This window comes from Vipera ursinii (genome assembly GCF_947247035.1).
Source record: "Vipera ursinii genome assembly, chromosome: 2".
Classification (NCBI taxonomy): domain Eukaryota; kingdom Metazoa; phylum Chordata; class Lepidosauria; order Squamata; family Viperidae; genus Vipera; species Vipera ursinii.
In genome coordinates, this window is record NC_139513.1 from 170,135,297 (window position 1) to 170,379,089 (window position 243,793).

At 42.5% G+C, this 243,793-nt stretch overlaps 9 protein-coding genes across 16 annotated transcripts; 4 read left to right on the plus strand and 5 right to left on the minus strand.

Moving 5' to 3' along the window:
• Window positions 1-3,009: 3,009 nt before the first annotated feature.
• Window positions 3,010-23,689, plus strand: PLP2 (proteolipid protein 2). Its single transcript, XM_083356776.1, has 5 exons — window positions 3,010-3,242; window positions 17,043-17,198; window positions 18,354-18,449; window positions 19,712-19,802; window positions 23,329-23,689. Exons 1-5 carry the CDS (start codon window positions 3,153-3,155, stop codon window positions 23,346-23,348), a joined length of 453 nt encoding a protein of 150 aa, XP_083212902.1. The 5' UTR covers window positions 3,010-3,152; the 3' UTR covers window positions 23,349-23,689.
• A 3,121-nt stretch (window positions 23,690-26,810) lies between these two features.
• Window positions 26,811-55,305, minus strand: PRICKLE3 (prickle planar cell polarity protein 3). 3 transcript variants are annotated; one of them, XM_083356729.1, is made up of 9 exons: window positions 55,148-55,305; window positions 49,031-49,116; window positions 47,102-47,285; window positions 43,873-43,986; window positions 37,858-37,995; window positions 32,212-32,415; window positions 30,623-30,809; window positions 28,531-29,046; window positions 26,811-28,413 (listed from the first exon to the last, which is right to left on the minus strand). In XM_083356729.1, exons 1-9 carry the CDS (start codon window positions 55,187-55,189, stop codon window positions 27,770-27,772), a joined length of 2,115 nt encoding a protein of 704 aa, XP_083212855.1. In that variant the 5' UTR covers window positions 55,190-55,305; the 3' UTR covers window positions 26,811-27,769. The 3 variants fall into 3 exon arrangements, with proteins under 3 accessions (XP_083212855.1, XP_083212856.1, XP_083212854.1); XM_083356730.1 differs by lacking the exon at window positions 49,031-49,116 and having other exon boundaries at window positions 55,148-55,284; XM_083356728.1 differs by lacking the exon at window positions 55,148-55,305 and having other exon boundaries at window positions 49,031-49,515.
• Window positions 55,306-60,621: 5,316 nt separating this feature from the next.
• ALAS2 (5'-aminolevulinate synthase 2) lies at window positions 60,622-81,685 on the plus strand. 4 transcript variants are annotated; one of them, XM_083356738.1, is made up of 11 exons: window positions 60,622-60,684; window positions 67,783-67,976; window positions 71,096-71,236; window positions 71,331-71,429; window positions 74,077-74,299; window positions 76,905-77,089; window positions 77,210-77,389; window positions 77,954-78,118; window positions 78,966-79,234; window positions 80,040-80,202; window positions 81,403-81,685. In XM_083356738.1, exons 2-11 carry the CDS (start codon window positions 67,802-67,804, stop codon window positions 81,564-81,566), a joined length of 1,764 nt encoding a protein of 587 aa, XP_083212864.1. In that variant the 5' UTR covers window positions 60,622-60,684; window positions 67,783-67,801; the 3' UTR covers window positions 81,567-81,685. The 4 variants fall into 4 exon arrangements, with proteins under 4 accessions (XP_083212864.1, XP_083212867.1, XP_083212866.1 ...); XM_083356741.1 differs by having other exon boundaries at window positions 71,114-71,236; XM_083356740.1 differs by having other exon boundaries at window positions 60,675-60,696.
• A 199-nt stretch (window positions 81,686-81,884) lies between these two features.
• Window positions 81,885-91,606, minus strand: APEX2 (apurinic/apyrimidinic endodeoxyribonuclease 2). Its single transcript, XM_083356756.1, has 6 exons — window positions 91,407-91,606; window positions 89,252-89,335; window positions 87,990-88,170; window positions 85,638-85,784; window positions 84,064-84,133; window positions 81,885-83,524 (listed from the first exon to the last, which is right to left on the minus strand). Exons 1-6 carry the CDS (start codon window positions 91,525-91,527, stop codon window positions 82,544-82,546), a joined length of 1,584 nt encoding a protein of 527 aa, XP_083212882.1. The 5' UTR covers window positions 91,528-91,606; the 3' UTR covers window positions 81,885-82,543.
• Window positions 91,607-93,573: 1,967 nt separating this feature from the next.
• Window positions 93,574-116,621, plus strand: PFKFB1 (6-phosphofructo-2-kinase/fructose-2,6-biphosphatase 1; the record flags this gene model as incomplete). Of its 3 annotated transcripts, XM_083356757.1 has the most annotated exons (15): window positions 93,574-93,614; window positions 99,629-99,754; window positions 99,880-99,976; window positions 101,140-101,206; window positions 101,300-101,374; window positions 104,667-104,723; window positions 106,215-106,336; window positions 111,754-111,961; window positions 113,274-113,420; window positions 113,684-113,788; window positions 114,030-114,159; window positions 114,472-114,534; window positions 115,681-115,745; window positions 115,981-116,118; window positions 116,525-116,621. In XM_083356757.1, exons 1-15 carry the CDS (start codon window positions 93,587-93,589, stop codon window positions 116,582-116,584), a joined length of 1,488 nt encoding a protein of 495 aa, XP_083212883.1. In that variant the 5' UTR covers window positions 93,574-93,586. The 3 variants fall into 3 exon arrangements, with proteins under 3 accessions (XP_083212883.1, XP_083212884.1, XP_083212885.1); XM_083356758.1 differs by lacking the exon at window positions 115,981-116,118 and having other exon boundaries at window positions 116,525-116,584; XM_083356759.1 differs by lacking the exons at window positions 93,574-93,614; window positions 99,629-99,754 and having other exon boundaries at window positions 99,931-99,976; window positions 101,144-101,206.
• A 1,000-nt stretch (window positions 116,622-117,621) lies between these two features.
• On the minus strand, window positions 117,622-128,313 carry LOC310636705 (non-structural maintenance of chromosomes element 3 homolog). Its single transcript, XM_083356766.1, has 11 exons — window positions 128,226-128,313; window positions 127,749-127,824; window positions 126,920-127,027; window positions 123,821-123,884; window positions 122,686-122,765; window positions 121,921-122,015; window positions 119,565-119,644; window positions 119,434-119,479; window positions 119,267-119,329; window positions 118,841-118,955; window positions 117,622-117,989 (listed from the first exon to the last, which is right to left on the minus strand). The coding sequence occupies exons 2-11, from the start codon at window positions 127,806-127,808 to the stop codon at window positions 117,912-117,914; spliced, it is 789 nt and encodes a 262-aa protein (XP_083212892.1). The 5' UTR covers window positions 127,809-127,824; window positions 128,226-128,313; the 3' UTR covers window positions 117,622-117,911.
• A 6,053-nt stretch (window positions 128,314-134,366) lies between these two features.
• On the plus strand, window positions 134,367-157,063 carry ITIH6 (inter-alpha-trypsin inhibitor heavy chain family member 6; the record flags this gene model as incomplete). The annotated part of the gene is made up of 15 exons (XM_083351584.1): window positions 134,367-134,546; window positions 140,123-140,158; window positions 142,913-143,067; window positions 146,226-146,336; window positions 146,543-146,790; window positions 147,627-147,796; window positions 148,239-148,355; window positions 149,018-149,189; window positions 149,635-151,407; window positions 151,864-151,890; window positions 153,781-153,810; window positions 154,888-154,938; window positions 155,038-155,151; window positions 156,030-156,410; window positions 156,828-157,063. The coding sequence occupies exons 1-15, from the start codon at window positions 134,382-134,384 to the stop codon at window positions 157,061-157,063; spliced, it is 3,786 nt and encodes a 1,261-aa protein (XP_083207710.1). The 5' UTR covers window positions 134,367-134,381.
• A 3,307-nt stretch (window positions 157,064-160,370) lies between these two features.
• On the minus strand, window positions 160,371-194,243 carry PHF8 (PHD finger protein 8). The gene is made up of 21 exons (XM_083353058.1): window positions 193,754-194,243; window positions 192,363-192,448; window positions 191,324-191,444; window positions 189,801-189,961; window positions 185,938-186,079; window positions 184,877-185,063; window positions 183,102-183,264; window positions 181,311-181,398; window positions 179,903-180,009; window positions 179,662-179,753; window positions 178,941-179,030; window positions 173,722-173,949; window positions 173,429-173,526; window positions 171,870-172,039; window positions 169,555-169,640; window positions 168,498-168,625; window positions 166,675-166,943; window positions 165,865-165,960; window positions 164,665-164,774; window positions 163,430-163,808; window positions 160,371-161,858 (listed from the first exon to the last, which is right to left on the minus strand). The coding sequence occupies exons 1-21, from the start codon at window positions 193,849-193,851 to the stop codon at window positions 161,770-161,772; spliced, it is 2,988 nt and encodes a 995-aa protein (XP_083209184.1). The 5' UTR covers window positions 193,852-194,243; the 3' UTR covers window positions 160,371-161,769.
• Window positions 194,244-201,195: 6,952 nt separating this feature from the next.
• On the minus strand, window positions 201,196-243,534 carry FAM120C (family with sequence similarity 120 member C). The gene is made up of 16 exons (XM_083356720.1): window positions 242,218-243,534; window positions 237,911-238,157; window positions 236,582-236,664; window positions 233,910-234,038; window positions 233,470-233,572; window positions 232,190-232,275; window positions 228,887-229,203; window positions 225,119-225,404; window positions 224,826-224,997; window positions 221,274-221,523; window positions 218,625-218,739; window positions 216,867-217,076; window positions 212,490-212,691; window positions 211,954-212,092; window positions 210,835-210,892; window positions 201,196-210,355 (listed from the first exon to the last, which is right to left on the minus strand). Exons 1-16 carry the CDS (start codon window positions 242,818-242,820, stop codon window positions 210,074-210,076), a joined length of 3,282 nt encoding a protein of 1,093 aa, XP_083212846.1. The 5' UTR covers window positions 242,821-243,534; the 3' UTR covers window positions 201,196-210,073.
• Between the last annotated feature and the right edge of the window lie 259 nt (window positions 243,535-243,793).

A 243,793-nucleotide genomic window follows, 5' to 3' on the forward strand; every position in this document is an offset into this window, starting at 1 on the left:
TCAAAAGCTTTCAGCCAAGCGTAGTATAGTGAGGTTTCTAGGAAGGAGAATATAGAATTGACAGCCAGGCTCAAAGAAGTTCAACTTTTGTGGAGATGCTTTAAATGAGGGATGTCCAACCTTGGCAACTCGTAAGATTTGTGGACTTCAACTCCCAGAATTCCCCCAACAGCATGGCTGATTGGGGAATTCTATGAGTTGAAGTCCACAAATCTTACGAGTTGCCAAGGTTGGACACCCCAGCTTTTAATAGAGTTCTCCCTCTTCCCAGTCAGTCAAACAGAGGGGAAATCTTCCAAGAAACCAAATTCCCATACCTCAGTCCCAAACGTGACTTTCTTTTTCTTGGTCTACTTGCACTGAATCAATTTTCCTTCTTCTTACATTTTACGACTCATGGACTTCAACTCCCAGAATTCCTGAGCCTGTACTGTATTGGGATGCAGGAAAACTTTCACAAATGCAGACTGACATTTTGTGGCAACAGATTAACTTTGTTACTATCTGCCAACTAGGCTGAGTAGTAACAATTAGTCCAATATCGTTCAGGAAATATCAAGAAAACAGGATTTCTGACCAAGATTTTCCTTCTCTGACCATATCACTCTGAAGTGATAGTTGCTTTCTTATTTTCCCCCAAATTTGCCCTCATCTTTTGAGTGCAGGTAGCCACATCTAGATGATCTTGACAGATCTCAGAAAGTAAAACAAAGCTAGATGTGAATATTATTGGGCATATTGTGGATATTATTGGGGTGGGACGCTACCAAGAAGTTCCAGGTCTAGGATAGCTTAGGGTAGGCTGCAAAGTAGGGGGGGAAATCATACAAAGGCAAGGGTAAATCATTTCAATTTTGCTGATAGTAAAATGAAGTTATCAAAGAACCTTTTATCTTGTTATCCTGTATTGGCCATTGTTTGAAACAGGAATAAACATGAAATTAATTAGATAAGCAGAGGAAACTGCCAGGACAGAAGGATCAGATAACGCAATGAGACTTTAAGCCATGAGAGGGCTTTGCAGAAGCAAGAGCTAATAGAGAATTCTCTTGGTTGAGCTTGGCAAGAAGGCCATCAAAATGTATTACAAACCCATGATAGGATGGAGAAGGGCTCACTCTGAACAGAAGGTGTGAATGTGCACAGAAACAAAGCTTATCTTAATTCACGAGAGCTGTATGAGGCGCACAGAAAGGCTTCATTTAGGGAGACTTTTGTGGATAAAATCATAGCAGATGAGAAAGAAAAATCAGAAATGCTAAAGACTCTTTCCGTCTGAGTCCTTAAGCTGTAGCTTGTTTAGTTAATGACTAAATCCAACTTTGTCAATAGCTAAGGTTAAAAAAAAAGCTATTTTTCTCTCTGGGATTCCTCTCCCACACCACAGCAGTGATCATAGGAAGATTCAGAAGTGTCTTACAAGGTCTGTTTTCCCAACATAATGACTCATGAGTTGCTGCATATTTGACTTATTTGACTAAGCCACTGTATGACACAGGTCCAAGACATGATTCAAACAGCATCCCAAGCCACAAACAAGCCATACTGTGCAAATATCAAGTCAGGCCAATTTCACCACTAGTAATCAACAGCAACTTCCAGGGATTAACACTGAAAACACAGGCAGTGCCACCAATCACAGCCCCTCAATTATCTTTCATATGGAGGAGGATCTTCAAGTTAACGACTTTTGGTCAGTGGTATGGTTCAGTTTGAATATGCATGCATGCACTTTGCAAAAGGCTTCCACATACCAGCAAAATTTTATGTTAGCAGAATTTTTATCTCACTGTCTTCCCCAAACTTGGTAGAAATCAAAATGCTTGACAGGACTGCTGTAAAGATTTTATTCACAGAATTTACAGAAAGCAAAAGAAAAGATGCTGGAATGAAAGAGAAGAGGAAGTCTCATGTATGGCATCATGGTCATAAGGATGACAAGTAAAGAGTTAGCTGGTATGGGGAAGGCTGGCGATATCTTGGCCAATGCGCATCCCTTGAACTGGGGCAGAATCTGTGGAATTTCAGCTTACCACTTGGTTAAATGCATAGATGTCCTGCCTGCAGAAAAAAGTTAGCAACATACGGTAAATTGCACATGGTTAGACACTCTTTTTTGTCAGATTAAAAGCAGGTGCTGAGTAATACACAGTATTCCACCTGTTAGACCAGACATGTCAAACTTGTGACGTCACGTGATGTTGCGCAACGTACTAGGACTGTTTTGCCATTGCTGGCAATGGGGTGGCCGGGGCTTCCGTGTGATGCAACTGGCCCAAGGGCTGGCAGTTTGACACCCCTGTGTTAGACCTTCCATCTGCATGTGCAGTTAACCTGTGCCTGTGGTGGGAAGCAGATCGGAGGTGTGGAGTGGTCTCTTAAGGGAAGTAAACACACCTACAAAATTTGGGACTTCGCAGCTAGAAGCTCTCCACAACTGTACAGGTAGTCCTCGACTTACAACAGTTCATTTAATGACTGTTCAAAGTTATGACACTAAAAAGTGACTTATGACTTTCACGCAATGGGCACGCGATCAAAATTCAGACGCTCGGCAACTGGCTCAGATTTATGACATTTGCTGGGTGTGTGTGTGTGTGTGTCACGTGATCAGCTTCTGCAAAGTTCTGACAAGCAAAGTCAACGGAGAAACCAGATTCACCCTGTTCCCAACTTTAAGTTACTGCAGCGACTCACCTAACAACAAGAAAGGCCCGTAAAAATGGGGCAAAATTCACTTAACAAACGTTTCACTTAAGCCACAGAAATTTTTTTCCCGGGGTCGTAAGTCAAGGACCACCTGTACTCCGAAAGGGAACGGCGATCCTTCCGGCAAACTCCGTGCCCACCTCCTCCTTCCTGCCTCGGTTGCTTTTCCCCACACACTCACAAACACACACCGAGTGCCAGCCCGCCTTCCCGTCTCCGGCTGCCCTTAAAGGAACAGCGGCTGTTCAAAAGCGCCCGAGCCGTGCCCAGCTCGGCAGCCACACCTCGCCCACAAGGCTTCCCCGCCCTCGCCCAGCCCCGCGAACCCGCGCCTGACGGGAGGCTGCTTTCCAGAGCAAGTCGGGCGGTAAAGAAGAGAGCAAGTCCGACGTGTTTTTTTTTTCTTCCCCCCCTCTTGGAAAGAGGGGCATCCCGCCGTTGCCATGGAGCCGTCCAATTCCTCCAAGGGGTGCATGGAACAGTTTTCCGGCTTCGTCCGCTCCCGAAGGGGAATGCTATTCCTCATAGAAATAGTAAGAGGGAAACGGAGAGGGGAGGGGAGGGGGAAGCGAGACGCGAGAGGAGGGGAGGGGGGGGACTAAGAAGGACCGCGGTGAGCGAGCGAGCGGGAAAAGGCGACGGCCGGGCGCTCCGGACTTGGGGAGGACCGAGTGGGGGTTTTCGCTCCCCCTCGGGGAAGAGGGCGCGCTGGCGCTTCTTTTCCTCTCAGCGCATGGAAATAACCGCAATGGCACCGAAGTCTTTACACACCGCTCCGTAGGGCTCCTTTGCAGCCTTCTCTGAGACGCTTTACGCTTTCCAGAGTCGGCACGCTGCTACCCTCCACCCTGCCCCACCCCAAATCTGGGTCCTAAAAAAATCATTCTTATTTATGTATGTGTGTGTGTGTGTGTGTGTGTGTGTGTGTATGTATGTATGTATGTATGTATTCCCCCCCCTTTCCCCACCCCCACCCCCAATTTACCTGAGAAGCTGCAGGGCTTCTTAGGTAAATAACCCGGGAGGAAGTTAAAAGCAAAGCGACGCCAACCCCTCGCGTTGAGAGAGGAAGGAAATCTGCCATTTGCCGTCCCACACAGACGCCCTTTCTCTCTCCCCCCCCCCCCCCCTCGCTATCGATGACCGCGAGGCCCAAACTCGCAGCTCGGGAGGGGCTTTTTAGCCGCGCGGCTCCCTTTCCGCTTCGTCGGCGGGAAAGGCGAGGCGGGAAAAGTTTCTTCCAGGCGTCCCGAGGGAAGAATCTTCATTTAGGACGCCCTCAGCAGAGCGTTTGACGTGTTTTTTTTTTTTTTGCTTCCTTCTCCGAAAACTAAAGAATAAAAAGATTTTCCCTTAAGGTGGTGGTGGTGAGGGGGGAAAAACCCCACGAAGCTTAGAAGCAGCTGCGCCCGGCGTGTGCCTTTTGGTCAGGAGCCGCTCCCGAGGAAGCTTCCCGCCGCGTGGAGCAAGGGAACCGAGGGGGGGGGGCGGTTTGCTTTGCTTCCCACCCGGAACTTCCAAACTCTCGTCAACTTTTGTTTACCGCCAGGGCCGCGGGGCTTAGTTTGGGCCTTTGCAAACTCCGGAGCCGAGCGGGAAACGCCCTAGCTAGTAGCGCAAGCGAAGGGAGACGTTTACCGAGGGAAGGAATTAAAGAAGGCGGGGCTGGAAGCGGCGGAGGAGATCGAGGATATGTTAAACCAGAGGGGTGGGGAAGCGCAACGGCCCGGAGCGGAGCAAAAAATAAAAATAAAAGCCGGGAATGGGCTTGGAGAGCGATTCCTCCCACAGCCTCCCCCTTCCCCTCCCCCCGCGCGCCTGGAGACTTTCCCCGTATTTCGGGTTCTCCCTTCCCTCCTCCCTCCCCCCCTCCCCGCTCGCTGTCGGTCGATCAGGTCCGTCCCCTCCCTCCCTCCCGCCCTCCCCCTTCTCGACCGGTTTCAAATGGAGCACAGGCGTCTCCGGGGATTGCTTTCCACGGGATTTACCAGCAAACCGACGGGGCCGGCCCGGTTCCCTTTCGAGCTGGATTACGTAGGTTTCCCAACTACGCTTGGCAGTTGCAATCCAGCTCATCTCGAAAAGGGTGCGATCGGCGAAAGGAGGGGTGGCGGCGGTGGTGGGCGGGCTTGTGTTGCGCGGCAGGCGTTCGCGCCGCCGCCCTTCCCAGAGTCCTGTGGAGTCTTCGGAACGGGCCATTGCAGGGCTCCCGGTGAGGCGGGAGAGAAGTCTGCGCAGCGGGCAAATATAATAATAATAATAATAATAATAATAATAATAATAATAATAATAATAATAATAATAATAATAATAATAATAATAATAATAATATTGGAAGGGACCTTGGAGGTCATCTAGTCCAACCCCCTGATAAGGCAGGAAACCCTATACCAGGGGTCGGCAACCTCGGCTCTTTTATGACTCGTGGACTTCAACTCCCAGAATTCCTGAGCCAGCATAGCTGGCTCAGGAATTCTGGGAGTTGAAGTCCACGAGTCATAAAAGAGCCGAGGTTGCCGACCCCTGCCCTATACTATCTCAGGCAAATGGCTGTCCAGTCTCTTTTTAAAAACTTCCAGTGTTGGAGCATTCACCGTTTCTGGAGGCAGGTTGTTCCACTGGTTAATTGTTCTAACTGTCAGGAAGTTTCTCCTTCCTTAGTCCTAGGTTGCTTCTCTCCTTGATTAGTTTCCATCCGTTGCTTCTTGTCCTGCCTTCGGGCGCTTTGGAGAATAGTTTAGTTTGAGGACAACGTTGAAGCGACCCTTCGAAGCTCTTGAAAAACTTCGGCCGCCCGATTTTTTTTTTTTTTTCCTGTCGGGTTCTGCTCAGGGCCTTGGGGCGAGGCCGAGGGCGTCCCTGGCCCCTTGCCTAATATTTTGCGCCCTGCGCGCGCCCGGCTGAACGAGCGCGACGTGAGTCACACTCTGTGTTGCCCTGCCTGAACACAGACAGGCGGTGCCCTGTTAAGCTGTATTGGGCGGGAGAGGCAGCCGCTCGTTGGTTTGGCTCTGCTGCCCTGCCGGCCTGCCTGCCTGCCTGCCTCCCAGCCCTTGAAGGAGAAACTAAATTCCTGACTGAAGGCTTCATAGATGGCAACCCGCGATATCTGCCTGTGGTTGTGGGCCGCTCTCCGGAGTTGTTGCCCTGCCACTTGACACGCTGGCGGAGTGGCGCGTGCGTTTTTCCATAAGCCCCAGAACCCAAGACACCTACCCAAAATTTGCCTCCTTCGAAGGGGTCCCCTGTTGAATTTCTGCTTTTTATACAAGTCTTAAAAGGCACTTAACTGGAAGAAGCAAAGTAACTGGAGCTACCGCTGAAATTATTGTGAAGTCTTTCCTTCCAGTCATCTGCTTACCTTTTTGTTACCTGGTTTGGGTTCCAGATGGACTTTGTGTCTGCTCTGAATCTGTTTTGATGGGAATTGATGGTGTTTATTTCTCATTTACCTAAAGCCATTGCATCTGGGTGACACTGAAGTAACCAATTACGTATTGCCTTTGATCCATTGCCTGGTGAATTGCAGCTAAGAATTCCCAAGGGTCTCCTGTTACCATCTGCTGAGGTGGACTCATCTGGAATAATCTGTTTTTCAAAATTCATAATGCAATCATTGTGAACGTCGATGCCTTGTTTATGTATGAGGTACTTGCGTGTATAAGCTCATGAAAACTCCAGCATTTTCCAAATACTGTACAGAGATAAAAATTTAAGACTTATCTGCTTGGTTCACCCAAACCACTGACTCAGTTATATGGTTCGTTCGATATTTGGCACAAATCATGTACATATAGCCATTGTGGTTTGCAGGGGCTAAATGTGTACAACATTACTCTGAGCTGTTGTGGTACATGGCTTAAAATAGTTTGTGAACCTATTTAGGGTGGTGTGAATACCCATCCATTTTTTGCTTGCAGCTACAGGAATGTAGGGTATCAAATTGTGGGTCTACATAATAATAATAATAATAATAATAATAATAATAATAATAATAATAATAATAATAATAATAATAATAAAGTTGGAAGGGACCTTGGAGGTCATCTAGTCCAACCCCCTGATAAGGCAGGAAACCTGGCTGTCCAGTCTCTTCTTAAAAACCTCCAGTGTTGGAGCATTCACCACATCTGGAGGCAGGCTGTTCCACTGATTAATTGTTCTAACTGTCAGGAAGTTTCTCCTTAGTTCTAGGTTGCTTCTCTCCTTGATTAGTTTCCATCCGTTGCTTCTTGTCCTGCCTTCAGGCGCTTTGGAGAATAGCTTGCCTCCCTCTTCTTTGTGGCAGCCCCTGAGATATTGGAACACTGCTATCATGTCACCCCTCACCCTCATTATTATTACTACAATATATGTAGCCATCCACCTATCCCAAGAACTCTGCACAACAAACAAAAGCAGAGAATTACATAAAAAGCAGAGACCATCTGAAATTGAATCAAGGGTTCAATAGAACCAGAAACCACTAAACGCACACACCCATGCTAGAGCCCCCAAACTAACATCCCTCCACCATTGCCTGGGGAAATTTAGGTAATTGTACGAGATGTCATCCTGTATCTTTGGTAGATGATGTGATTTGAAAAGAATGAGAAGGAATGTGGAAAACAAGCAGGTTTTCCTCCAGGGAATGTTAAATTAGTTATTCTTTACCCAAAGGAGGAGGTGGAGGAAAATAGTATTTCATCTCAGCTGACTCAGTGAAAAGAGGGCATTTGCTGTTTGTTTCTTTTACTATACAGAATGAAAGAAAAAAGCGCTAATTTTGCTCTTATTTGGCAAGGGGGGCCAACTTGTAGTTCATAACGTATTATAAATGACATCTGGAACTTCAGTTGTTTTTGTAAAAAAAATGGTGATATGAATGTATGAAATTGTGCAGGTGTTAACATTCATTTGTTTGTCTGCAATCTCTTGAATATTTTTGTATATGGTCTCTTATAGGCCTGGTTCATGTATTGACTATGGTTTGTTGAATAAACCATCGCTTGGTTTACTTAACATGCTAAATCATAACTGCAGTTAACAAATTTCATTGTGTTCATATAGCATACTGTACTAAGTCAAACTCCAGCCACCAAATAATGGCAGTGTCATATGTGAACCAAGTCATATTTTCTTAAGTGATGTTTGACCATAATTGGAAAATTGTATGTACAATTGTTGTACTTGCAATATCTTGCAATCTCAACGCTTACTGAGAGGTGAGGTATAAACTAAGACCAGACTGAAATTTTGAGGGTAACAAAATGTGATTCTGCATGTTTATTAATAAACAACTGACCACCCCCGATCTGCGTTCATTTCGCCGGGACCTGAAAACCTGGCTTTTCGATTTATCAGGCCTGGACTGAAGGGGTTTTAGCTTTTTAAATATTGTTTTAATTGTTGGGCTTAATTAATTTAATTTATTTTAATTTTATATTATCTTTTATGTTGTATTTTATGCTGCCCTGTAAACCGCCCTGAGTCCTTCGGGAATAGGGCGGTGTAGAAATCTAATTAATTAAATAAATAAATAAATAAAATTTCAATATCTAAATATTATTTGCATCCATGTTCAGAGTATGAATCATGCAATAAAAAAAAGAACCAACAACTGAATTGACAGGTTGGGGTGGAGACAAAATTGTGCACTCGGGGAGACAAAATTGTGCAGAAAAAAAAAGATGGCAAATCAAAAAAAGGGTTGGTTGGAGCATTCCAAACTGTAACATTTTATTGCCAATCCTACTTGGTAAATTATCTGAAACATTATATAGATGAGAGAGGATTCTAAAGCCTTCAGGATGTTGCTGAATTCTAATTTCCAGTTGTTTCAATAGCAGGATCAATGGTGTGATGTGCTGAGAATTGGTTCCTCAACATTTGGTGGACTGGTGTTTCTCTAACCCACCACCACCACCACCAGATATTCCATGGGCAAGGGTGATTATGTATTCATACTTGTGTGCTCCATCCCCGTCCTTGCCTAAAAAGCATTTCTGGATGGGAGGAATCCTTCCTTTGCCTCTCATGTCAGAGGAACAGACAAGTTGCCTCTTTCCATGATGGACTTGGCATTTGCTCTGCCACACTGACTGGCTGTCAGTCTCACAACCTTCATTACATTCATTAATAATTAGCTGAAGGAATGATTTCTAGATGAGAGCAAAAAGTATCAAGCAGGAATCTGGGTCTTAATCCAATTAATTTTATTTTGACCAAAACCATCAATTTTTCACTGTTGAGAAATTGAGCTTCCTGAGAACTACTGAAAAGTGTGCATTTCTCTTTATTCTAAGGATTCCGAGCACCTACTATGTATATACTTCCGCTTTCCTCCATTGCTTAAGGCAGAATCTACTGGCTGGGTTCCTAGTTTATGCCTTTGTTTACTTTTAGTTTAGCTTAATGTAGCAGACCAGGCACTCTGGTTTATAAACTAGAGGCTTTATGGCTTAAAAGGTAATGTTTCTTTTCAGTCAGATTTGGCTCTTGGCGACACAATTGACACATTTATGCAGTTTTCTTGGCAACATTATGTATAAATCAACCATTGCTAAAGCAAACTAAGGCCTAGCATGATGATTTATGAATGAAGTTGTAGCTAGAGTGCTTGTCTTATCCTTAACAACAAGTTTATGAAGTGGGTTAGGCTGAGAGATCCAGATTACTAAACTTTTTAGCTTGATGCAGATATAAACCTGTTTTCTGCAACTCTGCCCAGTTTATAGTAGTTCTCTGTTTGAGAGTTAATGATGAAATGCACACATGTCACTAGACCAATAAACTGAATTTTATTCTTAAAAAATTGGGTGTTTCTATAAGCCTGCAGGGCTGGGTGTTTTTGTGGTTTGGGAATGACAGATGTTCTCTTCTGGAGCTGGGAATAGCAAGTTTTGACAAGACCTAGAAATGAAAAAGAGGAACGTTTTTCCCCCCCTTACATGTACCACACCCTATCATTCCATGAGCTCTTGTACTGCGCAGTTCAAGGTGTACAAATCAAGATAATCAAGTTTTTAAAGTCATTTTCTTCATGCTGGATGAGCATAGCAGCAGCTTGCAGTTCTTAAATGATTCTGTAAGATAGTTCTTATTCCCAAATACACAAATTCATATGCAAATGCATTTAATTGCAATTCAAATCTGAAATAAAAATAGTTTTCTAAATCATACACACACACACACACACACACACTGTATGTTAAATGTTTGTTAAGTATTTAGATTACCTTGCTAGGCCCCAAACATGGGACAAATCTTATTTCCTGTTTCAGCCTAACCGAAGGCCATCAACAGGCAGTAGTCACAGCAGTGACAGCTCATATATATATATATGTTTTCTGAGGTTTTCACGGGTGTTTGTATGTGGATCTTTGGTTATTCGGGTTTTTTCCCGCGTAGAAAAAACCTACGCGGGAAAAACCCGAATCTATCTATCTATCTATCTATCTATCTATCTATCTATCTATCTATCTATCTATCTATCTATCTATCTATCTATCTATATTGAAATAAGAGAAGGTTAGAAAAACTCCAAACAAGACCACTTTGATAAAGAGGCTAGAATGATGAAGCAAGGTCCTACTGTCTTTAGCAATGCTGTATATAAACCACAGAAATTCATTTAAGTTTGGGAGAGAGGTTTGCAAAGAGCGGAAAAAAATAAAATCAAAATTTCCCAAATCTGTCACCTATCAAACTTACTTTTTACCCATTTTCTAAAGTAGGATAAAATATACATTCTAATAATAGCAATAGCCTTGGAGGGGGGGTTAAAATTCAAATGCCAACAATGCTCAATTTTTAGTCAGAAGTTGCATTTTCACATATATTTTTGCTCAGGTTTTTTTGGAGGGGTGGTATGTGTGTTGAGTGAACCCAATTATGTTTTTTTTTCTGAAAAATGCTTAGTAAAATGTGATAGGAACAGAAGAAGCTTCTAGTTTGCCAAACCAGTTAGCGCTATATATTTAAAAATCCAGACAGATTTTAAATTTCTATGGCTAAACCTTTTAAATACTTTTCTTTTAAAGCCTCCAATTTGCTGGCTGTAAATTCTTTATAGTTTATACAGATTTAAAGATCTTTTTTCTAGCAATTAGTGAATGTTCCTAGTCACGTAGAGATTCATATTTTGCATCAGTTTGCAAAACATGTAACTATGTTACCTACAGCTGTTTCTTCTGCTCATTTGCTCAGTTTTCAGGGCTCTGGGCTGCTGATTAGGTGGGCAGCTATAATGGATGGAAGTACACAAAATGATGGTGCATATGATACTATCTTTTCCCAGTGAGATATTTGTGTCTTTGAATGATTCATTCATTCATTCATAAAATTTATTGGCCACCGATCTTACCATAGAGTAACTCTTGGTGTTCGCTGTCATAAAAATCTATATACATTAAAATATAAATACGTTAAAACCAACCATTATAATCTCTTTCCATTAAAATCTTAAAACGAGGTGGTACCGTAAATCATTGCAGTTGCACAGGAAGAGAGGAAATGACTCTTGTCGTCATTTTCTGATTTCTCTTTGCCTTTTTGGAATCCAGAAATGAATCACTGGCTGCCTCCCTCTTACCACACCTTGCAGCATTCAGTTGACTGGAAATAACTGGGAAACACCAGTCTCCTGATTCCAGAGAAAGCAGGGGTGCGTCTTGATTGCATTCCTGTAGATCAAAGGGGGGAAGAGTTTTAAAAAAATTGATAGCAGGCAACGAAGCAACTCTGTCAGGAAATTAACCCAAAATAGATGTTCAGTTTGTTAGCCTTTCAATCATAGTTCTTCAAATATGCCTTTTTATTTATAGTGTGCATCTGAATATTGGTTTAGGTTTGGCAGTGGGTAAAGTAATGTGTCTTGCTTTTTGCTTTCCTTGAGGTAGCCTGGATTCTTGTTTTTTAAAAAAACCAATTTGACTTCAAATTTTAACAGTGAGAGACAGAATAACAACCAAAAAAATCCAGAAAACACATTTCAAAAAAGTTACAAATTGATTTGCATTTTAATGAGTGAAATACGTATTTGATCCCCTATCAATCAGCAAGATTTATAGCTCCCAGGTATTTTTCCCCCACTGTAATTGCATTGGGTGGCTTATTTGTCTTTATAAGATATAGAATAGAGATATCAATCTAACAGCTAATATTTTTAGCAATTATGCTACCCCAAGCTGTCTACTGCATCTCATCTGATTCTGCCATTTTCTTCATTTTGTAGGCTTTTGAGTTACTTTTGCAAACTGTATCCCTCCCCTTTCATACCTACTTCCACAAGTTGTCTGAAATGAGTTCCTGTTCCTTTAAAATTTTACTCTTGCCCTGGCATACTTGACAGCACATTCCTGGTTTGTTTAGCAGTTTCCCCAGTGATGGCAGGACCCCCACATGCTTCTGCCTAGTCTTTGGCCAGCATGCTGGGAAACGGATTGAGCTTTTGTCTTTAAGGCTCCCACTTGGCAGATTTAGCCACCAAGCATAATTCTTGATTGCTGCAGCTGGTACAGCCCTGTAGTTAATTCCTGATTTGCTTTGGAGCATTTTGGGAAGAATCGTGTAGTACATACACAGACGGAAACATGATTTAATTCAGTCTAAGGCATGTTCGTGTTTCTGCCTGATAACTAGGTACCAATAAAACTAAAGAGGACTGACAATTTGCTTTTCTAAAAAAATTAAATGCAGATTCATATCAAATGGTAGTAAGACTTAATAGTATCTCTCTGGGACTCTGTGTGTGTGTGTGTGCAGGTACGTGTTTGCACATGCGGCCTTGAGTCTTGGTTCCTGGTGACTACCTGGACAAGTCCCTGCAGTCTTCTTGGCAAGATTTTAGGAGTGCTCTGCCCTTGCCAGGGCTGAGAGAAAGGGACTGACCCAAGGTCACCCAGTTGGCTTCATGCTTAAGGTGGAACACACAGTCTCCTAGTTTTTAGCTAGTTGCTTTAACCACTATGCAAAATTGCCCAACCCTGGAAACTCTAGGCATCCCTGAAAGTAGGAATAGGTAACTTTAGCCCACCAGATATCATTTAACTTCCAACTCTGAGCCATGGAACTGCTGGGAATTGATCAGGCAGTATCAGGTGGATCAATGCTAGCCATTTTTGCATAACTCATTATATTAATGAATGCAAAAATTATTTCTCCAGAGGTGTAACCTGGCTTTGAGGATCCTCCCAAATGTTGCTGCTAAATTCGGTACTACCCACCCTGCAGTTTGTCTAGAGAGGGCCAATGGCTTTTTTTGTCACAGAATGCCCAGAATGGAGTTCCAGCACCTTTTTTGGATGGAACCTGTAGGGTAGGCAAGCTGTATGACATGTGAGAGTTTCAGCACCTTTTTCTTTTACAAAAAATCTCTCTCTCTCTCTCTCTCTCTCTCTCTCTCTCTCTCTCTCTCTCTCTCTCTCTCTCTCTCTGTGTGTGTGTGTGTGTGTGTGTGTAAATCTTTTAGAATTACAATCTTTAGCACTTAGTAAACAACATGTTGCCTGGGTTCACATATTTGACATTGCCTTCTTCAATATAAATCTATTCATTACTGCACAATCCAGTATTTTTCCCCTGATCCTTCTTTCTTCCCCATATTTTTTCCATTTTCCCCTCATTACACAATTACAATTCTTAATATTATTTATGTATACAAAGTTAGATATAAACATCTTCATCATATTTTACTAATATTATACAAATAATATCAGCTCATAAATCACTGTCCTGTTTTCCCCCCCTGTTTTTGTAAAAGCTTGGCATGAGGAAGACAGTTTAGGTAGGGTGTTTTTGGGAGGGAGTTGCGCCGATTTATGTTCCGTAAGCAACTCCCACCTTCCTTCTTCCTCAATTTCTCCCCTCCTCTTTTGCCTCCCAAACTGTAACCGTTCCCCTGACAGTTCTATATTCCATTCCCCAAAATCTTCTTTCTTGTCAGCAGGTGCCTCTTGCAAACCTAAGGGATAAAGGGTCTTTTGCATTTCCATTCCATCTCTTCCATCTCTAAGTCCAATTCCTCTGCTTCATCTTCCAATCTCTGGTTTATTTGTTCATACTTTGTAGTCGTTGTCTGGGAACTTTCTAGTTGTATTAATTTGGAGATTTTCTCATTTATGTTATCTAAATTATTTTTAGTCTCATTGTTATTTCTTTTTATGTCCTCTTTGCATGCAAGAATTGATTGGTGAATTAGTTGTAGTGTAGAGTATATTTCCTTCTGAATGGTGTTTGTTTATTCTTGAGGCATTATTCCTGGAGATCCTCTAATATCACCAGTCTCAATAAGAGTAAAACAAAGTTTCCTCTAGCTTAAACAACTCAAAAGTCTCTCCCAGCCAGGCATAGTCCAAAGTCAGATTTTCCTTCTCTCCCATTAGTTCTTGAGATTAAAAGTCCAAGCTCCATAAGTGTTTATAGTCCAAGCAGGTCAAGGTGATAAGTATGCCAAAATATTTTCCTTTATTGCCAGCTGTTCTCCCAAGCTAGGAATCACCAAGCAGCCCGAAAGCAAGTTATAGTGCTGTACACAAATCCACCAGTAGATGTCCTTCAAAGTTCATTTTCCACTCTTAAGACAAAGGATTGATTTTTTGTATTTCACCTCAATGTTTTTCCCCAAAGAAAAAAATCTTAAGAATTATCTCAGTTCTCAAATTTATCAGAACTGTAACTTTATATTACTTCTACTTCAATATTGTATATTTGTGTCCCCCATAAAATTAAAGCACCACTTCCGTTTACCTTCAGAGGTTTTTAGCTTCTTGGGAGCCTTTCCCAGGAAATTCAGTTATAAAATAGTAAAGAAGAGATCAATATTCTCACCCAGTTCCAAACATGCAGTTTACGATGTGCTAATTGGTGCTTTTGTTCTTCAGTTGTCAGCAGCTAATGGCTGACCACAGAAATGTAGCCGGTCTTTCCACTGCCAGTTTGGAAGGCTTTCCTTGGATTAAACTGGAGAGACCTCCACCTCTCCATGATCAACAAAGCATCCCTCCTTGTCATCGCCTCTTCGGGGTGACTTTAGGTCCTTTTCAGGGGCCCCAGCAGGGCAAAATTAGGCACAGAAGAGAGAGCCCTACCTTCCTGCGTCTGTTCTGCTGCGACACAAAACTGGAGGTCCAATTAACAAGCCTTCTTAGTGTTATGATATAAATCACCACATTCATTCCTAGCCTTTGGAAAGGCACCCAAAATCTTTTTCAGTGGGCATTCAGTTGCTAATTCAGTAATGACCTGGTGGCTTCTTAATATTTTGTTTTGAAATTTTAACTAAAGGTTGAAGCTATGGTTTGGGGCAGGGGTAGGCAACCTCGGCTCTTTTATAACTCATGGACTGACTCAGGAATTCTGGGAGTTGAAGTCCACGAGTCATAAAAGAGCCGAGGTTGCCTACCCCTGGTTTGGGGAATATTAACATCTGGTTTTCAGCTATGTAAGTATGTAGTACAATAGTTTGTATGCATCTATTCATCAAACTTTAGGCAAGTTACAATATTATGAGCATTACAACGCTATTATATCGTAAAGCCATACTAAGTTATCATTATTTATTTATTTATCAAATTTCTTTATCACCCAACCCACTATGTATCATTTGCTGTCCTTTATTATATATCTTCCTTTTCAAAAGTTCTTTTAAAAATGACTCTGTTTTCACTATTATTCTAAAAAATAAGAGGGCAAGAATTAATCCAGCCTCAGAGTATAAACTATTCTATAGTGTAGGGGATGCCACTGAAAAGTACATCCTCTGGGCAATTGTAAGCCGCCCTGAGTCTTCGGAGAAGGGCGGGATATAAATGGGATTTAAAAAAAATAGATAAAATCATAGTTCTGTGTAACCAAAGAACTAAGTTACTGTGTGTGGGGGAAGTAACCATATTACTTATTAACCATATTACATATTAACAGTGTAATTTGAGTCAAACCAAATAGACAAATTCCTTGCTCACCTCTCTATCCTAACTTCATTTATTTCTTGGAGAGCAGCCTCTTGCCATAATACTCCAAGGCCAATTTGATCTTTGCACACTTCCTTCTGTATTTGCATGGGCAAAGAAGTGCATTAAGTTGCAGTACTTTACTAGGTGTATCAAAAATGAAGGTATGCATTAGCTATAAGAGGGAAAAACAGTCTATATCGACTGTATTTTACTGAGGTAGTAAACTTTATTTTATACTACACAATACAGTTAGTTTAATTTTGGGAAATGTTTTTGGTCACTCTTCCCCTACCCAAATATATAAATTGTGTATGCATGTATATGTACACATACACACCCACACACATACACAGACAGAGTACTGTGCAAAAAAAATTCCTAGGCGACCATTAGATTTGTTATTTTGGCAAAGCTTTAAGGGCCACCTGTAATTATTTTCTAGTACTGAATACCACATCTTGAATATCTAGTTTCCTTGTTGAGTTCTCTTAGAGAGTGGCCTTCCCAATGCAAAAGTATGATTTTATGTTTGTCAGAATGCCAGTGATTTTTGGCATTTGGACTGGAATGATATGATTGAAAGTTAGTCTTATTAGTAAGCTTCCAATGAATTACACTCATACAACATGTATAATGGTCAAGCATGTCTTACACAAACCTGGTATAATAGACCTTTTTGCACCCCAGTCATTTTGGCATGAACTAGTAGGATATATACAGGTCTTGGCAAGGACAGTTCTTAGGGTTCCATTTAGGTTACGGGAGCCAGGTGTGTCTCCTGTTGTTCAAGTGTAGGGGGAGATCACACTAAATACTTGCCACTTTAGCCTATGGAAGCTGTTTTTTCTACTTTTTCCATTTTTGAATACTACACACAAATTTCCTGTATTTTCTGGTTGTATTCTAATAAGGAGACAGACATAATTATATATGGTCATTATACCATTGCTGCAAGAAAACTAATGGTGGCCTAAGACTTTTGCACAACAACTCTCTCTGTATGTATGTATGTAGGGCTCTCTCTCTCTCTCTGTGTATTATCTTGAGGCTAAGCTTCATTGAAGTTAATTTCTTTTCCTAACATTTCCCTGTTAAAGGTGGAGATTTTTGTGTGTGTCTGATTGTAGCTAAGTAAAATGTTCAAATCAAGTTCAATTCATCAGAGCATTTTTTCATTTATACATGTAGTTATTTTGCCAACAATATCTAAATTGTTGGTCATTGCAACCTTCTAGGGTGTTTTTCAACATTCTAGCCCTGAAATCTTCTGGTGGTCTCCCATCCATGGTCAGCCCCCGCTTAGCTTTTTAAAGATCAGCCAGGTTTTGTTTGCCGCACTATTTTCTTTCGATGTCTCTCCTCCCCCATTCTGCTCTTTGATAAGTATTTCTACTCTCCTAGATTGCCTGTATCATCATCATTATCTGCTATGGGGCATCCAGGTCATATGGCTACACAGGTGTGGCAGTCTTCATCTTGATTTACTGCATCGTCCTGTTTATTATCTTCATGTTAGGATTACACCTCCAATTGACTTTCATCCACTGGGGATGGACGGTAGGTGTTGGTAGTGTGGTAAGCCCTGTGGTGGGGTAAGAGATTCATATGTCTCTCTCAGTATTAATTAACAATAAGTCTAGCATCCATCCCTTGATCCATACAGGCTCTGTGCAACATTATTAAAATAATAACACTCAACTATGATGGTCCCCCAAACAAAACTATGGATCAATCTCTTTAAAAAGCAAGGAAGAATGGTGCCATCTGTCCTCCCTAGAACAAGGTGATCCATAACATAGGTCTACCATGTATAAGGTCCATATCCCATGAACCATGAGGGTAAGGGACTGTCTATAGGTCCTCTCTGGATATCTCAACTGCATGGGCAGATTACATTTTGCAAGGCATTATATGACATAACTGACTGCTGAGAATGTGAATTCCAGTAAGAATTTCCACCTGCGAAGTATGTCACATCCTGGCATTTGTGTAAAGTGATCATAGGGAAGCATTTTGCATCAATTTGCTTGCTATTGTCTTCTTTTTGCATAATAATTCTGTCTATAGCAGAGGTGTCCAATCTTGGCAGCTTTACAACCTGTGGACTTCAACTCCCAGAATTCCCCAGCCAGGCATGTTGCTGGGGGATTCTGAGAGTTGAAGTTCACAAGTTTTAAAGTTGCCAAATGTGGACACTCCTGGTGTACATGAAGATGAAAATCTCAAGGCAGTTATATTGAAGCTTTTTAGTACAGCATTGTACAGACAATTTATTATATAAGATTACAATCTTAACATTCACCTCTCTGAACAAAGGAGGTTTAAAAAGGCATCACCCTAAAAACCTTTTAAGTAGCTGAATATATTATATATATAATATAATATAATATATATACATTTTATAAGCTGCCAACCACTATTAATGTCCAAATAATATTTGGATATCAATAGCAATCATCAGTCCAATATAAATCTCAAAAATAAGAAGTGCATTAATTTTTATCTGAGTAAAGAAAGATCTTATGTTAAGAGGAATCCATGTTTCAGATGTGGTGTAAGTCTATATATAGAATTATCATCCAAACATGGTTTCCAAGGGGGATTTAATTCTGAGTAGCATATATAGTGGTTGGTTTTGTGTTCTAACTAGATCTGTTTATAAAGCCTAACTCAGACTCCACCAAGATTATTCTTTTTCTTGCTTCTCCAAAGACTTTCATCCGTGCTCTTATTGGAGCAGTGGCCTTTATCATCACCGCCATCATTGTCTTGGTTAGAGGGCCAGATGGAGCAGCCGTGGCTGGTGCGGTAAGTATTATATCTGCTGGTGGGGCAAATTTTGGAGGGATTGGAGAAGGGAAGCTGGAATGGTGACTTGACAGGAATTTTTAAAATTCAATAACATGCATCAAACAAGGCGAGCCTTGCTTATTCAGGGATCGCATTAGCTAGAGAATGCTATATATAGTAAGGCTGGGAAAACTGTACTTGTCACAAAACTACATTTCCCAGAGTCAACTGATATTGCCCATACTGGCTGTGACTGCTGGGAATTGCAGTTCAACATTTTATGGGGCTCACAGCTTTTTCACTGCTTCTTTCAAAAAAAAATAGGGCAATTAAAAAAGAACAGAATTTGGCAAGACACAGGAATGGGTTCCCTTCTTGCATTAAGACCAAACAATGAACACAATTTTTTATACCAGTGTTACCGGTGAAACAGGCTATTAAAGCTTCTTTTTTATTATATTTTTATTATTATATCATATCACGATACAGTACATTGTTCAAATCCTATCGTGGTATAAAGGCCGTCGTTTGGCAAAATTCAAAGAGCAGTTATTTTAAGGTGAAGAAAAAAAGACATTGAAATAAAACCAGATTACAAATAGTCCACAACTTACAACCACAAGCAAGCTCAAAATTTCCATTGCTAAGTAAGTCAATGGTTAAGTGAGTTGTGCCCCATTTTATGACCTTTTGCCACAGCTGTTAAGCAAATCACTGCAGTTGTTTAGTGAATTGTGCAGTTGTTAAGTCCATCTGGCTTTCCCCATTGACTTTGCTTGTCGGAAGTCAGCTGGGAAGGTTGCAAGTGGTGATCACATGACCTCTCATATGCAGCTGTCATAAATGCACGCTAGTTGGCAAGTGCCCAAATTTTGAACATGTGACCATGGAAATGTGGCAATGGTCTCAAGGGTAAAAAATGGTCAGAAATTATTTAAGTGCCACTGTAACTTTTAACTGTCACTTAACAAGTGGTTGTAGGTTGAGAATTACCTGTACATTACAAAATGCAGCTGCTACAACAATACCTTCTATCTGGCAGGTTGTTTCTGGCTCAAGATTTCGTCATGCATTGCCCGCTTGCCAATTTTATAGGTCTAAATAACTTCCATTTGTTACATAAAATTCTCAAATGTTTTCTCATTGTTATAATTAACTCCTAATATATTTAATCGGTAACACTAGGAGTTGTGCATCTAGAAAAACTTTCAGCCTATTATTGGGGTGGGGTGGGGGGAAGTCCTGAGTCTCCAAATTAAAATTTCATTGCTTTTCAATAGGTGGTTTCAATTCTGACTGGAATCCTCTTTGGCTACGATGCATACACCATCTTGCCTTCTATCAAGAAAACTCATACGGCAGCTCCCTCCGGTAGGTCTTCTGGGGTTGAAGGCACTTGGGAAGGTGGTGAACATTTCTAGGTGGCTTCAAGAAGTCTTTTTTTTTCCTTGCATGAATCAGATCCTCAAAACCTTGCTTTTGGAAACGGCATTGGTCTTTTGATTTCCACTATAGATTTCTGTATCCAGAACTAGGCATACCACTTGTTAAACCCAGCAAGGAAAATGGGACACACACACACACCCCCACACACACAAGAATTCTTTTCTCTGGAATTGCCGTCCTTTCCTTAAACTTGGCTGCAGAATGTCTGTATGATTTATGACGACTCCGTTGCATTCCAGTGCCCTTTGGGTAATGGGCTGTGTGGGTGAAGGGGGTGTTCTACTTGAAGCCCAGTGGCTTTAAGAATATAAAATGATAGTGTCCAGGTAGTCCTTCACTTACATTCATTTAATGATCGCCCAAGCTTACAGCAGCACTAAAAAAAAAGTGACTTATGACTGTTCCTTGCATTTTCGACTGTGGCAGCATCCCCATGATCACTTGATCAAAACTTGGGTGCTTGGCAGTAGGCTTGTAATTGTGATGGTTGCAGCATCCTGGGCTCACATGACTGACATTCGCAACCTTCCCAACAAACAGTCAATGGGGAAAGTTGGATTCACTTAATGACCACATCATTTACTTAACAAGAGTTTCACTTAACAACCATGGCAAAAAAAGGTCACAAAATCAGACACAACTCACTTAACAACTGCCTTGCTTAGCAACGGAAATTCTCATCCGAGTTGAGGTTACAAATAATCTCCACAGATGCAGACATCCAGTTATTCTTCTGCTAAAGAATTATACAACGGGAGCAATGGAATTCAGCATGCACTCAGTATATAACCTTGGGATGGCTATCATGTCTATTTGATCATTATTTATGCCACTCCTCTCACTTCCAATGTTAAATCCCTTTAATAATAACTTCATTATTACAGTTAAAAACAGATAATGTAATGAAGAAAAAGTAGATCAAACAATAAATCATAACCAAATAACTATTGATGTTCATCCTCACTCCAACAGGTAGTGCCACCTCCTTAGAAGCCAACATCTCATATAATCCCTATTGGCTCTCTGAAAGAGCCAACTCTTCACTGCCAGGACACTAATAGGGATGGGGCAGTCCTTTTTTCTGGAAGTAGGCTCTTCCTAGATGGATGGAGCTACCACCTAGGCTCCACCCTTGGGATCCCAGATCATAACACTTCCTCAGATCGGGATCCATTCAAGCCCTGCCTCCTGGACCTTACTCTACACTCCATGCAATTGGTGGTCTTGAACATAGGTTGAATATAAGAATAAGTCCTAAGTTGTGAACGTAAATAATCAGCATCTTGAATTATACTTGGAATCCGACTGGTATGTTCCCATAGAAGTAGCAGCGGGACCCGAATGAACAATGTAGTGTCTTTAATTCCCAGGCTGCTGCATACTGGACCAATTGCAGTTCCAAATGGTCTTCAAAAGCAGCTTTGTGTAGAGCAAACAGTAATAATCCAAGTGGGAATTAATGGGTTTGACTGTCAGCAAAATGCCTGCTCCCCAAAAAGCCTGCAGTTGATATGCAAAATGTACAAAGGCTCTCCAAGACATGACTTCCATCCACTCTTTGATCAGGAACCAGGAGTCCAAGGGGACACACAGGCTGCAAACTGGTTCTGCATGAGGCAGCACAGCCTTATTCAGAGCTACAAACGTACTGCTGCTGAAATCTCCCTGCTTATGAATCAACAGCCATTCTATTTTGTTAGGGTTAAGTCTAAGTCTGTTTCTCCCCTCGTGGAAGCAGAAGAGAACCCCAAATATATCTCCTGTTTAGGATGTACACATGTGGCTATCCTTAACATATCAGCGATGGTTCCACTCATGAAGTGGGTGGTCTCCACCAGCAACTTCATATAGTAGTTAAATACTAGGGGAGAGAGGATTAAGCACTGCAGCACACTACAAAACAAAGCCCACAAGTTCTACCTCTCCCTCTTTACCACCAAATGCAGTCACTCATTCAGGAAGAAAGAAAACTGGATGTGGGCAATCCAGAAAGATATCAGAAGTGAGGGTATTAAAGGCAGCTGAGAGATCCAGCAGGGCCAAGGAAGTTACTTTCCCACTATGCCAGTCCTGCCACAGATCACGAACCTATGCGAATGACGGTGTTCTCCGGCCAAAAGCCCAACTGAGAAGAATCCAGAGAATCCCATTTCATTTTAAATGACCAGCATTATATTTTTATTTTTAATAGCTATTCTAATGCTAGTGCACTTTTAATGCAAGGTATTGTTAATATATATTCATTAAAATAACTATTCCCTGACAGTCAAATGCAATTCCATTTATAGCTGAACAGCAGATGAACGTTAATGGTGTAATCATTTTTTTTTAAAAAAAATATTTATAATCCTTGATTTTGTGTGTGTGTGTATTTTTATGTTTTATTTTCTGTATTTTAAGTCACCTAGACCAGGGGTATCAAACTGCCGGCCCACGGGCTGGACACATCATGCGGAAGCCGCGCCCACCCCATTGCCAGCTATGGCAAAACAGTCCCGATATGTTGCGCGACATCACGTGATGTCGCGAGTTTGACATGTCTGACCTAGACTCTAGGACTAAGCTTATAAATGTAGGAAAGAAATATAGTATGCATACATAATGTGATTTTTAGTGTCAGCCTGCCTGACCGCATTTCTATTTTTGTCTCCCTTGATTTTTTTAATGAGGTGATATAATTGTATTGCCATTTTCTTTTTAATTTGTAGAACTACAAAACGAAAGCAAAACATGCGGATACAAATAAAACAGAACATTTAAAAACTCAGACAAAACAAACCAGCAGCAATGAAGACCAAAACCTAACTCAAAATGAAATCAAATAATCGGGTAGAATACTAAGTACATCAATGGAAAAATTACTACTGCTTAGTTTTTAAATAACAAACAGAGCCCAAACTGTGTAGAATGCCATTGTCCAGTCTTCCATTCAAAGAGAGAGCCCACAAGCCAGCCTTTGGAATCTTATGTTCGTGTGTCTTTCCAGGAACATAAAATAATCTTCATGGCCCCATATCTGGACCTTACACTGGCACATATTATTTATATTGATATGATCCGTTCAGTCGTGTCCAACTGTTGGCGATTCTGAGGGCTAGGTCTCCCCACCTCTTCCGATCTTGCACTATTTCTGAGTTTTTTTTCTATGTTCTGGCTGGTGTGAACTTCGATGGCATCCAGCCATCTTTGGCGGTCTGGTTATTTATATTGTATTTATTTGTAAAAATGTATATCCAGTACTTTCACTGTTTTCCTGACAATTGCAAAGCAGGGAGCAATGTTACAGCTTCTTACTTATTCATAGGGCTCGGATGGTGACGAATAGCAATCAATAGCTTCTAGCTAGAATTAGGATTGTTGGGCAGCAGTTCTCATCTTTCCAAGCAAGAACAAGCAAGTTACAATAATAACTTTGCTTCATATCGGTCTGTCCTTTTTCTGCTTCTTACAGAGCCTACAGAAGGGATTTGAAGACACCATCCCTCTTGCACCTCAAGACAAAACGCCACCCTGGACCCATCTCCTATTGCCTTCTATGGGATCTGTCCCCAAGAGACCACCTCCCTGTATCAATTTGGCAACACCACAGCCTGTTTTCCATGAGTGCCCAGTAGGACTGATTGTCGTCTGACTTGGCAGCTCCTTTCATTTTTGTCTCCACTTTATGAAACTGTTTCAGCAATGGAAAAGAAGGGCAATTCTGGAATCCTTCAGGGAAATTGCAAGAGCCCAATAAAGATGGATTTCATAGGTTTGTGACTATGGGATTGCATCAGATTGGGAGTAATTCCATTTACTCTCTGGTTGAGATTTTTTTAAAAAAAATAAGCCTTTATATTTTTAGTCCTATTAGTAGAAAATGACAGCAAAGGGACCCCACTGGACCGTCTCATTGGGGCGTCTGTTTGCCCTGCAGACTCCAGGTGCTTGCATCCAGATTTTCTAGATAAGAAGCCACTATGAAAAGACGTTTGAAATTTCACTAAGCCATCTTAAAATACCCATTTATGATAAATTATTTTTTTAAAAAAATAAAGAAAGCACTTAAAAGGCATCCTACATTGGTAACTTTTTCTACACCATTTATTTCCTCCCCTAATCTTACCTCTCTCAGGGTAACCTCAGTCTTTAAGACAAGTACTAGGTTACACAGTAGGGTTGTGTGTGTTCAGTCGTTGCGAGCAAATATAAATGGTGAGTTTGGGTGGTCATCGGATATGGAAACCTTCCAGATTAAGGGAAACTTTTCTGAATTAGATTTCCAGGGCTTTAGTGCAGGGATGTCAAACACGCCACGTCACATGACGTGGTGCGACATATTGTGACGTTTTTGCCTTGCTGGAGCTGGGGTGGGTGCGGTTTCCGCGTGACACATCCGGCCCGTGGGCCAGCATTTTGACACCCCTGCTCTAGTGCCATGCAGAGTTCATTACCCTGCCCTATTTTGTAGATTTTTTTTTAATAAAAATAGTTAACATATCAAACTTTTATATAAAATATGCAAATTCATACACTTTATATTGATATTATCCGTTTGGTCGTGTCCAACTCTTGGCGATTTTGAGGGCCAGGTCTCCCCACCTCTTCCGATCTTGCACTATTTCTGAGTTTTATTCTATGTTCTGGCTGGTGTGAACTTCGATGGCATCCAGCCATCTTTGGCGGTCTGGTTTCCTTTTACCGCTAACTCTTCCAGGCATAATTGCATGATATGGCCAAAATAAGTGAGACGCAGTTTTGTGATTTTTGCCTTCCAGTGACTTATCTGGGTTATGCATTCATAAACTTGTTAAGTCATTTTTTTTTCCCAAAGAAGAGAACTTGGCTTATCTTGGTGCTGATTTCTGGGTATTTTTTAATAATTATTTTGGTGTAGTGCAGAATACACACAACCTTGGCTAAGACCTCAGTGATCTATCAGGAGACACATAAGCGGCCTGATTTTCTTCTGGGGAAATTTATATCATTGCCTTAAGCTTAGAACACTTTCCTGTCTGCGTTGTGGGAACGATAGAAGAGAATGACTACTGCCATCTCACCCAGTTCTCTCCTGTTTGACTTTGGGCAGCTTGGCTTTATTTTGTGCTTGCTGGAGAAATAAAATAGTTTAAAGTGCGAATAAACTGGTATGAAGTCTGATTACTTGATGTCCATTACCATATTTCATGCAATCTTGGCTGTAGAGAATTGCTAGTATAATTAAAGGGATCTGTGAAACTTCTCCATCTTGGAAAAGGAGTCTGGCATTATTATTATTATTATTTTATTATTATTATTATTATTATTATTATTATTATTATTATTATTATTACTATTACTATTACTATTATTACTATTATTACTATTATTACTATTATTACTATTATTATTATCTACTACTACTACTACTACACTGTGTTTCTCTGACTCTCCTTACATTTAAATAGAAGCGTTTAAGCTGTCAGTGTGCACAAATTAAGTGCTGTGTCCACAAAATCCTTGGAGCAGTGGAGCAGTGGGCTAATGCCTCCCTAAGTAACACCAGCTGCCTGCAATTATTGCAGGTTCGAGTCCCACCAGGCTCAAGGTTGACTCAGCCTTCCATCCTTCCGAGGTAGGTAAAATGAGGGCCCAGATTGTTGGGGGCAATTAAGCTGACTTTGTAATAATGCCGCTTGGGGTGTGTGTGAAAGCCCTAATAAGCAGGCATATACATAGAATGAAGGCTACTGCTAAGCTTGTAAGCCGCCCTGAGTCTTCGGAGAAGGGCGGGATATAAATGGAATTAAAATAAAATAAATAAATAAATAAATTAAGTGCTGCTTCCACAAAATCACCAAGAATTTGATCAGCTACCTGCAGTCAGCAACGAATAGTAGTAACAGATATACCATCAGAAAGAAGCTTCTCTGCATCTTTAGTGCTGTAGTCACTTTGTTTCCATGTTTTTGGAGTTCTACCAAATAAGTAGCATCTCAGAAATCACGGCTTTCACTTATTTAAAAAGAAAGTTTCTACTTGTTACATCTACCCTGATTAATTCAACTCTGCGCAGATTGTTACAGAGTCTTCCCAAAACCAGATGCTGTTTTTCACCAAGGGTGGATTTGGCAGACTTGGTAGAAGAGTCAAATCCAAAATGTTTACTTCTAAGTAGCAAACTAGTTTTTTTTAGGGAGAGGATAAGTCATAACATATATTTCTTTCTGCTCTATTTCAGTAATGGATTAGATCTTGGGAAGCAAAGTTGGGGGTTTTTTGCCTAAGTTTCAATGAAATAATATATCCTGCTCCCAATTTGCCTAAGTTGGGACATGAAGATCAACATAATACTATTATACTTTTTCGGTGTGTACAATCTTTGGTCCCCAAATTTCCTTTTTTGCAGACCTCCCCAAGCCCAATCTGATCATGACAGCTGAAAACGGGTTTATTTTTCTGCTGTGTTGACACCTGAAAGAAATGAAACCTAATGTGTAAGCCCAAAATTAGGTGTACCAAGTAAAAAAAAAAGATTCTATTTTGTTAAAAAGTATTTCAAATGCAGTCTTGGTTGCCAAAATGTTGCCAGTCTCTACCATGTAAGCCAAGGAGAATCAACCAGGTATCCTACTGATTTCCAGATGACAGGTTCCATAATCCTGATTCACTTGCAGAAGCTGATTCATCTATCTATACAGACAAAAAAAATTGGGAGGGCGCCCTCTTGTTCATTTAGACGCAGGGGTAGGCAACCTCGGCTCTCTTATGACTCATGGACTTCAACTCCCAGAATTCCTGACTATGCCGAGGTTGCCTACCCCTGCATGACTAGAGGCTGCTGTAATGAGGAAATCGCTCCCCTTTACCCACTGCACCGTAACACCCATTTCCGTTTGTTCCTTATGTTATCTTTTCCTTTTTTCTCATTAATATCCCAACATGCTCTAATGATCCACTGCAATACAAAAGAAGTGGGGGTTTTTTCCGTGAAGTTTATTTCAATTTCATTTAAATTAAAACTCTTAATTACAAAAAAAATCATTTTTTAAAAAACTGGAAACTTTAGAAATGCACACAGTGCAGAGAGACTAGACTGGGGGGGGGGGGGGGGAAAATCACAGGTCCAGTATGATTAGGAAGATATATTGAGGGGTTTACCCCCTAGAAGACATCTCCTGCCCATGTTCCACTTCTAGCGTGGAGAGCAAGGGAACAGTTCAGCCTCAGTGTACACACACAACCACACGCTTATCACCACCAAACACCTTGCTACCAAAGGAAGGAAATCCCAAAGTTTGAAACTGCTATCTTGCTAGAGACGTATATTAGTAAATAGCAACCTGGATCAAGGGCCAAAAGGATCACCCAGGAATGGTGCAAATATTCAAAGGTCACAGTAAAAAGGTCAAAATAGAAGTGCAAGGGTTCCCAGGTAAATTGCTGCTGCTGCTGGAAGCTCACTCGTTCACGGGGTACAGTGCAGAGGTTTACAGGACTTGAACTTTCAAGAGGACAAAGTTAAAGCTACAGTTCAGGAGGTCACAGTTGAGAGGTCAAAAGGCCACCACGGAAAATAAACTACCACAGTTCAAAGAACACCACAGAGACACTTCCAGATTTCTTCACACGAGGGGGGGGGTCACGTCTAGAGATCAGAGGTCAGCGTGAGGGAGAAAAAAAAAAAAACAACCGCTCAAATCTCCCTGAGGAAAGGTTTCAACGGAAACAGCGGTCACGATGAAGAGGTCACTTTCTGAGGAGAACGATGAAGAGGTCACTTTCTGAGGAGAATCCCTGGCAAAAGAGGCACGGGCCAAGGAGGAAGAAACAATGGCCAGTGGCTGCACAGGCCCTCAGAGAGAACGATCAACATTTCGCCATCCAGTCAAGCCCGATTACAGCTGGACTGCAATAGCCAAAGCCAGGACCGCTCAAGCCACCACACAGTTCTTGTCCCGGACCACACGCAGTCTTCGGCGCTGCCTTTTGCGAGCTGATTCACTGGGTGGCGTGACCTCTGGGGAACTGACTCCACCACGCAAATGGGGTGGCAGGGGTATGGGCTCCCCTAGAAAGTAGCCTTCTTCCTCCGAGGATGAATCGGAGGACTCAGAGGAGCTGAAGTCCCATCCCCTGGGAGGGTAGCGCCGGTGCCAGGCAGGAAAAGCACTCTCTGAAGCTGAATAGGACAGGTTGGCTCCCTTCCTTTCCCCCCTCCCCTTCCTTGGCCTCCAGTCCTGGCTCCCCAGGTTGAGGGAGTTATCTGAAGTGGAGCGAGGGTGTCCCCGGGTGGCCCCCCGCTTCTGCAGCACAGAGGTCTCCAAGGAGGCTTGCTCAGGGGAAGGGGTACTGGGTTCTCCCGAGATTAAGGGTTCCCGGAAGCTAACCCGGGGTACTCCTCCCCGGGCAAAAGTCCCGGGCTCTCTGCCCTCGCTGAGCCGTGGCCGGGCAGAGGCTTGAATTTTGGAAGTGGAACTGCTGCTCCAGTCAGAAGTTTTGGAAGAGGACATCCCCAGCTCCGGCATAGAGTGACGCAAGGGGGAGGTGCGCTGGAAACGCGGCTGGAGCTCGGTCCCTGAGGAGAAACCAGATGGTTAGTGGCGGGGATGGGGCTAAGTCTCAAAGCTAGAAGCCTTCCCCAAACTAGCCCTGCACCTCCGCAGCATTCTTGTTCCACTTAGCTCTGCCTCACCTGTTCCTGGCTCCTGGTCAGTGGCCGGGGGCAGGCAAGTCGACGTTCCCCGGGAAGCCCGTTCCACTGGCTCCTCACAACTCTGGCCATAGCCGGAACCATTGCTGTCTGGATCAGAGAGCTCTTCCATTTCCGTGGGCAGCTCCTCTTCCTCATCCCCAGGCGCCCCACTCCAGCTCCTTCGGGCCCTTGGGGTAGAGTCCGACGGTACCGTCTTCCCCGCAAAGGAAACGGAGCGGGTGATGGAGGAGGGTGACATGCCCTGAGACTGAACTCGGCGTTGCTGCCAGCTAGTCCTCCGAGCATCCTGAGGACGGGTGCTTTGCAAGGCAGAGTCACAGGAATCCGAGCCGTTGGGGTCTTCACCGAGGCTGCAGGCCCGGGAACAGAAGATCTGGCCCTGCTTGGGCAGGAAAGGCTTCCCCAGGAGGGGTTGCTGGCAACGGGAGCAGCTGAAACAGGCATCGGTGGCGTGCCAGTGCTGGCCCTCGTAGGTCATCTGACCCTGGTCAATACCTGCAAGGAAGAAACAAGGCCAAACCATTGGATGGGTTTACGCGCTTTGTTTCGAAACCCACAAAAGCTGGACGGTCTTGCCAACGAAGGCGATCCATCCCATCTACAAAAAACGCATCCTCCTATTTCTAGATTTTGCAAAGAGGATGAAGCAGCTGCTTTTTTTAAAAAAATGATAAAAAGCATTCTCTAGTCCAAAGGTTGGAGACCTGGCACTGAAGCCTTGTTCTGGAAAAAGCTTTATCTTGCCTCATTTAAAGCCCTGCCAAAGCCAACACTGAGCACTCAGATTCACTTAGGAAGCAGCAAGCAGATATCTTTGCAACCTTGTTAGAAAACCAACGATGGAAGAATAGCTCCGCTCCATGTCCTGCTACTTGGATCCAGTCCTGTCTATTATTCTTGCAAACAAAAATGAAATAAATCCCAAATCATTTGTCGGAAAAATGAATAACTAATGCCCAAATAAAATTCCTTTACATGAGTTCATTCATATTACACCACATCCCTGATTGTATTTTTGGATGCCACTAAGCAGGACTTGCAGGAAAGCCTCCACACTCTGGAATCTCCAGTTGCTATAAACAAGCAATAAACGTTTAGGCTTTACACAACATGTTACAATGTGTTTTGTTAAAGAAGTATTTTCCTGGTTTCTCATACAGCGCTGAACCATGACGCATGGCATATAAACCAGAATGATTCACACAACATATTATATTGGTGGGATATGGGATTCTGGAGGCAACCAATGGTTTCACTTTTGGTAATGTATCTTCATAACTTCATCACTGCTTCAGGGCTGGGAATTCAAACAAATCTTCAAGAAGAAAATGTGGGCTTTCAGAAGATTGCAGGAGCCTTACCTTGCCTAATAACCCAACGTTTATGAAACTTTTTTCTTCCGGACCCCTTACTACTTTTAAAAATTATGGAGGACCCCAAAAGAGCTTTTGCTTATATGATTACTCACCAATGGATAACTCACCATATGATAACCTTATCAATATTTATCGTATGAAAAATTAAAATGGATGCATTCACTGCCACTACTGCTTCTCATAGTTGTTTGATGGGATTTCAATACTACAGATGGTCCTCGACTTACAACCACAATTGAGCCCAAATTTCTTTTGCTAAGTAAAACAGTTATTAAGTAAATTTTGTCCCATTTTAAAACCTTTCAGTGAATCTGGCTTCCCCACTGACTTTGCTTGTTAGAAGGTCGCAAAAGGGGATCGTGGGATCCCGGGATACTGCAACCATCATAAATATGTGTCAGTTGCCAAACGTCTGAATTTTGTTCATGTGACCGTGGGGATGCTGCAATGGTCTTGTGAAAAATGATCATAAGGAACTTTTTTTCAGTGCTCTTATAACTTTAAACGGTTACTAAATGAACTGTTGTAAGTCGAGAACTACTTGAATATTATTTTTCAACATAGGCTGGCAAATAAAGTTGACTTTGCCAATCCCTGAGAGCATCCTAGGGGACCCCCAGGGGTCCTAGGACCACACATTAAGAAATGCTGGTAGAACCCATCCCTCCCATTCTCCAGGCACCAGGCTGTCTTACCAATGTGCTCCCCGCATGCATCGCAGTATTCTGCATAGAGGCTCTCATAACAATGGCAGCAATAGGGGCGACGTTGGCGCATGATGTATCGTTGGCCACCCAGGGCTTCCTCGCACTCAAAGCAGCAGAAATGGCGCATGTGCCAGTGACGGCCTTCGGCTTCTGTGCACTCATCTGCAAAGATGATCTGTTCCGGGGAAAGCAGGGAGATGAGTCCAAGGAGACCATTGGGGTGGGGGTGGGGGAGAATAAAGATTAGGAGTACTAACATTTGTTCCCATCTTCATCACACACCAAATGTTACAACCTTTCACAAGTACCCTTGGAACTTTATGAGCATAATTTATTGTTTTTATTGTAAGCTGCCTAAGTCACGTTATTGTGAGATGGATGGCCATGTAAATGCATTAGATAGATAGATAGATAGATAGATAGATAGATAGATAGATAGATAGATAGGTAGGTAGATAGGTAGATAGATGATAGATAGATAGATAGATAGATAGATAGATAGATAGATAGATAGATAGATTAGATGATAGATAGATAGATAGATAGATAGATGATAGATTGATAGATGATAGATAGATAGATAGATAGATAGATAGATAGATAGATAGATAGATAGATTGATAGATTGATAGATAGACAGACAGACAGACAGACGGGAGGGAGGGAGGGAGGGAGGGAGGGAGGGAGGGATGAGGATAGCTATGCACTTTTATGCTGGGAGTGTGCTTTGACTTTGTGAGGTGGGTAATTTGCTACACTCCGATAGGACAAATATATGGTTTGCCATATGAAAGACAGATCTTCACATTTACCAGTTGCTCCAGAAGAAAGGGGCACTAAAAGAAGAACTATTGCCAGAAAAATTGTAGTGCTTTGGGGATGAGGAAGGCTAGATTATCCAGAGGAGTGGTGTTCTTTTTAGTCTTTAAGAGAAAGTTCTCAATTTCTTTTGCACGATACTGCTATCGACTGGCATGAAATTTGGGTAGAGGATAAAAATAAAGAAAGCAGGACAAGTTCCAACACAAAGAACAATCGTGGTTAAAACAGGTGAAGAACCAACCTCAAGTCATGGTTTTAAATTATGGCTAATTGTAAAATACCTATCATTATATATTACCTGAGGTGAGTTTGCACCTTTAAACAAACCACAGATAAACTAAAAAAAAAACAACAGTAACATTTGGACAGTTCACTGTAAAGAAGTGTTTTCAATCTCAGCAACTTTAAGACATGTGGAAAGTTTCCGAGAGTTTTAAGTCCACAGATCTGAAAGTCGCTGTGATTGAAAAAAAAACACAGCTTTAAAGCATGCATGTATATCAGGAGTCTTCAAACCAGGCCCTTTTATGACTTGTGTACTTCAAGTCCCAGAATTCCTCAGCCAGGCACGTTGGCTGAGGAATTCTGGGAGTTGAAGTCCACAAGTCATAAAAGGGCCTGGTTTGAAGACCCCTGGTGTATATTCTCAACTAACACAAATGATCCCAACTGCTCAACTTCCCCATTTCCCATTCTGGAAAGGCTTCCATAGGCTCCCGGCTGTTCTACTTAAGACTCTGGCTGGACCTTCTCACCTCATCACAAGCTTCGCAGCGCGGCTTGAGGCGCTCGGCATGGTGGCGCCCACAGTAGATTTTGCCCTCCTGGTAGAAGTAGATCAGGTCAACGAGGAGCTCCCGACACGTGGTACAAACAAAGCACTGAGGGTGCCAGCAGGCACCATGCCCAGCTCGACTGGCAAAAACAGCAATGTCCCCTCCACAAATCTGTTTTCCACACTGCCAAGAAAAGAAGTACAAGTCAAAATCTTTGAAAAGCAAACACAAAATGGATTCAGGGCTGTTGTTTTGAGCTTCAAGCTTGGCAATTTGGTTGCAAACATTTCATCACCATTCAATGGATTCAGCTTCCAGAACTCCTTTAGGTGAGGAATGTTTCCAGTTTATAAATGTTAGGGGCAAAGAGTCTCCCGTGTTTTTTTTTTCTTTTCCCCACAGCGAGACCATATTTCTGGCACACGTATTTGCTTCAGGCATCCAGGCTTCCTGCCCTTAAGTTAGCCGTTCTCTGCGGGTGACGTATTTTCCAAGCACTCTAACCACATTAGTATACTAAGAAAAAAAAATAATCTGGTTGAAGGGAATTCCAAAGATGCTGGTGATCTCTGACATTTCATTCTACTTGAAAACATTTTATCACAGGAGCTCTTCTTAACTCACTGAAAGCTTTTGAGATCTTATAAGCAACTGAATAAAGAATACAACTGAGAATTGTCATTTTCCAAATTTCACAGTTGTAATTTAACAAGGCAAATAAGCATATTCTGAACATTTGCTGTGGCTGCTCCTATGTTTAATTTGTCCAGAAATATATGTATATTTGGTGGAGCAGTTGGCTAATGCCTCCTTAAGTAACACCAGCTGCCTGCAATTAGTGCAGGTTCGCATCCCACCAGGCTCAAGGTTGACTCAGCCTTCCATCCTTCCGAGGTAGGTAAAATGAGGACCCAGATTTTTGGGGGCAATTAAGCTGACTTTGTAATAATGCCGCTTGGGGTGTGTGTGAAAGCCCTAATAAGCAGGCATCTACATAGAATGAAGGCTACTGCTAAGCTTGTAAGCCGCCCTGAGTCTTCGGAGAAGGGCGGGATATAAATGGAATTAAAATAAAAAAATAAAAAAATAAAAAATATTTTAAATTGAATACAAATTTAAAATGTAGGTGAATTTAAGGCAAGGTAAATGGAATCATTTAGAAACAATAGATGGGCAGGTTCTTTCTTTTAACTGTCTTAAGAGCTATACCCTAATGCAGGGGTGTCAAACTCAAGTTCATGGAGGGCCGCATCAGCATTGCGGTTGCCCTCAGGGGGCCGGGTGGGTATGGCCTGGGTGGGCATGGCCTACTGGGTGGGCGTGGCTAGAGTGCATATGGCCTACTGGGTGGGCGTGGTCAACTCTACATCGTTCACATCAAGGGTGCCTATGGGGGCCTGGGCAGGAGTGGGACAGATCTGAGGGTCTCTGGCAGAAGGAGGGTCTCTGGGCCAGGGCCACGGCAGTGGGGGCCGTTCCCTCACTGTTTCCAGGATGGCTTCGCGGGCCACATGAAACCACTTTGCGGGCCGCATCCGGCCCCCGGGCCTTGTGTTTGACATGTCTGCCCTAATGGAAGCCAATGAACCACTAGAGGGCAGACTTGATCCACCAGTGTATTTCTTTTTCTGGCTACCACCAGTGTTTCTCTCAATCTTAGCAACTTTAAGATGTGTGCCCTTCAAGAATTCTCCAGCTGGCTACACCCTGCCTTGGCAGTCCATGTTCTCTCAAAATCAGATCCTGACCTGATACGTGAAATAACCCTTTGGCCTTCTGCTTGAGCAGAAGGGTTGGACTAGAAGACCTCCCATATCCCCTCCAGCTCTATTCTGATTGATTGAATCTAGAGTAGTCAACAGATTGAAGCCTTCACACTTTTAAACTTATCCAAACACTGCTTTCAGTCTGAAATCAGGTCCTGGAATTTAATTCAGAGTGCTGCTCTTTACTCTCATGTTTATTTTTTGCAGGTTTTTATTTTTCTAAAATCATTCACTCAGTAAAAACTGACAGCTTAGAACAGAGCAAGTTGTAGAGTTTTCTTTAGATTTTTGTCAACCTATAGTGTTCTATGCTTAACCTGTGAATATGCTAAATCTTAATACTTGGGTAAACAAACTAACTACACAAATTAACCTTGTTTATGGCTCAGCATTGATAGCAATGGTGCTCATTTATTACAGTAAAGCAATGGCTGGATTTCTACACCCACTGAACCAAAACTATCCACCCATTTTAGTGTAGTCCAAGGAGTCATGGAAACCTTGCCACTGTCTACCATTTGCATGCTTATAATACAGGTATAACTCAATGTTTGCCTGCATCGACTACCACATTGAGAAGTATTCTGTTCACAAGACCAAACAGATTACATTATATATTGTATTGTAAGGTAAAGGTAAAGGTTCCCCCGCACATGCGTGCTAGTCGTTTCCGACTCTAGGGGCCGGTGCTCATCTCCGTTTCAAAGCCGAAGAGCCAGCGCTTGTCCGAAGACGTCTCCGTGGTCATGTGGACGGCATGACTAGACACCAAAGGTGCACGTAGTGGTCCCTATTTTTCTACTTGGATTTTTACGTGCTTTCGAACTGCTAGGTTGGCAGAAGCTGGGACGAGTAACAGGCGCTCACTCTGTTACGTGGCACTCGGGATTCGACCCGCCAAACTGCCGACCTTCTGATCGACAAGCTCAGCGTCCTAACACACTGAGCCACCGCGTCCCTTTAATATTGTATTGTATTGTATTGTATTTGTATTGTATTGTATTGTAATTACATTGCACTGTATTATACTATGTACACTACACTACACTACACTCCCTTTTCCAAATATGTTTTAAAGTGACCCATGGCTGTAAATTGATTTGCTATTGAAAATCACCCCCTGGCAGCTGCCATTTGCAGTCAGAAGTGCTGCCTACTGAAAAGAGTCAGGAAGAAGAGTGGTCTTTCAGCAGAGCAGAATTCAACACAGAATTTGTTCCAGGTTAATGTCCTGTGGCTGCCTTTTTCTTCAAAATAAAAGTGAGGTCTTGTTCCCTTTTTGCCCACCACGAATGATAAAATCTCATGTCCAAATAATTTTTGCCCAGCAGCAGATACATTTGCACAGGCAGATTTCTGAACTTTTCTTAATCATTAATTCACTTTCATAAATATTAACTCAGTTATGTGAATATTGCAAAGGTATAGCATGTAGAGAGACATTTTGGTGTAACGATTGAGGCATTGAGTTAGAAACCGGGAAATTATAAGTTCCAATCCTGCCTTAGGCACAAAGCCACGTGGATGACCTTGGACTCTCTCAGGGCCAGGAAGCAGACAAGGGCAAACCATTTATTATTTTTATTTTTATAATTTCTTAAATTTATATGCTGCTCATCTCGTGGTCAGAGGGGACACTTCCAGTTTTCTTGCCAAGAAAACCGCAGGGATTTGTCTAGCAGTCACCAGAAGTCAACACTGACTCAAAGGCACACACACAAAAAAAAGCATGGAGAATGGACATTCAAAGATGTCCTTGTTGTGATTACAGAATTCACAGCAGACAAAAACTTTTTGGTAAGCAAAAAAGAAACAAGAACAAAAGTGTCCACTTTATGCATATTGGGTTTGTATGTCACACTAAGCCAAAATCAGACCACCCTGTAGCTCGGTGCAATGTGCAAAATTCAAAAGAGCAGAAACTGTTGTTCGTCCAAGGAAGCATCTGACCTTAGCCAGTGGCTTCTCCCAGCCCCGCTCTCCCTATTCTCTTTCCACTTGGATTTACAAAATGAGCCTTGGGATCTTTTATACATAAATCATGTTTTAAAATATCCCAAACCACCCTCTGCCTGAAGACGAAAGTCCAGGAAAATCCTTACCACTTGATTCTATCAAAGGCAGACGCTACGCCTAATAGCTCATCTTACACTTGTGGCAAGATGGGCGGCCAATAAATTTTTATAAATAAATACGAACGCTAGATAAGATACTTCTGAAATAAAGGAACAGGCCTGCAGGGTTCAAAGACTGTAATTTACAGGGAAGGGTTGCATTGTACATCTTTCCCTTTAATAAGCACGCAATTCTTTTTCATGCGACTTAAGAGCTGATAATAAAAGAGGGTGGTTTACACTTTATTAGTTTACAATATTCAGGAGTCTCTAAGTGAAACTCTGTGAAGCACCTGAGCCTTCTAGGAAAATGAAGCGGCTAGTGGTGCTTTCATGTAGAGACTCCTGTGTATCTTGGGGCCAGTATCACTAATCCCCAAATACAAGTAGCGAGTCAAGGAAGCTGCTTCAGCCTCTTTTATTTTATTATCAGCTCTTAAGTGGCATCATAAAGAATAGTGCTTATTAAAGGGAAAGATGTACAATGCAATCCTTCCCTGTAAATTACAGTCTTTGAAACCTGGAAGCCTGTTCTACAGACACCTGCAGAGAGTCAGTCCTCTTTCCTCTAGTCACCCTTCCTACAGCAATAGGCGGTTTCTTTGAGGAACCAAACAGAAAAGAGCCTTGGTGGCGCAGTGGGCTAATGCCTCCTTAAGTAACACCAGCTGCCTGCAATTAGTGCAGGTTCGAGTCCCACCAGGCTCAGGGTTGACTCAGCCTCCCATCCTTCCGAGGTAGGTAAAATGAGGACCCAGATTGTTGGGGGCAATTAAGCTGACTTTGTAAAAATGCCACTTGGAGCCCCCCGAAAGATAAGCAGGTATATACATAGAATGAAGGCTACTGCTAAGCACATTGATTTGTGCTTTAAATTGTAAGCCGCCCTGAGTCTTCGGAGAAGGGCGGGATATAAATGGGATTAAAAAAAATGGTTCCACTCTCTTTCCCCCCGACCCCCTCAAATGGAAGAAAAAGGAGCAAACCGGCAAACGGCAACACTACAGAGAGAACTAGGATGCTTTTCAGGCGTGCTTTTAGCCGCTGCCCTCAATGCCAACTCCTGCAGTCATCGTAAGTCCATTAGCACGACATGACAAGTTTGTTCCCCAAATCCTGCATGGATGAAACCCACAAGAACAGCAAAAGTGGACGGTGAACAGAAGGCCTTCCGACGCACGGTGCTCTGAGAACCACCAGGAACGGGAAGGACAGAAGTATTCTGGAATCATTCCAGAAAGTTCTGTTTCTGATTTAATCAGTTAACGCTACTTGCAGCATAAAAGACTGAAGAAGCTGTGTTCAGTCAACAATGTTTTTTTTTTTACTATGGTTTTAATCTGAACTTTATCACGTTAGATATTTGGAGGAAAGTCTGTTTTGAGAATATGCCTCTGAACACATCTAAATACCTGAAAGTGAGGAGGAAGGAGGCTAAAATTTGGAAGGGGAAGTGACGTCTTTTCCTCTGAGGCTTAGCATATTGGGAAATATGGTGGAAGAGACGAGATGTGGGAGAGAAACGGTAGGCTCTTGTTTTTCATTTCTTTTTTTCTCTCCTCCCTCAACCCCCAATCGCTTGCTATTTTTTTTTAGGTGCTGGGCCTAAAACAGAATTTCAAAACCCTGCTGCCAAAAGTCTAGCTTGAGTCAAATTATTTCTCTCAAGAACTTTTTTTTTTTAAAAAAAATCATTCTTCTCAAACAGTTTTACATCGATAAGGATACAAAACGAGGCCCCACACCTGTTCACAGATGGCTCCGGTAATGGTGACAGGAAAGAGTCGGACCGTTCCTCGGCCAAGGTTCTCTCGCTTGCGCTGCTGTGAGAATAATTTCAACTCTTTTGCCTCCTCCTCCTCCAGGGAGCTGCAGTACTGAGCCTGGATCAAGATTTGAAAAGGAAGGCAAGATGGTCAAGAAAGGTCAAGATTTTTTTTTTGTGTGTGCTGATAACTCTGGGGCAGGCTTTCCATTCCAGGAACACTCAGTAGGCCCTGCTCTCAAAACGAAAAAAAAAAACTGGAATAAAATTACAAAGTGAGGTAGCTGGCCGATGAATACTTATTGGGATCCCAGCATTCCCCTTACTGGTGAACTCCCATTCTTCTTATGTCCAGCCAACAGTCAGTTCTGAAGCATGATGGTAACTGCAGTCCATCCACATCTGGATGGCTAACTAGGCCCCAGTTGAAATGGAGAACCATCCATTTAATAGGCCAAGTTCGACAACACCAGTCTTCAGATCAGGGCAAGAAAGGCAACAGGTTTAGCATAATGTCATACAGATCTTTGGTTAAAGACATCTGTAGCAAAGAAAAGAGAAAACAGAGAGATGAGAGAAAGATATAAAGGGGATGCCCAAGAAACAGGAAAAAAAAATAGGTAACCCCTTCAACTCATTGCGAGCATTCAGCCCCGAAGATACTCCTTCTGAGAGAATGAAGACCTCAGCAGAAAAAAAAAGATTTTACAGCCGTTGATCTGTACAATGCAGACACCAAAGGAACAGATTCACTGCTGGCAAATGACCAGTTCCAGCAAGTGAAAGCAGCTCAGGTCAGGGTAGCAACTGAACAGCCACAAATCACGGGATCAGGCAGCACCAGGCTGCCCTTTCAGGCCCCAGGGATCTGGTAGGCCAGAAGACAAAAAGAGATCAATTAAACCTTGCCCAGGAAAAACTTTATATTTTTACATCGGGTCTATAACTGAGAATAGAGGCTGCCCGCAAATATGGGAAAACCATTAGCTTGCTGACCTTGTGTAAACAAATCAATTCCTACTCCCCAGGAGGTAAGGAATTTCCAGGGAGAGCTCATACAGTCCTGGGACTCTGGAGGTTGATCAGAAAACGACATCAAAGAGGGCCCCTTCTCAAGGAAGCGCTGAGCCTAATGATTAATTTAGCTCCCTGAAAGCTAGAGAGGGTGGAGAAAAGAGATTTAGCACAGAAATCCTTCATCTGTTTACGGTTTGAAACTGGCAACCTCTCTCTACCAGGTGGTTTTTTCCCCCAAAATTCTGAGATGCCTGAGGACAGAAGTTTATTTGAATAATCAGTACTCCCACACCCTTTCTTCACTGCATTCTATGTGAACATACTTTTCTTCACTGCCTTTTGTCCATTTGTCAACAGTCCGATAACTGGAAGGAAAGCTGAAATAGATCTTGGGATTATATTTTAACTAATTAGTTTTGCTACCTCTGGTAAAAAAAAAAGGTGATCCACCTAAGTACAGGAGATACTTCAAGCCTCCTCCCGTGTAAAGGGCCCCAGACAATTAATCACCTAATGTCTTCTTTTAAAGGGTGCAGACTTTCTCTATTTCATTTCTCCCAGTTATGGTTATTATTGGGAACGATGTTTGGACCTTTCAATCGGCAACCCCTTCGAAGTGCAGAAAACTTAGAATAAAGTGCAGCATTCTAATGCTTCTAATTTTAAAAAAAACATCAGGTTTCTTATTCTTATTGAAATCATTGATCAAAACATAATGGAAACTCCAGAGATTTGTTGGGGGAGGTGCTTCAGTGGAACTTCCCCATTCCTTTACATACACCAAAAGCAGAATAGCCATGATAAATAACAATACCAACCTCATTCAAGTAATCATAATCATGGCATCAGTATAGTACCTCCTGCTGAGATATTTTGAAAATACATATATAGAATAATGTTTTGCACTGCTAGCCTAATGAGCATCACAAATTTCAAGAATAATTATGAATGCCTTTTTTTGGTGATCGTTGGTCCTGCCACCTGTGGTAGATTAAGCCCAATTATTTAGACTGCAAACAGAGAACAGGATTGTGTAAATGGCCTTCAGAACTGATAACTGCCGGTGACTTGACAACCCAGCAGGTGAAAAGGCAAAGAAACTAATCTAGCAAAATACACAAGATTGATCTTGAGGAAATTCCTTTCTGATTCAGAGGGGGCAATCTTTATAACCCTTTAAACTTACCACTGTGTGCACGCACCAAGAACGACCAGGACTCTGCAAGCACATTCCTTTTCTCAACTGATGATTGGTAGAAGCTTGTGGAAGGTGGATTGGGATCTACTGTAAAGGTGGCAGGACTAGAAAACAATTTCCAGAGGACATAACAGTGTTCGGGAGAAGGCTCTTCAGAAAATAGCTGAAGACCGCAGTGGAATGAAAATCCAGCGAGTAAACGTTTTTCAATAATTCCTCTCTGGACAAGAAGATTTGAAATTGCCCACAAGTGCTCCAGGCAGCTGCTCCTTTCTCAAACTGCAGTCAGCACCTTTGAAAGAGCACTAAGTTTGCATACCTCCCTTTCTAATCACTTTCAGAAATTGCTTCTGAACTGCTTTAGAAACCTTTAAATCAACAGGTTTGATAGCACCGAATTTCCTCCAATCTTTGCAAAAGAACTTTTAACTATGAATTTAAGAACTTAACTTTTTTTTGAAGAAACAGCAAAGGAGTGATTAAAATTTTGATTTTCAAAAGCAACAGATTAAGGGTCCAGGTAAAATTGAACACTGGAGAGAATTAGAGGGAATTAATGATTAAGTTAAAGGAGAAGAACACATCAATTCAATATACAAACACAGAATGCAACAAGATATTTTAACATTGAATATATTCAAGAATGTTTTTGAACAAAGGACCCAAAAGTTAATTTTAATAGCATCTGCCTCTATAGATAAACTGTGTTTAAAAATGTTATGGAAGAGGAACAAGTTCTACCTGACAAGATCAAGACTGAAATGGTAAAAAGATGCATACAATGTGTATATAAAAGAAACTGGCTGATGTCTTAATATTTAAAAGGAATAAACAAACAACAAACTAAGAAAGTGACCCAGATAATTTTCCTATATTTGATTTGCAAAAGAGACTTGTTAATGTTCTGAAGAATTTTGTGAGAAGGGACAAAGAAAAACTGAAACATAATCAAATTTATGGCATGATTTGAAGGGACTAACCATTATAATTGTTAAAAGTAAAATAAAAGGAAGGTATCTAAAGTTGGTTTACTTGGTTCAAAGTTAAAATAGATATGTCATTCCTGGTAACCTTACTGGACTTTTGCTGACAGTAGGACTGAACTGAGGATGCTTTATGGATCTGTTTATAGATAAGAGACGGGATATGGAAAGAAAAGATCATTTGATGTATTTTAAGAGAAGCTGATAAGTTATTACAATTGCTTATATTTGTGATCAAGTTGGGAAGTTACTTTATATATTTTCTTTTTTGTTACTATATTCTTACTTATAGCATCGCTAGATTGGCTTCAGTTTTCCCCACCTCACACCCCAACATTGAGAAGAAACGATAAGGGCTTTCAATGACAATGAGATAGAAAAGGACGAAGCAGTAGAAAACCAGTCCTTGTCTCTAGTTCACGAAAATATGAGTCCACCATATTAACTGAAACACTTATTCATTATAGTAGAACAATCATGGAAAACCCAAGACTTAGGGCTTTTACTATTCACATTTTGTAACTGAGAACACCCACATATTCATACCACCAATACAAGATCGGTTACTTGGGGGTAATCTGAAGCCACTGGAGGGGAAATGGAATCAATTCCTTTGTGTAGTAAAGCTTAAATTCTGGCTTTGGGCTGCTTATCCATTTTATGGCACACATTTATTATCTCTGTTAATACCAATAATACATACTTTTTTAAGAAGCCACAAAATAAATATTTTTTTTTAAAAAAAAGAGGATGGTGCAAATATAAGCCAACTCTTCCCAAACAGAATCCTTGAGATAATTAGAAAAGATTTTGTAAAACAGTTTTCTAAAAAAACAAGTGGAAATCTATCTAAACTACAACTCATGTAGACACTGGAACTCAAAGTTGGAGGTTCACAGTAAACACAACGCAAGTGGAAGAGAGCAAGTAGAAGGCCATTTGTGAAGCTCCAAACTTTTATGAGATGGAGCAATCAAAACTAGCCTGGAGAAGTTATCCTAAAAGTCATGGGAAACTAATGCAGATTGCAAATGCTGGCTACAGTGTTCTCAGCAACCCACTCCTGGGTTGGGTTGGGAAGGCTACTATAATAAAATTTCTATACTGTCAACAAAATTGCCATACTGATTCAGAAGGAAAAATTGCAGCCTTAGAAATAACAAAGCTATCCTAAATGAGGAACGCTGAATACTTCTGAAAACATTTTCAATCACCTTGCAAACAAATATATGAAGGAAGAGTGAATGAGTTGAAGGAAGACCGAGAAAATCATGGTTAGATGAAGTCGATAAGATCCTCAAGAGGTGAGAAATGAGAAATTTAGAGGAAGAAAGAAAGCAAGATATGAAATAGTACCTTGGGCATCGTGAAAGGAAGGACAGAAAGGTATGGAGATATATACTTAATTATATTAGCAGTATAAACTAAATTTAGCTATTGCTTTGTTTACTGTCTTATTCCCATTTGGTACTTTGCATAATCATTTGGTCAACCTGAAAGAGACAGAATGATGGATACGTAGGTTTGTGCATAGTAAAGGTAAAGGTTCCCCCGCACATGCGTGCTAGTCGTTTCTGACTCTAGGAGCTCATCTCCGTTTCAAAGCCGAAGAGCCAGCGCTTGTCCGAGGACGTCTCCGTGGTCATGTGGCCGGCATGACTGGACGCCAAAGGCTCACGGAACGCTGTTACCTTCCCACCGTAGCGGTCCCTATTTTTCTACTTGCATTTTTATGTGCTTTCGAACTGCTAGGTTGGCAGAAGCTGGGACGAGTAACAGGCGCTCACTCTGTTACGCAGCACTCGGGATTCGACCCGCCAAACTGCCGACCTTCTGATCGACAAGCTCAGCGTCCTAAACCACTGAGCCACCACGTCCCTTTAGGTTTGTGCATACCTCTCTCCAAAACACAATTGAAAAATAATTCTACGCTGCTTATCTACTTTAAAAAAAACAACACTTCAGTGCAGCAATAAAGCAGTAGGAAAAATGGGTATCAAATGCTCTCAGGCTATGTTTCTAAAAGCAGTTTAAAAACAGTAAAAGAAGGAAGAAGCCAAAGAATTGAGGAAAGCGTCTGAAGCTTTTTCCCTACTAACAGGAAAATCTATTGATTGGAGACCACCATTAACATGGCCCCCTTTTCACATATCTATACAGTATTACAGGGCCATTTGTAGTCTAAGCAGAGACAGCGATTGAGCAAAGTCACCCATGGGTTTCATGAACAGAGATGAACTTCCAATTCCTAGTCCAACGTCTCAAGCAGGGCTCTATGACAATTCGCCACGGCCAACTCACCACAACTTGCTACAGGACAATTCACCGTGGGACAAGAATTACACTGATATCAAAGAAATGGTGGAATAGAATCATTAAAGGAAGGATGCCAAAGTAGCAACAAAATGAAATGTGAATGGCAAAAATTAAAATATTTTTATTTTATTTTAAATAATTAAATTGAATCGTTCGATTGTCCCGTGGCCAGTTGTCTCATTCCACTTAAACCAGCACACTAGCAACAGAGGACAGTATTCCTGCATCTGTCAGTTTTTGCAAGAAAAGATCATTCCTGTTGAAGTTCTTGCTTCCACACAATCCATGGAAGACTCCTGAACTTTTGCATCGCAGAGGTCTATCAGAGGTGCCTTCTCTCGGGCAGCTTTAATCAGTTTGCATCCGGCCACACATATCAAGCCCAGAACTCTTAAGAAAACAACTTTTTGTAGGAAATCATCTCTTAGCTGCATCACCCCACCCCACCTTTCCTTCCTATTCAATAATAACCCCTCCTCACCTCACTGTCATGAGGTGGAAGCTGGTGCAACAGCTGACGAATGCGGTACCGTTCTCCAGGGCTGTTGACGTAGGGAACTTTGTCTTCTGGGAGGCAGCTGAAGAACTGATAGACCTGAGGGTAAAAAACACCATTTATAAATTTTGAAGGAGGAAACTAAAGAAGTGAGCCAAGGACAAAGCGCACAGTGGTTGCACCCAGTGCTCAGTCGGTCAAGCAAAAAGCTTCTCCATCTTCTCTACAGATCTCCCAGGAAGCCCAGACAAAACTAAATCCCTCAAACAAGTTACTGTAGGTCATCCCAGTTAGGTGTCAAAATGCTGACCGGTCATGCCCTGGGCATATGCAGTAATCCTCTAGAACAGGGGTGTCAAACTCAATTTCATTGAGGGCCGCATCAGCATTGCGGTTGCCCTCAGGGGGCCGGGTGGGTGTGGCCTGGGTGGGCATGGCCTACTGGGTGGGTGTGGCTAGTGTGTGTATGGCTTACTGGGTGGACGTGGCCAGCTCTACATCGTTCGCATCAAGGGTGCCTATGGGGGCCTGGGCAGGAGTGGGACAGATCTGAGGGTCTCTGGGCCAGGGCCAAGGCAGCGGGGGACGTTCCCTCACTGTTTCCAGGGTGGCTTCGTGGGCCGCATGAAACCACTTAGCAGGCCGGATCCGGCCCCCGGGCCTTGTGTTTGACATGTCTGCTCTAGAAGCAAAAGCGTCCCCCGCAAATACGTTATTATAAACATCAGATGTCTTTTTCAAGATAGGGGCTCCACAGCTATCCAAATTGTTCTTTCCGTAAGAATGGGATGCAAGATCAGGGCCATTAGCTCAGGGGCAGGTGGCATGTTTGGTTTGTACAACGTTCCAAGTTCAAATTCCCAGGTTTACCAGATATCAGAGGCTCAAGTAGCAGCGCGGAGGCAAAACATGAACTAACCCTCACCGCAAACACCCTCAGATGATGGGCAACCTGTGATTCAGTGGGGCCTGATCCCTCCCCCTTTCTTTTACAGTTCCTGCAACTTTTCCAGCTATGACTGCCCAAAATCAGCACTTTTCCTGGGTGTTCTGAGATATATTTGGCCTTAAAACAGGCTTAGGTTAACACAAGTGTTCTCAGCTCAACCCACAGTGCAGCCCTTGTGCCCTCTGAAGCAGGAAACTGAGTCCCCCCACCAATCAAAAGATTTCATCCCTGAGGAACAGCAAGCAATAAAATCAAGCTTCCTTCCTATTATATCATTCAAAGATAAAGGTGTCCCAATCTGACTATTGAATTTAGCACAGAATCTCCTCTATCCATAATAATAAACCAGAGACACAAACACACACATAGAACACAAAATTTCCATTTTGCGATTTAAACCCGGCACGATGGGTGGAAGGCAGGAGATTTCTGTTTTAATAAGTACTATCCAAACGAACCCTCAAGACAACAGCGAAATCCATTCAGCTGCACTCAGTTAAAATAGTCTTCCACAACATCGCTACTATAAATTCAACAAACAAATAAATAAATATTATTCCCAGATTCAACTCTCAGCTCAGTGGATTCTTTCAAAAAAAAAAAACACTTTCTTGCGATCTAATAAACTGGCCCTACAGAATTCTCTGGATAATCTTCAGTCTAAAAAGGGTAAATACTTTCTATAATGAAAAATCCGATAAGAAACAGCAGAAAGTACTATAAATGATTCTCTTTAATCAGTTTAAAACAAGAGTACACTAATCAGATTACAAGCAGTCTGGCTTTACTGGAATGATTAGGTGACATAATACACACATGTACACCCAAAAAGGTAGTTACTGCTTTATAATTAAATTAATTCTATCCTATTTAAACTTCCTGCCTTCTTCTTTGGAAAATCACCCTATTTTATCAAGGTTAGCATCAGTACAGCCACATAACTTATCTTAAAAAAAAAAAAACATGAGTACTCCTGCATGAAGATTTCAGTGAGACTCCAAACCTTGCTACCCAGAAATTAGATCAGTTAATCCAACAACTCTTGCTGAACTCTTACTGAACTCTTTCCTTCCCACTTTTAGAAGGATGGAATAACAGGATTGGAAGGGACCTTGGAGGTCTTCTAGTCCAACCCCCTGCTCAAGCAAGAGATCGTATACCGTTCCAGACAAGTGGCTGTCCAGTCACTTCTTGAAGCCTCCAGTTTTATACTAAGAAAAGTTAATAACACAACGGTATGAGGGCAGTTTGTGACACAGCCATTTAAAAGTTATTATTATCATCAGCAAATAATTGAAATGGTGTCTTTTGGAGAGGCCTTACTACTGAATCCTTCACGCCTAAGGGTGTATAGCAAGTAAGGCTCAGAAGGATTCAGTAGTAAGGCCTCCCCAAAACACACCATTTCTGTCTCCTCATTTTTGCCCCTTGCACAAATCTCCAATTATTTGCTGTCTTTCTTCCTCCACTTCTTTCAAAGAAAGCAAAGCAAAGCAAAAGAGGTTCAAGTAGTTCAAGCAAAACTAACAAGCCAGGAAATGTGTAAAAATGCTCAGAACGCTCCCCAAAACACCAGCTCCCAGAAATCCTTGGAAAAAGCCAGGAGAACTGAACTGGAACTAAACTCAGGGGCTAACCAAATGACACGGGGGGGGGAGGGGAGCTAAAAACAGATTGCACCAAAAATGTATGTAACTGTTGTGATTCAGGGTCAGCCTGTGGGTTCGGCAGTTGGGTTGGATGACTCAGAGGAGGGGGGTGTTGAAGACCTTGCTGAGGGGGTTGAAGATCTTGCTGATGAGAGCCCTCAGCCAGGCCCCTCCCACTTGGTCACCACAGAGACCCAGCTGTGTGAGCCTGACAGCGTGGATGAAGATGACCCACAGCTGGCCCTGTTCAAGGATGCCCGACGCAGGAGGCAGTCAATTAGGAGTAAACAGAGGAAGGCAATGGGGCTTCTTGGAAGGAGGCAGAGAGAAGCCACGCCCTGAACTCTATATAAGGGGAATGTGTGGGGAGGGCTGGTTTGCTGAAGGCAACCGCTTGGATAGTTCGTGTTTCTTAAAGCTCCTGTTTCTTGGTTCGTGTCTTGTTTGTTTTTGTAGCTATAAATTTGGCAGGCGTAATTCCAGCCTCTTGCCGTTTGTAAAGGGGTTGTCCCTGCCTTTTCTGCAGGGCTGGTAGCAGGCTGGTACAGAACAGTAACCTTCTCCTGCCTTGCTGCAGGTTAGGTAGATTCTCAGAAGATGGAACCATCAGCATCACCTGTTCAGGCTTGAGTCCTGGAGGAACCCAAGCATATTCCTCCGAAGCACAGCCAGAATCATCATCCGAGATGGAGTGACGCTGGAAGTCAGAAATCAGGCGGCACATCATCCTTTCCAAGTCGACAGGGACCATGCGTACCGCATGCTCTTCCCGGGGACACTTGCAGTGTTGGCAGATCTTCCTACACAGGAAGGAAAATGCTTATAGTGACCTGAGCCTTGGAAGATCCAAGAGAAGCTGCAAGAAACAAAAGACCTCACAGAATTCTGTTACCTGCCAAAGTTTTTTTAAAAAAAAACCTCATTAATAAGCATAGTTCCTCAAAACTTTACCTATATACCCTCAGACTGGACCCCGACCAATTATTAAATTGGTCCCATCAACCTCTACTTAGATACATTCATTCTTAATTACAGACCCAGAAATGATTAACTTAATAACTAGCTGGCAAACCACAAGGTCACATTCAACCAGTTATAAGGTGGAAAACAAGATAGTGTGAGTAATCTAAAAATGAAACGAACCCAAAATATACTAAGGTAGATAGCTGATTTTTTTAAAAAAAAAACACACTAAGCTTTTCTAAACCAATACCAAGTCCTTATGTTTTATTATTATTGCTACTGCTATCCCATCTCTTAAACTGAATTCTGAAAGTAGCTTATATACAATACACATTTCTACAACTGAACAGCAGTGTAATCTATAAAACTTAATGGTTTTTTGTATAGATTATGTTTATTTGCACTCTGACTACAAATAAGGATCCCTCCAGTTCCCCAAACTTTCTAACAATAGGCAGACTGCAACAGCCTGTGCTCAATCTTCACAATGAGGTTATCACCAGTTGGTATATAATACAGTTGGTGATTGGTGAAGCAATTCTCAAGCTTCACTTCCCACAGCCTGGGTGACAGAAGCAGGGGGGTGGGGGGAGGCAACCAGTGGTGAAACAAGATAATTCATAGGAGTATAGAAATGCAGAGGAACAACTCATGCTGCAACATGGAGACTTGAAGAAGGGGATGTACAGTGAATAATGGAGGGAGACAGAATAAAAATGTTCCTCAACTGCACAGTTGTTCTGCTCTCGTGCAGATTTTTATTCAGAAAAGAAACTCTGCAGTGTTTCCAAAAAAAAGAATAATTGAATCCAGAAAAGTTATGATTGGAAGAGAAAGATGAGATGAATGTGAAAAGGGCAATGAGAAACAAATGAAAGCTATATATGAATGCTAAAAAAAAGCATGCCACTATAACAACTGGAGAACAAAAGATGCAGGGCTGAGACAATGTTTTAATTCATTTATCCAAAATTCTATTTTGATAGCATCACAACACATCTGCAGGATCTTATGGTTTTTATCAGTCTAATCCCTCTTCCCCGGACTCAAATACAAAACACTTAAAAACAAATAAAACAATAAGAAGACTGCAAATAATATAAGCACAAAAGGCAGATGTCAGAATGAATTAAAGGGGGGAGGCATATCAAGCAGCCCTAAGCATATTTATTCAGAAGTCCCTTCTGACTGCATGTGCAGCAATATGTGGTATTCCTTAACAATCTTCCCAAGCCTGCTCTCCTCCAGATAAACTAGGTTAGCAAATATATGGGATGATGGAGGCTACAGTCTAACCTTTTAAGTAAGGGTTTCAATTACAGAAAGGTGTAATGTGTGTTGTGCAAGTTAAAAATGGGCTTCAAGATGAGAGAAAAGGGGTTTTTACAAGCAGCTAAAATCAGACCTCTTCAACTGAGTGCCTTCCAATGTGTTAGGACTACATATTCCACGACTGACCATGTCAGCCGAGAATACTGAAACCTGATGCCAGATTTAGGAAGGCAAACAACACATGGAAAAGCCATTTGGAGCATGGAGGGGGGACTTGGTGGAACAAAGGAAGGACAATACATTCTCCTACCTCCATCCATGCACTAGGAAGCCTGGGCACTGCTCCCCACACGCCTGACACGGTTGGCCCCGGTCAGGGTCCTCCAACTCAGGCAGCTGATATGAGACAGAGAGGCAAGAAATCAACCACCGAAACTGCAACAGCATCCATGTCACAATTCCCAACGTTCCCAGTATGGCTCCACCCTACAGTTCCTATTTAACTGCAACGTTCCACCTGCCAGCATGATCAGTATACATTCACCAGCAGGAATCCTCCACAAGACCAGTTTGACCGAGGCCCACTTTTCAGTATCTACCCAACCAGGGGCCATCTATTGATGCTCCCCGACCCCAACCATCCCAGTTGTCTCTATCCACAGATGGGGGATGCATCCATGGGATCGACCTAAAAGTCCCACCAGGTTCCCAAAAAACATTGTTCACCAATTCCCACTTAAAATGAATTGTCTATATTTTTAGGTAGGCTTTTACTACAGAACATGCACAGGTAGTCCCCAATTTACAACCATTCAGTGGCTGAAGTTACAGCGGCACTGACTTATGACCATTTTTCACAGCTGCAGCCATTTGTAGCATCACCCCCCCCATGGTCACATGATCAAAATTCGGACACTTGACAACTGACATATATTTATGGTGGCTGGTGTCCCAAGGTCATGTGATATCTTTTGCAACCTTCTGCCAAGCAAAGTCAATGGGGAAGCCAGATTCACTTAAACAACCACGGTTAGTAACTTAACTTGCAGTGATTCACTTAACAACTGCGGCAAGAAAGGTTGTAAAATGGGGCAACATTCACTTAACTACTGTCTGGCTTAGCAATGGAAATTTGGGGGTCAATTGTGGTCGTTAAGTCCAGGACCACCTACACCAGGGGTAGGCAACCTCGGCTCTTTTATGACTCATGGACTTCAACTCCCAGAATTCCTGAGTCAGCATAGCTGACTCAGGAATTCTGGGAGTTGAAGTCCATGAGTCATAAAAGAGCCGAGGTTGCCTACCCCTGACCTATACTATACCTGGAGATAGAACTGGATTTGGGTCTAGAAATGGAGAATCCTATTTCCAAAACTCACTTTACAGAAAAGGAACAGGGAAGGCCTGAAGCCAGCTTTCAAAACCTCTGGCCAGGCTCTGTTTGAAGCAGGGAGGATTTTTTTTTAATAAGGGCTCTTGAGGCCTTGGCCCAGTCCCGCTGGAAGCCAGCAAAAGCAATCCATTTCAAACAAAAAAAAAGCCTTGCCAAGAAAACTGCAAGAACCTGTTTAGACATTCACCAGGAATCAAGACTGGTTCAAAAGCAGGCCCCCCCCCCACTCCTCTCCTCTTGCCTTGTCACTACCAACCAGGGCTGTTGAGAAAATGGTGTTTGTGTGTTTGTGTGTGTGTGTCCATGTCTATTCCAGTGTTTTTCAACCACTGTTCCGCGGCACAACTAGTGTGCCGCGAGATGTTGCCTGGTGTGCCGTGGGAAAAATTGAAAAGTAATTATAAAATACTTTCTTTGTGTTTATTTGATTCCTATTCAAGAGAATTACTTTATATATAGTCAATATAGGCACAGAGTTAAATTTTTTAACATTTTCTAATGGTGGAGTGCCTCGTGATTTTTTTCATGAAACAAGTGTGCCTTTGCCCAAAAAAAGGTTGAAAAACACTGGTCTATTCCTCCATGCCAGCTGTGGGCAGCCAGTGACATTGCTCACCGAGGAGCTTTGAGGGTAAAACTCTGTTCCTGCACAGGCCTAGAAAAGGGCACCCTAAGGAAGCCGTAATAAGGAACTAGCAGGGAATTGTGGGGAAAACGCAGCCCGCAGGCCGCGACCTGCTCTGTGTATTCAGCGAGGCAGGAAAAGGCCAGACGTTGGCTTTCTGCCACTACAGGTGACTGAGAAAAGTCGACAGCAAAAGGCGCCTTGGGAAAGTTTTGGCGCGGGGCCGGGAGGACAGGAGCCCGGAGCGGGTGCGCGAGGGAGGAGGAGAGAGAGCTTCATCAGCTGCGAAACTGCATAGAGCAGAATGGGAGTTTTTTTTTTTTCCCCCGGACGATCTTTTGGGTACTTTCCGTCCATCTTGGCTCCTTTATTCGTGTACGGATTTCATCACGCCAACGCGCGATGAATGAAGGGGGAAGAGACTCGGAAGGGAGAGGGAGAAGGTGCCGGGAGCCGCTCCCACTTCCCTCCCCCCCCCAGGCAAACTTCAATGAAGCCTCGCCTGAACTGGGCAGGGAAAAAGGGGTTTCGAGTAGTTTATTCCCTACTTGCACCCTTAGGCCAAGAGAATGGCAGAAATGGTGAAATTAAGAAGAAAGGGGGCGGGGGAGGTGATTCCTGATCCATCCACCATCCATTTCCCCTTGAAGCCTCAAATTATTAGTTTAACTCACTACTGGCGCTTCACTTTATGCTTTTCTTACCTATCTGTAGAATGGCGGTGTATATCTTACCAGTTTTAATAATAATTGAAAAGAGACCTGTAAACTGGGATCTCTACTTGGCTAACATTCACCCTCCCGGTTGCCCAAATTGAAGGAAAGAAAGCGATAAACATTTAAACATACATATTTTTTTTAAAAAAATATTCTGACAGTAAGCTGCCATTAGGATTTGTGGGGGGGGGGGAAACTATATTTTCCTGTTCTGAACAGAGGAATGTACCCCTCAGAATGATCAAGTATTCTGCCCATGTCTCAAAGCCCCTTATATAGTTGTTGTTAATTTCATCAGAGGACAAAGGGAAACAACTCTCAACTTTTGTTCTTAGATTCTTAAAAATAAATGTCTTCAATGCTCACATATTTGCACTTTCTATAAAGAAAAGCAAACTCCAACAGCAGCCACAATTTTTCAACAGAATGGGCAACTATTGTGTTAGAGTCCTTGCAATCCCTAAGCAACATAATTCCTTTCCCCTCACATCTGTTAACTGATATCTACCCAGCGGCTTGCAGCTTAGAAGGGATTTCAAGGGGGAAGGATATAGTTCATCAGATGAAGCTTTGATAAATCTGCCAGGGCAGACATAATATGAAACCTTTACCTCCCCCCTCTGCCTTCCAGACTGGGGATCCTGCATTATGTGATTCCTTTTTATTCTATCACATAACTCTGTTTCTATAATCTCCATAATAGCCCAACACAACCCAAAAACTGTGTTCGGAGAAAAGGCAAAATACCCACTAAGAATTTGGATATATAGAAATCTCAATTACAGCTTTTCAGAAAATTGGCTCGGAGCTCTACAAAAGCATTGCTCACTCACTGCCTTTCTTTCTTACCTACACCATTTGTATTTCCCCATCCCTACTATTACACCCTAAAATTTGGTCTTACCCACTTCCAAGGCATTGCTCCAAAACTCAGACTGAAACTTCAGTAAAGGAGAGAAAAAATAAATAATGCAAGAGAGAGGAATGACAGAGAGAAAATGCTGTCTACATATGCATAACTTCACAGATGCTCACCATTTTTGTTCAGCTGCCCCCAGCACCTACTGTGTCCCCAGTCCTCAAGACAAAACAAGAAGTATGGACTTAACTTGGATTGTCCTAGACGAGGGAACTCAGGGCAGAGAGAGAATTAACCATTTTATCTCCATTCACCACCAGAAAGAAGCAAAAGTGGCAAAGTCCAGAAATTTCTGTCTAGACCCCCCTCATATCAGCCCACACATCAAATGACTCTTGACTCACTCTCAGGTCAAGTGCCTACAATAAGCTCAAACAAGAGTCTCCAATTATAGGATTTTCTCCACTGGAGCATCTAACCATTCAGCAGAGCGAGACAACCACCCAAGCAAAGCATGCAAAGGATAAGGAATGAAAGCAAGATGCTGAAAGACAGTTGTGAGCCACCAGAACTTGCATCACACACCAGAAGTTAGCCTATAAAGGCCATTGCCCTTCACCATCTGGCACAAACTCCTGAATCTTAGCTTGAAAGCTCTCTCCAGCAAAGATCTTCATGCTGTCAACTAACCACTCTAAGCTATTAAAAAGTTACCTGCTTTCTTATTCATCTTGGACCATGCTCATTTGCTTCCCCTTATGCCTGAAAGTGCCTCTGTGAACACCTGTTACTGCCTCTCCTTCTTTCAAACCCCACCTCTTTCACGAAGCCTTTGGCTTAACTCCTAGGTCCTCATTGAGCGGAAGCTAAAATATCTCTCATAACAATTTAGACATGTTATTACACTGTTAAGTTGCCTCTCCCTATCCTTTTATTGTGCCTCCTACAAATACCAAAATTAATGGTATTTGCTCCTCCAGCCAGGACCCAGATGCAGCATTTTTGTTGCTTGTGATTCATGTATTAAATTCCTATCCCACATTTCCTTCAGAGCCAAGGTGGTGCACATCATGCTCCCTCCTCCCATTTTTCCTCCCAGTTCTGTGAGCAAGTTGGACAGAGACAGAATGACTATCTCAAATCACCAAGGAACTTCTATAGCTGAGAGTGGGCTTAAACTTTGGGCTCCTCGGTGCCTGTCCAAGAAGGCATTTTATGAAAACCTTCCACCTTCAAGATAAAAAATCTCACTGAAAGACTCCATATGCTCTTATTAATGAACTTAGCATATGGATATTACCGGTATGGGCAACTGCACACTTTTGGGTATTGCCCACAGGTGTAAAGATTAGAGATATGCAGGGACCGTTTACAGAGAAAGAATGCATAACCATCTTCCTGTGAACAAACTTCATGCTTGTATCATCCACCTTTTCCTTAAGAATTTCTACAGTCTGCAGATTTGTTTTTAATTTATTAAGTCAGTCCAATTCAGGATCTCAAAGCAGGAGATAAGGAATGCTACGGCCCTCCACATGTTGATGAATTGTGGCCTTCCTCCCCCACTCATCCTCCCCATCCCTTTCAACCCCCTGAAACAAAGCATGTTTAATTAATATGGTTAGGTTTAAGAGCAGAAGAAAGATTTTACAAATAGCCTGTGGACTGTGCTTTCCATGATAGGTTCTATGTTGATTCAGGTGTATGTTGACAAAACTCCTGAGAATAGATGATTACGCTTTTTGCAAAAAAACCCCACCACCACCTATAACCCAACAGGCATCCCCAACCATCTATTTCACACGGCCTAGCTGGGATTTACAAAACATCCTGCTAAGACAATGGGCCTCCAAAGCACAGCCAGAGATAATGGCAACTGCCTTTGGAAAAACTAGCATTTTATTCCCTTTTGGTGGCCCTCCTGCGATGATACAGCGTCTGTTTTGCTGTATTGTCCGTGCTTTGAGGCAATTGGCATCACCCATTTTAGAGGGACACCTTTCTAGGCTCCAGACTCAGCAGTGCCTTCTCTTGTTAGGATGTGGTGGGTGGTTGAAAATTCTCTTGCTCCTCTATCCAAGGGCCTGGGGCACAGGTCTGCAACCCGCGGCTCCGGAGCCACATGCGGCTCCCAGTCCTCTGCTATGTGCAGTCCAAAAAAAAAGTGGGACTAAAAAAGTTCAACCAATCAATTCAAATATGCGGCTCCCAGTTTTTCCTTTTGTGAGGGAACCGGTTCCGAGTGGCTCTTTCACTGTTTCAGGTTGCTGACCCCTGGGGCATCTCTGGGGAAATAACAGAAGCCGGAGAGAGCCAAGATTGCTCCCAGTCCTAGCATTCTTCGTGGCAGCATCCCTAAGAGCTGCTTCCACGGTGTTGGGCTCCTGCCCTCTTTTGGCCCTGTAAATCCAGCGAAACCCCGAGCACTTTCATTCATCCTCCGGGGAGCGTTGGGGGGAAGGAGAGAAATTCCCTTTTATCCGGAGGATTCCCTGGAAAGCTTGGTGTGAGAAAGTCCGTCCGGCAGCTGTACAACACAGACCTGAGCTCCCCCCCCCACCCCGCCGCCCCATGGCGTCTCCTTTGGGGAAAGGGAATTAAGTTAATTACACCCTGCCGGGACCAGCCCCGCCGCCTCTTCTCCCCGCCTCCCCCCATTACAGCGCCTCGTGCCGTTTCTGATCTCTTCCTCCGACCGACCTCCCTCTCTCCCTCTCTCCCTCCCTCCCTCGAACTCCGAATGGGCCGCGGCTGCCTCCACGGAGGCTGGCTGGCGCTTGCTTCGGTCCGATTCCCATCCCCGATCCCTTCTCTCCCCTTGACAGGGGACTCACGGCTCGGGTGGATCGTCGGCGCCGCGATCCGCGCTGGAACATGGCCCCGATCCCGCCGCCTTCAGCGCCCGGGCGCAAGGGGGGGGGGAGGGGAAACCTGGAGATAGGTGAGCCGCCCGGGCGCTGCTACGGCTGTGGCTGCCTTTCCCTTCCCCAAGGGAGGGAGGAGTCGCCGTCTCCGGATCTCTCCCCGCCTCCAGCCACCCAAAGCCCGCCCCTTAAGTCTTCTCTTACGCCAGCTTCCTTTCCCTCCTCCTCCTCCTCCTCCTCCTAGGATCGTTCCCTCCCTGCGCGCTTTCGGCGCTTGGGTTCCTGCCGCCTTCTCCCGCTACGTCTGTCCGATAACTGTAATTAATGGTCGAGGCGCGCAGAGGCGGCTCACCTGCATTGCCTGATTGTATGGGTGTACGCGCCACTAATGGTGGTTAGAAAGGATCAGGTCCTCAGGATGCGGGAACGCGGATCTCCGGCTGACTGCACAAGCTTCCCTTGCCCGGCGCCCCGAAGCGCGTCTTTGTCAAGCGAACGAGCTGGCTGCTTCCCTTCCCCGTTCAGCCTTTAAACTCTTCCCTGTCTTTTCTCCGCGCCTGTTGTCACTTCTTATTAACTTAGCCAACTCCGCTTTTCCCTTCCTCTGGCATCCCTGCAACTGGTTGATGTTGTTTTTTTTCCCTATCATGCTCCAGGTCCTTGGAGGCAATTTCCCCCTTTCTCCAGTTGTTGTCATTTCCCCTCTTGCTTCTCTGTTCCACAGTTCTTCTCTTTAGGATAGACCAGGGGTAGGCAACCTCGGCTCTTTTATGACTCATGGACTTCAACTCCCAGAATTCCTGAGCCAGCTTGGCTCATGGACTTCAACTCCCAGAATTCCTGAGCCAGCTTGGCTGGCTCAGGAATTCTGGGAGTTGAAGTCCATGAGTCATAAAAGAGCCGAGGTTGCCTACCGCTGGGATAGACCAAAAACAAAAACAAAAAAACCCAACATCCCCTATTGGTCCTAGCTACAGGAGACACCAAACTTTGTCTACACAGTAGCCAAAAAAAGGTTTATTCATTCCCTCTACTTGCCCAGTTCAGCCCTGATACAATTTGACTGCTATAAGCTTTTGCAAACTAGAGGATAATAAAGTCAGCCCAAGAGGCTTAACTTTACAGTAACTGAGTTATTGCTCTTCACTGTACCAGGAAGATAATTTTCCAATCTCATTGTTGTTTACTTAGTTGTCTACTAAGGAGTGAGAAACATCTCCAGGCAACTGTAATCACACCAAGAGACACATAAAAACGTCCTGTAAAGTCTGCCCTTCCTTATCAAAGATAGCATCAGCTGGAAGCTTATCAATTGTCTCCTGAAGAGAAAAATTAAGTATATGCTTTTCTACCCCATATTCTTAAGAGAATTAAAACAGGAAGCAGACCTAGATTTGCTAAGCGATGCTGTATAATTATCACTAAAAAAAACCCTCCTGGAATCTAATGTTCCATTGCAATTTAGCGACTTGCTGAAATGCCCACCTATTTCTGCAAGATAGATGGATAGGTAATAATCTGATACTGTTCTGAATCTCAAAAAATGTTCTTACTAGTCACGGATTTGGACAGGCAGACTTGAGTCCAAATCCTAGCAGGTGTTTCTCAGAGGTTGATGTGCCTCAAAGGGTTGTTGCAAGGTTACCATTTACGCCATCTGAACTCCTTGGAGGAGGATCAAGGTAATAATACTATAATAAAGGAGAAGCTGTGCCACAGCCCAATACAGAATTGAAAACAGACTTTAAAAACCACTTAAACCCTGTCAATTGGAGTAACTCCCAAATAAAGCCATAAGCATTTGCAGCTTAATTTCATATCCCAGTGGCCTGAAAGCAGAACATAAGATTTGCAGACTGATTTGATTATTAGAGCCATCCAGTTTCAACTGAAGTAGACAATCTTTTGGTGAGCAGGACCCAATGCAAAATCTCTGCTGGGGGTGAGGGTTGCAGTAAAATAATAATGCAACATAGTGAGGTTGTCTCACACACTTAGGGACAGCTGGGATTTGTAGGCTTTTTCTGAGAAGAGGTTCTTGATCTATAATAGTATGTTAATCTTTTCATGTGCTTCAAAATGACCCCTCCAGTGTCTGATTTGTAATTTGAAAACAGTCCAGGATTAGAAGAAGGGGGTTATACTGGATGCCACAGGTCCACCCTCCCCTTATTTACTTTCTTCCCTTTAGAGATGACTTTAATCATTCTGTCTGTCTGTCTGCCAGCTCTTTCTTCTTTTCCAACCCACCATAAATAAGTTAATCTCCCCCATCAACACTCAAGGACAAGGAAGCAGAACCACAGAAAAAACGCTTCTCTTAGCATTTTTGCCAAGAGTATGCATAGTGACCGTACGTCCATTTTACATTGTTATCAGAAAAAGAAGTTTGGGGAAAACCTGATCCCCCCCCAATTTTGCATAAAGACCAATCTCTCCAGCAAAACCTCAAATGAGTTTGATATAAGGTAAGTGGATGCAAAATTTTGATCCAGTTGCAAGTGGAAAGTATCCTGAAAAAAACCCTACAAGTCAGAGACTGACTCTTGCTTAAGCCTGATTATGTCACTCCGCAACATTATTATTAGCTCAATACATAAATATAATATAGAAACAATCATATATAAAAGATTTGTCCTTATTTACCCATTTCAATATAACAGATTTCCATTAGGATGCCTGCTAGGGTTATAGCAAAGTCTAGATCTAAGCTTAGCCACTTAAGGTAGAGCCGCATTTTGTTGAAGGTGTACAGGTATCTATAGCACAGGATACGAAGCTAGATCAATACAGGTTTTGAGTTGAGTTTCTTCCCAGCTAAATTAGAAGAAACCTGAATGTTCTATAAGACTGCCTTCAGAAAGGTCATAAGCATTAAAGAAAGGTTTTAAACATCTTCGAACAGGCTGTGGAGAAAACTTTTTTCCTAAAAAAAATATTAGGAAATTTTCAGAAGAAAACTTGGGGAATCAGAAAAAAATTGACCAAAATTATCTGGCATACTGATTCTTCACCACAAACTCTTTCCTGGAATATTCCTATATCCCTGCCCCACCCTGTCTCCAACCAGCTTTTTTTTAAAGCTATGAATGAGTAAGGTGAAGATAAAGGCACCCTTTAAACCAGTAGAGTTTCTGCTGAATGCACAAATTCTTCTACCTAATTCTCTTGGCAACAATCTGGAAGAAGTTTGTCCCAGCCTTCTTCTAAAATGTTATTTCAATTTTTCAGTTTATTCTGTGACTCTAAAATGTCCTGGTCACCCATCACCCACGTACCAACCAGGTTTAAATGCTTTAAATTTGTTCCAAACAAACTATTACAAATGGCATTCACAGGAGAAAATTTGGTTGGTTAGAAAAGGGTCAAGCAACCAACTTCTTGCAAGTATGTTTCCCTGTAAATGAAATACTGATTTTAAAGTCTCATGGGAATTCTTGCCCACATTCATATACAACAGGGGTCTTCAAACTTGGCCCTTTTATGACTTGTGGACTTCAACTCCCAGAATTCCTCAGCCAGGCATGCCTGGCTGAGGAATTCTGGGAGTTGAAGTCCACAAGTCATAAAAGGGCCAAGTTTGAAGACCCCTGATATACAAGAATTAGAACATCCTATTCAGATGCATGCTTAAAGACTGGGTAAGGTAAGCAGGTTGAGGAACAGCATTTGGGGTCATGGAACAAACCTACTGATTGGTTCCATAACCATAAGGCTTAGGAGATAATTAGACTGGGTTTTCAAAGGGGAAAATGTTCAATTTATACCCTTCCTTTGCACCAAAGTAAATTGCTGCTAGAAAGAATTTAAGTTGTTGGGTCCAAAATCCATATTCATTTCATGAAAGTAGCGCAAGAAAAAACTTTCATTACAATGAAGATTTTTGGAAAATTGAAAGCAAGTGGTGGTAGCTTTCATAAAACAGATGTCCTCCAAAGGACTTGCTATCCACAAAATTTCCACCAATCACAATATATCATTTACCAGATATCCTCCTGCCACACCCTCTAACCATCCAGAATGTTCTCTACTGCTCCACCCTTTCCTTTTTTGACCAAATCCCACTGGGCCATCTTTATTTTCTAGGAATATCTGTGGAACTGTAATGGACCCCAGAAGCATTCTTGCAATAATGTTGCTTAGAGATTTGTGTTCTACTGCATGAGATGTTTATTTCTATCCTTTAAAGAAATAAAAATAAAGAACTTTAAAAAAACAGATGGTCCAGACAACCTGGAAATCAGAAACATGTTAGCCACTCTGTTGTTATAGCTTTGAAGGCCCTTTTATTAATATAGATTGGTATTTGATTACCCACTCTTCAATGCAACACTAGAGGTCTGCTTAGAAAAGGGAGCGGGGAAGGATGTGAGTAGACATAACTACATTTCTGCTAGAATGCCTGCATTCAGCCCTTCAATGGGTTTAACTGCATGGCCATCACATGGCCATCAGTTATAGCAGTATTTCCCAAACTTGGCAACTTGAAGATATGTAGACTTCAACAACAGGTTGCCAAGGTTGAGAAACATTGGGTTATAGTTTACAAAGGGCTTGTATAAGCATCAACTTTAGATAGACAGACAATGTCGGGCAGTAATTAGTATCAGCCCAGTATAAGCCTCAGGACCTCATTTGATGATGTTGGGAAGGGAAAGAAAAAAGTAGTTAAGAGGCAAGGCAGGCACTAATTCTTCATATTAAAAAGGAAATCTGCAGACACATATTACAAAGAGTCCCACCAGAGTCTGATTCACATTTGTAGTCATCTCTTGTTGACTATAGCAAGCCAGGATTGACATGTATAATTAAGGTAGACTTCATCATCTGTGAATCACCAGAGAACATGTCATGGCATCAAGGGTGAATTCATAACATTTTGACCTGCAGGTCATTGAATCTAGGAAGGATTCCCAGTAAGGAAAGGCCCCTATGATTTGCTCCCTCTTTCCAAAAGTTTTACTCACTGGCCATATCAGACCTCAGGAAGAGGAGCAGACAAGGGCAGGAAGAGTTGGCCAGCTCCCTCAGTGGCACCATCGCAGGTTCCTAGATAAGAATTATTTGTAAAGCTGGAGAATAGGCAGACAAGGCCAACCATGGAAAAGCTTACACCATTTCTTTGGTTTCATATAATTTTCTCCACCTGGTAGAAATATACACATTTTACTTACCCCAGACGTGGCTGGGGCTTATGGAAGCTGAATTCCACTCCATTGGAAAGCTTGAGGAAAGTTGGCTTAGAAGAATGACTAGGAGGAGGGATACACTAGTGTTATGTAAAATTATCCACCCAGTGAAGAATACAGGGGATTTTCCATCTCTTTTCAAAAACTAGAATATGGAATACCGCAATAGAGCTGAATGAGAGCAGCTCCTGGCCTCTTGGTCCGCCTTGCTTATCTCTGCCTTCAGCTGCTGGGTGGGGAAAGGCAGCTCCCAGGCCAAGTGGGCTTGGAGCACAAAATAACATTCAGAAGTTGTTCGACTTCAGTGCAAGTCAACAGGTAGGAAAAAAGGTGGGTCGGGGGAAATTGGGGTTACTTTCTATAGATTCCTGAGTATCGAGGCAGGAAAAAAAAATGGGAATGATGACAGCTATTAAGTTCTTCTCTAAGTTTGTCTTCACTCATCTGTCCTCTTTTTTTAAGTGAAGCTCATCTCTCCCCCCCCCCCTTCCGTTCCTCCTCTTCATTCCAGCATCATGGAAAGATCGTTAAGAGGAATGCTCTCTGTTCACTTCCTTCAATTTCTAGTCTGTGGCTGATGAAACATGCCAGTGGCTTGGCTGGGTATGTGGGATTGATCTTAAGGCTGCCAGCTAGCTTAAATACAAGCAGCTGATCTGTTCCTGTCATTTGTTTTTCAGAAAATAATAGAAGAAACTTGGTAAAGCTTGGAGTTCAATGCTGTGTGGGATAGATATCAGTTAGAAGGTTGAATTGAGTGTTGTTTTCACAGTCTTGAACTCTTTCAGGCAAAAAACAAGCAACTATAACCCTTGTCTGGAAAAAAACTAATGTCCAGAGACATAGTTGACCAACCTATTTTAATTCAATTTTTACGACCAAAGAAGTTATGCGGCATCTTCTTCCTTTACGAACTAATAGAGTATTATGAAATAGGACCAGGTTATAATAAATCGTCTTCTCTTCTTGTCTTTGGTAACGAAAAACAAACCAAGGAGCCATTCAGAAAAATAGGGATAGGCGTTAGCATCCCTTTTTCAATCATTTTTGCGCCTGCTTTGCAGTTTCTTTTTTCCCTGACATAAGAAAAGATGGTCACATTCACCTATGTAAACAGAAAAGGGGGTAAGGAAAAATTATGAGAAAGGGGAACAGTTAACGCAATTTCCTTGTCAGTTGGAACCTCAGGAAAGGGTTACATGTATGTCTTCGGTGTAATTGCTTGGTGCCTCCAGATATTTAGGATTAGAATTCAAGGGACCATCTTCCTCTGCCCACCAGAGCAAGTTAAATTATTAACTGATGCTAGCACCTTTTTTTTAACATAATGCCTCTCTGTAAGTTTACAAGATATTTATGCCAAAAATATGATTTGCTACTTCACGGTTTAATTTATTGTATGTACTCAGCTAGTGTGATTTATAAACTATTGTTTATAGTTAACCCAACCTTACTTTATTCAGTGAGAAAAAAATAAGCTAATTGCTAATATATATATGTCTGTGTGTGTGTGTGTTTTCTGAGGTTTTTGCGGGTGTTTGTATGTAGATCTTTGGTCATTTGGGTTTTTTCCCATGTAGAATTGAAGGTATAAGAGCAACGTTTCGACGAAATCTCATCCATCATCCTCAGGCTGGTGGCTTTAGCTTTGTTCTTCTGGGAGAAGTATATATATATATATATATATATATATATATATATATATATATATATATGTATGTATGTATGTATGTATGTGTATATATATATATATATGTATATATATATATGTATATATATATGTATATATATATGTATATATGGATCTTTGGTCATTTGGGTTTTTTCCCGTGTAGAATTGAAGGTGTAGGAGAAAAAACCCAAATGACAAAAGATCCACATACAAACACCCGCGAAAACCTCAGAAAACATCAGTCAAGTTCCATTTCTAATCTGAGTCAGGAATGATATATTATGAGTTTGTTTTCAGTTGGTACAGTTCACTTTGCTGTGGTGTCCTGCCAGTAGGACTCTACATTGCTTGCATTCTACCAGTTCAGAATGCAAGTTAAGGTATCGTATTTGCATTGAGTTGCCCAACGAGTAAGAGATTGCAAGAGACAGAGACAGAGAGATCATCTTGATATGCTCTTCCAGAGATACTTAGCATGCAAAAATTAAATGCACATAAAGATTTTTCTTATGGTGAAAATAAGCTATTGACATCTGCACACTCAAATGGCTTTGAAAAGCACTGCTACCCTAGCCAGTTGAAAGAAAGGCATATCTCTCTTACACGTAAATAAAAATTAAGACATGCAAAATGATGTTTTAATTTGAGAGGGAATTGTTTGTAAGAGAAATGTTTATTCCTTTTTCCCTCCACGCAGGTGGTATTTTGCTGTGAATGTAGAAATCAGAGCTTTTTCGGTGACGTTGTTTAACCCAAACAGATGTTCTATATTAAAAGGAAAAAGCATTTCAGTAATTTGCTTTGGTTTTTTTTCCCCTCTGCTCCCACCAAGTCTCACAGGATTCTTTAATCTGAAGTGGCACCAGAACCTGGGGTTCCTTTGAGGGGTGCAATTTCTGATCTGGCTCCAGATCAAGGAGGAAAGGAACAGATGATGGAATGCTGTCTTAAAAGCCAGCATCCAGCTCTTCTTGTTGCGTCCTTTATTTCTAATCATCACAACTGGGCTGGGCTGTGTCTTCTTTAAGCCAGATAAAATGAAAGGAGCTTATCGCTGCCCAACATATGTATGTGCCCTTCTTGTGAAAGAGCATGCAAAACCAGAGGTGGCCTATCTATCACTGTGGCAAATTGGGGTTAGAATTAAAATTAGTTTTAATTTATTTCATTGTTACTTTAAATTTGGTTAGGTGTCAGATTTTGAGATTATTTATTTATTTATTTATTTATTTATTTATTTATTTATTTATTTATTTATTTATTTATTTATTTAGTTACATTTATATACCGCCCTATTCCCTGAGGACTCAGGGCGGTTTACAGGGAATTAAAAAATCCATCATACAAAAGTTAAAAAACCAAATTAAAAAATATTAAATTGACCCTGTATACTTAAAACCCCAATTAAAAATTTCTCCTCAGCCTGGGCCTGAGAGCTCAAAGAGCCAGGTCTTCAGGCCCCGGCGGAATGATCGGAGGTCGGGGGCAGTTCTCAGCTCCACCGGCAGCTGGTTCCAGAGGGCAGGCGCTCCCACTGAGAAGGCCCTATCCCTGGGTGTCACCCGCCGGCAATCTCTCACCGGCGGCACCCTGAGCAGACCCTCCCTGTGGGAGCGCACTGGGCGAAGGGCGTTTGATGCCGGCAGCAGGTGTTCCCTCAAATAGCCCGGACCCAGGCCATGTAGGGCTTTATAGGTAATAACCAGCACCTTGAATTTCACCCGGAGGGCAACCGGAAGCCAATGCAGCTCGCGGAGTAGAGGTGTTACATGGGAGTATCGGGAGACCCCCATTACAACTCGCGCGGCCGCATTCTGCACCAGTTGAAGCCTCCGAGTGGTCTTCAAGGGCAGCCCCATGTAGAGAGCGTTACAGTAGTCCAAACGGGAGGTAACAAGCGCATGAGTAACTGTGCGTAGGGCGTCTCGGTCCAGATAGGGACGCAACTGGCGCACCAGGCGAACCTGTGCAAAAGCCCCCCTGGTCACGGCTCCTATGTGGTCTTCAAAATTGAGCCGTGAGTCCAGGAGGACGGCCAGGTTGCGAGCCCTATCAAGTTTAAAAATATAGTGATAGTGTAATAATATGCATGCTTCAATTAGATTAGTAACTGAAGGGAACCTATTGAGGTCTACAAATTCCTTTGCAATGTCAGAGATTCCAGGCACCTCAATGCTAGTTTAGTTTCCTTTGGATGGAAATGTACTGTCAATTCATATTATCTTTGCAATTATTTACTCCCCTAAGAAGTTATTTTTTAAAAAAATATTTTAGAAAGAAACTTCCCATTCCCCATTCCAACTCTTTTTTTTCCTACACAAATAACAAACATGGCGAAGTAAGTTCTGTGGTCATTCCTCAATTAATAACTTGCAGTGTTTTCTCAAATGATTCAACCACGATCATGCTAAAATAACAGTAATAAGGAGATTCTTTATATCTCTTCAACAATGGTTGGGTGATGCTATGAAGACATTGTAAGTTACTAGTGAGGAAATGTTGGGGACCACCAAGACTCAAATTCAACTACCACTCCACTGTGGAGCTTTAGACCAATTTCTGTCTGTTGGTCCAACTTCTGCAAATTATTATGGACCTAAAAAGAAAGAAGCCCTTGAATATTCAGAAAAAAAGGTGGACTATACATGGAATAGATAAATTCTATCTCGTCACCCTCACCTATACTTTTCTTAGAAATGCTAGAACTCTTAAGAACATTCTGTGAGGTCTTTGAGTCTTATCCAGAATCACTTAAGAAAAAAAAATCCTGGAATTATAGTAATGCAATCCACTATACGATCTTTTCTTCTCAAAGGTCCTCTGACACCAAGATCAGATAGCTAGGCGAAAAATTTTTGCTTGAGAAAAAGACAAATAGACAGAAAATGTGAGTCACACCAGATAGTTCATGATCAGTGTTTCCACATATTATTTATCAATATATATTCCTTTGCAGGATAATTTTATGCATGTCTGTTCTCTGCATAAAAATTATATTCTTAGCATAATTTCCACCTGGATCAAAAATATTATTCATATAAAAATACAAAGGTTGCTGTATCTCATGCTATTGTCCTTCATCAAGGTCCATGTTTGTTTATATGAAAAGGTACAGTTCCATGGAGTTGCTTGCTATGCTTTTGCTACTTAAAAAAAAGTCAGAAAGATACACAGATATATCAGAATGTGGCACAGAACAGATCAAAGCCTTCTGCTGCAAAATTGGTCCCTCCACACCCTCTCTTACCTTAATGTGCTTCTTTTTGTCCTGAGGGCTAAGTAGACTTTCAGTTCTATAGTGATTCCTGTCATTTAGGTGTGTTTCCAGGAAGATTAAAGAGTTCTACATGTCAAAATGCGGAAACAAGCATTGTTCCTTTTCCTAATTCTAAACTGGTTTCAGTCAGTTGTAGAGTTGATCAGAGGATGACCATCAAAGGACAGGACTTTTAAGAGAATATTTTTATTTTAAGAACCATCCTTACTCCAAAGTACAATTAGACTACCATAATAACTGCACTGTACAGATCAATTGGGTCAGTAGATGACAGCAAAGAGTTGGAACACTCTGTATCTCTTTGTTGCCACCTAGTGATCATCTGTGATTTTGCAGCATATAATAAGGTGAAATGGGCTGGGACACCGTATAATATAATAACCCTCTCCCAAAGGAAGTCAACTTCAACTTCAAAATGCTTCACCTCTGAAATAAAGACAAAGCCTACAACAAGCATACAGATAAATTATTTGAGGAAGGAAAAAAACATCTTTCCAGGTAAATGTCATAAATCGAGTATGTTCATCAGCTGAGGAGCAGACTTTCCTTCATCAGCAAAATAAATTGACCTTCTCTGCTGGTAGGGAGATGGGTGTGACTATTGATCAATAGATCAGGACCAAGCCAATTCCATTGAACTAAACTATTAATGAGAAATATTTCAATTAAATAGCAGATTGTTTATTGTAAACCTGCACATGTGCTGGGATTGCCTAGTTTTGAATGGTCTGCTATAATTGGCACCTGGGATACCACAACCTTAAGATAGTTTTCAAATACACACGCACACACATTCCAAATGTGTGCCTCCTATCCATCCCCACAAAGAAATGACTAATTTATTTGTCATTAGACTTATTTTTCTGATCATCTATCCTGTTCCTCAGTTGTTTAGAAATATGAGCAACAACCTTGTCTTTGAAATCCAGTCCATAATTTCTCACATTGTGTAATGTTACTTAGCTTGACTCTCTTTCCTGATAATGTTTTCTGCTCTTTTTTCTTTTCTTTTTTTCTGATCACCCCCCTTGGGAAGTTGGAAGATTATTCTCTTTGAAGGATGGAAAGTTTCTTCCATACCTGCTTAGCAGCATGTCTTGTTTTATACATTTGTCCAAAGGGTAAAATACGCTGCACCTGCTACACAATTAGCAAAGGGACACGAAACCTGTCCTGGAACACAACAGTCAGTCTCACGACCTCTCCTCTTCCAGAATTACATGTCTTAAGGATTTTTTGGAGTAGGACACAGTAATTATCCCTGGCTTTCATTTCTGAGTAAACCTGGATGGGATCATCCAGCTGTAAATTTATAGAGACTTTTTATTTTCTTGGATCCTGACGCCAACAGCTCTTCCCTTCCTTGAATTCTGATGGATATTTTCCAGATGCCAGCCTAATTTTAAATGAGTTTTCTTAGAACTGGTACAGGATCTGGTAACAGCCCTTCAACAGGAGCAGGGGTGGCTCAAAAGAAAAAGAACTATGGCAGCCATGACTCTGAGATCAAAACAACTCTTAATGCTTTCCTCTCTCAAATTTCCTTAGGCCTTAATTAAAAATTAATTTCTACCAGATGAAGAAAGCAAGAAAAAAAATCATTTCAATATTATTTCCAAGGCAAAGCCGTGTCCCTCTAGGTTATGGCAATCTGTAGCTCACTCAGCTATTTGTTGTGTGGATATTTTGCACAACTGTTCCCAAGATTTCTCTGCTCCCAACCTTTTTTTGTTAATCTTGCTTCTGGATTTCAGGTGGAAGGAAAGAAACCTTGATGTAAAATGTAAAGAGAGCCATTTATCTACTCAGAAGTAGGCAAGCCAATGTTCTCTGGTTATTGTAGATAACAGCTCCCATTGGTTCTATCAAGCATGACCAATGGTCTTCTTGTTAAAAAATGGACCAATCCCACATGCCTGAATTAACCTATTTCTATAGTGGGACATTTCACTCTGTTCCTTCTTAAGTTTAGACCTTATCCTACTGTTAAAAGAACACAGTTGACTTGATCTCCTCCAGTCAGGTTTCCTCTAGAGCAGTTAGAAATTCAACTCCCTCTAGAGCAGGGGCCTTCAAACTTGGCCCTTTAATGACTTGTGGACTTCAACTCCCAGAATTCTTCAGTCAGCGTACCTGGCTGAGGAATTCTGGGAGTTGAAGTCCACAAGTCATAAAAGGGCCAGGTTTGAAGACCCCTCCTCTAGAGCAGTGAGGACTTCAATTCAACTTTGTGAGGATTTCAGCTCCCAGAATCCCTCAGCCAGGCTGCCTGGGGACTTCTGGGAATTGAAGTCCATGCATCTTAAAGTTGCCATGATTGAGAAACATTGTTTTAGATGCCTCAGTCCAATACCTCTGGCGGGCAACAGTTTGAAGAAATTATTCTACCATGCTTAGAGTGGCATTCTCATTCCCAGAGCTTTATACTTCAGCTTATTCTTTTTTTTTCTTTCTTTCTCTTGAATAGCACAAAACTGGTTGACAACATGGCCTCAATCCTGCAGTGCTGCCCTTTCCTGACCCGAGATCCATCTCTCTTTCTACGGAAAGTCAGTCCAATGCTGATCAACAGTGCTCAACGCTGCCCTGTAATGATGGCCCGCACTTTCTCCAGTTCTCTCACTGACCTGCAGAGTGAAAAAGACACCTGTGGAAACACTGGTGAGATGATGGGATGGAGCTCAGAGAAAAGATACTAGAAGGGAAACAGAAACGGATGTTCTATCAGATCCGTAGATGTCAAACCAAACCACACATTTTATGCTTGGAGCTCACAAGTGGGCTCTTGTACAGGTGTTCCAAGTTCTTTAGATCAAGCCAGTCTCTTGGCAACAAAGCTAGATTTTGTGGGTATAGAGTGTGTGTAAACCCTACATAATTTGATTACAGGTAGAAGGGTTGAAATCTCTGTGTGAAAACCCTTTAAACCCTCTTTGCAGAGTGGCTCTTTTTTGAAATTGTTCTTTTGTAGTTCAAGACATGTCATCATTTCACAGTCACTAATTAGCTCAGAGGCAACTTGTAATTCTTCTAATTTTTACTTCCTGGCTGGCATTTATGTGGACACATTCAGAAATTTAATAAGTATTTCAGTCTGCAGAAAAGGAAGTGGAAATTGCATCTTTTCTTCCCTATGCATAAAAAAAGGTTTGCCTTGACAAAGCAATCATATTAAGATGAGCATATAACCTGCCGAAATGTAGGCTAGAATCTTGTTCCTGCTGCTTGGTTTTCCTAAAATCATATGGAAGAATTCTTTCCCAGGTTTGTATGGATGGAATAATCTCTGATTCTGTGACTGACAGGTCATAGATTTAGTCCTAACTTTGCTCGTGACCATTAAAAAAATATTAGGTGGTGAAAGTTGGCTCAAATGTCCAACCAAGTCAATTAAGTAAGGGATCTGAAATCAGGCATGTTGATCACATGTAACATTCCTCATCTCCCATTAAATCATTAATAGATGATGAGAAAAGGGACTTCCGGTCATGCGCAGCAATGCAGCAGTCGAGGGGTTCAGGACTCCGTCCCCTTCAGCTGAGTTTCTTCCTGTTAGGGGACCCTAAATGGGTCAGAAGCTGCCACAAAGAGGCAGCAAAGAAGGAAGAAAGTCCCAGGGACCTCGGAGAGACAGCGGTCGACCCAATCGGTCCAGGATAAGCCTTCCAGAAACCAACAGGAGAAAGGCTAGCCTAACTTCAGAGTCTAGCCCAAGCTGCAAACAACCAAAGTCAAAAGCATTATTTAAGTGGATTGTAAACAGCACGTTTGAATCTGGGTAAGAACATCGATTTTCTCAATCCTACTTATCAACTTTCCTGAAGAAAAAAAAAATCCCAAGAAGCAAAAAACCGCTGAAAGTGAAGGAGGGGGATTTTTACCCCACCCTTTTATTAACGGAAGCGGTGAATTAAACCTTTTATGGAGGACCAAAATGTATTGAAATGTAATGAAATGACTATAAAACCTAAATTTGGATAAGTTTAAAATTACTGAATGGTTAAGATTCTCATTTTAAAGGCAATTTGTTCATTTTGAAAATTTGAAAAATAAACCAGTGCTGATATCTAGTGGTGGATGAAGACTACGACAGCTATGGCTTTCATGCAGGACTTGGCAAAATCTGGAAAAAACTAATCTCTACTTGTGACCTTCAAAGATCTAACAATAGAGAACAGCTCTGACAAAAAAGAAATCAATCTGGGCTGCAGACAAAGTGAGACTTACAAACTTCAGGAACATAAAAAAAACCTTTTTTGAACTTTCTGGATTACAAGTATCTATTTAACTCTGACCCCAAAGCTACTTGAAGAAAAAAGAAAATTTGGATTCTTGGTCATCATGGAAAATCAGAGATTTATAGAAAGAACCTATCAAGAAAAAAATAAATACTTTTCAAGAGGAGACATGATTTCAAACCACAAAGAAATCCAAAATAACTTTGAAAATTTAAACAAATTCATCTCCAATTTAACTTTACAATAAAACAAATCCTAGGAAACAACAACAGAGAAGGAACAGATAAAACAGACAACTGAATACAAATTTGAGGATAGGGACTTAAAGATGTAACCTAACAAAACAAAGAGGTATGATTTAACCCAAGTGGGAAAAAACTTTACAAGAAATACTGGATTTGGAAAAGACAACTTATACTTTAACACTACAAAACAAATTTGAGGATAAGAAAAAAGATTGGACAAAATGGACTGCAGAGATGGAAAAAGACTAGAACTGGAGAGACAAAAAATGATAAGAGAAGCAGAGAAAAAAAAGGAAAAAAAAAGATTTTCAACAAAAATGAATGGGCAAAAGCCTCCTGCAAAGATATTGTACTTAACTTACCTTTTATATCTACAGTAAAACCTACAAGAATATGGAAATATTCAGCAGAACATATTGATTAAGAAAGATACTGGGCAAAAGAAAAAGGCTAAAGTGAAAATTAAGAAAATCGACAATGGGGCCTATTAGAGAGAATATTTAAAAAAGAAACACCTGTTCGAATATGGTTAAAGAAGTAGAAAAAATTTGGATATGAATTTGGTTTTAAGAGGGAAGAGCCCCTCAAGTAACATAGTACTTTCTTTTTCTTCTTCCTTTTTATTTCATTTCTTGATATGAGTAATATAAAAGAATTGTAACGGCTTATATAAAGGAAACGTTTTAGATAGTTAAAGGTGACTGACTTTAAAAAAATTACAATGGATTAAAAAATGTTTTGAATAGGATTTAAAAGACTAGAGGACTAGATCTATTAAATGGAATATTTAAAAATTAAATATATTTTTAATTATGGTAAGAAAGAACGGAGTTGGATTCTCATTTTGTTAAGGCATCAGCTTAGAGAAACAGGAGACCATGATGGCCTGAATGGACAACTTAAGTCCAAAGTACTTGGAAAAAGAAGTGGTAAAGAATCTGGAAGCTACTAAATATCAGGTGCAAAGAATCAGAAGCATTTGCTGAATTCAAAGCACTGAAGAGTTTAGTATTGCTACATATACACAACAATCTGGTCAACTAATGGTCAAAGCTAAATTGGCACTAGATAAGGGTCAACCGAATTCATGGGGGGGTGGGGAGGCTGAACATAGGTCTCTTGTGTCTGTGCAATGAGTCCAAACAAACGATACATTTAATCCTGCTTTCCAGTTCAGCCTACTCATCTGCTACACTAAATTTGCTAAAAGCCATGCCTACTGGGAGTCTTATTCAAGAATATCAACCCATGTCTACAGGTTGAAATCATGACGAGTTTTCTTTTGTGCAACTTCTAGTTTCGATTCCCCCCTCAGCACCCCGGTCTCTCCCTGCCACCCAGTGCCCTTTTATGGAATCTGAGCGTCAAAGTGGCCAGAGCTCCTTTGTGCAAGAAGCAAAACCTGAACTCCAGGAAGATGTCAAGCCTTTCAAATCAGGTAAGGAAGGAGGCCAGCCTCCTTGGGATCATGGATGGTGGGAAGGATGAGATCCCCTGGGTCTTCCTCTGATCTGTGTGTCCCCCATCTCCAGGAGTGCTGACGTCCTTGCTCAGAGAGGTGCACTGCAGTCTCAGAAAGAAGTTGCTGGACTCTAACAAAGCATCTCACCTCATTCAGGACAACATGCCAGGTTGGGGAATTGGATCCTGATAACTTCTTTCATGGGGGTGGGAGGGAGTTGCCCAGAGGGTCTGTGATATCTTCCAGCTTCCCTTGAGTATTAGGGTCAGCAGTGCAGATTAACCGATTCTGTCTGAAGACTTAATTGTTTCAAGATTAACTGTCTGAGGTCTACTTGCGTGGTGGTGCAGTGGTTAGAATGCAGTACTGCAGGCTATTGCTGACTGCCAGCTGCCTGCAGTTCGGCAGTTCGATTCTAACCAGCTCAAGGTTGACTCTGCCTTCCATCCTTCCAAGGTGGGTAAAATGAGGACCCAGATTGTTGGGGGCAACAGGCTGACTCTGTAAACCGTTTAGAGAGGGCCAGTGGTGGGATTCAAATATGTGAACAACCGGTTCTCTGTGTGGATGCCGCTTGCGGAAGTCCATTCTGGTCCTGGGCAACAAAAAAATTAGCTACCGGTTCTGCCAAAGTGGTGCATACTGGCTGAATCCCACCACTGCAGAGGGCTGTAAACCACTGTGAAGCGGTATATAAGTCTAAATGCTGTTGCTACTTCCTCCTCTCTCCTTAATGAAAACTGGATGTATAAATGACATTTACTGTTTATTTATATCATTTGTTACTGTGCCACTTTTTAGCATTATAAAGTGAGGATGATTAAGACTATTCCCATCCACTTCTCTCCATATCTTATTCAGAGGAGTGTCTAGCAACCAGGTTGTCATCCCAGCCCCAACCTTCACAGCAGTCCCCAATTCTCAGTCTCTTCTCTGTGATCCATACTAAAGCCCCAAAAGAGGAATGACTTGGGATCTGTTGATCCATTTTTTTAGGAGAAACACTTTGATCGCTCTTTTGTCATTCTATGGTTATTCTGCCAGGGGCTTTCACAACTTAAGTAGAACAAGACAAATCTATAATAGTTACCCAGGCAAAGAAAATAACAATAAACAGATGCATCTTGAGAACAGAGATATTTATCCTGTCCCTATATTGGGGTTGATTTCACATTTCAGTTGCAATCCATGCACAGTGCAGAATAATTGCCTGGATTCTTCTCTGAGATATGATTGGAAGATGGTAAGTCAAGGATTGAGCCACACAGAAAAATACACCAGGCACCTTCTCTGTTGAGCTTCTTGAGTGCATAGGAACCTGTAATTATCCAGTACCTATAGGTAATCCTCATTTAGCAATTACAATTAGGACTGGCAAGTAAGTCATGAAATAAAGCAGCCGCTGAATAAAACAGCAACTGTGCTGATGATCTTACTTCAGCTTTCCTTTGCTTTACAGACCCGTGAGGGTCATAACTGCGAGGACTGGTTGCAGAGTTGTTAAATGAGGCAGTCACTAAATGAGGACTGCCTGATATTAAAATAAGGCTTCTATTAGGCTTACTGAAAGTTTACAAAAACAATTGCAACTTTACAAATGACCAGCCTGCACACTCTTTTCTCCATACTCTCAGCTGGGTAGGCTATCTAAGAAATGTGAAATAAATAAGCAAATAATAACAAACCTATTGCCTTAAACTAGATTTGGGACTTCCAATCACCCCTTTGCATAATTGCTCCTTTGTTTCTTTTGTTTCTTAGCTATTGCTTTTTCTTTATGTTTGAACAGTTGTGCTCAGCATGATGTTTGGCAATGATTGTTCTACCATGGAAAAGCTCAGTGGGAGATATCCAAATGCCCTGCATGAATAGGCTTTATGTGCTTTCTAGCAAGTCTAAATATTTGCCATTATTTATTCTGATTTGTTGCTACTTTCCAGAGTTTGAGGCACGGTTTGCTAGTTCATTGGTTTTTATATTACCAGTTCTACGTTCAGGTTGAAATGGTAAGGATTAAGTCTGTGACCTTCTGGAGGCACACTGAATGCACATTGTTATCTGGGCTACAAAAATCTTGTCAGGATTTTCTGTATCTCTTTGCTGCCATCTAGTGATTATCTGTATTCCTACCATTGATATTCTGGCCAACGAAGGCCCGCCGTAAAGTTCCACTGTAGGAAGTAACTAGGAAGACCTTGGCACATGTTTGCAGAGAACAGAGTTTCTGCCCAATTTTGTCTCCTACTTCATCTCTCACATCTCTCATGTGCTGAAACAGCATCTCCCATCCTACTGGATTTGCATGGTTGGGAATTCAACTTGGAGGGCAGCACATTGGAGAAGACTGCTAAGGCTTCCAAACCTGCCTCTCCTTTATTAAATGCCGCCCCGTTACCTATTGGCCTTAACCAATGAACTGCAGAATGTTAGTTATTCAGGTTCCACCCCACAGTAATAGAAGATTGACCAAAACTAAACAGAACATTGAGAGCCAGTTTGGTGTAACGATTAAGGTGCTGTCCTAGAAACCAGGAGACTGAGTTCTAGTCCCACTTTAGGCACGAAAGCTGGCTGGGTGAGTTTGGACCAATCGCCTTCTCTCAGCCCCAACCCACCCCAGAGCTGTTGTTTTGGGGAAACTAGGAGGACGAAGGAGTACTAGATATATTCACCGCCTTGAGTTACTTATAGAAGTAATAAAGGCAGGATATAAAATAAACAAACTTTGGTGGCTCCCTTCCTGCATGCTGTTCCTTAATGGTAAGTCACCAATGAGTCAATGCAGGCAGAAATCAATTCCTGTTGTTTCCTAACAGACAGCCCAGTGTTTGACTACGATGCGTTCTTTGAAGAAAAGATCCAAGCGAAGAAACAAGATCATACCTATCGGATCTTCAAGACCGTGAATCGGCGGGCCGATGACTATCCTTTCGCTGAGGACTACTCTAACTCTGAGGCTGAAGCGCGGGAGGTGTCCGTCTGGTGCAGCAATGACTACCTCGGAATGAGTCGCCACCCTCGCGTGCTGCAAGCCATACAGTGAGGGGCAGTCGATATTTCTTGCACTGCCATTTCCCACACCTCCCAAACATTTCTTACTTCCCCCTTGAATGTCCAGCTTTTCCCAACTGGGGGGGAACATGCATGGTGGGGATGATAGGAAACTGAGTCCAACCTGAGGAGGGCCTGAGGGTTTCCTTGACATTCATGAGCAACTCTACAGTGGAGTGGGAGGGGAACCCTCGCTTTGCCACTCTATAGAGAAAAACTCTATAGTGGAGGGGGGGACCCTCGCTTTGCCACTCTATAGAGAAAAACTCTATAGTGGAGGGGGGGACCCTCGCTTTGCCACTCTATAGAGAAAAACTCTATAGTGGAGGGGGGAACCCTTGCTTTGCCACTCTACAGGGAGTGCAGAATTATTAGGCAAGTTGTATTTTTGAGGATTAATTTTATTATTGAACAACAACCATGTTCTCAATGAACCCAAAAAACTCATTAATATCAAAGCTGAATATTTTTGGAAGTAGTTTTTTGTTTGTTTTTAGTTATAGCTATTTTAGGGGGATATCTGTGTGTGCAGGTGACTATTACTGTGCATAATTATTAGGCAACTTAACAAAAAACAAATATATACCCATTTCAATTATTTATTTTTACCAGTGAAACCAATATAACATCTCAACATTCACAAATATACATTTCTGACATTCAAAAACATAACAAAAACAAATCAGTGACCAATATAGCCACCTTTCTTTGCAAGGACACTCAAAAGCCTGCCATCCATGGATTCTGTCAGTGTTTTGATCTGTTCACCATCAACATTGCGTGCAGCAGCAACCACAGCCTCCCAGACACTGTTCAGAGAGGTGTACTGTTTTCCCTCCTTGTAAATCTCACATTTGATGATGGACCACAGGTTCTCAATGGGGTTCAGATCAGGTGAACAAGGAGGCCATGTCATTAGATTTCCTTCTTTTATACCCTTTCTTGCCAGCCACGCTGTGGAGTACTTGGACGCGTGTGATGGAGCATTGTCCTGCATGAAAATCATGTTTTTCTTGAAGGATGCAGATTTCTTCCTGTACCACTGCTTGAAGAAGGTGTCTTCCAGAAACTGGCAGTAGGACTGGGAGTTGAGCTTGACTCCATCCTCAACCCGAAAAGGCCCCACAAGCTCATCTTTGATGATACCAGCCCAAACCAGTACTCTACCTCCACCTTGCTGGCGTCTGAGTCGGACTGGAGCTCTCTGCCCTTTACCAATCCAGCCACGGGCCCATCCATCTGGCCCATCAAGACTCACTCTCATTTCATCAGTCCATAAAACCTTAGAAAAATCAGTCTTGAGATATTTCTTGGCCCAGTCTTGACGTTTCAGCTTGTGTGTCTTGTTCAGTGGTGGTCGTCTTTCAGCCTTTCTTACCTTGGCCATGTCTCTGAGTATTGCACACCTTGTGCTTTTGGGCACTCCAGTGATGTTGCAGCTCTGAAATATGGCCAAACTGGTGGCAAGTGGCATCTTGGCAGCTGCACGCTTGACTTTTCTCAGTTCATGGGCAGTTATTTTGCGCCTTGGTTTCTCCACACGCTTCTTGCGACCCTGTTGACTATTTTGAATGAAACGCTTGATTGTTCGATGATCACGCTTCAGAAGCTTTGCAATTTTAAGAGTGCTGCATCCCTCTGCAAGATATCTCACTATTTTTGACTTTTCTGAGCCTGTCAAGTCCTTCTTTTGACCCATTTTGCCAAAGGAAAGGAAGTTGCCTAATAATTATGCACACCTGATACAGGGTGTTGATGTCATTAGACCACACCCCTTCTCATTACAGAGATGCACATCACCTAATATGCTTAATTGGTAGTAGGCTTTCGAGCCTATACAGCTTGGAGTAAGACAACATGCATAAAGAGGATGATGTGGTCAAAATACTCATTTGCCTAATAATTCTGCACTCCCTGTATAGAGAAAAACTCTATAATGGAGAGGGGGACTTTGTGTGGAGATGCAGCTGTAAATTTCTCGAACCAAATAAAATCCCAAATGCCTATTGAGGGACAGCCATTGAATGTGGGGATTGGAACTGAACAAGGGGACCATCTACATGTAGTCCTTGAGTTACAGCGATCCGTTTAGTGACCATTCAAAATTACAAAGGCACTTTTCAGTGACTCAGGATCAGTGTCCTTACATTTACAACCATCACAGCATCCCCACAGTCACATGACCAAAATTTGGACACTTGGCAACTGACATGCATTTATGACAGTTGCAGTGTCCGGGCTCAAGTAATCATCATTTGTGACCTTTCCACAAGCAAAGTCAATGGTGGAAGCCAGATTCACTTAACGATTGCATGATTCATTTAACAACTTCAGTGATTCACTTAACAATCACGGCAAAGAAGATTGTAAAACTGTGACTTACTTAACAACCACCTTGCTTACCAACAGAGATTCTGGTTCCAGTTGTGGTATAAACAGGTAGTCCTCTACCTGTATTCAGACCCCTTCAAGGCTCTCTCTAGCCAAGCAAAAGCTTCCGTCTCAGAAACCTGAAAGCCAGGCATTAGAACCGGTCACGGATTATCTTTGCTATTTTCTGAGCAAAGTCCCATTCTCTTCTTCTAACCCTCAGGGATACTCTGCAGTGTTACGGAGCAGGAGCTGGAGGTACCAGGAACATTTCCGGCACTAGCCGATTCCATGTGGCTCTGGAGGAGGAACTGGCCAGCCTGCATAACAAAGATGCCGCTCTGCTCTTTTCCTCCTGTTTTGTGGCCAATGACTCCACTCTCTTCACGCTCGCCCGCATGATGCCAGGTAACCAGGCAGTACAGGAGATGTAGGATCAGCCTGAAGCGAGCGAAGACCTCCATCCTCCCTGATTTGTGGGAAGAGGAGAGATGGGGCATTACCTTTGGCTTGGTTTCTTTCCCATAGGATGCGAAATCTACTCTGACGCTGGGAATCATGCATCCATGATCCAGGGCATCCGAAACAGCGGCGTTCCAAAGTATGTGTTTCGGCATAACGATCCACACCATTTGGAGGAGCTCCTACGCAAGGCCAAACCCAGCACCCCAAAGATTGTCGCTTTTGAAACTGTGCATTCCATGGATGGTAATTGCCTCTCTTTAGGTTTCGCTACGTGGTGTCCTCATAACTTCATAAAACACCATCAGGCATCAGAAGGGTGTCTCTAGGGGTACAAGCTGTCCAAAAGCACTTCCTGAGCCAGCCCAGATTCCTTGGCCAGTTGTAGGAGAGGCATCCAACGGCAGGTTCAGGGGAAAAGTGGCCAAGATAGCGGGTCACTATGAGGACTAGATCAGGGGTGACAAACTCGCGATGTCACGTGACGTGTTGCGACGTATTGCTACTTTTCCCCCATTGCCTGAGCTGGGGTGAGCGTGGTTTCGGCATGATGCATCCAGCCCGTGGCCTGGCAGTTTGACACCCCTGGACTAGATGAACAATAAACAACAATACACAGTGACTCAGCCAACAGACTTGCAGGACAAGAGGTGAACTAAAGATTCTGGAAGCAGAGACAGCCACTAGGCTAATACAGGACGGCAAAAAGTGTGATCCAGGAGTTGCATGCACACACAAAAGTGGGTTGGAAGCTTTTGCCCTTCAGGTAAGAGCCAAAATCCAGTGTTTTCAACAGCCATTTGTCCGCAGGTGCCATCTGCCCCCTGGAAGAGTTGTGCGATGTGGCCCATCGCTATGGGGCCATCACTTTTGTGGATGAGGTCCACGCTGTGGGACTCTATGGGGCCCACGGAGCCGGCATTGGAGAACGTGATGGAGTGATGGGCAAAATAGACATCATATCTGGCACTCTGGGTGAGTTGGGAAAGCAAAGGTCCAGAGAGGAACCAGGAAGAAAGTGTACTATAGATACTGTCAGGGAACCCTGCTGACTATTAAAAAAAATGACCATCTCAAGACCCAAAGGTGGTTGAGATCTGCTGGTTAGTGCAAGTTTTTAGCCCCTGAATTTCATAAGGAGGGAAAAAAATGCAAGACATACAATATGTTCAGCTTGCATACTATATACCCTTCTGCCAATCTAGCAGTTCGAAAGCATGTAAAAATGCAAGTAGAAAAATAGGGACCACTCCGGTGGGAAGGCAACAGCGTTCTGTGCACCTTTGGCGTCTAGTCATGCCGGCCACATGACCACGGAGACGTCCTCGGACAAGCGCTGGCTCTTCGGCTTTGAAACGGAGATGAGCACCGGCCCCTAGAGTCGGAAACGACTAGCACGCATGTGCGGGGGAACCTTTACCTTTTACTGTATACCGTGTTTCCCCCAAAATAAGGCCAAAGTAGAAAATAAGCCCTAGCATGATTCTTCTTCGTAATATAAGCCCCACCCCAAAAATAAGCCCCAGTTAAGATTGTCAGCCAGACAGACGCACTTAGTACCGTATTTCCCCGAAAATAAGCCCTAGCCCGAAAATAAGCCCTAATGTGTCTTTTGGAGTAAAAATTAACATAAGACCGGGTCTTATTTTCAGGGAAACATGGTACAAGTTTCAGATCCAACTTCCTAGAATTCACAGAAGTCAGGGCGCAATTTTTTAATTGCATTAGCTCATTCATGCTCTTTAATGCTAAATACACTTAATAGCGTAAGATATGCTTATCATTAAATATACATCTTTCTTTTCCTCCCTTTCTCCTCCAGGAAAGGCCTTCGGCTGCGTGGGTGGCTATGTTGCAAGCACCACTTCCCTCATTGACACAGTGCGTTCCTATGCAGCCGGATTCATTTTCACCACTTCGCTGCCCCCTATGACACTGGCTGGGGCCCTGGAATCTGTTCGGATCCTGAAGAGTCCCGAGGGGCAGGTGCTGCGCCGGTCCCACCAGCGCAACGTCAAGCACATGCGCCAGTTGCTTATGGATGCTGGGCTGCCTGTGGTCAGCTGCCCAAGTCACATCATTCCCATACGGGTATGGAAACCCTGGGACGGTGGAAGGGAGAACCTAGAGTTTTAGTACAACAGACACAGAATCTGGGCTTACAGTCCTCAAGATGAAGGGCTTAAATCCCATTGATGCCACTTCACCATGCCCTTAATATAAAGGTTCCCCCGCACATGCATGCTAGTCGTTTTCAACTCTAGGGGCCGGTGCTCATCTCTGTTTCAAAGCCGAAGAGCCAGCGCTTGTCCGAAGACATCTCCGTGGTCATGTGGCCAGCATGACTAGACACCAAAGGCGCATGGAACGCTGTTACCTTCCCACCGGAGTGGTCCCTATTTTTCTATTTGCATTTTTACGTGCTTTCGAACTGCTAGGTTGGCAAAAGCTGGGACGAGTAACAGGCGCTCACTGTTATGCAGCACTCGGGATTCGACCCGCCAAACTGCCGACCTTCTGATCGACAAGCTCAGCTTGTCCTAGAATATTTAAGAAAATAAAATGAATGGGACTGAGTAGCTGCAGAATCATGACCCATCACACAAGGGGAACCCTGGATAACCTAAACTAGGGGTCCCCAACCCCCAATCCGTGGACTGGTACCGGTCCGCGGCATGCCAGCAACCGGTCCGCACAAACAAGGCCCCATTCGTAGGATGCAGGCAGCACACAAAACCACGCCCCTTCCGGTCCATGGAAAAACCTTTCTCCATGGAACCAGTCCCTGGTGCCCAAAAGGTTGGGGACCTCTGCCCTCAACTCTCTATCCCCAACTTTCCAGATGGATGAAGCAGCTGGATGCTCTTCCTCAGTTGTCTGATTCATTCTTCCTCAGGTTGGAGATGCAGCCCTGAATACACAGCTTTGTGACCTACTCCTCTCGGAGTACAACATCTACGTCCAGGCCATCAATTATCCTACTGTGCCCCGGGGGGAGGAACTGCTGCGGCTGGCCCCCTCGCCCCATCACACCCCACCCATGATGGACTACTTTGTGGGTGAGTTTCCAGTGCCAGGAGCACTAAGGCCCCAGCTCTATCCTAAGTAAAGGTCATCATCTTGTTCTATAAATTAAATACTAGTACAGGGCAGGATTACAACTTTCAAAATCTCTGTGGAAACAAGGCATTTAAGAGATAATTAAACTATGGTTGCTTCTGTTCATTACATGCCCAGTGCAGCAAACACTTAGGATGTCATAAACAAAACTGAATCCTAACCCTGAGATACTAACCTTTACAAGCTGAATTTGGTCTGCACAAACAATAGCTAAAAGTTACTGCCATTTCATGGATTGGATATGAAAAACAGTTAATGAAAATTGATGTAACTTATTCTGATCTCCCACTTTGAATTTTAGTACCAAGCTTGCGGTAAATTTAACTTCCTAGCAAACAAAATTCAAAACTTGTATCATGGAAGAAATAGAAAAATTAAGATTCTGGAAAACCTACAGTTATGTATTATGTAAATTAAGAAATTCAAGAGACCAGCAACAAAACATTGCAGCCTGGCGTTCTCCGATTTATAGTTTTCAGTAGGTGCATATATATTCTTTTCAGCATGCTTCATTTGCTGTGCCTAGTGACCTGCTTTTTCCACCCAATAATTAATAACCACCAAATGCAGAAAGAAGTCTCCTCGCCCCTTAGTAAACTGTTTTGAAAGGGCTTGTGAAAGTTGTACCTCTGGAAGTCCAGAACTGATCCTATTGGTACCTCTTGGGACAGTCAATAGGATTCAGTGCCTGCCTTCCGATCACTGGAATCCTCTTAAATTGCTCTCCTGGAGTGGAAGATTTACTTTACACACAGGCAATGTTTGCAAGAGTTATCTGCCTAAGGCGAGTAAGTACTGCCACCAAGTGGCCAATGCAGATATTTTTTTTAAACTCCACAAATTTGTACTGTAAATAGCTGATGGTATTTATGAGGAGTCTTAAAAAGTTCCTCAGGCACTGAAAGGTCTCTTTAAATATTAACCCATGTTTTTAAAAGGAAAAAAAATTATATATTTTTCGACATTTTTAATCATTAAAAGCAAATTCAAAAGCAGAATAAAAGAAGAGCTGAGACTTATCCTCTGCTGCTGCAGACAGAGGCAAACCCACAGTTCCGTCTACGGTATAAACAGAATATAAACAGCAGCAATGCACTAATAGTCTGTATTTTAACCTTTCTTGTTTTCTTCTCTTCCAGAAAAACTTCTGGCTGCTTGGCAGGAGGTGGGCCTGCCCCTGCAGGTCTCAACCTCCCCCGAGTGCCACTTCTGCCACCGCCCACTTCATTTTGCTCTCATGAGTGAGTGGGAGCGGGATTATTTCGGAAATATGGGGCCACGCTATGTCACCCTTTGCGCCTAAGGAGCGCCTCAGGCCACACTGCCTGGGGATGGGGAGAGAGAGGGGGGGGCATGCCTCACACCAAGGCTGCCCAGCAGAAAAAAAGAGATGATCTGAATACAATAAAGCTCTGAAACAGCCTTTTCTGCATATTTCATAGAATGTGAGGATTTGGGCTGAAGAAATTCTTCTAGCTGGCAGCCTTTTGCATCCCTAGACCAAGATAGGAGTCAGTGGTACTGACTACACATAGTACATCAAGCCCTAGTACAGTATAAGTCACAGCTGGCTGAGTACAAAGAACACCCTAAGCTGTAATTCCGTTTACCAAGGAACAATGTGAAAGGCTTACCCAGATTACACCCTTATTTGCCACACGATTGTTTACTGGGCTGCCAATTAATAGGAACATCCAAAATGGAAAGCTAACATAAGATCAGCAAATAACTAGCTCTGGAGAAAACAGAGCAGAAAGAATGGGGAACTCTAGTGGAATTATTTCAATGAGCTGTGAAAGTGGGCAGAACTTTGTTTTCAAAACTAAAATTGACCCTCCTGAGATTTGACCATGATTTTACTTTAGGTTGCCCTCTCTACTTGAAATTCTCCGGCCACAGGAGATGAGGGATTTAGAAGCATTTAAACAAGCTTTTCAGAGAACAGAAGAACTTCCCCAGTTTACAGAGAAAAGGGTGTTTTTTTCTTTGTTTTGACCAAAGATCTTTATCAATTTTTTAAAATGTGTTTTCTACAAAGGATAGTCATTTCCCAGCAATGACAAAAGTTTTAAATTTTTAATGGGGCAACCAGGAAAAGAGGACTGAGATCAAAAGTTGCCCGAATCCTTTTAGAAGTTCCTGCAATATAAAAGAGCAGAAAAATCTGCATCCTTGACCTCATGTAGCCAATTGCAATTACTCATCCCAAGTCAAATGGGGTACATAGCACCCAAAACACAAATCAGACTCAGACTACCCTTGCTCTGCTCAGGAAGTGCCCTAGCTGGCCCACAGGAAGTAGTCACACCGTGCACGGGGATCCGAGGGCTTCCCCAGAGGCCGGGCACAGACAAAGAAACGTCGTCCACAATTTGGCCCTTGTTTCTTCACTGTCCGCAACACGCAGGGCTCCTTGTGGGCCTTGCAGCGAGGTGTGTGTGCAGGGCCAGGTAGCAGTGACTTCCACAACACAGACTGATTTTGCGTAGAGGGGAGTGTGTTTTTCTCACAGTTTATAGCTGCCTTGCTGGTCACACCCTTAGAGGGTGCCTTTGGACTCTCAATAGGTATCTGGGCTACCCCTGAGACTTCCTCCACCCCACATTTATCAGCTATCCTTTCAGCGCTCTCCACAGTAGGCTGTTTCCCAGAATCTTCTGCTGCTGCCCTCTGGACCACTTTCAAAGCTGACTGGCCCCTTCCATCATCCACAGGCTCAGCATCCAAGGATCTAGCTTTGAAGAAGCTACGCAAATCTCCTTGCCCTTTCTGTGCTGGGCCGGTCCACCTTTTCTTTAAATTCCCCAGGGCAGTTCTCTCCACTCTGCTCCGTTTCTGTCCCTTCTCAGGCAGTTTGGTCTGTTCCACTTTTACCAGAAACCGGTTGAGCTTCTGTTGGGTGCCAGCAAACTCAGGCAGGAACCGGGTGCAGAGCGGGGGACACCGTGGGGCAGACAGGCAGGTACTTTTGAGCACAGCCTGGACAGGACAGTGGTCAGAGCCCAACACCTCTGGCATGATCTGGGCATCAGTCAGTTCCAACAATGCCAGAGCACGGTCAGCCAGGATGTAGTCAATGCGGGTACCGTAGTTAAGATGCCGGGATCCTGTTACGTTACACCAGCAAGTGTAGGCTTCTTCCTGACTCGGGTTCAGAAAGCGGAAAGTATCAACAAAGAGATTCTCGTTCTCAGAATCTCTGCCAGGCTCCCAGAGAAAACCGTCCAGCCAGTGGCGCCCAGGATGCTCCTGGAAGGATTCCTAAAGGTCAGAAGAGAAGCAGGCTAGTTTTATGAGATTAAAATGCCTTCCATGTATCATCCAACTGGTGCAAGATTTTGGTACCTGGACTTCAAAATGGGGAGGATCATATCTCCCATACAATGGCTCTGGTTGCAAATGTGGCCATATTTTAAGGTTTACAAGACCAGAGTTTCCATCTCCTCTCCAACTCAATGTGGCAGGAAACTGTGCTGTTGGGTTTCAGTAATCATGGCCAGAGGAGTCTCAAGGGCTGCAAAAAAAAAAAAAAAAAAGAGGGGGGGGCGGAAAGCCAGATGCAGGCCTGGGGCTATAAACTGCACTCCCCTGGATTGTAATAATTGTACAATTATTGTACAATAGAACCGCAATATTTTAACTATTTACTGTACATCCAGACTTTATTACTTTAATAACTCAAGGCAGTAAATATTTTCCTATTTTCCCATAACCAGGAGGGCTGAGAAAGTGACTGGTCCAAGGTCACCTAGCCGACTTCCATGCCTAAAGTGGGACTAGGACTCACGGTCTCCACTTACCAAGTCTCCTGGGTCACAGTGATCGATGGGCCTGTGTGCAGTATTGACATCTCCCAGGATGATCACATGGCTAGAGGAAGGGAGGAAATGTGCACAATCAAAAACTGCAGCTCCATTATCGGGTCTGCTAGCACCACTATAAAGCACAGCTGAGGTCTCAGAAGCAGGCAGCCGTAGCACTGAGAAGTATCAGAAAATAAAAACTCAGTGTTGTGATTCAGGGTCAGCCTGTGGGTTCGGCAGTTGGGTCGGACGATTCAGAGGAGGAGGAGGGGGGTGTTGGAGAGCTTGCTGAGGGGGTTGAAGATCTTGCTGATGAGAGCCCTCAGCCAGGCCCCTCCCACCTTGTCACGACGGAGACCCAGCTGTGTGAGCCTGACAGCGTGGATGAAGATGACCCACAGCTGGCCCTGTTCAAGGACGCCCGACGCAGGAGGCAGTCAATCAGGAGTAAACAGAGGAAGGCAATGGGGCACCTCGGAAGGAGGCAAAGAGAAGCCACGCCCTGAACTGTATAAAAGGGGAATGCATGGGAGGGCTGGTTTGCTGAAGGCAACCGCTTGAATAGTTCCTGTTTCATAGCTCCTGTTTCATGGTTGGTGTCTTGTTTTGCTGTTTTATGTTAATAAATTTGGCAGGCTTAGTTCCAGCCTCTTGCCGTTTGTAAAGGGGTTGTCCCTGCCTTTTCTGCAGGGCCGGTAGCAGGCTGGTACAGAACACTCAGTTCCAGATGCAAGGTAGCTTACTTTGGAGGAATATACTTAACATCCACTTAAACCAAGTGACATCTTTGGTCTGTGTCAAAAAGGGTCAGATTTGCAACGCTTTTCCTGGGCTTCAAATACATCTCTTTTCTACCATTTTTCACCCAGCATTTCTGTTGCTGAAGATAAAAAAAACTAAAACATGGAGCTTTTCTTTTACAAAGCATGCCATAACTTCCGTTCCTTCACCTTAATGTATAACAATGGACTAAAAACCTATCTGCCCAAACCAAGTCAACAAATACATATCTGAAAGAGCTCCGACATCTTTCCCAAGTTCTTAAAAAAACACTCCAAGCAAACTTACCCAGAATTTTGTTCACCTAGTCACCCACCTTCCTTCACACACACACACGATGGTGCTCAGTGCACAACAGGCACAAATAGTTTTTGCGCCAGAATTTCCTTAGAAAGTAGTCGACTTGCTCACGCCACTCAAAATCTCAGTATCTACGAATCTGAATAATCTGTAATGCATGAATCCCACTTAGTGAGCTGCATATAATTCAGGAGAGATCTGGGATAAATAGGCTTTGTCATATTTCATACTCGTATAATATGTATTTTGCTCAATTTATTCAGTCAAAACAAAAAAGCTACCTTAAAAAAGAAAGAAGTCAAAGGGATATTACAGGATATAAACAGGAACGAATATTTATTAGATTTCTCTTGGTTTTAGCAAACTCTACCGTTTCCCTGCAAGATAGTTCAACATTGTTCTCCTCTCATTGTGCAGAGTAGAAAGAATATTGCCTAGCCCAACTCAATGCAATAATAACAGCTGAATCAAGGATTTCACAGCATACCTACCCACCAGCTCTAAGAAGAGCTTCAGCCCGGGCTTGCAAGAGGCGGTAGAATTGCAGCTTGAAATCTCCACGTTCTGGCTTTTCAGGGTCAGCGCGAGGGCAATACACATTGATGACAGTCAGCAGAGTTTCCTGCTGTTCTGAAGTGCTACAACACAAAGAAAGTGTAGAGTTCAGTCCCCACCTCTCTCCATGCCATCCAATAATGCTCAGCCAACCGCACCTACTATGAAGAATTTAACCATTTTCAGCCCTTATTCCACTTTCTGCTACTGGAGGACGTTTCAAAAGGAGTAATATTTAGCATTTATACACCTCCTTTACTCAGCTTCACATCTTAAATACAAGCATCCTGCTGATCCAATCCCCAACACATTTACTCCATAATTCTATTTTCAAAGGATCAACTGGAAAGTCCTCAGAAAAGATATCCCCAGCACGCTGCAACGACTGTATTGGTCCTCTACTCCTTTTGGTTTAAGCCACTATACATAAACAGGAGTCATTCTAATTAGGTGACCCTATCAAGTGAACTGAAAAGGGACGCGGTGGCTCAGTGGATTAGGACGCTGAGCTTGTCGATCAGAAGGTCGGCAGTTTGGCGGGTTGAATCCCGAGTGCCGTGTAACAGAGCGAGCGCCTGTTACTCGTCCCAGCTTCTGCCAACCTAGCAGTTCGAAAGCACGTAAAAATGCAAGTAGAAAAATAGGGACCACTACAGTGGGAAGGTAACAGTGTTCCGTGCGCCTTTGGTGTCTAGTCATGCTGGCCACATGACCACGGAGATGTCCTCGGACAAGCGCTGGCTCTTCAGCTTTGAAACGGAGATGAGCACCGGCCCCTAGAGTCAGAAACGACTAGCATGCATGTGCGGGGGAACCTTTACCTTTATCAACTGAACAATTATGATGGTAATGTTTCAGCAAGTTTAGTCTAGTAGTTAAGGCACCAGGATGGAAATCAGGAGACTGTCACTTCCAGTCCTGCCTTAGGCATGAAACCCAGCTGGGTGACTTTGGGCCAGTCATTCCCTCTCAGCCCAAGTCACCATCCAAGATTGTTGTTGGAAGGAAAATAGGAGGAGGAAGGAATATTGTGTGTGTTCACCACCTTGAGTTGTTTATAAAAATAATAAAGCTGGGATATAAATAAATAATATGTTTGTTATGTCACATGGATGCTGGTAGAGTTGTCTGGGTTCGTTATTTATTTCCTGTAATGTATTTCCATGTATGTTGTCAAATGTACATTCTTTTTTGTGAGCTGCCCACTCAACCTGAAGTCAAGTGGCAGCAAAGTTGAAGTAAGTAAGCAAGTATTATCATTATTACTATTATATGTGATGTCATTGCAACAACTTCTTTCCACTGGCACTCCCCAGCAAAAAGTATTGCAAATCAAGTTGCCTTTGAAACTGAAGGTAAAATATTATTATACAGTAATTACAGTAGCTGGAACAGCCCTAATCTCCATGAATATATCTCTAATTCTTCTTCCATGAGCAACACATAGGCTTATTCCATGGGTTATAATTATACCTTTGGCAAGGCAGATTTGCTTGACTGTGCCTTCAATGCCCATATAAAAGAATTCAGCACTATTAACCAAATCACATCTGGAGAGATGGCAGCCATTTACTCTTACATATGTAATGTTGAATTTAGACTGGTGTCAGGAGTTTCTGAGTTCATATTCACATTTGTATCTGCCCTCAGTGTGGAAGGGACCGCCACTCTCGAATTGGCCTTTTTAGCCACACCAGATGCTGCTTTAGGACCTTTTTCCAGAGCACAATACCATAGTCTCTCAATATTGAAGGATGCCAACGGTGATTCACATTTTGTGGGGCTGCATCATTTATCTATCAGACCTGTTAAACACTGGGATTAACCAGACATACCTAAGTTGCATACCTCCAACTGACTCTCTGCTACCATCTAGTAGCTGTCTGAATTTGTGCAGGCTGTTTATGCCTAGAATTAACTCCCAAATGCCTGGTTTACAATCAAGGGTAATCCAAATTCAAATTGAAAAGGTGATTCAGAGTATGCATGAGCGTACTTATCATTTCTGTCAGCACTTCCTTAAACCAAACACATCATTTGGGGGGATTCTCCTACCGTCTTGCTGTGTGAGCCCAGAAAAAGGTAGCTTTTTAAAGCATTCACCAATAGATGCAACTCCTATGTGCTCCCAATATTCTCTTCCCCTTCAAATCCAGATCACAACACTGCCTTATTAACTACTGCTCTGTTAATCTCCATATCAGATGAGTTGTCAGCTTCCAGGAAATTTGCTAAGTCAGCATCAGCAACAGGTATTCCTTCTCCGACTTTGTGATCCCTATCTTTACCATATGCGGTGACGGGTGATCACTGCCCGGCCTTCACTGTCCAGGGCCTTAAGCTCATCAGCTGTGAAGTCCTCTGTGTTTCCATAACAACCGACTGCTCCACTGTGCTTGGTAAACAGCCCAGACAAGCCCTCCTCAGCTGCTTCTGGGGTGGCACTTGCCTTACAGAAGGTTGCAACACCTAGAAACACAGGAGGTTTAAAAGGTCATCCTTCATCTGAAAGGGCAAAAAGGCTATCTACTTAATCACAGGCCCAACATTTTCACTAACCACAGAAATCCTGAACAGCAACCTGTATGCACAAAGCTATAATGCAGCCTTCACAGATTTTAGAGTGGCCTTTGATATAATTTCCCAGCTTAATCTTTGGCATAAGATTCTTCTGCTTATCTATTACTTATATGATCAGGTCACGGTACAGCCCCCAGGGAAATTTAAACCAAGGAGGAGATTTTTGCTAAGAGAAGAGTTCAGCATGGATTTATTCAGGCACTATAATTATTTAGTTATTACATCAATCCTTTAATTGTCGTGATGAACAACTCCTATCAACCACAAAAATGGTAGACAAGCATAGAACAATCCTGTTATATCCTGGCTCAGTAAATTGGAAACAGAATGAAAAACAAGGAAAGACTTCCAAAAGATCTCTGAGCTTAGGTTTCAAGCATGAATTGGTATGCTAAAGGATGTCAATGAACAAATAGTAGCTAAAAGAAGATGAAAGAAAGAAGGAATATATTAAAATATTGTACAGTAGAGATGGCAACATCCAAGATGCCTTAGAAGATATGCTCTATTTACAAGGACCTGTAGTCCTAGAAGATGAAGTTAGTTCACACTCCAATCGTTACCAAGTCGGAAGGCTACAAGAACTGATGGAATTCCCATTGAAATATAGCAAGCAACAGAAAAAAGAATCGGTAAAGCTTCTAAGCAAGTTATGCCAACAAATCCGGCTACCAGATTAGAAGAGATCAATCTACATTCCAATGTCAAAAAAGGCAGCGTGTGCAAGAGTGTACAATACCCTAAATTTCACATGCCAACAACACAGAACACAGATTAGAAGCCTACGCTGAAAAAAATATGTCACATGTTCAAGCTGGTTAGAGACATGAGACTTTTTCAGCCGTGCCTTCGAATCGTAATTATTTCTTTACTCAGAGAATGACACTGTTTAAGGCACAGCAACACTCTGCTGAGAAGCTGTCAATCCAGGAATCAACTGGACTCGTCAGGATTACTAATCCATCAGTACCTGAATAGCCACTGCGAATGCGGCTGAAACTGAAGTAGGAGCTATAGCCCTCCACTATAGCCAATGGCTCCTCCAGCAGGTCCCCTGAGAACAAAGCAGAATTTTAGTGAGGAAAAAGATCAGCCTAGAGCAGTTTCTCCCAGCTTGGTGTTCCCAGCAGGGTTGAACTTCTCCTCCTGTGATCCCAGACAGCAAGGCCAGCAAGCTTCAGAGACAAACTATAACACACACACACACACACACACACACACACACACACACACACACACAGCTTTTCTTTCCCAGTTTTTTAAAAGGGAATATTTTCAGCATGCTAAAAAGAATCCTAGATTAATTTAATGCAGTGTATGGTCAGCCAGCATATGGCTTAAGACTCAACATGGAAAAAAAGTATTTTTAAAGCATCTAATGTAAAATTATGCAAAATTTCTAATCGTCTGAAATCCCAGGGACCCACTACAGTTTAAGGACTGAAAATGACTGAAACACAGGCACATATTCTCATGCTCAGCAAACATGTAAATGAGACATACATCAGGCTACTTTACTAAAACTAGACTTTGATTCCATTTCAGTATTGTGGTTGCTAGTTTTCTTTTACCTAAAAAGTTCAATCAACACTGAGGTGCTGTGAGAAAACAACAGCTCATTTCGCCCTCATGTTCATCTGTTTTAATATTAGGGCAAATTTCACACTTTCCCAAGGGGAAATTAATTACAATAAATGTATCTTTTATATCCATAGTCAGGCTGAAATATGTGTCTCCCTTTACTCTCATTTATGGATAGAAAGGGGCTATGATGATTAAGTTTATTATTATTATTATTATTATTATTATTATTATTATTATTATTATTATTATTATTATTTTAATTTGTATACCGCCCTTCTCCCGAAGGACTCAGGGCGGTGAACAGGGCAATACATAATAAAAAACAAGGTACAAAAATTAAAAAGTAATTAAACAGCAATACCCGTAATAAATTAATACAGATTAAAAGGTTAAGATCAATTTATAAAACCCGACCCCATCCCATCAGGCCAGGCCAGCTTGTTCATAGAGGTAGGTTTTAAGATCGCGCTGGAAGGAGCGGAGATCAGACGCCATCCGGAGCTCGACCGGAAGATGGTTCCATAAATCCGGCGCGCCCACAGAGAACGCCCTCCCCCTGGGGGCCACCAGTCGGCATTCTTTGACCGGTGGCACCCTGAGGAGGCCCTCTCTATGGGAGCGTACTGGGCGGAGGGAAGTTGACGCCGGCCGCAGGTGCTCCCCAAGGTATTCCGGACCCATGCCATGTAGGGCTTTGTAGGTCATTAGTAACACCTTGAATCTCACCTGGAAGACAACTGGAAGCCAATGCAGCTCGCGGAGCAGAGGTGTGACATGGGAGTGTCGGGAAACTCCCAACACAACTCTCAGCGTTAACTTTTAATGACAAAATAGATTTTATCCAAGATGATGTACCCTCCACCTGGCCTTTTATGTCTTTCAGTAGCGCACTCATGTTATAATCAAGTCCAGCCATGAATTAGCCAAATTTATTTATTTTAAAATTATTTTTATTAGTATGCAAACAGTAAATACACATACGAAAAAGCAAAAGTAGCTACTGATATACAAAAAGAGGAAAAAATGTTTTATGAAACTACTAGATAACAAATTAGATTCTCCCCCCCCAATTGTATCTCAAATGAGAGTTTCAAGCAATATAAGTGTTAGGAATTGTTTCTAATTTCCATTAAATTTCTGATTTCTATTGCCAAATTTGTGGTTTTGATCCAGCAACTTTCCAAATCTGAATTAGCCAAATCTCAAATCTCAAATTTGGGGATTGGGGCTGGATAGCCTTTGAGTTACAGATGGAGTTGGGTCTGCCATCTGCAATTTCCAACTACTGACCATGTTGTCTGAAGCTGACGCATTTGGGGCAGTCTCTCCTTCTCTGCAGATTCTTATATACTTCAATTTTAGACAGGATGGTTGCTAACCCGACAGACCCGTTTCCAGCCACTCATCCCGCCAAAGAGCAAGTGGTCAAGGCTGCAAATAAAAAAAAAACCCTAAAAAACACGGGGAAACCCTGCCACCTTTTGCATTTTAAACACTTGTCAAGCTCTGCCTTGCATGCACGTGGGGATGCTGTGACTCACGGGTTATCTTAGTCTCCTGCAAGCAAATAACATCCGCTCCCAAAGAATCCAGGAGCGGCTTCAACCCCGCCGACCCGGCTCCTGCCCGAAGCCCGTTCACGTTCCAAGTCACCAGCCTCATCCCTGCTAAGCGGGGCGTCTCGGACCCAGGCAGAGAAGACAAATCCTCCGCCGAACGTCATTTCCCACCGCCAAGCAAGAGGGTTTGTTTTGTTTTAATGAAATGGGCGTTCACTTCCGGTTCTATTTAGACTTATTGATGTGTGGGGCGGAAGTGGAAGGAATGGAGGAGAGCAGTTTGAAAGTTGGGAGTTCTATTTCGAAGAGAATGCACTTTTTTTTAAAAAAAAAATTTTTTTTAGGGTTGTGTCTAAAAGAGAGGATTCAAGATTTAGAGTTCACTTTACAACATGTGGCATTACGGTCTGATCAATTATTGTTGCTAAACATGATTACAACCAGAATTTTGTTTTTTAATTGACTTTCATTTTTAACCTGTTCGTGGAGGTTTGGAAACCTAAGGTCTGCTGCCTTTGAGAGAAAATTTAATCTCACTTCACACCTGATCGTTTCTTAATTTGGTTTGCAAACATAAAATCCAACACAGTAAAATTAATTTTAAATGCTGCAAAATCTGAAGCACGTGGGAGCTAGAGGCTATTTTTTTTTTTGAAGGGGTGGATGCCAGGTAATACCCCTTTGCAAGATACGTGATTTTTAATCGAGTTTGCAACAAGCCAGAGGATTTTTGAAAGGGCAAGTTTAAGATCTTTATATTTTCACTTTACAAGCTTCATGATAACTATAGCTTTAAAGGTCATCTAGTCTTAAACTATGGGTTGTAGTCTCCCAAGGGGTCTTGACCAAGCTAGAGCAGGAAGGATTATCTCGCACATGTAAAGTGGATGAATTTCTCATTTGGAATCAATTTTTGGATATGGCTAAATTTGCAGATCCAGGAATTTGTCAAAAAATGACAGCAGTTTTATTAGTTTTGTTCATGGCAGAGGGTCACACAAGGATGTGAGGAATGCAAGAAGTTACATGCATAATCCCCATGGTGCTTATTAGTTTTACTGTGGGAAGGGGGGGAGGTAAAATATCAGATTAGTGCGACTACAACCTTTTTGGAAATAGAATGGAATTTCAAGTAGGGAATGAATATATCAAAAAATCATTTTTCTTCAGAACTGTTGTTCTAGATCCAGTCTTTATGCTATGATTGTCTATCTCATGTGCATGTTAGAACTAACTTTTGAAACAAGTCTGATGTTTCCCAGAGTTGGCTATGTATTTGGCCTGTACAAAGAATCCCTATTGTTAATTATGCATACTTAATTATTTTTATCCCACTTTTCCTTCTCCTAAAATTTTATCCCCACAGCCACAGCCCTGTAAAATATGTGGGGCTGGAAAAGAGTGTCTGACCAAAAGCTCACCCAGGGACTTTCGGCCCTTCTAAATCCATGAATGCTATAAAAGGTAAAGGTAAAGGTTCCCCCGCACATGCGTGCTAGTCGTTTCCAACTCTAGGGGGCCGGTGCTCATCTCCGTTTCAAAGCCGAAGAGCCAGCATTTGTCCGAGGACGTCTCCGTGGTCATGTGGCTGGCATGACTAGACGCCAAAGGCGCACGGAACGCTGTTACCTTCCCACCGTAGTGGTCCTTATTTTTCTACTTACATTTTGACGTGCTTTCGAACTGCTAGGTTGGCAGAAGCTGGGACGAGTAACAGGCGCTCACTCGACCCGCCAAACTGCCGACCTTCTGATCGACAAGCTCAGCGTCCTAACCCACTGAGCCACCGCTCAGTGCTCAGTGCTCACTGCTTTTTATTATAGTGTTCCACACTTACCTAAAAAGTTGTAATGATTTTAATGGGATTTGGATCAAAAGATCGTCTTCTGTGCTCCTGCCCATCTGGGTTAGACAATAACTTTACCCTACAATCTGCTGCTGCTGTCTCCTTCCAACTTTAAGGCTAATATTAGTACTGACCTTTTCTGCCAGGATCACATGGGGGGTTTTTTGGAAAGACTCCCTGGATTGTTTTGCTCCAGCTCAGCCACAATTATTAATGACACCATGACTGGAAACCTGACCCCTGAGGAAAGTTCTTGTAGTGACAAGGCAATCCTTTCAATGCTATGGCTTCTAGAAAAAAAGAGGATTGATCAGCTATGGAGAAAAAACCTGCCAAAATCCCAGGTAGGGGATGTTTAATTGATAGGGCTGGTAACTAGAGAACTAGGAGGACAATAGAGGTTGTACTTTAAGGAGTTAAGGAACAGGCAGGACGTTGTCTTAGAATCCGATACTCAAGGACCCCATGTGTGACAAACATGGATTGACATAGCTCCTGTCGCCTTGTTTTCTGGATGTAGGTTGGTGATTCCTGCTGGGAAATACCCAAGACTCTGCTGCATAGAATTAACACCCTTCCCTTTTTCCCCCTGTCCGTCAGCTCAGCCTGATCAGCTTGTATTATACTTCTTGGTCTAGAATGTTGAGAGGTGAAAGGTGGAGGCATTGATACCCAGGATCTGCTCTGCCATATACAGCTCAGGTTAAAATGGTTGTTTGTGAAAGGGCTATCTGTGTTAAATGGAGGTAGAAGCTGAGTACATATTGAGCAACTTGCTGCAGAGCTAATCTACTTGAATAAGAAGGCACGCAAATATAGCCAAACAGTTTTAATATGTGGGCCTATTCCTGTGGGAAGGATTGGGGAGAATGGTGAATTAACAGCAAGTAAAATGCTCAGTTATTAAATACTGGGCTTACTGACTCGAAAGCCAACAGCCTGGGTTCCAGACCCGAGCATTACATAATTGAGTGAGCACCCATCTCCTGCCCACCTTGCAGTTTGAAAGCGTGCAAATGCAAGGAGATAAATAGGTGCCACTTTGGTGGGGAGGAAATAGCACTCCATGACATCATTCTGACCACATGATCGCGGCAGCATCTTCAGATAGTGTTGGCTCAATAGCCTTGAAACAGAGATGAGCACCACCTCCTATAATTGGCGATGACTAGTCAATAAAATCCACAGGGTCCCCTTTCCTTCCTACTCGTGTGGGAAGGAGTGAGGAGAATGGTGATCTCTCTCTCTCCCTCCCCCCCCCCCTCTCTCTCTCTCTCTCTCTCTCTCTTAAAGGCAAGTAAAATGCAACCAAATTGCTAAATATATGATGAATAGAGTTTATTGATTTTTATCTTCAAAAGGATCTTTACCCAATTTATTCTGTGTCACTAAACTTGTCTAATTTTGGTCTCCATCTCCAGTGTGATGTCTCTGTAGTAAAAGTCCACTTTAGTTTTGCATGTTTTCCCTTGTTTTAATCATCAGGTTTATATGCCAGATTTCTTCCAGGACTTCACAGTGGTATATATAGAATCTCTCCTCCTTCTTTCCAACAACAGTCCTACAAGGTAGGTTGAGCTGAAAGAAAGCGATAGGCCCAAAGTCACCCAGTAGCTGTGGATGGATATAAATGTGACTTTCTGATCCCAGTCCTATAACTTAAAAACAATCCCTCTGTGGATCATCTAATGTAGTCACTGGTCTTCTAATATAATATATATTTTTTGAAAGGTCTGCAGTGCGATGCTATTTTTCCTTCTTATAAATTGGATATGGTAGTTATTACTGAATTATAACTTTTGATTTTGTATTATAGTCAGAACCCCCCAAATAGATTATTTCATTATTTCCTATTTTTTGTCAGTCCCAGGGCAGTCACAGAGAATTAATATAAATATATCGACATCTAAAATCTGACTTTTTTAAAAAAAATGCATTGGATTGTGCTTACCTCAGTGTAGCACTCTTGATTAAAAATTTATGTAAAAAACATTCTAATAGAAGAAAGTGGTTTTCATCTGATAGTGATCAACTGGTGCTAGCTACCGCCTCATGCTCAAAGAAAGGACGTAAGTATCGGTGTCTGGATCCCATCAACATTTTAAACGATAAATTTCCTGATTCATATGATGATGGCAAGCTGAAAGAAGTTTCCAAGCTGATCACAGACAGAACAACTCAGAGAAATGGTGAATTGATTCTTTAGGTCAGACATGTCAAACACAAGGCCCGGGGGCCAGATCCGCCCCGCGAAGTGGTTTCATGCAGCCCGCGAAGCCATCCTGGAAACAGTGAGGGAACGGCCCCCACTGCCTTGGCCCTGGCCCAGAGACCCTCCTCCTGCCAGAGACCCTCAGATCTGTCCCACTCCTGCCCAGGCCCCCACAGGCACCCTTGATGCAAACGATGTAGAGCTGGCCACGCCCACCCAGTAGGCCATACACACTCTAGCCACGCCCACCCAGTAGGCCACGCCCACCCAGACCATACCACCCGGCCCCCTGAGGGCAACCGCGATGCTGATGCGGCCCTCAATGAAATTGAGTTTGACACCCCTGCTTTAGGTAATCAGGTCTTTATCACTTCAGAATCAGAATCAGAATCAGAAATTTGAATTATTACTTTCCACTGGACCATTTTCTTTGTTTTGAGAAATGTTATTTTGTAGCTTAACTTGTCCAAGCGTTTCCTCCGTTTTTGATGAGAAAAAGTTGGCTTTAATCCAAGGACATTTTAAAACTTGGCTCATTTCAGATCATATTCTTAAAGTGTTGGTTTTGTGGCTTGAATTTTATTATTTGGGAGTGGGTGTTTTTTTGTTGTTGTTTTTTTTGTAAAATTCCTACTGTTTAAGTGCTGTTAAATATTAATGAGTATCTTGCAAGATGAGGGGCTTTGATCTCCTATTTGTAGGAGTAAGCCCCCCTGAGTCTTTGGAGAAGGGCGGGATATAAATGGAATTAAAATAAAAAATAAAAAAATATTTCAGCTCTTGCTTGTTTACCTTCTTTAGTATTGCCTGGGGAATGGCGGCAAACCAACGTACGTCCTCATAGTGATAGTTTAAACTGAATGTGCTAGACCCACTGAAGACAGTTATCCCATAAAACACAAATTTTGAATATCATTGGGTAGAATTCTTAGGTCCACTGCTAGCAAGAAGCTCTGTCTTCTTCAGGAACTCTAGTTTGGGGGGCTAATTCCTTAGTAAACACCAGTAACCACCAGCATTTTGTTTTGGCTCATGAACTATTATGGATCAATAATGTACCCAATCAGGTTGAGCCCTTGGTGACAGTTTCACTAGTTGCCCAGGATCATTTCTTCCAGCCATGATCTCTGGCAAGCTTTGCATTCTGTCTTGGACCCAGAAAGCGAATGGTGATTTGCACTGAAAACAAATCAGTATAATGGGGCTTTGGAACTCTCCATGGTAGCAACTGCGTCACAGAGAGCTCAAACCTGTGCAAATTCTTGCATTTCTCTGCTTTCGTTTATTAGAAAATCAAATTTCTAACTCGTGGTGGTAACAGCAAAAAAAATGAAGAAAGATGACAAAATATTGAAAACTGAGAAGGATTTTATTTTATTGGAGGGAAGACTCAGATTTCTTCGCTTAATATGATATTAAACATCCAAAGCCAGTATCTCTGTCCCTATGGATACAGCATGTCAAATAAATAACAAGGTATACTGACACATTATCATAGCTACATCCAGTTGCAGGATTTAATTTAGAGAAGCTGAACCTTCCAGAGAACTGGAAGTAAGAAATAAAGACTCGGGGTCTCTGATGTTGAAAGAAAGACCCCCTTGATGTCAGTTTTAAAAAAATCTGCAGCAAGAATAACTTTCGCGCAATACTGGAAAAATGAAGGAATACCACCAGAGGAAGAAGTAATTTAAAAAATATTGGAATGCACAGAGATGGACAGACTATGAGTTGGAAAGATAAAGAAGAAACAGAATACTACCAAACCTGGGAGTCATTCTACAAATGGCTAGAACGGGTCAGCAACCTGAAACAGTGAAAGAGCCACTCAGAACCGGTTCCCTCACAAAAGGAAAAACTGGGAGCCGCAAAAAATGTGTGCGCATGCGCGTACATGCGTGCATACGCAGAACAGGGTTTGACTGAAGAGTGGAGCCAAGGCAAGATATGCACCTACCCTGCCCCCTCCGCTCTCATTCACTCACATTTTGTTTGGAAAAGCTTCTCTCTCGCTTTCATTCACTCGAAAGGCCAGCCGCGGCGCCTCCATTGACTTCTGTGGGGACGCTTGGCAATGAAGGGGCCGATTGAAACCACTCCCAGTAGTGCTGCTACTGCTACATTTTCCACTTGCTGCTTGGTTCCGATGAAACCGGAAAACCTCCGGATGCCACTGCTGGGGGTGGAGGAGGCTGCCTGGGTTCGGCCGTAGCGGAAGCCAACAGTAGCGGTGGAGGTGGCGACGAGAGAGACGCTGGAGGTCTGCCGCATCTCCGTCAGCCTCCGCCTCCCCCGCAGAAACAAATTCCTGGGCCAGCCCGCATGGCAGCAGCGGGCCCCAAGGGCTGAGCAATTGTCCCGGAGATGGCTGCTGCTGTTGGGGCGGCTTAGTGCACTCGCTGAGAGATGCTGGAGGTGCTCCAGGCCGGCGTGGTAGCCGATGTGCTCTCCGTCTTTGGCCCAAAGGAAGAGTGCGCGCACACACACACACACACACACACACACACACAAAACTCCCCCTCCCTGGCACGCCCCATCTGACCTTTCCAGCAGTCCTCCTGTCTCTTCCTCTGCTGCCGCCATGTGCAGTCCGAGGAAGAAAAGAGGTTTGTGGGCAGTCCCACAAATAGCTTGTGGGAAGTCCCACAAACCAAAGAACTTCAACCAATCAATTCAAGCTTCGCAAGGTGTTTGTTTTTCCATGAGAAGTTTGAATTGATTGGTTGAACTTTTTTAGTCCCACTTTTATTTTTTGGACTGCACATGGCAGAGGACTGGGAGCTGCAGGAGATGGCTGAAAGAGGCGCATGCGGCTCCGGAGCCGCGGGTTGCAGACCTGTGGGCTAGAAGAAAGAACCAAAGATTAGGACTTGACTATGCATTAGTGCTTCCAAACCCAGACTGCACGCTGGTTGAAAAACTAACATATGTATGTAAGGAAAAAAGAACTAATAAAATCTTTAAAATAAATCAATAAAAAAGTGGATTACAAAGGCTAAGAAATGAAATGGGATTTTTTTCAATGTCTATGTGTCATTACTTTCTGCAGCGCTGATTCTAAAATGTTATCAGGACCTTTCCCTAATATGGTAGCAGAATATATTTGTACAGAAGTGAGCTGCGAGTGATCTGTAGTGTCTACAAAGGTGGGAGTTCAACGACCTCTCGTCCCACACTGAACCTATTTTCCATGCATATGTAAACACATGATCAGCAGCCATAGCTGAGCCTTCAGGAAGAGCCAGACAGTCCAGTTTTGCAGGCTAGGAAGACGGTTGTCAGGATGTCTGGAGAGTTTGGGGAGCTCACACAGACTCCCCTCCAGAAAGTATGGATTCCCCGCACCAGCAGGCGTCTGCAGCAACGCAGGGGATGTGAGTTGGAATGAAAACGTGGGTCAGCTCATTCCCTGGAGGAAAAGCTAAGGTCTCTTTACATGGCAGGAAGCTCGAAAAGGGAAGGGCAAGGCAGGGCAGAACAAAATCTTCTGAAGCTGTGTTCTTGCAGGGATAATATGTAGGAGCTATACGAAGATGAGGACTAAAGCAATCAGTGTCTGTTGCCGAGGCCAGAAGTGGGAAAGACACCACTCTGTCTCTGACACCCCTTTTTTTTCTTCTGAAGCCTGATCTCTTGCAGTAGAGTTTTGAAATTAGCCAGAGGGCTGTAAGCAAGCTTAAGGAGTCACAAGTATTCCCTAAGGCCCAACTTGCTGAGAGGGAAGTTCATCACATTTGAACATCTTCAAGTTTGGTCTCTGAGCTCAATCTTCCCGAAAGGGAGGAAACTAATCTTCCCAATCATTTGTTCCCCAGCTTATAGGTTCATGTGTGGACTTCAACTTCCAGAGTTCACAACAATGGCCACGCTGGCCTGCCTGAAAATCCTTCAGATTAATGACTATGAATCCAAAAATCACCAAGGCATAAACGATCTGGGTTAACGGTTACCTTTTCCACAATAGTCTGCTGTGCTGTAGGTTTTACTGAAAGACTCTGTTGGTTGCTTTAGGATTCAGAGTTTTAATGCTAAAACAGAAAAGGTTTGGGTGTATTAAGACAGAATACTATTTCTCTCTTGTTTTGTGGGTTCCTGAAACTCATCACCAAATTAGGCTCAGTCTCTCCTTTTTCCATTTCTCTACAGCCTCAGTGCCACAGTTCACCAATTCACCAACTATGGTGATCATGGTAGGATTGCCAGCACGGGGAAAAACTTACATTTCTAAAAAGCTCACTCGCTACCTCAATTGGATTGGGATCCCCACTAAAGGTAAGGAAGGGAATAAATGATTCATTCAAGGTGAATGGGATCAAAGGGCAGAGGGAGAACCACTGGAGCCAACAGAGAAGGACTTACTGAAAAATACCGAGTCATTCTAGTCTCCGTCTCCCTAGTGTTCAATGTTGGACAGTATCGCCGTGAAGCCGTCCAGACATACAAGAATTACGAGTTCTTCCGCCCAGACAATGAGGAAGCTATGGAGATCCGGAGGTGAGGAGCTTATTCAGATCTGATTAGTATAGTGGAGAAGATGGAGGAGGTTGTTTCCTACCACAATGCCCACTGTAATCTGCCAGGGTGCCCTAGTTCGACTTAACTTGGGGAGAGAGGTAGCAAATAAGAAAGTTTCAAATACAACCCTCAATTTTTGTTTTCTGAAAATGTTTCTGTGACATATATGGGATCCAGAAGCATTCTTGGAAATAACCATTGTGTTTGTATGCAGCATTTCATTTTGCAATATTCTACCTTCCCATTTAATTTTCTTGTAAAAAAAATAGAACCTTTAAAACAATCAGATGGGATATAAAATCTGGTCCCCAAGTGAGGTCTCTCCTCACATTGGCCCCCTGCATGACCTTTTTTGGGGACCAGGCAATATGGTCCATGTTTTTTGTAAACATGGCTGAAATACATGAAACCTTCCACACATCTTAATAGGCTGCTGAAAAACTAATTGTTGGTGTTACATTATAAAGATGCTGAAAAGGAGAGGCTCTAAGGAAGAGTCAGGATTCCCCCCTACCCCTTGAATTTAATACATAAATATACTAGTTAGCTGTTAATACAAAAAAGTGTTTCAAAGATTCAATATGTGAAACATAATTTGACTGATGATGTGCCATCGAGCTGGTGTTGACTATTAGCGGGCACATAGATTGGTTTTCCCCACGACAATCTGACCCTAACCTGACCTTTCAGGTCTTCCAACTTTGCACTCATTGCCACGGTTACTGAGGCCATCTGACTAGATGATAGTCATTCTTTTCATCTCTTTCCTTCTACCTTTTCCAGCATAAAAAACCTTCTCCAGAGAGCTAGGTCTTCACATAACATCCACAAGTAGGATAATTTGAGCCAGGCCGTTTCTGCCTTGAGTGAGAATTCTGAGTTGATTTATTTGATGATCCATTTGTCTGTCCTCTTGGCTGTCCACAATATTTTCAACAGTCTTCTCCAAATACCACCAATTCTCTTTCTAGTCTACCTCCTCAGACTTCAAGGAGGTAGCTTAGTTAGCTAGAAAGGCACTTCGCCTCTTTCATATTCCATATTTGTTTTTTTTATTAATGTGTTGGTTGATTGTTGTTTATTTTGGCGCTGCCACAGCAATGGATCATAGTGCGTAATCTCTTCCTTGCCTTCTCTTTTAGACAGTGTGCGTTAGCAGCTCTTCGAGATGTCCAAATCTATCTGAGCATGGAAGAGGGACAAGTGGCGGTAAGATGACAAAAGTGCATGTAGCTCTAACCCTATTGTCACCTATTTCAGGCCGCGTGCCAATTCGGTTGCCTTCTCTTCTCCATTACCTAGGTTTTCGATGCCACTAACACTACACAGGAACGCCGTGCCCTTATCTTGCAGTTTGCCAAGGAGAATGGCTACAAAGTAAGTGGGGAAATAAAAGAGCCCATAAGAACAATGGGACCCGACCTAGAGCTGCGTGCAAATTTGCAAAGCCTTGAACGCAAACCCTTTAGAGATCCTCAGAGTTATTACAAGTTGCAATTTTTTTTTAAAACTAAAGGAGGAAGAAATTAAGTACATGACTCGAAAGTGACCAAATTAATGTTTAATCAAGTCAATGTTAGTTCTTGCCCTGATGTCACCTTGTATTTTTGAAGTCTGGACTTTGTCACCCTGTTCAGTTGCAAGGCTGGGTCTCTGCCCTATTTTACACTCTTTGCCACAAGGCAAATTCAGATTTGAAAAATACAGACTGAATTAAGCAAACTGGGTTTTTTTCTTTTTCTTTTATTTAGTTATCTTATTTAATCTGCTTCCTGTTTTCATTTAGAATGCAGAAGAAGCGAAGTTCACAATCCTTTTTGTTATATTCATCAACCATTATAAGCCGTTAAGATATTCAAAAAGCAGTAACACCAGTAATTTATTTTATTCTAGAATACCTACTAAGACAATGCAGTTCAGTTCTTAAAGCAAATTAACCAGTCCTAATTGTCAGTTAGGTGAGACTTGAGTCACAGTTTTGGCTGTGATTAGATGGGGACGATATTTAAAAAATAATTTTATTGAAAGTTTTTTTTTAAAAGAAACAAGACAATGCAAACTAAACTCAGAAAGGAAAAGGAAAAGAAAGAAAATAAAAAGTGCAAGAGAACAGAAATAAGAAAGAGTAAAAAATAAAAAAAATATTCAAAGAAGTGATTTCTGATCTTCATTGCAACAAGTACAAACAACATTGATTCTTCATCCCCTATAAGATTACATACAAATATATCTTCTTCCCATTACCCATCCCTTGTCTAGACACAAATCCGTAAATCATTAACATTTCAGTCCTGGTGTCAGCCACAGTCCAAAAAAGATTCCAAGAATTTTATAGAAACGTGTCTTATTTTAACTGTGGTCAAACAAGCCAACTTTGTACTCCTTCCATTTTGTTTCTAGGAATTTTGATCTTGAATTCATTCAGATGTTATCAGAGGATTTGATCTCTCTTCAGATTTTCTTTTTCCCATCTCGAAGGCTACTTCAAGGCTAAAATCCCTTTTATAAATCCAATACGGAGTCATTGTCCAGGTCAGGGCTTTTCAACCTTTTCACCCATTGTACCACTTTTAGGATATGGCAACATCCGAGTATCACCAGTCACCTAGCAAGGTGTCAAAAACTTGATGACATCCCCCCCAAAGCAAAAAAGTGATGAAGTACAGGTAGTCCTCGACTTACAACAGTTCACCTAGTGACTGTTCGAAGTTACAATGGCACTGAAAAAAGTGCCCTCCAAGCCACAGCCGAGCAAGACACCTGCCTGCCTGCCTGCCCGGCGGTGCTCTTCCTCCTATCCGAGGTTTTCATTGTTGTGAGCATTTCTGTTGAAAATTGGCAGTGGGGGTGGGGGGTGTTTGGTTTATATTTTTCCCCTCTGCTGGGTGGTTGCAGCAGGTTTTGGTCACTTCACATGACCCTGGGACACTGTGACCGTCATAAATATGAATCAGTTGCCAAGCATCTGAATGTAAATCACAAGACCCTGGAGATGCTGCAGCATTCCAGCTGATCGGCCTTTCTTCTGGGCTCAGAAGCACCAGGATCAGTGCCGAGCTCCAGCTGGAGCCTGGCGCTGATCCTGGTGCTTCCACTGAGCCCTGACAGCCCCAAAGAAGCGCTGATCCTGGCGCTGTTCTGTTCCAGCCTACGACCGGCCCTGTTTGAATGTCAGGGACAACCCCTTTTTATAATCAACAGGCTGGAAAAAACCCAACCAAATTTATTTACAAAGAGTTCAAACAAAAGTTAAACGAAAAGTTCAAACAAGACTTAAACCAAAAGATTAAACAAGAGTTAAACAAGAATAACAGACCAGGACTCTAGCAGAAGATTTTCAAACGGTGCGGTGCTGCCACCGGTTCAGCTCATTCCCCTCCCCCACTACCACTTTTCTAGGATGGTCACGTACCACCTGCCAGGTGCCAATGTACCACAGGTGGTACCTGTACCACTGGTTGAAAAGCCCTGGTCCAGGTCATTCTTTTCGCTTATCGTTTGTATTTCGACTTTAACTCTCATCTCTGTCTTATAATCCATATATTTTTCATTTCCCAGTATTTCAACAACTTCTTTATATTGTAATATTTCTGCCTCAGATGAAATTTGTTTTAGCTCTTTGTCCCGTAGATCTTCCAAGGTATTCTCTTTCATAACTGTCATTTCTTTTTAAGTATCTTAAAAAGATACTAGCCATAGAGGCAGACATCTCTGCTGACACTGTAGCTCCTATTTTCTGTCCTGATTCTTCAAATGTCTCCTGAAGTATTTCAAATTGCAGACCGTTATCTGTCATTTTTCCTTAATGCTGATAAAAGGCAAGCCTGTCTCTTTTTTTCTTTTATGCCTAGAATCTTTAGTCCCCTTTAGTATCCAATTTCTGAAAACAAAAAGCCTCAAATTTTTGTTAGAATTTGAGGTAAGCTAAATAATTTAGTTCCCACGAAGGTGCTCTTTATTTATATAATTGTTTTTAAAATCTTATAACAAAAGCCCTAGTATTTCAAAGTTATCTGCTCCCTTAATTCATTTATCACTTTCTCAAATTAAATTGAATTGAATTTGGAATTAAAATCTTCTTCAGCTTTGGCCATTTATTTCAAATTCTTTAAATTCTTAAGCCTTTTGTTATTTTTTTTCTTTTATTCCAGAATAAATGTAAACTCACCAGGTTTACTCCCCCTCTTTAGTTAGGGAAAGAAGGATAAAAACACATCCTTCCCTGCAAGGTGGGACATTTCCTAAATACTGTTGTCCTGGTAACTTGGAATTCCCAAAGATAACCTGGCCTTTTAAATCACGGATCATATTAAAATCCCAATATGAGATTCACATCTGGAAGGTACCTAGCAGGGCTGTTGTTGTTTTTCTTAACCAGATTTGCAGGTTGCATAGTAGATTAGGCATCTAACCTCCATGAGGATTCACTTGAGTCTCGCCCCACTTGCCACCATTTCTCACCCTCCCAGTAGGTTCTGACGGTTTATATAAAAATGCAACTGCAAAATGTGTATAATTAAAGAAAATGCTTCTGTCAGGAGCAATTTAGGCCATTTCATATCCATTCCCCTCTGAAGTTAATTGCTTTCACCAATTGTAATAGCTGGTTGGGGGCTGACTGCATAATCTTTTCTTCCTTTTTCCGTGACCCCTTCATCTGCCACTCGAGGTTTTCTTCATTGAATCCATCTGTGATGATCCAGACATCATCCAGGAAAATATCAAGGTAAAACTCCTTTCTTTGTCTTCAGTCAGATATTGTGATAACGTTTAACGTCTGGAAGAGCGCTAAAAACAGATATAAAATGTGTAAATGGGATTAAAATAAAAATAAAATAAATAAATAAATATCTGTCCATCTTCAGGGGCATTCATTTGTATAGTTCAAAGGAATGGGACTTGGCAATCTTAAATTCATTCTGGTTTGGTGCAAGGGTTTTGTGTGATGTTTAAAAGTAAACCGACAATTAACGGCTGATAATGGGGCTCCTTTTGGGCAGGGGTTTTAGTACCATTCTGGAATAGTGCTACTGTGAAATAATAGTACTGTACTCCAGAAAAGTGTTAAATTTGTGGTAAAAAGCAGCCTGAAACAACAGCTGATAAGTGCATGAGGAGGAAAGTTGTGAAGCACCACAAGAGAAAGCTAGATAGTGAATAACTGCATTCATTCATTCGTTCATTCAGTTTTATTATGGCTGCCCATGCCAAGAGATTCTGAGTGGCTGAAAAAATCAAGTACAAGATAAAACAATTAAAAACGTAAGCAACACAACAGTCTGGAAAACAGTAAAATAGCCACATCCTTCTGCCCCCAGATAGTAAATCCAGGCCTGGGACCTAAGCCAGGTTTCAAGGGCACCCGGAAACCCTAGGAGAGCCAGCACCATCCATATCTCTGGGGGAATGCTTTTCCAGAGGGTGTGGCTGTGAGGGAGAAGGCACACTTCCTAGGTCCCAAAGGGTGGCAGCATTTAATATAAGGGACCTGCAGTGCACCCACTCTATCCAAATGTATTGGGAAGGCAGAAACAGTGGGAGGGAGGTGGTCCCTCAGGTAACCAAGCCCTGTGACATGAAAGGCTTTAACAACCAGCACCTTGAATTGCACCCAGAAACCAACTGGCAGCCAATACAGTGGTGACATGTGGGCACAATGAGAAGTTACTGCTGCACTTTGAACCAGCTGTAGCTTCCGAATGATCTTCAAGGGCAGCCCTATATAGAACACATTGTAGTAGTCCAGTCTGCAGGGGCTCCTGGTTGAAGAAAGAGCCCAAGCAATACACACAATATAGCTATAGCCCTCCTGGCCACAGCTGCCATCTGCTCTTTCAGCAGTAGCCGTGAGTCCAGGAGGATTCCCCCACAGGTCTTGATGGGGAAATCCAGCCCCATCCAAGACAAAGATGTGAATGTTCCCAATCCAGGAGGACCCAACATCCCTATCTACTAAGTCTTGTAAGTGTTGAGCCAAAGTCTCAGTGTTCCCCCCATCCAGATCCAAAGTTTCCAAAAAAATAAAAAATGGATCAGCACTTTGACAGATTTCCTTGCAAAGTCTGGGGTAGAGATGTAAAGCTGAGAACATCTTCTTCCCTGGCTTTCTAGACTCATACTAATCTGGATAATAACAAAGCTGGTTGGGTGTCTCTCCATCCTATTCTCTATCCCCATCCCATGTTCTCTTCTTGCCTGGTGTACCAACCACTCACAGCAAGTGAAGCTAACCAGTCCTGATTATAAGGACTGTAACCGGGATGAAGTGGTGGAGGATTTTCTCAAGCGGATTGAATGTTACCAGAAAACCTACCAGCCATTAGATGATGAGTCGGACAGGTAAGGAGGGAATGTCTCTACTATTGTGTTGGGTTGGGGCAGGTACATCCAAGGCTGGCTGTATTGCAGGGCATTTGAATTTGCAGTGGGTTCCAAAACATGGCTTGCGCTGCTCATGATAGCATAAAAGGTTTTGGGACAAACTTTGTGCCTTCCACCAAAGTAAAACAAGTGGACTGCCAAGAACTGCCTTGTCAGTTCAATTTGAGGGACGCGGTGGCTCAGTGGGTTAGGACGCTGAGCTTGTCGATCAGAAGGTCGGCAGTTTGGCGGGTCAAATCCCAAGTGCCGCATAGCAGAGTGAGCACCTGTTACTCGTCCCAGCTTCTGCCAACCTAGCAGTTCGAAAGCACGTAAAAATGCAAGTAGAAAAACAGGGACCACTACGGTGGGAAGGTAACAGCGTTCCGTGCGCCTTTGGTGTCTAGTCATGCCAGCCACATGACCACGGAGACATCCTCGGACAAGCGCTGGCTCTTCGGCTTTGAAACAGAGATGAGCACCGGCCCCTAGAGTTGGAAACAACTAGCACGCATGTGCGGGGGAACCTTTACCTTAACTTCAATAAGAGACCCCTGGATATCTTCAAGAAGTTGCTTAGGAGGTGGAGAAATAATGAGTGGGAAAGGGAGGCATCTGCTGCTTCTTCACACAATATTCATACACAATTCCAAATATGACAATGCATTTGCATGTAATGAACATAAATTAAATATATTCTTAACTGGCACCAGACTTTACTGGTTGGTTTTTATCTTTCATATTTATGCAAATGGTTAAATGTGTATGTTAGGTAATGATAGTAGGAACTTCCACACTGCCAGCATCATTTCAACCTCCAGATCTGTCACAAAACAGCTGGAAACAGCCCACAATCACCTTCACTTCTGCCTCTCATGATACACAGAGAACACCATGAGCCACTCTGGGTACAGTATATCTTCTTTTCTTCCAGCTAACAAATTATGTTACCTAATCCAGGTCATATTATCAGAAGAATCTGAGGGAGGGAAGACACCTAAATAATTAAACTTGTGTGCCATCATGTTTATTTATTTTTTATTTTTATTTTATTAAATTTATATACCGCCCTTTCCCGAAGGACTCAGGGCGGTTTACAGGGTATTTAAAACAACCAGTACAAAAGTTAAAAACAAATTTAAAAAGATTAAATCATCCCTAAAATTAAAAACCCCAGTTAAAAATTCCCCAGTTAAAAATTCTCAGCCTGGGCCAGAGAGCTCAAAGAGCCAGGTCTTCAGGTCCCGGCGAAATGTGCGAAGGTCGGGGGCAGTCCTAAGCTCCATGGGCAGCTGGTTCCAGAGGGCAGGCGCAGCCACAGAGAAGGCCCTTCCCCTGGGTGTTATCCGCCGACAGTCTTTTATCGGCGGCACCCTGAGAAGACCCTCCCTGTGGGAGCGCACTGGACGAAGGGAGCTTGATGCTGGCAGCAGATGTTCCCTCAGATGTTGAGAGCTTTACCCTTTTTGTAGGCATGTTGTGGCATCACACACACACACACACACACACACACACATGGAGGGGCATGAGTGGCATGATGGAACAATGCTCTTTTGTCATTTGATAAAATCACTAGATTCTGTAGATCAGGGGGGTCAAACAGCCAGCCCATAGGCCAGATGCGTCATGCCGAAACTGCGCCCACCCCATGGCCGGCAACATGTTACGTGATGTTGAGTTTGATACCCCTGCTGTAGATGCTTCTGCTCTAAGCTACATCACTTGTACAGTTACAGATGTTCCTTCTCCTCCCAGTCAGCACTAAAAAAAAGTAATTTCCAGTATTTTGCACCGTCATATTTCTGAGTATATATGTTTGTTTACCTGGCCACCATTCTTCTGTCACATTTAAAAGCCACTGTCAGTTACAAAGCTGAAATGATAGCAGGTTGACATTTTTGCAACCAAGCACTTTTTCCAACAGCTGTGAATGTGTTTGCATGTTGAAACAGCGACTGAGTTGGTCGGAAGAGAATAATTAGGCTCTAAATGCATACGGTAAAAGACAGGATTTGGAACAGATTTGGAACTTTCTGTGAAGGGTGGGAAGAAGAAAATAATGGAGAAAGGGCGGGGAAGAGAAAGTATGGAGAGTAAAGAGCTGGGAGGCAAGATGAGGCATGAGTTTTCTTCCTGGAACTAAATTAACTTTTTAGAAAAATTGTAGCGATTCAATTACTAGTATTGCAGCAGTTCCAATAAATTGGACCACAATCAGAAAGAAATGATGCAGTTCCCCCAACCAGAATCGACATGAAATCAGAGGTGAATCTCTAAATGGTATTCTTTCTAGTAAGGAATACAAAAATCTAAACAAGTACTTCATCTTTTATTTAACCCAGCCATCTTCCAGGTGAGTTTTCCAATAAAACAATATCCACGTTCCCAATTGTTAGTCTGTTAACAAAGGTTAGGAAGTTTTTAAGAAGGCTGACATTCTCCCAATGCTTGCTAGCTATCTGATTTGCATCACAGGCTAGAATTCATCTCTATAATTCTATTTTATTCCTATATCAAGTACTGGTATGTACAAGAGCTACAGTCTGCTGTATATATAACATTCCAAAATTAATTTTTGCTTGTTTAATGTTCTACCTCCATTCTTAATCAAAAGATAAAATTTCTACGAGAATATGCTATAGGCAACATATTAAAAAAAAACCACCCAAAACATAACTATGGTGGATGGACCCCATCTTGTGTATTTTATTCTGGTAATACAATCTTTTCCAATCTAATGCCATGTGACTATATTTCCCAAAATTCTAAGCCCAACACCTTTGGAGATAGGGTTAGGGAAAGCTGCTATAATTTTGGCAAACATTTAATACTGAAAATTGGTAGTAAAATATTAGATATTAGGAACTAATCAGGAGCAAATTAGGCTGATTAGAAATGCCACATTTTTATAACTTAAATTGGCAATTTATCTTTCAGCAACTTGGAGAAATGGACTTTTGGAAAAATTTTATAAATGCAATTCATACAATCTATGACAAACAGACTGCTAGAACAATTGCGAATGGAGACTATACAGAAAATTTTAATATCAAAACGAGTACAAGACAGGGATGTCCATTATCCCCACTGTTATTTATATTAACATTGTAAGTACTGAATAGAAATATTAGACAAGATGTTGAAATTAAAGGACTGGAGATAAAAGATGAAAAATATAAATTGCAAGCACTTGCAGATGACTTGGTTTTTATATTGGAAGAACCTCTTGAAACAAGCATGAAATTGCTGGAGACAATAGAAAAATATGGTGAAGTGGCAGGCCTGATAATAAATAGAGAAAAGACTAAAGTGTTGACAAAGAACTTAACAGAAAAACAGAAAATTCAACTTGCAAAAAAAAACACCTTCAAATAGTTAAAAAAGTTAAGTATTTGGGAATTTACTTAACAGCAAGATGTAAAAGAGGACAATTATACAAGATTGTTAAAACAAATAAAATTGGATTTAGAAAAGTGGAAAAATCTCCAACTGTCAATGCTGGGAAGAATAGCCACAGTTAAAATGAACATTTTACTGAAAATACTCTTCTTATTCCAAATGATTCCGATAAAATTAGGAAAAGCTTTTTTTGATGAACTGAACGCAATAATATTGAAATTTATTTGGCAAGGGAAAAAAGCACGAATTAAAGCAAAAATTGTCACAGGAAGCTAGAGCAAGTGGAGGATTTGGATTCCCAGATTGGAAGTTACTATCAAGCAGCTATTTTAACATGGATTAAAGAATGGATAATGCTTTGAGATAAAAGACTATTATACCTAGAGGGGCATGACCTGTAGATTGGTTGGCATGCCTTTCTGTGGTACGGGAAAAATAAAATACACAGATACTTTCAGAATCACTCTATAAGAAATGTGCTTCTTTTAGAATGGGAAAAAATAAAAGAAGAAATCTACATCAAAATACCTGAATGGCTTTCAACAATGGAAGCCTTTGCTTACCCAAATCTAATTAACTATGACAAACTCGTGACTTATAAAGATATACTGGACAATGAAAGAAAATTGAAAACTAGACAAGATTTACAACAACAAGATATTGACTTAGCATGGTGGCTATATTTGCAAATCAAAACGAGATATGAAAAAGATCTGAAAACAACAGGACTCTATACAGAACAGACAGAATTTGACCATAAACTGTTAAAAACAGATGAAAAATTGATTAAAAAGCTCTACAGATTTCTGCTTAATCTGAAGATGGAAGAAGAACAAGTTAAAGAAACAATGATAACATGGGCAAAGAACTTTGGACATACTATAGAGTTAGAAGAGTGGGGAAAACTATGGGATAGAAATATTAAATTAACTAAAGCTGTGCCATACAAAGAAAACCTGTGTAAAATGTTTTATAGATGGCATATAACACCAGTGAGATTAGCGAAAATGTTTAAAAACACTTCAAATAATTGTTGGAAATGTAAACAAAGGCCAGGTACTTACTATCACATCTGGTGAACATGTCCTAAAGCAAAAAGTGTTGGCTTAAGATACACTTATGGCTGGAAAGATGACTAAAAAACAAATAGAATTTAAACCAGAATTGTTTTTGTTAGGAATGATAGGAGCCAACTATGAAAAGGAAAGCGGATAGCTAATACTACATGTATTAACAGCAGCGAGAATTGTATTTGCCCAATATTGGAAAAATGAAAATTTACCGACTAAAAAAGTAATAATTAAGAAAATTTTAGAGTGTGCAGAAATGGATAAATTGACCTTAGAGATTAAAGAGAAAGAACAATCAGTCTATTATAGAACATGGAATAAATTTTATGAATGGCTAGAAAAATGAATTAGAGAGAAAGGAATGTGATATGTATTTTTGATTATATATTAGCAAGAAGAATACTATGGATTGAAAAATTAACTTTGTTTATGGTAATTAACAATAATCACTATACTTATCACTGTTATCTACGTATATCTATCCAGACAATATGTTGTTTGTCAAATATTGGAAAAGTTACTGGGAAAAACCCCAATACCAACCCCAACCCTGACCCCAACCTCCTTTTGACCCTAACCCCAACCCTAGTCCACCCATCCTATTCCCAACCCTATAAAAACCAATAATTTTTTTTTAAAAAAGAAATGCCACATTTTTGAAAACTAACATGAAAGAAAAACAGGTACTAAGAAATGTTGAGTGCTTAATCCATGCGAGTGGTGAATTGGTTACCTCACAAAGCTGTTGAACTAAACTCCCAGAAAGCCTGTGATAAATGGTAAAGATGGATGAGAATTGTAATCCAAACATTTGGGAAAGCCAGAGTTTTCCCAGTCCTGATTATAACTAACAAAAGAATTAGCTTCTACAAAACTGTCCCAAAAAATGGCTCCTGAAATGTGACCCGGTTATTCTTTTTACTGTAGTTCCCTATCCTACATTAAGATCTTCAATGTTGGCAGCCGGTACCTAGTGAACATGGTTCAGGACCACATACAGAGTCGCACTGTTTATTACCTGATGAATATCCACGTGACACCCCGCTCTATCTACCTCAGTCGGCACGGGGAGAGCGAGCTTAACCTCCGGGGACGCATTGGGGGTGACTCTGGGCTATCTGAGCGTGGCAAACAGGTATGCTTATCATATTGTTATATATTGGTATGTTGCTGCATGTAAGCCGTTTCAAGTCAGGCCACGCAGCATAAAAGCATTATCAGTGGATCAATTCAGCAATTTGATGTAGTGATCAAAGCGCCAGGCTAGTAGTACTCACAGAAAGAGCCTGTGAGTTCCATTTCTTCCTTAGGCATATAAAGCCATCTGGGTGACTTTGGGCCAGTCATTCTCTCTCCCAGTCCTAGAAAGATGGCAAAAGCAAAACGCTCCTGAAAATCTTGCCAAGAAGACTGTTAGGACTAATCCAGGCGGTTGCCTGGAGTCAAGTCGGACTTGAAGGCACATAAAATTCAGCAGAGTAACATGTCCCAATGCCTATTTTGTTTGTTAAAGCCCTCTGAAAATATTTAGGGAACAGCCGCATAGAAATCTTCGGAATATCCCTAAAATTCAAGCGCTGGATTTTTTATGGGGTTTCCACAAACGGAACCATTAAAATCAACCTGGTTGTAAACCACCATTAACAATTATAAACTGGAGGCTTTCATCTCAAAGCACCCAATTCCTCTCAAGCTCTACATCTTTTTATCTATTTTCCATGGAGTTTCTAGAAGGTGCTGCGGCTTTTTAAAGAGGTGAATTATGAACTTGCATCCATGAAGGAGGCTGGATGTTCTGTATATGGGCTGCTGTTCATTTGATGACAGCTGTGATGTTTAATAAAGGTTATCCTGGTAAGATTTTCCACCCAGGTGCCCATTAGAAATGCTTAAACCCAGGAGCTCCATCTTAAGCTCATAGTCTTCAGAAAGTATGAACACAGGGCTTGTGCGCCTGCTTTCAAAAATTAAGTGTGGATTCTTAGAAAAGAAAGGCAGGAGCTCTGTGTCCTCTTTTTGGCTTAGGGCAGGGGTGTCAAACTCAATTTCATTGAGGGACGCATCAGCATTGCGGTTGCCCTCAGGGGGCCGGGTGGGTGTGGCCAGGGTGGGTGTGGCCTACTGGGTGGGCGTGGCTTGAGTGCGTATGGCCTACTGGGTGGGCGTGGCCAGCTCTACATCGTTTGCATCAAGGGTGCCTATGGGGGCTTGGGCAGGAGTGGGACAGATCTGGGGGTCTCTGGCAGAAGGAGGGTCTCTGGGCCAGGGCCAAGGCAGTGGGGGCCGTTCCCTCACTGTTTCCAGGATGGATTCGCGGGCCACATGAAACCACTTCGCGGGCCGCATCCGGCCCCTGGGCCTTGTGTTTGACATGTCTGGCTTAGGGCAAATCTGCCCTTGGGTGACTCATATCTCACTTTTTTTTCCTCCCATGTTTTCTTTGTCAGTATGCCTGTGCCTTGGCCAACTTCATCCGTTCCCAGTATATCCGCGACCTCAAGGTCTGGACAAGCCACATGAAACGCACAATCCAAACAGCAGAAGCATTGCATGTGCCCTATGAACAGTGGAAAGCATTGAATGAGATTGATGCGGTGAGAAGCTATCCTTAACACATCCTGGTGTGGGAGGTAGCCCTTAGGGTTGCGTATTTCTCTCACTCTGATTTACCACAATTTGCCTTCTATGACCGAGAGAGGCCTAACTCTTTAAGACCAGAGTCCCTTCTTTAGCTTCCTCCTGTGGAAAGCGTATGAGGGAAACCCGATACCTTGATTCGTCATAATTTTTCCGTTCAGCTGACTTTTCTTCTCAATGTCCAGAGCTCAGGGATTTCCAAACCCTGCGTTTGTTTCAGGGTGTCTGTGAGGAGATGACTTATGAAGAAATCCAGGCCAGTTATCCACAAGAGTTTGCCCTGCGAGATCAGGACAAATACCGCTACCGCTATCCTAAAGGAGAAGTAAGAACTGTGCAATTTGGAACGCGGGCGGATTTAGACAACACGTTACTCAAGGGGGAAATGGGCAAATCTAACGTGCTCTCAAGAACAGAGGAGGGTGGGAAAAGAAAGTATTATCACTAATCAAGGGGAAATGGCTAAAATTGGAGTCACCCTTAAAGGGTCACTTCTAACGAAAAGCAGGACAATTCTAATCTAAATAAACACCAACAGAGAGGCCTCTCCAAATTTCTTCCTTCAGTCCTATGAAGATTTGGTCCAGCGCCTGGAGCCGGTCATCATGGAGCTGGAACGGCAAGAGAACGTGCTGGTGATCTGCCATCAAGCGGTCATGCGCTGCCTCCTTGCCTACTTCCTGGACAAAAGTGCAGGTATCAAGAGTCCATTTTTCCACATTACAAGACTTTCCTCTCCCCACTTCCTGATTTACTCTTCTGAGCCAAGAGCCTGGGGGGCTGATGGTGGCAAAGCCCTCTCTTTCTGATTCTTCCTGTATATATGGTGTTTCCTTCGTAACACTTGCCAGTGGGGGAAAAAATGAGTTTCTTCTTTGAGATTGCGAGAGGAGGTTGCGTCACCAGTGGGATGGATTGTTCTTGTGCACCAGTTCTTTCTCTTCCTTAGACCTCTCTGTGTAGTTCTGGAGATTGGGATTGCTTTTATTTGCCATTCTTCTTTTTCAGAGGAATTGCCATACCTCAAGTGCCCATTGCACACTGTTCTCAAGCTCACCCCTGTGGCGTATGGTAAGTCCCTTCCTCCTGGGCAAAGATCAGAAGTTTGCTTTGGAGGAGCAGGCAGGGGTAGCCAGTGATTAGGCACTGAAGATGAATTTATTGCAAAAGAAAACATAATATACTCATATTGTTACCTAAAATATGGTTATCTGATGGTGGTTGGGAGTAAATTGTTACCTAATACTAATAAGCTTCCTCCCATTTTGTGGCTATGGACAGTCACTCATACAGTCCTTCAGGGGCTTTTCCTACCTGCATAAATACTTCAGAATATGCAGGAACAAAAAGCAAGGTTTGATGGCCTATATCAGACATGTCAAACACAAGGCCTGGGGGCCAGATCCGGCCCACAAAGTGGTTTCATGTGGCCCACGAAGCCATCCTGGAAACAGTGAGGGAACGGCCCCCACTGCCTTGGCCCTGGCCCAGAGACCCTCCTTCTGCCAGAGACCCTCAGATCTGTCCCACTCCTGCCCAGGCCCCCATAGGCACCCTTGATGCGAACAATGTAGAGCTGGCCACGCCCACCCAGTAGGCCATACGCACTCCAGCCACGCCCACCCAGTAGGCCACGCCCACCCTGGCCATACCCACCTGGCCCCTTGAGGGCAACCGCGATGCTGATGCGGCCCTCAATGAAATTGAGTTTGACACCCCTGGCCTATATAATCTTTTCCAATGTATTGATTGCCATTGTTGCTTTCTTGTTTTGACTTCTCTGTCCACTGTAAGCAACAGCCTTGGTACTTCTGGCTGCTCTACTAAGTCAATTCCAATCCTGCTTAGCTTCTCCAAAGTCAGGTTAGGTCAGTTGTGTGTTGCCACCCAACTGGATTACAACTGTTAAACATCTACCTGAACAAAGCTACACATCTCGTCTTCTATATTAATCTTTGCACACTGCACAACATTGCCCTTCCATGAATAAGCAGCAGCCTATTGGCAACAACTGCCATACTGGGATTCCAGTCTTTTTAATTCTGCTCAGTTAACAGGAAAAATCAGGCAGTTCCAAATCAAGTATTCAATCCAACCAAGGCATGTTTGAGCAGGCCTAGCATGTCATCTTGAAGCCGACAAAGCCATCGGCAGTGAATGAGTGTTTGGAACTCCCATCTATCATCAGTAATTGGGGGTTCATTGTTTTGGGGACAGGCTGCGAGGTGGAATCCATTTTTCTCAATATTGAGGCTGTGAATACACACCGGGAACGCCCCACGGTAAGCAGGATTCCCATTACATGGGAGATTTTATATGAACATCTCTGGAAAGAGGTTGTGAAGGAAGCTATGATTGGCAAAGGGCTTGTTTGACCTGAAGCTTTTCAGCCCCATCATGTATTCCTGCTTGTTGATTTGACAGGTGCTCCTGTTAAAGATCATTGTATTCAGAGTTGCATCTCTCTCTGTAATATTTTCCTCTTATCTTCACTCCCCAACCCCAAAACACCCTTAGCATTTTTCCTACAAAGCTAGCCAGGCCCCTTTGTATCGGCACTACCGCGCTGTGCCAATGGCTAGCCCTGAGCCCACCAAACAACCCTGCTGGAAAGATCTGGGGCGCCCTCCTCCCTCTTGCCTGTTTGACCCTCAGGTAAAAGAATCCGCTCTTCACCTGGCTCCCTAACCTAATTCTGCCACATCGGACTTTAATCACTGTGCTTTGCCATGCTGAGCACTGCTTTTACTAACCTTCCCTTCAGAAATTCCTTCAAAGCCCAAAGACATGATTTCACAGTGCCAGATTATTCACAAGAAAATCATACGTAGATGACAAGAACCAGTCAAACATTCTGCAATGGGTCTATACTGAAAGAAGTGGTAGAACTACTCTTCTCTGCCCACGGGCAGAGTTGAGAAACGGAGCCAAGATACACTGGCTCTAATTCTAACACTTCAGATACTTGAAATTACTAATATAAATGGATTTAGTTCTTCACTGTACTTCCTTTTAAAGTCTTATTGGTGCTTTAGTCTTTCTTTCCTTTCTCTTCCTGCAGAATGTTGATGTGTCACGAGATCCTACAGAAGCTCTAGACACCGTGCCAGACCATTATTAAACTTACACACTAAAAACAAAAATAAACTTGCTTTATTGAAGAAGTTCTATTACTGACAGATATATAGTGCCATCTAGAGAAATACGACTAGTATGCAAGTTCTGAGCTATTTTGTATCACTTTACACATGAAAGCATTATCTCAAGACAAGTCAAACTCGTGACATCATGTGACATCGCACAACGTTATCGGGACAGTTTTGCCACATGGGGTGGGCGCGGCTTCCGCGTGACGTTTGACACCCCTGCATTATCTCATCGAAAAGCAACTCAAGGTATAGATCTGCCAACCTAAGGTGAATAATTGAGTCCCATCCATCAAATTCTTTAAACAAAGAATAAATCAACTATAAACTATGTTTTTTAAAAAAAACCACAGAGAGCATAACCCTGGCAAATATAAATATCTTTAAAGGCCCATTTCTTTAGAGAGAATTAAATAAGTACAGGGGTGTCAAACTCAATTTCATTGAGGGCCGCATCAGCATTGCGGTCGCCCTCAAGGGGCCGGGTGGGTATGGCCAGGGTGGGCGTGGCCTACTGGGTGGGCGTGGCTAGAGTGCGTATGGCCTACTGGATGGGCATGGCCAGCTCTACATCGTTCGCATCAAGGGTGCCCATGGGGGCCTGGGCAGGAGTGGGACAGAGCTGAGGGTCTCTGGCAGAAGGAGGGTCTCTGGGCCAGGGCCAAGGCAGTGGGGGCCGTTCCCTCACTGTTTCCAGGATGGCTTCGGGGGCCACATGAAACCACTTCACGGGCCAGATCTGGCCCCCGGGCCTTCTGTTTGACGTGTCTGAATAAGTACTTATGTCCAGCAGAAGATTCGATGGAAACGTTGCACAGATTATATACCTTATTTTTACTCTGATTAATGAACACAAGACTCTACAACAGGAGTCCTCAACCTTGGCAACTTTAAGACTTGTGGACTTCAAGTCCTAGAATTCCTCAGCCAGCTTTGCTGAGGACTCCTGCTCTACAATATACGCCATCTGAAATGAGGTGGAAATTAATGCAGAAAATATAGCACAGAAAACTGATTGCAAAAATATTTTTATTTCCAGTAAATATTCTATCAGCTTATTTCCAGAAAACACTATTGCTAATGCTTAAATAATCAGAGAGTTTTAGAGAAGAGTCTCGTCTTCACCACCAGTAAAATGGCCCAATTTATTCTGGAATCTTTCCTTCACAAACAAGGAACTTATTAAGCACAGAGCACTTTTACATTAAAGCAAGCAGTAACAGAAAACAAGCAGTGGTTGTAGCAGTTCCATAAAAGGAGTTTTTGACAATTCTTTATAATTGAACAACACCATAATATTTATCACTTTCCCACCGCACCAGCTTCTGCTTCCGCTTCATTGTACTGGCTCATCCAGGATTTGGGATTCTGCTTTTGTATCTAATCAAGGAAAATCAAAGGAGTCCAATTAGGAAAATAGAATAAAAAGATATACCAGATTCTCTGCAATACCCTCCCTGAAGCCATCACTCTATTAGGGGGAAAATAGAAATTGTATGGACATGATTTAGGCTATATAGCTTTGTCTGCCTGCTTATTTATATGTAACCTTTTCTCAGAAAGCAAAGGGTCGTGTATATGGTGTATAAGGGGGTTCTCTTCTAATTTTACCCACCTAGCAACAATTGTGTGAGCTGCGTAAGGTTGAAAGAGAATAAGATCAAGAAGGAACTTAAGCCCAGATCTCCAAGACTCACATTTTAACTATAAAGCTATACTGGCTCTTATCAGAACACTACAGGATCTGTTAACGGTTACAAGTTTCAATACCCTAACACTTGTTTGAAGCAAGCATGACTGCCAAGAAAAAGCTGAGTATATTCAGAAAGGAAAGCTTAGATGTTAAAGTGAGTACTTAGAAAATTGCCAATTTCCTGCAAAGTCCATAACTCCCATCATTAATGCTTTGACCCTGTTTCTGACAATATTTATTAAAAAAAGATTGAAAAGGACAGTTCCATGCCAAAATGTACAACTGTACACTCCTATTTATTGATCCAACATATTATAATTCTACAAACTTAGTTATCCTTAATGCAGAAGTAGAATATTATTTTAGTTATTTTACAAATAACTCAAGGTGGCAAACACATTCAACACAATTCCCTCCACTATTTCCCCTACAACAATCCTGTGAACTCAGCTGGGCTGAGAGAGTCTCTGACCCAGGGTCAACCAGCTAACATTCATAGCTAAGGTAGGATTAGAACTCACAATCTCCTAGTCAGTACCTTAGCAACAAACTCTAGGATCTGCTTCTTGGAGGTCTCTTTAAAAGCTCGCGGTCCCCACCTGAACTCAAACTCAGGAGGATCTGTGTGTGGAAGACGTGTATATTCCAGATATCTAGGAAGTGAGAATTATGTGATCAGTGGAAAAAACCCCTTTGTAATCACCAAACAGATTATTTAGTAAAATAACTGTCCTTCACCTCAAAGATATCATTCCTGCTTTTGAGGAAAAAAATAGTCTGAGATTTCCCATTTACCTGTATCCTAATTAATAAACTTATCCCAATCCCTTTTCTTAGAAAGATCCAGATGTTAGCTCTTAAAAGACAAGCAAAACATTTTGGATTCCCATCTGCCAGTCACTCAAACCAATATGATTAATTTCCAGCACTAAAGATAGCAAAGGCTTTGCAACCCCCAACTCACTTTTGCCTCACAAATTCCTCTGTCACCAGCTTTTTGATATCACCAAAGACTTTGTGTTTTCCCCTGGGGAAAAAAAAAGAATGTCATTCTCTTAGATCAGCTGAGGAAGGAGATTTTCTTCCAAGATTCATCCAGCCACCCTGAAATATTTGAGCAGCCAGTATTACCCAGAACAGTCAATATGTAATCTCCTCAGCATTTCCCAAACAGCAGCTGCAGGAAGACAAAAGAAGACAGAAGAGTTAAGCATATGAAGCTATCTAAGAAATAGAGTAAATTACAGAGGAGTGAAACTTACATTCTTTGACAACGTTGCCCTTCATAAAGATAAGACTAAGTATTACTATAAGGAGGCCCATCTTGGGAGCGTTCTCATCGCTGCAAAATAGAAAAAAGAGGTTCTGCTTCTTAATTTGGAAGTGAAGACTGGGGATTTTAGCAGTGAATTACCTGAATTACCCAGTGAGAAACAAAATTTTAAGCCGAACTTGTAACATTTCAGTTCAGGAACTAATGAAAGACAATCTGTGGACTGCTCAAAGCATGGGATACAGTGGGACAAAAAAGTATTTAGTCAGCCACCAATTGTGCAAGTTCTCTCACTTAAAAAGATGAGAGAGGCCTGTAATTTTCATCATAGGTGTACCTCAACTATGAGAGACAAAATGGGGGGAAAGAATCCAGGAAATCACATTGTAGGATTTCTAATGAATTAATTCGTACATTCCTCGGTAAAATAAGTATTTGGTCACCTACAAACAAGCAAGATTTCTGGCTCTCACAGACCTGTAACTTCTTAATAGGCTCCTCTGTCCTCCACTCATTACCTGTATGAATGGCACCTGGTTGAACTTGTTATCAGTATAAAAGACACCAGTCCACAACCTCAAACAGTCACACTCCAAACTCCACTATGACCAAGACCAAAGAGCTGTCGAAGGACACCAGAAACAAAATTGTAGACCTGCACCATGCTGGGAAGACTGAATTTGCAATAGGCAAGCAGCTTGGTGTGAAGAAATCAACTGTGGGAGCAATTATTAGAAAATGGAAGACATACAAGACCACTGATAATCTCCCTCGTTCTGGGGCTCCACGCAAGATCTTACCGCGTGGGGTCAAAATGTTCACAAGAACGGTGAGCAAAAATCCCAGAACCACACGGGGGGACCTAGTGAATGACCTGCAGAGAGCTGGGACCAAAGTAACAAAGGCTACCATCAGTAACACACTACGCCGCCAGGGACTCAAATCCTGCAGTGCCAGACTGCAGGGGCAGGACACCCCCTGCTTAAGCCAGTACATGTCCGGGCCCATCTGAAGTTTGCTAGAGAGCATTTGGATGATCCAGAACAGGATTGGGAGAATGTCATATGGTCAGATGAAACCAAAGTAGAACTTTTTGGTAAAAACTCAACTCATCGTGTTTGGAGGAGAAAGAATGCTGAGTTGCATCCAAAGAACACCATACCTACTGTGAAGCACGGGGGTGGAAACATCATGCTTTGGGGCTGTTTTTCAGCAAAGGGACCAGGACGACTGATCCGTGTAAAGGAAAGAATGAGTGGGGCCATGTATCATGATATTTTGAGTGAAAACCTCCTTCCATCAGCAAGGGCATTGAAGATGAAACATGGCTGGGTCTTTCAGCATCACAATGATCCCAAACACACCACCCGGGCAACGAAGGAGTGGCTTCGTAAGAAGCATTTCAAGGTCCTGGAGTGGCCTAGCCAGTCTCCAGATCTCAACCCCATAGAAAACCTTTGGAGTGAGTTGAAAGTCCGTGTTGCCCAGCGACAGCCCCAAAACATCACTGCTCTAGAGGAGATCTGCATGGAGGAATGGGCCAAAATACCAGCAACAGTGTGTGCAAACCTTGTGAAGACTTACAGAAAATGTTTGACCTCTGTCATTGCCAACAAAGGGTATATAACAAAGTATTGAGATGAACTTTTGTTATTGACCAAATATTTATTTTCCACCAAAATTTGCAAATAAATTCGTTAGAAATCCTACAATGTGATTTCCTGGATTCTTTCCCCCCATTTTGTCTCTCATAGTTGAGGTACACCTATGATGAAAATTACAGGCCTCTCTCATCTTTTTAAGTGGGAGAACTTGCACAATTGGTGGCTGACTAAATACTTTTTTGTCCCACTATAACACAGAGGAACTCCATTTCCCAAAGCACGGAGGACACATAGGTTCTCCTCAGGCATAGGACAACCAACTGAGCTCTCACTGGGGGATGCACTTCCCAAAAAGTTTGATGACGCTCCCCGTGAAATTCTGTTATTACAATTTGAGACACTTTTCAATATGTCAGAAGGGGTGAATGGTTAAATACATGATTGATAATCATATATTTAATTAATTTAGTACACTTAATTCAATGTATACTTCAATATGTACAAAATGAAATTTAGATTCTGCCATACTACTCGAAGACTAAGCGGCCCAGAAAAAGTTTTTGATCTCTACTTTAGTATCTCAAAATGCAGGAATATAGAAACCATGTTATCAGAAAAAAGCTATTGCTCATTTCAAAATGCATGAAGAGATTTTTGACATGTTTTGTACAAGGTTTTATACAACATTTAGCTAGCAGAGAAGCACAGAAACAGAGGTATTATATCCCCTCTTTTCCTTACTCATTCACAATATCCTCTTCCAAAGGAGGAAATTTACTGATCAGGATGTAGGAGTGGTACTTTGGGTCAATTTCCACCACTCCCAGCCCAAATACCTGAGAAAACAGGAAAGATAAATCAGAATAAATCCTTGTTCACTGTTATTGCCTCTTCTTTTTAAATGAGAAAACTCATATGCAAACATAATGAATTTATTACTTACATAAAATTAAATTCATATAATAAAATCCATCATTTTCATAAATTATATAAGATATCCTGTTCATGATAAGTGTTCAGATTCTGGATTGTTGATAAAGTGTTCAGCCTGAATTAGGATCCCCAACTGTAAGCCTAGATTATCCAAAATTTAAAATATAGGAATACAATAAAATATACTTACAATCTATTGAAATTTCTCCATTCATTCAGGCTAAGCCAGAAATGCCATTTTGATGATAAAGGCAAATCACTCCTTGAATTATGAGGCTAGATTTCTCCACTGCTTATGGTCAATGGAGTATTTTAGTTTCATTATATCCTACAATGGCCTTTTCTACATACTCTTGTAGCATACTGAAAATTGATAAACTAATTGAAATGTAAGCTTTCATGGATCATAGTCAATTCAATTGTTAGTCTTTAGGATGGACAACATTTTTTGTGCTGCAGGATTCCCATTCTGAAAACGTTTCTTTATTGCCAAGTTTTAGATTGGCTTCTTCATTAGCAAAGTAAGATTGATAGATTGATCAAATTTACTCAAATCATCAATGGATTCCTCACCTGTTGAAGAGTGTGGTTGGCTCGTCTGAGGATCTCAGGAAAGAGATCTTTGTAGTCTTTGATGACATATTTCAGAATATCTAAAATATAATTCATATTTCGGAAGATAAAAAGACAAATAAAGTTGATCTATTAGCTCCTAGGGAACTGGAATGAGAGGAGACTGATTTCATCTCTGGGGTTCTCATGGGCTTCTATTTGGCAACTAAAACTTTGGACTAGACGCACTTTGTTATGTCCGTTTGATGAAGGCTACTTATACGTACAACATTCTATGTTATCTTGGACATACTCAAAATAAATACAAATAATAACTAAGTTTGGAAAGTAATCTATGGTATTTTAAGTTGTATAATATATTAGGATAATATGAATTTAAAGCCCAGTTGGAAAGAAGAATAGTTTTAGAAAATTGATATAAATTGTTTTATTTGTGATTGCTTTTATTGGGTATTAGATTGAAAAGTATTATTTTCTATTTGAATAATCATTGATATGATATGATATATATATATATATATATATATATATATATATATATATATATATATGTTTGGAGTTTATCTATATGAGTTAAAGTGCGATAGTTTAAATAGTTTAGGATTGTTTGTGTAAGTTAGATTATGATTGTTTGTTTTTTTTATACCCTGTATTTTGCTCTGGGAAGTGGGGGCCGTAGGGGAAAGGGAGGGAGGGGTTGGGGAGGGTTGGGGAGGGTGAAGAAGGTGGGAGGGGAGGGGGTTGGGAGGGGTTTTTTTTGTTAAAGATAAAATGTATTGTAAAACTTTTTAATAAAAAAAATAAATACAAATAATGAAGTTTATGGCATATATTCTTACAGAAACTTTTAAAAAGCAAATAATTTCTAGTTTAGCATTCTAGGTCTTGTAGTAATGATGTCTTTTCTTATCATTACTATTGGTCATTTATTTACTATCCTGCTCTCAAAAGACCTTTCCCAAAAACTTGCATTAAAATGGAGGAAAGAGGCTCACCAATATGATAAAAATCCTCCCATTCTTTGAAAATCTTAGAACAGAAATCATTGAAAACAGAACATATGCAGATATCCATATTCCAACCCTGGAAACAGAATCCCCCTGATGAAATAAAATAAAAATAAGTCCATGTTTACCTGTCCGTTTAATAGGGATTTTCTTCTGATCCTTGATCAGAAGGAATTGCACCAGTTCATTTACCTGCAGAGAGAATATAACATACGTTTGCAGGCAAACTTGTGCATGTGGTACAGTTCCATGAGTACCAATTTAAGTTTCTTATAAATATTGTCTTCATGGTTGTGGGGCATGCTTCAGTATCCCTAGCCATTCTGTAACTTTTTTTAAAAAAATCTATAGGTCAGGAAAGCTGCTACAATGTACATAACTGTTACAGGTCACAAAATGTGTGCTTATTTTAAAACATAGCATCATCATCATCATCATCATGCCCTTCATCCACACAGTGACACTGACAGACTCTATGTACCAAGGCAAATAGGTGGACGTGGAATGCTACAAGTACATCAGATGGTTGAAGAAGAAAAAATGGCTTTGGAAGAATATCTGAAGGACAATGATGAAGATGCACTGAAATTAGTATATCAGGAAGGCCTACTGACTACTGGAGAGACCAAACTGGCCTACAGGAAAGACCAAATGAAGAACAGAATAGAGGCATGGGAAGTCAAAGCACTACATGGCCAGTACATTAAAAAATAGCTGGGAAAGCAGATAATATCAAGACCTGGCAATGGCTAAGAGCAGGAAAGTTGAAGAAAGAGACTGAGGGACTAATTCTGGCTGCATAAGACCAAGCCTTAAGGACAAATGCATACAAAGTCAAAAATTGAGAAGACAGCAACAGACAGTAAGTGCTGCCTATGCAAAGAAGCTGAAGAAACAGTGGACCACCTGGTAAGCTGCTGCAAGAAGATCGCACAGACTGCCTACAAGCAGCGGCATGACAAAGTAGCAACAATGGTGCATTGGAAGATCTGCAAGAAATATCATTTGCCTGTAAGCAAGAACTGGTGGGATCATAAAATAGAGAAAGTCATAGAAAATGATCAAGTTAAACTGTTCTGGGACTTCAGAATTCAAACAGACAAGCACCTGCAACATAACACCCGGACTTAACAATTGTCGATAAGAAAGACAAAAAAATCTGGATAGTGGACATGGCAGTGCCTGGAGACAGCAGAATAGACAAGAAAGAACTGGAGAAGATAACAAAATACAAAGACCTATAAATAGAAATAGAAAGACTGTGGCAAAGGCAAGCAAGGGTAATACCAATAGTAATAGGCGCCTATAGTTGCTCCCAAAACAACTGGAGCACCACTTGAACATCACTGGCATTGACAAATTCGTCATTAGTCAATTGCAAAAGGCGGCCTTACTAGGAACTGCTTCCATCCTGCGACGATATCTACTGTATAATACCACCAAACATCCACATCTGCCTATCCCAGGTCCTTGGTAAGAACTCGATAGGTAGACAAAAATGCCAAATCCAGTCTGAACATCTGGCTGACTGTGCGATGATCAATAATAATAATAATAATAAAAGCTGGAAGGGACCTTGGAGGTCATCTAGTCCAACCACTTGCTCAGGCAGGAAACCCTATACCATTTCAGACAAATGGCTGTCCAGTCTCTTCTTAAAAACCTCCAGTGTTGGAGCATTCACCACCTCTGGAGGCAGGTTGTTCCACTGGTTAATTGTTCTGTCAGGAAGTTTCTCCTTAGTTCTAGGTTGCTTCTCTCCTTGATTAGTTTCCATCTGTTGCTACTTGTCCTGCCATCAGGCGCTTTGGAGAATAGCTTGACTCCCTCTTCCTTGTGGCAGCCCCTGAGATATTGGAACATTGCTATCATGTCTCCCTTCGCCCTTCTCTTCATTAAACTACACCAGGGCTTTTCAACCAGTGGTACGGGTACCACCTGTGGAACATTGGCACCTGGCAGGTGGTACGCGACCATCCTAGAAGAGTGGTAGCGGGGGAGGGGAATGAGCTGAACTGGTGGTAGCACCGCACAAGCCTGAGCGAGAGACAGCTGGAGCTGCAGGGCTGTCAGGGCTCAACAAAAGCGCAGGATCAGCGCTTCTTCAGGGCTGTCAGGGCTCAGTGAAAGCGCCACGATCTGCGCCAGGCTCCAGCTGGAGCTCAGTGCTGATCCTGGTGCTTCTGCTGAGTCCAGAAGAAGCGCCGATCAGCTGGAATGTTGCAGCATCTCCAGGGTCTTATGATTTACATTCAGATGCTTGGCAACTGATTCATATTTATGACGGTCACAGTGTCCCAGGGTCATGTGAAGTGACCAAAACCTGCTGAAACCACCCAGCAGATGGGGGGAGGGATAAAAACCAAACACCCTCTACCCCATCCCCACTGTCAATCCTCAATAGAAATGCTCACAACAATGAAAACCTCGGACAGGAGGAAGAGCGCCGCAGGCAGGTGTCTTGCTCAGCTATGGCTTGGGGGAGGGCACTTTTTTCAGTGCCATTGTAACTTTGAACAGTCACTAGGTGAACTGTTGTAAGTCGAGGACTACCTGTACTTCATCACTTTTTTGCTTTGGGGGGGATGTCATCAAGTTTTTGACACCTTGCTAGGCGACTGGTGATACTCGGATGTTGCCATATCCTAAAAGTGGTACAATGGGTGAAAAGGTTGAAAAGCCCTGAACTAGACATACCCAATTCCAGCAACCATTCCTTGTATGTTTTAGCCTCCAGTCCCCTAATCATCTTTGTTGCTCTTCTCTGTACCCTTTCTAGAGTCTCAACATCTTTTTTACATTGTGGTGACCAAAACTGGATGCAGTATTCCAGGTGTGGCCTTACCAAAGCATTGTAAAGTGGTATTAGTACTTCACTTGATCTTGATTCTATCCCTCTGTTAATGCAGCCTAGCACTGTGTTGGCTTTTTTGGCAGCTGCAGCACACTGCTGGCTCATATTTAAGTGATTGTCCACTAGGACTCCAAGATCCCTCTCACAGTTTCTACTATTGAGCAAGGTACCACCTATACCTGTGCATTTGGTTTTTCTTGCCTAAATGTAAAACCTTACTATTTTCACCACTGAATTTCATTTTATTAGATAGCGCCCAGTGTTCAAGTCTGTCCAGATCCTCCTGTATCTTAAGCCTATCTTCTGGAGTGTTGGCTTTGGTTATAGCTAGCCATAACAAGAAGCCCACAAAAAAGCACAAAAAGTGACTCACTTTTTGTTCCACTTCAGTAGGGGAGTGTTGCTCCAAATTACGTTGCGCCTGACTTAGCGTTTGAGTCTGACTGAAAGTGAATTCTTCATCAACTTCCATATGCCGTACCTGAACAAAAACATTTTCATTATTAAACCCATGTTCCTATGCATGTTTACCTGTAAGTAAATCTCATGGAAAACAGTAGAATTTACTTCACGATAAATATGCACAGGGCAGCACTTAAGCAGATTGTTTCACAAGGGGAAACTTAAAATAATAATAATAATAATAATAATAATAATAATAATAATAATAATAATAATAATGATGATGATGATGATGATGATATAAAATAGTAAACAGACCAGTCAGTACTAAATGCTAAGCTAGATTTGCCAAGAACTTCCTTCAGAAGCTCATAAACCATTAAAGCACCACCACCTGGTTCATCTTACTGCATGAAAAAATGGCAAACAACAACGTGGATTTGTTATGTTTCTCCGTTTTCATTCGATACAAGGAAGAGGCATGACAGACCACACATTCCTATTGCAATGTGTGAAAAAAGGCATGGCTGTTTATATTAATAAAATAAGGGTTTAACAACATATATTCATGCAATTCAAGGTGTCACAAATAGTTTGAACTATTCTAATAATATCTGAGTATGCGAAAGATTTTTGGAACATCACATCTCCTCTTCCCTTTTCTAACAATGTATATATTTAAGGTTCAGAATATGTGATGTTTTTTACACACACATGCCTTTTACATCACCTACTCTGAACCTTAAATTATAAGCTAGCTAGCCTTCCCCCACAGGTGCCCTCTACACTTACTGGCATACCTTTGAAGAGCCAGATCCTCTGCTGCTGCTGCTGCTGCTACTATGCCTGTGCTGAGACATGGCTTTGGAAAGAGACCTGAATGGAACAGGAAAATAAAGTTATTATAGCTTATCATATCCATCCTATGAAGGTACAGGCTGTCCTTATACAGGTGACCAGCGAGTGGCCTCTTCTACCTGTAAATAAATGGAAGGTTCCCAAGATCCTAAGCTAGCAGGTCTCTTCCCAATATCCAACACCTGAAATCCAACAAGTTTATTCTGGTGGGGAAAACCCAACCCTGGACTAAATTTCTGCTCTGTGCCAACCCAAGTAGTTCCCATATTCTCGTAAAGGCTCCCATATTCCTAGTTATTAGAAGTCTTTCTCCGCGGGGAAAACCTTTAGCCGACACAGAGCAGGTAGCAATGCAAAAGATAAGTGTTTATGATAACAAAGTGCCACTCCGGCCTTCCAACCCGGAAAAGACGACTTACTACTGCTCGCACGAGCAACATTTCTCGGCGCGAAGGCTAATTCTCAAAACACTTACTCAGCCCGCCTTTTCCCTCTATTTAGGAAAAGCCACTCACCTCGGTCCCGCCCGCGGTCTCACTGCACATGCGCCTCTCTTTCCGCCCGGCGGGTAGAACTTTGCTACTGCGCACGCGTGTCAGTGCGAACTCGGCCTCTTCTTTGCGGAAGCTCCTTCTTGATCGTCGCTTAGCAACGCTTACTGGTGGCGAGCGTTGTTTGGTACTTCCTTCTCCATTGTAAGAGAGAGAGGCCATCGGAGCTGTAAAACTCCCGAGATACGATAGCAGCAAAGAGGCACAAAACCGCTACATCTTTGCTGCTGTCTATTGTTGGCAGGATATTTGGAGCCCGAATGGGGCGGCCCTGTCTTAGGTCTCCTGTTATTACAGATCGGGAATTCTGGGAGTTGTAGTTCGTTGTAGAGGAAATGCTGGCTCAGGAAAAAATAGAAGCTGCTATTTCTTTCAATCATCAGAGTTTAGAGCAGCTTAAAGACCTTTATTACATCTTGAACGTAGGGTTGATTTCAAGAAATTCATTAGATCCATATATGATTGTTTCAATCATACCCATAGTCACCATGATCAGTGATAATGGAAAATGCTGTGCAAATAATAAAATGGAAAAGAATCAGCCAATCACAAAACACTGCAATGCTGTGTACGTAGGTTCTCCAAAAAAAGCAGTTAAGCTTGACTTTGATTTTTATTTTTCTGTACTTGAGCACTGAATTTGAAAATACCATGTCCTAGAACCGATATTGTTCTTCTGCCTCCACCATAGCAGTGTCCTGGAAGTTGGACCAGATTCTTCATTTAAGCAAGGCATTATTTTACTAAGGAAAGTCTGAGTTTTACTAATACCTACCATTTGGCTTGTAACCCTTCCGCTAACCTATTGCTAAGTTGCAAAGAATGCAGAAGTTGCTATTGTGGCTGGAGATAACTCAGGCAATCTTTCAACTCTCTTGTTGCTGGTCCTCCAATTAATAAACCATTTTTTTTGCCAGTCTCACAAGTAATAAATTTTGAAGTCAAATGTCCATGTTCTAATTTTCCTCTGTAACTTTCCACTATATTTAAATAAGTTGAACATTTATAGTACCATGGTCACTCCTGAATTAATTCACCATTTCTCAGTTCTCACATTAGGATGATAAGCACCGCATGTACTTATCCAAATTTCAGTCACAGATCCCCACAACAGTTTCTGCCTCCCTGACTTTGCCATCTCAACACCATGCTAAGTGTTTCAGGCAGTGAGGAAATGATAGTGGGGAGTAATAATAAGTCAGAAGGGATGTTTGAATACAAAAAATGGAAAGCCAGACCTGATGTCTGGTGTGATTTTGAAATATGGCAAAACTTTTTTTTTATCCTATATGAAAGAAGTAGTAGGTTATAATTAGAGCAAACTTTGAAGATGAAGTTTCCCATTTAAGCAGGGTTTTTTTTTAGCATCACCTGGTAGGTGCTAAAAATGACTGGTTTTTATGTTGATAAGAGTCTTGATACTGTTCAACTATTCGATCTCTGCATATCTTTTAAAAGTACAGTAGCAGTTCCCAGTAACAACACAGAAAGGGACTATGATGGAGTACGATGTGGTTTTCATTTAAAAACCTCAGGCTATGTATTTTATATTAAGATCTTATGGCCTACCTAGTCCTACTTGGTTTCCAGGGCCAGCATTGGCAGAACAGTAAAGGATGTGGCCTTTGGCAGAAAGATTAGAAACTAGTGACTCTCTGGGAAAAAAAAAGAATGAAAGAAGTCACTGTTTGAGGTGTGGAAACCAAAATAGTTTAAAGGAAATTGCAGTTTAACAAACCAACCAATCAGCCTTAAAAGGGTAATAATCGCTCTACAGTATCCAGCAGATAAAATCAGTTGCTTTATTCACTTTTCATTCTAAACCCAATCACTTTTAAGCAAATGGATTTTTTTCCTCTCGATTGTTGTTCTGTTCCTGTTTCTCCCTTGGTTTTAATCCCATTTTGACAATTAACTGAGCTGCTTTCAAACATTATCTAGCATCTTCAAGCTTCTCTGCTTAAGTAACAGTTCTTGCACTTCTGTCAAAATCATCTTCTTTACTCTCTACACCTACTTCCTAAATACCAAGACCATCTTCCATGTAAAGAGAACCTCTGCTGGAATAAAGATGCTGTGTTGATGTGATATTGGTATCTGTGGTGCCACAGAGAATTAATCTGTAAAACTGTATCATTGTATATGGCTTCCACTGTTACACTCAGGGGCTGGGTTATGCTTTGACAGCAAACAACAGGGAAAATCTGAATTGCATCAAAGGTGTTCTTGTATTATTCCTCACCCCACCACAGTTTTACTCCTCTTATTTTCTTGCTCAGTATTTTTCTTTCAACTCCTGGACAAAGTAGCTATAGGATTTGAATGAGTATTCTTCCAGCCTTGAAAGTGGATTACTGGAATAAATCTATGATTGCTTGCTTAATGCCACTGAATCACCATAAGCTCTATTTTCAGATGACTATGGAAAATCCATGCCCTGAAACACAAAATATCATTAGTGAAAAAATAATTGAAAGAAGGACAAAAAAAGAGCAAGAGCGAGCAAAGAAGATTTCCTACTATTTAATTCAGCAATTAGTTTCTTATATGCTGCAGCAACACTACAAAATATAACATGTCATCTATAATAATAATACCGTAAGTTGGAAGGGACCTTGGAGGTCATCTAGTCCAACCCCCCCACTCCGGCAGGAAACCCTATACCATTTCAGACAAATGGCTGGCCAGTCTCTTCTTAAAAACATCCAGTGTTGGAGCATTCACCACTTCTGGAGGCAGGTTGTGTGCTAGCTTGGTGCAGTTATTTGTATTTCCAAGAATGGTATGGATGCAGCCCCTCTGAATGTTGCCCAGTTTCTCTTTGCCCCTTAGTCTGAGCAACAACATCGTGCCAAGATATTCTAAGTTTAAAAAGCTAAAGCACTTGGATTTTTCTTTCCAATCATTCATCTGCATTGTTGCTCTTGGAAGTGAGGTTTTTTCAAAATTATTCTGATGAGGTTTTGTTTTTTTTAAACCATGTCAACAGTTTAATCCTGACTGGCTCAAAGTTGACTGAGCCTTCCATCCTTCCGAGGTCAGTAAAATGAGGACCCAGACTGTTGGGGGCAATATGCTGACTGTAACATAGAGAGGGCTATAAAGCACTATGAAGCGGTATATAAGTCTAAGCGCTACGGTATTGCTATGTCAATAATAAATCTCCTTCTTGCCTTGGAGATCAAAGAGGTTTGGTTGTGTTTTTTTTTTACACACATGCATAGGGGAGGAAAAAGGAAGGGAACTGTTTTTTTCTGAGTTAAATGTCACATTTTCCTTAATAGGATTTTTTCCCCACCGAATAAAACTCTAGATTATATGCACTTAAAAGGTACAGGACATTTATATAATCTGCTTGTGCATAATTGGGATGGGATGTTTGTGGTTCTCATCTGGTTTTAAGATTTGGCACAATTATTTCAAAAGGAAGCACAGCAGACATTTGAATAGAAACTTAATCAACTATTATATGAAATAAGCTTTAGTGATAAATGAACATTTCCTTCCAAATATCTGAGTCCACAATTTCCTGAATTCCCCACGGGATTCAGGTGTATTCAGTGGAATTACTGATGTAACTTTTGATCTTGAAGTTTTTCATGCAATGAAAATTCTCCTAATAAATACCTTTTAAAATTGCTGTATAATTCATACACTAGTCAGCTAATTTTTTATGCTTAGCTGGAAAAAAAGAGAATTGGCACCCTGCATAATTCACATGATACCAAATCCAGCAGGAAATTATCTTGCACAGCCCTCATTCAGGTTACAGAACAGTTGTACCCAACTGAATGATTACATATTTTCCATACAGAAGATTCCAAGTTTAAGGCTACCATATCTGAGCTTCCAAAATCCTGACAATCTTAAAATGAAAGAAATAGTGATAGGCATCTTTGACTCCTCAGATTTTTTTGCAGCCTGACTATCCATCATCTTTCTGATGTAGAGAAGACAAAATCACTCATCTCTTGCTATGGATGTACTTAGTGCTTTTTTTGTAAAAGAAAAAGGTGCCGGAACTCACACATGTCATACAACCTGCCTTGCCTACCCTACAAGGTTCCATCCAAAAAAGGTGCCGGAACTCCGTTCTGAGTGTTCTATGAGAAAAAAAAGCCCTGGATGTACTAATTCATTTATTTGAGCTTTGCTCCTGGATCCTATTATGAAATTTTCATTGCAGACAACAACTTCTACAATTGTCAAAAACCACATGAATATGTAGTAGAAGGATTCAGCAAGAGATCTGGTATTCCAGAATTTTGATTTTCTTTTCTTTTTTTTTAAGCATTCATGTGTGCAAAACAACCAGCAGGAGCACAAACAGGGAAGGATTACTTTGTGTGTGTGTGCGGGGGTGGAGGGGAGCTTTGAAGTGGCCAAGACTGAAATACATAATGAACTTTCCACTGGTATGAAAATATTTCTCGCAAAAATTCCCTTTCAATAAAGCAATAAACACACAATTGAGAGAGCTTTTATAACTTGCAGTTTGTGGGGAAGAGCAAAACTAAAAGAGGACCACAATACCAAAGAAGGCTTGGTTCTAGAACAGTTAAGATCCTGAAAATCAATGATATGGGAAAACTTTTTTCCAAGGTAGCAAACCTGCTCAAAGAGAATTCAGCAAAAAAAATGCTGCAAGCATGTTTACAACTTGGTTAGAAAATGGAAGTAAGAGAATGTGTCTGGACTGGAACCATTTCTATATCAGCTTACATGACGAGATGAAGTGACTGAGCACTATCAAACACGCAGGTGGGTCTACAGAGTAGAGTTAAGTTGCTATTAGGTCTTTTGAAAAGGTCCTGGGCAGAAATGTCACACAGACATTTGAAAGTCTCCTTTTTAGGAAAGATAAATCTGCCTGGTCTTAGATTCAAAAGTATCTATCCCATTATGTATTTCAAATAATTTGCAGCAATTCTGTACAATTTTTGTTGGGCTAATGAAAGAATAGAGATTTTTTTTCCCTCACGGTCAACACCATTATTTATTTTTAGCAACCTTTACGGTATGAGTGGAGGGAGAAAGAGTGAATGTGAGAGTAAAAGAGAAAGAGAGAAGGGCATTCTAGATTAATTTATGACATATTATGACTGAGTTTACTAGTTAAGGTAAGTTTGTTGACTAAATGGCAATACAGATCATAGCTTAAAAATCAGCTAAGGACTGTGCTTGTAAGCTGCCCAGAGTTACCCTGTGATAAGATGGGCAACCAATAAATTTAACAAATAAATAAACAGTCTAGGCCAAATACAAAGCAAACACATTATAGCTTAGCTTTATGTGTAATGAGAATTTTACAAACACTGGCAGAAGAATATCAATGAGGCATCAGGACAGAAGTGAAGGAATCATTTGTAAGAAATAAGCAGCTTTTAGAGGGGGAAAAATCGGAGAGGATTTGAGTCCTTGAGACTTGCAAGCCAATATGCTTGTTTATCCTACAGTTTGGGCAGTAGAAAGAGAAATATTTTTCTTTTACCACTGTGAGGGAGGTGTCTTTTCTGAAAAGTTGGAGGATTAAACCAGGACCAAAAGAAACTAAGCTGGGTAAATTCACAAAGATCCCACAACTCAGGAAATCTCTCCCTTTCTGGTTTGTACAAACAAACATACTCATACACACTGAACTAGGGAATTTTCTGTTCTCAAATGAGTCCTTGACATATTTTTGGCTTCTCCTGTCAAAGGACTATGGAGCAGGTACACTTTGGGACCAATGCTGATAACTTTGCAATGACCTTCTCCTGTCCCCTTGCCTATCTGGGCCTATTTATGCAACATATTTGTGGATTTGTGAAGTCCTCACCAAGTGTGGAAAACAGGACAGACACAGGCTCTTCAGAAGATTTTGTTTTCATTTCATCGTAAGGAGTAGCAAGCGAAACTGGCCACCCTCCAGTGTTGAATGCATGGACAATCAAGGCTTGTATCAGGATGAATGCTACATTTATAGATCCTTTGAAAAAAAAAAGCCAAGAAGAAACCTGAGGTTCAAAAGTACGAAGGAAAGAGATGCCAAGGAGGCGTTCTCATCCGGAGTGCCTTCCACAAAGACGAAGCAAAACTTTCCTGACAGCCATGGACCAGCTCCGGAGATCTCTCTTCTTTCTCCTTCTGATTCTGGCACCTTTAAGCACTGTGGGTCATCCTCTTCCAATACAAGTACGGTCCGATGAGGTAAGTCCAGGCAAAGGGGTGAACAAATGTAAGCCCCAAGGGATACTTTGCTGTTGCTTTGCTGATTTTGTAGTATTTTCCCCCTACTTTTTTTTAAAAAAAATTTTTTTAACAAATGGAAATGGTGGAGGGAATAAGGTCACTGAAGGCAGCAATGCTCAGTGGTTCTTCAATCACCATGAAATACTGAGTTTTGCTCCTAACTTTGTAGACGGCAATGGAAATGAATGGCTGGAGAAAGGCAAAATCTAGCCATATTCTGCAACAACTTGCCAAGGATTCTACAGTAAACCATTGATGGAAAAATAGCAGGTGGATGCCTCTTTGCAGGACTCAGAGGGCAAAGCACAGAGAAAACATTTGAGTTACAGGGAACTCTTCATGAGCACAATGGAACTCTTCATGAGCCCCTCAACAGAGTGTTGGTAATTATGTACGATACAGAAATAATAAGAGCCTTTCCATTCGGCTGGATGAAGCGTTCTGAATTAATCCAAAACTTGCTTTTTCTCCAGCAGAAGCAAATAAATCCTTGACTTATTTAATAGGCTCAAAAACACGCCCCTTTTAATAAAGCCATTCCATAGTTTCAGAGATGTTTTCACTCCTGCTCTGTTTCTTCTGCTGGAAAGTCTTTCACTTGAGATCTATAGTCTGCCCAGGAATATTTCATGTGTGGTTACCCTCTAGGTAAGACATGGACTGTTGAAGATCTCGCCCGCTAACTTCAATGGAACAATACCAGCCATACAAGCAATCTATTATGCGCTGCTTGGACCATTCCTTATTAAACTGGATCATCATTGTTGCTAATAGAGCCCCAATTTTGCTAAGTTCAGGCAGTCACTGCTGTGATGGCTTGGTTCCCTTCCAGTCCATGGCAGCTGCAGCTCACTGCCATCCAGACTTTAAAAGAGCCAAATCCACAGCAGGTGCAGTCTGTGAATAGCAATATTTGGGACGTGTAAAATCATATGAACTGTAAAAAGGAAAGAATATTATGAAACAGAATAGCATAATTCTGGAAAAAAAGATTGTGCACTAATATTCTCCCATCTCACATCATTCACTAACTTGCTTTTCTGGAAAAAAAAGAAAGAAAGCCAAAATAAGGTTGAAGAAATTTGGGGGGTTTGACTTATTAGAGGGGATTTCATATTATTAATTAGAGGGTTAAAGGGAGAAGTTGAGATAAGGGAAATTCTGGTCATTAGATTTAAAATAATGATCTTATCTGTTTCATATTTAAAAATTAGACCTAAAAGGAAAAAAGAACATTAATTATTATGAATACATTTGATTTATTGATTAACCCAGGTAATATACATAATGGTTTTGATTTATTAAAGGAGATATTTTATTATTAAGTAGATGATTTAATATGGTGGGAAATAGTTAACTCTTAGGAAATAGAACAAGATTACATTCAAACAGATAAAATCTGTATTTTGGAATACACATTTATATTTTGTTATGAATAAATCTTGGTTACCTAAAGCCTGAAAATTATAAATATCAAAGGATAAATTAGAATATTGATGAGAAGCTAAAAATTGGGTAAAAATTAATAACAGGATATGGATTGTTTATGAAGATTGCATGTAAGTAAGATACATATTAGCTAAAACTTTATTGATAAATGTAATAATGATTTTACTGAGTTGATATAATAAGAACTGTACTAGCTTGAATACGAGATAATAAATGGAAAAGAAGAAATATCTGATGTTGTAACTTGATATTTGTACTAAAGATTTTGCTATCGAACTATTGATTAACCCAGTCACCATGTTTTTTAAATACTTAAATGTAAAATTGGCAAATTAATAAAATATTATTAAAAAATAACATTACTAGTCCTGAAAATCATACTCTATAAATTGGCAGACTGTAATCTGAAAGAACTAATATTTTTCTTTGTCTTTTCTAATTTTTCTCTTTTTAGAGGGATTAAATTATGGCTTTCCCAATTTCTAATTCACCATCTGTAAGTTCTTATGAACACATAATAAAAGCTGGACAGGAACAAAGTCATATCCAGTCTAGCATTCTGTATTTCACAAAGCCAGTGATATTCTGGCTGAAAAGCATAAAACATGGAAGCCCAACCAAGTTCCATTACTTTATAAGATTTTCTTTCCTTTTTATTTTGTAACAACAGACATGTTGTTCCATGTTCAGATTTAATTAAGGCTAGCAGACCTTGCTTGCAAAACTTTGGATGGCCACAAGATGTTAGTAAAGAGCTATAGCAACTTCTTTGATGCCATCTATAGTGATCTGGATTTTTGCATGACAATTATTCATCAGCCATTCTTTCAAAAGCTATTGGATAAGATGCTTCTGAACATGGTTAGGGCTGGGCAATTGCATTTTGGACAGCAAAGTTTAAAAATATGTCCTTCTCTCCAAGAAATAACAAAAAACAGGGGGGATTATTACTAGCATGCGGGAGGGAGGGAGGGAGGGAGGAAGGAAGGGACTTCCAGTTCACCGCGTGGCCGCCATGGACATGTGGAAGATGACTCTCGTCTCCCAGTTTCGTATCGCTGGTGGACCCTGAAAAGGGTCAAAAGTCTCCCCGTAGAGGTGACCAGCAAGGAGGGGCCATCTCTGGATCGCGGGAGAGTGGCAACTGTCCCGCTAGTCAGCGAATCCCTCTAAACTGGTGGACGAAAGGCTGACCATAGAGATATAGTCCACCACAAGGCTGCAGACAGCCGAAGTCACATCTACCATCTGGCATCTTTAAAGCAGCATGGAAAAGACTGGGTGAGATCTACCCCTCTTGTATCCTAATTACTTATTACCTGCATAAGCTGCTAAAGTATTTTCCCCCTGTGGTGAGGGAAGGGGGATTTTAGCCATCCCTCCAGAAATAGCGGCGATCAACTACCCAGGGGAGTTTAAAAACATTGAAAAAAAATACTTGGATCCTAAAAAAGGTAAAGGTAAAGGTTCCCCCGCACATGCGTGCTAGTCGTTTCCGACTCTAGGGGCCAGTGCTCACCTCCATTTCAAAGCCGAAGAGCCAGTGCTTGTCCGAGGACGTCTCCGTGGTCATGTGGCTGGCATGACTAGACGCCAAAGGCGCACGGAACGCTGTTACCTTCCCACCGTAGTGGTCCCTATTTTTCTACTTGCATTTTTACGTGCTTTCGAACTGCTAGGTTGGCAGAAGCTGGGACGAGTAACAGGCGCTCACTCTGTTATGCGGCACTCGGGATTCGACCCGCCAAACTGCCGATCTTCTGATCGACAAGCTCAGCGTCCTAACCCACTGAGCCACCGCATCCCTTACTAGGATCCTAAGTGGAACTCTATTTCCTAAAATTGGTGGATTATAAGAATTTTAATTTTCTATTTTTTATTTTTCTCTGATTTTTATTTCCTATTTTTACTGAAGATCTGGGGTTCCCCCCCCCTTTAAAATAGAAGAAAAAAACCTGAAAAGATCAAAATAACTCTGGGGTCACATCTGCTGGCTGAATTTGAGATTGTAACCTGTTATTATCCAAGAGAGACGTTGACAGCTTAGAAAAGAGATAAGATACATCCAACCTTGAAACACCAGCTGTAAGAAACTCAGCTTTGTTTTTCATTTAGTGGACTTTCTGACTGTAAGCCTTTAGTTTTATTATACTACAATGGAAGAAAAACAGGAATGGATTCTTTCTACAGAGGAACAAACTCATAGTATCTTAAAAGCAATTATTCAAACTCTCCTTATAGCCGGAGATGAAATAAGAAGCGGCAGGGAAAAACAAGAAAGCAGCCTGGGCAATTCAAACTCAAACTATAATTTCAACTGAAGAATCATCTATACAGAAGTCTACAGAAAAAGTGGAACAATTAAATGCTACAACAAAAGATTCAACTATTCAACAAATACTGATAATGGAAGATACAGAAAAGAAATTGATAATAGGAAAGGACTTTTCTTATAAATCAGAAGGAATCTGAAGATTCAAAAGAAAAAACAGATGAAAGAGAAGATAAATACTTTGAGACAACCATGTCCAGATGGAAAAACAAGGAGACAACCTGTTAGATCAGCTAAGTCCTCTTTAAAAAGTGGCAAGTGGATGGTCTTTTCAATGCCAAACAATAGCCACAACAACACAAGGAGAGATCTGCTTGATGACTTAAAAGCAAAGACATGGAAGATGATCTGGCAAAGAAAAAAAAAGCTAGAATAAGACTAAAAAGAAATTGGGTTTTGATTTACACATGAGATCTAAAGTAGAATATACACAAATAGATAAAACATGTATTCTGAACATAAGACATTGTAACGGTGTGAGATAAAGAAAATTTTGGTCATGCAAATTTAGAAGTACAAATATTAAAATAAGAATTTTATATTGTTTTACTAATTTGTTAAGGTAGATGATAAGAACCTGTAGATGTGTATCTTAAAGACTAGATTTTGTGAAGAATTGTGATAAAAGAATTGTGGATAACTAAAAATCTAGAAAAAATAAATATTAAATGTTAAATTTAAATATTAAGGGAAAATTAAAACTGGGAGAGGCCTATTAGGTCACAGGAAAAAAGAGGAAATAAGTGTGGAAATAAAAGTAATCTTGGCTACTAAATTGGAGATTTTAAGATACTTGAGAATTACTAGAAAATAAGAATATTACCTGGTATTATTAATTAGTTGAGGTAGACAGCGAAAAGCCAATATAGATAAGAAGTGTATTCAGAACTTTAGACTGTGGGGGAATCATGATAAAAATTGCGGTCATTTAAAATCAAGGAGAGAAGCAACCTAGAACTAAGGAGAAACTTCCTGACAATTAGAACAATTAACCAGTGGAACAACCTGCCTCCAGAAGCTGTGAATGCTCCAATACTGGAAGTTTTTAAGAAGAGACTGGGCAGCCATTTGTCCGAAATGGTATAGGGTTTCCTGCCTGAGCAGGGGGTTGGACTAGATGATCTCCAAGGTCCCTTCCAACTTTATTATTAATATTATTATTATTATTAAAATTTGGAAATGATAAAGAATAAACGTTAATTTTAAAATATTAATGGAAAATTAAAATTAAGAAAAATTTATTAGGTCATTGTCTAACTCTAAAAGATGGAATATTAAATTAATTAAGATTTACATAAATTGAAGATTATTGATGAATATTAGAAAGTTATTTGTTGTTTGATTGATAGAATAAGAACTGTGTTGGTTTGAATATGAGACAGTATAAATAAAGGGGGAAAGAGAGGGAATTAGTTGTTGTAAAATTTTGATATCTGTATTGATGATACTTAAATGTAATGGAATTATTGTACTCAGCTGCCATGTTACTTTTCAAATATGTTAATGCAATATTAGAAAATTAATTTAAAAAAATTTAAAAAAAGGAAGGAAGGATGGATCCTGGTTATGGTAAGACGTATCAAAAGAGAACTAAGAAGAAGAGAAACAGAAGGGCATGTATTACCACCTCTGGCCTCTGGAAATCACTCAGCAATATCCATCAGTAGGTCCACTCAGTTAGCAGGTCCTGACAATTTGGAATGTTTCAGTCATATTATGTGAAAGAAAATAACTATTCTGTTTTCTTCTGCAGAGGTCTAAACGTCAAGTGAAAGCTCTCCAAAGCGAGGTAGGCAATCTACTGATTTGCTAATTGATTTAGTAATGATTTTCCATTGTTGAAGGAAAAGTCTTCATCATGGTTCAGTCCAAGTCGGGAATAAACAACATGGCGACTGCTTTAGAAAGAAGGTTGCATTTTTTTTGAAGAGGAGAGCCAGACAGAAAGATGGTTCTGGAAGAAAAGAGAGAAAGCACACATGTAGTAGGGAGTGGTGGGTTTTCTTCTTGAGCCTTTTGTTTGGAGTTGTTCCTGTGGCATGAACTTTGACCTGAGTCTGAGTGTGCCTTTCTCGTATTCTGATGGTGGTGGGTTAATCCTATTATATCCCAAAGGTCATATCCTGCTTCCCAGGGGCTGATGGCTGATGACTGTTGGAATTTTTGGTGTGCGGAGTTGTTGATTCTAGGGATCTTTCTTCCTAATCCCAGTTTCCTGACTCCGGTCTTTCTGACAAGATTATCACATCTGCATTTCTGCAGACTTGTTTTCTGTTTGGGACAGAGAGACTCGGGGGGGGGGGGGAATTGGTTTCTGCCTTTAAAATCCTTTAGGGAAATATATTCTGCCTTTTAAATATTTCCAAAAATATTTCTTTCTCTGGGAGGGGCTGACTTCCCACACCATCACATTCTAATCTGGTAGGTAGGGTGGATTTTACTGCTGTTTCATCAAAACCTAGGGAGAGTTCTTTAGACTGTGCTTTGTGAGGGGAATAGAATTGGAGTATACCAGTGATATCATTCAACCACACATTTTTTCTCTTGAATATCAATTCATTAAAAACATGCCTAGGATATATATGCAGAATATATATCCCTGCTGCTCCCACAACATAATTAGTGAGCCACTAAACAGGTCAAATCACCTCCTTGGCAGTTTTGGCAACACCCAGAATCACACTAATTGGATAAACAAATATTATTTTGGGAATACAGGATACACTCTCCCCCAGGAACAGCCCAGCATTTCAGGAGGTCTCGTGCCATAGAACACAAGACTGCCTTCCATCTTATTTTTTCGGCCCAGGTTAGGCTGCTGGGCAGTAGGATATCTACAACTAATCAGATTTATAAGTTATGTTCTATGCTGCACAGCCTGGGCAGTGAGTTCTAAGAGAGAGAGAGAGAGACTTGCTTTTCCATCTATTCTTTCTCTAACTCTTTTTCTTGAAGGACTTTAACTGTGTGTATGTCCCACAATGCACAAACATTGCTGTCAATGTTAAACGTGTTGAGGGAGCAGAGCATGTGTGTGTGTGTCCCTTTGTTTAAGTGGATGTCTCAAGAGCATAAGAAAGAATGAAGAAAGATGGAAATCATTACAGTAATCTTTCCCTCCAGGTTTGTGAAGACTTAACTGCTGAATCTGGGAGTATCCAATTTTGAAAGCGAACTTATCATCAGTAGTCAATTCAGATATTAATCAGTCTGTTTTCCCCACCAATTATAGGTGCTTTCTTCATCCACACTACATGCATTTATTTATTAATAACATTTATATCGCTGCTCATTTTATATCAAATTCTGGGTGTCTTCCAATCAAGAATTAAAATAATGTCAGCAATAAAATGATATAAAAACCATATTAGAACTATTCACACCATAAACATTAAAAACAACAACCAAGTTAAGCTTCCAACATGAAGCCCATCATCCTATCCCAGCACCTGGGCTTCAGGGCTTTTCGGATGGCTAGATAAGCAGAGGCCTGCTCAGAAGGCAGAGTGTTCCATAGGGTAGAGATTGCTACAAAAAAGTCTTACGGAAGCTAGGAAGCTAGGACGAGTTCGTGTGTGAACTTCGGAATTTCAGTAGCATAAGTCACTGCTGCAGCTTAAGCAGTGCCTTCATGAGCTCTTGTAGCAGAAGAGTCCAGCTTATGCTTAGGGATAACTTGGCCCTTCCAGTTAAACTGGAGGCCCAGGTATCTCAATGAGTCAGTCCCCAGAGGGTGGATGGTATCATCCTTGCACTCGTAGGTGGTTGGGACGAGGGCCATGCACTTACGCTTACTCTCTTTGGCGATGGTGAGGCTGTGGTATTTCATCGCGTTCTGTCTGGTGGGAGGGAAATTTGTCCAGGATGTTTGTATTACCTGTCTTATAGAAATAGCTGCCCCCCCCACCACACACACTGAGGCTATCCCCTTCACCTACCTCCATGTAATGCTCCCCTAGGCTGGTCCTTGCTCTGTGGTACTAAGACCTATGCATGCATACCTTCCACCTTCCTGCCAATTCCATGGGGGAGAGAACCGTGCCCCCTCAGGCAATTTACAATTCATATGCCCTCACTGAGGAGGTAGCAGGAAAGAGATCTCCAAATCCCAAACCCTGATTGTGACTCACAAATGGTGCTGCCCAGTAAGGCAGAATATGTTGCACTGGTGGTCTCATTCGTGAGAGTCCCAGGGCTCTCTGTTTGCAATTTAAGAAATATTAATAGCCTGGCTTGCTAGCTTAAGGGGGCAAGGTTTTAAGGGAAGAGACCCAGAATTCCTATTTAATCTGGTAGGATGGGTAGATAGCCTTAGGGAAAGGTGATTCCACAGATAACCTGCTACTTCAGGATACTGCTGTATTCTGTGGAGTTGGGACTCTACATATAAACAAGCTGAGGGGCCTTCCCTGTTTGAATCATTCTTAAGAGTTGTTTCTGCAATTCTCCACCTAGTCTTCAAATGATTAAAGAGAATTCACTTAAGTTTCTTGCTGAAGGCTGAATGGAATGCTTGGACCATCTTTGTTGTTTTTCTCCTCAGCTCATAATTTCCAGCTTCTTTGTGCGCTCAACGATTGTGTCCCGCTATGTCTCCACACGAGTGCAGACTTCCATGAGCAACCCACATTCTGAGGCCAAAGAAGCCATCTTTGACTTGGATCTGCCCCGTTCTGCCTTCATCTCCAACTTTACCATGTGAGTCTAGGCCAGGGAAAGACATCTGCATATTTAATCAGAATAGAGCTGGATGGGACCTTGGATGTCTTCTAGTCCAGGCCCCTACTCAAGCAGGAGTCCCAATATTATTTTAGACAAGTGGCTGTCCAGTCTCTTCTTAAAAACCTCCAGTGATGAAGCACCCACAACATCTGGAGGCAAGCTGTTCCACTGATTGATTGTTCTCACTGTTAGGAAGTTTCTCCTTAATTCCAGGTTGCTTCTGTCCGTTGTTTCTTGTCTTGCCTTCTGGTGCTTTGAAGGGAGATGCTGTCGTCATCACTGTATGAAATAACAAAAACATTAGAGCAGTGGAAAGTATCTGCTTTGAAAACAGAAGGAGCCAGGTTTTACATTTAACTTTTCAAATTAAATTATCTGGTAAAAAATGATAGGGAAGACTCTTTGTTTGAATTACTTGACAACTTTTACTGTTCAGAAGAAGGCAATGCTATGTTCGATGAACAAGTAGTAAACCATCTTCATACGTTGAATAGACCCAGCCAAGGCCCATTCAGTGGACATTTTTATTAATGTTTTGTGCAGAACATAATCTGCAGGCAAAATAATCTCTATCACAATGGTGCATAGTTTGAATTCCTGCTGTTCTAGTGAATCCTGCATGTTCAGTGAGTTAGAATGAGGAATAAAACTATTATATTTGGATGTTTTTTTTTAAAAACCCCTCTGATAGATGGGAGTATCCTTTTGTGACCTAGTGATTATCCATAGTTGCAGCTCATGCATGGTAGTCCTAATAAGCAATCTCTTGCAAAGAATTATCAGCATTGCTAAAAATTAAAACAGGGGGGGGGGTGTAGGAGGAGCCATGACAGTTATAGCTGTATAAATAAGCAGTCAGTTGATTAGCAGATAGCAAGGCTTACTGTTCACAACAAGGTAACACGAGCAGTATTACCTATTGCCTTCTGCGGATGAAACAAGAATAAAACTTGGCAAGTTGAGCAGAAGCCGCCACCAAAGGGGTTTGTATGTGAATTAAAATGAAGCCCTACAACTGGGGCTGCTTGGGACCAGCCCTTTAAGCCTCCACCTGTGTAGTTGGCGGCTTATCTCTCCCTCTGGAAGAGCTAAGAGTTTATAATGCCATGCGACAATTGAACACATTAATTGCATGGCTAATTGGAGGGAAGAAATCAAAATCTGGTAGGTGTGGTGTTGTGTTCAAGGCCCCCAGCTCTCTTATACATGGGTGCAACTTCGCCGCATATAGAAAAGAGATGGGCTCCGATTACAACGCTGCATCTGCTATCTTGCCATTGTTGGTCTATTCCACTGGTAATACAGATAATTATTTACTTACAATCATTCATTTAGTGAACATTCAAAAAGGTTCAGTGGCACTGAAAAAGTGACCTATGACCGTTTTCACACAACAACCATGGCTGTGTCCCTAGGGCACAGGTCTGCAACCCGTGGCTCCAGAGCCGCATGTGGCTTTTTCAGCCGTCTCCTGCAGCTCCCAGTCCTCTGCCATGTGCAGTCCAAAAAAAAAAAAAAAGTGGGACTAAAAATGTTCAACCAATCAATTCAAATATGCAGGGTAGGTGCATATCTAGCCTTGGCTCCACTCTTCAGTCAAACCCTGTTCTGCGCATGCGCACATGTACACGCATGCGCACACATTTTTTTGTGGCTCCCAGTTTTTCCTTTTGTGAGGGAACCGGTTCTGAGTGGCTCTTTCACTGTTTCAGGTTGATGACCCCTGCCCTAGGGTCACATTATCGAAATTCGGATGCTTGGCAACAGGTTCGCATTCATGACGGTTGCAGCATCCCGGGGTCATGTGATCAGCTTTTGGGACCTGCTGACAAGCAAAGTCAATGGGGGAAACCAGATTCATGTAACTGGGTTACCGACGTGTCAATTGCAGTGGTTCACCTAACAACTGTCTCACTTAGCAACATAAATTTTGGACTTGAATGTGGTTGTAAGTCCAGGACTACCTACAGCGTAACATCACCACACCAGTATAAAAGGGCAGAGCTTGCATTGTAATGCCATGATGTGCCTGTCACCATTTAGCCTCACTGTACTTAGGAATGGATTCCTGTGAGCGGTATATACATTCTCTGTTGTAAATAGAGTATTTAAGACAACAATTCAAAATCATACAGAATCTGGAAGGAGCAGCGGATCCACATTCATGTGTAGATACAGGCAATGTATTTACTTAAGGTATACAAAGAACTGACAAAAAAGACGACTAAGTGCAACAACGGTTTTGGGTTTCCACCTGCTTTGTCTCACAACCAAAGAACACGCTGACGGCAGAAGCTGTTTGGTGCCATTTTTTCACTCTTCTGGGTACCCATTGCAGACATAGGCACAGCTTGTTCCTGAGGCTATGAAATGTTTGTTTTCCTTCACTACCATGGCAAGCAAACTAACCACAATGGATGGATTTGTAGCGGCAAGTGGGGGGAGGAGGGGGCTGCTAGGATTGGGCTACAAAATCCAGATAACTGCGAGGTGCTGAATACCATTTTTTGATCCAAAAATCCATACCCTTAATCCTAACATATGGGAAACTCAGTGTCATTTTTATTGCAAAGTAAAAAAAAAATCTCCTTAGCAGTTCATTTAAGCTCACAAATTTGGGCTGCTATTTGGGGAGAGGGAGGGTTAACCAGCATAAGTCTTCCCCATTATTGCAGATCCCAATCCATGTGACTGTTTTGTACAGACACCCACCTTTGTCTCATCATTATAAAAACATGTGCTCCAGCAATGCATTTGGGCTTTGCGGTTGAATCTTGAAGATATCCAGGAACATGCCGTGAAACTCATTTTCCCTGCTTCCAAAATAACCCTTCCTTGCCTTTGCTTCCTCTTCCAAGCTGAACTCTAAAATGGCATCAGCTCTCTGCTCTTTCAGCCACTATAGGCCAGAACTGATTCCGGAAGCTGAAAAATAGATGGCAGAGGGGGATATTTTTTTAAGAAACGGGAGCGAGCAGAGGCAGGAGACAATGGCAATGTGGGCATCCTACTTGTCATTATGATAAAAAAGCAGCAACTTTTTAAAATTATTTCCTGTGATGTTCTTCTGCTCAAGACCATAGCGGAGAGGAGATTTGATGGCAGATGTTTCTTGTTCTATTCTAATGTACTAGAACCGTGAATGAGAAGATCTATGTGGCTGAAGTGAAGGAAAAGCACCAAGCTAAGAAGATGTATGAGGAAGCCCGCAGGCAGGGAAGAACAGCAGCTCATGTTGGCACCAAGTAAGAACCTCCCAAAGAATTCGGCCTCTTCTTGTCTCAGAGCTTCCTCCAAAGATAGTCACCAGGATGGGGTGGAGGGAAAATTCTATGAACGTGTGATGAAGGTTGGAAGCTTTGTCACAGGCAGAGGGATGGCGTGGATTGGGTTGCTCTGCCAGCTGGCGAACGGCGTCATATACTGAACAACACATTTCACTATTTCCTAGGGATCGAGAAATAGAAAAATTCAGAGTATCCACCAGTGTGGAAGCAGGAGAAAAGGTGGCCTTTGAGCTGACCTATGAGGAATTGCTTCAGCGACATTTGGGGAAGTATCAGCATGCTATCAGCATCCGTCCCCAACAGGTGGTGAGGAACCTCACAGTGGAAGTGAGCATCTCTGAGAGAACTGGCATCGACCATGTCCAAGTCTTGCCCCTCCGCACAAGTCGACTGATGACCAATACTCTTCAAGGTATGGGTTCATCCTTCTCCTGTCTCAGCTCTCAGATAAGTGGAGTCGCGATCCAGCATCACAAAGAAATACACTTGCGTTTCAACTTCAAAGATCAGCAAAGTTTCACAATAGGTGCTCCTTCAAAAGCTAAACAGCTTTGGACCTGGACCATCAGGAAAATCCCAGGCTTATGGGCTAAACTAAGAAAAGTTATATATATATATATATATATATATATATATATATATATATATATATATATATATATATATATATATATATATATATATATATATTTACATGAGATTGTCCATGTTGTCATCAGAAGTTGAACACGCTCATGGGAGTGAGACATTAGCTTAAGGTTTCAGTGACTCTGCTGTGACTCAATGCAATCCCTCCTCACAAACCTGCCTAGGTTTAGATAGAGATCTGACTACCTACCAGCTTGCAAATCCTCCTCACCATGATAACTGTAGCATTCACTTTAATTACATTTGAACCTGATCTAAGTTGCTTAAACTTTTACTTCCCCTTAGCCACATTTGGAAGGATTTCAAAAAATAAACAGGCATCCCTGTTTACGTTCTGCTCAAGGGCCATGAGGAAGTGTCTGTAATCCTGGGTGCATCCTATCCATTCCAAGACTTGGGGAACCATCCACACATACCTATGTCTTGCTTAACTTCTTGATTTAGGGAGTAGCTGTAGAAGGTGTGAAGTGACTTGAGTGAAAAGCCTTGGCGTGAAATTAAACCAAGGCAGGCCAAGTCACCTCTGCATTAATGAATTCCTGCATATCTGAGGCAACCCTTCCCCCCCCCGCTGATAAATCTGCTGATCTATCTTCTCAGGTGAAGCTGATATGCCACCATCAACTCGAGTGGAGAAAGGACGGCACTGTGCTTGGATTGTCTTCACCCCAACCCCTCAAGAACAGGAAGCCTTCTCCAGCTCAGGGATCATCGGTGATTTTGTGGTGCAGTATGACGTGGCCATGCCGGATGTTGCAGGAGACGTACAGGTTAGGCAGGAGAAAGGGGTTACATGAGCATATAATAAATGGAAAATTGTATAACTGTATAATAAATAGAATAAAAGGAACACTCTGGGTATCAAGATTGTCTTAAAAAGTGGAAGCAAGATAGGATGACAATCCAAGAAGAGTGTTGCGGGAACGTACAGTAAGAACTGCCCTACTGGAGCAAACTCTGCATCCATTTAGGCCAATGTTCCACAGTCAGGTATCCCTGGAAGCTCAGAGGTAGGCAGAATAAAGTTCTTTTCCAATAAAATCTATAGAAAATAGGCAAACACATCATCTCTGTATAAATCTGGGTGGAGAGCTGAGAGCCATATGTAGATTTTGAAACTCTCTTTTCGGCTCCTGTCCACGGCCACTCCATCAGCAAGGACATCTTCCCCATCATTTCTACAATTTGATTCCTTTTTTCATTCTCTTTCAGATCTATAGCGGCTACTTTATTCACTACTTTGCCCCAAGGGGGATGCCCCTTGTGCAGAAGGATGTGGTCTTTGTTATTGACATCAGTGGCTCCATGTATGGCACCAAGCTGAAACAGGTGAGCAGCCCCAAGTTGCAGAAGTGAAGGCCCAGAGGCTGATAGATGAAGGATGGGGAGGGAATAGAGAGAGGATTAAGAAAGAGGGAGCGTGATCCGAGTGGTCTTCAAGTCACAGCCAGTTGCTCAGCGACCAATCAGACTTGAATGACACTGCCCATGGCAGGGGAAAGATTGTATCTTGACATGTAAGAGAAGTAAATGGTGAAGAGAATGAATTAAGAAATGAAATGAAAAAAGCAAAAGAAAACTAGATATATTACATGTTTTCTAAATCTAGGAGCAAGAAAAAGGAGCTGAATGAACGTGGTCTGATCTTATAAAGGGCAGGTAGATAAAGGAGAATATTTGTAGCTGGGGTTTGAAATGAAGGGTCCTTGGTGCTCTCTGAGCTTGCTTCTTGCAGATGTTTCATTACCCAAACTAGGCAATATCATCACTGTTAGTCCTGCTTAGGAAGCTTAGATAACTATGTTGCTGTATTTTACATTTATTGTAAAATAATAGCATTTCATTTGTAAACACCTAAATTAAAATGACTGGAGAATGCACATTTTAGTTTGCTCAGTACTAATGTTGGGCATCCGTTGATCTGATTCAAAGGACAGATTTCTGCTAATAAGGTCATACAACTCCCACCACTAATTTCCTTGGTTTTACAGATCAAGAAAGCTATGCACGTCATACTAAGTGATCTTCACCAAGACGACCATTTCAACATTGTTACTTTTTCTGACACAGTGAATGTGTGGAAGCCAAGTCAATCCATCCAAGCTACTTCCCAAAATATCCGGAAGGCCAAAGATTATGTCAGCAAAATGGAAGCAGATGGATGTAAGTGTTGGCCTGGAGAATGGTGGGAGACAGGTCAGGAGAGAGACATAGCTAGAAGGCATCCTAAAAATAATGGCAAGAAGAGCCCAAAATCAAATTTTTATAACCTCGAGTCCATAATTAAAGGTTGCTGCTAAAAATCCTTTTCTAAAGTTTGATTGTTCTCCTGGAAGATCAGACCCAGGAACTCCTGTTTATAGCTATCTGGATCAATTCTTGCATTTAGCCTTGGGAGGCTGAGGGTGGGGGGCGAGGAGACCTGTGTGTGTGTAGATATTGCTAACCTTGCTGTAGGCCAGGCCTATCAGCCTGATCAATAAGAGACTGCCTGACAGTTGCAGTTCAAAAGCAGCTGAAGAAAGTGAGGAAGTTCCCATCCTGATGTGGCCAAAACTTTTTCTTCCGCGGTGTCTTTGTTTCTGAGTCTCTCATTTCCTACTCTTAGGGACTGACATCAATGCAGCGTTGCTTGCAGCTGCCTCCATCTTCAATCGGAGTTCTTCAGCGGATGGAAAGGTGGAGAAGGAGCCAAGAATCCCACTGATCATCTTCCTGACCGACGGTGAACCCACTTCAGGAGTAACAGCCGGTAGTCGCATTCTGACCAATGCTCAGCAGGCTCTTAAGGGCACCATCTCACTCTTTGGTCTGGCCTTTGGAGACGATGCTGATTATGGACTGCTGAGACGACTCTCGCTAGAGAACCGTGGGGTGGCCCGGCGTATCTATGAGGATGCTGATGCTACTTTGCAGCTCAAGGGTTTCTATGATGAAATTGCCAGCCCTCTGCTGTACGATGTGGAGCTTTCCTATCTTGACGGGGTTGCAGGCGGCCTCACGCAGAAGCTCTTCCCCAACTATTTTCAGGGTTCTGAGCTTGTTGTGGCTGGCCGATTGAAGCCAGGAGCAACAAAACTGCAGGTGCGCACGACAGGGCAAGGCCAGGAAGGCCCGTTGAACCTGGAAAACGACATTTCAACCAATACCACTGAAGCTGCTGCATTTGGCTGCCTTGGCGAGATCAACAAGATCGGTCATTTTGTACAAAGGCTCTGGGCCTACTTCACCATTCAAGACCTGCTACTAGCCCGGTTCCGAGCCAATGACACTGCTGCCCGGCGTCTCCTGACAGAAAAAGCTACCAATTTGTCAATCAAATACAACTTTGTCACTCCTGTCACCTCCTTGGTAGTGGTGAGGCCAGAAGAAGCCAGAGACAGAAAACAGCCTGTGAAAACCACAGTTCCTCCAGGGGTGACTAGAGCACCAAAAGCCTCTCCTCAAGCATTGGCTGTATCTGTTTTGCCAAGACTTTCTAAGGCAGCTAAATGTGTTCTTGGAGTTACTGATGCTCCTGCAATAACAAAAGCTTTCAAGGAAAAGATGGCGACAGGAACTGTTCCAGTGACAGCACCTAGGCTCTTTAAAGCAGCCAGAGCCACATCTTCACCTGTTAGCACTATGTCCACCACCATCACTCCACCTGTCTATCCCACCATAATACCTACTGCCACCGGCCACCCCAAATCAGCCAAAGTCACAACAATTCTGGGGAGAACGACCATCTCTTGGACTCACATAGCGAGCCATAGATCTACTAAACCCCCAAGAACTACCACCACTCTTAAGTCAACCAGGTCACCTGTAACTCTCCCCAAGACCAGTCCCACCAGAGCAGCAAGACTCAAACTCACTGTTCAGCCACACCCTGCACTGGAGACTAGAGGAACAGCCATGACAAAGGTTATGGCAGGGGTCCCAAACACTGTGGTCAGGGCACCCACTGCTTTGTACCGTTCTGCCAGCCCAAAGAGGCTGGAGAACAACTCCAGTCATTGGGAACAGCCCAAGATGACCCCATGGCCAGTCACTCAGTACTACCCATATAGCAAGTGGCAAGCGAGTACTGCCAGGATGGAGACAGGGAAACTTCCCAGGAGCAAGACAAACACCAAGGATGGGGTAACCTCAAAGTTGCACATTGATAGGCCCCAGGAGAAAAGCACAGTCTCTTGGGCCACATCCTTCACCACTCAGGCAGCAGAATTAGAAGGAGCCAGTCCAGTTCCTGGCACCTCCACACTTGCCTCTGACATCAGCCTCCTCCTGTTACCTGGGGAGTCTGAGTTACACTCAACCACCATCCAGAATACAGAATATGTGGAGTCCTTGAACCCTCCGGCTTTATATAGCTTTTTGGTACCCAACGGACTTGAAGGTAGGTGCAAGAAACCAGGGGCAGTGTTGGGGTTTGGGCCCTTTTCCTCTTAGGCCACATACATGCCCACCTCTCTCTTCATTTACATCTGAAGAGAGAGAGGTTTAACTGCATGGGGTTTTAGGCCATCTCTGTCGTTGCTGATGATGATCTCCCAAGGAGGAGAGACCTGCAACAAGGATGAATTGTGCCTAGTAGATTAAGAACTCATCTTGTTTATTAATGCATAATTTTCACGAATCTCCAGTTCTGCTAGCTATGTGGAGGAGCCTAATTCATGCCTCCTTTTACTCCTGTTGTGGTATTCTAGCCCTGCCTCCTTATTCCCAAGATCAGCTGCCCTCTCCCCTCTCTCCCCATTACTCTGTGTATCTCATGCCCAGCCATGCATATAATGCTCTGGAATTGCTCTAGATCCTCTTTGATGATTCTATGCGTTTTTGTTTCTCTCCTCAGAAAACTTGGATTATGGAGACTATCTAGGTAATTCTTCCATCACAGAGACTGACTTCGGGGACATGGCCTAGTGAGCTCATTCTATTTCCTATTTTTAAAGACCTTCCCAGATGTTCATCTTGGAGAGCACATTTATTAAGCCCACTTTAAACCACACATAGGCTGCAATGTCGGAATGCGTTCCAGTTCAGATTTCTGACTTATTCTATTCCCTTCTCCTATGGTTTATCATTTCCTTCATGGCACTGAGTAGTCATAAAATGATTAGAAGTGGTCTACGGTATTACTTCCGGCCACATTCTTAACTGTGTGATATTATAGTGTGTCTCTTCCTTAGAATGTTTTCTTTTTCTCTCCCAAAGACTTTATTTCTGCAGCCTGGGATTCCCCTTAGCCTACTGATCCCAATCATGTGTGTATGTGAAGCCAATTTAGGTACACATCCAGAGAATGTGTTTTCTTTAACAAAGAAACCATCACTGACCATTCCATATTCTTAAGGGGTGGAATGCCTGATTGTTCAAACACTCTTTGCACAAAAGAACAAAGAACAAACAAATAGCTGAAAACAAATGACACATAAGGACATGGATTTGCATAAAATATACATAAAGGTAAAGGTAAAGGTTCCCCCGCACATGCATGCTAGTCGTTTCCGACTCTAGGGGCCGGTGCTCATCTCCGTTTCAAAGCCGAAGAGCCAGCGCTTGTCCGAGGACGTCTCCGTGGTCATGTGGCCGGCATGACTAGACGCCAAAGGCGCACGGAACGCTGTTACCTTCCCACTGTAGTGGTCCCTATTTTTCTACTTGCATTTTTACGTGCTTTCGAACTGCTAGGTTGGCAGAAGCTGGGACGAGTAACAGGCGCTCACTCTGTATATGTAGGCATGGAAATATTAATATTCTTACTGTGTAAAATAGAAATTCATCTCTCTGTATTTTTACATCAGGCATAAACTGTTAGTTCTTCTAAGAGAACAGAAGTTGGAAACTGAATTTACACAAAACCTGGATTCTCTACACCCAATTTCTGATCAGTCACAACTCCCAGCAGCCTTACTCAGCCTGGCCAGTGCTTCCATCTGGTGACATTATCAACCCCTGGAGTGCCAAACTCTGGGTACCCAGGTTTAAAGATATTCCCTTTCCTTCAAAGCCTTTCATTTCTTCTTCTTTCAAGATGGATGGGCCTGAATGCTCCTCCCATTCTTTGTCTGGATAAAGCACTTTATGGAGGACAAGGCATCTTAACACTCACTGCAGAGAGGAGACGAGAATGTGCCCCAATATTTTCATTGCAAAGCGATGGGAAAAAATTCCAGGAAGGGATTAAGGCCCTGAAGTCCAAGTGTGGCTGACTCACAAGCTGCATCCAGTCCATAAGTCAAGAGGGTTTCCTCTTTTTAATTAAGTCTTGGAAAATAGAAACTCTGTGTCCTTTATAAAGTAAAACTCATGGCCATTGAAGATGGGGGATTGGGTGTATTGGCAACCCTGATCAAACTATGGCTTTGTTAGTAAATATGGGATAGAATTGAGATGGACCGTACTGTAGTAGTATATGCTGAGGAGGATGCATGTTTTCTTTGCTAGCAGCTATTGCTACAAAACTCTACAGTTGCTCATGATAAAGTGAAAACAAGGCATACGTTGCTAATTCTTTAAACAGAATAAAGCTTAACATTCAGAGCAACTAGAATTTGTGGTCTGGCCAATGAGAGTTGGTCTCTTTTGAAGAGCACCCTGAATAAGTAAGCACTACCTCCGTGTCAGTGACTCTCTGCAGTTAAATGGCTCAAATATCTGCAATGAGGTAGGGAAAGAAAGTCGGGGTGGTGAGGGGCAGTGCAGGATTACTTCGGAGAGAGACTTGTGAGTATGGAAATACTCTGAAAATTAACTCTTTTTTCCGCAGATTTTTTGGAAGAATCGGACACTGAATCAGGTACAATTAGCACTTGTCAAACAATTCCCCGGTGGGTGAACTGAGGAAGGTTTGTGCTTCTGGAAGCATGAAGGAAGGGAAGAGATGCAGAGCATGGCTCCCAGAATATTTCCTTTCTCCATTACCTGGAGCGATGAATTTTTATGTCTTTCCTCATGTGCTCCTCTAGGACGGTGTCTGTACTGGGAAGCCAAGTATATGTTTTTAATCTGAATCACATGACCAGGACGAGGGGGCTCAGAATAGAGCAGTCAGCCTCATTCCAATCCATTGCCCACCCTTTCTCCTACAGGGATGCACTGGAGAAAAATGTCGGGATTTTGGGGTGATGGTGGTGGTGGTGGGCTGTCCTCAGCCAGATCCAGCTCAGTTTTCAGGTTGATAATTATTATGTTAGCTTCTCCCCTCAAGCCAATTTTGATCCCATTCTGTCCAGTTCTCAGAAAGTTATCCTGTTAATGGGCTGCATAAGAAATTACATAATTTCTTTCCAACACGCTAGACTAGGGGGAAAAAAAATGAAAAGTCATATCCTATAAGTAAATGCGTATTAGTGCATAATCGGTGGAACGACTTGCCTCCAGAAGTTGTGGGTGCTTCAACACTGGATGTTTTTAAGAAGAGATTAGACAACCATTTGTCTGAAATGGTATAGGGCAGGGGTAGGCAACCTTGGCTCTTTTATGACTCGTGGGCTTCAACTCCCAGAATTCCTGAGCCAGCTATGCTGGCTCAGGAATTCTGGGAGTTGAAGTCCACGAGTCATAAAAGAGCCAAGGTTGCCTACCCCTGGTATAGGGTCTTCTGCTCGAGCAGGGGGTTGGACTAGATAGAAGATCTCCAAGGTCCCTTCCTACTCTTGTTATTCTGTTATTATTTTTTGTGTCCCTCTCCCTAGTCTCTGTTAAAACTTCATTGGATAAGTTTTCAACAGATACAGCATAGGGGGAGGTAGAAGAGATTGAAACGGAGACTGAATTGAGAGCGATTGGTGGGTAATGGAGTGAGACGTGGTGTACACATAAAGTGAAGTATTTCAGGAATGCTCAGTGGATTTCACCTTTATCTCTTTTTCAGACTCCCTGGGAGCGTCGCCCAAATCTGGCCTCTTCACTTTCTCCTCTTGGGGTAACAACCCATTCCTAGCTACGAAGAATTCAAAGCCCCCCCCCTTTTTTTTTTTTAAAAAAGTCTTGTTAATGGATACCCTTTGCTTCTTCCTCGCAGTGGACGGAGACCCTCACTTTGTAATAAAGTTGCCACATTCACTGGGGAATCTGTGCTTCACCCTGGATGGACGCTCAGGAGATATCCTCCAGCTGGTGAGCGACCCTGCCACAGGTAAGAGCTGTGATTAGAGCCTGACCCGGGCAATCCCAGGGGGCTAAAGGTGATGACGGGTGGGACCGTAAACTTGTTTTGAGGAACAAGATCTGATAATAATAATAATAATAATAATAATAATAATAATAATAATAATAATAATAATAATAATAATAATAATAATAATAATAATAATAATATAAAGTTGGAAGGGACCTTGGAGGTCATCTAGTCCAACCCCCTGCTCAGGCAGGAAACCCTATACCATTTCAGGCAAATGGCTGTCCAGTCTCTTCTTAAAAACTTCTAGTGTTGGAACATTCACAGCTTCTGGAGGCAGGTTGTTCCACTGGTTAATTGTTCTAACTGTCAGGAAGTTTCTCCTTAGTTCTAGGTTGCTTCTCTCCTTGACTAGTTTCCATCCGTTGCTTCTTGTCCTGCTTTCAGGTGCTTTGGAGAATAGCTTGACTCCCTCTTCTTTGTGGCAGCCCCTGAGATATTGGAACACTGCTATCATGTCACCCCTCACCCTTCTCTTCATTAAACTACACATACTCAATTCCAGCAACCGTTCCCTATATGTTTTAGCCTCCAGTCCCCTAATCATCTTTGTTGCTCTTCTCTGTACCCTTTCTAGAGTCTCGACATCTTTTTTACATCATGGTGACCAAAACTGGATGCAGTATTCCAGGTGTGGCCTTACCAAAGCATTGTAAAGTGACCATTATCGAGTTAAATAATGGCCATTGGGTTGAAGGCCCCTATGGGAGAAAAAAAGACAGGAGAGGCAGAAGACTGGAGTGGGTGGAAGAACAGCAATTGTGGATCTGCTCCCATTCTGTCGAGGAGCCAAGTGGGGAAGGAAGAGACTGATGGTTGCCTTTCTTTGCCTTCAGGTTTGTCTGTTAATGGGCACCTAATGGGAGCCCCTTCAAGGCCAGGCCACGAAGAACGTCCCCGCACCTATTTGGATGTCATCACCATAGTAGTGGAACACCCACATAACAGCTACGTGGTTAACATAACCCAGAAGGGTGTGACACTATACGGCGAAGAAGTGTTGGTCTTGCCCTTAACTCAGCGGACCACAATCAATAAGGCCCCTCTGGCCATTTCTGTGTGGCCCGAGGCCAATATCACTGTCCAGATTGGGTCCACGGTTGAATTTCTTGTTCTGCTGCATCACTATAGCCATCCCACAGTCCTGCAGTTGGATCATCTTGGCTTCTATATTGTGAAGGGCCAAGGCCTGTCAGCATCAGCAGGTGGCTTGCTAGGTAAGCTGTTTTATGAAGAGGGTCACTATCACGTCTTCTCGTTCCCAGCCTTCATCTATTTAAGTTCTGCCTTGAGTTCCCTCCTTGCCACCTTCCAGAGTAGTGTAAATGTAATGTTTGCTTAAGGATCACACAAGTAATTCTGAAAAAAAAGGGGGGGGGAAAAGATGCCAGCTGGTCCTACATATTAAAAATACAGGGTGTGCTTCATTTCCCTGTGAAAGCTGGCAACTCACTGATGCTATACATAACTATAATGATATGCTGGCTGGGAACTCTGGGCGCTATAGTCTTAATAAATCTCGAGATCTCGTGTCTTAGAAAGTGCAAATAAAAGACCAAACGACCTGCAACTCCTGTGTTAAAGTAATGCAGGTAGGTAGATAGTTCTTGCAATGCCAATTTTCTCTTTCCCAGGCCGGTTCCAGAATAGCAACATCAGCCTTTCCCCAGATCCATCTCAAGGGGGCAAAGTTGCCTGGGTGAAAAGCGAAGCGAAGCAAGTACTAGTCTCTGAAGTCTCCAAAGTGCTGAAGGATTCAACCCAGAGGGCTCACGAAGCCAAGTGCTGGCTGGTGAAGCGCAAGGATGTGGAAGAGTTGCTGGGAGCCTCCTACGGCTCCTACCTTGCCTCCAACCTGTTGGAAATATGAGCTGCCCTCTTCCATTCTCTGCTTAGAAAAGGTGGAGCAGCCGGTTTACCAGAATACAGGACCATTTTCCGGTTTCTCCCTTCACCCATCATCTCCTTCTGGACCTTTGCAGCGGGTCCTTGGAAATGGAAGAGACATCAGACTATAATAAGAGAGAAACTGATTTCTCACTATGCTGTAGGCCCAATCTATCCCCATGCCGTATCATGCTGATATAATGCAGAAAACGACATTGTGCTTAGCTGCAAATATGTCTTCTGAGCAGCAGATGGAGGGATCTGATGTGTTTATTCTTTTTCTCTCTGCAAAAAGTTAGAGATCCTTACGTTGACACTTCGGAATTAGCACAACAGACACCCCCACCCCCCCTCAAAGTTCACAGCCTTAATTGGAATTGTTAAGAACAAAGACAGGATGAGGCTTTCTGTGGGCCTCAAATGCTGGACTGAGAGTTGTGTGGGATCCACTCCAATCCCTCCATATTGTCCTCGTCTAGCCATGCAGGCAAGGCCAATGTGCCCTTTTCAATCAGTTGAGAAATATATACCAACCACAAGTGCCACACTCCAGTATTTCAGTTCAAATCAAATTGACCCAAGGTGTGAAACTGCTGCTCAAAGGCACAACAGAAGGGCAACGGCTGAGGCATCTGGCTTGCTGGGTCACGAAAGAAAAAGCAGAAGCCCTGAAAATTTCTTCCAATAGCAGGAAACACAGAGATGCTACGAGGCATCGATCAGTTTTGAGAGCCTTTTTTTTTTAACCTGGCTTAGTATGTTCTGGACATGTTTTGGTTATTCAACAATCCAGCTGACGCCATGTTAGCCTTTCCCTTTGGAGTGCTTTGGCTTTGGACAGGTGGACAACAGTATGAAGAGTGAGCACTCACCGTCTTCCTTGTGGCAGATTTTCCTGAACACAAAACACCCTGCGGAAAGACTTCCCATCATCAATAGAGAAAAATTACCAGCTTGCTAACATTTGGATAGAGGAAAAGGTGTGGGTGGGTTGCTATTTATCATTTTAGAGTCCCTGCCCCCCCCCCACGTTGCACCCTGTTCATTTATGCAACTTGGAAGTCTTTTTTTTTTTTTTTACAATTTCTAGGGAATCTCCTCTTAAGACATCTCACATTAACAAGGAAACTCAAGTTGGCTCACCCAGCGTCCTATGCAGGGAAAGGGATTGAAACGTTAAAAAAAAAGAAGGGAATAAAAGCTACTAATGCATCTGTCAAATGTTCTTGCATTGAAAGGCCACAGCAAAGCATATAAAAGATTTTAGCGTGTGGGCAAGCAGAGTGGCAGAATCAAGAAAATCACACCAACAATCTGACCGACGTGAATCTCGCCTCTGTCCAGGGATTTTCCTGCTATCACCCCTCATAATCCAGACAGCAAGAATCTTATATTGTAGCTGAAAGGAGACCGGCAAAAGCCCTTGCCTCTCTAATTAGTTCTCCTTGCAGAAGGTTGGATGGTGTTCTTCAGGGTGCTCCTGCATTACACGTATATTTCTTTTCCCTGTTTTGCTTGTCTGCACTACAAAAACCCCCTCAGCCGACAGCCATTCCCTCCCCCCCCAGTCCCTGGGGCCCTGCAGCACCCAAGATTTATTGTCCTGTAATTATTGCGGGATCAGACTTTCTTTTCATGTGTTAAAGTGTATTTTACAATTCTTACAATAAAAACAAAAATTGCTGCCCGAGATATTATTGTAAACCTGCAGCCGAAGCAAATATAGGATACTAATTTAAGGAAAGGGGAAAAAAAAGGCAGTGACCCTTAGCTGGGAGAACAAGCCTTTCAGGTTTGCTTGATAAATAACTTTCCGGTATTAATTTTGTGCATTCAAAAATCAACAGACTGTTAATAATACCAATTCTGAATAAAAGGTGGCTTGTGACCCTTTGCAGGGAGAAATTCCAGATGAGATCAATGTGAGTAAGACACACTTCATGAATAGTACCAAGGAGTCCCAGTATAAAATAATTAAATGGGTGAACGTTCAATGTGGGTTATTTGATGATATAGCTACCGTATTTTTCGGACCATAAGACGCACTTTTTTCCCCAAAAGTGGGGGGGAAAACGAGGGTGCGTCTTATGGTCCGAAGGTGATCCGTATGGCCAGCCCCAACCTCCGCAAGTGGAAAGCAAGGGAGATTGCCAGGAGCACGAATTGGCACGTGCTGAGAAACGCCGATCTCACGCTCCTGCACTCTCCCTCGCTCGGTTTCAGCTTCCCTTGCTACAAGAGAAAGCAGGCTGAAACGGAGTGAGGGAGATTGCCAGGAATGCGAATCGGCCGATCTCGCGCTGCTGCAATCTGCCTCGTTTCAGCCTGCTTTCTCTTGTAGCAAGGGAAGCTGAAACCGAGCGAGGGAGTTTGCAGGAGCGCGAGATCAGCCAATTCGCATTTCTGGCAATCTCCCTCACTCCGTTTCAGCTTGCTTTCTGCAAGAGAAAGCTGGGCTGCAGGGCCGCCTCCGCGGGTACTGCTCTAATGCAGAGAGGGAAGGACAAAGAGGGAGGGAGGGAGGGAGGGAAGGAAGGAAGGAAGGAAGGAAGGAAGGAAGGAAGGAAGGAAGGGACAATGGGAGAGGGAGGGAGAGAAAGAGAGAGAAAGAGAGGGAGAGAGAGAGAAGGAGAAAGAATTTTTTTTCTTGTTTTCCTGCTCTAAAAACTGGGTGCGTCTTATGGTCCGGTGCGTCTTATGGTCCGAAAAATACGGTATTTAGGTCACCTTTTATTCCCCAACTGGCAAAAAACTGGCCCCAAAAAGAAAGATTTGGATAGCCCTCCTGAAATAATCCCCCCAGTGGTGAATCCTTTCAGCACAGCCCCCTTTAAAGCAAAAAGTTGTGCATAATAAGTGCCTCCACTCTATAGGTAGAATGTATGCCTTGCTCAGGGTGCTGCACCCATGTATTAACTCTTGTGCAATAAACTGCTACATCTGTACTTCGGTATCCGACTCTCCAGAACACAAAATTTGTGGGCGAGTTCTCCCAGATCCTAGTGAAAGCATTTGTTCCTAGAGGAACAGAATCAGAAAAATATATCTCAGGCATATGCCACAATAAACTGAAGGTTTTCTTATTTTCTCCCCCTTAAACACACGTTTCTAGAGCGAGGCCTAAAAAATAGAATTCAAACATTTACACAAACAAAGCTTGCTGGAGTCTGGTGTAAAAATATGATACACAGCTGTATTAACTGAGCTGTGCTGCTGGGTAGAAACATCTTTTAAGTCTTACTTAGGGGGCATGATGCCCTCCCTGCCGCCATAGAAGGGGGAGAAGGAGAAAGAGAAGGGAGGACAGACTGCTTTATGCCAAGAATGTAAAAAAAAACCAAAAAACAAGCCCAGGAATTACCAAAATGAGAGATCTGCAACAGGAACAGCTGTCAAGCCTACTGGGAAACTTGCACATCGGCAGCAGGAAGAATTTTGCTAATATTCCACATGGAATCTCCTGGTTGGCAGCCCCACCTGGCAAGTGATGCTGGCTTGAATAGTTTCCAGCTACAGATTGGAGAGAGCTGGGATTTTCACCAACTTAAGATACAAACATTCAAAGCAACAACCTACAGATAACGCAAACCAGGGAGGAGGAGGCAGCTTGCAGCCTTCTACCTCAACTGTCTTCTCGTATATGCTGCAAAATGTTTACAACACATTAGTCCCTCTTGCATTCTGCAGTGCCATGGGGACACACAGATCTCTTGCGAAGTTTCCAGTCTTCTATTTTGGATGGATAACGTAAGGCAAGATGAGTGAATGATTCCCTGCTGCCAAATGAAGTTTGGAAGTTTCAAAATTCTCTCAGTGGAGAGGGTCTGCCTACTCCATCCACAAATTCCTGACTGCTGGAAAACAGGGGAGAATCCACTTCTCTTTGCAAAACAAGCGGTTCCTCTCCTGCCCTTCCAGGCTTTTGGAAGGATCCCTCCGGAGCAGCGTATCTCAAGCTGAGCAATTTTAAGATGTCTGAACTTCAACTCCCAGAATTCCCCGGCCAAAAGTAGCGCCAGCTGGAGAATTCCGAAAGTCAAACTCCCCCCATCCGAAAATCGTTGCGGAGTCGAGAAACGCTGTTCTAGAAGAACTGCAAAGGAACCCCCTGCTTGCCTGAAAAACAACAAGCAGCTACTTTTTGCTGGGAATTTTCTTTTTTGGAAAAATAATAATAATAATAATAATAAAAAGAAACACTCCTTGGCATGCCAGGGGTCTGCCAACAGCAACAAAAGATACAAAAGGGCATTTGAAGCTGCTAGGAGGAAAAGGTAAGCCAACATCTGTAAAGTGTGACTTGACAGGAGGAAAGGGAGCATTCGAAAGAGGTATCAGCTCCAGAGCAAAAAAGGAAGTGCAGCGGGTCGAGGTAGGGATGGAGAACAAGTGGGCACAATGAACCCCCCGCCTCCTGCGTTGTCTGTCTCGTCAGGGAAACCCGTGCGGTTTGCCTCTGTGTTCAGGTGCTGCCAATCGAGTTCAAAGCTCCCAGCACAGCAGCACAGGCAGCTCAGACTTGGCTCTGATCCATGGGAGGGAAGGAGAGGTAGAGTAGAGCAGGCCTTGTCCACGCACCCAAGGCCTCCAAAGAGACCAGGTGGTGCCTCCAAGTGGGACTCTGTGCCTCACCCAACTTCTGCCGCCCAAGAGCTGGGCGTGTGGTCTGGAGCTGACGCGGGGATGCACTCAGAGGAGTAGCTTGCCGTTGCGATGGATCTTCAGGATGCGTCCGAGTCGCTGCTTTGCTGTCGCTAAACCCTTCTTGGGGCGTTTTCCTGAAAGGACCAAAAAGAGAGAGTTATCATTCTCACTAGGACAACCATTTCAGAAATAATTGCTTACCAGCGTTTTTAGTGCCTTCAACCATGGCAGAACTTCTAAGGTACTTGAAAAGTTCTTAAAACTTCAGGGAAATATTCAGAGATGTGTCTGCCTTGAAAGTAGCCCAGGTTGAACCGTATAGCAGGAGCCCTCAACCCCTGGGTTGTGGCCCACCACTGGGCTATGGCCCGTTCAGAACCGGGCTGCGTGAGCGGTGGGCTGGCGCATGCAAACGTGTGTGCAGGTCAACTTCTGCGAGAGGCAGGCCGGCGCACACATGTCCGTGCGCATGACGGCCCGCCACTTGCTCAGGCTGGTTGCCCCTCCCCCCTCCCCCACCCCCAAGGCCATCAAGCCATAAAGGTTGGGGATCGCTACTGTACAGCACAGTCAAACATCAGAAACTGGGCAGCAGAAATGTTTTATGACATTTTGCCAAATTTCAATTCCACAGGAATCATAGGTCGTAGATTCTGCATGCATTCTGTAAAATAGTCCATTTGAGGTAAAGGTAAAGGTTCCCCCGCACATGCGTGCTAGTCGTTTCCAACTCTAGGGGCCTCCGTGGTCCATGACGTCTCCGTGGTCATGTGGCCGGCATGACTAGATGCCAAAGGCGCACGGAACGCTGTTACCTTCCCACCGTAGTGGTCCCTATTTTTCTACTTGCATTTTTACGTGCTTTCGAACTACTAGGTTGGTACCATTTGAGGTACCTTGGTTCAAAAATGCTTGCCCCATGATGCACTATTTCGCCTAGTTAAAGGCTACAGAGACAAGAGCTTTAGATTTAGTCAAGTCATAAAGCCTGTTTATTTTCCTTCTGAAAAAAGTCTGTGCTGATGTGGAGAATGAAATTCAAAATCCTCTCCGGGTTACACAATGAATCCAACACGAACATTCAAAATGCCGTCTTCTTTCTTTTACCTGCTTGCTTTCCACTTGGGAGGCAACAATTCCCACAAGGGAACAAGAATCTCACCTTCTCTCACAAGAAGTCAGCAGACTATTCCAAAAATTTCTCAGTGGGGAACAAGGAATTCCGTCTGAGTGCTATTATGGATTACACAAGGATCCATAATCTGGATCTTGCCAGGCTCCAGTGGTTCCTACCTGCCTCAGTTCACACCTGCCTCTGTTCCCTTACTCATATAGTACTTCATTCCTATACGGAAGTCCTGAAGGTTCACAATGCTATATAATTAATGACAATAAAAGTGCAACAAAACGCACTAGTGTTATCCCAAGTGAGATATTCAAGGTGAGGCGTCTTTTGAACTGGTAACTTTCTTTGAATGCAGCACGGCTGATAATGGATAATACCACTAAGTGTGTTCAGCACTTGATTGCCCAGAATGCATCCTAGGAATGACCAGTCCAAGCCATATTCTTCCACCAACTACAATCCCTCTCCTCCTCTGGCAAAACACCTTGCAGCAGATCTTAAGGCAGTAAGAATTCTTCCCTAAACCACATCCGTAGGATTGGCCCTTCCCTTTCGAAGCCCATATATACACAGGCTTACCCTGGGCTGCTTGAGGACCTGGCGAGCCAGCTGAGGGGCGCCGCTGGGACAAGAAAACCCCCGGGGCCATCGGCGTGGAGCCCCGGTTCACCTGGGCCATTCCAAAAACATTAGGCCGAGCGGTGTATTCATGATCCACCAGGCTGCCGGCAAACTGCTCCTGTTTCAATTCCGGGGGAGGGGTGGGCACAGGGGCCTCCAGCTCAGGATCTGGTTCTTGGGGGAGGGGGAGGGGGGGTGGCACATCCGGTTCCGCTTCTGCTTCTATCAGTTCTGGCTCTGGCTCCGGCACTGGTTCCGGCTCCGGTTCTGGACTAGGAGCTTTCGGAGACGGTGGCTTTCTTTTTACGAGTTTCCGCCGCTGCAACTTCTGATGTTCCTTAAAAAAGGAAGAGAAAAGAGGTGGAATCCTTCACGCAGAGCTGCATTGTTTAAGACCAGCTGGGCGTGGGCAGCACCGCTAGGGATTCCTTCTTGCTCCTGCCCAGCTGGATCCATGAATGGTCCCTGGGAATGACTTGAACAGATTCTTACCCATTCGAATTCCCGTTCGAGAACACTGAATGAACTAGCTATCCTAAATTCAACACACACACACACACACACACACACACACACACACACACACACACACACAGAGAGAGAGAGTCTGAAAGTAGGGCTTTAACAACTTACGGGATGATGCTATCCTACGAAATATGTTGCTCTGGCTCTTTTAGAATACATTTTGCTATATTTCTGTTCCTTTTTTATTGATTACTGATCCCGTGATGGCTTGTTCTAATAAGCCCTAATAAGCAGGCATATACATAGAATGAAGGCTACTGCTAAGCTTGTAAGCCGCCCAGAGTCTTCGGAGAAGGGCGGGATATAAATGGAATTAAAATAAATAAATAAAAATAAATGTTCTAGTTCCTGCATACGCTGAAGTATGCTATGTACCATTCAGTGTTTTGAATGTGATGGCATAGAAAGATAATAAATACATAAACAGTCACCACACTGAGTGCGGTGAGAAATATACTGAGAAAGACCAGTATATAGAAGGCAGAACGCTAACCTTGGCAATGAATATGCTTCGTAATGAATAACAGTTCCATCGTCCTGAAATACCGCAAGCTTTCTGCACTGACACAGGAAATGTTCTACGGAAGAAGGCGGCCAGCTTCCCCAGGACGAGTCTCCTTGGGCCTCACAACCTGCTCCTTCTCTCATAAACCAACCTGGCCATTTACCTGCTGAGCTAGTTTAGCTGCTGCAGCTGCCAGACCGGTCTCGACAGATGCCACTCTGGTCCCTTCGCGGACAGGGCGGTCTTGCTTGGGTAGCGTTGGGGTCACCCGGGCTGTGAAGAGGGAAAGTTCACCTGAAGAAGTTTCTATTCCACCTTCCCCGCAACTTTTGACGATTTCAACTTATGTGGAGTGGTAATGGCCCAGGTTGCCATTTGGGCTGAGGAATTCTGGGAGCTGTAGTCCCAGGACCCGAAGCACCTCAAGATTAGGAGAGGCTGCTCTACTTGCTCCCACCTGGTACACATAAAACATCTTTGCCTACATGATCATATGAGTAAGAGAATGGAAGCTTCGTTTGCTGGAAATCCACAAAATTTAGGCCACAAATCTGTAATTAAGGCCTCACAACCCTCACAGATGTAGTGCTCATTCTGAAACATTTTAATTGTCACAGGCAAAACACAAAGGACAAAAGAAGAATAATTTGCATCTGTGAACAGAGCTAAGCCATAAGATATACTATGGAGCCAACTGAGGGCAGGTCTATCAAAATTAGCAAAGTTCAGTACTGTTTTTTAAAATAAAATAAAATCCTTAAAAAAATTCCCTTTCCAATATAGTCAAGCAGATTTGCCTCCAATTATTACTATTACGATGAAAACCCACCCTTCTCCAACTCACATTTCAGGTATCAAGCAAATCAGAAAAATCTCCACATTCAGAATTGTAGCCTTCCAGGCATTGCTACAAACTGTAATAATGTAAAGCTGCAATACAGGTTGACTATGCTCAGTGCAGGTTTTTGTTTAAGCAGAGAAAACCCATTGCTCTACCTATATTCTTTCCACACCTCACAGAAACAAAAGGAAAGTTCTATGCCCGTACCATTGTGCTTTGTGTATTTCCAAGAATTATGAACCAGTTCACTCTGTAACTGCTGGTTCCTGGGACAGTCAACGATCAGCACTGCACAATGAAATCCCATCCTCAAATACAGTGTAAAAGTCTTCAGCCATTCCCCTAGCATTAGAATCCTCATCACATTTTTTCATCCCAAATACTTTCAGGTATACATTTGTGCGTGAAAGAGTTAGAAATTTGCTTTTTAAAAGAACTACTGCCAGGGAATTGTATTTTTGTATCCCTTTGTATAGACTCACAATAAATACACACCGTCTGTTACAGGTGATGGATGATTACCTTTAGGACTCCACGGAGCATCATCCGTGCATTTTTTCTTCTTTGGCAGTGACTTCAAGGCTGGGTCATCCTCATCCGATTCCAAGGAAGGATAAACTACAGAGAGAGGGATGCAGTTAGGCTTGAATTGTAAATGTTTCAGGTCCTAATGTGTGGGAGGGGCAAACAAGAAACTGTGATTGCAATGGGGCACATGAAGGGAAGCTAGATTTCTCCGAAGACAAATGCTTTATTGATATAACCACAAATCCTTCTCTGGTCAATTTAAATCAGTCAGATATCTTTTCATGTATTAAAGAGTAGTAGGAGCAAGAGAACAATTAGAAAGCCTTGCTGTGAAACTGAGCAGTTTGGCACCGAGAAATGAGAAGCTGGTTGGGAGGTGCCCTGCGCCATTTAACCACCGCAGGCCAATTCTCCAACCTTCCCCAATTTGGTGTCCCTCACGCTGTGGTAGCCCCACACCTCCGCAGACCCCTAAACCAAGGACGATGTGCTTATTGAGTGGGTTTTAACCTGGGAGGACCTATATAGGGATTAGTGGAGGGGCAAGACTTATCTATTCAAACACGCCTCCTTGGAACTGCAAATAGACTCCTAGAGTTCCAATTCAGAAGGTGATGCAAGTGTATATTGAGATTCCATACTTTATATTTTATAATGCACAGCTCTCCATACTTTGCAATGCACAGCACTCTTGCAGGCCAATAGATTTCACGTAGTCTTTTAACATTTCTGCCCAGGAGAAAAAAGCCCTGTTTTTCTTGTAGAATCTTCCAACAGTGAAGTAAATCTCTTTTCATTCCTTACTGTATTCAGCATCCTTAAAACAGGCTCCCAGGCTCTCCTGTTCATCCATGCTGGCCTCTTCCTCGCTGTCCGTGCTGTGATGAGCCGGCCGTTTGATGGGCCTCTTCCCTGAGCGCTGGGTGCCGGAGGCTCCCACAGAGCCACGTTCGTGCCCAGCTGCCAACCAGGCCTGCAAGCTGGAGGCCCCTCCTGAGGATGATGACTGGAGGTTGGCCATGCACAACATGCCCTGGATGGCTTCCTGAGTACTGGGAGATGCCGGTGCATCACTGGGGAAGACAAACGAAGTAGAGTCCTTAATTGTATCAGCACTGGGACACAACGTGCAACATGGATTTTATCCGGCAAACCTCTGAACAGTAACACTTCTCAGTACCCTGAGACAGACCGTATGCATACTCGGTGCACTGACAAAATAGCAATAGCACTTTGATTTATATACTGCCTCACAGTGCTTGACAGCCCTCTCTAAGCGGTTTACAGAGTCAGCAAATTGCCCTCAACAATCTGGGTCCTCGTTTTACTGACCTCGGAAAGATGGAAAGCTGAGTCAACCTTGAGATGGTCAGGATCGAACTCCTGTCAGTGGGCAGAGTTAGCCTGCAATTCTGCATTCTAACTACTGTACCAGTATGGCTCTAATATTACCTCAAAATACATTTCTATAATTTCTCTTGCAACTTGGATATTTATATCGCTGCTTCCTATACAGGCTAAAAAGAAGAGGAATTTGTAATCTAACCCCAATCTGGATGGTAGAAGGTGAAATCTATTTAAACAGGCATAATGCTGTTCAAAGACAAAAAATAATAATAATTTGAAACTCATTTATTCTAAATCCCTAAGTCACCAAAGTCCTCCAAGATACAATGAACAGACAAACGTGAAAGGGTTCTATCTTGATTAATTATTGCAAATGTTGAGGACTGTGTTTGATGTAGCAGCAGATCTTTTGTCAACTGGAAACTGGTGGTCAAAAAGAGTCACCTTGCGCATCCCCCTCTTTACTTCCACCCTTCTATGGGTCTGGTGGAGTGGAAAACCTATGAAACCCACAGTCTGAGGGGCCTATAGGGCTATTTCCTGCACTTGTAGGTGTCTTTGAGATTAAAACCTTACGGTTGGAGAACGGAGGCGGAAAAGCTGCCTTCCCAAAGAGGCAGTTGGAAGGGAACTGTCTGGCTCCTCGCTTTGCAGCAAAAACAAAAGCCTCACAAGACCTTGTTACCTCCTCAAACACCAGAAAGCTCGTTTGAACCTACTTGAAATGTTAAAAATATTGTTTCTGAGCATTGCGGGCTGTTAGGCTCTTGAACGGGAAATAATTTTATAAACTCTATGTATGATTGACTTGCGAGGCCGGTGTGTTGTGCAATGAGCTCACATGGTGTAATAAGATGGAGGGTTTGTTGTCACTGTGGTGGTTGGGGGTGGGGCACGAAGGGAGGCTCAGCCAATCTCAATGTATACACGGTTGTACTTTGACAATAAAGCTCAGCCAATCTCAATGTATACACGGTTGTACTTTGACAATAAAGGTTCATTCATTAAAAAGCAGTTTACTAGGGACGAAAAATAGATGGACAACTACTAGTTGTTAAAATCGAACGGTGCTATACATGGCTCCAGTAGAGCCGTGCTTCCTTCATAGGTAGGCCAAACAAACCAGGCAAGGCTTTGGGGTCTGCTGGAAACAGCAGAGCTCCAAGAGTTCTCACGGTATGGTCTGCACACACCCATCCCAGGAAACCGAAACAATGGCATTTGAAGGATTATAAACCGCTCCTCTCCCACCCCCGAGTCCCCCACAGGCCCCGCCTCACCTCAGCTCATCATAGTCAGCACCAACCTGCCGACTGGCTTTCAGCAGGTCCAGGATCCCACCAGCACTACTGCTGCCTTCCAACTGGTCATCACCCGAAGCATCCTCCTCTTCAGTGGTGTAGTCCTCCTGCAGACAAAATAAATCCAATTTTAACAGAAGGCCAATTCTCTGGGCAAATGGGTATCTTGCCTATCTGCTCCAGGAGCACAACAGAGCAAAGTCTAGGACCAAAGGAGCATCGTTAAGAGCAAAATGTGCATCTGAAGCTCAAGAGCATCAGCATGTCTACTAGGCCTGTGGTCTCTGACTACGCTTGCTCCTTTGACAGAGGGAGATGGCCACGTTTTAAACTGGATACGATTGCTCCTCAGGGAAAGCTGGGCCTCTACTGATACCACCCACAAAATAAAACATTTCTTAAAATGCCTTTACCATTTCTACTGAGTGGGCTTCACTTAGCTAGATCTTGTGATTATTTTAGATTATCACTCTAAGTCTCAGCAGGAGACAGGACCTGGATGATCTTGTTTGCATCAGAATATGAAATGGCCCAGATGTCCTCAAGTGGCTGTAAGTCAAGAGTATCTCAGAAGAAGGCAATGGTAAACTATGACCATATTGCTGCCCAGGAAATAGCATGGCTATCATCATGGTTATTATTTTTCCATCCTTGTTTGCATATAGCTCAAAGTGACAAACATATCTAATACTCCTGCCTCCTATTTCCCTACAATAACCTTGTGAGGCAGTGTGTGGCCATCTGGGCACGACAGAAACTATAGTACTGTTTGGTTGAGTCCAACATAGTAGTAACTCTGTCCTTAAGACTGACTTTTAGCTCAAAGGTTTGTGGGCTAAACAAAATGACTCCAGGATGCTGGGAAGATGTTTAGTGCCTGCTGAGAAATTTCTCATACCTTTTCCAACTTTTTAAAAAATGGATCCTGAGCCAAAACCCCTGTCGTGCCTCACGTCACAATTATCTCCCCTTCCTAGATGGTGATCCTACCCAGCTATCACAACTTCACAATCCTGATCACGTGTACCGGACTTACTTCAATGTCAAATTCTACTTCCCCTGGCTCCCGCACTCGATTTGGGTCAGAACAGGGTTTGGCTCGTGGCAGTTTCCGGGGAAATTCTGCAATCGGAAGGACAAAAACGTTAAAATACACTGTTGGAGACTGAGGAAAGGCTGGAAAAAATCACAAAAACTGTGAATCAAACTGAAATGTATTGATTCCACAGAGAGAGACACATGTGGCTCTTGTGAGTCAGATGATAGGGATATCTGCATATATAAGGCAAAGGTAAAGGTTCCCCCGCACGTGCGTGCTAGTCGTTTCCGACTCTAGGGGCCGGTGCTCATCTCCGTTTCAAAGCCGAAGAGCCAGCGCTTGTCCGAGGACGTCTCCGTGGTCATGTGGCCGGCCGGCATGACTAGATGCCAAAGGCGCACGGAACGCTGTTACCTTCCCACCGTAGGGGTCCCTATTTTTCTACTTGCATTTTTACATGCTTTCGAACTGCTAGGTTGGCAGAAGCTGGGACGGGTAACAGGCGCTCACTCTGCTACGCGGCACTCGGGATTCGACCCGCCAAACTGCCGACCTTCTGATCGACAAGCTCAGCGTCCTAACCCACTGAGCCACCGCGTCCCTTTTTATCTGCATATATACACACCTACAGAGGAATCTGCCCTGCAAATTGTGATTTTAGATAATACCCACTCACCTGCATAGGAATCTGACTTGCAAATCATAATGGTACTTATTGCTAAGGAAACAAGTATGGGACTCACTTGCCATTTTATAAACTGATAATAATGATAAACAATTATTAGGGACTCAATTTAAGCCTTGGAATCAACAAGTGCCCTCATAACCATCTGAAAAAAAGGTTTGGAAAGTATGCAACCTCTTTCAATAAAATTAGAAGGTCAAAGATGAAAGAAGAGAATGGAATTTAGGAAACCACTACTGAGGTTGAAGACATGAAAGGATCACTCGTAACAGAAAACAGAACAGCAAAGTCACATTTTAAATTGTTGTTGTTGTTAGTTGCGAAGTCGTATCCGACCCATCGCGACCCTATGGACAACGTTCCTCCAGGCTTTCCTGTCCTCTACCATCTTCTGGAGTCCATTTAAGCTCACGCCTACTGCTTCAGTGACTCCATCCAGCCACCTCATTCTCTGTCGTCCCCTTCTTCTATTGCCCTCAATCCTTCCCAGCATTAGGCTCTTCTCCAGTGAGTCCTTCCTTCTCATTAGGTGGCCAAAGTATTTGAGTTTTAGCTTCAGGATCTGGCCTTCTAAAGAGCAGTCAGGGTTGATCTCCTCTAGGACTGACCGGTTTGATCGCCTTGCAGTCCAAGGGACTCGCAGGAGTCTTCTCCAGCACCAGAGTTCAAAGGCCTCAATTCTTTGGCACTCAGCCTTTTTTATGGTCCAGCTTTCACTGCCATACATTGCAACTGGGAAGACCATAGCCTTGACTATACGCAGTCACACCCCAAAAATATGTTTTAAAACCAAGACAATAGCCAGGAATGCAGAATTTAGCTTCCCTAGTTTTAGTTTTTATAAAATAAGTTTCACGGATTGGTGATAATACTAACCACAGAACAGTAAGTGTGTTGGTGGTAATTATAAGAGCCTTGGTGGAGCAGTGGGCTAATGCCTCCTTAAGTAACACCAGCTGCCTGCAAGTAGTGCAGGTTCGAGTCCCACCAGGCTCAAGGTTGACTCAGCCTTCCATCCTTCCGAGGTAGGTAAAATGAGGACCCAGATTGTTGGGGGCAATTAAGCTGACTTTGTAATAATGCCGCTTGGGGTGTGTGTGAAAGCCCTAATAAGCAGGCATAGACATAGAATGAAGGCTACTGCTAAGCTTGTAAGCCGCCCTGAGTCTTCGGAGAAGGGCGGGATATAAATGGAATTAAAATAATAAAAATAAAAATAATTACTTTTAAGTTGTTCACATTACAGTGACGTGCCTGAAAGCACATAAGCAACTCCTAATAGATTCCAGAAGCCAATAGCTCATAGCAGACACGAGGATGGGGTTTTATTACGGAAAAGAAAAAGGAAATGTGCTTATCTGCCTATTTGATTCAGACTGTAGAAGAATCTGGTCTCCTGTCTTTCCCTCCAACCCAGTCTCAAAGTACAGTACATGCACAACGCAGCCTAACTCCGGGCTTTGCCCCAAAAGACATTTTGAAGGGAGGCCTGGAACAGAGACGAAGGAGACAGCCAAAACAATGACCAGAGGCAGCACGAGTGAACACGGAAGAGGTATTTGCCCAACCCAAGAGAAATGCGTCTACCATAGAGAGCCACCAAGCACGGATGAAAGGTGCTACATACTGGAAAGCTTCTTGTGCAGCAGCAGATTCCTCCTTTCCCTGCGTGGCGTTTCGTCGATCTGCAGATCCTCCTCGGAGTCTATATCCAGGGCTTCTGCATCAGATGGGCTGGGTGGGACTCGCATCTGTGCTCCTTTGTGGCTCCGGGTACGCTCCGAGGCTTTGATTTTCCTGCCCGGGGGGTAGTGGTGGTGGGGGATGGAAAGAGGAGAAACACCAAATGTGACGAGGCTGACCTGATCCGATGATCTAATCACTGGAGGATATTATGCAGCCCATAATATATTCTCTGCTCCCCTACCCTTTGTACGGTCGGCCCCACAAAGGTAGGGAAAAGGATTTCTTTTTTTTCCTTCTTAAATACGGAGATGTCTTCTTGGCAAAAGTCACCTTACTGAAGCTAGGATATATGGGTCAAACTATATATGGGGAATACAAATCTCTGCTCTGCCTTTATGCATAGGCTGGTCGCCATTCAGCTTCACCTTTCTCTCAGCCCTGAAGAGTTGCTGGGTATAAATTGGAGGGGCAGGGAAGAGGAGGAGGAACAGCCACGTCCCCTTCACTGCCCTGATCTCCCTGTGGGAAGGGAGGTAGCATGACATAAATATACTCAAGGCAACAAAAGATTCCTCCAGATCAGGGGTGTCAAACTCAATTTCATTGAGGGCCACATCAGCATTGCGGTTGCCCTCAGGGGGCCGGATAGGTATGGCCAAGGTGGGCATGGCCTACTGGGTGGGCGTGGCTAGAGTGCGTATGGCCTACTGGGTGGGCGTGGCCAGCTCTACATCGTTCGCATCAAGGGTGCCTATGGGGGCCTGGGCAGGAGTGGGACACATCTGAGGGTCTCTGGCAGGAGGAGGGTTTCTGGGCCAGGGCCAAGGCAGTGGGGGGCGTTCCCTCACTGTTTCCAGGATGGCTTTGCGGGCCGCATGAAACCACTTCGCGGGCCGGATCCGGCCCCCGGGCCTTGTGTTTGACATGTCTGCTCCAGATGGTAACATAGAAGCATGAAGTTTAACCTTAATCAAGTGCAATGGTTTGCTACTGTATATTATTCTTACCAGCTAACTCATGTCTGAATGCGGACCATGCCTTGCAACACACTTGGGCTGTACCACTTGCCAATCTGCTCAGTCCTAGGCTCTCAAACCTTGCTCTTACTCCCCCCCCCACCTCTCCCCCGTTGCTGACAGCAAAGGAGGTTTCGGCAGGGCTCTTTCTTTTCAGCATGGCCACCTGCTCACCAACACGGCTTATGAAGGAGGAGGAGCTACTTGAAATGCAGAAATGGGAAGCTCCAGCTTGCCAAATGTCTATGTCACACCCGGCTGACCCAGAGTGTGCACATAACGGAGGGCAGTTCTGAGGGATGATTCAAGCTTCTGGTTGCCACTTTCGTGCTGAAAGAAATGGCTCTCAGATGGCTAGGAATCTGACAAGTCAGCATTACCGAAGTATCAGAGCTTAACAATCTATGCCATCTACTTTGTTTCTGCCCCTACCCCACCCCCCGCCCCCTCTCCGAACATCTGAATCCCGTCTCCAGAGGCTAACCTGGTGCCTCGACCATTGGCCACCACCATGGACAGCTCTTCCTCTGTCAGATCAGGTTCTCCATCTGTGTCGTCCAGGCTGGAACTTGGCAAGTCAAACTGGGCAAGGAAAACAAAGAGCGTTGGCCGGTACACGCTGAGATCACAGGAAGCAAGATGGGGCCAGGAACAGATCATAAGCCACTAACAAGCCCAGGTGCTGCCCAACCGGGCTCCCCAATCCCCCCGACGGGACCGTCTCCACGCCACCCTTTCTCTCACTTAGTGTGCACAGCAGCGCCAGTGGCCCCTCACCTCCTCCTGGCCAGGACTCTCCGCGCGTTTCAGGCTCTGCTGCCTCTTGTACTTGCGCAGCAACTCTAGTTCCAGGGTTTTGACAGACGCCGCATCCTTTCGGCTGCCTTTCTTGCCCAGCTCCTTGGGACTCTGATCTCCCTTTTTGGCAACTGCTGCACCAGGCTGGGTGACTCTCTGCAGGCCAAATGGGCTGCCAGTCTTCCCAATGTTCTGCTGGAATATATCCTAGAGGAGTGAGAGCACAAACGCCCCCAAGGAGGCATCACAAATTTGAATTTCCCACCACAGAAAGAGAGCTGCAATTTTCCTGGGGGGGTTATTTATTTTATTTAGCGTATGGCTGGTCACACACAGGATTAAAAACACTTCATATTTACAAGTTAGAACAGTTAAAACATTTTTTTAAAAAAAGAAGCAATTACAAAACCTAAGAGGAAAACAGAAATAACATTTCAGAGTTTAATGTCGAGTTTGGAGATCCAGTCAGTAGCTGCCATTGTTATGCAGAGGAAGTCCTTAAAATCTCCTGGGTATCTTCTATTAGTGCATTCCCTCACTATATGTTGGATAGTCTGTCGGGGAGCCCCGCAATCACATTGTGCTGAAGGTGTCTTTCCCCATTTATACAGAGAATCGGCACACACCCCATGAGTCATTCTAATTCTATTGTATGTCACCCATATGTGTCGGGGTAGATTAAATCCTGGAGGTATACTATTAGGATTAATATGCTCAGAAATATCTTGGGAGGTATAGCTACTCCATGCTTCCATCCACTTTTGTATAGTGCTCTGATGTTCGGCCAGCAGCTTAAGCGCTGTGAGGAGTGATAGATTTCTTGACTTTAATCGACATCGATCAGAGGTATAGGCATGAATGGGTAGAGAGTAGTTTAGCAGGATCTTACTATACTCCCGAATGAGAGTTTCTTGTCGTCGTAAGTGCGGGGGAAGTATGTGGCTAAGAACTGGTAGCCAGTGAATATGGTTGAGTTGAACATCAACAAGTCTTGTATGTGAGCTGTTTATCCATACAGGTGCGCAGTATTCCGCTACAGAGTAGCAAATCCCAAGGGCTGCACATTGAAGAGTTGGAGTTGAAGCTCCCCAAGTTGTTCCGCATAGTTTTTGCAGAATGTTGTTTCTGCTGTTAACCTTGGCAGCCATATTCTGAATATGGGGGGTTGAGGAGAGGCAAGGCTTGCTAAGGTAAATTCCAGCTCCTCCCCAGAAACAATGAACAAATACTGCCAACCAATAAAGAGATGGAAAGGGCCCTCTGAGATTAAAAGCAGAAGGCAAAAAGGGGGTTCTTGAGATAGGTTGCTTCAGCTTTTCTACAAGGAACCTGCAACTTTATGGACCTAAAACATACACTCTGCTCTCAAGCCCCTCAGAGTATCATCTATGCAAGCTCGGAATTTGCCAAAACATATTCCTAGTCTCTTAGCGGACTTCTCTGCACAGACTCTCTTGTCATTTAGGGTAAGTAGGATAGCTGTTTTAAAATCAAAGGCTGCAGATGTCTGGTGCCACTTTGGGACAAAGAGAGCTAATTTGCAAGCCCTCTCAGATACATTGAGGGACCACAATATGTACTCTGCGGTGTGGTATAAACAGCCAGGCTACAGACTTTGCCATGGCTGCTCTGAGCACACCGGGGACCTAAGACAGTAAGACTTGAGACTACTGACTTCCGGTTTTGCATCTTAGTGATGTGGCTGAGGGATTGTGGACTCTGCACCCCACAGCTCGTTTCACCCTGCCTGGGGATCCTAAATGGGTCTAAAGTCGCCCCAAAGAGGCAACGATGAAGGAGCCCCCCCCATCGATCACGGAAAGACAGCGGTCAATCCGTTTGATCTGGGGGAAGCCCTCCAACCTGACAAGAGAAAGGCTAGCTGCACTCTGGTGACTAGCCCAAGCTACCGGCATCCGAAGTCCAAAACCAACAACTAAGAACAATGGTGAATAACGTGTTTGGAACTGGGTGAGAATATCAATCTTGTCTTCTCTATTTTGAAACTGATTTCCTGGAAAAGTTCCCCCAAGAAGCAAAAAAAATCCTCTGAAAGTGAGAAGGAAGGGGATTATAACCCCACCTTTCCATAGACGGAAGCGGCAATTTAATTTTTATGGGGAACAGAAATACATTTAAATGGACTAATGTAAAGGTATAATCTGGATAAAACTGAAAACTATGGAAATTGTTAAGATTTTCCATTTGAAAGAATATTGATGAAATTATAAGAAAATAATCTTTTTCTTTTAAAAGTTGGAAAATAAACAGCTACTGAAATCTAGTGGTGGATCAGAGTATAGAATTACAGCTGTCCTGCCTCAGAAATTGGCAAGATGCCCAGAAACAGAGCACAACTTGTTCCTTTGATCCTCAGTGACTCTTAGCTAAACAGAAAACAGCTGGGAAGAGAGGAAAGAAAATACACTGGGCCAGGGGTCGGCAACCTAAAAAAGGAAAAGAGCCACTGGGAACCGGTTCCATCACAAATTAAAAAAAGTGGGAGCCGCGTGCGTGTGTCCATGCACGCGCATGCGCAAAAAGGTTTTTTGCGCATGCGCGGACGCACGCGGCTGCCATTTTTAAAAAAATGAGATGGAACCGGTTCCCGGTTGCCCGACGGCGACGGCCCGTCTGCAAAGCTGCCGCTTTCGGCAGCTTTGCAGACGGGCCGCGGCAGCCTCCTCAAAGAGCGGCGCCCCTGCCCATTCCGGGAGGTGCATGCGTACCTCCGCGCGAACGGGCAGCGGTGCCGCTCTTTGAGGAAGCTGCCACGGCCCGTCTGCGAAGCTGCCAAAAGCGGCAGCTTCGCAGACGGGCCGCGGCAGCTTCCTCAAAGAGCGGCACCGCTGCCCATTCGCGCGGAGGTACACGCGCACCTCTCCAAAGGTTTGGGGAGGTGCGCGCGCACCTCTGCCCATTCGGGGAGGTGCGCGCGCACCTCTCCAAACGGGCGGTGCCACTCTCCATTTGGAGAGGTGCGCGCGCACCACTCCCCGTTGGAAGAGGTGCGCGCGCACCGGGCGGCTGGGAGCCGCAGGTTGCCGACCTGTGCACTGGGCTATCTATTGCGGAATGAGAAATACAATTGTTATGAAAACTGCTGACCTTCTTGGTTTATAAACACTTACTGAGCTATGATATTTAAGTTTAAGAATTGTTTGCAGAGAAAGAAAAACCTTGACTTTTTGTCTATTCTTCTAGGGGGGAAATTACCGGATTGTTTTTAAGTGGTTGAACATTTTGGACTGTTCATAAAGATAAGAAACATATAAAACTATAGTGTTTGGAACTTAAGATTGGTTGGTTTGATGAAAATGGAGGTTGCATATACAACTAAAAGTGGTAGGAAACCACATGCAATATTTTTTTCTAAAATCCCCAGTCTGGAATATCAGATTAATACTTCAAGGCAAGACAAATATTTTCCAGGACGAAATTTATGCTATGTTGCAACTAATCCAAATGACAATTGACTCAAATCATGAGATTAAATTTTTTTTTGATGATATAAATGAGCACATCCATGACCTAAGCTGACAATTAAAAAAACTCTCAGAAAATGATGACAAAGAATGAACAAATAAATCAGATAATAGATCAAAAACCAGAGGAAAGTGACCCAAAGATGGAGGCTACAAATGAAGAAAATTACACCTTAACACGGACAAAGAAAAATCTGCAAGATTTTGCTATAATATTGGAAATAGAAAAGACATTTTATCTTTCAGGACTTCAAAACAAACTTGAGGATAAGAAAGAAGATTTGATAAAATGGATCATAGCGCTGTCAGGAGAACCACTAAAATGAAAAGAGAAATCGAGGGAGAAGGAAAGCGGAAGCTTCTTAATGAATATAAATGGGCAAAACTCCCCCTCAAGAGCACCCCTATTCAATTTGTCTTTCTCATTCTTAACAACACTTATAAAAACATAAGAAGAATCCCCTGGCAAGCTGAACACACTGACTTGGAAAGCTGCTTGGCAAAAGAACAGGGTGAGAACCAGACTCAACTGAGATCATTTGACCTACCAGATGGAGTACTACATGACTAAACGCTTGTTTGAATATGGTTAAAAGAATAGTTGAATTTTGGATATGAATGGGTTCTATAGTAAGAGAGATGTGATTTATAAGTAGTATATTTCTTTATGATGTGGGAAATGTAAAAATAATGGGATGATTTAAATGAACGAAATATTTTAGACATTCAAATGTAATCAATTTTGAGAAAATTATAACTGACAAGAAATGTTTTGAATACTGAGGGGAAACTAAGCTTAAATAAGAGTTCTGAAAACAGGACGTATAGAGATTTACATAAGTTGATTTTTTGCAAATGCAGCTGTAAAATAAGCTGATTAGAAAAGACGTTATATACTGATGTTATTGTTAAATACTAGAAAAATATTTATATTTAACTTTGTATGTACTGAAAGTACTAAGGACTATATTTGCTCAATGTTGGTAAAAGGAGAATGTTATTGGAAGAAGAGAAGATCAAGGAAAGGTATTTCTAGTTCGTATGTTGATTATAAAATCATAGAAATTAACTATTACTGATCGTTGTTAAAAATATGAACCCAGACAACACGTTGTTTACCAAACACTAAAGACTGCTTTGTAAAAAAATCAAGAAAATATATTTTTTTTAAAAAAGACTTGAGACTACTGTGCTTAGGGCTAATGTGAGGTGCTGCTATTTCCTACAGTTCACTTAATATGCATATAAGCAAAACATGAACTAAGCATTTTCCAATGCATCTCCTTGCCTGCTGTTCCTTGCCTGTGGGCAGTTTGGGAATGGCTTTGCAGAAGGGATTCCCGCCTGCTAGGAAGCTGGCATTAGAGTCATTCATGGGAGGATACAACTTTCAATTTCAAGGGACAAAGTAGGGTTGATAAACAGTCTGCAAAATATCTTTATAAACACTCAACCTTGCAGTATCAAGCAACAGAGCCATCTAAGTAAAATTGCTTGGTAGAAAACGAGTGGTTTTAAGCAGCAGAACTGTAGGATACAATATTCTTGGCCAATATTCTTTTAAACGAGACACTAATCGATCCACAAAATCCAAATCAGGATCTTCTTAGGTTTAGTTGTAAGATGTGCACCAGATATATTTTGGCACTTTACTTCCCACAGAGGTGCTTTCAACAGAAGAGAAGGAAAACTACTAAGCCTCTTGATACTCACTTCCACCAGTCGGATCTCCTTGGCCAGGTCTTTAATGAGTTGCGCTGGACGTACCGTCCCAGGAATTTCTTCTTCATGGTCAGTCAAGGCCTGGGAAGAATAATATCTACTCTACTTTTCTCTGCAAAATTGAAACATCACTGAAGAGTACAAAGGCTTTCCCCAATCTACTGCTTTCTATATTTGTTGGACTACAACCTTAGAATTCCCTGCTGGTTGACTGAGGTCATCAGCCTAAAGCTGAGCCACTCTGGACTGCTCCTGGGACAGAATATTCTCCACTATATTAGTCTTCTATTTCAAGAGAGGTCTTAAAGGTAGTCCTTGAGTTATGACCATACTGGAGTCGTAAGTCATAATGGTTGTAAAACAGGTCAGTCACACGAATGACCCAATTCTATGTTTTTTGTGGTGGTTGTTAAATGAATGCAGTGGTCATAAGTGTGAGCACCAGAGTTGTCAGATAAATCCACTGTTTGCTATGGCACGGTTTTGCCAAAACCCAGAAATGCCAGGTTTGGGCAAAATGTTGTAAAAAAATACACAGTGACCATGAGATGCTGCGAACGGCCATAAATATAGCCATGTTTCTGAGCACCCAAAATGCTGTCACACAACTAGGGGGGGGAGGAAACTGTCAAAAGTCCCCTTTTTAAGGACCTTCTGGGTCCTGATTGTTACCCAGCCCAAATACTAATGAGTTCTTCTCTCAACCATTTACCTCCTTTTTAGTCCAGGAGCGGAACGCTGTGTTGAGGGCTTTGGCTCCATGAGCCAAATAGGCAGCTGGGTGCCTACGGTTTTCTCTAAGGCCTGCAAGGAGAAAACGAAAGCGAAAGCGAAAGCGAGAGAGAGAGAGAGAGAGAGAGAGAGAGAGAGAGAGAACACACATCAGTGGTGGCCATTCTCATGAGCCGCAGGGAGAAGGGAAGATACTAAAAATAGGCGTACTCAAAGCTCACCTCGGAAGATATCCAGGAGATGTTTGCCAACGTACCAGCAGATAGTTTCGAAGTTGGGGAATTTGAAGAGATCAGCTGTGCTGAGGCGTTTTTCAATCTCGTAAGCCCTAGGAAGGAAGGAAGGGAGGGAGGGAGGGAGGGAGGGAGGAAAGATGTAATATCTTCCACAAAAAAGGACATTGCTTCTGTAAATAATGCTAATTGCCAAGACTCCTCTCCTTGGATGGTTTGGTCAACAGCTGCTAATCAGAGCCATAAAGAAACTATGTAGGCAGTAAGCACCCATTCCTCTGACTTACTCCTGGTTCTAGTCAGCACTGCATTAGGCAACCAAGATTTCACGAGGCATTCTCTAAGGTCTAGAAACACAACCATTAAAAAGAAAGCCAATTCAGACAGAGGTAGTCCTCAACCTAGGACCGCAACTGAGCCCCAAATTTGCCTGGCTAAGCAAGGCAGTTGCTAAGTGAGTTTTGCTCCACTTTACGACCTTGCTCGCTAGTCGTTAAGCAAATCCCTGCAGTTGTTAAGTGACTCATGCAGTCATTAAGCGAATCTGGCTTCCCCATAAACTTTACTTCTCGGAAGCCAGCTGGGAAGGACGCAAAAGATGATCACATGACCCTGGGACAGAGCAACTGTCATAAATACATGCCAGTTGCTAAGCGCCTAAATTCTGATCACATGACCATGGGGATGCCGCAACGGTCATAAGTGTAAAGCCGGTCATAAGTCATTGTTTTCAGGGCAATGGCAACTTTGAGCAGTCACCAAACAAATGGTTTTAAGTCGAGGACTCTCTTTCCTTAATTCTTCAACCAATATTAGGTTTGGCATGCTTCCGGGTGTTTCTGCTCCCACATCCAGGACCCTTTCAAGCCTTGGTGGAGCAGTGGGCTAATGCCTCCTTAAGTAACACCAGCTGCCTGCAATTATTGCAGATTCGCATCCCACCAGGCTCAAGGTTGACTCAGCCTTCCATCCTTCCGAGGTAGGTAAAATGAGGACCCAGATTGTTGGGGGCAATAAGCTGACTTTGTAATAATGCCGCTTGAGGGGTGTGTGTGTGAAAGCCCTAATAAGCAGGCATATACATAGAATGAAGGCTACTGCTAAGCTTGTAAGCCGCCCTGAGTCTTCGGAGAAGGGCGGGATATAAATGGAATTAAAAAAAAAAAAGAAATGATGTTATGCCAGGCCAGATTGTTGCATTCTCTGCTTTAGTATCAGCCACATTAATAAACAACAACTCTCTGAGGGTTTTTCAGAAGGAATCTTTCCCAGATGCAACTCGGAGAAGTCAGAAAATGAACTTGGGATCTCCAGCCTCTATTTCCAAGTCTTGGCTTTTCCCTGGATGATTCCCCAGATGCTCAATGGTGGCTAACTGCTCCCCTGCCAAGCTTACTTGAGCTGCATCTCAATGTTGAGACTGTGTAGAAAATTGCCCCCAAAGGCCAGGCAGTCCACAGGGGTCAGCACAGCATGGATCCAGCCTGAAAGAACAAGAGGTGGTAAGATTTTTTTTAATTTTAATTTTTATACCGCCCTTCTCCCGAAGGACTCAGGGCGGTGTACAGGGCGATACAATAAAATACAATATATAAAAATTAAAAAATATTAAATACAACGGCCCAATTCAATAAATTAATACAAAGCGTTAAAATACCCCTAAACCCATCAGACCAGGCCGGCTTGTTCAAATAAATATGTTTTTAGGTCACGTCGGAAGGAGCGAAGGTCGGGAGCCGTCCGGAGCTCCACCGGTAAACGGTTCCAAAGGTCTGGCACGCCCACAGAGAACGCCCTCCCCCTGGGGGCCGCCAGTCAACACTCTTTGACCGATGGTACCCTAAGGAGGCCCTCTCTGTGGGAGCGCACTGGACGAAGGGAAGTTGATGCCGGCAGCAGGTGCTCCCGTAAGTAACCCGAACCCATGCCATTTAGGGCTTTATAGGTCGTAACCAGATGGTAAACAGCTTCTCAAGAACATTGACAAGAGGGGAAACAGCTGATGTTGGTCTGAAATGGAAAAGGGGGTAACGGGCTTAAGGCAGTGATGGCGAACCTTTAAGAAACCGAGTGCCCAAACTGCAACCCAAAACCCACTTATTTATCGCTGGGTGCCAGGTGGGCGTGGCCTACTGGATGGGTGTGGCTGTGGTGGTCATGGAAGATTGGGTGGGTGTGGACAAGATGGGTGTGGTCACCTCAATGTCGCTTGTGGGGAGGGACACCTGTGGGGGGCAGCTGGTTGAAGGACAGTTGCCACCTCTGAGGCTTGGTGGAGCAGTGGGCTAATGCCTCCTTAAGTAACACCAGCTGCCTGCAATTAGTGCAGGTTCGAGTCCCACCAGGCTCAAGGTTGACTCAGCCTTCCATCCTTCCGAGGTAGGTAAAATGAGGACCCAGATTGTTGGGGGCAATTAAGCTGACTTTGTAATAATGCCGCTTGGGGTGTGTGTGAAAGCCCTAATAAGCAGGCATATACATAGAATGAAGGCTACTGCTAAGTTTGTAAAGCCGCCCTGAGTCTTCGGAGAAGGGCGGGATATAAATGGGATTAAAATAAAATAAATATGGCGCGGGTGCCCACAGGGAGGGCTCTGAGTGCCGCCTCTGGCACCCGTGCCATAGGTTCGCCACCACTGGCTTAAGGCATTTGCTACTCTACATGACCCAGCTATTATCTTCCATGGTTTCTACCCTTCCAGTAACACTGGGCAGAGTCAGTGTGGTTTGGATCCCCTCAAACAATGCCATCCAAAGAGCAGGGCTTCTTGATCTTGTGTCCTGCCTCCCGGAATGGTATCCTTCCAGCGGGTATCCCTATTTCTCCCTTCCAGGCCTTGTGAAATGGAGCTTATGGAGCTCGATGGATGATGTTTTTGTTAGAGGGAATGGGCTTGTGCAGATGCACAGGATTTTCCTCCCGTTTTTCTCTTTTTATTTATTCTTTTTCCTTCTTGTAAACCACCCATAGTAATTTTGGAGTTGGGTGGCCTTTAAAACACAAAGGAACACACCAACGAACAATCAGCTTTTACAATACAAATTGCCCTTTCCCAAAGTCAACTACAAACTGTCACACAAAATGGAAGCCACAGGAAAAGAAGCGCCCCCGGAAGTGAGAAAAATCAAATCGACAGGGGGAATGATGTCAACTGGGAACGATGTATGGTCAACCTGGCTCCCTTACCTGTTGGTATGAAGAGGGTCTGGCCCTGGCGGACCGGACAGCGATAGCACCTGTCCACTTGGTCCCCAAAGAACATTTCATTCTGATTGGAGGAGCTGCTCCATGCCTCAAAGAGTGTCAGGTTGGCTGCAGTGGGACGTACCAGGTAGAAGATCTTCTCTCCCTGTGGGGAAGGATACAGAATAAGCTGCCGGACAAGAGTCTCCTCCCTCTTATTCCAAAACGAGAAGAGCTGAGAGAACAAGGCACACATAAGTAAGGGAAAGATTGATGCCACAAAGCGGGGAGACCTGGGGGACCTTTACACGGGGACACGTCTCGTGGACAGTTAGGCTGTTCCAAGGCTAGGAAAAATGCTGTCGGCCTCACATTTCAGAGGCAGCGTTTGAAGAGTAACAGTATTACAAAGGTGCCAGTAAGACACAGCCACCTTCCTTGCCTGTCAGCTTGCGCTGTCCCACAGATAATCTTACCCAGTAATTTTACCAAGCTTTTTTTTAAATAAGATTCAAATTTTTTTTACAAATGTTGGCCGAGGTTTTTCCCCCCCCTTCATCTTTACCTTATAACTTATTTTCAGAACTGTATGTCCTTTATACATTAAGGAAATCAAAGACCACAGTGCACGCCAAGGTTATATAGAAGGTCTGGGCCAAGAACAGTTGAATTTTCAAGAAGAGGTGTGCTAAGTAAGAACATCTGCATAACTTTCTGCATTTTGTAGTTTATAATGAGAGACATGAAGGTATACAACGTGCCGAAGTTCAGTTTTCTGGCTGCTGAAAATCTCTGCTTTGCTTCCAGCTACAGCTGGAAATTTCACAGGCCATAAGGACTAGTTTACAAATGACAGCAGAGGTTTTCCAGGTGCTGAATTCTGCAATTATCATTCAAAAGTGTCTTTTCATGGCATAAACATATTTTTGCAATTGTAAACCAACATTTCATGGCCTGTTCCCAACAGAGTCCAAAAATAACTCCTCCACCCTTCCCCAGACTGTGTTTTCTTTGCTGAATTTCAAGCTACCATCCTCCCCAGAAACCTTTCTTAAAGCATGCATGTGCCTTTAAGTCAGTGTTGACTCCTGGCGATTGCCTGGACTAGTCCTTGCTATTTTTTGGCAAGATTTCAGAAATAGCTGGCCCTTGCCTTCTTCTTAGGGCCAAGAGAGAGTGGCTGGCCCCAGGTACCTAGCTGGCTTTGTGACAGGACTGAACTCACCCCAATTTCTAGTCTGATGCTTTAACCACTACACCAACTGGGCTCTCATCTTAAAACATGAGAAATGCATAAATTAAAACCATTACATTCCTTCTTCTGTGGATTCAGTATATTTTCTTCATACCGACACCTCCACAAAATGCCTTTGAACCCTTTAACAGGAATCCTTGTCAGAAACTAATGACCAAAAAAAAATAAATCATACTGGCTGTCAGTATGAAGCTGTGAATGGCAGCTGCATCCCAACAACCCGGGGGGACCCTGTGGAGAGAATGAATGCAATGTTACCTAGTTCTCACCTGCCTTAGCGAAATTCATTAACTGATCTGACTATCTGATGTGGACCGTACCACATCAGAGTGTAACTTTGCATCTTATTTTACTCTGCTACTCCAACTACTCTTACTTTCCTCCTTCGATTACACCAGTACCAAAAAAAAAACAACCCTGAAAACAAAGATGCAGGGGGAAGGACCATTCAAACATTTGAACATCCTCACGGTGTTCTGCTTTGCATAAGGTCCTCCTTCTATCCCATGTATCAGATTCTTACCCGTAGGACATGATACCAGACAGAGGTGCCCCCAAAGTCAATGTGGAAGTCCGTATAGCTGTCCCGCACCCCCATCAGGCAGTACTTTTGTACGCTGGGGCGCTCAAAGACCGACTCCCCTGGCCACAGGTTCTCCACCCAGGACAACTTGCGCACAATCTTCGGGGTTTCCACCAAATTAGACAACCTGAAAAATTGCAAAGGCAAATAAACAACCTCATCTCCTTCCAAAAGGCCCCTGAGAATGCTTTCAGGTGCCTGGTGGAGAGACTACCTACTAATACTTAAACCCATGGTCTGTTCCTCCCCCTCCCTCCCTCACTGCATCTAGGAAAATATGGCAGGAAGAAACATCTCCATCCTCATCTGTGAGAAAGGGAGCAATTGCAACTCAGTATCTTCCAAATAATTATAAAAGTAGTGTTTGAGGTATAACTGTAATAGAGCTTGCCCATTACTTTGTGAGTCCTAAGAGTTGTAAGATGGGTTAGTCAAATGACTGACCTAATTTTATGCTTTTTTGCAGTGGTCATTGAGTGAGCACAGTGGTTGGACACGTGAACACGGCCCTTGTTAAGCGAACCCATTATTTACTATGGCACAGTTTTAATTGCCTGACGCTGCAACGGAGCACCCAAATCGCAGTCATGTGACCCTGGGGGGGGAGGGGCTCCTGACCATCAGGACTTCGGATTCAGGTCGCAAGTCCCCTTTTTCAGGCAAGTTATCACTTTGAACAGTCGTTAAGTGACCAGTTGTAAATCGAGGACTACCTCTTATTGATTGCTCAGAATGTTCAGCCAGTATTAGCCTTCACCTCCCATCTGAAGGTGGAACAAAATGGAAAACTTCTTGGTAGCCCCCCTCAGGCTAAATAAAACCGCTCGGGGAGGGTGGGGGGGGGAGATAATACATCTTGATGCCAGAACACGGAGTCTTGTAGATCCAGGTTCTCCAGCTTGGGTGAGGACGGGGTGTAGAACAGAAATAACTAGACTGCTTTTGCAGTCTCATATGCACCTTTCCTTCTTACAACCTCTTTGTTCTTTTTTTTTTTTTACCTGGTTTCTGAGAATTCCAGACTGATGACATTGAGCACTTTCTCTCGGCGGCTGCTGCAGTAGTAGCTGACAAAGTCACCCAGGCGCATCTTCAGGTCAGCTTGGCGTGTCACATCAATGACATCAATCTCCTTGTCTGCACCTGTTAAGAAAAGAGATACACCTCACAATGAGCAAGGCAGCTGGGAGGAAGCAGCAGCAACAGCGGCTGTGTTCCCCTGAGTTACGCCCTTGAAGTACACTGTGGGGCAGCCAGCAAACTCATCAGAAGTTTAGTAATGCAAGGATCTCCCTCTAGCGGTCCTTCCCTCTAGTGGCACCTTGGTCAGCAACTGCTACTTATACACAAAGGCCAGAATGCCAGGCTACTGCTAGACTACTTGCTACCCTGTTTCCCCAAAAGTAAGGCTTACCCCGAAAATAAGCCCTAGCTTGATTTTTTTTTGGAGGGTGGACCTAAAATAAGCCCTACCCCCCCCCCAAAAAAATAAGCCCGTTCAGAATTCAGCTAAGGATTTTCCCTTTCCAAACCCTTCATTCATGAAATGCTCTGCATCTATATTACAACATGGGATGCTGCATTGATTGCCTATTAGCATGTCATTCTTAGGGAGAGCCAGCCCACAAAAGAAGCTACATTCACTTTGAACAATAGCGCTTCAGCTTGCAACGTGGGAAGGGTTGCCTTATGCATTGAAGAGGATGCTAACACTCCGTGTCTCCTTTAGGAAAGGCAGGAAAGCTGATGTCATCTATCATTTTCTGAACTGTTAACTCTCATACTTACTTGCCCTTTGCTGGGACTGATAAAAGTTGAAGTCCAAAGCATCTGGAGAGCACTAAGTTGCCTTAATCCTCCATAAGTCATACCACGTTTGAGGAATAACTGAGAAACAATGATGTCTTATATACTTTTTGACACTCTGCATCAAAATGAGGAAACTCGGGGAATATTCCCAACAATTTTTGGGGAACTGCATGCTCCAGAAGATTAATAATAGTAAGGGAACTGACTTGTGGAGAAATCTCCCCCCCCCCCAAAAAAAGTGTTTTGCTTGGTTTTGACAAAGCAGCTACCTGAACCCAGGCATCAGAGCTTATTCCAGGAGTTTTCAATCTATGGTCCGCAGAACCCTGGGGTGGGGGGGTGGGGGAGGGCACAATGTCATCACAGGGAGTTCACGAAGGTTTGAAGAAATGTTATGATTTAAATCTTGAGTTAAGTCTTGGTGGTCTGTAGCCACAAAAGGTATTTAAAGGGGGGGACTGTGGTGAAGAAAAGGTTAAGAACCACTGGCTTATTCAACAGGTTATCATTAGATCAAACCATGACTCAGTATAATGTCTCAACTTAGCCACTGAGGGATTGTAAAAAACAACAACAACCTCCTACAGCTACACAATCACTGCTATTGATTGAAAGTCTCTTATTCATCTCTACGAACGGTAGTTAGGAACTGACTGGTCAGGCACGGCTAACCAACATCTATTTTCTTTGAGCAAAGTGTGGGTAAGCAATCTGCCAAAGGACCAGCACCTCTCCAAGCAAAGGGCCCATGTATTATTTTCTCAGGTCTGGATTTATTGAATCCATAATCACAGCCGGGAGTTAGACTGTGGAACTTTTAACTGTCGAGCTATTGTTGAAACAGAACTTCTAGCATCCTTATCATTGTCATTGCTGATTAGCACTGCTGGGAATTAAACCTGAGCATCAGCTCAGTAGTTATTTAGTACCATATGCCTGAATTTGGGGATTGCTGTTAGTCAACAGTAGCCCAAAACAAACACATACAAGAAACTATTTAATTCCTGTGCTGACATTCTGATGCAGTTATTTGGGTCTTTTGTCTTTTTTGCTTTGTAAACACCATGAGCACAAATTCCTATGGAAAAGTGAAGCATGGAAGCTATAAATAATATGTTCTTAGTTCAGTTTAATAACTCTTATGATGAAAGAAACATTCATTTCCTGGTCAATCGTTCCAAGATCTCTGCGCTCTCAGTAAGAATAGCAATAGCACTTAGCAACAGCACTTAGACTTATATACTGCTCCACAGTGCTGTACAGCCCTCTCTAAGTGGTTTACAGTCAGCATATTGCCCTCAACAATCTGGGTCCTCATTTTACCAACCTTGGAAGGATGGAAGGCTGAGTTAACCTTGGGCCAGTCAGAACTGAACTCCTGGCAGTAGGCAGAGTTAGCCTGCAATACTGCATTCTAACCACTGCGCCCCCATGCAGCAAAAGGTGAGAACAGATTTCTTTCTGGTGGACATGGAAAGGATAGCTTGACCTTTCCATATCTGCAGAAAATACTAATCTTTATATCTGCAGATAACAGAAAGAAAAATGAAAAGGAGTGAGAACATTTGAGAAGGCTTCAGGAATATCTCCAATGGGATGCCCTGAATCTGTTACACTGCACTGATCACTGAATCTTAAGGATATTATAGAGCTAGAAAAAGTGCAGAAAAAAAGCAGCCCCAATGTTTAGGGGGATGGAATATTTATTTATTTATTTATTTATTTATTTATTTAAATTTATATACCCACCCTCCAGAAAGATCCCAGAGATTATGTCTCTAATTTGGAATAAATGCCCCTTTTAAGACACTGCCGTTCCTATTCAGGGTAGAGTCAGGGCAATTAGAAGGAGCTGAGCGTTGACTGGCCGGATACCCTTCCTGATGCCTATGCGGAGTTCACAGCAGGTATTTTTTTCTTTGCGCTTTAGGAGAGAAACATCTGCCGCTAGCTAGGATCAAACTCTCAACCTTCCGACTGGGTGGCAAGCATCTTCACCACTAGACTACCACACCACACCAAGTCTCTAACATGAAATGAAGGAGGATAAATGGATACTATATAGCAGAACAAAAGATCTTGCACAGCACAAGTAACATGGACATTTTTTCCCCTGCTTCTCTCTCTAGTATATCCCTCCCCCCCACAAAGACTAGGAGAAGGAGAAACATTTTTACACAGCATTACTTCAACCGTGAAATTCACTTATCAGCAGATACAGGAACTGCAGCTAGTTTGGACTGCTCTGAAAGGGGACTGAACAAATTTAGGAAGGATCAATGGCTATGACTACTGATGGCTGCCTCCTAAATACTAGTCACCATACCTTAAATGCCGATTGCTGGGATGTGACAGTAGAAGGGAGTATTATCCTCCAGCCCAGACTCGTGACCTTTCCAAATGTATCCTATCTTCCTTGTGTACCCACACAGCCATGATGAATTGATGTACTTGCAAACCCAACAGTATGACTGCAACTAATTGTGGCTCAATCAAACATACAGTTCTCTCCCTTTCTTAAGCTGTAATTTTTCTGCAAATTGAAGAATCTGTGCTGAGATGCAGTGACTGAAAGGAACCACATCCTTGGCCATAGTTCAAGTGGATACATTCCTCATTAGTGTTGGAAATTGAGGGAATGAGCTTAATCTAAGCAGCCTGCGATGACAAACAGTGTGGCTTTGTTTCATCAATCTCTGATGAGAGGTCATTTGACCTCTACATAGAAGTGAATGATTAATACTAATGCCTTATCCCTAATACTTCTCATATATATAAAAAAAACAATAATAATAATAAAAAATGCATCCTTTCAGCAAGAAATGACCTTCAGCTTTCTCTTCAGCCTACGGCACTAGCTATAGCCTGCAAAGTAGTGGGAGGGAGATATTTTGGACTTCACTTCTCTCCAACTTAGCTAGAGGGGGGAAAAACTGTGGGAACTGCCCTGCAAAACAAATATAGACAGCTTCATTCTGCTGGTCTTGCAACAGATCTCTCCCTCAGGTCACCATGGCAGTTTGTCCACCAACCAACCCACTCTCCTAGCACTCACCAACATAATGTTCCACATCACGCACAGTGAATGACGCTGGAGGAAGAGTCATGCCCAGGCCATCCTTCTTCAGGACCAGGAGAGGCACACTGAAGCTGTTTTCCTCCAGGAACTCCACAGTCAGTTGTGTTCCGCTCGGCTTTAGGATCACATCATCCGCACTGAGGAAGCAGGAGGGACAGTCAAACCAAGGTCACACACTGCTGTTCTCCATTGCACTCTTTCCCCATTTGGTATCCTCCAGATGCATTAAAACTACAACTCCCAGAATTCCCTGGTCAAAATGGCCCAGGTTGAAGGAAAGAACCAAAGCAATGGGGAGGAGTGGGAAGTACAGTATTGTAGTGCAATGGTTTTGTGTAATACACACATGCTCTGTACGTTACACTTGTAAGCCTGATAAACTTTGGCTGCCTTGTACTTCGTGACTGTTGTAAAGCATATGGTTTGACTCTGCTTTTATTTTATTTATTTTTTTATATCTAATCTCCTACTACTCTAATGCAGTTATACATAAAATTTATTTTTATTTAAAACATTTTTAAACTATGCTTCATTATTTGAAATCTTGGAGCAGCATTCATTATGCATTAAAACATTCAGTATCCTTTACAAACTGCCTTTCCTTTTATTTAAATGGGACATTTGCATGGAGGAAGAAACAGAATTATTTTGATTCCTTTTCCTTCGGCAGCTGTTTGGCTATGTCTTTGGAGACCTCTGTGCAGCTGCTTGTAAGGTGGGGCAGCTGCAAAGAGTCTCCCTATAGAGACAGCTATTCTGGTGCTGGAGGAAACAGTAACAATAAATAGGATAATAAATTTCATATGGGAAAGAAGGGGATTTTACCAAAAAGCAACCTGTTCTCCAGATTCTATCATAATGGGTTATTATCCAAACCTATTGTTTAAATATTTTCCCCTCAAAGAACACTACTCTTGAACCTTTTTCAATAAAGTCTTGGAAAAAAAAAAGAAAATGCACTGAAGAAATAAAAGTATTTAATTGTTTCACCAAAGTTAAAGCAGTCTTGACATTATCCCTGGGCAAGTTTATTAATTCTACCCTGCCGATTGTTGCTATCTGAGAGACCGCAGATCAGTAAATCTTGGCAAGGCATTTCAGAAGTTGCAGAGTTACAGCTCTCAGCATCCTTCTTAAAGCAGGGGTGTCAAACTTGCAACGTCACGTGACGTGTCACGACATATCGTGACTTTTTTTCCATTGACGGCAATGGGGTGGGCGCGGTTTCGCCATGACACATCCGGCCCACGGGCCAGCAGTTTGACACCCCTGTTCTAAAGGAAAGCTAATAGTGAAAGCTGATGGAAGTTGTAGTTCATTAAATATTGCCCATTCTTGAGCAGAGGAATTCTTTTTGAGCAAAAACATAAAATTGTCCTGAGGAATTGAAAGGCTTCAATTTAACTAGAAATCAACCAGTTATCCCACAATATGGCCATTTGAAATGCCCTTTTTTCTTTTTCTTTAATTGCTAAAACATCCATCAAGCATGATCTCACCTAGGAAATGTCCTGCTGCGAAGTTCTTTGATGAATTGACTGCTACCGGTCTTCACCGTCTTGCCAACCTCTTTGCTCACAGAGGATTCAGACTGTTTTGGAGTTCCTCGGCGCCGTTTCACTGAGGGAGGGAGAGAAGAAATCAAAATATATATGCAAGCATATGGGCAATCCAACAAGAGCAGTGCAGAGATGATGATGATGATGATGATGATATCTCACTTCTATTTTGCTCAATTCAAGGCAGACAACGTAATGCTTCTATCTCCTATGAAGAATCTGGCAAGACAACTGATGAAGTAAGCCTGCCCAATATCAATAATCATCTGCCAGAATACCAACATACCAAATCTGTGATTTATACATACATATAAACAATTGATTAAAAACAGGCAATTTTGATGATTGCAAACTTCAAGCTTGAAAAATGTCATCAGTATCTACTGGAATTTCAGAAGTCAAAAGGTTTTCTGAAAACTTTTACCTATTGGGGCTGAGCTAACAAGTTGACTAGATCAATGGAGGCTTTTTAAAAACAGATTGTGCAATGTATGTTTATTATTTGATTATATAATTAGAACGAATAATAAGCACACAAATTATGCACACAGAACCAGATGGCACACATTTGCTCAACGTGCTAAACTGGGGTAGAAATGGCTGAACAAAATTTTTATAGCTGTAGATATAAGCAAAATTCTGTAGCTATTAGTTGTCATAAAAGTCCAGGACCTGTTACTCATTGTAAAATAATATAAACAGTAGAGCAGCAGCCCATAGAGGTAAGGAAATTGGCTAGGCATGCAGGAAGAGCTGTGCAAAGTTGTCAAAAAGATTCTCTTCAGTTTTCTTTAGCTGGCAGACTCTGTTCCGCTACAAATATGTTTTTTTTAAATTTTCTTATTCACAAGAATTTGTACCATACACCATATATTTTGGCATTGGTGATGAAATAGCAACCATGCAATCATCTGTATGTTTCTTTACTTCGTATTTTATCTTCTTGGAAGTGTAAAATATAAAGGGACAATAAACTTACTGACAGACGGTCCGTGAAGCAGTTCACAGTTGGGGCAGTGATACAAGTCAATGTCAGCTGCCGCATCCTCTTCAACTCCAACGCAGCTTGAAGAGAGAAAGAAAATTGCTTATGCCCAACACTGACTTTCAAAAGTTAGACTCAAGTGAACTTTTCTGAAATGTCTAGCCTGGATGACAGCCCTGCAAAGATCCTGGAAGCTATCACAACCCTGAGACACAGGAGGTGTAGGTGAATTCTGAAGGTCTGTTCTGCAGGCCTAGTGCTTCTAGGCTAAAGATAGGGAGGGTGCCTGGGGAAGATACTGGAGGGAATGAGCACACCCTTTGCTTGATGGAGGATCTGTTTTTGATCCAGTCCAAGAAACATTTTCATATTCTAACCAGCATAATTCAATACCCATATTTTTGGCTTGAGACGAAGCATCAAGCAGTCTCCCTGAAGTTCAACTACTATCCAGGTCCACTTTGATTTATCTGAGCATCCTACAGAGTAAAGGCTATAATTCAGCAATAACTTTAGCAAAAAGTCATCTTCAGCATAACAATTATTACACAAAAGTTGTCTGAGGTAGAAAGGAACAGGAAGTGGCGTGGAGCTGAAACACAATAAGAATAGGTTGAAAGCTGTAGCGCACTTCTTTAGTGAACGTCTGTAGTGATTCTGCTTATCCTTGAGCAGGTCATTCCAGACACAATGAATGCCTGTTTATCTGAGGGAATGTATTTATTTCACTTAGTGCACCCTACTCAAAACACTTCGGTTGCATTAGGAAAAGTTGCTATGTAAGCCTACTTCAGTCCAAATTGACTGGCATTATTAGGGATTACAGCAATGGTAATGAACTCCCTCCTTTCAGAATTATGGGATACAATTCCCTTATTTCTTGGTGCTTTATAAAATTCCCTCATTTCTTGATTCTTTATAATGCTGGTTAATTGGGAATCCAACTTCAGCACTTACCTTTGGTTTGACTCCTCTTAATACCCAGGTTTTGTTGCCAAAAAAACCCCACAACACATCGGTTTGAATCATGCCACGAGCACCTTTGTATAATCTGACTCTCTAAATATTTGTTGCCTCAGACAACTACAAGCATCCCAATGTAAAGACAGGGTGCCATTAATTACTAGGGACAAGGGGTTTTTAATGCCTCATTGAAGAGTTTAACCACCCAATTTTTGCAACGTGAATTTCTCAACTACATAAATCGTAGTCAGCTAAACAATTCTGAATGCAACCACCCGCTAACACTTAACGCTATATGTTTTGCCTGTGCCCTGGAAAAACGTCCATTTACATTAGCACCGAAAGAGAAAAAAACAAGCTTAGGCAGTTCAGTGGGGCCAAGATCTACAACCAGCAATTTCCACTCAGCGTTTGTTTCTCACCTGCCATGGAACCAGTCCTGGCAAGCATCACACTCGATCATGAAGCGGGTGACATCGTAAGGCAGGCGACAGAGACAATACACTGGCACAGAGGCCATGGTGGAGGAAAGGGGGGGGGGCTGCTCCAAGTTCAAGCAAAGGAAGACCCTCAGGAATCAAATGATATCAAACAGTCCGCTAGGGCAAGCTGGAGGAGAGGCTTCTTCTCATGCCGAGGCCTGAAGGAAAAAGTCCTGTCCCAGCTGGGGTTAAGTGAGGATTAAAAAAAAAATTTTTTTTTTTCATTCACGCACACGCACCCAACGTCTCAAGGCACCAACTTTTGTGCAAAAAATATATATATATGTAATTTTGCCACCCTGAAAAAGTCCGGCCGGCAGAAAGAAAAACAAACCCAACAAGCGAACCAACTGGGATCCTCCGCAAATCGCCTCCGAACCCCGTTCCGCCGACAAACCTGGCGTTTCCGAGGGGGCTTTTTCCCTAAGAATCCGAAATCATCCTCCGAAACATTTCGTTCCCCCCACCCACCCACCCCCCGTCCGTCCCCGAGCTCGCGACGCCTCCTGCCCGCTCGGTTCAGAAGTTTGCAGGCTCCTTTCCCCTTCCGAGGGGGTTTGGGAAAGGGGATCCCCGATCTCCCTCCCCAAATTAAGGGGGTCTCCGTGCAATCGGCAGGACCTGCGATCCCCTTCTTTCTTCTCCCGCTTCGTCCCCGGCGGGGGACCCTTCAGCTCTTCCTCAACCCCGACAAAGCGAGCTAGGGCTGCCCCGCTCTCCAAAGACAAGCGCTGGATTTCCTTCTCCCCGAAAGAGCGAAATCATTGTTTCCCTCCCTTCCTTCAATTCCCATCCAAGCTCCCCCCTGACTCCCACGATTTTGGTCTCGGGGCTCTTTCCCTCTTTTAAATAATAAAAAAAAATATTCTCTCAACCCCCGCCCCCCACCCCGCCGCCGCCGCCGCCGCCTTTCTTCTTGCCCCGGAGCCGAAGGCGGACGCGAGACTCTGCTGATTCGCACGCCAGATCCCGGCTCCTTCTCCCCGGCGGAAGCGACAACGCCAGGACGGGGATTGAGGCCTTGACGAAGCGAAAGCAATTCCTCTAGGCTTTTCGGCCGCTGAAAAAGGGACTCCGCCAGGCCTAAGGTCCTGGGCTTTTCTTTTCCAGCTTCCCGATAAAGTTTTATTCAAAACAAGGGAAGGGAGAGGAAGGGAATAGAGGAGGGGCTGGCGGCCATCTTAGGAGAGGCAAGGCGTGGGCAGGCGGGGACGCCATCTTGAGAGTGGCGCTGGGGCCGCCAGGCGAGCAACGTCTAACGACGAGTGCGGCAGCCATTTAGGGAAGAGGGTCGAGGAGAGAGTTTTACCATAGAGAGAAACGGAGCGATGGCTAGAGCGCCCTCAGACGCCACGAAAGAAGGCGGGATATTTGGGTTATTTTTTGACACGGGGGATAAATACCGGAAGCACTGGGAGATCCGGGTTTTAGTGTAGCGCCGACGGGTTGTCCCTCCCGGGGTTCGTTTCGTGCCTTGAGAATATCCGCTTAATCGTCTACGTGTCAGCCTATATTTTCAAAATTCAGTCCTCCTCTTTTGTGGGGGAAATGCCGAGTTTATTTCGTGGGATTTACGACTGCATGGAACATATATTTATGAAACTGACTCTGCAGGACCAACTGAAATAGAGCATGTGATGGCGCTTGGGGTGTGCGACAGGTTTAGGAGTCTGCTGTTTTGAGTGTGTGTGTGTGTGTGTGTGTGTGTTTTAGTCGGTGAGTGTACATGACTGCCTAAACGGGTTCCTGCAGTTTTCTTGGTAACATTTTCAGAAGTGATTTGTCATTGCCTTTTGTTCTTCCTAGAGCTGAAGGAGAAGGATCGGCCTCAAACTGGGTCTCTAGTTTCCTAGCCTAAACCAAGCTGACTTTAACCCAAGCTGGGTTAAAATTATTTTATGGTAAAAGACAGAATGGGGTTGATGGACACCACAAAAATTAAATTTAGGATAATTTGGGAGTTGAAATGCTTGTAAAAAACTTTTCCCAGTCTCTAATCTTCATTTTCCAGGTGGTCACGCAGCAGCTTCAGAGGATCCTCAGTGAAGTAGATTATGTGGTCCCCTTTCAGCCTGGATTCAGGCCTGGTTACAGAACCAAAATGGATGGGGGAAGAGGCAGTTTGTCCATCCTTGCTTTTCTTGACTTCAGCAACTTTCAATACCTTTAAGCTTGGTAGTTTTCTAGATGGGCTCAAGGGATTGGATGTGGGCAGCACTGTATTATGCTGGTTCTCTTCCTTTGAGATCAGCTCCAGTCGGTGGTGGGGTGTGGGGAAAGTGCCACATTTGGCCCCTGATTTGCAGGGTGTCTCAGTGCTTCCTCCACTTTTAACATGTACATGAAGCCAGGGTACAAATACTCAGCTTTTTCTCTCTCTGCCAACTTCCCTTTTTAGAGAAGTTTATAGAGAAAATAGTGGTGCTCCAGCTTCAACAGAAAGTGGATTATTTAAACCCTTTTCAATCAAGATTTAGGCAATGGCACCAGATAGAATTTGAAACTTAACATTAATTGAAACTTAACATTAAGAAAACCAAGATCATGGCATCCAGCCCTCTCAATTCCTGGCAAATAGATGGGGAAGAAATGGAGGTAGTGACAGATTTTATTTTCTTGGGCTCCAAGATCACTGCGGATGGGGACTGTAGCCAAGAAATTAAAAGATGCTTGCTCCTGGGGAGGAAAGCCATGGCAAATCTAGACAGCACACTAAAAAGCAGAGACATCACCCTATCAACAAAAGTGCTTATAGTCAAGGCTATGGTCTTCCCAGTTGCAATGTATGGCAGTGAAAGTTGGACCATAAGAAAGGCTGAGAGGCAAAGAATTGAGGCCTTTGAACTATGGTGCTGGAGAAGACTCCTGCGAGTCCCTTGGACTGCAAGGCGATCAAACCGGTCAGTCCTAGAGGAGATCAACCCTGACTGCTCTTTAGAAGGCCAGATCCTGAAGTTAAAACTCAAATACTTTGGCCACCTAATGAGAAGGAAGGACTCACTGGAGAAGAGCCTAATGCTGGGAAAGATTGAGGGCAATAGAAGAAGGGGACGACAGAGAATGAGGTGGCTGGATGGAGTCACTGAAGCACTAGGCGTGAGCTTAAATGAACTCCAGAAGATGGTAGAGGACGGTCTGGAGGAACATTGTCCATGGGGTCACGATGGGTTGGACACGACTTCGCAGCTAACAACAACAACCAGATAGAAATTACCTGGGTGACACTGATGGATGATTTGTGTTGCACCTTCAGGGTTATTTTCAGTCTTTTACAATGAATGTACTGGTTCAACAAATTTATATTCTTCAAGATTAAGGAACTAGATGGGAGATTAAAGGCAAAAAAAATAATCTAAAGAACACTAATCACTTCTCTTAATCAAAAAATTGCACTCATACAGGCAGAACAGAATCAGAAACAGCAAAGCATAACAAGGGGACAATTTTTCTATAAAACAACAACGATTCCAGTCTATATCTAATTTCTTGTCATCTGGGACTTCTGGCTTTGCACCGTAGCACACGGCCGAGGGATTGCAGAGCTCCACACCCTATGGCTGGTTTTGCCCTGCCAGGGGACCCTAAATGGGTCTAAAAAGAAGGATGCCCCCCCTGTGGATCACGGAAAGGAGGCAGTCAATCCATTTGATCCAGGGGAAGCCCTCCAACCCAACAGGAGAAAGGCTAGCTGCACACCAGTGACTAGCCCAAGCCACCAGCAGTTGAAGTCCAAAAGCACTAACTGGAACAACCATGAACAGTATGCTTGGAACTGGGTGAGAATCTTGATCTTCTCTTTTTTGTAACTGATTTCCTGGAAAACATCCCCAAGAAGCAAAAAATTCTCTGAAAGTGAGAAAGGAGAGGACCACACCTCCACCCTTCCATAGACGGAAGCAGCAACTTAATTTTTATGGGGGACAGAAATATATTTAAATGAACTACAGTCTGCATAAATCCAAAAAAGATAAAAACTGTCAAGACTTTACATCTGAAAGAGTATTGATGAAATTACAAGAAAATAACTTTTTGCTTTAAAAGCTTGAAAATGTCTACTGACACCTAGTGGAGGATTAGAGCGTAGAACAACAGCTGCATTGACTCAGAAATTGGCAAGATGCCCAGAAATAAACAACAACTTGTTCCTTTGAACCTCAGTGGCTTCTTGACAAATAGAGAACAGCTGGGAGCAGAGGAAAGAAAACACTGGGTGAAAACTATATTTGTTTTAAAAACTGCTGACCTGGGATTATAAATACTTACTGAGCTGTGATTTCTAAACTCAAGAATTGTTTGCAGAGAAAGAAAAACCTTGACTTTTGGCTAATCATCTAAGGGGAATTTACTGGAAATCTCTTAGGTGGTTAAACATTCTGGTCTCCAAATCTGACTAGCTGGTAATTGTAAGACCCCCGAATAGAAGAACTATTATAAAATACTGCTTTTATTGTGTTTTGATAATTGGAAATGCATTGGCTTATAAAAACCATATATAAAGATAAGAACTATATAAGATTTGGTTATTTGGACTTTAAGATTGGCTGGTTTGATAAGGCTAGTTATAGAGACCATGGAACCAGTGAAAGACTATCTGGAGGGAGGAGACAAAATGGATGTTACATACCTATCAAAAAGTGGCAGGAAACCACACCTAATCTACCCTTCTCAAGACCCTAGTCTGGAACATCAAAGATCTGCAGGAGCAATACATCAAGACAAGGCAAATACTTTCCAGGAGGAAATGTATGCAATGCTGTGACAGATTCAAATGACAATGGTTTCAAATCATGATAAGATTAAAAACAGCTTTGACAACATAAATGAACATATCTTTAACTTAAACCTACAATTAAAATCAGCAAATGAAGAATGAACAAACAAACCAGATAACAGAATACAAACTAGAGGATTGGGACCCAAAGAGGGAAGCTATAAATGAAGAGAACTGCAGTCTAATACAAACAAAAGAAAACTTGCAATATTTTCCACAATGGAAATGGAAAAGATATCTTATTTTTCAGAACTCCAAAATAAACTTGAAGATAGGAAAGAAGATCTAACAAAATGGATTATAGAGCAGCCAGGAGAATTATTAGAGTTTGGAAGACAAAAAACACACATTCTACCTAACTTGTCTTTTCTATTCCCAACAACATTCACAAAAATACAAGATGAATCCCCTGCCAAGCTGAATAAACTGCCTTAGAAAATTACTTTGCAAAAGAAGCAGGCTAAAGTTAGATTCAAGAGATTTGGTTTGACCTACCAGATGGAGTACTATATGACTAAACATTTGCTTCAATATGGTTAAAAGATTAGATAAATCATGGATATAAAGGGTCCCTACGGTAAGAAGGATAAGATATATAAGTGGTATAGTATTCTTTATAAAATATGAAATATAAAAATATTGGGATGGTGCATGTGAATGAAAAGTTTGGATATTTAAAGATAACATTGAGAAAATTATGACTGATAAGAATGGTTTGAATATATAGGGGAAATTAAACTTTAAGAATCTTGAAAACAGGATATATAGTGACAATGACTTTTATGAATATAATTGAAACAAGCGGATCAGAAAAGATGTTATATGCTGATTATTTGTACAAACAAGAAAAATATATTCAACTGTATACATATTAAAAGTATGAAGAACTGTATTTGCTTAATGTTGACAAAAGGAGAATATTGGAAGAAGAGAAGATCAAAGAAATATATCATTAATTAATAGATTATGGAATTATAGAAAATATTGTTTTTTAAATGTATGAACCCAGACAACACGCTGTTTACTAAGCACTAAAGATTGTTATTGTAAAAAAATCAATAAAATATATTAAAAAAATAATTTCCTGCAATCTGGGGGTTGCTATTTTATTTTTGCTAGATTTTTGAGGATTGGAACACTTGCACAAATCCTAAATATCATTTCCCAAAAGATTAGAAAATGTGGGCTTAGTTATACCATAAATTTGGTATTTGTGGTACTGTCTTTTGGACTGCGCATATAGTCATACCAAGGAATAGTAGGCACAAGTAAATATATAGTGCCATAATTATATGTTTCAGGCGCAGATCTGTTTTTAAATTTCATTTTTTTTCTACTAAGATATTTTCTTGTATCCGTTACTCTGAGCTATCATTCCTTTTCCTGGAACTGTAATTCCATGCATGATGTATATTAAGTAACTATTAGCACTTACATACACCTTCAGTTGAGAAAAAAGCCTATAAGCAGAGAAGTTGCAACAATTGAACCCATACATTTGTAATATAAACAATTTTCTTATCTTCCCCTTTCCCCAAGTAGGCTCCCATCTACTATAGTATACATTTGGGTACCATTACATAAAACCTTGCTTGAACTTAGCATTGTTTTATGGAGATACAAATAAAAAATAATAATAAAGTTGGAAGGCACCTTGGAGGTCATCTAGTCCAACCCCCTGCTCAGGCAGGAAACTATACCATTTCAGACAAATGGCTATCCAGTCTCTTCTTAAAAACCTCCAGTGTTGGAGCATTCACCTCCTCTGGAGGCAGGTGGTTCCACTGGTTAATTGTTCTGTGAGGAAGTTTCTTAGTTCCAGGTTGCTTTTCTCCTTGATTAGTTTCCATCCGTTGCTTCTTGTCCTGCCTTCGGGTGCTTTGGAGAATAGCTTGGCTCCCTCTCCTTTGTGGCAGCCCCTGAGATATTGGAACACTGCTATCATGTCACCCCTCACCCTTCTCTTCATTAAACTAGACAAACCCAGTTCCAGCAACCGTTCCTTATATGTTTTAGCCTCCAGTCCCCTAATCCCCTAATTTCAGTTAGGTACACATTTGATTGGACCTTTTCTGCTGTCGCACCCACATTGTGTACTCTTCCCCCACAAAATGACATCAGCTTCGTCTCCTGGGTTTTTGAAGGTCCCTCAAGACCTGGTTTTGTCAGCAGGCCTTAGGGACCTGGGTGAACTAGTGAGGTTATTTTTTCTTTTATGTTTTATTTTAAACAAGAAAACTATTGCTTTTATCATTTTTAATGTTTTTACAATTATTTTTTTTCCAGTAGTTTTATATTTGTTGTATTGGATGTTGTACACTGCTCAGAGTCGCTTTCTGCGATGTGGACAGCCATATAAATTTGATAAATAAATTGTATGTAGTTTATAGCATAGAAACTGTAATCTTCTATAATTGGGAGAAGTAACATCTATTGAAATTTGGCTACTGGCACTCTTTAAGTTACTAATTTTTTATGAAATGGATTTCTTCTTTGCGTGTTAGAATTTGGAGTTTTTCCCTCCAGCAGTTTCTGCAGAGTTGTAGCTTATACCTAGTGGTGACTTGAAATGGTGGCCTCGTTATACGGAGCTTAAAATAAAAGAGACGCCACTTTTCCTTTACTAAAAGAATAAACTTTATTAAGCACTGTAAGTCTTTCTCCATCATCAACAGATGAACAGCGCACCAAGATTCCACCAGCAAAAAACATTCCCAAAAGACACCCAAGCTTTCTGATCACAAACCTACTGCGATTTCCCCTGATTTAGAGCAACCTGTCCAAACTTACACTGATTAAAAAAACCCAACAACCTATGGAGTATGTTGTGGGGTGCAAGGATTGGGGAGATGGGAATTTGATTATCCAAGATTGGGGTGGGGACAGTAAAGATAACATTTATCCATCCACTAAGAACAGGTGTTAATTAGCATAAAAAGAGATATTTTTTTAAAAGGTAGAAAGGAATAAGGTATTGATCACTATTCCCATATAAATAAAGCATGAAACTTGCAATTGACGGGTTCACTAACAAGAAAAATCAGATTTACTCTGTTCAGCAAAATTATTGATTTGTATTTTTTTAAGCTAAAATCTTAGGCTAAACATTTTCAAAAGGCAATTGTGGAGAGATATATATCTGGTAAAAAAATGCAATGTCAAGGTTACTCAAGGAAAGTATGAGGGAAAAGACTGGTTTAAAATAACAACTGAGTTTGTTTTTACTTTTAAAAATCTCACTAGGCATTTAGTTACTATCAACAAAGCATCTACCAAAATACAAGAGCAATGGTTATAATCAGAAAAGGTGTACATCCCATCTGTAAGGGTAATATTATAGACAGATATGGTGCTTGTGGGAAGAAAGGGTTGATTTTTCAAAATTGAGGACAAAAATCTAATCTGAAAAATAACTAGAGAATGAGCAACAGCGTCTGACTTTAAACAATGACCAGTAAATAGCAGTTAAAAATGGAAAGATTCATAATAGTGTGTTCATTAGATTTCCTTTAAACGTTAAAGGTGGACTTCAAAACAGAAATCAGCACAGATAAAACCAAAAAGCAGAAGAGGAGGTTTTTGGGAGGGGAAGAGAATGGGAAGAATAAAAAAAAATAAAAAATAGAGAAGTACATGCATATTTAGCAAAGTACGTGTTGTAAGTTAGCTACTATAATGATTCAACCTTGATATTAAAATTCTGCTAACTACATTAAAAATAAAAAAGAACACATTGTAGTTTGTGTAGGACTTGTGTGGCCTAATCTTAACCATGCTTACTTAGAAGAAGAGACCATAGTACAATGGGGCTTTTCATCCAAGTAGCTAGTTAAGGTTTGCACTAGATTACATTTGAAGTTGAATGATGTGGGGGGGGGGGGGAGTGGTGGTTCTCTGGCCCAAATGGGTAGTTAGTGGCACTGTGTCCTCTTCACAGGCTCAACTGTATCTATGTATAATTTGTGGATTGGGACACCCCCATATCCCTCCACAAGAATCATGTCCCTGTTGTAATAATGTTTGTCTGTCACTTTCCCCCAGGGATCCAAGGGGTCACTTGTTTGACTCTGAATCCAAGAAAGAGTGGAATTCTAAACCACACCAGAAAAAGTTAAAAGCTGTCCCTCCCTGAAAAGGCTCCCTAGTCTTTTCAAGTATATATTATATTGAAAGTATATTTGGAATATTCCATTTTCTTAAAAGAGTTCCAGCCAAGTTAACTGGTAGCAAAAGCTTACGAAATGCTAGCCACAGTCACAATGCTCAGTACTGCCTCAGAATGGGATGAATGACTCCTAAGAGAAAGGCAAGTAATCTTGGTCAACAGGTTGGTTTTAAACTTTCCCTCCCTCCCTGGTGACAAAATTACGAAGGAAGCATGCTAAAACCCCATGTCTATGATTTGATGGGTCAAATCCTTACAAAGGTTGTTGGACTCCAGGAAATATGCTTTAGAAATTCAGAACTGCAACCAAATACAGCAAGCTAAAAAGATCAATCTTATATTTCTACCCTAAAATATGTCTTCCTATATTTTAAAAGATGCAGTCTGAACTCAGAAAAACACTTTGTCACATTGGAAATTTAAGATTCACTGGATGATGGGTAGGAAAGAATCAGATTACTTCAGTGAACTTTCAACATCACAATATGCTAACTCAACAAATAAATAAACATGACAACATAGGTGGAGTAAACGGGTCTTAATTCACTAGGACAAATACTTGACAATCTATACCACACAAAAATCCAGTTCTAGAGGAAATCTAGACCAGGATCCAATGGCAAGGAATTCTCCAAAACTGCTGAAGTTCAATTACCATAATCTCTACTTTAAGGATTATGGGAGTTGAAATCCATCTCAAACGAAGGGCCCCAAAATGGGGGATGCCAGGCAAAAGGATTACAGAAATAAGTGGAAAAAAACCAACAACAACAGCCTAGTTTCACAAATACTCGAGAAAACCTTTGGGTCAGGTTAGTTGCAACATTTCCCTTAGAAATCAACCTCAGTGAACTGGGCGTTTGCAATTAATTGCAACGTTTTGTTTCCAGTGATCCATAGTTTTTTTCACAGATCCAAAAAATAAAAAAAATCTTCCTTTCTCTTTTTATAAAACTTCCACATTACCTATCGTGACTATTTTAAAACTTCTAAGTTTCACAGGTTATCTTGCACTAAGTTTCCAGCTTTCTAGAAACGTACGGGTAGGAAAAATAGATGCTTCTCTGTATATTCTGATTTTTACTCCCAATAGGATCACAAACAGGCTAAACTTGCAATACCTTTTTTTTTTTTTACCAAATGATCAGCAGTGGTAACCCCTCACTTACGGTGACATATTTGAAACGAAACACTCTTCCAGATTTTTAAATTCAGATACAAGGGTTTGAAGGCTACCTGTTTAGCATTTTTGAAATCTGAACCCTCAGCTCCAAAGCAATACCTTAGATTTCTAATTTCACAGCAGGATCTCAGTGTTTGAAACTCTTCTTTAAAAACACCAGTTTGAAAGTTTGTCATTTTGAGGTTTCAATTTAAATTAATATTAACATTACTACTTAAGGCACAGTGTAACCTGTACTAACGTTTGATTTCTGATCCCTCAAAAATTTTATTAATTGCTGTAAATACATCTTACTAGTTAAGGGAAAGATAAAGAATTTGCATTCTTTTGCCCCCAAATAAAGATAAAAATAACAATATGGAAACCTTATGTGTTGCAAAGCACGACCCAATCTAGCACAATGCTCCTGCTGTAATTCTAATCCATCCTTTCTCAATCTGGTTCCTTCCCCGGCCATGTGTTGGACTTCAGATCTCCTAATTCCCTAGACAATGGACTGGGACAGGCTATTCCGATCAAGAGAGGGTCCCTAGAAGAAAGACTCTCATTCTGCAAAAGTAGAACCCCAAATGATATTAATCAGCTCCATCCTAAACTTCTTTAATTCTCTCAAAAAAAGGCTTTCATTACAAAACCTTTCTCCACTTTGAATGACTTCATTGTAAAAGAATATTCCTATTTAAGTCTGCAGACAGGAATCATATCAGACTGACCTGATTTGGGAAACTGCAGTATGCAAGACAGTAAATGTTTGCAACAACATATGCAAACCCACTGTTGCTTAGAAAAACATTCAACCAAATTTTCACTGTGGATTTAACAAGGTCACGTCACATGGCTCTGGTACCATGGAACAATGTGCATCGCATCAGAGAAGCTTTTTAAGAAATGGTCATGTAAGTGAAAGTATTAACTTATGCAAGTAAGACACCTTGACCAACTGAGGTGAAAAAATACATTCAGAAATCTAAATATATCTATGGAGAAAGAGGTGATTCTTTGGATCCAGAAAGGAGAAACAAAATCAATAATTTTATCCATCTCTTTGGCTCTGATACAACACTGGACTTTGAACTGCATGTTTTCAATTATTCCTCTTACAGCCCCTACGGAAGCACTTTGCATTTCTATTAAGTATTTTTTAAAGCTGCACGATACCTTCTATTGTTTTGGACCAGCATACAGTAAGCAACTCAAAACAAAATCATGCCTCAGTCATCTACACATTTTAAAAATTATCCAGGATGTTTGTCAAGGGAAATTGAGTAACATTATTTCAAACCTCATTTTTTACTAGCTTGGCTTAAATCTGCATACTCCAGACCAAAACTAAGTAAAATTTAATCTTCAAATACTGAATTTTGTCACTGGTATAAAATGGTCAAATGCATATTTCCACACCCATTTTCTAAAACGTTAAAATAATATCTGTACTAAATTAAATTTAGGCATCATCTTCAAGATCTGAAATTGCACCCAGGCCCCTAATTTTTATAGAGTATCTTTGTTAACATGAAGAATTAGCTTTTTTTAAAAAAAAATCAAAACGACTTTTAAATTCAATCCCACATTCCACACTCCCATAGAAGCACAGTACAGAACTCTGATATTTTTTATTATTACTTGCAAAATGAGCTAGTTTGCACCCAAGACTCATTATTTTTTACAACCCAAACAGACCATAAAACCGCATGAATTCCTCTGTAGGGCTTTGGAAATGGGGATTGGACCAGATTTTTTTTTTCTTTTACCTTAGCAATATAGTCAGTCAAACTCTGATCCCATTCCCAAGAACTACCTCTTCTGAAGCATTAGAAATAATAGAGGGTTAGAAAATGTAGATAACAGAAAACTGAGGCAACCTTATCTGCCCCTAAACTGTGAGATACTGCACATTAACAAACCTGCATAATTGACTAAAATAAGCAAGCAGCGTATGGCTCTGGGATTAGACCTCAGAACTCCATGAATACTGTCAAACTAAAATTGACATAAAAGAAGATATCAAGCTATTCATCAAAATTCACTTGGAAATCCCATTCTAAATCGAAGAGTTAAACAACCTGGAGCAGGAAATATTGTGGTGGTTACATGAAAGCCATATTTTTCCCATCCCTGATCCTGGCAATAGAAGGGCACTTTTCCTCATTAGGCCCAAGTTAGAGCACATTTCACAACGGAAAGCCACCATCTCTTCAAATTACTTGTTTCAACTGAGACAGGGACTAGGATATTACCAAAAAAAGCAGATTCCCCCAGTCTTCTCTGATGTGCTATTTAAAGTTCTGCCTTGTTCTGCTATTAGAATAAAGAAACAAAAGCATGAATCCTAAGGCCACAGTACCCAGGACTGGATTCCACATTTAGCTAAAGGTAATAGTTGCAAATAGAGTTATTAATTTATGCTGGATCTTTCATGCAAGAAGTAGAGACATACCTCTCCCCTCCAAATACCATCTAATGCCTGATGCTGGAAATTCGTACGGTTGGGATTAATACCTGCTATTATAACTCTAGATATAGGATGCTACCTAGATACCAAGACTAAAAGAACTGTATTCTAAATGGTACATTGGGATTTATTCATTCATTCATTTTGCTTACTGGAAACCTGGGTTTTATTTGGGGCTTTCTTGCAGAAGAAAGTTGAACATTTAAGATGTTATTTAGGGATTGCAACAGGATGTAATATGAAAAAACCAAGAGAAACGGAAAAGAGGGGACAATTGTGATTTAAAAAAAATAAGATACTCCAAATATCAGAGATTTATCCAGGCAACCTAGATCACGGGTGTCAAACTCGCCGCGTCACATGACGTGTCACGACTTTTCGCAGTGCCGGAGTTGGGGTGGGCGCGGCCTCTACATGATGCAATCGGACCAGCAGTTTGACACCCCTGATCTAGATGATCAGCGCTCAGTGGAATCCACTGATAGAATGCAAGTCATTCTGAATAAAATTGGCTTGACTGTTCCAAGGCAATTTTTGCATTGGACAACTGGCTTTAAATGATCAGCAAAGACTAGAAACAAAACAATCAAGATTTTAAAAGACCTTCTTAATAGTTCCATTAATTCAGCAAATAAATAATATTGTGTTTTTTTTAAAAGGAAAATATTTTTGTTTTTTTTTTGGGGGGGGGAAGCTTGTAAGATGCTTTCCAAATATATGATTGTTGGTAGTACCGCTATCTTTAAACAAGATGATTCTCTTTGTTAACTCTCCAGTAAGCTCTCCAGGACACAAGACCGCCAATTTGCCAGTTTTTCAGTTTATCCAGCAAAACAAGTTTTCTCTTTTCAGCATGTTTAGAATGTCAAGCCAATCAGAATTACTAGTTGTTGCAACTGAAAAGTGTACTGCCTTGACTATTAAAAAAACATCTGATTTTTCCAAAATTCACCCACCGGAAATACTTTTTAACAATCAAGTTAATTCTTAATATTCAAACTCTGTATCACAAACTACTTTAAATAGCAGCTCTTTGTTTTCTAAAATAGAGTCTACTTTCCATATTCCACAGCTACAACTATGATAGTTTTCCAACAAAAATGCTCTCCACCCGTTTTTGACCGCTCTAGCAACTTTTTCTTTTGGCTGCTGTCAAGTTCTCCCCTAAAAGGGATAAACTTTTTCAGGTGTTACCGCTCTTTCTGGCAACCATGGATCATTTCCAAAGGTTCTACTGCTCTTAGAGCAATATAAGAAATTCCCCATCTCAATGAATTTGAGCCAACAGTTGTAGAGCAAAAATAGCCAACTGGTTACAGACAGATTCCCAAAAGGGTCTGAAGCAAAGAGTTCAAATCTTTTGATGAGAGTGATCTGGCAGCTAAACTGGAAGGAGGAAGATCAGGGCTTCCTACTTTGGCTTCTGGTAGGTGAACAACTCACTCAAGGGAATGGAGGCAGCAGTAGAACTAAGATATCCTGCCCTGTTTTAGATTTTAAACCCATTTATCTATCCTTTTATACATCTGTAGAAAGTAAGGCAAACAATTTTGTTAAACCTCTGGATAATACCCTCCCTCCCTTTTTAACACAATCCAATTTTTCTTCTGCAGTGACTGAAATTTAAGAAAACATTTCTTATGAACGTGTAAATTCCATGTAGTTATCATGACCCAATAATATACTGAATCATTCACTAAAGGACCTATGGCTGTAGCTACCGACATTTATCTTACTCTGCGCTATTAAGAATGCTTTCCTGATTTTGGTTTGAGATGGAACCAAACATTGTTCCAGGCAGTGGTTTAACGTGCCCTTCTGCTGGAAGAAGCAGAAAGGGAAACATTCAGCCTACTGGATACTGATAGCAGAAGACAAATTAAAAATCAAAACACATTTTAGATTATTCAAGTCATCTGACGTATGTGCCATAGAGGTTGTAAAGAAACTAAACAGAAACATGCACTGCAGAAGTGCATATATGTTTGCAGCTGGAAAACTGGTTTAAAAATTCTTTCCAACAGAATATTCAGCCTGTTTTGTTCACCCAAATTATGTGATTTCTTCCCCCCCCCACTTTGAACTACCTGCTCTAAATAAACATTCTGCACTTGAAATCTGTTTCAGTACACAACATTTCTAATGGATTTACCGAGTTTCCAAAATTCAAGGCTTTCAGACTGTACAAGATAATCTGCAAGGATAGGTGCAATTCAAATTAGATAACCCAAAAGGACAGGGAGATGGAGAGAAACTTGTGTATACAATGGAGTTTTAGCTACACTACTGAAAACCTCAAACAACTGTTTCCAGAAAGTCTTTGAAAATTTTCCCCATTATCATCAGCATAAGAATTGGTAGCAGATTGTGCGAAGCCTGGGGGTGGGCATGGTGATTTCCAAAAGGCCCGATTCATCCTAGATTTCAGACTGTGTACTGAACTTGCAGGATTCCCGTGGAAGAGAATAAAGAATCACCAGCTGAGCAAGTGCAACCAACCTCCCCACTCCCATGTCACCCTTTTAATGACAACAAGAGCTAGAATCCCACCCCCCACTTCAGTTTCTGGGTAGGATTAATATTTCTGCAGCCTCACCCCATGACTTCCCCATTTGGATGGCTATCCACCCAGACATCTTTACAGCCCCAGCTATCTCCAGCCATTTTGCTCACAGTCCTGGAATTGTAACAGTAAGTGCTTGTCTGTTTAAGGATAAGAAGTGTTCTATCTGGTATCAGGAGGCCTGCCTCATCTACTGCCGCAGCCTTAGGATGCGGCCCAATTGCTGGCAACTGGCAAAGCAGACCTTTAATTCATTAAACATGTAGCGCTTTGGAACGCAAGTTGTCTCCCGGGAACATTTTTACCCCTTCCGGGTTTGTAGCATTCATATTTATATATAGCTCTATTCATGTTATATATAAATATAATCTCTCTCTCTCTCTCTTTCATATATAATAAAAAGCACACACCAACTGCTATATGCATCTTGTGTATAATTTGCAGTGGCAGTACTACTCTTTCTCTCTTAAAAATCATTGCCGCTCATACACACCCCTTAATTCATACCAACATCACCATCCCTCAAAGCAATACTGCTATTTGGCCTGATGGTGGGGGAGTTGGCAAGAAATTAAACAAGGCAGGCAGGAAAAATCTGCCCCATTTTAAAGTAAAACCTTCCTGGCTTTTTCTTCCTTTAAAAATATCCCCCTTCCCAAAATCCAATATTCATAATTCTTGCCCCCTAAAAAGTCTTCCCCCCTATAAAATTAAAAAACAAAAATAAATTCAAATAAACTTAAAAAAATTGCCGCCTTTATGGATCCGATTGGCACAGTGGCAAATTTGAGAGGGCGGAATGCAAAAAAGCTGATGTTATCCTCCAAAGCGGGGACAAGAGTCCCAGCAGGCTGCTTGACCTCACAATATTATATCTGCTGTAGAGGGACAATCAGATTAATTAGCCCAGTGTTGTAATGTGAGCTATCAAGACAGCAATCTTCCTGTCCCTGCCCTGCCTAGCTAATAATTCCATTCCAGCACTTGATTGCATTTACATTCTACTAATGGGTTGAAGGGCTGAATTTCCCCATCCCATCCTTGGCAGGTCAAAACCCTTTTCCCTTGTCACCCCACTTCACCCCACCCCCATTTGCCAGCCAATTGGACCCACAGCGGCATTTATTCACTCCTCTTTCTGCAGAGCTGGGAAGGGAAGCTTGTTCTCCGGGCACCGTTCAGAGTCCCCACCCAGCGTCCCGAAAAAGGGGTTTTTGTTATTGCATGAGTCAGTGTCTCTTGCTAAGGCACAAGGTGATGTGGCTGAAGGGCATGCTCCAACAGTGGGATCTTCGTTGACTCTGGAGGGGGGGCCTCCATCCCCATTCAACTGGGACTGGGGTCGGGTGCAGCTACTGCTGCCATTGCTGCCAAATTCGGACGTTTTTGCAGTTCCATCGGTCAAGCTCTGTCAAACACAAAGGACAGCTTTAGAAAAAGGTCAGGAAGCAGATGACTCAAATAAAAGATGAAAAACACAGCTGGAAGAGCTGAAATCTACGTAAGATTTTGTTTTTTACATTGCAAATCTGTCTGCCATCCGTGTCTGAATAGTTTCAGGCAGATTACAAAATATATACTGTATCTGTTTCAAGGGATTTGGCCATCTTGCATTGTTTTGGCTGATTGCATTTGTTATGCATTAACATCAGATTTCTGAAGAGACTCTCTTACGGAGTCCTGATTGCCCTGGTGCCAGCAATCGCTGTGTAGATGACTTTTGTTGTATGCAGCTGTACATTTTCAAAGGTCATTCCTTCTTTAAGGAAATGTTGCGTAGTGGATGAGATGGACAGAACTCCGTATGGATCAATCAGCAAAAGAGGCAAACTCTCCGCTTAGAAGTACAATAAAATGAATTCCCACAATACTTAGGGGAGAACATACTTGCTTATTTACTTTCTTGTTTCCTTTGGGGATTTTTCCAGAGCCATCACGGCCACGGCTGCAGAACAGGAAAAAGAAAAAAAATCTGAAAGTTCAAGTTCACTGATAGAAGAGATCGCCTATTTACTTATTGGGTGTACGCTGCTTTATAACTTATGGACTCTTAGCATTTTACGAACAAGATCAAAATAATGAAAACGTCCAACATTAATTAATGAGAATAATTTAATTTCCTCACAATAAATAAATACATTTCCTGTGCCGAGAAACACAGTGACTGAAACTTTCTAAAGAGCCTTTCACTCAGGATATGTACGAGTCGTGGTCAGATAAAAGTTGCTTTTCACATTAAGCAATTTTCAGGAAGCAACTGAAACACGGATAAAAAGTTAAAGACCATGGTCCTTTATGTGCACGGATGTATTTGTCACGAGTCTCAGAAGATTGGCATTACATACAAATATTAAGCACAAATAGCTGCATTTATTTCATTTGGTGTTTCCAGTTCCATTCGTTACCATCAGGGCTTTTTTTCTCATAGAATGGCTCAGAACGGAGTTCCGGCACCTTTTCTGGATGGAACCTTGTAGGGTAGGCAAGGCGGGTTGTATGAGATGTGTGAGTTCCGGCACCTTTTTCTTTTACAAAAAAAGCACTGGTTACCATCCATCATCAGATGGGAAACAGAGTCAACTGAAAGCTGAAACTGCCATTTAGCCTACCTTGACCGTTTCCATCAAATCTGGTCACTATAAGAAAAAAAATGTATCTTTTAAGAAATAATGCTTTTTTTCCTTTCCCATCTTCATTCTTTCTCCTTTTAGCTCTGTTGAAGTAATAATAATCCCAGAGCAAAACATCCAAGCGAGCACTTGTAGCCTGTAGTCAAGAGGCCCTGGCATTGCTACAGGTTACAAGGAACAGAGAGAGAATCCGGCAGCAACTAATGGTGTGTGTGTGTTTGTGTGTGTGTGTGTGTGTGTGTGTGTGTGTGTGTGTCCGTCCGTCCGTCCGTCCTTGGTGCTCTCTGAGCTTGCTTGTTTTCTTGCAGACGTTTCATTGCCCTAACTAGGTAACACGATCGGTGCTAGTCAAAGCCACTCCACAAGTGCTACTCACCCTTTCCCTGGGCCTCCAACTGACACCACCTGCATGCCAAAGGAGCCCTGCCCTCGAGAAGGTTTGCTCCCAGCCCACTGCCCCACCACCATCCCAGCAATTTCCAGTTTGCCTCCTTGTGGTGGGATTGGATGGAGTCCTGGAGAGGAAAGGCACAGTCAGTAAGAGGGAAGGCGAGAAAGGACGGGGGGGGGGGGGACACAGGTGATTAGCTTATCCCCAGACCTAGGGTCCCTAAATCAAATGTACTGTTGGAAGAGACAGGGGAGGAGGAAAGCAGGCACATGCACGTTTTTGTTGGTGAACTGTACATTAGGCTGCATCCTTTCAACATTAAAAATACAACTATGAGCTGGAAGTCGTAAGAGAATCGGCATTTAACGTTCCCAAGAATTCCATGCCAAGATGACTCTCATATTGGTACCGTTAAGCTCGTCCTTTAAAACTTTGACTTTACATTAAAAAAACAAACAAATAGGAATCACATAAATATGAATTATGTGTCCGGTAGAGGCATCTGAACCTCAAACACTCACCCGTGAAGCCTCTAGTCCTCCCAGGGGCTGAAGGTTGCATCGATCCAATCGTGCGAGGGTAAAGAGGCACTGGATAAAAAGGTGCTGCCATTGAGGGCACAAAGGGTGGAGGTGGAAGAAGGGGTGGAGGAGCCTGGCGATTGAGGTTGATGCCTTCCAGAATACTCTGCCTCATCTTCTCTACTTTAGATACCTGCTCAGTCTGATCGAGACCGAATAGAAATGGAACACACAGAATAGGAATCAGGTAGAATTCTGGGAAGATCTCCATATTCTTACAGTCTATCTAATATCCTCCAAGATCAAGGAAGTGCAACTGATAAGAAATCTAGGGCATGTTCCTTTGGCACAACTCGAGCAAAGTGCCCAGAGCAAAAACCGTACCACAGATTGACAGGGATTGGGATAAGGATGATTCAGCCAGATATCCTATGCCGCAACTCTCTCGCTGAAATCAATCAGGATCCGAGCATTGATTCACTTTATTTATTTATTAAATTTATTTGCCGCCCATCTTTCTCCGTGGGGCTGCTCTGGGCAGCGTACAACAATAAAAGAGAAAGTAAAGGAATAAAACAATAAAAAAAACAATCATAGAAGTAGAGAATATGAAATTGAAAAGATGAGCGGAGGGAGGGCAGGAAGCGTAGGGGGGAGGTGGGGTCAGCGAGTTAGTCTAGTAACCACCTCCATTGGGACCCCCCCAGGCCAACCAGCAGAGCCAGGACTTCAGGCTCTTATGCCCCAGGGGGCAGGAAGTTCCAGAGGGGCTGGTGCTCTTCTTCTTGATATCATCCGTCAGAGTTCCTTGACTGACAGGATCCTCAGCAGGCCTCCTCTGCTGGCCACAAGTACTTTAGTTAGACCACGGGTCGGCAACCCGCGGCTCCGGAGCCATCTCCTGCGGCTCCCAGTGCAGTCAAAAAAGAAAAAAAAGAAAAAGTGGGACTAAAAAAGTTCAACCAATCAATTCAAACTTCTCATGGGAAAAAAAAAACTTGCGAAGCTTGAATTGATTGGTTGAAGTTCTTTGGTTTGTGGGACTTCCCACAAGCTGTTTGTGGGACTGCTCACAAACCTCTTTTCTTCCTCGGACTGCACATGGCGGCAGCGGAGGAAGAGACAGGAGGACTGCTGGAAAGGTGAGTGGGTCGGTCAGAGGGGGCGTGCCAGGGAGGGGGAGTTCTCTGTGTACGTATGTGTGCGCGCGCGCGCGCCTCCAAATCCGTTCATTGCCAAGGTTTCTTCCCAGTGAGGAGTGTCTGCTAGAAAGAGGGGATTTAGCAGCTTAGTTGGTCAGCCCACAAGCTTTCTCTTACCAGTTTTGCTGGATGAGGAAAGACGCGATCCCCTTTCCCGATCTGCACCCTCCCTAATACCCACTGGGCACCACTCTGTCCGTTAGAAGGAAAGAAACCCAAAGCCACCCCCCCTTTCACCTTCCTCCTTCCAAGCAGGGAACCTTTTAGGGGAGGAAAGGGTGAAGCAAACGCGCCCCTCCCCCAACCATTCCTTGCAGAAGAAACTAAGACCGATCAGCCACGTTTATTAGGAAGCGGCCCCTCTATTCTGGAGAGCCAGCAGGGCCCCTGCTTCGCTTTTCCTACATCAGCAGGGCTGGCACTCCCTTAGCCTGGAAAAAGAAGAGTAAAAAACTCAAAAAAGATGGTTCTTGCTAGCGGCAGGGAGCTGTGAAGGTTGGTGACGGAGAAACAACCGGTGGGGGGGGGGAAGGTGGTGTTGGAAGAAAGGGATAAAAATAAAGCTTTTATCTCGCTCTCTCATTTACTCACACGTTCCTCGCAAAAGCTTCTTTTGCTCTCATTTTCTCACATTTTGCTCGAAAAAGCCTCTTTCACGCTCTCATTCACTCACACTTTGCTCGAAAAATGCTTCTCTCTCGCTCTCATTCACTCAACAACTCGAAAGGCCAGCCGCGGCGCCTCCATTGACTTCCATGGGGACGCTTGGCAATGAAGGGGCCGATTGAAACCGCTCCCGGTAGTGCTGCTACTGCTAACGTTTACACTTGCTGCTTGGTTCCGATGAAACCGGAGAATCCCCGGATGCCACTGCTGGGGGTGGAGGAGGCTGCCCGGGTTTGGCCATAGCGGAAGCCAAAGACAGTAGCGGTAGAGGCAGTGGCGAGAGAGACGCTGGAGGTCTGCCGCATCTCCGTCAGCCTCCGCCTCCCCCGCAGAAACAAATCCCCGTGCCGGCCCCCATGGCAGCAGCGAACCCCAAGGACTGGGCAATTGCTCGGCCAGCGGTGGCTGCTGTTGGGGCAGCCTAGTGCACTCACTTGGACACTGGAAGAAGCAGGAAGGCGGCAGCAGGGCGCCCGGCCCATGCCCATTTACCGAGTACTGCCTGCCGGGCGCCCCACCGCCGCCTTACTGTTTCTTCTGCGCGGCAGGCAGGTGTTGCTACCCCTCTGCCAAAGCCGCGCAGCACAAGGGCTCCGCCAGGCCTGGAGCACCTCCAGGATCTCTGCAAGGGCACTAAGCTGCCTCAACAGCAGCTGCCGCCGCCGCCAACCTTCCTGTTTCTTCCGCCCGGCAGGCAGGCGTTGCTATTCCTGCCGCCAAAGACACTCCAGCGTCTCGGTGAGCGCACTAGGCTGCCCCAACAGCAGCCGGCGGCAGCAGAGCAATTGCCCAGTCCTTGGGGCTCGCTGCTGCAATGGGGGCCGGCACGGGGATTTGTTTCTGCGGGGGAGGCGAAGGCTGACGGAGATGCGGCAGACCTCCAGCGTCTCTCTCGCCGCCTCCTCCACCGCTACTGTCGTTGGCTTCTGCTACGGCCGAACCCGGGCAGCCTCCTCCACCCCCAGCAGTGGCATCCGGGGATTCTCCGGTTTCATCGGAACCAAGCAGCAAGTGAAAAAGTTAGCAGTAGCAGCACTAGCGGGAGCGGTTTTAATCGGCCCCTTCATTGCCAAGCGTCCCCATGGAGCAAAATGTGAGTGAATGAGAGAGCGAGAGAAAAGCTTTTCCAAGCAAAGGCGAGTGAATGAGAGTGGAGGGGCCAGGGCGGCTGCATGTCTCACCTTAGACTCCACTATTCTGTCAAGCCTCTTGTTCTGCGCATGTGCGCGCATGCACATGCATTTTTTGTGGCTCCCAGTTTTTCCTTTTGTGAGGGAACCGGTTCCGAGTGGCTCTTTCACTGTTTCAGGTTGCTGACCCCTGAGTTAGACCATCCTATACAAGCTAAGCCAGGTAGCTGGGCTATCAATTCGCTCCAAGGCTTATTTAGGGCAGTAAAGCCAAGGAGAATGATAGCACTGCACTTTTTCTGCTGTCTTTGTGTACAGTCTAATAAACACAAAGCGGACATTCAGCTAATGGTGAAGGAGACAAAACTGAAAGGCAAAGTTATCTGGAATATCAGCAAGTCACCCACGCACTCGTTACCTCCTGTATAGATTACTGTAGTGCTCTCTACATGGGGCTGCCCTTGAAGACCACCCGGAGGCTTCAGCTGGTGCAGAATGCAGCTGCATGGGTTGTGATGGGAGCATCCCGATACTCCCATATCACACACCTCCTGCGTGAGCTGCATTGGCTACCAGTTGCCCTCCGGGTGAGATTTAAGGTGCTGGTACTTACCTTTAAAGCCCTACATGGCTCAGGCCCGGGATACTTGCAGGACCATCTGCTGCCGGGAACAAATTCCCATCGTCCAGTGCGCTCACACAGAGAAGGCCTCCTCAGGGTACCGTCGGCTAGACAATGTCGGCTGGCGACCCCCAGGGGAGGGCCTTCTCTGTGGGAGCGCCAGCCCTGTGGAACCAGCTCCCCCCTGAGCTTCGGACGGCCCAAAACCTCCAATCCTTTCGCCGCGGCCTCAAAACACTCCTGTTCCACCAGGCTGACCTGGACTGACAGGCATTTTAATTAATTTATATTTAGAATTTTTAATTTTATTTTTTAATTCTTTAATTTTAATTTATTGCACAGATGATTTCAATTTTATTTTTATCTTGATTTCTGTACTTATTATATGTTGTTAGCCGCCCTGAGTCCTTCGGGAGATAGGGCGGGATATAAATCCCATCAATAAATAAATAAATAAATAAATAAATAAATAAATAAATAAATAAAGAAAGAAAGAAAGTTATAAAGTTATAAAGTTGTTTTTTTTTTAAAAAAAAAAACCCACAACTCATTTTATAAAGCAATTTGAGAGCAACCTCTGTATCTTTGCTCAAATGGCTTCACTGTTGATTCTAAGAGAGAATAACATACATGCAGCATTGGGACCCTCTCTTGTGCATCAGAACACCTACCAATGAAAACCAGAAACAACTGCTGCCACGACTTCGTAAGTCAGGAGCAGAAACAACTGCTTGCTACAGAAAGCATCTCCGCTTACCTGGCCATCGCAGAGGTCTATCAGAGGTGCCTTCTCTCGGGCAGCTTTAATCAGTTTGCTTTGAAAGAGTTTCCCATCAAAGTAGATCCATGGGCAGCAATGCTCCCAGGGTACAGGCTGCCCACAAGCATCATTGGCAAAGAGGGCCGTGTCCACTCCACTCATAAACAGAGCAGCCAACTGAACTCCTCGGGGGTCCAGTTTCTCAATCTGCAAGGAAAGCAACATCCCTTAACCTTCAGTATCCCTTCTCCTCTGTCTTCTGGCCTTCGTGACCACGATCCAGCTTAAGTGTCTTTATAAGGCGGGATACGGTAATGCTACTATTTCAGTATCAAAGACAGCAGTATGAGAAGCAGCACAACCCAGGCCTCTGTTCCAATCCAAAGTCAAAGACGCGCCTATGATCGTATTGTTACAACAGAGAAGGAGAAACTGCCAACTGAGCATCTATTCCACATAAGCAGGTTTGTCTATAATGGCCGACAGCCATCTCAGACACATTAAGTGTTTATGTCACAGGGAAGACAAACTATAAGGCACCACAGCGGCTACGGGTTACACTGCTCACTTGCTCAAGTCATAAGGCCTACTGGTGTGAAGCATATTTTACCACTGGGGAATGTTCAGCCAAGGGGGGTGGCGGGGTGGGGGTGGGGAAAACCAGCATTTACTTCAAGAAAAAGCCTCCTAAGGCAGAGGTCACCTCCATTCAATATTCCCATCCTTTCATCATCTCTCAGATAACACTCAGGGCCATTTAGTTCCTCTGCACTGAACATGTACTTTGGAAGCACTAACTCCTCTTTCTACCCATCTCTAATGAAGCCATGTCCGAGAGAGAGAGAGAGAGAGAGAGAGAGAGAGAGAGAGAGAGAGAGAGAGAGAGAGAGGGGGAGGGAGGGAGGGAGGGAGGGAGGGAGGGAGGGAGGGAGGGAGGGAGGGGAGAGAGAGGAGAGAAGGAGGGAGGGAGGGAGAGATCTAACACACCAATTTAGAATACGTATAAGAGATCTTCCAGCTTCAAGGAGTCCCCTGTAATCTTTACTTTAGAATTAAGGAGTAGGCTTTATTCCATGACCAATGGCACAGTACTGATCTTCAAACAGAACTTTTAAGAAAAGCAGGACTGGTGACAGTCAAAGAAAGAAAGGGCTGAGGAACAATTTTACTTCTACTAAAAATATTACAACATTTGTCCTGTAACATCTTAGAATACTGTCCTTTCTACAGCATTCTAGGTGTCCTTTAAGCAACCAGGCATCAAACGTAAGCATTCCAATATCATTTATGCAGACTGACAAAAAGAGATGTACCCTGCCATATGGGAGATCTAGTGCATCCTCACACAGCCTCTCCCTTGTCCCCCACACTTTGGTACTCTTATGTGTGAGGAATTGTTTTTTACAGACAAGCATTTCATCGTATGAGCACCTATTTGTGCAAATTCAGCTGCTCTTTATCAGAGCAACTGGATTAGCAAGATGAAGTTTGTATAGGGTAGAACCTGGAAGGGTTGAGATACTAAAGCAGTATGGTAGTCAAAAGAAATGGAAGAAATGAGCAAGGGGCAGCATGGATGCATGAACAAACAGCTAATTCTATGCCTGTGAAAATGTAAGAGGAATTTACCGTTCATCAGCAAGAACAAAACTTGGGCACTCTCTATTCTCGGCCCCCTAGCTCTAACCTCACCTTCTCTCTTCTTTCCTATTCCCCCTACAAGGACTAATAAAGGAGGGATAAACAACCCCAAACCTTCAATTCTTGAAGTTGATCTGGTTCATATAGCTGAGCAGACACAGCCTGGGCCAAGAAAGCATCCAATTCATGTCTGTGGAGGATCCGGCCTCCAGGCCACTGTATCATGTATCTTGAAAAAAGAATAATTCAAATAAAAGTACGAAATATATTATTAAACAAGAATCAAAATTTACAATACTTTTTACCTTTGGATACTGCTGGGCCTTGGAGAAAATTATAATTGTTTTTTTTTTAAATGTTGAAATCTAGAATTTGTAGTTTGACAAAAAAGCATGGATAGACAGGTTCAGTTAGCAAAAGTTATGAGCCATAAAGCTAACGAACTGAATGAAGTTTCCCACTTCAATAGTCTCCATTTGCAGAACAAATATCCTGAATGTGTGCCTCAGTAAATGGTCCAGATATTGTTTGTCACTATGTTTAAAATCAGGAAATGATTCCAGATTGACTTGTAAGCTTTGGTCGTTTTATCTTCAAGTAACATACAGCAGGAGATCACTAAGCTAACATAAATATAACAATAAGCCTTCATTTGCCCAAATAAATTTATATGATAGATTTATATCCTAATATTTGCTCAGGATGGTTCCAGTTTTCCTCCACAAGAAGACCAATGAGGTAAATTAGCAAGCATGTATCCGAACTGCTAGCCCAAATGTTGGAGGTGAGGTTGTGAGGATGCAACATATTTTCATATATGGTGGACTTGTAAAAAGGTTAAAGCCTTTTGGATTAAAATTTGGTGGAATATGCAAAAGATATTTAAGAAAAGGATAAAGTTTTCTCCGCAATTGTTTTTATTGGGTATTATTACAGATACTACTGTTATAGACACTAAGTTGATGTTGCATCTAATTACAGCGGCAAGACTTTTAGTTGTGCAATATTGAAAGAAGGAGGAATTGCCGACTATAGAAGAGTGGACTTTGAAAGTTTCCAACTTGGCGGAAATGGCAAAGATTTCGGCATATTTGAAAGACCAATCGCAACAGAGATATATTGTGGAATGGAGAAGATGGATTGAATATATTCAGAATAAATATGGGACTAAAAAGTTTCATTTAGCATTTGAATAAGTAGTGGATTTTTATGATGTATGATTAGTTATTTGTTACTTTATTAATATTATGATTCTGGAGAGTTAAAGTCCGGTAGAACTTAAAGTTTTATTTTTGTTAGCATATTTTAGTTTATGTTTGTATTATTATACCCTGTATTCAGCTCTGGGAAGTCGGGGAGGGGGGAGGGGAGAGGAGGGTTTTGGAGAGGGGAGGGGGAGGGGGGAGTTCATTGTATTTAAAAATTGTAAAACTTTTCAATAAAAAAAAGAAGACCAATGAGGTGAGTTGGGCTGAGAGACTGTGACTCATCTAAAGTCACCTATTAAGTTTCTGTGGCTCAGGATGGACTAGAACATGGGCCCGTCCACTGCCAGTTCAACATCTGAACTCTATAATGCTTCCCCCTTTATATTGTCAGATATTGTCATCTCATTCTTACCTACTACCTCCAATCCACAACCAATTCCTGGATTTTTCTTTTTTTTATTAGCAAATTTTATTATTTAAAATATTTGGAAACTTTGGACATGGTGTTATCGGTCTAACATACCTTCTTGTCTTACATCATTTTTTGTGTGTTATATACATTTTATATACATATCATTTATATACAATTGTGCACATTCAACATATTTATACATTTATGCCAATAATTTTTTTCAATCTTGTCATCCATCTTATTCTAATATTGCTTAAGTTCATAATCTTGTATACCTCTATTAAGACCTTCCTTTCTGTTCCCGCCATATTCCAAATTTTATAATATTCTGACTGTTCTTTATTTTTTAATTCCAAAGTTAAATTATCCACTTCTGCGCATGCCCATATTTTGTATATCACCTCACTCTCATCAGGTACTTCACTATCTTTCCATTTCTGGGTGAACAACATTCTCACTGCTGTAATAATATGTATAATTAAGTATATCTCTTCTTTACTATATTTCTCTTTTGTTATACCTAGCAGGAAAAATTCTGGCTTATATTCTATTCTCTGTCCTAATATTTCCTCTAGCCATGTCTGTATCATTTGCCAAAACCTTTGTGTCTTTTTACAGGTCCACCATGTATGAAAATAGGTGCCTAATTCTTGGGAACATTTTCAGCAATTAGGGGATATTGTTTTATACATTTTACCTAACTGTGTTGGAGGGAGATGTCACTGGTAAAACATCTTGTATAGATTTTCTTTGTAAGCTGTCTTTTTATTTCTGTCCCATAATGTTTGCCACACATCAAGATCAATACCATATCCAACACTCTTAGCCCATATCAACATCGTTTCTTTGACTTGTTCTTCAATCATTTTATACCCCAGGAACAATTTATACAGTTTTCTTATTTGCTACTCATCTGCCCCCAATAAGATTTTATCCAATGTTGTTTTTTTGAATATTTATCCCCCACTCTTTCTTATCTTATCTCTGGTTTCTTTTCAGATTGTATAAATCTTTCGCCTTTTACAATTCCTGGATTTTTCAATAGTATAGATCTCTCACAGCTCTTCTTCACAGCCATATCCCAGCACACAATGTTACTTGCCACTGTTTTTTGACTTTTGTCTTCAGATGTGCTGCACTCACCGTAATACACAACACATGAGCAGTAGATGTGTCGGTACATTGGCAGGGTTGAGCATGCCAGGGGTGTCTGATTTCATACAAGCCAGAAATGCTCTCATACGCCGGTTCTTGTCTTCCACTGCTTTGCCCAACCAGAGCTTCTTGAGGTTGGGACAGGTCCACTCCCGAAAAGCAAGAGCTGAGACTAACTCTGGAGTCTGGGGTGATTTCCCTTTGTACGCCGACCATTCCTTGACAATAACGGGATGAGCTAGGTAGGAATGAATATCTGATTAGGACAAATTATTTCCCCAGTTCATATAATGAGAAACAAAACTTCGATATTTTAGGCCAAGTGTATTTCAATGAATGTACACTTACAGCAAAAATATATTAAAAGGTCAAAATATGAAACAGTGCTATGATTCTATTGTACAGTTCAACGCAGTAGAGCATGGATCTTCAAACCTGGCCCTTTTATGACTTGTGGACTTCAACTCCCAGAATTCCTTAGCCAGGCACGCTGGTTGAGGAATTCTGGGAGTTGAAGTCCACAAGTCATAAAAGGGCCAAGTTTGAAGGTCCCTGCAGGAGAGCATACAGCTTTTCTTGGCATTATATCAATTCTGATCCAGTATGCCAAGGAGTAGGTTGCTGAAATGTATGTAGGCTTCAAAGGACAGATCACTATGGGGAATACTGGAACATTCTATTTTTCTCACAGACCAAGTTAATCTGGTAATTCCAGGGCAATCTGACGCTTTACCTGAGGTAAAATATCCATAACACCATGATTTACACACTGCTCTTATTTTAAATTTAATTCTGCTTATAACTTATTCAAAATTGTTATAGCCTCCCAAACCCAATGGACTTTGGGCAGCATATAGAACCAAAAAGCATAAAAATGGTTAAAACATGGAACCACATAGCCTGGACTGAAGCTATCTTAAAAACAACACACATCACAACAGATCCTCAAAATATATATTAATATACTAACCCCTCTAGATTTCTTTTCCCCATAATGCCAGGTTAGTGAGCAGGGGTGTCAAACTGCCAGCCCATGGGCCGGATGCATCATAGCGAAACCGCGCCCACCCCATTGCCGGCAATGGCAAAAAAAGTTGTGATACGTTGTGACATCATGTGACATTGTGAGTTTGAAACCCCTGATCCAGAAGGAAAAATGTAAAGTTCTGGCATTTCTTGAAATGAAATGTTTTGCAAATTCCCATTTGTGAGCTGTTTCAGACATCAACCTTACCATTACTGCTGACCTTGCCACTTGTAGATTTACAAGTGCTACAATATTAGTCTCTGCTGTGCAAAAATGTTTTTGGCTGCCAATAACAGCTAGATATACATTTTATGGCTGAATACAGGGGCATCATTCAAGCTGAATATCTGAAGCAAGGGGAAATCCCTATTTCTTCAACTTTTTTAACTGACTTGAAATAACATCAGCTACTAAATAAGAATGTGCACAACCTTCTTAGGTTTCGATGGAAATCAGAGGCCAAAACTGTTACATTCCTCAGACATAAGATCACCTCATCCAATGTCTTATGTTTGAATAACAGAGTTGAAAGGGACCTTGGAGGTCTACTAGTCCAACCTTATAAAACACACAGTATAATAGCCATAGCATCAAACAGTAATCCTAGCACCAGTCTTTCAAGTTGCATCAAAGGTGTCACCATGAAACAGTGCATTCAATTCCATTATTACAAGTCAAGAAAGATACCATAATCAGACTGAAAGCAAAACAGATATCCACCGGAAACTACAAGGACACAATTTCTTTATGCAGCATCAAATACAGAAAACAAAGTATTCAGGGACTATTGAATGGTGTGTTCAAATTATGTCACTTAGCTGCAAAAGGTATTAAGCGACTGGAAGCCATTTACATAAGGTAACACTAAAATATGGGAGGCTAATTAAAACACACCTTTTGGAGTTGAGCAAGGTAATTATAAAATGCTATATGGTGAGGAAGAGGGAGGGAAAAACATTTTCCTCATTGTATAAATATTATGAAGTATTCCTTTATATAAGCACGTACAACTGATTTATGGGATGCATGTCATATATAACAAACTAATCACAATTGGAGTAAATGGCTCCATAAAGGGGAGAGACATTATGAAACATAAGACTCCCAGGACATGAATTCCAAAGCTATGTGGTATGATTACAGACCAGCACAAAGTATTGCCTACCCGATTATGAACAAGTTGCAGAAAAAAGCTGTTTTGGCACTAGTCCTTACCTGGGAGATGCAAATCAAAAGAAAGTAGATAGAAGCAGACAAAATAAGATGAGATTCATTTTCAGGATTAAATAAATCGGCTAAGAAAGCAAAACATGTACAATAAATGTGAAGATCAACCATGGTACTACCAAAATATACAGCAAGAGGCAGAACTTAGTCCCTGAGCCATTTATTGATGAAATAATTGAAGAGAAGGCAGGTTAATACTTGGCCCAGAGTACATGGATGTGCACAAAACAAACAAAAGCTCTTTCTGTTGTGAATTTAAAACAAAGCCCACTTAAGAAGTTTTGTTAACATGTTACAAGTAGTCTGTGTTCTGGCAAAAAAACCCTCAAAAGGTTTTACTTTAAAATACAATAGGAATTTAAAAAAAGTCACTAGTCCCCTTGTTTTCTGTCCTAGAACCACAGAGGCAATCCACTCTGATTCTATTAAAGTACCCAACATTAAAAATGGCTTTTAAAAATCCCCATAACAAAGAACAGCCAACAGCAAGCATACTTTGTGATCTGCCTGGTCAAAGCACTTCAGAAGGTCTTAGCAAAGAAGCAATAGCAACGGATTTATCTCAACCCAATCCATAAAAACATACAAGACTCTCTCTCTCTCTCTCTCTCTCTCTCTCTCTCTCTCTCTCTCTCTCTCTCTCTCTCTCTCTCTCTCTCTGACAATTGGCTTCAGAACTTCAGAATCTGTTCTGAAAAGTCAACAAAGCAACATTAGCATTTCCATTTGGTAATTGGAAAGCTCAACAACATAACACTATCTGAAAGGCATATACTCAATTTACACATATGCATATAGGGCAATCTCTCTGAAAAAAGGACAACACATAGGGACGAGGCTACATTACATCCCATGAACTCTATCTTCCCATTTAAACACACAGGAAACATAGCCCACCCCCAGCCAGGCAGCACTAGGCTTTCAAATGACTCCCAGCTCCCATCTTCTCAGCTGCCTTGAGAAAAGGGAAGCAGGAATAGGATCTGTACCTGGCGTCTTTATTAACCAAGCAAATCCCACCAGGAGTGGGTACATCCTTCTGAGCTACCTAACATAGGTTCTGGGAATCTTGTCTCCCATATTTTTAACACCAAGCTCTAGAAACAGTGATCAGATTTACTAATCATACTAAAGCCAGGTGCAGCTTACTTCATTTGGCTTCATATGTGGGTAAACAAGAATGCAGACCCTATGTCTTACTTAATAAACTGTGGCTAAGGGACATTACTATGATTTAGCACTACATGAGCACTTGGAAAGTACACACATGTACAAAAGTTACCTACTTTCCACGGGAATGCGCTTGCGCACAGCCAGGCGTTCCATGCGCCGTTGTGTCTCAGCCACACTGAAGAGGACGCCGTATACATACTGCCGCGAGGCCCGAAAAAGAACAACTGCTGGTGGCAGTTCAGCGTTACATTCATCTTCAATGCACACAGGGATTTTGATCTCCCCCTGGAATGAAATGAGAATCCTGGATCACCGATTCTCAACCACCTGACTGTTCTCAAAACCACCCAAGTCTCCTGCAAGAAACCCAATTAACGGAAGTGCAAAGGCTCACTGCCCACCTCACCTTGGTAAGGACATGGTAGATGAAAGGGTACATAAGCCCCCGTCGATGCCTATGTTCAGCCACTCGAAGTACTTCTGGAGCAACAGGAGGCAAAGGTGGGGTGGTTATGTCCATGTGGTTGCGGGTTGCCATAGAGAGCAAGGAAGGGATGTGGGCTTCAGGTCCACTCAAGGTCCGTTCTGAGTTGCCAGTGTTCCCAGGTGATTGTCCCCAGCCTTGATTCATTATCTTTTCACCCGCAGGATCCTCCCAGCCAGACTTGCCAGACACGGTTTCAGAAACGTGACTGGAGAAAGAAAAGGATATACTGTCATCCTTAGAATGGGATTAAAATCCAGGAATCTTGTTTCTTTTCTTTTTTTTGTAATTTTTTTTATTAATTTTTTTCCCATATACAGTGGGACAAAAAAGTATTTAGTCAGCCACCAATTGTGCAAGTTCTCCCACTTAAAAAGATGAGAGAGGCCTGTAATTTTCATCCATAGGTGTACCTCAACTATGAGAGACAAAATGGGGGGGAAAGAATCCAGGAGATCACATTGTAGGATTTCTAACGAATTTATTTGCAAATTATGGTGGAAAATAAATATTCGGTCAATAACAAAAGTTCATCTCAATACTTTGTTTATATACCCTTTGTTGGCAATGACAGAGGTCAAACGTTTTCTGTCAGTCTTCACCAGGTTTGCACACACTGTTGCTGGTATTTTGGCCCATTCCTCCATGCAGATCTCCTCTAGAGCAGTGATGTTTTGGGGCTGTCGCTGAGCAACACGGACTTTCAACTCCCTCCAAAGGTTTTCTATGGGGTTGAGATCTGGAGACTGGCTAGGCCACTCCAGGACCTTGAAATGCTTCTTATGAAGCCACTCCTTCGTTGCCCGGGCGGTGTGTTTGGGATCATTGTCATGCTGAAACACCCAGCCACGTTTCATCTTCAATGCCCTTGCTGATGGAAGGAGGTTTTCACTCAAAATCTCACGATACATGGCCCCATTCTTTCCTTACACGGATCAGTCATCCTGGGCCCTTTGCAGAAAAACAGCCCCAAAGCATGATAATAATAATAATAATTTTATTTGTATACCGCCCTTCTCCCAGAGGACTCAGGGAGGTGAACAGGGCAAACATATAAAAGTACAAAAATACAAAAGTTAAGTAAGAATTAAACGAGATGCCCAAGTTATAACAATAGGTTAAAATACATTTAAAACAACAATAAAATCCAAACCCATCCCCCATCAGGCCAAGCCGGCTTGTTCGAACAAATAAGTCTTCAGATCGCTTCGGAAGGAGCGAAGGTCGGGCGCCATCCGGAGCTCAACCGGCAACCGATTCCATAAATCCGGGGTGCCCACAGAGAAGGACCTCCCCCTGGGGGCCACCAGACGACATTCTCTGACCGGTGGCACCCTGAGGAGGCCCTCTCTGTGGGAACGCACAGGGCGGAGGGAAGTTGAAGTTAAGGTACTCCGGACCCATGCCATGTAGGGCCTTGAAAACCATTACCAGAACCTTGAATCTCACCCGGAAGACAACTGGGAGCCAATGCAGCTCACGAAGCAGAGGTGTAACATGGGAGTATCGGGAGACTCCCAACACAACTCTCGCGGCTATATTCTGTACCAGTTGGAGCCTCCGAGTGGTCCTCAAGGGCAGCCCCATGTAGAGCGTTGCAGTAGTCTAAACGAGAGGTCACGAGCGCATGAGTGACCGTACGCAGGGCATCCCGGTCTAGATAGGGCCGCAACTGGCGCACCAGGTGAACCTGGGCGAAGGCCCCCCTAGTCACATGATGTTTCCACCCCCATGCTTCACAGTAGGTATGGTGTTCTTTGGATGCAACTCAGCATTCTTTCTCCTCCAAACACAACAAGTTCTACTTTTACCAAAAAGTTCATCTGACCATATGACATTCTCCCAATCCTGTTCTGGATCATCCAAATGCTCTCTAGCAAACTTCAGACAGGCCCGGACATGTACTGGCTTAAGCAGGGGGACACGTCTGGCACTGCAGGATTTGAGTCCCTGGCGGCGTAGTGTGTTACTGAGGGTAGCCTTTGTTACTTTGGTCCCAGCTCTCTGCAGGTCATTCACTAGGTCCCCCCGTGTGGTTCTGGGATTTTTGCTCACCGTTCTTGTGATCATTTTGACCCCACAGGGTGAGAACTTGCGTGGAGCCCCAGAACGAGGGAGATTATCAGTGGTCTTGTATGTCTTCCATTTTCTAATAATTGCTCCCACAGTTGATTTCTTCACACCAAGCTGCTTGCCTATTGCAAATTCAGTCTTCCCAGCATGGTGCAGGTCTACAATTTTGTTTCTGGTGTCCTTCGACAGCTCTTTGGTCTTGGCCATAGTGGAGTTTGGAGTGTGACTGTTTGAGGTTGTGGACTGGTGTCTTTTATACTGATAACAAGTTCAACCAGATGCCATTCATACAGGTAACGAGTGGAGGACAGAGGAGCCTCTTAAAGAAGAAGTTACAGGTCTGTGAGAGCCAGAAATCTTGCTTGTTTGTAGGTGACCAAATACTTATTTTACCGAGGAATGTACGAATTAATTCATTAGAAATCCTACAATGTGATTTCCTGGATTCTTTCCCCCCCATTTTGTCTCTCATAGTTGAGGTACACCTATGATGAAAATTACAGGCCTCTCTCATCTTTTTAAGTGGGAGAACTTGCACAATTGGTGACTGACTAAATACTTTTTTGTCCCACTGTAATTCAATAGTGCTCAATCAACAACTTGTATCATTCACCAATACAAATTTAATTCCTAATCCTTTATTCTTTTCTCCAACCATTGATAAAACAAGTCCCAAGTCTGACAGTATTGTTTCTTCTTTTTCTTTCAACCTCATAGTAAGTCTCTCCATTTCTGCACATTCTAATAATTTTTTAATTATTTCTTCTTCTGATGGTAATTCTTCCTTTTTCCAATATTGTGCAAATATGATTCTTGCTGCAGTTATCACATGTAAAATCAAATATATACTTTGTTTATCAATCTTTTCTGGCATAATACCTAATAAAAAAAAGATCAGGTTTAAAATCTACATGTTTTCCCAACATCTTTTCTAGTCAAGAATATCTTTTTTTCCGGTACCTCTTTGCTTCAACACATGTCCACCATACATGATAATAAGTACCTGCCTTATGTTTACATTTCCAACATCTATCTGACATATCTTTAAACATTTTTGCCAATCTTGCTGGTGGCAAGTGGCATCTATAAAACATTTTATATAAATTTTCTTTATAAGAAGCTGCCATTATCAGTTTATATTTTCTTTCCCACAAGTTTTGCCATTTTTCTAATTCTACATTATAGTCAAAGTTCTTTGCCCATGTTATCATTTGTTTCTTCAACCTGTTCATCTTCCATTTTCAAATTCAATAAAAAATTATAATTTTTCTTAATTAGTTTCTCATCAGAGGTTAATAATGTCTAATCAAACAAGGTCTGCTCTTTATAAAGTCCATAGTTTGACATCTTTATCATATCTACCTTGCATTAATATGTCCACCATGATAGATCTACACCCTGATTTTCCATCTCTTGCTTAGATTTTAAATCTAAGGAATCTTGTTTCTTCCAACTGCGTGACGGTACAACTATTCAGAATCCTCTCCTTTCCCAGGACGAGGATATTACAGCATGTCTGAGACCTGGCTAGTTCTCCCCACGTTCCCCTATCAAACTATCACAGACACCCCCAAGGTTCGCTAAGAAGCTCGCAAAACTCCAATAAGCTGCACTCACTTGGAACTGGCTCCGTTGTGCTCTTCTCCATCAGAAGAAGAAGAGGGTGAAGATCCAGGCCCAGATGATGGGGAAGGTTTGGAACCCAGGTGATGGTTAGGAAACTTGGTGGGACAATTATCGTATGAGACAGGCCAGTTGTTGAAGTGACCACCCTTCAAGGCAGGATCTTCATGGAAGGGCATTGCGTCCGCCAAGCCATGAGGTGAGAAGAGAAAACTGGAACCAGGACCCGGAAGGAAAGATGAGGAGGCAGCAATGCCACCATGTGGAACAGGTGGCTGGTACTGCATCTTTGGCCCCATTTGGGGTGCAAACTGGAGATGGAAGCAAAGAGAAAGAGGGGGGGGAAAGGACCAACTGCAATCAAAACTACTTACTCAAACTTAGGGCGGAGTCATAGCCCAGTAGCACAGAAACTAAGCCTCGGCACTCAGAAGGTGTTGGATTAATTCTCTGGCATTTGTAATTAAAACAGGAACAGAGAGCAGACAAGAGAAAAGACCTGTCTGAAGTCTTGGGAGAACCGCTGTGAACCGTAATAGTTACAAGTACTGGACTAGTGGGATCAATGATCTAACTCAATAGGAAAAGGCCTCCGATATACAGATAGTCCTTGAGTTACAGTGGCGATTGGGAGCAGAATTTCCATTGCTAAGTGATGCGATTGTAAAGTGTGAACTCATGTGACTGCATCATTTATCAACAACAATCCAAAACCACTAGACGAGTATGCAAGCAGGGAAGGGGGGGGTGGACTTAATTAGAGTATCATGCAAATCTCCCAGCTTTTCCGTTTGCTTGTAGGAAGTTGGCAGGGAAAGTCACTAATTGCAATCACATGACCGCAAGACACTGCCCTCCTCAGAAGTACAAGCTGGTTGCCACGTACACAGATCAGTCACATGACAATTGGGGTGGGGAGGGGGGAACTGGGATGACCAGCAGTTCAAAGACTGGCTGTAACCACCATTCACTCAGCGCCATCGTAATTTTGAACGGTCACTGAATGAGTGGTCATTAACTGAGAACTACCTGTGGTTCTGAAATCATCCTGCTCTAGAGATCCTCTTGCATTTTTTTTTACTCCTGAGAACATTTACAAATATCTACCGTAAATGTTTAGCTCATACCACAGTTTAGCTCAGGGGTCGGCAACCTAAAAAAGAAAAAGAGCCACTGGGAACCGGTTCCATCACAAATTATAAAAAGAGGGAGCCGCGTGCGTGTGTCCATGCACGCGCATGCGCAAAAAGGTTTTTTGCGCATGCGCGGACGCACGCGGCTGCCATTTTTTTAAAAATGAGATGGAACCGGTTCCCGGTTGCCCGACGGCGACGGCCCGTCTGCAAAGCTGCCGCTTTCGGCAGCTTTGCAGACGGGCCGTGGCAGCTTCCTCAAAGAGCGGCGCCCCTGCCCATTCCGAGAGGTACGCGCGCACCTCTCCGAACGACCGGAGGTGCACGCGTACCTCCGCGCGAATGGGCAGCGGTGCCGCTCTTTGAGGAAGCTGCCGCGGCCCGTCTCAGCTTCCTCAAAAAGAGAGACGCCCCTGCCCATTCCGAGAGGTGCGCGCGCACCTCTCCGAACGACCGGAGGTGCGCGCGTACCTCCGCGCGAATGGGCAGCGGTGCCGCTCTTTGAGGAAGCTGCCGCGGCCCGTCTCAGCTTCCTCAAAAAGAGAGGCGCCCCTGCCCATTCCGAGAGGTGCGCGCGCACCTCTCCGAACGACCGGAGTTGCGCGCGCACCTCCCCAAACCTTTGGGGAGGTGCGCACGTACCTCCGTGCGAAGGGGCAGCGGCGCCGCTCTTTGAGGAAGCTGCCGAAAGCGGCAGCTTCCTCAAAGAGTGGCACCGCTGTCCCTTCGCGCAGAGGTACGCGCGCACCTCCCCAAAGGTTTGGGGAGGTGCGCGCGCAACTCCGGTCGTTCGGAGAGGTGCGCGCGCACCTCTCGGAATGGGCAGGGGCGCCGCTCTTTGAGGAAGCTGCCGTGGCCCGTCTGCTAAACTGCCGCTTTCGGCAGCTTCACAGACGGGCCGCGGCAGCTTCCTGAAAGAGCGGCACCGCTGCCCATTCGCGCGGAGGTACGCGCGCACCTCTCCAAAGGTTTGGGGAGGTGCGCGCGCACCTCCGCCCATTCGGGGAGGTGCGCGTGCACCTCTCCAAACGGGCGGTGCCACTCTCCATTTGGAGAGGTGCGCGCGCACCACTGCCCGTTGGAAGAGGTGCGCGCGCACCGGGCGGCTGGGAGCCGCAAGAGACGGCTCAAAGAGCCGCATGCGGCTCCGGAGCCGCAGGTTGCCGACCTGTGGTTTAGCTCATACCCTTTTCCCCCCCCTCAAGGAAAGTCATATGTTTCAAATATCATCTCCATGTGCTTATTATACACCAATGCAACATGCACAACCATGGTATGGTTGGACTGGCACAGGGGACTCTTTGGAAAATGGTAGAAAAAAAAGTTTACCTACAGATGCACAATAATTCACTAATTTGCTCACTACATTCAGATAATTCAGTTCTCTTTAGTGGAGTTATATGCTTGTGTCCCAAGGAAAATTGATATAGTAGACCCAACTGCAAGGGGGATGCAATTTTCTGAATGATTCTTCGTATTTGTAGCTTATATAACATAAGCTAGAGGGAACGGTTCAACTTAAAGATACTTCCCGCTGCATTAATGCAGGGGTGTCAAACTCAATTTGATTGAGGGCCGCATCAGCATTGCGGTTGCCCTCAGGGGGCCGTGTGGGTGTGGCCTGGGTGGGCATGGCCTACTGGGTGGGCGTGGCTAGAGTGCGTATGGCCTACTGGGTGGGCGTGGCCAGCTCTACATCGTTCGCATCAAGGGTGCCTATGGGGGCCTGGGCAGGAGTGGGACAGATCTGAGGGTCTCTGGCAGGAGGAGGGTCTCTGGGCCAGGGCCAAGGCAGTGGGGGCCGTTCCCTCACTGTTTCCAGGATGGCTTCGCGGGCCGCATGAAACCACTTTGCGGGCCGGATCCGGCCCCCGGGCCTTGTGTTTGACATGTCTGCATTAATGTCTTCTATGCAGTGGGCCATATAAACAAAAAGAACATTCAGAAATATGATTTTCCCACCTACCTGCTGTCTGAAGAACGTAGGCCAAGTCCCAGTATCTCAACTGGTGTAACATACATCACATCTCCCTGTTGTAGCTTGGGCCTTCAAGGATCAACAGGGCTTTCTCTAACCCAATGAACATTAACATTCTAGAGGGATGCAGTAATGGGAATCTCACACTAAATTTACTATCTGCCTAAAGCAATTCTGAGCACTTACCATAGCCTTCCCAGAAGGAAGTGATACCATTGGATTGCGATTCAGGGGTGTTGCCCCTCCAAAGTGGTTAGGCCCAAATGCTGGGACTGAAATAAAGAATAGGATCCTTGTTATATTAAAAAAAAACAGTAACCCAACATTACTATCAGGATACCCTGAGTGGAGACTTCTGCCAGTACAGAAGTCAATTAAATTGGGGAGTAGATAAAAAACACTTCAGACATAATTTATGCATGGGAATCATATCTTCATTGTCTGAAGCATAACCAGTCTTGTATTTTCTGTTTTTTAGCGATGGTACCAATGGACAACTCTTTATACGTAGACAACTCTATCCCCCAAAAGCCTGAGCAGTGCATCAGATTCTTGGTATAGATTAGAGGATATCCTAAAGTCATATAGAATAACAGCGGGACACAGCAAGTCTACTGGTTGTCCCAAATGAAACTGAACTTAGAGTGAAGGGTGCTTTGTCCCCCCATTACCATTTATCTCTGAAAAAAATCCTTGAGGAGCTTGGAAGTGCAGGATCCCGTAGAACATTATTTGGGAACTCTTTTAGGAGAGTGGTTCTCACACACTTGACCACGTTTCCTAGTAAAGGATGGTGACAGAAATAGGACAGAAAGAAGCCAGATTCAATGGCAACAATATGGACTAAAAAGGCAACTCCCAGCCACTGAATCCAACAATAGATGTCTAAGGGAGCATAAACTGGTGGTTAACCAACAAACTCCTTGTTGATTTTTAATCGATGACCGAATTCTTTAAGATACTGGGGTCATTATAAAGAATACTGGATCAAGGGGCATTTGGGCCAATTATGTCTTAATTGCTTAAATATATTCTCTGTACAATCTTTCTGCACTGTAAAATTAAACACATAATAATGGACAGTAAGGATGACTATTAAGAATAGTGTACTATGATCTCTGAATGCAGGATCCAGGAGAGGCCCAGTAAGATTACCAGCATCTGGCTTGGAAAGGTGCTTTTGTGCCTTCAGGTAAACCATGATACAAAGAACAAACCGGAACTTCCAACTTGTTATGGCATTATTTTGAAGAAAGCATCCCAAACCTCTTCCAGCCATGTAGTTATTAAAAGGCACAAAAGCATTCTTTGGGCCAAGAGAAGGTAATTTCAGAGTTAAATCCAGACCTGACCTCTCCCAGCAGAGGATGCTGTAAGGTATCAGGCAGGGCCTCACCTTCTTGGCCAGCGGGAGAAAACACGCTTGAGAGAGAGGTGAAGTTGACCAGCATCGCCTGGATACTCACGAACATACGGGGATTGGCCGGCTGGTGTAGGAGGTGCTTTCATGGCCACTGAATAATAGTCTACTGCTTTCTTGAACCGTTCTATTTTATCTTCAGTCCTGGACTGGGGAGGAATGAGAAAGAAACGATGGAAATGACAGGGGAAAAAAGAGTGCAGCAACAACAGCCTAGGATTCAGCGTGGAAATCTTACTATAGTTAGCTATATACTCTACACTACCGCCTCTATTCTTAATGTAATCCCAAAGAAAGATTTATATTAATCATAGAGCGGAAGGAAAGTGCCTCAGGAAACTAGAAACTCATTAGCTTCTATAAAAAAATAAAAACACTGAAGTTGTCAGGTTGGCTTCTATTTTCTCTTTTTCTCTTTGTAACTTATGCTATATAAATATCAAGCCTGATACTAGTCTAAACTTATCTCCACGATTCCCATCTCACCTGGGAGTGTTTGAAGACATCTCTCCCTATTACATCCAGGCCAGTGGGATTTTTGATGGCACCGACATATTCGGATACAGCCTTGATGACCACATCACAGGGTGGGAGGACCAACTGGTGGGCACGCACCTAGAACCAACGAGAAGCGCACACCTAGACAAAGGTTTCAGTGAAGATAAAAGGCAGCAGAGTAACAACTCTACGGTCTAAAGAGCTGAACTACTACAATTACCAATAGTATATTTAGTTTGAAGAACAGAATAGGAAAATTCCCCCGTCTCATCAGCCAATGATCAGGAAATATTGGTATCACAGACTAACTCTCTCTATGGATTCCTTATCTCTGACATACAATGGAACCTCAGCTCAACTCCTCATTGGAGTCAGGATTTCACTTCAGGGTATCGAGGCATTTATACAGCATCACAGTCTGGTTTGGAAGCATCACTGCTTCAGACAGGAAGGTGGTGCAGAGTGGCGATGATGGATGAAAAGATTATTGGCAGTTCCCTCCCTTCCGTCCAGGACCTAGCACATAAGCGTTGCTTGAGCAGGGTCCGCAAGATTGTCTGGGACACTACACATCCTCTTCACGACCTTGTTTTCCTTGTTAGCTTCTGGGAAGAGGCTTCGTGGTATACGAAGCAGAATATCCAGATTCAGTCACAGTTTTGTTCCACACAGTATTAACCTTGTGAAATCTAAAGTTTCCTCCTTCCGTTATGTATTCAAGATGGACAGTGATTAATATTTATATGTTACTTATATGTGAGGGTGTAGGTCTATACATATGTTGTATATAGTATGTTTAAATGTGTTGGGTATGTGTACACTTTGAGAGCAAGCAACTAAATTTCATTTTTAATGTGTGCCATTGTGCCCACAGTAAAAAATGACAATAAAGGTTATCTATCTATCTATCTATCTATCTATCTATCTATCTATCTATCTATCTATCTATCTATCTATCTATCTATCTATCCATCCATCTATCTATCTATCTATCTATCTGTAAACATGTAATATTCCAGAAGAGTACTCTCTCAATGAGATACAGTACTCTTGCTTATTAATGAAGTGTTAAAATGTTGATTTAGAAACTGTAAAAACATCATAAAATGACTTCTCCCAATGCCCACCTAACATTTTTAGGGTTGCAGAACAGGTCTTCTCAGTGACGGATTCCTCTTTTCAAACCAAAAGCTGTCAGGAACCCTTCCCTTTCTAACCAAAATAATCTGGCTAATGCCTTTCTGTCAAATCCAACTTTTGGCCAAATGTCAGTCATGTATTTGATTTTACTGCTGTGATTATTTAAATTGCTTTAAATCCTCTGTACATTTATACTGTAACATTACAATTAAATCTTCACAATAGACAATGATATTTTTAAATGAGGAAAGATACTGTAGTTAACAGTCACACGCTGGTATATTGGGCTGCTTGCAGCATCAGACATGAATTGGCTTAGCTGTTTTTCAAATTCATTCTCAGTGACCAATATAGGTAGTCCTTAACTTACAACCATTCAGTGACCTTTTGAAGTTACACTGAGGAAGAAAAATGGCTTACAACCGGTCCTTGCAGTTATGACTGTCAAAACATCCCCTCAGTCATGTGATCAAAATTCGGGCACTTTACAACCAGCATGTATTTACCATGGTTGCAGCATTCTGGGATCAAGTGATTGCCATTTGCAGCCTTCCCAGCTAGCTTCTGACAAGCAAAATAAACGGAAGCTGAATTTCTTAACAACCACATGTCATTCACTGTAGTGATTTAACAAGATAAAAGATGGTAAAAAAGATCATAAATCATGTGCACCTCACAACAACCACTTTGTTTAAGCAATGGAAATTCTGGTTCCAATTGTGGCTGTAAGTCGAGGACTACCTGTGTAAACTGGAGGAGGTCAGACACACCGAACAATTCAGCCACTCAATCTTTTGCAACCGGCCCTGTAATATTAACTATAGCTCTACTTGTCTCCAACACATGGTCACATTAGAGAGCATCAGGCAGAGAAGACAGCAATAATCCATGCCAGAAATGTGACCTGTTTATTCCTGCTCTGTCTGTGGTTACGCCTATCTCCCAGCCAAAGCTGTAGAGCTACACAAAACTATCACTATAATGCAGAGAAAAAGCAACACAGATCTTGTTTTTCCAGTCCTGCTAGAGAAACACTATGAAATAATATGCCCAACTGATTCTATTTCTTAAATCTACCCCAACCCTCTATTTCTTTCCTCTATTTCTTCCTGAAATTCTTTTTTTTTAAGTATTAGATGAATCTTTCCATTTCTTTTAAGAACTGACAATTGTGACACTTCATTTACACATTTCACATAGGTTAAAAAAATATATCTAGTTCCATTATCATCTCTTGTTGTATTTAAGAATGTTCCTTTCATTTCACAGATACATTATTTTTTTTGGGGGGAAACATAGCTTTCTTCAGGTAAACACAATATAAAAGCGCAATTGTTTCTTAGAACTGGCTGCTAAATTTAGGGGTGTTTTTCCTCACTCCTCCCATTAGGATGCTATTTCTGAAAGCCAGAGACAGCTTAGAAAACTGTACTCTCTCGAGTAGTTCTTTGGGCAACAACTCTGCAGTTCTTTCAATTCCTGCCTTGCTGTCCTTTGGACAGGAGGGGGGTATGTGTCACCTTAAGTGAAGCGAGCGGGTGGTCTGGTCCAAGGAGACTCCAGTGGAAGGCAGCCAGGTCCTCATCTGGAAGAATGTGGTTCCCTGAGACGGGGAAAGGTACAGTAATAGACAGTCAGCAACAAGAATGCCATTCAAGCCCTCCTTTTCCCCAAAATGGAAATCAGCAGAAAGCGTTACAGAATTTAAAGTTAAGAATTAGCAAATTAAGCTTCGCAAGAGGAGAAAAATCTTGAACAGTATACCGAGAATCCCAAGTCTGAAACTCTGCAAACAGAAAATTTGTACTTCAATACTGAACTTCAGAGTACAGCAAAGTGACTGAATTGTGTTGTTTTGGTTAAAGCTGAAGCTCTTATTTGATTCAGGCTGGTTAGTTAGTCTCCATAAAAATGTGGCTCAGTTTGAAACGTTTCAGATCATATTCTGCTTTCTAGAGAGCAGCATTTTCTTCTAATCTCTAGACATATGTAGCCCTCCCAACCTATTTCTGATAATTAATGATTCTAAACATTTTAAATAACAGCAAGAATTTAATATATACCATACTATATAAAGATTATGAAGAACAGAGATGCACCTACTCCAGTAAAAAGACTGGAGTTAAGATCAGGGATTTTGCAAAAGGGACATCCTTGCCCTTGAGAATATTACAAGCCAGCAGCAACCTATTTTTTTCATCTGGCAACGTTGAAAAAAAAGTTATGCTCTTTCACATACATTGAAGAAAGAAAGAAAAATAAAAAAGCAATGCACACTGAAAAACTACATTTTTCTAGTCACTGTAGCTCAGGGGTGTCAAGCTCAATTTCATTGAGGGCCGCATCAGCATTGCGGTTGCCCTCAAGGGGCTGGGTGGGTGTGGCCTCGGTGGGTGTGGCCTACTGGGTGGGCGTGGCTAGAGTGTGTATGGCCTACTGGGTGGGCGTGGCCAGCTCTACATCGTTCGCATCAAGGGTGCCTATGGGGGCCTGGGCAGGAGTGGGACAGATCTGAGGGTCTCTGGCAGAAGGAGGGTCTCTGGGCCAGGGCCAAGGCAGTGGGGGCTGTTCCCTCACTGTTTCCAGGATGGCTTCGCGGGCCACATGAAACCACTTTGCGGGCCGGATCCGGCCCCCGGGCCTTGTGTTTGACATGTCTGCTGTAGCTTTTATAAACCATGGTTACAGCAAACTATGATCTAACATGATATGCAAGGCTAACCAGTTTCAATTTAAGCCGCCCTGAGTCCTTTGGGAGATAGGGCGGCATATAAGTCCCAAAAATAAATAAATAAATAAATAAATAAATAAATAAATAAATAAATAAATAAATAAATAAATAGATTTACCCAGCAAGGCAGCAAATATAGGAAAACTGTTCAGCTTGAGACCCAGCTGCTTGGCCACCTCTTGTATAAGGAACTGGTTAGTGGTGAGGTTTTTGCCATTCCAGCTCAGCTTCAGGGCATGGGAACTATAGTAGGAAGGTATGTTGCAGAGAGCATATTCCGAGTCGTGGGCAATTAGTCCATGAAAGCCATTCTCCCGAAAGAAAGACACTACTTCCTGATGATGATCCTCCAGGGTCTGGAACACCTGAAAGGAATAAAAGGACAAGGATGAGTACAAAGACATTACAAGCATGTAATAAAGTACTTGCTTTGAGATAATTCATTAATTGATTTTATCTTTTTTTCCTACTTCTCACTCTTCAGAAGCTGGAAGCTGTGGAACATGGCATGGGAACACCCCAAAGGCCTTAACAGCAAAATACCTGGGGGTCATGGAAATATTTCATTTGTGTTCAATTCTTTATGATCAGATTTTTTTATTTTTATTTTTTAAAAAAAGCTGAACAAATTCATGGAGGAAATTTATGAGTCGTAGTTAAGCAGGTACATGTAGTATTTAGAAACATATGGCCTATTGATTGAGGCAAATTAATCTTGTGCTTTCATCTGAGCCCAGTAAACTTGAGGAAATCTGCACTCTTCTTGTTGATATGCTGTCCTGGATGCTGAATAACTATTGCTATTTTGTGTGTTTACAACTTTTTGTTTGTGGCAGGCTATTTGTATGATGGATGTTTGGGGTGGGTGGGTTTAAAATTAATGTAACCATCAGAAATAAGCAATAGATACATTGATATGTATTATTTTTATGCTACCGCCTTTTCAAATTCCTTAGCTATCAAAAGAAAGCACAACTTTTGTTGTTAGGTCTGTCACAGCCAAATTATAGTTGTAACTGAAAAAAGGTAGAATATCAGAATTTCATCAAAATCCCAAGAATGAAACATGGAAGAGCAAAAAGACTGTGGATCTTAAAAATCTTTATGGCCATAATAATGCTAAATATTACAGAATAAGTCTGCTCTTCAGCTCAAAGAACACAAGCTTTTTCTTTGAAGAACTTAAGATTTAGAAGAACCTGAGGGGACATTTTTCTTCCAAAGATTTTCAGTAGTACAACATCTCAGTGACTAGTCCAACAGGTGTCGAAATTTCATAGTGCATACTTCATTTTCTAATGCTTTGTATTCACACACATTGTTTTCAGCTCCTTTAAAAGTACAACTTTTTCTACTGTCTAAGTCTAAGTTGTACTTAGCAATGATTCCCTTAACAACTGTGGTAAGAAAGGTCGTAAAATAGAGCAAAATTCACTTAACAACCATCTTGCTTAGTAACAGGAATTTTGACCTCCATTGTAGTTGTAAGTTGAGGAATATCTGTACCAAATCTATATCATATGGTTAATACAAACCAAGAAAACAATGTGTACATGTAGAACTGGTTCTCTTGAAAAAAAGAAACATGAATCCTTAACCTGTAAAATTCACAATAACAAACATTAATAGAATCTAAAAGAAATCAGTTCATTCCCTTCACCAATAAACTAGAAATATATTTGAGTTGAACTGTGCTTAGATTGTAAGCCGCCCTGAGTCTTTGGAGAAGGGCGGGATATAAATGGGATTAAAATAAAAATAAAATATTTATTTCCTCCTGATTTAAGTGGAAAAATTTCAAGTACACATTTCAGTAAAAAGTGGTTCAGTTAATTAGATTATACCCAATATATTTAAAAATGATTTTCTAAAGATGCTCAAAGTGGCACTGTAAACATATACATAAAAACAACTGATCATATCATAAGTAACTCATTTCTAAATTCTTTATATTTCAGGTCAGCTGTTTCTAATGCTCCTTCAACCTCAGCTAATTTTCAGGCCTTTGCTTGCAAATTCACACTTGGCCTCAAGTAGGTTATAGATAACTATATGACAAAAACTAATTAGGATTACATATTCACAGAGAGTATAAGTCAATAATATCTGTCGCACATAAATGATAAGATTTACAGTGTGTCTAGATTTAATTTGTGAAGTCAGTGAAACTCCAAATCCCCCTAGGCATGTGATTCTGCAGCACTGGTATTCTTCAAATGTGAAAAAACTTGCTGATCAGCCCTTAGAAAGGCCTGATAATATATAAGAGCACATAAGATCTACATGTTGGGTATACAATGACTTTAGGCTTGCCTTTACTTGTTTTGCATCTAAATTTAAGGTGTGTGTGTACATATGCTAGAGAAAGAAAAAAAAATCTGGTATTTTCAAGATTTAACAAACATCTTGTCTTCTATGATACACCTGTTCTCCAACCAGGATATACTTTGTCATCTTCTAACATCATTGAGTTGTTGAAAAGCAGAAGCAGGAGCTTCATCTGCTTATAATCATCAACTGAGTTGTGGCTGAGGGGCAAGGATTAGCCAGCTTCCTCTCATTGTGCACTACGTTCCATCCGCTTCCCTAGGGGAGCTCATACTTATCTTTCCCTGTACTTGATGTTGCCCTTCTATTCTATTTCCTCTCTTTTTTTTCTACAGCACACCTTGAATAAGAGCATCTCAGATCTCCCTTCAATCAAGTCTCTTCTTCTTATGCAACTTTGTAGGGAAAAGAGTATTCCAGAACACGTGACTCTTCCCAATTTACTAAAGATGAGATTTACGATGCAAACAGTCTTGTCATTATTTTTGCCCAAAAAGGGACATATATATCATTACACAGAAGATTCTTATGCTGAGGTCTGCCCTGCACATGAATGTAAAATGAATACCAACCATTGCAGCTTCAAAAACATTAACATTCATTCTGAAGGAAGGAATAATCTTATACCTTAAAAATTAAGGGGCAGTTTTGTTAATTGGCATGTCATGGAGAAAAGGCACATTATGGCAAGCTTATAATCTAAACATGTGATTCAGAAAGTAATGGTATAAATTTGATAAACAGCTGCTCACATGAGTGGCTTGAAATATGGAAGAATTACTTTCTTGCTGATAAATCATGTTTTATTTTTTAGCAAAAGCATATTATTTCAGAATGACAAAAGACTGAAATGGTAAAAAAGAATGTGTTGTGTGGGTCAAAGTAGCATAAACATAAGCTATATAGATTCCTTTAGAAAGCTAAACTCTGAACTTGAAAGTGGGTGGACCACATTCTGAGATGCAACGTTTACTTCTTATATGCACATTGATTGAGATGCTATTTTTCTCCTAACAGAACAACTGGAAAATAGCCTGAAGGACAATTGAATAGCAGACCTCAGAGATTTCAGCAACATAAATGATAAGGAATGGAGATGTGTTTATATTTGCTGCTGTGAACAGATTGCATATAGACATTTATTTTATTTTATTTTTATTTTAATTCCATTTATATCCCGCCCTTCTCCGAAGACTCAGGGCGGCTTACAAGCTTAGCAGTAGCCTTCATTCTATGTATATGCCTGCTTATTAGGGCTTTCACACCCCCCCCCAAGCGGCATTATTACAAAGTCAGCTTAATTGCCCCCAACAATCTGGGTCCTCATTCTACCTACCTCGGAAGGATGGAAGGCTGAGTCAACCTTGAGCCTGGTGGGATGCGAACCTGCAATAATTGCAGGCAGCTGGTGTTACTTAAGGAGGCATTAGCCCACTGCTCCACCAAGGCCCAACATAAACTTTGCATCGATAAAGATAGTGGAAATATGGAACTCATTTATACAAAACTACAGTAAATTAAAAAAGCACCAGAAATATGTGTCTATATGGATATTTAATTATATAGAGAATTGTATTTGTTTATTGCAACATACTTTTTCTGTTCTACTTTTAAAAAAAAATTAAAGTACTTGATATGAAGGCTACTGCTAAGCTTGTAAGCCGCCCTGAGTCTTCGGAGAAGGGCGGGATATAAATGGAATTAAAATAAATAAATAAAAATAAATATGTACTTTTACTATATGTCTTTCTTTTTGTGTCTGTTTTTATTCTTTTTTCTGTTACTATTTTACACACAATAAAAATTTTACTTAAAAATCATTTTATTTAAGGGAGGAAATTAAAATTAGTAGGAATACTTCAGAAATGCCAGTCAGGGAAAGCAACAAAAGACACAGAAATCTGAAACTGAATGAAGCTTGGAAATATTGTGGCTGCAAAGAAACCCTTACTTCATTCTAAACATCGATAAAATTACATCTAAGTGGAGAAACACATTAACACAGAGATGCAAGATCCAAAACAGATGGTCGTGACAGGAGAAACAGAATTCTATACGGATACAATAAAAGTATTCAAGATTACCACAGACCCTTACCTTAACCCGGAATCGAATCATGGCCAGACGTACACAATGCCCCAAGCAGGCAGGAGGAAGAAACCAGGCTCGCGGTGGCGGGGTACCTTTGTTGCCCACATGCCCTGCAATGAGCTGTGCTGTCTGTCTCTCAGCCTGGGCCTTCCTGGCCCACTCGGGCAGCCTCTCCTTTCCAAGCCCTCCATTGAAGATGACAGCTAACTCCAGCCCACCTTGGTACAGGCAAGCCTGCGAAAGGGCAGCCAGGTAACCCACCATTGCATTCCACTGGCCTCCGCACACCCAGTCTGTCTGGTAGCCGCCGTACAGACGCTGCAAAGCAGAATCAGCATCCACCAGAAGCCGAGCTGGGCACGGCGCTGGCGGTGCCAACCCCCCTGCATGCTGCGAGTGTGGGTAAGGGCTAGCACCAACCATGGGTGCCAGCCCCGGTGCAGCCCCGGCAGGATGGGGGTAGCCAGCTGGTGGGTGGAAGGTGGCACAGTAGGCAGGGCCCCCGCCTCCCCGGCCCCCTACAGCCCGTGCCAGTTTCAGTAGGTCCACGGGCACCACTGCCCCTGGGCAACGCTTTTCCACGAACTCTTGGAAGCCTTGCACTCCCATGGCTGTGCACGACTGCGGGGATGCGGCCCACTTCCACTGGGGCAAACAGGGAAGGCTGAGGAGGGGCTGGCACCCCGAAACCAGGACCTGGCACAGTCCAAGCTGTTCCAGCTCCTGGGGCTTCGAGTCTTACAGTTCCCAGGTCTGAGGAATGGATGCAACCGCCATATTGTAGCTTTCTTCTCCTCCTCCTCCTCCTCCTCTCCTCCTCCTCCTCTTGCCTCCTCCTTTTCCTCAGTTTAGACGGTAGCTTCTCGGGAGTTGTAGTTTTTTGTTTCTTTTTCATCTGCTGCCTATTAGTCAGCACAGAGTGGGACTACAAGTCCCGAAAGAACGCAAGAACCGCCATGTTGCAAAGTTTTCTCCGCGGTTTCCTGGCGTCGCGTAGATTTAGGGGGGTTGTAGTTCCATTAAAGAAAAGCATTCCCCCCCCACCCGCCGCCGTAAAATCTACGTTAAGAGGTGGAAAAAGTAAATTAAAACTACAACTCCCGAGGACTTCAGGCGTCCGCCATCTTCTTTTTTTTTAAAGAACCCGTCTTCCGTGACGTTATGCGGCCACATGCTATGTGCGGAAGTCAAAACAATTATTCCAAACACGGCTCTGAAAATACTACAACTTCCAGCAATCTCCGCGCATTAACGTAAATCCGTCCTACATTTTTGCTTCGTCTCTGCCACGTAGGTGCCCTCTACCGTCCCTCGGGCGCATGACCTAGTCCAGGGGTCGGCAACCTCGGCTCTTTTATGACTCGTGGACTTCAACTCCCAGAATTCCTGAGCCAGCCATGCTGAGGGGAAAGGGAGAGGTTTCCAAGCTGAGCCATGCTGGCTCAGGAATTCTGGGAGGTGAAGTCCACGAGTCATAAAAGAGCCGAGGTTGCCGACCCCTGACCTAGTCCTAGTTCTACACGCGGGATGAGACCGCCACCTAAGAAGGGGAAAGAACGGCAAGCTCTTCGTTCGAGCTGCG

Bases quoted from the DNA above. Each gene is read 5' to 3' on its own strand.
- PLP2 (XM_083356776.1), top strand. From the start codon at position 3,153: ATGGAGCCGTCCAATTCCTCCAAGGGGTGCATGGAACAGTTTTCCGGC. The intron at 17,199-18,353 runs GTAGGTGTTGGT...GCTTCTCCAAAG, and splicing joins TCATCCACTGGGGATGGACG to ACTTTCATCCGTGCTCTTAT. The intron at 19,803-23,328 runs GTAGGTCTTCTG...TGCTTCTTACAG, and splicing joins TCATACGGCAGCTCCCTCCG to AGCCTACAGAAGGGATTTGA.
- PRICKLE3 (XM_083356728.1), bottom strand. From the start codon at position 49,167: ATGCTGTTGCAGTTTCGGTGGTTGATTTCTTGCCTCTCTGTCTCATAT. The intron at 32,416-37,857 runs GTGTGGGGCCTC...TTTTCTTGGCAG, and splicing joins CCGGAGCCATCTGTGAACAG to TGTGGAAAACAGATTTGTGG. The intron at 29,047-30,622 runs GTAAGACAGCCT...TCTTCCTTGCAG, and splicing joins TGCATGCGGGGAGCACATTG to GTATTGACCAGGGTCAGATG.
- ALAS2 (XM_083356738.1), top strand. From the start codon at position 67,802: ATGGCCTCAATCCTGCAGTGCTGCCCTTTCCTGACCCGAGATCCATCT. The intron at 77,090-77,209 runs GTAACCAGGCAG...TCTTTCCCATAG, and splicing joins GCTCGCCCGCATGATGCCAG to GATGCGAAATCTACTCTGAC. The intron at 79,235-80,039 runs GTATGGAAACCC...ATTCTTCCTCAG, and splicing joins GTCACATCATTCCCATACGG to GTTGGAGATGCAGCCCTGAA.
- APEX2 (XM_083356756.1), bottom strand. From the start codon at position 91,527: ATGAGGCTGGTGACTTGGAACGTGAACGGGCTTCGGGCAGGAGCCGGG. The intron at 88,171-89,251 runs GTACTGATGGAT...CTGTGTTTCTAG, and splicing joins CATTCGCAGTGGCTATTCAG to GTGTTGCAACCTTCTGTAAG. The intron at 83,525-84,063 runs GTAAGTGGAGAC...TCTGACCTTTAG, and splicing joins ACTGTGACCCAGGAGACTTG to GAATCCTTCCAGGAGCATCC.
- LOC310636705 (XM_083356766.1), bottom strand. From the start codon at position 127,808: ATGTCTCAGCACAGGCATAGTAGCAGCAGCAGCAGCAGCAGAGGATCT. The intron at 127,028-127,748 runs GTATGCCAGTAA...GTTTTTGTTCAG, and splicing joins GAGGATCTGGCTCTTCAAAG to GTACGGCATATGGAAGTTGA. The intron at 118,956-119,266 runs GTGAGTTGGGGG...CTCACTTCCTAG, and splicing joins GAGGAATTTGTGAGGCAAAA to ATATCTGGAATATACACGTC.
- PHF8 (XM_083353058.1), bottom strand. From the start codon at position 193,851: ATGGCCTCTGTGCCAGTGTATTGTCTCTGTCGCCTGCCTTACGATGTC. The intron at 181,399-183,101 runs GTAAGGGAGCCA...TTGTTCTTTCAG, and splicing joins GACCCTCTTCATACCAACAG to GCTGGATCCATGCTGTGCTG. The intron at 179,754-179,902 runs GTGAGCTTTGAG...TTCTCCTTGCAG, and splicing joins TCTCCTGGATATCTTCCGAG to GCCTTAGAGAAAACCGTAGG.
- FAM120C (XM_083356720.1), bottom strand. From the start codon at position 242,820: ATGGGAGTGCAAGGCTTCCAAGAGTTCGTGGAAAAGCGTTGCCCAGGG. The intron at 238,158-242,217 runs GTAAGGGTCTGT...TATTCCTTTCAG, and splicing joins TGATTCGATTCCGGGTTAAG to GTGTTCCAGACCCTGGAGGA. The intron at 233,573-233,909 runs GTGAGATGGGAA...ATTCCTCCCCAG, and splicing joins ATGTCTTCAAACACTCCCAG to TCCAGGACTGAAGATAAAAT.